Below are 288358 nucleotides of genomic sequence, written 5' to 3'. Positions count from 1 at the left end.
AGATCAACATTTATTTTGTGGAATCCTAATAAAAGCGATGTGCTTGTCTTTACTTCTTGTCTTCTATTCCCACTAAATGAAAAATTGCTATAGCCTCTTTAGTTTTGAAGTTGTACTGTAATGCTAAAAGCCAAGGCCAGTACAACATAATTCATGAATACCAGATGAACCCCATCATGATTGGATCCTGAAAAGAAATATATGATCCATTACTTCAGATCTATGTAGGTGAAAACTCAGGATGAGAGCTTGGGGACCAAATATTTCTCAAACTATGAAACCCCACCCCACCAGAAATAACCCCCATTCAGTACACTGTATATGCTGTTAGTTCAGACATTATGTTTTCATGTGGTTTTCATTGCCTGTGCATCCCAGGTGAGTCCATTTTACACCAAAAAGGGTGTTAAAGTACACATTCCAGCATCTGAGAACACATCTTGTTGAAAAGGACTCAACTGAGATGCAAGACAAATAATAATAATGTAAAATAACATAAGACACTTACAATCATTTATCATCACTGGTTTTTGTATCAACCAGTCCTTACACAATCATGCCCATACCTCCCATATTAATGGCTCCACGAGGGCCCAGCTCACCCACTCTCATTTCCTGTTCTCTCTGGAAGAAGTGAAGAAGAGCCTTCAGAACAAAACTCTGCTAAGGTACAAGTCTTCAGCGGATAGCCCACAGGACAACACTCACACTGGGAAAGTATTTATTTTCTAAACAAACTGATGACAGCCAGGTAAACTGTCCACAACTGGTAAGGAATGTAATTATAATTTTTTTTTTTATCACTGATGGCATTTTAGATTTAGCTTCAGTGTACCCTTGAACTCTGGCAAGGGAGCAACATTTTCTATCCTGTTAATTTACTGGCCACAGACAACCTTAAGGCAACTGAAGAGGAAAACTAATTTGCCTACATCATATCAAATTAGCTGGAAGTATACACATCTATAAAAAGGGTCACACAAAATGAGTTTAAAGCATTATTTTATCAGCCAGACCCAACCCAAATTAAAAGTTACGTCAGAATCTTCATTACTACATTCATCCATTCACACAGGCCCTGACACACCAAATCAACTCAGAAACTAGAGTTAGTAAAGACCTTACATCAAGGTTTGATTGTACTTCAGTACAGATGTGGCTGTGGACTTGCACATGGACAGAGGATGTGCTTCTCTAACTACTACAGTCAGGGTTCTGCAGTGAAACGATGTATGTGACCTTGTGATGAAAATAAAACCACCGATGGGAAATACAGTGCAGCCTGGTTTTATGTATACATAGTCGACACATTTGTACTACAGCCAGCTGTAGATACTGGTGCTGGACCTTGGTTGTCTGTTAACTGTTGGCCTGGTGTGTCAGGGCCCAACCACATACATTTCATTTACACAAACATATACTGAATTATACCTACAATAACACACATCCCCCCTTGTCCTCACTCACTCTCATACATACACACATAATCCTGCAAACACAGAAGGTGAATAAAATTCAGCGATTATACATTTCACTGACCTGGATTCAGTCTGTTTTCAGATTAAAGGTTGTTTTTTTGTGATGAAACATCTCAGGCTTAATCCAACTCAGTGAAACCAGATGGACATCAATAACCTGAACCTAAACTTTTTCTGAAAATATATGAGCCCCTGTCAATATCATTCAGGTTTTACTGTGTACATGTTCAAAATCTATCCCAAATGATAGTGTCGAAATGCAGCTGATGGTCAATAACATAAAATTCTCAGTTACAATCTATTCCTTCTAAATACATTTATTATGTTCATTGTGAAAATATGCAGATATCAAGACCATATCACAGTAACTCAGTAGCACAGTATGCAAGCTGAATTTATCATGCCAAAATAATGCATCTGTAGCTGCAGCAATATTACATTATTATTTGTCCAACACACACCAAATCATTGCAAAATTAGTTAGTTACTGCCAATACTGAATTCCTCAACCTTTTCTGTACTTACCTGTTGAATGGACAATATGTTACAAATATAATTTAAAAAGTAATACTGATGTTGCAGCAGAGCAAATATACATAATGTGTGATGAAAGGCTGTATCATTCTTAAACTAACATCTGAGATTAAAGGTGTGGAGTCTGTTTGATGCATAAACTGCAGTTAATCTGAGCACTAGATGGCAGCAACAGCAGGATTTACATTCTGAGAGACATCGGTCTTCAACAATAATCCTCTCAGCAAATAAAAATGCAAACTAGACCATGTCCACAAAAAGAAAGTTAGTGTTTAATTGTGAAAAGAGCAACATCTGGGAATCTCTGATGTCCAGCAGTTAGTTATTGACATCAGTGTTCTTCCTTGCTTTTATACCAAAGTGGTCTATAAATACAAATCCTGGATGCATGTAAGTGTGTGTATTTGTTATGTGCATATAAAGATGTCGAGTGACTCCAACAGGACCTCTAAACAGAGCAAAGAACTTGAAGAGAAAAGTTATAACAGAAAACAAGATACAGTATCACACCAACAGACATTCACACTGGACTGAACCTCACTAAACTTGTTTTAGATCAAATAAAATGATGAAAATTGATGAGACACTCTATGCCACTGTTTCCCAACCAAGCAGCACGTCCATTTCTGATATCATAATAACAATAGCACCACACAGGCAGACCAAGAAAACCTAAATGAAAATGCTGTACAATATTATTATCATATTATCTTGGCTCACCTATTTTAAATAATGACAGACAAGACTGTTTCTCCAATGTGCTCAGACAGAGATATTAAACAGTTACACAAACATTTTTTGACTTTTTTTCCCCCACACAGAAAACTGATCAGGAATTGTTAGGAGAGCTGATAAAGAATCGGACCAATATGCAAAATCAACAATAGCAGTGGTATCAATAAAATCAATTCCCATCCTTAAATATAATGTTAACTAATACAGCAATCCTTCAGTTATGACTACTGCTTTGAAGCTTTCAATACTCAATTTCACTCTCACCATGTCAGGAAGAGGTTGATTTAACAACTAAATTCAACATTTTGATGTAGGGATATTGTCGCGTTATTGTAGCATTTTATTTCATTGTGCCAGGTGTGACAGAAAAGGATAATGAAGACAGAGTAAAAAGGTTTAGTGTTGTTCGTATGGTGTCTATATTACACTTAAACTTAAACTAATAATAAATTACTAATATAAAACAAAACTATACAATTTAAACAATGTGATATTTTGTTTAGTGTGGGTGTTGTCTCTCGTGTGACAGAATGACCACACTACTGAAGTGATGTGGTTACAACAGCTGCGGTAACTGCTGCTATCAAAATACAGGAAACTCTCCACAAGCAAACATTAAAATGGAAAAGCTGGACTATACAGAAATTACTGAAAGAGGCTATAAAACTAAAAGGAAATAAGAAATCCCTGCACAGTATAATTCAGTCTGGTTGCAGGTCAAATGCAGCAACAAAAAAGAATCAACACTTTGAAAAGGCTCACCACTGACCAAAGACTGGGCTCTGGACCAACCTATAACAGCTTGGTATTTATTTAAATATTTTCTGCAGGTCATCCTTGAGGTAAAACACCCTAAAATCCCCTTTTCCTGAAGAACTGCCCCAGTGAAATATATGAAATCCAGTGTCAATTTTATATGACAAATAAAAAGATAAATAAATCTATGCAACTAGTGTAGTACCAGTCTGTCAAGAACAGAGTATGATGCAGTGGTGTGCAGAACATACTGACACAGTATGGATGTCTACAAGCTGCTGAGGTACAACACTTACTATAATATTTTTGGTACATGAAGGCAAATATGCTTAAAATATGACACTATGCATTTCTGCTTGGATCTTTTTTTTAATGTCCTGAGGTGATGGTGAACCAAGAGAAAGGTGTGTATGTCTGTAGGTGTGTGTGAGTAACTACGAAATGCATCAGAAGTGCACTTAGTGTGTTAGATGTGTATGCTTTCCAGCTGTACTCACATTGTCCAGGTAGTTTGGTTTGAAACCATCTGGTTGGCGTCTCAGGTCCTCCTGTTCTCTGTGCCTCATCATCTCCTCCTCTCTCCTTCTCCTCTCCTCCTCATGTCTACACACAGAGAAAATCTTAAATGCAAACCACTGAACAGCAGCTACTTAAAGCTTAAAATAAGTTTGGGTCCAAAATAAAATTACACAATCGAAAAAAGCACTGCACACCACAAGATAATGTGGCTTGCTCAAAGAAAGGAAACACACCTCATCTCTATCTGCTTTCGTCTCTGCAGCTCCTGGTTACGAAGCTCCTCCAGTCTCCTCAGCTCCTCCTGACGTCTCATTAGATCTGGAAAAAAGGAGGAAGACAACATGAGTCAGAAGGACTGAAGAGGGATGGGGAAACAAGGAAGAATAATGAAGGTGCATTTAATCCAAAGCAGACAAGGCCTGCAGAAACACACGGTTGGGTTAATACTACAGTGGTGTGTTCACAGGTTGGTCAGCAATGAAAGTGTTCTATGTGGCAATGAGGATGTGGAAAGTATAACCTGGGCTTTTCTCAGTGAACTGTAATTTCATTTTCACACACTATGTAGAGCATCTCACCATAGCTGACACGAACCACCTCAAAATACAACTACACTGGGTCAGTGTGGGCCACATAGAGACTGCAGGACTGTGATTCAGTGTGTCATGTAGCATTGAGGAGTACAATAGAGTAGGCTGAACAAAGGCTTATGATCTCCTTTACAGGTTGTGATATAGCAAAGCTATACACTAGTGCAACGTTTGCTCTCTAACACAAAGTGGTTGCCAAAAGGTAAAGGTGACAACTTTTTGTATGTGACCACTTAACAACACTGTCTCATAATGCACAAAACATCCATCAAGAGTTTCTGTGACATTATGACAGTCAGCAGGTTAAATCCTGTGCTTATCATTTAAATCAGTGTCTATGTCGAAACCTCAGGGGCGAAGCGGGTTTGTACTTGTCGCCTGAGCAAATGTAAGATACAAAGCACTCTAACATTATAATAGTCACCCAAATAAAGTAAACAAACACTCATGCACACAGACACTGGTGATAAAATGTCATCCAGCTAACAACCAGCTCCTACCTTGTCTCATTAACATGAGCTGATGTTCATGTTTAGCCGACTCCAGCTCAGCCTCCAGTTTCTCTTTGGCTTCTTTAATGTTCCTGTCCACCTGCTCTCTCTGTTGCTTCTCCATCTCATCGAGAGCTTTCCAGCGAGACGAGTATTCAAACTCAAACGTCCCCGGCTGGGCAAAACGTGGCTGCTGCTCTCGTTCCCTGGGGAAAGAAAGGTGAATACAAAACTAAACTACAATTCCTGTAGTCTGAGAACAGTATCAACAAAAACAAGGACAGTTTAATGCAACAAAAATCCATTAGACTACAAATCCCTTCTTTATTTACTTGTGGTACTTTGGAGTCTTCTGCAGCAGTTTTTCAGACAGACCATCCTCATCATCAAAGTGCTCTGAGGGTTCTACAATGGCTGGACAGGGTGTGCTGAGGAGAGGGAGGACACCACTAAGTTAAAAACCCTGTGACATTACAATAAAGCAATGGTCATTTAAATGTTAAAAGACTTATCAATGTAACAGAAACGGCACTGACTGAGATCACTGTATTGTAAATGGTGCTCTCGTTGTAAAATGTCGCCCAGTATAAATTTAGCTCCACTTGTGTTGTGACATTTCCTGGCAAGGCACTGTGTGTTGGCTACTGAAATGTATTTAAGCACACATCCCAGATAGATTACAAAGTCATATTTCTTCTGGTTCCACAGAACGAAAGAGAAAAGGACTGGCACCACGCTTACTTTTCAGAGCTGGAAAATCTTGTCACATAGTATTATAAACTGCTGTGCACTGTTTTAGCAGCTGACAAGCCTTTAATGTCATGGATGAAGATAGGGCTGATCTGAATGGTTTGAAGCATTGATGCTTTGCCTGTTGCCATGGTAATCAACATCCCAATCAGTATTCAAATGCTTCTTTTTTTGTTGTTGTGTTTTTATAATTATTATTCTATATGCATTCCAACAAAAATCCTAACAAAGGCGATCTGAAGAAGAAGAAGCAGTCAGAATCGTTCGTCTCTGATAATTAGCATCTTTTAGTCCATGACAGCTGTTTTTGTCCCTGATTCATTTCTACAGTAAAGATGTCAGGAGCCGCTGTGAACATGTTTTCCTCATGAATTTACTTCCACCAATGGCAGCTAAACATATTCCAATCAGATTATAATTTCTCATTCAATCCCAGCCACTTCTGTGTGTCCACCCCTCCAAAACCACTTCATCCCCACACTCCTTACGTGGTCAGCAGCAGTGCTCCCTCAGTGCAGCGCTCCAGAGCTTTACGAGCAGCTGCTTTGTTCGCAAACTCCACAATGCCTCTCCCTGTGGGACGGCCACGGTCATCTGTCACAACAATAGCCCTCTCCACCGGTCCAAACTGAGAAAATGCCTGATAGGTACAAGGCATAAACATCAGCAAATCAGCAGAGCAACAAACACAGGAAGTTCATGCTGAAACTGTGCTTTCTCCATCCTACCTGTTCCAGCAGTTCATTCGTTACTACAGGCAGCAGGTTGCGGACTGTGAGCGCAGCACCATGCGTAGCAAAGCGGATCCTGATTGGTCGGTTATTCAAAATAGTCCCATCCAGCTCAGCTTTTGCAATCTCTGCCAGCGTTCGGGTTTCCTGGAAGACAGGAGACAAAAAAGTCAAACGGATGATGACACACCAGTGTGGTACATTACAGCATTCATTAAACCTGCAGAGTAAATTGCACTAAAACTGTAATTTTCACCAATTGCGCGCACAAGTGCACAATAAACAACACAACTTTATTCTCTATTAATACAAGATATTCTGTGAACCTACTGTCATTTTAACACACGTGGGTCTGACATTACAACAATGTTCATAGACTTTGGCACAGCACTTGTCAAAAATAGGTCATAACCTACTTAACCTGCTCTGTAGAGTGTAATGTGTGCTGAGCCTTCATGTAAAAATGACAAATAAAAGTGGCAACCTGACATGTTGTTATAAGATACAGTCTGGTAGGCTAAGACATAAATGGAGTGTTAAGTCAACCAGCAGATTAGCTAATGCTAATGTGACAGCTGGCTTCTCGTAGCCATAAAATTCTGGTACATATATATTTAATTTTAAAAAAATCAAGGATGAAGAAGGTAAACTTGGTTACAGTAACACAGTTTAAAGCCAAAAGGCAGGGCTTTGTACATACCAGGCGAACGAAGCCGAAGCCCCGGTCTCTGTTGATGAACACCTCGTTAACTTTCCCATATTTAGCAAACATGTTTGTGAACTCCTCCTCCGGTATATCAACCGGGAGACTGCCAACAAAGAGACGACACCGCTGGGTGAACGTCTTTTCACCGGGCTTCCGAAAACTCGTAATATCCAGAGTCATTTCTGCCGGGCCCTCTGCGCTTCCTTCGCCGGCTCCCTCCGCTTGCTCGGCCGCGGGTGACGGCTGCTGAGGCGGCTGAGCTGGGCTGTCTTTGTTCGCTGGTAGCTGCTCCGCGGCCGGGGAGTCGGTCCCACGTTTCGGCGGTTGAGGAGAGTTGCTGCTTTGCATGCCCGCTTGCTGCATATTTCGGTTAGCCATGTTCAGACTACGTACTTTAGACAGTGCTATCTAATTTAAGCTAACTTTGTGGAAAAGGATGGAGGACCAGTGTTGATGGTGCACACCTCCTGAGTTCCAAAGATGGCGGCGGTGGATGGCACGCAGACGCAGTGCGTTTGCTGGATCCAGGCAAGGGCGGAGTTAAAAAATCTGTATCCCCTGGGTTTTTAGGGACCCCCCACCCCCTCTCAATCTGGCTTGGGCATCAGAAAAATCATCACCAACTTCAACCCTTCTATACAGTGAATCCAGCTAGGGATGCAACTTATTATAAAGTGTCAAAAAATAATGAAAATCCCATTACAATTCTCCACAGCCCAAGATGGCATCTTCAGATTGCTTGTTTTGTCCAACCAACACCCCAAAACTCAAATACATGTTTATCATGGCCTCTTTCACTTCCCCTACCCCCATTACTTACAAAGGAAACATCTGTAAAACAATGAAAATAGGCAACAAATTCCCTGGTAACACATTCTATTGGGATTCAGCACATACTTGAAAACTTGTCATTTGAGCAGTATGCATGTTTCTGATGGACAGGCCATCTGTCCACATATTGTAGCACATCTGTCTGCATACGCTACTGAAATTCTTCTGTTTGACAGGGGTCTGAAGGGCCACCATCTTTGGCTTGCCTGTCAGGGATCCCGTATCCAGACGGGGTCAGAGGGCTGCTGCCTGTCACTGATGAGACTGAGTCTGTCCACACAGGTAACATACCATGTATTTTACTCAAGGAATGTGAGCAAGCAGCTGTACGGTATGTAAAGATGTGCAAGGTCTGCTTCTAATTTGCCTAAAGAAATAATGTGAATGCTAATTAGATCTATAGTAAGGAGACGATTTGCTTTGATCTCTTTTGATCCTAAAGAAAGCCCTGAGCATTCATTTTATACATCTGTGATCTATAGCCTTAATTAGGTTCATGTGTTTAGACATGTTTGGGATGCATACAGCGCACAAAAAAAATGTTGTTTTAAAGAATCTGATTTGAATTTTTAGCAGATGAACATGAATTGAACAGTTCACTCAACATGTACTTCAAGTATAAAACCTGAAACTATTCATCAGGCAGAAAACATGGTCCCTGTGAGTAGTATAATGTTCAGTGTTATATAATGTTATATTTTATACAGATGCATTACTGATGCAAGAAGAAGTGCTGTCTATACATTGTTTAGAATACTACTATAATCAGTACTGGAATAATCAGAGTTTATACACTGATTATATGTTTTCTGTGTAAAATTTGAATCTGCAAATAACATTTAGATAAATGTAAAAATCAAATGTATAATTACTTCTGAAATGCAGTAAATATAAGCCAGCATGACAGAGCTTGAATAAATGTACCTACTTATATTCCAACATTTTATTATAATGATAATCTTAGTTCATTAAAAATGTACTTATTAACTGGATCCACATGTGTAGAAAATGTCACCAGATGTTTAAACCGATGTAATTATCATGTCTCTGATGGTAGTGACATCACTGTGACGCTGCAGCACCCTCCTCCATCTCAGCTTTCCTGAGCAGCAGCACAGCACTGAACACTGAGGATGTAACTCTCCTGCGGGCTCATCGAGGAAACACAGCCCGGTAAGTTACACGAGAAAATACAGTGGAGCTGTGTTTGAATGTTCACGTTAAAGTCCGTTTTAACTCCTCTTTACACGTCGCGCATGCGTGTAATTAACCCATAACAGCGCTAATTAAAGAATAAAGTAGGATTTAATGCATGAGCGTCAGTTACAGTTTTGAACGTGAGTTGAAATTGCATTCATATTAGTGAAGTTAGATGTGTCATACCTGTTTGGGAAATGTGATATTGCAGCACGCGTTTACAGCGCTGGGTGACTTCTATTAATAGACGTAGTAGCTGAGATTTAAAGCGCAGTTTGAGTTTAATCACATGTAATTAAATGTAGCCTGTAAGATCTACACACGTTTATAAGTATATGCATTACATATGTGCATAGATGTGATTGTGATGTCAATGAAGACTTGTATCACTCATGCTGGCTGTGATAGAATGTAACTAAGTACTTTTACAATTCAAGCTTTACACAAAATAATTTGCAGTTTATAGAATATGATGTATTATTATTCATTTAAGTCCTCACTGGTACATTAAGCATGTAGTAGTTTAACTTCCACCTGCTACAACAACAATTTTCCTGCTGAAAATCACTGGATAACAACATCTGTTAATGTAATATACAGTGATACACTGTTAGGATCCATTCTGCTGCACAATGAGCTCAGCAGCTGGTTTAAAGTTGTCATAATGATGTTAAACAATGTTTTCAAGACGTCATGCATTTTATAAGATGCACAGCTCAGTAATAAAGTCTTACAGTCATGTATTGACTCAGAGTGCAGATGCCTGGAGAGCAGAGCAGTGTGTGTACGGTGGGTGGGGGTCTGAGCTCAGCTAGTTAACACTTAAATAACCACAGGTCTGGTTAAATGTTTCAGACATGACACACAGTACATGAATGTTTAGACCAACAGCTTACAAAAGATACGAGAATTCATCAACACCATTTGCTGTGACTCTTTAGGTGCAGTCTTTATGTCTGACCTCAGTATAGAAATGAAAACAGAAGTCAAGCCTCTGCCATATGTGTCCGGTCAATAGAACTGAGCTGCTGGATATCGGCTGAACTTCAAAGGCAACCCCGGTGGCCTAAATCTCCACAGAGTATTTTTTAGACACGCATGACAAACATGGAGCTGTTATACTTCATCTGAACAATTAAACTGTTCACATTTGACATGTTAATTTACTACTGTTTGTGAGTGTTCATTGCTTTACCACTAATCACTTCATGATTATTCTAGTAATTCTGAACATTCAATTTTAGCTTCATACTGTATGTGATGCATTCTAGTTCGAATGAATAGATAAGAATGACACAGGATATTTAAACACTACTGCAAAAGCATAACCATCACATACTAGTCACAGTTGCACTTAAAACCTTGTTCCTGTGTGTTTTTTGGTCATAAATACCTGATATCTCTGACAACACTTGAAGGCAGCACAGCACTGCCTGCAGACAGAAGGTGAGAAGCAAATGGCATTGACTTGAGTTATGTTCATTCAGCACTGTGTAAAATATATTTTAAGCGGTATAACTCAACCTCTGAACTTCTGATGACTGATTTATAGCAGGGGATTCAGCAGATAAACTCAACTTATCTCAGGTATGAAAAGGTCACAAGCAAGGTCATGAGCCAGAGTATTTGAAATCAAATTCTTAGTGTTTTTAAAGGTATTTTCTAGAAAAGAGAACACATGACAAAATGGCACCAGGCCTGAAATTACAGTAAAAACAACTTTTTTTTTTCTTTACTTTTGGTAATTTTACATAATACAGTGGATGTGTCTTCACTAATAATATCATTGTGACTGAGAAGCTGCAAATCTCAGCCCCACTCATCAACTCGTACACTCACAATCTGCAAACTTTACCCCCTGTTGTCATGGGAGACAGAAAGATTTAAGACCTGCACTCCTTCAGATTCTTTCAGCCCTGCGTGGCCTTTTAACTGGGACCCGAAGGAGTTGGTCGGTGCTGATTGAACCCTGAGTGATATAAACCCCCCTCCATCTCCATCCCTCTCCAGTTGTAACAGGGGGCTATTGTACCTAACGCCCCCTCCTCTCAGACTCAAACTAGATTTTACTCCAGGCAAGGCCGGGCATCTATCAGACAGCTCAAAGTTGGAGAGCTAATCTCAAGTTTTCCTTTCAGGGCACAGCATATCATTATGAGCTATACAGTAGCACTAATGCTCTGAGGAGCCTAATGAATGAAAGCCCCTGGACTGAAAGACTTCTCTGAATCCTTCTAAATAACACTGTATCATTTAATTAAGTCTGCCCTCCAAAACTCAACTCAACTTTTGTAGCGCAAGCTAGATCAGTGTTGGCTAGGTTTGAAATAGTACAACTAATGGTGGTGAAACACAACATGTAAGCTAACGGGGTCACAAATTTGCGCTCCTTTTTATTTGTGTTTTTCCGATGGACCAAAGACATGTAAATCTAAAGAGGAAGCTTTAATTATTTTAATGCAAAAGTAAAAAAAAAAACAACATTAAAATAGTTAGAACGCACAAATAACAACTTATTTTAGCTTCCAGTGAGCATACACCGTGCCCCAAGTTCCAGACTGAATGAATTAATACAGTAAATGTGTGTGCATTCATACAGACAATAGCAGTAATCAAGGTAAATTTCTTCAGAGTACTATAGGTATAGGTTGATTGCATTCACTTCTGTTACTTATTTTATTAAAATAAATGTATACATCAGTGTCTTTGATACAAAGGAGAAGGATATGCTCTGCTCTTGTTGCTGAATGTACAGTAGAGTGTAGTACAGTATGGATACTGCAGCAAAGACATGGATCACTTTTACTGGGGCATGCATAATGCAAAGAAAACAAGCATTTACAACCACACAGGCTGCACAGCGCCTGGGGATAAAATGCATAAAATAGAGTCAAAGGCATCTGAACTCAGAGCTGATCTTAGACAACTCCACTGATGGCAAAACCAGGTCATCTGGTATTTAATTCACTGACTGACATCTCAGTGAATCCAGCAAGAGCATTTGCTAGAGAGTCTCCTTCCTGGACTGTGACAGAAAGCTCAACGGAGTACATGTAGACGTCGTCAAGGAAAATAACCTCAAGACATATTCTATTAACAAAGTAACTACAACAGATGAGACAAACTGGACCATTTGGGATCATCTAAGGAATTACTGTAGAATGAAGATAGTTTTCGATTACAAAGCACATTAAGATTATGATAATATTACATTTCTAACAGAAGCTGTCAATAAGAATGGAAATAATAGTCAAACCGTGCACTAAAATCTGTGTTTTTAATTTGATTACAATTTTACATCTGTCACCTGTCACACAACAGAATAGGAGTCTTTTTTTGAAATGGGGGATATTTCCTCCCTAAGCAGACCTGCTGTTGCTGTCTTTGATGGTGTCACAATGAAACACAGTGCACATGCTGACTTGGCTTAGCTAATGGATGACCCACTGCATGACAGAAAAAAAAAAAAAACATTTGGCAAGCAGGGACTAAAGGCTGAACTCCCATAGGGCTAGAAACATAGCTCATGTTTATGTTAGAAGTGACAAGGTTAATAGTTATAATAGATGTCTTCCAGGCCCTTGTCGTGCAGTTATTCAAATCCAGGGATGGATGTTAAGAGTTAAAGCTTAGTGTTGACCTGTAGGGTTCCTTTTGACGTTTAAATAATGAAGCATACTCACAGCATGAGTAGCACACACAGCTGATCACTTTTATAAACTGATTCCTTCTATTAAATGGCTTTAGCATCCCAAAACAAGCCTCTTGTTTTGATGTTCTATTCACTGCAACTGTGGTTTAATGGCATTTTCTTGTACTTTTCTTTAACTTTATTTAACATATCTTCATTAAAGTGCAGATAAAGAATGAGAAAGCTCTAGAGCAGAATTTGTCACAAGATACAGCAGATATATATTTTTGCAATTTCAATAAATGCAACTGAATGAATCCTATGTTTGTTTGTTTTTTGACATTTTGCTCAAATTATCACATGATGACGTCCCCTTCCCCCTCTCACTCCTTCAGTGTTCCACTAAGTGCATGAAGATAACTGAGGCCAATGATGGAGGGCTGGCCAACAGTGACATGGCTCCTGCTGATGACGAACATCGCCAACTGGCTAAAAACCGTCCAGTCACGGGACTTCACCATGAAGGACATCATCCTGCTGCATCCCTCAAGTAGGAGCGTGTTTGCATAATGTGTGTTATGACTGTAAAAACATTATAACTGTGAGGCTTTTGTTTCAATGGATGACAGTGTCAGTCCAGACTGAAACATGTGGTACTTAGATGGATTGACCTGCAATTTGGTTTCATGTCAGTGAAAAGTTCCACTGATTGCTAATAGTTCAGGTATTTAAGATGTAATTGAAGATTAGTGAACAATAGTAAATACAACATGAAGTTTTGTGTCCCTTCTGAGAGACACAAAAAAAAATACAGTTTTAAAATCGTACTAGTTTCAGGAACTCATCCTTAAATCCATCCATTCATCTATTCATTCATTGCTATCCTATCTACTGTAATTTCCGGACTATTGAGTGCACCTGAATATAAGCTACACCCACTAAATTTAAAAAGAAAAAAAAAAAGTACATATACAGGCCACACTTGTCTATAAGCCGCAGGCGTCTAAATGTTTTTGCGTCATGAAGCTCGTTAGCCCGTAAAAATCTATAAATTAGCCGCATCATTGTTTAAGCCGCAAGGTTCAAAGCGTGTGAAAAAAGTAGTGGCATATAGTCTGGAAATTACAGTAAATGTAAACAAAATTCCCAAGGATTCCCTTCTTTAAATTCCTATTTGTTCGAATCTGCCACCAACACAATCATAAAACAAAATATATGGGAACTTGTGTGTGTGTGTTTGTCTGTTTCATGAGTAACAGGCTTTGTCCTGTGATTGAAAAGTGGCTGACCCTGAGACCCATAGCTGTCTCAGCTGAAACACGGCCCGATTCCCAGTACAGATATGATTCTTGCCAATGGGAAATCCAAACAGCTCCTTGTTTGATCAGTGTGTCAGAGCAGTTTAGTAGACTGACGTCTGCTGTCTGTCTGGAAAACAAATCTTTTATGTCAGAACATCCGTTAACATGGGTCATGAGAATGGTAAACAGTGTTTTGTTATTATCCCAGACTGTGGGCAACAACGGACACAGGCGTAGCATCATGCCAGCAGGCTTCAGATTTTTTCCTTTTCTTTTGTATGATTGCTTAAGCAGTAATCACATTAATAAAGAGCAAAGAAAACAATAGTGTGATTGCGCAATCACACTAATGAGCTAGTGTGTACAGTTCCTGTTCTGTGTGTGCCTGCCAGGGGGCCCAAGGGCAAAAATGAGCCGCTAGCCACACACATTTCCAGATCCCAGGTATGGCAGGAGTGAAGCAAAAAAAATCACATCAAACTGAGAGGTGTTCCTGACATGACACAGATGCATTTTCAGTTTTTCCCTGCAGCCAAATGCTTTTCACCTTATCATTAAGGTCCACTTATTATCAACAGCATGTGTCTTACATTCACAAATGTGAGTACACATGCACAAGAGACGTAGCACAGTTTCACCACTTCTCATACTCATTCGCAAATATACAGCAGCTACAATAGAGGGCTTTCCGTGACCCAGGAGATGTGGAAAATGGTGTGTTGCACTGCTACTAGGTTGAACCCTGTCAAGATGGAGAAAGGCCACTTAAACCCAGGCACCAAGGTTCAAAAGAATAAAGTTCAGTGAAGGTGGCTTACAAGGCTGCGATAATATACTCAAATCATGAATATCAAACACACATTAACAGGAGTGTGTCCGTCTGTCCTCCACAGCTACACCTCATCCTGGCGGCTTCAAGTGCTTCACGTGTCAAGACGCTGCAGATAACTATGAGTGTAACCGCTGGGCGCCGGATGTGTACTGTCCGAAAGGTTCGTCTGCTTTTATTCCACTGCTTCTATGTGTGCAGCAGGTCTGAGCAAACCTCCTAAAGACTGTACACAGCAGGACAAAGGAAGTCCTTATAATATTAATATTAGATTATCAGAAGTGAATTTAAAGCGTGCCGTGTCTTCCAGATACTAGATACTGTTACACGCTCCACATGATGGATAACCGTGGAGACAGTGTGTCTGTGACCAAGCGTTGTGCAACTCTGGAGGACTGTCTGTTTACCGGCTGTGATGATATCATTGATAATGGCTACCAGGTATGTGGAGCCTCTGTCGTTAGTCAAAAAAACTGAAATAAGACCTAATACTCATTTAATAGAATGAGAATGAAGAAGCCACAGATGCTTCATGAGTCACAGCATCCTGTCATCATTCATCAGGTGTGTCTGTCCTGCTGTGAGGGGAACATCTGTAACGTGCTGGTGCCCAGGAATGAGAGCAGCGCCATTTTTACCTCCACCTCTCCTCTGCTCGGCTCCAGCAGGAGGCTTCACCCTGCAGCGCTGAGCTACATCATCATCAGCAGTTTATTTGTAGCTGGACATGTTTGAGAGGGAAACTCAATTGTGGGACTTCATCAAAAACAACTGAATAAAGGACACTTTTTGGGTAAAGGTGAAGAAACTGTTTCCTGTTCAGCTAGATTAGACCAGATCAGAACTGTACCACTTTCCCTTCAAATTAAGTTTCCTTCCCCCTGTCAGACAATGTTACAATTTGTTTAAGCTTTTATATTAATTTATTTATACTAAGCTGTAACAGTATTAAAATGACCGTGTTATTGTTTAAACATGTCAGTGTGTATTATTTGAGGTATTATTAATATTTAACTCATATGTTAAGGGTGTGTGGTCTAGGTTCTACCAGAGGCAGAAGGTAACAAATACATGGCTTGTTAGTATCACTGATAAATGGCTGAATGATCTTACTGCATGCAGGCCCAGGGCCCTGGAATGAAACTCTAGCATTTCTTGCTAGAAAGTCAATCAAATGATGACAAAGAACTTCAAAAAGATGCAACATGACAAAGGAGATGCTCAACCACAAGGAGAAGCATTAAGATTGATAAGACGCCTGTGCTACAAAGCAACTCACAACCACCACAGTAACTACAAAGAGTCACAAAACGAACTGAAAAGACATGTAAAACAACCACAAACAGATGCACAAGGACTAAAAACAGATGCATACTGACCAGAAAGAGACACAAAATAGATGCATGCAACTGAAAAGAGGCACAAAATGACCAACAACCTCAAAATGAATGCAAAACAACCACCAAGGGACACACATAAAGAATTAAAAACAGGTGCAAAGTGACTACATTCTGTAGGCTATGTGGACTTACAGGTAGCAGCTATTTATTGATATTATTCATATTATCTTAGAATACTTAAATGTGTTTATTTGGCTAATTTAAACTGAGAAAATAATATTTATATAAATAAGTTATGTTCATAATGTCCAGTTATTTATTATTGCAGAGTACCACTACTTTAAATTTGAGTCTTAATGCATTTTACTCAACTTACAAATAAGCCTCCAGAAAATAAATGCATGTTGATATGTCAGCAACATATGTGTGTGTGTGTGTGTGTGTGTTTGTCTGTGTGTGTGTGTGTGTGTGTGTGTGTATCTGTGACCTCACATTCTGATGATGTCACAGCCTGGCAACAGTGACATTCTATTTCTTTATGAGTCAGGAGTCACTTCAAGACAGAACTAACTGACCTGTGCACAGTAATTCATCAAGATAACCACAGAGGAATAAGTCAGAGAAAATACCAGATTGTGCTTCAACGAATTAATCATCGATCAACATGGATAACGAAGGAGACCTGAGATGCAGCGATTTAGACGTCCAGCTGTTCACATCAGCAATCCTCGAACCAGTTATCGCTTCATTTCTATCTAACATTACGGATGAGTAAGTAAAAGTTTTTAAGTCAACAGCAGAAATTACAACTAAAAATGTACATGCATTTATACATTGGTATAAATGATTATTTTACTTAAATATTTCTACTGTTTCATTCCAGGCAGTGGACATTGTTGTCAGCTGGAAACACCCACGAAGACACTACTCGTACACTAACCAGGATGTGTCGTGAGACTGTAGAGGCGATCAGCGCCTTTACAGTAGAAGTCCTCGGAACCTCAAGTCCTTGTGTGGACACATGGCGATGACGGTGGTGAAGCGTCCTGTAGCCATTCAGTTCCAAAGTAAGTAAAAAAGCTGTCAAACATTTTTACTCACATATACTTTCTTCTGAAATATGAATATATGTTGACTGTGGCTTTTTGTAAGTTAGAGTAGTTGATTAATGTGTAATTGTTTTTGCTTTTTAAGAAACAGGAATTATTACAGAGTGACAGAGGAAGACATACAAGCCAGCCTTGGAAACTCTCTTCACCTCTGTTTCGGCGCAGTTCTAGGGGTTGAACAGGGGCGGTCCCCCGACTCTGATGAACTGATGGAGCTGATGGCAAGAGATGTGATGCAGAGGGTGAACCGCTCACTGAATCTCATCAGAGGGCCAGACTCTTTTCCCAATGCAGAGCAGCCTGCAGTGCAGCCACAAAGGTGTGAATCTCACACTGAGGAAATGGTGCATTGTGTCACTAACATCTTGAGAGCATGTATAAGAACTCGATTTGACATAGGAGACAGGGGGAAATCTGCACAGCGATTTATCAGATGATAATTCAGATGATGTGTCAAACGAGTGCTTCAGTGAAGGGGATGCTTTTGCTGAACGGGTCAGGTTAGAGGCTCGCCTTTCAGATGAGTACTTTGAGGACTTCAGTGAAGACGATGACATCAGTGAGCCAGTCAGCTTTGAAGACGCAAACACAGATGAAGATCTTGAGGACATCAGCGAGAACGATGCGATTGTTGAATCCGTCGTCTCTGAAGACTGCTGCACAGACGAGGAGCCTGAGGACAACTGCCAGGATGATGCAATTGCTGAACCAGTAACCTCTTTGCCACAGCAAGACAAGACCTTTCTAGCTGTGTTTCTTGGGAAGCTGGTGGAGCACATTGCTGAGTCAACTAGAACATCAATATGCAATGTTGACTTTGATGGGATTTTGACACGTATGAGAGAGAAGATGGTGAGAGAATCAAGTTCCACTCTCCCTCAGACTGTTGGAGAGATCCACATTCTCATCTATAGGGAGCTTTGCAGGGAGTTTGGATCTGCAATGCTGCTGCAGGCTGCCATGTTGTCCAGTAATGAGGCTTTTGAGGAAGCAGTTTTGAAGTTTTTAAAAGTGCAGCTGCAGAGGAATTCAGAAGGCTTAGTGAAGAGAATGAGGAGGTTTTTCAAGAAGAGAACCAACAGAGTTTCTCCCGCCTGCAAGGAAAGTAATTTATCAGCATCTAAACGTGAAGTCAACGACATGGAAAACGAATCGGCGCCCCCGCCTGCGACGAGTCAGAGGCGCCCCGCCATTATCAGGATGTTCTCTTCAGTGGCCAGAATCCTCAAGAAACCCTTCACCTCCTGCACTAATTGTTGATAACAGGATAACTAGAACATGCAAGTTTCGTGTAATATTTATTTTCCCCTCAGTCTTTTCTTGTTTTGTATTAACATTGAAAAAAAAATTAAATCGAAATTTAAATCGGTCAATCAAAAGAATTAAAATGAAAAATAATTGGATAATTTCTCAAGATAAATACACTCCTAAAAAGGATGTCTACAACACAGATTTGTTTAACAAAGTAGAGCAAACAACAGCAAGCAGGAGAGGTGTTTCACAATACAACAGGAAACAAGACAAGAAAACTTTTAAAGGCCACACTATCCCCATTACAAGTCAGTGTAGCATCAAAACGATTTGAAGCCGCATTTTAAAGTAAAAACAAACACATCCTTTTAAGAGTGAGGGCAGCACAGTTTATATGTTCTCCCTGTGCTGTCGTGGGTTTTCTCCGGTCTCCGGTTTGCTCCACATTAAATTAAAATCTTTTTAAGACTGAGCAGAGTTTGCATGTTCTCCCATGTTGACGTGGGTTTTCTCCGGGTCCTCCGGTTTGCTCCCACATTAAAAATTAAAATCAAATAAATATTAAAATATATGTATGGTCGTAAGATCTCTTTTGTCATCATTAAGTGATACAACAGGGAGCTGGGTTGAAAACATATTCTCAACATTTATAAAGTTGGAGTCAATAAGTGTGTAGTAAATCTAGTCAACCACTAGATGGTGACAAAAACGTTTCTGCACTCTCTGCTCACATGGGAAGTAAACAACACAGATTTTGTAGCTGTAGATTAAGGAACATTGATGCTGTATATGATTTAGCTTTGACTTACATTTGATGCAGCAATTAGGTGTTTTTAGTTTTAACCTAACCAATGACAAGGGTGCAAAATAAAGATAATAAATGTATTGTGTAAAAATATATCTCCAAGTATTTAATCTGACTCAGTTCTCAATTTAACAGAACTTTTTAAATATAATAATATATAATAATTTATTTTTCCTTGAGATTAAAATTAAAATGAGACATATTTGATTGAGCACACACACTGACAGCTACAGGAAGTAAGGAGTAGGAAGTAGGAAGTAATGTTATGATGAGAAGTCAATTTATTCATTCAGCAGTTGTGACACAACTGTAGTGCAACTCAAACAGTATCTGTATTTCTGTAGAGTCTGTGCACCAGTTCAAGGAGAAAAAGAACAAGTACAAAAGTATTGACCTGAACAAATCTAAGTGTCTGAATCTGGATCTGGATCAGCTGCCTGAGTTCATCTCAAAGGTTTCCATTCATATTCATGTTTATCCTAAAACACGATGGTGCCATCCTCTAAAGCCTTTCCCACAAACTCCTTACATGGCAAATATCACATTATGAAAATTCCCACTGCACTGAGTGTGTTCCTCTCTGGATGTAGTGCAGGATAAGCTGACCTGTCAGTCAGGGACAGCACTGAGGTCTGCTTTAGTCAAGTCCTTAGTAATACTGACATCTGTCTAGCTGCTGTGTGTTACAGTGAGACAAACGCTGTACAACCTTCCGCTGTTACAAACCATGTACCATATACCACAATGAACATTAGCTTCCAAGCTTCTTCAAACCATAAATAGAGGCCTTTTGTTTGGCTTTAGTTCCATATAAAATATTTTAAAAGCCTATTCCTCATCATCAAGTACATTTGAAAGTCCTCGTAGTCTAGCGATAGCCACACTCTGAGTAGGTGCATTAGTGAAAACGGTCCCCACAAACAAAGGTGTTCCTCTCAGGATGTGGCGGATAACTGTGCAGGAGCCCGATACCTCAATGTGAAAGCCCAAATGTCTCAGCTCCTCCTCTGTTTGCAGTGTGGTTTGACTTGTTGGAGACTGCAAAGAACTGTTGGGAACACACAGTGAAAAGAATCATATAGCTGCCTTCTAAGTAAAAAACAAACAAACAAAACAAAACCTTTATTTGGCTTACTGTACATTAGAAACAGAGGTTTATTCTGGATTTCTCAACCAGTACAGCTGTGTCATGTCATACTAGCACTCAATCAATCAATGATTTTTCCTAATTGATGTCCTGTGATTGTAAGTCAACACATCATGCAGGTTTTTATGGTGAGCTTTTAATGTGAAAAACCTACAGAAAGCGTTGAGTTTCACTAACAGTGGAGTATGTTGATTAACAAAATCACTGGTCTCACTGCTCTGAAACAGAGGAGTCAGTCGCGGTGACGTATGATGTCAACATCTCCACAAATAGAAGAAACTGCTTCTCCAAGAAATGACGTCATTGTCTGATGCAGAGCAGCACAGTTAATTAGCACCATGATGATACAAATGAATTATTGAAAAAATAGTTTGGTGAAGCAGCTGTGTGTAATGATGCTATGCTCTGGTGCAGGATTTACAATCAGAGATGAGAGAGCTTCATGACCATAAAGTCATTTTTGAAATGGTGGAGCTAAAATTCCCTGGTATTAATAGATAACTAGCACTAGACATAATGTAAAGTATAACTCACAGCTGCTCCTGTTGTTGGGTCGATGAAGTCTGCCCAGTATCCTGCTGTCCACAGAGCAAAGCACATCTCCTTAGCACCACTCACAAACTGCAGTGAGTAGAAAACATAATCAGCAGCTGTTTCAACTTCATGCCGCTCACATTTCAAGACTTTTAAAACTGGCAATGAAACATTTGAGGACTCACTCTGTGCATCAGCTGATCTCCGACCTGCTCTGCTGTCTCCTCACGCTGACTGCTCCTCTGTGTGACCGTTACAACTGTGATGGAGGTGTTGGGTGCTGAGGGGAAGAGCAGCTCCAGATCTGACACACACACAGAAAAAGTTTAGTTACTAAAGGCAACTGAATGCTTCTAACAGATGATACAATTTTCTTAATTTCACATTATTAAGAGTCTCTGAGAGATGTATTTTCCTGACTTTTCTTACCTTTTCTTAACAGCTCAGGGCAGGAATTTATCGAGCAGTCTGTGTCTGTCTGATTAAAGTACTGCTCGGCTTTGTGGACTCTCATGGATATAGGACCCAGTTTTCCCTAATAAACACACAAAAACACACTTCAGACAAACATTTCCAGCTTACATTTTTCAGAAAATTATGCCTGAGACCAAAATTCTTATGCATGTAAACTAATGATCTCAGTGTCCACAATGCTAAGTACAGCCCAGATAACATTAAGGTTAAGTGTGAAAATGATTTAAAAACTTACCTGGAATTCACTGACAAACTGGGCCAGTATAAACTGGTGTCTCTCTGTGCTGCCTGGGGCCGTCAGTACGTCAGGGACCGTCCTGTGGACTGGAGCCTTCTTTTGGTCTGCCATGCCCTCCAGGTGACAGTCAAATCCAACATTACCTGGTAACTGGAAGCGCTGGTCCTGAGGTCCGAATGGTCCCATGTTCTCATCAGGCCACACAGTCCTGGGGCCTGGAGGGGACATGAAAAGAACATAAGTGTGTGTTTTCTGGCATAGGTTTTCTGTTTTGTTTTACATCAGCTCAGCTTGCTGCTGAAAACTCCATGACATCATGTTTAATCCACAATCCTGTCTCTTCATTTGTTTAAAAAAACAATTCACTTTGGACACTTTTCCCAGTATGTGGTGACTTATTTATTTATTACATGACTCACCTGAGTCTGTGGGTGATACAGTTATGTAAGGTTCATCTGAGCTTGCAGCAGAGAAGGTTCTGGTTCTGCCAACTCTGAGGGCAGCTAATGCTTGGCGGCCGGCTGTCTGAGATAAGACCAACCTGCCTCGACCACACAGCACCTACAGAGGGACAAGACCATCTGTTAATGGCAAGCAACGTTTAAGAAAACCCACAACATGATAGAGATATAGTATTTATTTACACCTGACCACAATGGACAATCTGCCTACAAATACACACTCCTGTATGTTACATTATACTACTACTGCACCAACTGACTTTAGCTATTGGCTTAAGAATCCTGTGGAGCCACAAAGACCACACAAACTCCCTTTAAACATCTGCAAATTTAAAAGGCATCTTGCTTATTCGTAAACAAGCACAGCTTATGTAAAACATATGAGTTTTCTTAACAGATGACAGTGATTTAACAGTTCCTTTAAGACATTCAGTTTGGTATAAACATCTCTTCACACATGTAGCTGTGCAGTTAGCTAACTTTACCACAGGAAGTTATGTCACTTACTCCGCTTGACATTGTGGTCCGTCTTCTTCTGTGTTTTGTTTATAACCTGTGAGATAAAAAGCGACAATTGGTGGAACTGAGGACACCCGAACAAACCTTTTAAATAAAAACAACAAACTACGGCTAAGTTTGCTAGCTAGAATTAGTTAACATAGATGACATGATGCAATGATTAAATGTAGCGATCACAGGGAAACAAAGGTAGCAAAGGCCGAGGCTACCATACACCTACTTCAGAAGTAACATCATATATATAAATGATCAGAAAACACGAACGGTTCAACACAAACAAAACGTTTAGCTAACTGCTGCTACCGTAAGCATGATGTTGGCTAACTGTTATGGTCGGTCAGCTGATAGGACACTTTCCCTTTATAGACAGATTTGTTTACTTCCTAATATGACTTCTCCAAAAAATACCTGACAACGTAGACAACGAACGTCTTTACAATATTTACGAGTAAGTAAGTACAAATACAAATTAGTTAATGCGCTTATATAATGAATAGTACATGTTGTTCATACCTGTCAACTCGCACGTAACTGCGCTGTCGTCATACCATACGACGGGAAGTGACGAGGGACAAATGACTCCTGCGTAGTTCGCGTAATGGTTACATCAACTCACATTTTAGATTAAATGATGTAACTTAACTGCTCATTAGGTTTCAACACTTCACCAGACTCCATGTGAAATTGTGCCAATTTAAGATAATGTGAATTCATAGCACAACAGACCTTTTTGTCCTTTGAAATGCACAAACGTCCCTCACCAGATATTATAGCCTGTGTTTACCCATGTCTCCACAAGATGGCGGCAAATTACCAGTTAATAAGACCAAGGCTTTGACTCCAGGTAAACCTTATTAAGTGGCCTTGAAGTAGAATGCACACTTTGACTACAAGTAGTGTAAGTTTTCATCATGTTCAATTTCTTGGCTTATTGCTTTTCATTAAAAGCGTTCAGCATTAAATAGGAAGCAGGTAATGAATAAAAGGTGTTTATCCAGGCCTACTTTTGTAGTAAAACAATAAGGATGCAATAGAATCAAGTAAATACAGATGACCAGGACATACACCAGTAATGATAACAAAGCATAAGGTTAATGCAAGCTTTTGCTTTTACTTTAAAACTATCACCAAAAGCCAACAGAGGTGCTAGAAAACAACAGTGAATGAATATTTATCAGTGCCTAATGCTCTCAGTGCCACTGAAACAAGTTCAGTGAACAGGTGGGCTTCAATGAGGACAGGGGCCGTACATTCATATCACTTTAACTTAACTTCCTAGAACTCCTTTAATTCTTCTGAGATTTACCTTGGCTAACCTCTAAACAATGTCTAGGATCAAAAAGTGAGTGTGTTTGTACTGGGCAGTTCCCAGGTGGAAGACTGTGGAGAAACAGTACACATGCTCAGCAAAATCCCCACCATTGATCGATAAAGTTTAAAAACTAGAATAAAAGAAGTGTCCTAGCAAGAACAGTGTCATTTCCTGTCAGAAGTGGTGAAGGACAAGGACAGCTAGTAAAGTACATTTTGCTGGCGTAGACACATCTCTTTAGCTGACTTGGACAAGCTGATTGACACTTTCTCTGAGCTGACAGGATATGCAGTGGGAGTTTACCCTGGGACCAACATGCTTCACTCACTGTGGGCAGCTGCAGCAACATGATGTGTGTGTGTGTGTGTGTGCGTGTGTGTGTGTGGTGATGAGGCATGTGGAACTGCATAGAGCTTGGCTGTCAGCAAGTCTCCCACAGGATCATTTGTAATAGCAACACAGCATCCACCCTAGATGGAGCCCCTGTGGGGTACACTCACACACACACCACACTCAGATAAACATGCACCAGCATCCTAAAGTAGCTGGCAAATGAATTCTTCACCTCAGGCTCTCTCGAAGGTGAAAAGAATTGAAGAAAAGGCTGAATGAAGACCCTGGTGGAAATTCAAGACTCTGTATTACAGTGAGATGTTATGCAGCTCCCCTGAAAATAAAACAGAACCTAACACTTATGTTATTGCTGATTAACCTGACAATTATTTTTCAACTGTTAAAAAAAATATATTTCACAAATTCCTACAACTCAAGACGACCAACTGTCTGACCAACACTTTATATTCTATAGTATTCCTTATATAAAACAGAGAAAGCCAGAAAATACATTAGGAGAGATTGAAGCAGAAAAAGTTTGGCATTTTTGCTCAATAAATGTTTTAAATGATAAGGTGATCAGGTGATTGTCAAAATTGTATTGCATTAATTAAAAATCTATCCAAAAAAAACCCCAAAAAACAAGTGTAAAAACAACAATTTGTGGCTTTACAGGAAGTTATGTGCTAATATAATTTCTCAATCTTACTCCTGCTCTTTATGCTAATCTAAGATAACCGTCTGCTGGCCCTAGCTTCATGTTTAGCATACATACATAAGAGTTGTATCAGTCTTTTCATCTAATTCTTTACAAGAAGGCAAATAAGTAAAATGCTGAACTATTCCTTTAAAATATGTTAATCCACAGTTAAGTAAACAATTAAATGAGTAATGGAAATGGATAACTGAGTGTGATTTACTGTGTATTCTTCATTGTGTTAATGTGTGGCTGTGGTCAGTGAGAATCCTCTATCCTATCAGCATGAATTTAACATTACCCAGAGTAAAATATCAGCTCTAATTGTTTCTGTGAAGCACTTTTCCCTGGACAGCAATGTCTGCCTTTGCGAGAGGAATTCCTAAGTGCCCTGAGACCCCCAGACAAAGCCATGAGTCAGTCGAGGTCTTTTTATTGCTGCGCTGTCAGGTCGCACCAGATCTTGTCTGGAATCAGCACTTTTCTATTGCCATTTCATCCGCTGTCAAAGACCATATTTCCATCTTCCACATTCTGAGCTACCTGCCTGTGTCAGCACACCACTAACCATACTCTCTCCTTAACTAATGACATACTGACAGCCATTAAAGGTTTATTTCTCATCTGCTCGCCATGTGTGGATGACAAACCTATTTGGATTGCGCAGTCACAGGTTTTGGGCTTGTTTCCCCACCCACCAACACATCCATCTCACTGCTCACTTGTACTGAATTTAAAACCCTACTGCTCATGTGTAAGGCTTCGTAAATCTCCTTGACCTCTAGGCAACGGCCCGGGCCTCCATGTCTGCCCTCGTTTTGTTCTTTGCCATTACTGGACACTTAAACCCTACAGCATTGACATGTGCATTCTTCAACTGGTTACTTACAAGCTTGCTACTGAAACCTTCCAGAAGGAGCATTAATTAAATGCAAAAATGTGGCATCACCCGTTAAGATGAAATCTAGGCATGCAGAATTTGATGCAAGCTGGGAGCTACATTAATTTGATTTCTTGAGAGTTAGATGAGAACACTGATACCACTCTCACATCTGTCTAGCTATTTAGCTTAGCTTACCATAAGGACTGGAAACAAGGGGAAACAGCTTGCCTAGCTTTGCTGGGGGGTTATGTATAAACTACTTCTTGACATTATTTATATATATATATATATATATATATATATATGTGTGTGTGTGTGTGTGTGTGTGTGTGTATATGTATATATATGTATATATATATATATATATATATATATATTATATATATATATATATTTTATAATAATGTAAGGTTAGCTGTTTTCCTCGGCTTCCAGTCTTTATGCTAAGCTAAGCTAACCTTTTCCTGGCAGCAGATGATAACGTTCTTCTCATCAATTCCCAAAATGCTAAACGTTCACATTAAGATGTAAACACTATAAAAAAATGTAAATGTAATTTCCATCACCACATCCATATTCATTAAAAAGGACCAGACAGGTCACCACAAGGATTAGTGATGAGTGCTACTGTCTACAGAGTCTCAGCTGCTGCGGAGCGGCACCATCTGGCCACCAACTGCCTGCTAACACCACAGTGGATGCCTTCCCAGCAGAATGAATAAAGAGAAATGCATGAAGTGCCCTGATCTTTTTCTATAATCTACTCTGTGCCAGACTCATTACTGTTTTTGTTAGTGTGATCTGTTTTTTACTTGATTTATAGATATGAAATGTGAATCTATCTGGGTAAACCTTTCCTTTTATGGTCTGCATTGAGTCAGTTTTCCCAGTAGTCCTGAGTTTCAGACTTACTAAAGAGAAGGGTAAAGAAAAAGGCTGATTAAAGTGCCAGATCAATGTGAGAAAGTGAATTGAACTTTACTTGTATTATGAGACGAACAAATAGTTGGAACCTTCACAAAATAAAGACGTGCAGGTTCAACTCTGGTTTGTTTTGTAGTATTTTTTTGTCAAGCACATTTAAACTACCTATCTCTGCTTTCACTGCCACTCCTCTACTGCATCACCACCATCATGTCAAAGCCCCATATCTGGTTCCCTGGGGTGGCATCTTTGAAATAGCTGTAATTTATAGGGTCTTACCCTGTGCACTGATTTCACTGATGGGGTTAATATTCATTTTCATCCATTTTCTTACTTGTGGTGTCTTCTCTGATTGAACTAGCTTTGTGAACATGGTCACAGTGGGTGCTGATGCAAAATGCATGAACGGCCCCTCCTGAAATGATACATAATTATATGAATACAGAATAAGAGCACATACACAGTGCTACCTCATTAGCGACTGTAAACCCCAGGCTTGCACTTGGGAAATAATTGAACAGTTCAGCACTACTGACAAACGCTCTGAGCATTTTGGAACCCATTTTAACAAATAAGCACCAGGTGCAAGTATGGAGGACAGTACATTTTATGATAATCTCTAAAGAAAGTCACACAGGCTCAGGCAAGTGGAGTAAACAACTGCAGAGATGATTTCTGGTGGAATGTCTTCAACAGACACCAAATAAAAAATACTGGCTGATTAATAATGCCAAAACACTGGCATGGTGGCCATGCAAGCTGCTCTGTAAGTGCCTGTCCTCCACCTATTTTTATGTACATTTTTAATTGGCACATAAAAAATGTCACATGTTTGAAAAAAAGAAGCTGAAATAAGTTTTTAGGGCTGGCTGAGTTGGAAAAGATTAAGTATTGATGAAATGATGAGAGCAAAATGCAACAAAGTGCAGTGAAAATAGGATATAAATCATTATGACTTAAATATCCATTGGTGCTTCCACTCCACTGATTAGACTAAGAATTGCAGCAGGCTAAAACATAAGTTTGTTATTCAACCAGTAGTGGATGGAAATTGATGATTAATTTGCATTGACCACAGTCTGATATAAAGAAATGGACAAGTTATTGTGGTACAGCAGCTAGTGGTAAGTGGATGGACAAACCAACACTGCTACTTATAAATGTAACTACAGTTTAGCTTATAGTAAAGTACAACACACTTGCAGAGTATAGTTCATTTTAAGTTTAAAAGCATTTAATAAGGCTTGTGCTCTGCAAAGTGTCTGATGTCTCATCAGTTTAACTTCCTGGCCTGTTCACCCTCAGTGAACTCCCGTCAGCCCCTCTGGTCCCTCAGTGCTCCAGAAAGTTCTGGTGGCTTACTTTGAGCTTAACTTGGCAGTAACAACTGTGACAGGAAGGGTCAGAAATAACAGAATATTACTGTAGGTGCTTCTACCTGATGCTCATTTGTCGAAGTGTGTTCCAAAACGCTCTGAGCGCTGTCAGTGCTGCTGAACTGTGCAATTAGGCCTTTTCCCAGTTGTAAGCCTTGGGGCTGCAGTCACTAATGAGGTAGCAGTGTGTGTGTGTGTCTGCTGTTACACGGTGCGCATAAAATTATGTATATGTATAGAGGGCCCCAGGGTGCAGCTGCACCACCACCAACTGATGCTCAACTGGTGACTGGTGATAGGTTGAGGCGGAACACTGGCAAATCTCCTGCAGACCTGAGATCCTTGATCACTGTTTGTTCAGTTTTTCTTTGTTCAGTAACACCCACGTCATACCTGGAAACAGCTCCTTTATGCAGCAAAGGGTTCATTTAAATTCAGGCAAGTAGTAATTATGAAGAGGATAATTACTGTACAGTTTGCATGAAAGAACACTCAGGCACGTGGCGCCCTGATCATTTATGCCATTTTACATATCTTTACATATCATGAATGCAAGCCTACATATCAGTCCTCCAAAGGGCTCTAATGGCACACTGTTTCAAATCATATTCCCAGCACTGTTTCTCCTCTCATCAGCCAGAGATGTAGCAGCTATAAATAAAAATATGATTGAGCGTCTATTTCTGACCATCCTGGTTAGAGATGAAAAACTTTCAGAAAAATGCTGCATGCTTTCACTCCGCAGCAATGCCTCTCCACCCTCAATTGCTTTTCCACCAGGTTTCTTCTGAGCAAGTCTCTAAACCTCAGAATGAATTTATGATGTAACCCAAATATGATTTCTTTGGTCTGATTCTTGCCACTAACCACGAGCAAAGCCAGCACCTCAAATGTATCTAGAACATCTGTACTTGACAGACTCAGATGAAATTACGTATTTGACATGTCTCGACGTGGAAGGATTTTTACTTCTTGCACCGCAGCTTCAGACCAGAGTGTGCTAAAGCCATACAACTGGCAGCTCTGACAGACTTGGAAGCCAGCATTCACCACATGACGAAGTGGATAAAAATATACACTAGGGGAGCAATCTTCATGTCCATCTTTCTCAACTTCCTCTTAAATTTGAGCATGTATGACACAGCAACAGAAAGTGCACCTTTCTCCAGATGGGGTAAAGTTGTGCTTCAGAAGATAGGAATAAAGTTTTAACCCCATGTCCTCCATGGAGGTTTCACATATGCAGTTCTGCAGTTGACGGCAGCTCTGTCCCGAGCTGACACACTGTAAAACTATAGAATCCTGTCAAACAGTCTTATGTATCGATGGCTACATGATACAATGCAAAGAGACTAAAGCTGAAGCCACGTGTCCCAGACAAAGAGTCAGCATCCTCACCAGTTCATGATAAATAAACAGCACTGCTCTTGCATGGCAGGGTAGCTAGCTCTAGGAATGTTGTACAGTACTATGAAGAAAATGCAAGTAAAAAAAAAAAGTATTAAAAGCAAAATTTAAATGTTATTTCGGTCTTTCTAACCCTGTTTGGTCCAGAAACTAAATCTAATACAGAGCCGCCAGTATTAGCCCTAAACTCTGATGTATTAGCATCCAGGACCAGCATAGATGAGACTTTTCTAATGTCACCTGTAATCCCACATAATAATTGGCAAATACTATCCTCCTTAGTCTTGGAAGTAACATTTGGTATCTAATGTTGGTAGAAAGCTGGTTACTTATACAGTCTACCTGAGAATTACACTGAATTACATCAAATAATTTACCAGATAAAAGTTACATTTTCTATTTCAGTGGGTCAGTGAATTAACAGTTACATGTCGGTATTATCTAATTAATTTGTCCTGTGTCCTGTGTCCAACCCTGGTCATGAGCAGGGTTGGCTGATCCACACTAGTATCATATGCATGCAGCAGATTTGAGCTTGTCAATTTGTGAACATGAATGCTACAAAGCAAACTTTCATCAAACTATAAATAAAAATATAATATATATATAATATATATTTTATCTTTTGCCTTTTAACCAGCCTTCAATCTAGCATTTGTAGTTTGACAAACAGTGGTTCGACCCTACCCACTGACATTTAACTCAGCCAATGAGATGACTTCTGCCTCTGGATGAGTTAAGCCTGCAAGAAATGTTTGTATAACTAAAACTTCCGCCCTCATGTACATCCACATGGCATCTGTACAAGTACGTGTTTGAGTGTGTGTCTGCGCTCATCATATTTCAGGGACCAGAGGCAAGGTAGGGTGACATTTCTGAAGGCACGTAAAACCTTGCCACTGTCTCACAGCACTGTCTGTTTGGATTACAGCAGCAGTGTGCACAGTGTCGACGGGGAAAGCTCACGGAAAGTATGTAAAAATACCCGACTTCTGTCATGTCTGATGCACAGAAAATGAAAATAGACAACTTGACTTGAGTGAGTATTAAAAAGTGCTGGTGAGTATCAGCTTATGTTAGATTGTGTATGTATTTTGTGCTCTCTAAATGCTGGAAAACAGCTTGAATACTAATGAAGTGATTATCCACAATTTGACAGTTATGACATATTTTCTTCGTACTTAACTGTAATGTCAGAGTCTGCATCTTTGCACTGGAATAACAAGTTAACTTGTTCCTCAGAAAGTTAAAGGCTCAGTTCACTTAAATTACAAAATAAACAGGTTTTGTGACTCAAGCCTGGTGCACCCTGCAAAGACTCACATAGAGATAGAGTATTAAAACCACTAAATGTAATTAGAATTTCAAGGATAAACTCTTGATATTATGACAATAAAATCATTGTTTTATGGTTGCAGTGGTCAGGTCTCCAGCAGGACCTCAAACTGTCCCACTGACGTCCTAGAAAATTTGTCCACACTTGGCCGCAGTGGAGCTTCAGCTTCTGTATATTCGCGGGAAAGTACCTCACATTTTTGCATTCAATATTCGCATTGCACTGTATGTGAAAAGACCTTCAATCATGCAGATAGCTTTGTTTTTTGTGCTGAGGCAATCTGCATGCCTAGATAAAACTTTTTTTCAGCATTAAATGCCCTAAGTATTCCGATATCTACAAGAACAGCATTGTTTCTGTGATGCCGCCATATTATCTGCTCCCATTTTCTTCACCAGCGCCCTGTGAGAAACCCCCTCCACACCTTCAGGCTGAATGACAAAAGACATTGTGATTGTGATGACTGCGTGGACCACAAAGGGTGTGGAAAGGGGCTCGGCGATGCCACGGCTCATAATGCCCTGCTAACCTGTGCTTTCAGTTTCTATTCAAAACAACACATGATCATAGTCCTAGTCAGATCTATGAGGGCGGCATCTCTGTGCGAAAGGCGACAGTCTTGTGACTCTAATACAGTTTGATATAGTGGATGGGTTTTCACGCTCACTGCCCAAAGGTAATATATTAGCTAATCTCAGTGTACAATGCTGCTGTTTGTCAAGCTACTGGTGGATGAAACAAGTCTTCATAGAATAAAAATCTCTGATAGATGTGTGCCACATACAAAAACATGTATCACAAGAAAAGGGGAGTTGGAGACAATGAAAGATTGAATTGGTGTATACACATCCGAACAAGAAGCTAAACAAGTTCGCCATGTGGAGCCTAATGTGTATTGATGTGTTCATGTCAGCTGTCTCTTTGGCTTTGTCACACGCTCTGATGATCGCCTTCCTGCCTGAGTGCTACCTATACTGACCAAACACATGAATATATACATTGTATAGGAGGATGTGGCAGGATGAAAGGATGGAGGGATGTTGGCATCAGAGTTTAAACACTGAGGTGTTTCTGATAAATAATTCTTACTGTAGAAAGGTCTATAAAAGGTCGAGCACTGTGCTTCAGGGTTTTCCTGTAGCTGGGTTGTCGACATACATTTGAAAGACTTGCTACTAACTGAATGAAATGTATCTATGACACACATTTGCACTCACACCAACCAGGTCGTGCTAAAGCAATTAAAAGCGTGAATGAGCCTCCAGAAAACTGACCACCAACATTAAACAGGAGGGGAGATAATGTTAGCAGACAGCTGGAGGTGCTCCAATGAGTTCATCACACATCAGGCACCCCAGGGCTGATTTAACCCTTCATGGTTGGATTACACACACCAGCATGATACTGTGCCGCAGGACAAAGCACCTTTTAAAGACACATAGCCTCATGCTATAGTGAATACATTAACACAAATAAAATGGCAGACAATAAGCGCACTACACTATAGTAAAAATTCATAAGGAGTGCAAACAGCTGTTAATGCTATAGGTGGCTATGTAGTGACAACAAAACGCTTACATTTAGCACATTTAAAGCAAGATAAAAAAATTACAACAGTGCTAGCAGGTCTGTGTGGCTGTGCATGGGCACAGCTGTGTTAGCTAAATGCTAACACACTCACAGTGATAGTGGTAAAATGTTAAATATGTGTTGCATCTTAGTTTATTGCATTAATGTCTCTTATTGTTGTTTGAATTACGTTCTTCTGTATGACAGGGGAGACTATTAAAATGCCATACAGGTGTTTAACAATTAATGTTCGTAGTCTGTAATATAATGTATGCATTCGCTCTGACTGATAAAAGTCATCATCAACCACACATTTATTCTATCAACAGAACAAACCATAGTGCTTGACAGAACTGTCACTCACTTCCTAGATGACCTAATGATGCACAGCTGTTTTCACTTTGGCTCACTGAGCAGACAGTCTACACCTACTTAAACAAGCTTAAGATTTGTAGAACCTGGAGTTATTAAATACTGGACTGAAATAAATGATCTAACAAAAATGGTTCATGTGTATTTCCTCTGGCACAGTTCATATCAATCAAAATTAATTAAAATGTAAATAAGCCAGAGTTAGTCAAGATGGGATCATTTCCACCTGCAGTCCCTTGACAGAATGTTAAACAGTCCAACTCACAAAGATGTAGAAGTCTCACAGACTTCATCTAAAATTTCATCTTGTCTCTTTGTCCCAGACTTTAAGTAATGTTAATGAAATGTATTTTGTCATGTAAAAATCTAGCTACAAATTCTTCCTTGTAGCGGTTTACATGTAACATTTGTTACCAGTATAAAACCATGTGAAACAGATGACACACAGTAATCTGCTCTGTAGTAACCTCTGCTCTGCAGCATCACTAAATAAAAGCCTTGTGACACGTCAAAGTGTGCACATGTCCTTTCCTCTTTTAATGACTCACACTCTATAAACCAGAACTCTGCCACACTTCACTAGCTTTTGTGTTTTCCAGTCTGCAGGCAGGGGTACAGTGGTGAGCGCTGAAGCGTGACCATATTGCTCTGCTATTACTGGTTTTGTCTCCTGGCTTGGTGCCTGTGTACAGTGCAGGAATGTATATGTGCGTGGCGTGTCAGACAAGGTGAGCACGCTGACCTCTCTCAATCAGACGGGGGCAATGATCCAACCAGCGCTGACCTAATTTGGTGGGGTACCTCTGATCTAGGTCATGTTACCGTCAGCAACCTGCGCTCCGTTTAAATTCCCTGCAGCTGTTAGCCGTGACAGCTGGAGAGAAATTGGCAGTAGGTGGGGAGATGATGGTGTGATCCAGGTTTGTGTTTTTGTAAAATGCCTTTTTGTTGTCAGGCTTGTGGTGGATTTTTGCCTAATAGCAGAAATGTCATGTAGTTGTTAACAGAATTATGAGGCCCATTTGGAAAACACTATAACACAGTGGGTTATTTCCTTAAAATCCAAAGCAATTTGAACATTCTGCTTTGTGCTGCAGATATTGTCATTAATGAAAAATAAACCCTATGTAGGAGACATCCTCTGACTTCCTTTTCCTAGTTGTTGTTTATCACAGGACTTCCTGCTAAAGGTTGCAATGGTACTGCATCTAGGCACATTAACTCAATTTTGTGGTACTAGAGTATTTCCATTTTCTGCTAACTCACTACATTTCAGACATAAATATTTTACTTTATACTCCACTTTTATCTGATAGTGATAGTTTTCAATCACTTTTCATATTAAGACTTAACATAAAAAAGAGTATATCTAGTTGTCACATTTCAGATGTCTATGAATTGTTAGCAGCTGCACCAAAGAGACATCTCCCTCTCTTCCTCAAATGGCCTCATCTCAATCATTCAACTATTTGAGACCAAAGAGTAAACACTGCAAATTCAGTCCCATACACATTTCTTCCTTCATAAACTGCTAATCATCTCATGACTGCTCAGATATATCTGTGAACCACTGGAGGCGGCTGAGCCTTTACACTGGGACTCAACTTCCAAACTATATAAAGTAGTTACAACAACAACTAGCTGGTTTCATTTCCCAAAGCACAGCAGGACATGTAGGCTGCAAATTGATATGTTGACTCTAATATCACTGTACAAACTTAGTCTTACTGACACACAACACAAATACATATGTGCATCAATTGTCAGACAATGTTAAGACAACATCAGGCAAATGTACGGAAATAGCAGAGACTGTTCCTCCACTCTTTGGGCTCCTCATGAATATGAAAAGAGATGAACTGCATCTATTGTGCTATTGATTGACCAGTCACATTAAAAGGTCAAAATAATCCATCTGGAGCAGGAGTCAGTGAATGAATTCGACTAAATAGAAAAATGTATGCATTTAGGCCATTTGCCTGACATAAAGACAGAACAGATAGGATCTCATCTTAGCATGTATAAAGTTTATAATGATAGCAATTAACCAGACTTAAATTGTTTCCCCACATTGATCAATAAAAAGTTTCAAATCACAGGAGCAGAAATGATTCATTAAGATATTGAGTCAAATCCATCAGTGATTATACACTGGCTGTTCAAAAACATGAAAGAAGCTGTCAAATATCACTAAACTAGGGAACATTTTGGGACCAGTCTTCTCATTCTTCATTTCTCCCACTGGATTAAGGCCATTGATTCACCCAGTACACTTCGAGGTCAAAAATTGGCTGTTTGCCCAATCAATGGCCACCTCACTGCTGTCTATCTGCCAATCAATAGGCCTACCTGCTTTAATCTCACCACAGCTCCCCGTCAACATGTAGCCCAGCGCCTATCTATCCTCAATATGGTCGTGCATCCTCTCCGGCAGCAAAAACTCATAACAGAAGATCTCCTGAGGAGGAAGTTCAGAATCAATACTTTGAGAGAGAGAAGCCGGGATAGATGCAGGCGATGGTTGTTATGATCCTCTACCAGCGAGACAATGATAATTTCAGCTCTGTTGTGGACGTAATGAAGAAGCTGATGAGGAAAGCTGACTGCAGGGAGAGAATCAAATTGTGATTTTTCTTATTTTGAGGAGTCTGGTGAACAGAAAACCCCTGCAGTAGGTGCAAAACAAATTCAGTTATTTTATTTAGAGATGTTCAAAACACTAGAACTATACAAGAAGCCTTCATTGTCTCAAGAATATAATGATGACTAGACTAGATAAGCACTAAGTGAATAAAGAAAAAGGCCAGGCTATTGAAGCTGCAGCACCCTCAAGGTTAAATTAAGTGATTTGGGAGCACAAGGTCGCTTCACATCTCTGGAGGGCAGGAGGAGTAAATCATCCTTTCCCATTTAAAACCACTGATGAGGTGTTCATACAAGCTACCAGACCAGTACAGCAGCCGCAGGTTGAACTTGCATTCACTGATTTTTTGGCCATTTGGGGTCAGTGGAAACCCACCACTGATGTTGATATGGCTGACATGTTCTACACATCTATACATCCAACAGACACAGAGCAACATTAGCATTAGCATTTTTAAACCTGAATATCAGATTTTTCAGTCAAAAGTCCAATATTCAGTCAGTTTTTAGTTTTACTGAGATGGCTTTTTAGCTGCTAAATGTTCGACTGTGTTCACTACATGACATTACATTTGTCTGTCTGCTGTTTGGTGCTGAGTCAGTAGTGTAGTGGGTGTTTTTGGCTGGAAGAAATATTGATGAGAGCAGTGAAAATGAATCAATGTAGTGAATTTGTGGGCCATAAAACCAATACAATTAGGTTAAGATGCTAAATAGCTCTGTGGCTGGGGGGGAACTGCAGAGTAAAACTAAACAATAAAACTAGTAACTTGATGAATTTTTAATATACAAATATTAGCTAGGGCAGCTTTAATAATGTTTTGCTGCCTGCCATGACTGACTGAGGCACAATGGGTAACTTTATGAAGCTTTTGTAGTTCTCTTAGAGGAAGTGATGTGCTTTATTTGGAATAAACTGCAGAGGAACAGGCTATCATTAGGAACGACAGCCAGAACCAGCAAGAGACACTCTAACAAAATCAGTTTAATTTGATAAGTGTTTTCTGGGAAGCAGAAACAACACAACAATAACTGCTTCACCAGCAACAATGGAGTCATAAGAGAAAAAAAGGAGGGTCTTGTGGATTACCACACAGTAAGAGGCAGTGACAGATAGTACCAAGCCCACCACCCCCACCGTGCTCTCATGGTGTGACAGCGGAGCCTCACGAAGGAGGTAAATAGGTTCTGACAGCATATTACAAAGCCTCTCGGCTGGGCTGGGCGGCAACATCGTGTGTTTTAAAGGATGGTGAAGGACATACAACACAGAGAGAGACACACAAACACATTTACATTCAGGCTTGCTCTATAATCCAGACACTGAGAGTGTGAGGAGACACAGGTGCAGCTCACTGTCCAGGTTTTGAACCTTGTAACATTTTAAACACTTGTCGATTCAAAATTAATTTAAAAATTCACACCTCCTAGAGCAATAAACATTGTGTGAAATACACCTATTTGTTTTCTTAGCTGAGAGTTTGATGAGAAGATTGCTACCACTTTCATTCCTGTGGCTACACTAAATATGAAAATACAGCCAGGCAACAATTAGCTTAACGAGTTTAAAGAACAGATGCCAGGTGAGTTAGCCTGGCTCTGTCCAAAAGTAAAAACATCTAATACCATCACTTAGTGTGCAAAGCTTACAAATGAAAAAGCTAGCTGTTACGCTAGCTAAGTTAAGCTAACCATCTGCTGGCTCTGGCTTAATTTTTAGCAGTACAGACATGAGAATGGTGTCAATCTTCTCATTTCACCCTCAGAAAGAAAGCAAATAAGTGTTTTCCCCAAAGTATTGAGCTGTTCCTCTTAATATATTATATATATATATATATTATCATGTTATTATATATATACATATATATATATATATATATATATATGGAGAGAGAGAAAAACATAATATAGTTTAATCTCTAAGGTTCAGGATACAAATACCCTCTACTTTTGCTTTCATGCCAGAAATAAAATCGCGTCTCTTTGTTTGTAATCAAACTCAGCTCACATCTGCCAGAACTTGCTTCTAAAAGGAAAAAAAAACAACAGACTACAAATTAATTACTTTTACAATTACTTCATCAAGGTCATACCAATCGCCTCCCCTGCTCAGAGCAAATTAAGTCAACCGTCTGGATGTGCAGGCATGTGTGGAATCCATGTAATTATCTTCTGCTCCGAGGAGCCTTGAATGATTGTTGGTGTAAATGCAGTGATGCACCGCTCCTCTATTTTCTATTGAATTGGTCTGAGCCAACCAAAGGATTCGTCTGCTGTTTTCAGGCACTCACAATCTGCTCTGCAAAGGTTAAAAAAAGACTGTGCCCTTTACCTCTGCACACATAATGTCACCCTCCATTGCTTATTCATACACACACGCAGACAGGCAAACACACACACCAGCAGCAGAAGATGAGGGTCAAGGACAGGTGGGACCTCAGAGAGACATTGTTGAAAGCTGATGGCCTCTCCAAAACAAGCACAGAGGCTGGGATGCAGAGAGAGAGAGGGGGCGGCAAATGAAAGAAAGCTATCAGAAGCAGCAGCTGGATTGGTTGTGACAAGGTACTGATGGGATAGAGAGGCTCCACCAATATAGAAAGCCCTGCCATCAGCAGTTCTGTGCCTTCAGGTAATAGGCAAATAACATGAATTCACTTCCTCGCTGATGCACTCACTGCGACAGTATGGTGCTTTGATTCCTGCGAGAGTGCTTTCCTTTGTCGCCTCCCAAAGCAACAAGGGTTGGTGGGAGAGGCAAGTGCATTTGGCCACACCATTCCTCACAGCAGATAAAGTTGGGTCTTTGTCTTCCTTACTGCCGCCACTGCCTTGCATGTTTTTGCTGAGCATCCAAAATGGGAAAAAACTGTTAATTTCAGGCTGCTTCTGTTCCCCGCTACACAACCTTGATATGAAATCACTCTGATTCACTTTCCCCCGACAGATGGAGGTGAAGCGCCTTTTCCGATTTGCAGCTACCAGCCAGACTTCACTCAATTACCCAGTGGCATTTTTGTGACCTTGCACAAGATAGTAATGACCTCCCGCCTTCGCCATCCCGCTGGGCTCCTCCTTTTTATTTTTTCTCCTTTTTTTCATGGGACGGAAAGTCCTCCATCACAGCATGAGCTGATTGATGCCTTAGGTGCACGACCTCATGTTAAACATGAGGATGACAGCAAATCCATTCTCAAGTCTCTATTCGAACACCTATTTTTTTGTTCTAAGGGCAACAGATTTCCATTTTTTAATATTATTTAGAGGATTTCTCACATCTTGAATCGATTGAATTCAAAATAGAGGAGATGTTTTCCTGTTAAATACAAACCAAACCACACACAGACTCTGCGTTTGCTCCCCCTGGATCTAAAAACCTCTCTGCTTAGATAATCAGAAACATGAGAAAGAACTAAAGCGCTGCTTTGTAAATGATGACATGAGAACTGTTCTGCTCAAATGTTGTTTTACAAAGAATAAAGCTGGGTTTAATACATGCCGAAAGCAATGACCACAGATTATACACCAAAAGAAAACTGCAGACAGGATCGCTTAAACATGCTAAATGCTAAATCAGTGCAATAATGCAAATCATTTCAAGTCCAAGTAACTGCTTTTCATCCAGTTTCACAGTCAAACTAATGGTGTGTGAACAGAGCCTCATATACAAGGCAGCTATGATGCATATTAACACGGTGCATGTGTTTTGTATATTGCTGCTGAGTGTGTATTCTTATAATAAACGTGGTTATCCTTGTAACACAGACACTTAAGATTCATCACATTCCTTAAAAATGAAAAAGGAAAAGGAAAAAAGTTACATATTGTAGCAGCTTCCTAATAAGATCAGCTATCATGCAAAAATAAACTGCATTTTCATCTTTTCAGCGCCTCATTATATAAATATTTCACTCCATTTGAGATGAAACACTGTCCTAGTTTAGAGAGGAAAACCTTGACACGAACAGCTGAAATTGAAGCTTTTGTGAAAGAGAATATTCAGGGGGAAATGGAGAAAAGACTTGATCTTTGACCCGGCCTGTCATACACCAAATCTTCTCTTGTTTATGCTGTTGTAGAGACGAAAATCAGAAGTCATGATGCACGAGCATGATGAGGTCAGGTGATCTTTGATCAGGCTCACAGTCAGCAGAAGCTGCAACAAACAGTCATCGCTGAGTGTTCACAAACATTTCTACACCCAGCACTAGACACAGATTCCAGAGAAAGGAAATTTCCTGCTGCAAGCAAACACATTTACTTTGAGGCAGTTTTCACACTGTTTGGACACTGAACTGTGGACAGTGTCATGAGCCACCACTTTAATGCTAAAATAGGACCACATAATTAATGAAGGTGGTCACAGGACAAAAAGCATGTTCCAAAGTCATTGGTCACATGGTCCTCCCAAGGAAAGCAAAGAAAAAAAAGCTGTTTCACGTGCATCTCTGTGTATGCGTCTGCACACAGAGGCGGAAGAGTGTAGCAGTTAGTATATCGTTTTATATTAACAGGAAATTATATAAACTGTGCACTGCTGGATGAAAATCAAACTGCAACTTTAGAAAATTAAACAGTTAAACTAAAGAAAAAAATAAATAAAAAAGGTGTTGCTGCAGCTGTTTGACCACAATCTGCACAGACTTTTTTTTTTTCCCCCCAGCCGTGGACAGCTCTTTGTGCATTGCATTGTGGGAGAGTAAATTAGCGTCACTTCTCATTATGTTAATAGAAAACGTAATCTATTCGCTATTATGTTTCCTTCAAAATATATCGGCTGTTTTAAATTAATCATACAGCACATAAATGAGATTAATTTAATATTCTTTATTGGAAATTTCATTCTCCATTATTTGTGGAACTGTATGCTCTGACTCAGGACAACTGAGGTTATTCCTGTAATTAATTGGGATTCATTAATTAGAAGTATACTAACTTAACACTATCTTTCACATAAACTTTTAATATGAGATCCACAAGGACACAGGATTTTCAGACAGGGTTTAGAAAATGTCTCTGTAATGATGAGAGTGAGGATATGCATTTATTTTGTCCTTGTGTCGTTGCCTTGTGGGCGGGTATCAAGAGACAGCTAGCTTTGTATTCTATTGCCTTGAGTAACAAACAGTAACAGTAGGGGACTAAAGAAGCCATGTAGCATTAGTTAAAAAATCATCATTAATGTGAAGAAGAAAGAAAACTTGTGGCTTTTTGTTTGTTTTATTTTTATATAAATTATCACACTTAATAATTAGGAGAGAAGTGGAAAGTTCAAGTGCAGCTATAAGTGCGATGTTTTTCAGAAAGTGAACTCAGACTTCAATGATTACAGTTTTGTTTACAGGCTTTCTCAGTCAGATCACATTAATGCTGTTAGATGCACTTCATTACTACCTCATCCTCCTCACACTATTGGACATCAAACAGCATCAAGCTGCACCGACATTCAACCAGAACGCCTTGATGAGTGGTGACAGTGATCGCAGTGATTAAAACACACACATACACACACACCTAACCGTTGACAAGCAGTAATATGAGCGGTGACAGTCATTGCTGTGCACTGCCTAATGAAGTACAATGGCTCGACTCCATACTTAATATGTCAGCTGCTTGTGTGTCATTCTTGGACTAAACAGTTCTGACTGAACACAGAGGCTTGGTACAGTATCTATCTGTTCAGCAGTGCTGCACTGACACCCTGAGGCCTCTGTGTCACTCCTCCTGCACATGATGATGATGAAGTAGTCATTCATAGAGTAAACTGCAGCAATTTCTTGTTCAAAAATATGTGTATTTTGTTGTTTTAAGTCTTGAAAATGTAGAAAATAGATGCAAAACGCAATAATTTACAAACCAATATCACTTAAGCATAATAAGATTACATTGTTTTCTTGTGGTGCAATAAAGCACTACATGCACCGAATTCACTCAGAACCGATGAAACAAATTCGTTTAAAGACAATAAGCGGTCTTATCAACATTTTACAGAGTCTGCAGAACGTTGGCTCAGTGAGATATCATTTTCAGCTTCCTGGGGGAATATGCCACTGTTCATTTAATCTGTGGCTCCCTGCGACACTTCCCTCAAAGAGGCGGAAAACAAAGGCGGGAGAGAGAAAGGGAAACACAACTCATATTTCATTAAATCAGTGGGAAACCAGAAAGCAATCAATGCAGAACACAACTTTGCCATTTTCTTATCCACTGGCTCAGAAACTGAAGAGATGTTGTAATTTTATTTCAGTTTGAGTGACAACTGCTGCAGTTTGTATAGTATATTACTGAATCCACACGTGAGTAAACATGCACTTAAATCAATACTGTATCTTAGCTGACTATTCATTGCCAATTTTTCAACATTCAAAAGAGTGTAAACACAGTGTGTTATTGATTAGAGGCAACATCACTGTAAAGAGGCAGCTCCTCTCAACACCAGAATCTATAACTTTTCAACTGGAACTGGACAGAATTAGCAGATGATGAGACATAAGAGGTTTTCTCAAAGGCAACAAAGAGGGAGCTTCTATATAACGTCAGCTGAAAGAAAGATAAAAGCACAGTAATGTGTTTTGTGAAGAGGTGGAGGTGGAAATATAGCAAGTGAAATGGAAAAATGTCCATTTTAAAGCCCTATGTTTTAGCTTTTCCGCTCTTGTGCACCTCAGAACCCATTTTTTCTTCAAATGTAAGGGACAATGAAATCAAATCAAATCTATGGCTATAATTTTTAAATGAAATCCTGGCTGATGTAGCACTAATATTATTGTATGTACATGATTTGTAATATTTCAAAGACATTTCTGCTTTGCAGCGTTCACTGAGTGTCACAGGATGTGACAGCAGGCTGTGGAGACCACTGTGCTCTGCAGTGACACTGTGTCCACTCGCATCAACAGCACTGTCCCCTGCAGTGACCTGTCACTGTTCTGCCTTTAACCACCTGCTCTGAGGGGAAATAAAGCAGCTATGGCAACACCTGCCCACATCTGGTGCCTCTGCAGCCACACAGTCACTGTTTTTATGGGTCACAAAATGATAGCTGGTCATTTTTCTGATGGCTGGGTACAAAAGGCCGGAAGGGTTCTGCTGTTGTTGCCTCTGCATTTGCACTTAAGAAATGGACTGATGATAGCAAATAAGTATCACTGGAAACAGCTAAGGAATAGCTCCAAACTCCCCTAAAAATCACAGCTTGCCATTTATTAACCTTAGGACATATCAAAGCTAGTTTTTGCTAGCTCACACAATGCTAATTAAACCTATCAGCATTCTGTATATCTCTGTATTCACAGTATACCAGAGTCTTAAATCTGGTGTCTGTGGTGACATACCAACGATGACACATGAGTAGCGATGTGTTTTACATTAACCAGCAATGATTGGTTTGCCAGGAGTGCCTAGGTTTCCAGATACAAAAGAAACTTGGCATTCAGAGGAGGGATTACAGAGAGACATGTCATTAGCATGCATCAACAGTGTTTAAGTAATTGCCAGAGGGGGGAGACAAAAGTTCTGTACTGCAGGTTTAAGCAAAGCTAAGTGCCTGCTGTCTCTAGATATGTATTGTTGCAAGAGACACACAATTCATTAATTGTCTTTGGGAATAATTGTTGGGCTGTGTCACATGGATAACTGTGGTCTCAACAATCTCATTGTTTTGGTGTTTAAAAAATCAATTATTGCAGCATCAAATTGTTTAATTTGTACACCAAACATGGTTCTTCCTGCCATCAGAGCTCCAGCCAAATTCAGTCAAAGAAAGACAGTGGTTGAACTAGAGGGAAAACACTGGTGTTGCTTTCCACCACTGGAAACAGCTCTTGGCGAGTAAAGGAATGAAGTTTGATGCTGAACTCGCAATATTTCCTTTAGACTGGAAAGTAAACAGCTGTTAATGCTAACACTGGCTATGTAGTGATGGCAGCTTACAAATATCTCCTTTAATGTCTACAAAGGTTCAGTAATATTGCAGGGCTAAGGAGTTTAACTGCATTATTTTGTCAGGTGTAGATATCCTGCTATCCATCCAAGATCATAAATCTTCTCTACCAGACACACAACTCTTCGATGTTGCCTGATAAAGCTCTTGTTTATGTGTGAGGACTACAGTTCGTGATGGTGATTAAATTACAGCAGTTATCTTTATCAACGTCACAGTTGGGGTCTGCATTTATCAGATGATTAAATAAATTTAAATGTGAACTGATCCGACGGCAGAAAGATCAGTGTGCCGTGCTGTCAGACACACAGAGGGAATCAGACGATGGGAGATAAAAAGCATAAAATGAGCTGATTTACTTTGTAATATGCTGGGACATATTGAGTGTCCAATCTATCAGATCTGATTGCATCTGTAGTAACTGCCACAATCTTTCATGTACACATATCTGAAAAATATGGAGGAGAAAGACAATTGTGTACACATATTTTTGCTTTGTCGCTTGTGTTTATGTAACACCCACAGCTGTCACTTGGATACCCTGAAATTGTGCATTTAAACTGAAGCTCTGTGATCGATTTTTGCCCCAAGAAGTACAGTAAAGAAGTTTCTTTTTAATTGCAGTTTCTTCTGTGTCACTTGGGAATTTAACCATCAAACAAACTACTTGTGCAGTGGCGTGTCTTGAATTTCTATTCAATATTGAGTGAAAATAATATATCCCACCCTGTCTCAGAAGTTATTAATAAACATAAAATGCTGCCAGTGTTTACAGAGGAGGTTTCAGTATTCATCTAAGCACACAGAGGAGATTAAGTTTTGGGAACACACTTGTGTTGCTCAAAGTAGGACTTGGACTGACACACTCATCTATCTGAAAGTTTTTGAGGTGCAAGTTTTGTTCTTGGGAACAAAGTCAAATAAAAGAAGAAACAGTGCTGAAATCGTCAGCTGTAAAACATCAACAGACAAACCTTCAAACTAGGAAAGCTGTGAAGGTTTTTTCATTGCTTTTGTGATATTATTTGGAAATCAAGCAAAGCAATGTAGCATACAGTCATGGAACAATATACAGTATTATTTCTCCGAATTATAAAACTCTCAGGCAAACACTGACACAGTATATTTAATTTAAAACTTTTCCATTTGCAGAATGTGAGTGCAAACACTGAGTAAGAGCTTTGGAGGCAGGTAAACCAGGACAGAGACAGAGGCAGGAAAAACTCTATAGTTGCACATTAAAACACACTGTCTGCATAGGTTGAGAGTTGCCTGCACACTGCTTGTACCTGGCTTTTCATTGTTAACTTGTGTTAAAGGGGTGTTTGCGCAGCACAAATCAACGGCAAATTTCAATTCATGCACTCTATTTTTCCATTAAGCCACACGCCGCTTTAGCTTCTGAATGCTCCTTTGGTAAATATCATCATGATGAGAAAGTCAACAACCGGGAATTCAGATTCCACAGTTTCACACGTTTCTCGTTGGAAAAAGCAATTCATGAAATCTCATTTCCAAATCTAATTTCCTTCACAATGCTCAAATCCCATGAGGTGACAAGAGCAGATTAAATGGAGCCAAACCACATGTGCAAGAATGAAGCAGAAAACCAGGAGATTATTTTCCTCTTTAAGTTCCAAAGCAGCAAATTAGTTTTAGGCTGTGATGCTTTAGAAGGTCTAATTGCCAAAAACTTCAGAAGTCAACTTTAAAGTTGAACTGTAACTAAAATATATTTTTGCCAAGAAATCACATATTCTTGTTATTTGTTTTGCCTTCTGCAAGTATTTGGGAATTACAGAAAAGTAGAAATTTAAATTTCACTCATTTTTCTGCAGCAACAGTTTCCCTACATTAGTGTTCTCAAAGAAGTGTGAATGGCAAACAGCCACCTAGAGGCTTGAAGCTTGGATGCTGTTTCCAATAATATGTCAAAAAATGCTTTTACTTTCCACTGAAAATGGGAAAATAGTAGCACAATAGCTTCAGTACCATTGTAGTTTTTATTCCTTTACACAAAAAAGTGGTCAGGCTCTAAGGAACAGGGTGTAGGGTGTGTATTGTAAATGAATGATGAGTCCATTGGTTATGGAAATAATGAACATCTGCAACAGCTGGCTGGTTTCCAAGAGCTTCTGATCAGCAAACAAGATATGTGGAAATCACTCCGACCTGCAGTATCAGCCACCTCCCTGATAGCAGCAACATGGCACTGCACCCTGTCTTTTCTCTGTGGATCTCTTCTATAGTTTGTCTCCTTCTCTTCTTTCCTGTGGGACCCGCCGGGGCCAGTAATGAGTTTGTTATTAAAGACCAGTCGCTTCTTTATGTGCAGGTCTGCTGCTCAGCGAGACATTCACAAGCCTGCAGACAGCAGCCTGCTGCCACTGCAGAGCTGCGGGAGAACCACAGCTCGTCCTTATGCAGCAGCAGAGAATAATCTGTGTAATTCTGCTTGACAAGGCTAAAATGTCATAACATTTTAGGACTAAGCACTTTAAAGGTCTTCTATGATTAGATGGTTACTGCTGTGTAAATAACTGCCTTTTTCCTTCACCTTTTTTATTTTCAGAGGGTTTTTTAAAGTATAAATTCTGTCTTGTCCCTAAATGAATATAATCATCATAAAGAACTCCAGATGCCAAAACACTGCAGGTGAAAAGCACCAAAACATGTAAATCTGTAAGATGCTTAACTCCCACACAGCACCTGCTCCTGTGACTCAGCCAATCTACTGGCTCTGTTACACTGACTAACATCCTCTGAGGAGTTGTAAAGGTATATTTGCCTGATACACACACATACACATTCGACATACTGAGCGGGGCAAACCTTGCCTTCAACTTAATCCTGATTCGATTGTCTTCCAAGCCACTCTGGCGACTCTGTATATCTGCATATGAGAGATATGCGGCTTGCTTTTTGTTAAACCACTATCCTCTTCCTGGAACAGAAAAATTCCCCTTTTTACTGCCCAAAACTACAAAACAAAACATACAAAACAAAAGAAAACCACAAAGAGCCTGAAGCATCAGTGTGGTTGCTTTTATCATGAAAAGGCTGCAGCTGGACTCCAAACTGATTGCAGACACGTAAGAACTTGGACATTGATTTATTGTGGATGACAATACCGACAAAATACAACTCTGTGCCACTTCTTAATTTATCCTTTGGTCACAGTGAGTTATAGTTTATTGCTCTGTATCTGCCTGTCTGTGTTTTCACCACCAGTCTGTGCCACCATGTGAGCAGAATAATCTCATCAATTCTGCTTCGGTTTGTCACTGATGTCGGCGCTGGACTTTTGTTCGACTCTTGAGTTTAATGTGTTCAGAAACTACAAGGGCGAAGGGTTAAGAGTTTTTTACACTTTTGAGTAAGCGCCACATATCATCGATACAGGCCAAAAGGAATGGGTGCTTTAATAGGACTTGGCAACATGTTTTTTGTCTGCACGCCTTGAAATAATCAAATTAGATCAAAATCGATTCCAAAAGCATTTTACAGTGTCATCACAGAACAAAAACTCCACTCATCCTTCCCTGCTCATCGGCTCTTAAGTGCATGCATCAATAACAAAACATTACATTGACAGCAAATGTTAGACTCTGTGCTAATGGATTCTGAGACAATGGGTCCCTGGGCACAGATACGTACATCACTCTAATATATGTTATTTTTTGTCTCTGTGTTATTTTTGCAGGTTTTAAAAAAACTTTTCTGCTGTTAGCTGAAAAACACCCTGAAGTTCAGTATTTTCATCATAGTAGAGATGAGGAGAGGCACTATTCTTTGCTTTTATCTTTGCTGTAATAACAGATGTACTCTGACACATCTCTCCATGTATACCATACATAATACTTAAAGACAGATACAAAATATTACAGGGAATGGTTACAGGAAACCTCCGATAGCTGAAGATATAGTATATATTTGTGTTATAGTCTCAGTCATTTCCCAAACAGCTGTAGTTATTAACAAAAAACAGTGAATTTGTTGGGGACTATTTTCAGCTGTGGATTAATACATGTGTTGCTCTGGCTACTATTTATTGTAGCCTGTGCTCTACAGCTGCTTAGTGTAGGTAAGGGATTAAACATCAGTATCTCTCTACCACTGACTGAACCCACTGACAAAGACACTGTAAATAGGAGCTCTGGAGCCACCATGTGTACCCACCAGACCACAGAGCATAATCCAAACAGCAATTACATACTTTGTAAAACAAAACACTTGTATATAGATGTAATTTCTAGGGGACAGTGTTGACGCCATCCATACTGGTGCTACATGAAGAATAAGCTTCATCTTGTGAAAAAAACACAATCAACTTTTAATCAAAATATTCAATTAAGACAATCGAGTCAACAGAAAATTAAGGCATAGGTTTGATTTAACATGTACAGTATACAATAAAACTAAGTACACTCCTGGTCAATATCAATAAAATATTAAGTAATTTATTTGTTTTTGTCACTTGAAAAATGCAGCCAATTAATTTGACTAATCCAACTATAAAAACGGTCCATATAAATGAACCAACTGCATAAAGGTCAATACATCCTTCATTAGTGAGATTCCAATCTTTTAACATTTTGTATGTCCGCCTGTATTTTTGTTGACAGATTTGATCCTCCTCATCATGAATGATACAGTCGTACACAAATCATAGATGATTCTTTTTAGCTGCTCTTTCCTGGACCAGTTTTGTTGCTCTACCTTCCACTTTAAAATACTCCAAAGGTGTTCTAATGGATTCAACTCAGAGGACATACTTGGCCGGTTCAGTTTTCACTTTTCACTCTATTCTTCTTTAAGTCTTTTGTGTGTGTGGGTTTTTTCAAAACTCCTCTCCTGCCAAGCTTTTAGAGATTGAGAGTCATTCAGTATTTGCCTTCATAGTGCCATCTATAAACGTCATCTCCCCTACACCACCCACCCTTTGCACTCATGCGGCACCATATCAACACACTCCCACCTCCAATCCCTGTGGTAGTCCTGGCCAGGTACCCATCAAACATGCTGGACCCCATCTGATCCAAACAAATTTATTTTGGTTTCATCTGACCAGAGAATGTGCTGCCAACATTCACCCGGCTTCTTTTCATGTTCACATCAAACTGAAACCTTGCAGTTTTGTGCCATTTTGTGAGCAATGGTTTTCTTCTTGGATGCCATCCAAAGAGGGACTTCATGGACTGTCCTTCACACTGTCTGATCAGTCACTGAAACACCACTTCCCACAGATAATCCTTGTGCCGAGCCAGATGCACTTACATGTCTGTTTTAATGCAGTGCAGCATAAATGGTGATAGTGACAGTATGGCTCATCCTATACATCCTAACCACTGCTGTTGAATGGTTGTCACTTTACTTTACAGCCTCATTGTGTTTCTACTCATGCTCTTTCAAACTATCACTAACTTTCTAAGAAAGGCTTTTGTAGAAGAGCTCAGAGCTAAATTAAATTACAAGTTGGAGCTTAGTGGTGGAGACGTTGACGTCATGTGACTGTGGTGTAGTTGGTTTATAGCCTAACATTAGCTTTTTACTTCTGGAGATTGGATTTAGGCTTCAAACATTAGAACAGTAGGCTTCATCTGCGAGGGTTATCTGATGAACAAAATGTATAAGGATCATTCATTTTTGTTGATCACAGAGTATATTTTCTGTAATAATCCAAAACCCAGTGTAAAATCCCACTGGCTTTTTGTTGAGGGAACAAGGGTGATGCTAACAATCTGGTTGGCCTAGAAAAATACATCATCCCTGCATCACTCTGTTGCACATAACAGTAAAAAAAACTACGCTTCATCTTAAAAATTATTATTAAAAATTATATATTTTTATAAGATGGAACAGTTTTGTACCATTTAACACTGTAGTGATATTTCACAGGAGTGTACTCAGTTGTGTTGTGTACTGTACAATAATGGAGGTGAGGCTATATACAGGTTTTTCACGGTCATCTGTCCTCACAGGGATAAAAGCAGTTCATCTTCTCACATACATGAAAACACACAGTTACATCTCAGGTCCTTCCAATGACATTGTCTACAATAACCAAAGGGCAAAGTGTGTGTGTGAATAAACACGTGTACGTGCATATGTGTGTGTGCGAGGAGAGGAGGACGTCATGTTTACACAATCTGACAAGTAAATCTATGGCGGAGGAAAAATGCTCAGCCACTGGAGTAAAAAGTCTGCAGCCTCAGAATTTGAAAAGATAAGTCTTCTGTAAAACGCATCACAGATATGACATATCTGGGTCTCCACCAGCGTGGAAAAATTGTCTCAGTCTCGTAAAAATGAAGTCACAACAACTCGCTGTCATATTTCTGCTGCGTGCCTGGCGTCACTGAGTCAGTTGTGTTTAGGATTTCAGGTTTAAATTAGTCAAGCTGCTTCTGCTGCATCAGATGACTTCACAAATACACATTATGACTATTTCTAGACACACACAGCAACTATGCACAATATACAGCATACTATTCAATATCCATGTTATGAAAGCTTTGAAAAGTTTTACTTGTGATTCCTATTCGGGCCTCTTCTAGTAAAATATACAACATTTACAACCTCTCCAACTTCAAAAAAGCCTGCTCTGTGTTCCTCTGTGCAGTGTAGTGACGCACACAAACATACATACACACACATGCGTCGTCAACAGGATCCTGCACTATGCACCACTGGCATCCGGCTGTCACTGGGGTAACAGGATGTGTGTGCATCTGCGGAGCTGGTGTCCTCACAAGGATCAAAAGACCATGAAAGTGGTGACATATTTGGGTTATTTGGGTTCTGGATTTAGGTTTAAAATAAAGCTGCTCATGTGCTTTAAAGGCCAATTTTAACCCTGTTTTGGGAATGGCGACTGTTTTTTAACTTCTTGGAGAATGTGTGCTGTTCTGTGAGGAATAGAGGTCACTGTGGCAGTCAGTGCATGTTATTATGTAGGCTGCAGTACTCAAGGATTAAGACAAAACCAAGAGCAAGAGCATCAGACAAAAGGAGCAAATTACATTTCTCTCAAAATCTTGATAAACTGGCTCACAGTTTATAATAAGCACTATTATTGGTTAATGAGAGACTGTAATCACAGTGTGACTGTCTGCTTCTGTAATTTGCTGAAGCCTGTCCTTAAATTTCACAGTCAGTTACAATTCATATGTAACTATTTCCACTGCAGGACCTCAGCCTGTAAATCGGGGTTTCCTCTAACCTGAACCTTGTGAGGCTTACTGGATTTTTCCCCCGCATTTCAATTGTATCTTACAAACCAGGACATTTCAGATGAAGTCAGTTAAGCAGAAACAGGAAGACAGAATCCAGCCACGATTTCAGAAATACTGAGGTCATGAGACAATTAGCTGTTAACTGTGACAGGACCTTCGTGTTGGGAAAAATACTGAAAAAAATACTGGACTGAAGACTGTAAAATGTCCACTAGAGTGAATCATTTTCAGGTCATTTTAATGTGACGTTTGCTGAGTGCAACAGACAGTACGACCCTAATGCCAGGAAACCTCGGCTTATGTACAATGACAACATTTTGTTATGCTGTTTTACACCAATGTATTTAATTATATGGTTAATGTTAGAGGAAGATAGTGGTTATGGTTAATAAAAATAATAACAGAGTTATGGTTAGACATACTCTGGAAGTCTGGCTTGCTGCACACCCATTCATTACCCTGATTTCTACAGCCTTACATCTAAAATATTGAAACATGCAACACACAGACTCAGGCCTGCTCTGTTTTGCATTCATCTTCAACTGAATTTAAACTCTCTCTCTCAAACTGTATACCCTGTGTCCTTTTGCTTATTCGACTCTGCTAATTCACACTTTCTCCAACATGTCAGCAAGTTTGCCCGTTGCCATTCTATCGAGAGTCACTTGAAAGGAGCGTCTGACTGCGACTTCGCTCGCTAAGCCTCTGGATAGACTCCCACTGCCATCCTCTGGCTTTCACATCCACACAGAGAGTGCGCCCCCCACGCCCCCCACCCTCCTCCCTCGCCTTACCAGTGTGTAGGAAGCCTGTGGAAAACACTGAGGAGATAATAACTAACATGTCAAACCTGGAGCGAGATCAAAGCAGCCGGGCTGACAAAAAACCTTCTTACCAACACAGCAGCAGTAGGTGGGGGGGGGGGGGGGATTTACATGTTACGCAATATGGTGACTGTCGTATTACCACTCAGAACATCACCCAAAAGTTCTTAATGAAATGTTCGCCTCACATTGAACCTTAAACAACCTTAAAATCCTTCAGCTCTGTGTAGAAACAAAGACTGAATCTCACATACATCTGCAACAATATTATGAGATATTATTTCCAAATGCCACTTGCAGCAGTGCAGGAGTTGGTGTTAATTGATCTTCTACAGTGGTGCAGAGGGATCCCTAAAAGCAATTAAATGCTTTTCAGTTCGTTCTCTTCAACTGAAGACTAATTGTGTTTTCATCAGAAGCGAGGGAAGAGGGAGGACACACCTGCAGCGTTTTTTAATTAGTCATTTTGCTGAGACACTATTAAAGAGACTAATCTATGGAGAGATGCTGCCGTCTCTTGATGTTTACCTCCTCACTCCCACATGGGTTTATACAGAGAACATGAGGACAAGTGTAACAGAAAACAGGTAGAGGGATGGAGAATGAACAGCATGCCACATCTTTATGTGCACACAACACATCAGTCTCACTTCATCTGAATATGGTTTTTGTGTGACAGTTTCAAGCATACCCTTGAAAACTAATGCAAAGTTGAGGATCTCCTGTGGCTCTGCAACTTTTGACTTTTAAAGTTTGTAAACTTTTCTGTTTTCAAAAGTATCAGCATAAGGATGACATTGTCCTTAAACTTCCATTATTTATTATTAATTCTTGGAACTATTATGTCAGTGAATTTCTGACATTGTAATGACAAATTTCTCTATAAACATTTACTATTACTTTGGTTGGTAAGCCTTCAGTTAGGGACAAGTGCTGCATGCAGTTAGCCACTAGGGCTTGGCTAACGTTAGCTGTTTTTTGGCAAATTTTTCAAGTAACTTGTTCAAGAGTAGTTGTCACATGCAATGATCTTAGAGAAGAAGCAATTGCAACCAAAACCTTATCAGTGTCTCCTCTGTTCTGTAGTGCTTTATCAAAACAAACTCTTAAAGGTCAAAATAAAAGGATAATGGAACAAGAAACAAACTGAACAGAGACCCAGAGAGGCTAAACTCATTGTAAGACAGAGAGCACATAGGACACACTGTTCGTCTTAAATCTAGTGGGTCTTACAGCAAGTGTTAGAAATGCAAAGTCAAACCTTTGCAGCTCATGTTGGAGCTTTTTATCTTCGGGATGTTGGATATGAGCCGATCAATATCCTTTCATCAGTATGTTTACATATATGGGCAACCTTATCCGTTATCTTTATGTTTGTTCAGGCAGTCGTGCCCCAAAAGACTCATATACACTTATTTCTAGATCATTTTAAATCAAACTGTAAGCTACTCCTGGGTTAGTACACATCACTATAGGTTCAAAAGGAGCTACTTTTGATTGCAATACTCATAAACACACAACACAGGTGAATTCAGATAACTGCCATCTAATGAGTCAGAGAGCACTCTTTCAGTATAATGTGTATCCAAGCTGGTGCCAGTCGAGGTGACTGGCACGATCCTACCACAAAGCAGAGAGTTCATCCGGCTGTTTCAGAGGCAGTGTAGACCCAGGTCCCTCAAAGTCCAGCTGGGAGGCTCACCATCCACTGGAATCACTGGACTTTCTTCACTGCATCTTCTCACTCAATAGAAAGACCTGACCTGTGGTTACAAACAGTCGAGTAGTCTCTGTTCTGCTTTCCTTTATAACTCATCTTAGGTCTCTCTCATGTCGCACATCATACCAGATCATAACAACAGCCAGCACAGATTACTTAACATATATCTCAACTAGTTCAACTTTCAAATTCTCAAATTATATTAAAATAATTTCATTTTAATAAAATATGATTGGCTAATATCACCACAATAAAAAATAATAAAATAAAAATATTAACCTTCTTACTCAGTGAAAGCCAAATTGCATTTTTCTGTAGACACAGGCTCTGACTCATCAATTGAGTAACACAACAATTTCGCTTAATTTAGCAGTATATTGTACTGTACATTTTACGCAGTAAATGTTTCCTGTTAGACATTTGTTATCCACATACCACATAAGATATCAGAATGGGCTTAATATGGAAATAACGTTGTTGCTATCATTATAAAACTAGCAAAACAGAACTGAGAAGCTAGCTTACCGAGGCTTGTGACTAACCGGGATAAAACCGGCACTTCTGACGGTGTCCTAGCTTCTGCAGGGAAACTGTTTCACTGTTAACTGATAATTGCTCGACTTCAATGACTGTTGTGACATAATTGTTACGGTAACGCAGCTTTTGTGAAACTCAACGTCGTCACACGGAGCGACAACTTGTGGCTCAACATGGCGGCTCGGAGAATTAGAGTCTTCCTACAGCTCGTGAAAACACACTGCAAAACGTCTGTTAATTTCAGTGATGGGTGGGAGGAGGTGAAAAAAAGACTAAATTATCACTACTGTAATATCTAATAACAGAAATACAAATTAAGCCATTTAAATTGTTGTAACCTCTTTCATTTAACTCCTTTACTGAGCTGGGTCACGATATACTTTTCCCCCCAATTGTGTCATGTTTAATATGAACTTCACACTTATCCAGTGGAGTGGATATTAATAACATGGCAGTGTTCTTGAAGTAGGTGCTAAAGGATGAGGTGCAGCTGTCTTGTTGCCAAAATGTTTCATTTTATTAGATTACAGAGAGAATGGAGAGGCCACACAGCCCACTGCAATCATTGATTCCAGCCTCTAAAGATGGCTGCTTTGGCAGACTGCCTTCTTCAGGATAAAATCCAACACCTGACTGACATTTATTGTAACTAGGACAGCTCTGACAAATCAGCGCTCAGAGCAATTTACACAAAAAAAGAGAGGACTCGATCTGAGGAGGTAAATCAGTGCTAACTGGTTTATGCAGAAAATCACTCATTGAGCAGATATTAGAGGAAATAAAGGTCAAACATTTTGAGGTGTGCACAAAAACGTCATCAACTGAGGCTACAATAACAGGAAAATAGTGAAAATATTTTATCAATGCCAAAATAAAACCCCAGTGATGAAATTTGATCTGTTCATATCAGAGAGCTTCAGATTGTGAAGCGGATCATCAAATGTATTTTAAAGGGAAGTCAGCTACCAGGATGTTTACAGAGACCAGCCCTGCCTCTCCTCCCTGTATCTCTCTTTCAATATTTCTCCCTCTTCCTCTGTTTCCTCTTTGAACTCCGCCTGCCTCGGTCCCAGCTGAGAGAAGAAAAGAGGAGAGCACAGGAGGAGGAAGGGACGGACCGTGGGGAGGGGGCACTTCCTGCGAAAACCTCCAGCAGTTTAAAGAATCGTGGAGGAGATGAGCTCAGTTTACTCAGAGCGGACTTCTTCACCCAGCAGACACACACATGCTGCTGCACAGTGCCATTACACACAAGGTCAAAGTGTAAAGAAACACATTACACTGACTGCAACAAGGGTATTAAGGTAATACATCCAGTTTATAGGAGTGTGTCCTGTTGGCCTGGTAGGTAATGGACATCAAAATCATCCATGTGTCTCAAGGTCTCACACTTCTGTATCATACATGCAGGGTAAAAGAGGAAACATTATCACTTGTAGCCACATTAGTGCTAAATCATCAGGACCTGCTGGTCTTTACTAAGCCTGGTCCTAACTGGTCCTAACAGCTCATGTCTCCAACTGTGTTTTGAAATGCTCCATCAGCTCCTTGTTGTAAAAGCCTGCTCATTGTAAAGTCTATAGATGAGACGTGTCAGCACAAAGTACTATGTGTTTTAATGTTCTCCCTTAAATGCTCAAGGGTTTAAATGCTATAGGTAAAATGACAGAATAACACTATGATAACTGGCAAATGTGCACTAAATTGAGTAATTACAACAAGGTAGACTACCTGTAGGCTGATGTCCCTCCATATTTACCACCACACAAATAGTAGTTACACAAAGTGTCTCCTCTCATAAACTTTTAATAATATAAAACCAATCACTTAATACAACAATGAAAAAGACTAAATCAATAAAGTTTCACTGCCTTTTTTAATCTCACATCACTGCCAGAGAGGGGTTTTAATTTGCACTGCACCATGAATGACTAATTTAATTAACAGCAAATACTTTCCAGACATTATGTGAAAACTTATTCTTGTAATTAGACAAATGGTATGTTTTGTTCTCCAGTGAACAAATATTGATCATATACCTCAGCAGAGGATAAAATGAATCCAAGCAGGATGTGGTCAAACTGCTGTTATGTGATACAGGAGGTTGGAGGAAGTACCCATATTGATTCCTCTATGTGTGTGTGTGTGTGTGTGTGTGTGTGTGTGGCAGTCCTTGGGTCCTTTAACACAACACTGACTAGCTTTATACAAAATCAGGTTATAAAATACTTCATTCTAATATCCGTTGAGATAAAAGCTTTGCTTTGCCTTTCACGTCCTCTGGAGAACACTAAATAAGAAGGGCCTCCCTTTGCTCTCAAAACAGACTCAGTTCTTCCTGACATGGATTTCACAATCTGTTGGAAACATTCCTTTGAGATTCTCATCCATGTTGACATGATTGCATCACATAATTCCTGCTGATTTGTCAGTTGCACATTCACTCAGCCAATCTCCTGTTCTATCTCATCCCAGAGGTGGATTCAGATCTGGTGACTGGGATGCTCATGCTGGAAGTAGCCACCATCTACTTCAGCAGAAAGCCAGATCCTTCAGTTGTTTCCACTCTTCAACTGTCAAATTCTGGTGAGCCTGTGTCCAGGTCAGCCTCAGATTTCTGTTCTTGGCTGACAGGAGAGGAACCTGATGTGGTCTTCTGCTCCCCTCAGTTGTAAACTGTGGTTATCTGAGTTAGCTAGCCTTTCTGTCAGCTCCCACCAGTCTGGAACTAACTCTCAGAACTGCAGTGAAGATTTCTTTGTTTTTGGCACCATTCTCAGTAAACTCTAGAGACCGTTGTGCTGAGATCACATTTCTTTCTCCAATTTGGATGTTTGAATGTTTGCGAACATTAACTGAACCTCCTGACCTGTATTTGTTTTAATTTTATGCACAACACCTCTACCACATTACTCTAAACATGTAGTTTTACTTATTCACAGAAGCCTGCCTTGTAAACAAAACACCACTAACAGGGGGCGACTCAATAGTGGATGGTTAGGATGTGTATCACATGGGCCTTACCGCTCTGAGCAGTTTGACTCCCAGTCCGGCCAGACCTTTACTGCATTCTCTCTCCCCATTTCCTGTCTCTCTATCCTATCAAATAAAGGCAAAAGCCCAAAAATAATAATAATAAAAAACACCACAGACAGAATTTTATCATAAATCATGAATTAATCTGCAGGGGCCATTTCTATCACAAGTTATGATCTGTACTTCATCATCTTTGTGAATAAAATCCAAGAGTGAACATTAGTTTAATTTGAGAACATGTCACCCACATCACCCTCCACATACAGACCAATTTTCAGGATGAACTCCTGGATCAATGCTGAATAGAAGATGATTTTTTTTTTTCTCCATCCCACAAGGTCATATATGTGTGCTCCCACATGTACCAGATGTTTTACATGGATCAATGCAAAGCCAACATGGATGACTCCCTGGTTACATGGTCTCCTTTGATCCATTATTAATAATGCTGAGGTACTGCTTTTTGGTGTGTTTTGAGTGAGCATGTGAGATTCCTCAGAGGATTTTTTTGTGCACACAGCATATATTACTGGCTGTAGCTACCAGAGACATTTTCCTTGGCAAATCTCCTGGAAAAAAAGTTTTTTATCATCATGAATTTGGCTTAATGCTGAGGTAGTTGTTGATTAATGCTGCAGCCAAAACAAAATTAGGTGAGAAAATTTTAGTTTACTGTTCTTACCCCCTTTGCTTTTTGATCCCCCCTCTTCAGAATCAGTCTAAGATGTATTATAAAACACATATACTGCCACTCCTCTTCAAAATAAAAGCCTTAACATCATTATTGAGTCAAATCAAAGCATCCAATGCACAATCACAAAATAATTTAGTACAATATAGCTGTGACTCCTGGATCAAAAATAGTTTCAGCCTCATAACACCACTGGCTGACATAGATCAAATCAGCGATGACTAAAAGAAGCCATGACCTGTTCACCCTCCTGTTTGAAGCAGGTAAACACAGGCCAATGAAGCAATCTACTGGGTAAACAGTAGCGAAGGATTAATTCTCTGCCTGCAGATGCCTGAGTCAGGCTTTTGTGTTGCTTTGGTGCAAGAGGAGAGAGCAATAATGATGTGATGAGAACCACATTTTCTTTCTTTTCTCTTCTTTTCTTTTTTTTTTTTTTTCCTTTTTTGTCTAAATGTCAGTTTGGTAGTCACAGCTTCAGCAGTTACAACCATGGAACCAGTTTGTCCCAGTGGCAGCTTGTTTTACTGTCACTGTCACTTCCCAGAGCCCAGAAAAGTGAGCTTAATTTAAACACCACTGCAACATAAATTCTTTATAAGACAAATGACACCACACACCAAAAATCAGCAGACACCATGTATCACTCTGCTTTGGAATAACACATCCATGAGAGAAATCCAAAGCTTGTAAAAACGCCCATGCCTGATTGTGGTTGCTAAGGTATGATTGGACAATTGCCATGCAGGGTTGGGGGTTAGCCAACTAAACTTCACAGTTTGGGCTTATGTTACTACTGTTAGTGCTGGTCTGCTTAGGAAATGTGCTTTTCTCTCTCAGCTAAATGATACACAACCATTACAGCAAACCATTCACACAAGGACACAAGGTAACAACACAGACAAGGCATTTTTCATTTAATAGGACTATTAAGGGATCTCTTAAGGGACCTCTTTGAACGTCTGATATCAAAGCAATGTGAAGCAATTTTACATACTGGCAGCTGCAAATGGAAGGAAGAGATAAGTACTGAAATGTAATGAGTTTGTGTGCCAGAAATCACAATGTGACTTGAGCAAACTGCACTTGGTATGCTAACGCTAACCAATGCAGGACCAAAGCACACTTGAGGAACAATCTAGGTAAAAGGTTACATGGTGGTCCAGCTTTCTGATGATAGAGAGCTTGGACGGCTTTTAGAGGGATGGAATGTTTTACAGTGTATTTCATTTTTGAGGTTGTCGCTTCTTTTGGGTGGAGACCATTCCCCATCAGAGTCCATATCCATCACTTAAATTTAATCATAACAAACATTTAAATTTGTAGTCTTTTTTTTTTTTTTTGAATGACCTATATGTGATCTTTCAGGTGTTTTTACAATACCTGATTAAACGATGCAGGATGTTCTAAAACGCCTTGGGAATTTTCCTTTGGGTTATTCCTTAATTTTCCAGATGGCGGGGGAATCCCGAGAGTTTGCATTGAAATATGCAGAATGACATTGGAGGTACAGTCTTCCCCTTGTTTAATTGAGTTTCAGTTTTTGGGCCCCCACCTCACAGGGACTTTGAGTCATCTATAACCTCGCTGAGGTTTAATTGCTTTTGGCAGCGGAGCACCTCGGGGAGAAAACTGGCAGCCGTACAGGATTCCTCTGTTAGGAGGTACTCAAACACAGTTTCACCACACTAAAAGGCTTTATGACACTCATCATGCAGAGAATAAGTAGATTTTTAAATAAAGTGCACTGCTGATACACCAGTCCCAAGCTGTTGTTGTGCTACTAGTATCTCTTCATTCATGTTTGTATCAGATGTGTTCATTTTTACCACTTTAGGGTGTGCGGTCAAACCCCGCCTCTCCATCTGTTCTCCACTGAATGCAACAACAAATTAACAAGACAGTTATATTACACTTTCAGCCCACATAATCCATTATGATTACATAGCAAGAAAGCTATTTGAGTGCCTTATGCCGTCTTAAAAATGTTGTCTTACTCAGAAATTCACTTTCTCCTCTAGTGAGTGGCTGCTTCACTCCTTTGTGCGCAGATGAAAAAGAAGAGCCTTGATTTTTTTTTTTTTTTTTTTTTTTAATGGCCTTCCTTCTCCTTTCTGCACTGATGCCATCACCAGAGGTATCTCCTCTAATACACAAAGGAGTGCTGCTGTTTAGTTATTTTACCTTGATTCGAATGAGCACATTCATTTAGAACAGACTTTAATGGTTTGGTGAAGCAAAAGCAAAGATGCACTCTCTCTCTCAGCTCTGCTCTCTGTCAGCATGTATCTGAATGTTTCTAATAAGGTTTCTAATAATAGTGTTGCTGTGGCTTCTTCCATCTGTGATCCATCCTCAATCTTTGGCTTTGCTCAGAGATGACTGATAGGTGAGGAGTCAGTAGGCTGCACACAGCTGATAAGCCAAGTCTGCACAACCCTATGGACTCACCTCTAATCTCCACACACAGTTTGATTCCAAAGGTTTCAGTGTGGGTAAGTGTGTGTGTGTGTGTGTGTGTGTGTGGTGGGGGGCCACCTAACCTTGACAGTTTCTTTTTTTTTTTTTTTTTTTTTTTTTTTTTTTTTTTTTTACCAGGCTGAAGAGATACTATCTAGCTAGCTTAAAGTGGAGGAGGAAAGACAGAGCTACTGAGTGTACACTCTGACCCTTCAAACTATTGAAATCTTTAGTGCAAGTGATTCCAGTCATTCTTCTCTGGACTAATTCACTTCCTGTCATATGCATCTGTAGCTTTCAGAGTGAGCTAACCAGAAAAGTATTACAAGATGATTACTAGCAGAAAATGATAATTAAGCTAAATACGTTCTGTGAGAATGTTGTCAGCTAAATGTAAGGCAAACATGCTAACACTTAGCAGGTATAATCTTAAATTCAATCCAACATGTACCTGTATGGACAATCGTATGCACCTTCTCTATCAGCTGCTCAGACCCAGTAGGAAAATACTATAACAATACTATAACTACAACAGCAGAAAAGCATATTTTAATGAGATGGTGGCCAGCAGGAGGGATAAAGGCCAGAGATTAGTTTTACAGGTAGTGAGGTCGTGCTCAGGTAGGTCCAATATGCTCGTTGATTTCCAAAGAACAGATCATAAAAATACAGTCAGACTGTGAAACCAGAAAAGAAAGAAAAGACTGATAAAAAATGACTAAGAATGACTGACAGAAAGAGCTCTTCAAATAAGAGGAGCTCTGCATCCTATTCAAGCTTGTTGTCAAAAACTGAACCCAAGTTACACGTGAAGGCTGACAGTTTCAACACTCATGTATTATGCCCTCTGTCATGTTATCTCTGATGTGTTGAAAACCAATAATTAGTTCCTTGTTTTTTGGTACACAGACATGTTCACCACAGTGTGTTATTTTAATTGCTTGCTAGGCACTTTTGGAGCTTGCACGCTGATGTGAATGTCATTATGTCAGGAATCTGGACATAAATCACAGTACTGGACTAAGTCAAATTCTGACTCGATGATTAGTTAGTAGGATTCATCCTAATATGACTGTCTGCACCAAATTATAATTTCTAACATCATAATTTGCCAGAGTAAATGAAGTGATGCAGTGGTGGGTCAGATGTTTACCTGTTTACCTGTGTCTGTAAATGTCTGTGGATGAGTTTACTGTTGTAGTTTCTGGGATTGCCCCTTTATATGTCCCCCCTGCTTCCATGATAACACATAGAAAATAACCATAATTCTTAAAAGAGAAAGAAAAAAGATGAAGTGCTTAGCACATCATGTAACCATTGGAAAGTGTATTCTATTAAAATTGAGCTAAACAGAAACAACAGTGGCAGTGTGCTTGTTTGCTTGTTAACATGCTAACATGAGTACAGTATCAAATCTACTAACATTACTAACATCAGCCTGTTATTGCTAATGTCTTTACTTTTACAGATATTTGGTCATAAACCAAAGTAATTTTGCAGATGGTGGTCTCTATAAATATATATATATATAGCCTATCTGAGGTTTGGAATGACCCGAGCTTTTACAATTCACCCTCCACAAGAGGTTGTGATAATTCCACAGACAGGATATAATAATAATAATTTAAAAAACTACATTATACTACACAAAATTATGCTTTCCAAATCTTTACCCTCTCCTTGTGAAATCGCATTACCTCTTCTGGCATCCAAACATATTGAAATTGAGCTATTTGAGAAGGAAAACTCACTGTTTATGAATATGCAGAACTCATGAGAACAAAACTAATAATTTACTGACTGGCACCTGATTGGTCTAAATCTGACCTTGGCAGGAGGTTGATCGGCTCTGTAAACGGTTATGCTAATGATGCTGCACCTCCACCCGCTGCTCCATCAGCACATGAGGGATCCCAGAAGAGTCCTCCTCCCTTCTTCCTCCCTGTTGAGACACCAGTCACCCACAGTTTAGGGGCATGCAGAGATGCTACTACTTGTATTTGCATTTTTATCTGTAATCAACCATGGAAATGATCTGTACTTGTATTTTTGGACGGTAAATAATCATTGAGAAACAGAAATCACTCAGATTCTACCCTTTTCTTCCTTAAAGGGTCAACTCCTCATTGGAAGAGCTCCCTTCATATAAAAACTATTTGAGAGGCTCTCTGCTGAGATAATGCATCTGAATACATTACAGTCCATTAACAAACAGCAGCAGCAGGGATGTAATTGTGATTTAATAGCTGGAGACAGGAGAGGCAGCAAATGGATAAGACAAGTTTGATTAAGAAGGTGATAATTAACCAGCTACAAAACGTGCATGAAGAGTGCGTTAAGATGACGTTTAGCTTTAGCTCAAGATTTATCTGCGCGTTATTTATACCACACAACAAATTCTTTCACCCAGGATGTCACTCTAATCTCATTAAAGCATGATTTCCTTATTTAGCATATTTATTTCAGTACACAACACACACTTGATACACTCAAAGAAATGCACCACAAACATGCCGGTGGCAAACATTTTATCCTCTGACAATTAAACTTGTCATGGCTCCTTTTTCACTCACAAAACGGGATGTTGGGACGTCCACAGCTCTTTAAATGACAACAATGTCCATGAGGAAAAATGAGGATTTTTAAAGCAAATTGAGTTACAGCTCAGTCAAACAAAACGCACTGCAGGGTTTCAGCAGTGCACCAGGAGTGGCTGACAACTGATAAGCGTCTTTCGCTCAATGTAGCATCAGTGGCGCAGCAGGGGGTTAGGTTGAGGGGTGTGTGTGTGAATGTGTGTTGGGGGTGTCGATGGGTGGCGGGCATGCCAGGGACCCATCCGGAGCTGATTCATGCTAATCAGGGCAGGTGGGAGTCCTGGGTGTTTCTTTGTTATTGGTGAAGTAAACACACTCAGCAGGGGGGTGGTGGTGGGGGTGGCAGTCTCTCTGTCTCCCTTTCACACCACACACACTCTCACACAAAGTGATTTTTGTGATGCTGTAGTTTCTGTAATCTTTAGGGGGTACTCGCCTCATGGAGATACTGTAAATTAACTGGTAAACAAACACACACATACACACACACACACTCATAGATGCTTCATTGAGAATGGATGGAATTTGGATTAGGTGTGACCCAAGTTTGTGTGTGTGTGTGTGTGTGGAGAACCAATGTCAAATCTGTGACCGCTGAACAGGAAGTGCTGAGGTTAACAAGGTTAACAAGGCTGGGGGAGAGGCTGCAGATAAAAGCTGGAATAGAGAGAGGAGCTGAATCATAACACACCAACCTGTCTTGCTAACAAAAAGGAGAGAACTGCCATACACTCATTAGGCAACTTTTGGTTTCTGGGTGTAGGAGGGGGGTGGGAATAAAATGTTACTGGATGGTTGCAGTGAAGGCACACAGGTGGTGCATTGCATCAACATTGGAGATTGGAAGTTTGAAATGGGAGGGACAACTTCCGATGACGAACTTGGAAATTCCGACTTCCGAGTACAACTGGAACGCACCAAGAAAACACAGGGGAGGAGAGTAGGGCAGTTACATGCAGCAAATGGTGGGAGTTGAACCAGGGACTCGCAACATGAGCATGAACCACTCATTAAACAGAATAGCCAAAGTAATTGTGTACGTTATAGATTGTGTTCTTTACACTCTCAAATGTATCTGATATTGTTGAAAGGTAATGTAAATTACTAAAATGCTGTCTTAGAGAATTTTAGGAGTTTTGTAAATGAAAACAGGATTTCTCTGTCACCAGCGCCATCACCTCAGATGGACAAAGGATGGAGTAGGCCAAGAGGACACGGTGGCGGCATCATCAGCAGAGAAGAAATTGCCGTTATGTACAAAATGTACAGAGGTGGAACAGAGGGCCAGCCACATGGGGTTACTTGATATGATTGCTATCAAGCAGATACATCCAGAGCTTAAACGAGGCAATGAGGACTCTCTCCTGACAACATGCCCAGACATGTGTTGAGTCAGTGAATAACTGGCCCCAGACCAAAAAGGCCAAGCCGGGGAGCAGATGGCAAGGAGAGGAGAGATGCAGGAGGTCAGTGGTCTAGATGTAGCCCACGGTGGGGATCAGGCATATGGCAAACCAGACCCGAGAGGAGAGGATGCTGGAGAATGATGAGGGAATCTAGTTCACCAGAATATAAAAATCTGTTGTATGTATTTAAATGTAGTTTAAAGTCAAGCTTGAATGTCAAAGTAGCTTCGAGCTTTGTAGTCAAACTTCAATTTGTGCCAAAATCCACTGAAAAATCTGGCACTAGCTATCTCACTGGCTAACTCTGTACCCAATAAAACATGAGTCAGGAACTTTTCTGGTTATTTGGAAGCTTCTTGTTCACCACAGAAAAATTCCACCAAGAGGCATGAAAAGATTTTCCTTTTGTTCCCACAGTCCTCCTCCCAGCACAATCCCCCATGGAGGGCAGCAGTGAGCCAACCTTAAAAGCTTTTCCATTTTAAAGAAATAAGAGCTGACTGCTGGATTGCATGAATGTCTAAGTGAAAAGTGGCACTTAATAATTTTTAGTCTTAAAAATTCCATCAGTCAGTATATGCTCATACATATCTTCAAGGCCTTGAAAACCTATTTTCTCAATCAGCATCTTATTATGAGCAGTAGGGTCATATGTGAACTCAAATACAGTTTTTGGTTCACATAAGAGAGTGGAGCTCCAATGGAAGAAGGTAATGTCACATACCTCCACCAGGATTAAGCAGAACTTGAATCAAAATGTGATAACAGTTGTGGGGTTGTTTTCTTATACTGCCACCGCTGACTTGTTAGACATTAAAGTGAGACAACATAGCCTTTATTTAATTTAAGTAATAAGTTATAGCTAGCTCAACTTAATATATTCTGGTCTGGTATGACCAATGGCTAATGTTAGCTTATGTTAGCAAAATAAATCTTTCTGTGTAACTGATGTTACTATGTTCAGTTCTACTGTTTTTTTACCATCATCAGATAACTGTCACTCGAGGCCACAGTGGCTGTGTTTCAGCAGAGGTTGCATAGGCTCATTTTAAAGTTGCAATAAATAATAAATAAGGAGGTTTTTCAAGCTTTACCTTTGCTTGTTGCTTATTTGGTTCTAAATATTTAATGCTACAGATAATTACTGAAGCTTTGAAACCAAATTTGGGAGGGAGCTTTAACATTAGAAGCCACAACTCAAGTATATTCAGTATATCTGGAGTAAAATATTCTTACTTTAGCTTGATAAAATTTAGCTGAAGCATTATCTGTGTAAAACCCCTCCTGCGTACCCAGCCTCCCCTCAGTTACTTTGCCTAGTTGTGTCAGCATTTTAGATTAAGCCACATTTTTCCCATGTTGCACCAGTTCATTCATTATGAACTAAAGGCTTGTCATTAAGCCCAAGCTGCCTGAATGCCTCAGTGCCACAGGGAACACGTTCTTCTCTTCATCCTCTTTTCTCAAGACCTCCAGCCTGAGTCCAGCACCAGCTTTTTCTGAAAAAAACAAAAAAACACCCATTGTTTCGCTTTCAGCCTGTCTCTATTTTACAGCTGTGCATGACTGATCGTCTGAGGCAGGAGGATTGGGGGGGAAACAATGCACCACCAGTTTAGACCTATTGATCTCCACGCTCCCAGTCTGTGTCCGTCCCAGCTGGTCCTGCAGGAAAATAGGGAAACTGTGGTGATGGTGGTGGTGGGGGGGTTTGAGGTTAGCGGTTTGTCTCACACACCAAGATCTTCAGGAAGCCTGCAGATTTACATTGATTGAATTGTGAGAATATTCTGTGGGTGAGCAGTGATGATTTCTGCTTCACTGGGGTGTTGTGTGAAACACTTTCACTTCACTTCACTGGGTTCAATATCAGACAGTCGATTACACGCAAAAAGCAATATGTGGCTGATAGATTATCATTCCAGTTCAATCAAGTTGTTGCCTTTGCCATAACAGTTCATCCGAGTGATTTTATTTCTTAAGATGAAAAAGGAGCTTTTTCACACCTACAAAGACGGTGATGACTAGTGTTCTCCTCTCTAAGCCTGTTACTGCAGACAGATTCAGAAATTTATTTTGTTTTGCAGTGGAGAATGGGAAAAAGATCTTTGGCTTAATATTAAAACTATTTATCAAAACTGCACTTGGGAAATCCTGAGTTATGGTTTAAAATGGTCTTTAGACAGTTTACAGATTTGCCTCCTATGAATCAAAGTCAAATAAGCAATCGAAATGGCAAAAACTTTGAGCTGTTTCATGCTATGATTCACTTATTTCTCTGAAATTAAGAAAAATGTCCAATGAAGAATGGCATCTTGTAAAAGTCTCCCAGCTCCGTTCCAAAGAAGACAGTTTGTCTCCTGTCAGATAAATGAGCTGGAAGGCAGGTGTAAACAAAAGAATATGATGACAAGATTCAGTCATCTCTTTTTCTTCGCACAGTTCCTGTCTTTTGGGACGCAGCTGCCAAAGGCTACAATAGAGATCAACCTTTTCACATGCGCCAGATAGGAGTGGCTTCTTGTCACATTTCACTCACATAAATGCCACCACTGTATGTGTGTGTGAGTCATGTTTGTGACTGTTTTTTTCCACAGCGGATGCAAAGCAGAGATTTATGTTAAACAACACTAAGAGTGAACAGCAAAGCTTGTGGTTCTAAGAAGCCGTGCTGAGGCAAAGTGGTTCTTTGAGCTAAATGCTAACATTGGAATGCTAACATCGCTCACAGTGACGATGCTAATATGCATTCTTAATGTTTACTGTGTCCATCCATACATTATCTATATCACTTAACCTTAAGGGTCGCGGTGGGGGAGCTGACACTGAACACACATTAGCATGCTAATATTAACTAATATAACTATATCTGAGAATCACACAAGTCTTAGAATACATAATCCAGTAGAGGTTGAGATTTTCCACACTATAAATTCAAATTTGACCTGCTGTTGGTGCTACATTAAAAGTCAGGGGATCACCAAAGTCAGTAGGAGTCACCTGCTGCAAACCATGAGTTTTTGTACAAAATTTCAATTGCAATCCATTCAATAGTTGTTGACATATTTCATTCTGGACCAAAGTGGTGGATCAACTGTCATCCCTAGAGTCATGCCACTAGCACGGCTAAAAAACACACTCTGTATCTGAACAGCTGCAAATTATAAGAACACGACCTTGGGAGAACTGCGGAAATCACTCACAGCACATCTGCAATCAATGGATTAGCTCACTTCACCTCCCATACTTATACAACATGGCTGGGTAAAATGAGGTCTTGTGGGACTCTTACAGTACAGGACAGGGTGGACTGCAGACTTGCTAAAGACTGATTTTTTTGCCAGTTCAGTCCACCCATATGGAGTGTTTAAGACCAGAGTTGTGCTCAGGCGCTCTGGTTAAGTGGGATTCCTTACTTATTAGAGTATCTGGGTCAGGCTAAATACCATTACAGTTTGAACCCAGCTGTAGAATTAAGGTTAAATGGGTTCAGAGATGTTGTGTTCTCTGTAAAGGTCAGTGTCGGTCCACCACTGCTATTATAGTGACTCAGCTGTGAAATGTTTCAAGATGTAAACATACTTTAAATGAAAGAACAGCTGCATGGTCTGACATGTTCGTATGTGGGCTGCTCTGTCTTCAGCTGCTGTTAGAAAACATGCCTTTTTTTACATACTGTGGGTAATTTCTAAGGTTCGGTGTTGTAGGAGTTGTTTGGTGATTAAGTGTCGTAATTCAGTTTGTGGTTTCCTTTTTCTCCACCCTGCCTCATTCCACCTCAGTGAGTTATGTCCTTCATCTCCCAGAATGCATTTGAACAAGCCTCAGGAGAATTTGCATGAAAATCACCGTTCAAATTCATGTCCTGAATGTAAGAGAGGGTGTATTGTCGGAAAAGTAAAAAATAACGGAGACAGCGATGGCAAGAAGCCAGGATTTCTACTTTAGAAGTTAGATTCTTCAATCAAATGCTTAATGTGAGACAGTTTTATTGTGGCTCTGGGTGGGAAAAGTGTTGGATGATCTACATCATGCAGAAGAGACTACTCCCTTATGTGTCTAGTGAATATAGAAGCAAAATTGACTCTTTCCTTGCTGGAAATAATGTTATGCCACTTGAACAATAGGAAAGCATTAAAAAAAAGCTTTATGTTAAGTCTCAACAATAAAGAAAAACAAACAAACAAAGTAAGCAAGAAAAATGCTTCAATTCATTCAATTTGACATCAAATCTATGACAGATTTCTATTTTGTTTTGTGTTTGTCAGTTCACTTACAAATATATGAAATGAGACTTCACAATTAGACTTTAACGTAATGTTAATGCATGTTACTTGAAAAAAATGTTTCCTCCAATGCAGACCTGAGGAGCACAGTTGTGCGTCTTTCATCTGACATTTATTTTTCACCTGACAGCCCACTTTTCCTGCCTCTGACAACCTAATACATCTCAGACCGTGTGTATGTGATGAAGTCATTACATGATATATAGGCTTGCTGTGTGAGGAAAAGCAGTTTGCATGCTCGGCAGCCCCGGGGAATTTACCACGGCCTGTACGACACAGTCTGCTTCAAGTGATACTGTAGCTTTTCAAGCTGACGAGACGATGTAGTCTGACTCACAGAGAGCTTTTTGTTCCATTCAGCAGCTACAAAATCTGCTTTTCACTGAGATGTCAAGGCAGTCAAGGACTCAAGTCCAGCTTGTTTTTATGAAAGGAGAGACTGCTGTCATACTGAGGAGCTGAATGTTAACACAGCTGAGTAAATGCCTTAACAATATTATCCCATTTAGTGTGGTATCACCAGTGATTCCTGTCTTTTCCCTTTTTGAACCCTCTCTTTTTTCTTTTGCTGTATATTAACTTGAGCTGTGTAACTCCACTAGAGCTGGACCCTGTTCTCCATAAGTGTTTCAGGCTAATGTTATGTTAGCAACATTACATCTGTGGAAGCGTAGGCGTAATATAATTTAGTTCTGGGGGCTCCTGAAGAGAAACAGCTCACTGGGGAAGTTGTTGAGAACTACATACTTTCAAGGGCCTTTTTCTGTTTGCAGTTAAACCGCCAATGGGAACGCTAAAGTGACAGAGCATAAATACTGGACTTCACTGTCAGTCCATTTATTAGTGTTTGGTTCCATTTTTTATGAGTTATGAGCTGTTACAAACTGTTGTTGACACAGTGTATTTGACCAATGAATGCACATTTACGTCTGGACCAGTCACTTCTAAACCCAACAATTTCTGCAAAATTTCGTGCATCGTAGTGTTTAGTGTTTAAATGACAAATCCCCTTCTAAAGTTTTTCAGCTCCATTAGACTGCTAACAATCAAACCTTTGGTCATTGCTCATAGCAGATCAAATGGAATTTTTGCTGTCCCCCTTGTATACATTTTACTGTATAATATTTTGTATTATTCATGGATAGTTTACTCCTTATTGTGAATATTTAAACATGACTAGAGCTCATTCTCCCACTACAGTTTCCCCACCCGGCCATCAATAAACGTTCCTGTCTCAAGCTCACATCTCCTCTCTATTGAACTGGGTCATTAAAAATAATAAAATGTCTGAATGGGGGGAAAAGTAAACTTTGCATGATCCACCAAAGTACATATAAATCTACTTGAAAAATAGACTGTATTTATGGTCTCTAAGAGATTTGACTGCGGGCATGTCTGTGTATTGTACATGTAAAAAGCTTCTGGCAAAGAGAGCAAACAAAAGCTGCAGTGCTTTGTGTGAAGGTTACAGATCAGGAAACAAACAGGCCTCTTATAGGACGCACCTGTGCAATCATCATCACAGGTGTCCTTTGCTCAAATGAGTAGAAAGTAGGAACTGTTTCCTATACAGCCTATATACCTTATCCAAGGTCAAATAAATATCACTTCTAATTAAGAGTTAAAACAGATTTAATACCCAAGCCTCCTTTTTGTGTATTTAATGTGAGGTAGACTGAAAGACTGAGATTCTTGTTCTTTTTTTTGAAGTTGATTGTATATTTATATATATTTTAGATAATGTATCCATTCGATTTGATAGAAACATTTTTCACTCTCAGGTATTTTATGTCAGATTTTGCACTCTGAAAGCAGACACCTGTGTAATTTTGCTGTGATTGCAAAGCTCTTTGCATGAACATAAAGATGTGGCTAGAATTAAGTTGTTGACACTACAGGTGCTGAAGTCCATATCTGATTTTCTGAGAGCGTGTTTTTTACCTGCTTTGACCTACACCTGATTCCTGTGTTTACAGAAGCTCTGTTTTGTTTGTGATTGAAACAAGAAACACAACTCACACTCAAATTACCATCTCTAAAGAAACAAATGTAGAAGAAATAACTGAAGCTGTTGCTTTCTATGTGAATCAACTTGAAGGTGAAAAACAAAGAGAAGATCCTTCATTTCATCCTGAACTTGTCCAGAAATGATTGCTGTCACCTCAGCTCAGAGGAAAGTGTGAAAACTGGTGAGAACCCAGTGACGCAATGGTCAGAAAAATCTGTGCAACTGTCAAATTGCCATGAGCCTTATTTTCTCGTGCTAACGTGGCATAAAACTAATCTGAAAATACCAGATTGAATGTTTTTTTTAGTGTATTTCTGAGAGCAAGAAAATCCAAAATCTAATTAAGTGTGAAAGTTAAGTCTTTGAAAAGGTAGTCATACAAAAAACATCTGAATTCAAGGTCTACTTACAAGGTTTGTAGAACTTTCAACTTCATCTCACAGCCACAAGTGGGTAAACCTTCACCTATCAGTACTTCTTGTTTGCTTACAATGGAAGACAGGTGTGCTGCTCTGAGTAAATTGGGTGCTAAAGTGACAACAACCAGGATAGCAGCGCTCATAAAACAAGAAAGAAATCTCGGTCCAACTGCCTCATTTTACATCTTTTTCTCGCTCAATGAACACAAAACACATCTCGCTTCAATTCCATTTGCATTTATTCTAAAGGGAAAATATATACTTCAATAAATATTGTGGCAACAACATTGGCAAAGACATTTTGAAGGTGACATCAACATTCAAGAAAACATGGTAATGTACACGGGGAAGAGACAACAGATTAGAAAATGGAGATAAGATTTGGGCCACTGCTCTGCCAAATGTGACAGCAGTGGCATTTGAACGAGCTAATGGGGAAAGTTTGAAAGTTACATTAAAAGTGCATCAATACCTTTGATATTTAAACAGCTTCTTAAATTGCACTGATGTTAGATGAAAACCACAAATTCACTCAGGTTTTTACCAGACTCTTAAACTTCTTAAACTCATTTGTTGTTTATATTTTATCATATTTTAAAATAAGGCCCACAGGCCTGAAGGTCATGAAACCCAAAAACTGAAATGACTGTGTAGGAAAAACAAAATCATCCAAGTTGAGTTAAGGCCCAGTCACATCAGAAAGTAGCACAGCTGGATTCATCTGAGTCATAAAATCTGTGGTTCTAGAGGCTGAGAGTTAATTAGTAAACTGCTGTAGCCGGCGAGCTAACTGCTAATGTTAGTATGATACGATAGCTTCCTGAACTTCTATCTATTTTCTCTCTTGCTGCAAATTTCTGCTGTTTCACATTTTGGTTTGACTGGGCCTTTATGAAGATATTACCCAACGACAGTCAGAGCACATGGAGTAAATGCAAAGCCGAGAGCTCTGATGTTTGCAGAGCCTAATAAACAAGCTTTAATTGTTGCTGTCATTTTCACTCCCTCTCTAAAGTGCAGTGGGAAAGTGATTCACAGCTAAAATTGGCTGTTAGCCTGTTAGGACATCCTCATTTTACACAATTAGTCAAATTTTGACTTGTTAAGTGTTGGTCAACTAAAGCCATTTGGCCCATAAGGCTTTCAAAATGTGTTATGCAAGTTATTTCTGCTTTCTCATTTCAAAACAGTGTTAGAAACTGGTAAAAATGAAGGGCAAAGCTGCATCTGTTTATCACATTAACTGAGGGAATTGTTAGCAAAACCCAAGGGTGAATGCAGCTTTGAGCCTTTTTGCTAATGGCTCCCAGTTTCATACAGAGGAGTCCATAAAGCTGTCAGTGTGGAGGACAATTAGGATAATCTGTCTTTAGAGTCCTTATGTATCTATAGCTGTTGAGATGACATTAATGGGCACAGAATGACTGTCTGACTGGTACAAACCTGCAGTTTTAAACAGCTTGGATGCAATAAATCATTCAGCTCCTAGGATCAGCTGTTCATGGTTGAAACTCATCAGGGTGAAGCTAAAATAAAACAATGACGCAGTTACACAGCAATGACTTCACATTATACTGACAACATATCAAAGATGGAGGACACACAGCATCATGTATCCTTTGCACAGGACTAAGAAATTCCTCTTCTAGTCTCACAGTTACAGGAGCGGGGGTGAGTGAATCAGTTCCAAACCACAGTGACAGTGAGTGAGTTGTTGTACAAGCCCTCCGAGCAAAAAGTCTTTGATCCGGCACAAACAACAGCAGCTCCTCTTTTTTTGTTCCCAGGCAGCAAACCCCCATCGCCGACTTTGGCTCTCATTCAAAAGATCACATGTTCTTAAACCTTTCCTGTACAAATGAGTGTCTCCTAATGACATCACTCCTCCTGCTCATTTCCTGTTGGTGTGGAAAACCTCGACCACGTCCGCTTTGTCCTCCCGGAGGAAGCAGGTCACTTCCCCGAGCAGGTAGCCCGCTGACAGATAGCTTCCTCGTCTGATAGGGCAGGGGGCCACATGGATTGGGACGCTACTACGCATTGAGTTTTCATTGGTGCAGAGTATTCCAGTAACATGTACATGAATTGAAGCTTATAAAACCCCTTTCCAGACAAATAAGGGGCCTTTAGCATGCAGGAAAGAGCGCTGCCCCGTAGATTCCTGCTTGCACTGTGCTCTGTCCTCATTCTCCTCAGTCTAATCCTCCTCAGTCTGATCAGTCACATGACAGAGCAACTTTTGGCTTTGTCCTTCCGGAGGTCTGAGGCCACAGCCGCCAGGTCGGGCCTACCAGGCATGTGTGAAATCCTCTTGGTGGCGCGGGCGGCCTTACTGCGCTTGACATTTTTGTTGTTTTTGTTGATGCAAGCCAGTGTGGCAACGTGGAAAATGTCTCTGACGCTGTTCTCCGACTGCTGAGCCGAGCACTCGATGTAGGGCGCCGAGATCTGTTTGGCCATGCTGGAACCCTGAGGACGGAGTACAATCAGCAATTACAGTAAACTATGCAAATGTATAGTTATAGTTTAAAAACACGTCATTTACCACATTTTAAATGACTGTACCTGGTCATAAGAGACTGGTGTCTGTCTGTGGTTGGAAAGCTCGACCAGTGTGCTCAAGTCAGTGCGCAAGTCTGATTTACATCCAACCAACAGCATCTTTGTGTTGGGACAAAACTCCTGGATTTCCCCTTTCCACTGTGGAGAAAGACAAAGGCTCTAAATCATGCATCATTCAGAGAGAATACAATGTTTTGTCTTAATTCATTTAAGACAAATTTTGAAAAAAGGGAGAGTATCTGCTAGAAAAAACTATAATATCAAGTACATTAATATTTAGTCACAATTTCCCAACAGGATACAAATATGTACAAACTAGAAAAAGCCGTGAGTTTGAAAATGATGATTTCACTGTGATACAGTGTTCAAATATGTGTTGAAATATGCATGTTGGCCAGAATGACCTGGAACGAGCTCCCATGAGTTCCACCCCCGTCACCCGGCCTTTAGGTACAAAGGTTAAAGCTGCCACTTCCTGGAGCCCCTCATGCTTTGAACCCTGGAAAGGCACTACAAATAATCCCCATGTTTCCTCCCTGACAACAATAAATGCTCTGTGATCGATGGTATTTCTCCAGGGGATTTAATCTGAGGCTAATGTGCCTCAGGGCTGGCTGGCTGGCTGGCTGGCTGGCTGGCTGGCTGGCTGGCTGGTCAGGGGATCAAGTTTATCGACATCCAAAGAGGAAGTTGTTTGTCTGTGTGTCTGCACAAACATCACTTGCCTGTACCAAAGCTAATTCTAATGTAGAAAATCATTGTCTGACACATGACCTTTGACTGACAGAACATTGAGGAAACAGTTTTATCACCACTCTTTTACAAAGGCTTAATGCTTAAAGACATTCATGTGGCTTGTGACCAGGGCCATAGCTTCCAGTGTTTCTAGACGAAGTATGTTTTTGACTGGTTTAGGCTGAATAAATAAGACTGGGTGCATTGGTCCAAATCAAATGAAAAGCATTTTCAAACTTGGTTCATTTTCCACCTAGGTATAATTTGTTTGAGCACAGCAAACATGTCCGATAACCGCACTGAGACCCTTTAGACAAAGAGGTTTTGGTTCAGTCACAAATTAATTCTGTGGCTGTTCGTTTGTGGCGGGAACATCCTTGATTTGACCCAAATACAAGGTTTGCTGAGCTAAATCAACAGCGTCGTGCAGGTAACTGGGGAATGAATCAAGGTCTGAACTGGACTACCAAGGAAGTATGAAACAAACTGGGGAAGGGGAACACGCATCTACTTTTAGTTGATGTCTAAAATGTCCTTAAAAAACAGGAAAACAGGAAGTTCCTTGCAGAAGATGAACACATGTCAGGTGTGTTTTACTGCACAGAACAACGCTTTTATATGTTTAACAACCTTTTTCTAATATCATCAAAGCAGTCAGATGACTGATGCTCCCTGTCCTGCTTCATGTTCAATACGTGCTCTGACATGTGGTAGTCAGCCATGGCCACAGTCATCAGATGTTACCGCCAGCAACTCCACGTGAACAACTTGTGGCTCGGCAACACCTCAGGAGGAGTTTAAGGCGGTGGAGAGCACTACTTCCTTTTCCCAGCCGCTCCAGGCAGTTAACCCAGCGACCCTCGAGTCACACTACAGCTTTACAACTTCACATCACAAGATCTGACCAAGGCTACAAACACTCTATAGACTTGAACTTCTGATCAAGCTAAATGCAACATAGCTCTTTGTAAGCACATCAAACAAAATGAAAGTACAGACTTTAAAGTGGAGTTTAAAGGCTAAGACTTCCACCAAGGCTTGATGATTGTTTCTTGAATGAATGAGTCAGTGAAGAACAACAAACCTTTTTCAGTACGCTGTCGAGCGTCTCAGGGCGGCTAATGTCGAAACAGATAAGAACAGCGTCAGAGTCTGGGTAGGAGAGAGGCCTCACATTGTCGTAGTATGGAGATCCTGAAACAGAAAAACAACAACATTCAGATTCAGTGTAGCTGGTCTCTGAAGATGTTACACAAGGACACGCAGGAATCTGTACACCCAAGATTATTCAACAGAACTTGTCAGTGTGACCTTATTTTCAGTTCATCCTTGTAAATTAATGATGAAGTTATTTCAACTGCTCTACTCAGGACCACGCAAAGAGCTTCACTCGCTCCCACATGCATCTGAAGAACAGGTGGCCAGCTGAGGCACAGAAATTTTCCAGATTCAATTTGCTATTTTGGGACCATCTGGACTCCAGGACAACCTTATTATCAGCAGGAGTTGATCACTTTAAGACCAATTTGGTAGAATTGGACTTCTTTTAACTGGGAGGCTGTAAAAGTGGGTAAATCCACTGATCTGACCCTTCTCTACATATTTTGGAAAGAAAACCTGCTGCTGTGTGTTTGTTTTAAAAGATAGGAGGTAGACAGTGGCTTTCCACGTGAAATTTATATGTTTGCTTTGGGAACAAGGACATCTGGACCCTGATTCCTCTAAAAGCTTGAGTTCTGGCTTCACTGAAAAGGAAATACCTGTATTCAAGTGAGGGGCAGCAACCAAATCTATAAACGAGCTCAAACACATTTCTTGAATGTATGAGCGCGGCCAAATCATTGCTTTAAACTCTGAAGCGTTTCTGACATTTATTCTCTTATGACATGATTGCAGCTCAGCCATAATCCATAGCAACCAGGCAAGAAAAACAAATAATGCAGCATCAGTAGAAAAAATGTGCTGACTACGACAAGATCACTTGTTGAAGAAATCCGCTCCGGAGAAACGAGGAACTTCAGAGCGAGGAAATAACTCCCTCCTCAAAATTGAAGCCATGTGTGAGGGAGACGCCCATCACTCAGACTATAACATCTCCGGAGAGGAAGGGTGGGGGGGGGGGGGGCAATGTGGCGTCATGTCAAGGTGAGTCAAGATCACATGACAACCTAGAGCTGACCACACACAACCGGCTGCCAAGAATCTGGAGAATTTTGTTTTTGGTAACTGAAGGTTCCCCTGGGAGGTCCTTTCTAAACACTGCTGTGGAGTAAAGCCAGGAATGCACTGTCTCTCTCTCTCTCTCTCTCTCTCTCTCTCTCTCTCTCTCACACACACACACACACACACACTCTCGGAGATCTAATGTTCCTAATCTAAACAGTCTGGATGGGAGACGACACCGTTTAAACAATCCATGCTTCCTTCCAGGCTTGAGCCTCGTGCAGCAAAGCACGACACCGGCTGATGTGTGTACAATAAATGTACAATTCCTGCATGCAAATATCTATGCCCATAATCATACATGCCAAGTGTTTGAGCCAGGACTGTCCGAGAGGTCATCATCCAAGGGAGACACCAAACAATGCTGTGAAAACTGTAGACCTGTTGAGCGCTACATAATAATGTTACAATGACAGGAGAATTCATATTAAGTAAATCAACACCTCTCTAAACAACAAAACCTGATTATAACCTTCATGAGGAGGAGGATTTATTGCAGGACTGTTGCATTAGGCGGCTTTAGGTTTAGCTGAGGGTACCTAATAAACTGGCATCTGAGTCTCATTTATGCAAATAAGTAGTTTCATTAGAAAAAGGGGAAATTCATCTTACAATTAGTGTAATTCCATTTTATGAGGATTACTGTGTAATCGTCTACGTATGGTAACTTTGTAGTCACATCTGACTATTAAACCTGAAGATACCAGATACATACTCGCCACTGTCGCCTAGTGCTGCTCATGGTGGGAACTGTTGGGTCTCTCTCTGTAAATTTTAAAGAGTCTGCTCTATATGAAAAGTGCCTTGAGATGACTTTTGTTGTGATTTGGCGCTATATAAATAAAACTGAACTGAATAAACTGATACTTCACAGCTCTTTATCGCCTCTATAGCGATATAGATATATAATGAGAAGCCTGCTGACAGCATTAATCCTCCTCTTTAAGGGAAGTGGTAGAGACGGGACATTCTATGTTTTGAGGGGGGTCTTTGTCAAAATGTTGTGCTTTGGGTCAAACCCTGCATTCTACGGTATCGCTTTTCCAAATGTTGATACACATGGGCTATCTAGGATGCAGCTAATTTGTGTGTCTTAACGCCTATTATCATTTCAAAAACTGAAAGTCACTTTAGTATGGATGCCAGGAACGACACAGAATAAATTATTTTGATGTCTTGATCTAAACATAATGTGTTTCAGATGGGAACGCACAGGCTTACAATTTCCCAGCAGCTTTCTGCTTTTTTTACTCCGTCTCTGAGAATCTTTCGGAAAATCATCCGATAGGTGACACCACGCTGGGCAGCGATCGTCGACACAGCACAGGAAGTATAAGGCGAGGAGGAATGTGCGATCCCCCACATGAATTTATTTAGCCATTTTTCATGGTTGACTCGTAATCAATCACAACCACATCTCATTGTTTGAGGGGTTTTTTTTTGTTCAGCCCTTGCTGCCTGGAACCAATCACTGGAAAAACCAAAACCCTACCCTGCAACTGAAAGCGTAAGCTGTAGAGTCGGTTGACATTTTTACAATGAGTTGATTGTTTTTAATCAATCCAATGAGAGGAAACACACATATCCGTGTTGCTGGGTGCAGCATGTGAGGTCTTGCTGTTGATATGTCTCGCATGTTCCTGAGAATTTACCTGGAGAATTAAGTATTTATAGCTGCAAATCCTCTAAATACATCTTTGCAAAAACATTTCAAGCTGCACAACATAAGCAGGAAAATGAAGCATGTGGCATGAGGGTATACAGCTCGGAGTTGTTTTCAGATTTTTAATAGGCAACATTTTCCTTCTTGTTGTAACTCCATTAGGCCTGCATCAGATACTAAACTCTGCTTTGAGGTCATCTTCCTGCCAACTGGAAAAGATAAGAGGAAATCCCAGAGCTAAAACACACACACACACACCACACACGTATACACACACACAAAGACCTGGTGACTGTCATCTAATTAGCTCCTGTCATTGTTCTCCCACAGGATCTCTAAATCTGGAAGGAAGACACACACCCTGTCCTCCCCCTCTGTCCTTTAAACACAGTCTGACACACACTCTCCAGCCCCTCTCGCCTTCTCTTAAATCTACCCCCCCTTGTGTCGTGCTCACGGCAAATAACTACTATTGTGCATGATGACATGAGAGGATACAGTATAATGTGAAACAATACCAGAGCTCCACTGTGATCCTGATGAAAAACCAAGTCATTTTCCATGACTAAGTAGAAGCTCTTCCAAGATGTATAAATGTTCTTCCTTCCTGGTTTGGTAATGTGCTTTTTCAGGCTGGTTTCCAACAGCTGGGATAAAAAGCACCACTTAATGTAATAAATATACATGAAACATGTTGGAAAATACGTTCTGCTCTATTCATGCACTGTGAGTCATTATTCACATTCGCAGATGTTCCCTGACTTCCACAAAAAAACTCTGAAATTTCCCAATGTTGCCTGTGTGGAGCTGGAGTTTTCCATGATCATCATGATCAAGACATCCCACTTTCTATGAGAATCTTTCACCCAATAAATGGTACAGTGACATGGCAGTTTGCTTTATCTCACACCAACACATGCAGTCCTGAGGTAAGACAGCTGCAACTGACAGTGTGGAGGTACGGCAACAGGTCTGCAGGCCTGCTGATTTACTGCATAGTTAACATAGCTGAGCAGAACTGAGCTGGAGGGCGGTGAGCGCAAGTATGTGTGTGTGTGTGTCTCGATGTGTGTGGAGAGGCGTTAAGCCTTCGGAGACACCTGTGGAAACAACAAACAGCGACAGGCACGTCTAGCCATCCTACACCATCAAGCTTAAATATATAACCTCTCACCAGCCAGACATGTTCAGCACAAACAGAGCAGAAGACAAAGAGCAATTTAAACTGAAATAACCTGAAACATTAGCAGCTGTAGTTGCTGTGGTTACTAAGATATCTGCTGCTGCAAGCACTGCCATTCTGCCACGTTGAAGCTGAAAAGGTAATGTGGAAATTACAATATGATGACATACAGTAATTTGTTATGATGCACTACAATATGATATCTTACAATAGGATACATTACAATACATTAGGATGTGATGTGTTATTCCTGATGTTACAATATGCAATGATGTGATATGTAACAATAAAACATGCTTACAATATGACTTTTTATGATATGATTTGTTGATATGTTACAATGCTGTTTTACTATATGATAAAGAATGTTTTATGTTATGCTATCATGTTACAACACAATGTTACGATAATTACGATATATCATGTTAAGAGGCAAAACCTTATATAATATGTTGGAGTACAATGTGTAATGATGCATTACAATAAATGATGATGATGTAATGTGACAATTGATTATGATTGGATTAAAATGCGATATGATACAGATTAAATGAAGAGTCTTGGTGTCAATTCATGTGTAGTTTTGAATACCTCAATCTGAATGTACACAACTCATTTAACAATAGAAAAAAAAATATTTAATGAATTATGCTAAACAGTGCAAAACTGCCTGCTTTAGCCCAATGATGCAAGAACCTAGCCTGAAAAAGCTGCTACATTAGTCAAGTTATGATTAAGATCAGGGAGTATCAATACAAGGTATGGCAATGCCAAGTTTTAACACTTGACAGTGTTCAATATTTAATTCTCCTGACACATTTTGGCGGCAACTCGGAAGTGTGCAGACCTTAAACACCTAAACAAGCTCTGGAGGTGTTAATGACACCAAATGCCCCATTAACAACTACGTGTGAGTCAAGTATGACTCCACATTACAACTAACACAAAAACATGAAGTTCAACGTGCATCCAAACAGAAGCCCGGCTGAGCAAGTGAAAGTCAGGCAGAGGAGTTATGGGTTTCTAAACGCTGGATTAGCTGACTACCAGACACAGATTTTACTGTCAGGTGTAACATCACACAGAAAGTCCTTCCATGACATTAGCAGATAGGAAGCCTATTAATCTCTGACTGGATTCCACTGTCCTTGAGTTCACACACTGTGTCACCACCGCACCACCAGTCGGCAAATTCCACTGTGATTCAATTTTCCCTTGGAAACAAGGTAGGGCTTTAGTGAACCACGCCACTTCTCTTTCACTCCACTAAGGATCTGGGCCTGCTGGGTACAATAGGGGTCTTTGTGGAGGAGGAAGTAGAAACCTTTAGTCTGAGGAATGCCAGACATGCGGCTCCAATTCGCTGAGCCCAGAAATGTGATCCAGTTCAACAATGGCTGCCGAGAGAGGAATGAGGGGGCACAGTGTGTGTGCGCGAGCAGAGGAGCTTACAAAGTGCATGGAAAACTCTCATAACTAAGCTGTCCAGTATTACATGGAATGCAGCACATGCAACACGCTCTGGAGACTACAGGAGGAAATGATAATCTGGGCTGATGTAGCCAAACTGTCATTATGCATCTTCCTTTAAAACTCCTCTATCTGATTGTCTTCCTGTTTTCAAAGTAGGTCATCTTTTCAGTGCAGAGGTGGCAGCTGTTCAGTAAACACAAAACAACACATTTTCCCATAAGGTTCCCTGGAATAAATATTGTCAAATGAGATCCGTGGGGTCCAACACATGTCTCTTTGGGAGTTCTTGATGTGAAAATGCCTGAGCTCCTGTGGTTGTTGTGTTTTTCTGATGAGATTTTATTGAAGCTTTTATTTGTTCTAGCCTTGGGAAATTGCCTAAGAGAGTTGGAACAAACATACTAGACTGATTTCTAAAGTATGAAAACCACTAAGCCGTTTCCTGCAGTCCACTCCAGTGTAAGTACATTATGAATATTTCAACAGTGCAAAGGTGCAAAACCTGTTTAAAGCAATCTTTTATGAGCCTGGGATTAGCACTCAAACGATTAGCTGATGGAACGACTGCAAGTTTAGAGCTGCTCTAATCAATATTTCAATATAAACATTGAGTCATATGATGATGTGTTATTTGAAGGTTGCCTCCTATGGTGACAAACCCACATAGATTTAGCACCCAGCTCTGCAGTTCCTCTAAGCTTCTTGGTGCATTTTAGGCATCTTTTAGCTCATTGAAGCTCATTGAACCAAAACAGCAGACTACATTAGCAACTAGTCAGTGAAGTCAGGGAGGCCTTTAGCAGCTTAAGATGTTTTACTCAGGTGTTAGCAGAGATTAAAACAAAGCTAAAAGGAGAGTGAATATTGGATTTAACCCAGAAACATGTAAGATGATACTATGTCAGTGTTTTGTTTACGGCTTGTTGTGCTAACCATATGTGGACAATTTAAAGACCAGATGATTTAAAGACTTGAGGCACTGGGAAATTCAGATTTTTCTCCATTTTCTGACATTTTAGAGACTGAACTATCAATAGTGAAAATATCCTGTAGTTACAGACCTGTCTGTGCTACCTTCTTATAGCCCTCTAATAGCATTTTTACTATGGAAAATGAGAGGAGGCCTCAGGCATGCAGGCGCTGAGCTACAGGATTTGCTCTGTTTACCTTTGCTATCTTCCTGTCCTCCTGTTTGACTCTCAAACAAACACCTTTGCAGCTCATTCAGACACGCAGGCGGGCAGACAGACAACGTTAACCGCTTCCTCTGCCAGTGAAAGACGTGTGAAGCATCAAAGGCTGCGGCCTCTGCCCCAGCGGACCCCACCCTGAGGCTGGGAAGCAAAGCCGGCACAGACTGGCAGGGTGGGGACAAATGGAAAGCAATACGGCTGGCAGGCATTTACCTTAATGACCTGAATTACTCTCATCACCCTCCCTTTTAAACACACACACACACACACACACACACAAACACACACACACCAAGCTGCTCATTAGGCCTCTCATCACTGCAGAACAAAGACCACCACAGTGTGTGTAGGTGTGTGTTTGTCAGGGAGGGGTTATGGCAGTCCAGTGTTTGTCTTCATCTCTGCATCCTGGTCTTTGTCCCAGTGCATGCTGGGGTCTCATACACACACACACACACACACACACACACACTCACCTCTCCAGCACACCTCAGGAGATAAGGTGTCCCTAAAGCGACCGGTCAAGCTGAAAGCTGTATCAATCAGTCATTGGGTGTGTGCGCATGCTTGTGTGTGAGTGTTGGGAGGGGGGCTAGGATTGAAGGTGGGTGGGGGGTCTGGCTCTGTCTCAGATCTACTGATCTAATAGGACCCCCCCCCCCCTTTGCTGTTTTATGAAGCAGAAAGAAAAAGAAAAATGGCTCCAGGCGGCCAGCCAACACAGTGCAATAAAATATAATTCTCACTCTGGCTGGCTCTCATTTCTTCCACTTTCTTCTTTCACAACACACACACACACACACTGCAGGGGTTAAGAAATCTGAAATTTGAGCTCCTTGTTTTGCCTGCTTGTAGTGTTACTGATCCTGGAAATGAGTATTATCTGCTGATGCTGTTATTTTCATTTCCTCTTGAGGAAAACAACCCAAAAAAGGCAGAGGAATCAAACATTAAGATGCTGCATCTGCTGCTCAAAATAGGTTCAGCTGTGGTTAAATCTGTGCAAAATCAGAATTTGTTAAATGATTGTGTTGCTTTGTTTCTTTTGAAGGAGAAAAAAAAGTTTCACGCTGATCTTTACATTCGAGAAAGTTATTCCAACATCGCTCAGGAATTCCAGGCCACAGACCCGCAACAGCTGGCTGTCGGCTTGTCCCCGCCCCAACACACACCACATGCTCGCACACACACACGCACACACACACACACAACATATGCCTCACTCACGCCTGACTGCTGTGCTATTCACTGCTCAGGCATTGATGGATGGGAAAGTGGGCTTGTTTACACACACACACACACACAGGGGACGCAGCAGCTGGTTTGGACCTAAAGTCCAACTGCGATAAAAGCTGGAGTCAGCACACGTGTTGCACAACCAAACTTTCCCAAAAATTGCAACAAGCAAAGTGTGTTCTCCAGATGTAAGAATACGCATTCAGCCCATCATTATGGCTCCCTTCCTGTTTCTGCTTTAGCTCCGCTCAGCTGGGAGGAATCATAATGAAATCCATTCCTCTAATGCATTTCTGTGTTAACACAAAAAACTAATTCCATGTAGGTAAAAGGTGAGCTCTGCCTAATCTGAAGGGAAATGTGTCCGGCTTGTAGGAACAGCAACTCCAGACTACGAGAAAGGATTAACCCAGCTCTATTGATTAAAATGGGTCACAGATTAATTTCATTATTCAAATCTGCAACCGTGGGCCTCTTTATGTGTTATCATTTGGACATTTTTAAGAGGAAATACTTGAGCATTAGAGGGAGTTATCAAAGACATGGCTCTAAGGATAACAATAACCCAGTTTGACACAGGTCTTATCAGCTGTTTGCGTGTCCAGAGGGACCACAGAGGGTTAGGACACGTCTGGACATTTCACCAGAGCTGATTTCTGTCCTGACACACACACACACACACACACACACACAGACACACACTCACAGAGGACACAGAGCAGACATGAGAGAGGCGGTGATGGACGGTGTGATTACCTGAGGTGTCCCACAGACTGAGCTCAATCCTCTGCGTGTCGATTTCGAAACTGGCCGTGTAGTTTTCAAACACTGTGGGGACATAGCTCTGCAGGAGAAACATGGAAGACAGAGCATATCAGAGAGCAAGCCTTGTGGGAAATGAAGTGTTTAAAGATGACTTTATGATGAAAATTAAGCTTATTCTTAAAGGAATAACACTACAACTGCAATTACTACTTCAACAACAACTAATATCAACACAGTTTCCACAATTAAACCTGCACTTATGCTAACCCTAACAGTTACAACACATAGTAACACACATGCATGCATCATATAGATAATCCTTCATCTTTACAGCAGCTTCAACCCATCGGACTCATAAAGCATGAGGTGATGGTGATCACATGACCGTGTTATTAAAATCAAGTTAATTAGCATCATGTTCATTAGCCTGGATGGTGTGCAGGGTCTCACCTCTGGGAAACAGTCCTTGGCAAACACGTGAAGTAGCGCAGTCTTCCCGCACTGGCTGTCCCCCACCACCACTATCTTACACTTCACACTCTGACTGGGATCCATGCCGGATTTCAGAGATAATTTCTGACACGAGCGTCTCTCCTTCATTGATTTAAATCGGGATTAAGTGTAAAAAAATTGAGTCCAATCCTGCGTGCGAGTGAAGCGTCGAGATTGTGAAGCGACAGATGCGGTCACGGTGCCTCCCAGTCAGCCTGCCTGCGCTCCTGCCTGCTTCCCCCGGTGTCTCCGCCTGCTCTGAGCCGGTAAAAGCCATTTGCCTGTATTTATAACGTCGCAGGAGCCAATGGCAGCGGCTCTCCTCCCGTCTGGATGAGGCTCGTCCCTCCCGCGAGCCTCCACACAGCAGCCTGCTGGCCCTGGCCTCCACGATGGCGCCCCCTCTGGACTCACCACAACTCTTACATTAAATATAACATTGAATAAAGGCATCAGAATATATTATAATAATTAACATTTTTACACCGTTTGTGTGAAGCACACAGATAAAAACACCATTGGCTCATAAATACATCATAGCTTACAGTACAGGGCAGGGCTGGTAGGACGCCCCAACACGTAGTCCTGTGCTCAACAAATGCTAGTTAAGCTATGTTTACTGCCTTCATGCACTTGACATTCATAAATGTTCATCTTTTTTAGTCTGTTTTCTTTGCTTCTTGTTAAAACAAGTATAAATCAATAAAAAGACACAAATACCACGATCTTTGAAAAAAAAAAGGAAGACATACTTGCTGTGTTTCAGACAGGAAATCAGCTCATAATACTTCTAGCATGTTGCTAACTAGAATTAGCATTCAGATAACTAAATAATTATGGAAGTCATAATTATTATCATTTAAACATAGAGGCATCTAAAGTAGAAATGGTGGCAGAATAAAAAATTGTTATTTATTTAGTTTACCTTTTCTGAGTAGGATAATATTAAAAATTAACTTAGCCTTCAACAAAATATTTTGTAATATATATTATACAATTTGTGAATGAACCGATGCAACATTAAAAAGGTTTCTACTGGGTCAGAGCACAATAAAGTTCCTGTTGAGGCTCTTGTAAATCACCTGGAGCCTAATTTCATCCCAAGGTGACACAGCAACGCACCATATTACACATTTCACTCAGCTCTTACAGAGAATGAGTCCTCAGGTTGCTTATTAGGCGAAGGTATTGATTGAGCTACACATGGAGGTTTTCCTTTAAGAGCTATCCAATTCAGATTCTCTCTCAGCCACATGATAAAACAATAAACCCAGTGAACCCAGTACCAGATGCTGCTTATTTCCAGTGAGCAGCATCAGTAGTTTCCAGGGAGGATTCCCTCATTAACTGTGAGTAATACATGTACTTATTGTGGCATACAAAGCCAGAGAAAACAAATTAGCATTCACCCAGCTCCTTATGAGAGGACTCAGAGAAAAGGGTAAAATGGAAACTAAATTTCCCTCCGGGGTCGATAATGCACCACATTCACATTCGTCTACCTTTTTCAGAGTGTGAACAGGAACCCTTCTGCTCTTAAGGCCTCATTTCTCAGCCCTCAGGCTACTTCCCCAACACAGCATCCACCGCTAATTTTACAAAAATGGGAAAACAACAGTGTTCGGCATCAGCTCTCCCCTCTGCGACAGAGTGATTGGACTCTCGGCGTAGCTGGCAGCGTTTTTGCAGTGAGACAGCTCCACCCTGCAGGCTGTGTGGTGGGAGTCCCGTCTGTTGTGTGGGAGCTCTGCCTCCAGGACACAGCACTGCCAGGAGAGAAGGGACGGGGGGATTTTACACACTATAGCTCTGCTATTTGGCTGCTATCTCTCTACCATATGCATTTGACCTCATTCAAATTCTGGCTTTTACCTGCATGTCATCTTGTGCTTTTTCTTTTGCATATTTTATTTTTTAAATATGCTCTCTGGCTAATCTGATATCCTCTCTTTAATCTTTATGTTCAAATAAACCCAGCTTGCTAAGACCGAGAGGACGATAGCAGAGGAGGCAGTGCACAAAACCACATTAACTGAGGTGTTTACACATTATGCCCCTGTGCAGTCTCTGGTTTTATTCAGCCTGACTGCCTGTGTGTGTGTATGTGTTTCTCTGCGTTATAGCCTGCAGCGCTGCCAGTCTCACTTGGGTGCAGCTGCACATTTGGGCCAAAGTGAGACTGTGCAGATTGACATCATGCAGAAACATCTTAAAAGGAGAATTCCACCTATTTACATATGTGACTATCAGCCTATAATGTCTGATGCATTCAGGAGATTTATTTCTTGCTTTCTTGTGACATCCTACATTCCCCATAGTGCATTGCAGCAAGCCACAGAAAAGGAGCATAAACCTGCCTGAGCACGTGTAGTTTAGTGGAAAGAGGTTTATTCTCATAAAGCTAACATGTATTATGAATGCAGTGCATTCTGGTCAATTGAGTCTTTTGTCAGTACAGAAACTGGTTCCAATTCTCTGCTGAAATAAAGGCCAAGATGTCACACACTGGACATTAAAACTGGGTCTTTCTGTTCATGGCGTTGGCGGACAAGTACAGTCGCCCAAATACTGTACAGGGCTCCCAGAATAGAAATGAGGGTACCACCTGTTTCTGGTCACATGGCGCTGTCAACATCCTGTGGCTCTCTGTAAATTTCCATGAGGACATGCTAACACCAAATCCTCATCACATTACCTTTACACTTTAATTGTATTGATGTTTTCATTTTCATTAGACATCTTTAGAGGAGGCAAGCAAAACAGAGCCACGGGGTAATCCTATATTGGATACAATGTGGGTCAACAGAACACATAGCTTAGCATCAGCTGTGTTTCAGGGATGATTTTGTGCTATCCTTGACTAGAACATCAAATACTGTATGTTTCCTTTGGGAATCTCTTTACTACGTATGAAGCTTCCTACTATTTTCATGTCATATGCAATTAAACAATGCAGAAATGCCCTTGGAAAGTGAAGGATTTTTGTTACTGTATTAATACATTACTTAAATACACTGTTATTAAAGCACACACCCCTTATGAGGTGAATGCTAGATGACCTTGTTCTGTATCCCATAGTCAATTCAATGTTACTATTATAGTATTGGCACAGTACATGAGAAAAACAAGGCCAACATTAAATCAGCAACAGATATTTTTACAGCTATAAATCTGAATTATTCATAGTGAAAATACCTCAGAGCAGCTAGTACTGTAGTTTCTGATGATAAACACACACTCGTGTTTTGTAAAGTTAACACCCACCCCTATCTGCGATATCCAGCACAGTTCAGGTCTGGGTCACGCACCGGTGCACATAATTCTTCCTGTGTGTAAGAGCGTACTGGCGCAGCGAATGAGAGGGATTTGCCATATTGCTGCAACGATTTCCAGAAATGTTAGGCAATTGCATGGAACCATTTAAAAATTACAGTAAAAAAAAAGGAGTTTCTCATACACCAAACAGGTCACAGCATGATTAAGAATGAGTAACAGATAAAATAATTTGACCCAGGTCTGAAGTGGTTTGGTTTTGGCCAGCAGGCCAGCAGTGCTGGAGGTGTGTGATGAGTCTAGGTCACTGGGTCTCTCTCTCTCTCTTTGCCCTGACAGCCCGCTGCCCCACAGTTATCTCTGTCGACGTGCATTCAATCAGCGGAGCACTGACATTTGCTGCTTGGGCAAATACAGCACACATTCACTTGGTTCACTTTGAGAGGGATTTCCTCGATGGTTAGTCACTGTGACTGGGAAATTAAGGGCAGATTCAAAACAGTTCAGGGAGGAATAACGATGGACGTCTCTTTTGCTTTTTATTAGAAAACAAGTGGGATGAACTCACCTCACTTTTATATAAAACCAATGTGAATACACAAACATAATCTATTAATGCCTGTGCTGTCCACTGTGTCACGGCTGTGTTTGGCTTTTGTGCTAAAAGCTTGAATAAAACCTTCAAAGTGCCTCTGAAGAATAAAATACGTTTTGTTTAACAGGAGATGTCAGAGAGTTGTTTGACCTCTCTCAGTGCTCTGCCTAACTACCTCTGCTCTCAGCTCTCAGCCTTGATCTTTGGCTGGCAGCAGCAGGGGGCTGTGGCCTGAAAGTACTCCAGTTTCAGAACAAGTGGAGATGTTATTTCACACCAGCTGGGATCGATGGGTGACCCTTAATGACATATGTGAGCGTGTGTGTGTGAAGACTTGTGTGTATGTTTTCACACGCAGATTACTGTACCTGATTGTGATTTGCATATAAACGCTTAAAGCTAAAATAACCCTTTTCAGTGACTTTTTACCATATACACGTCTGACAGTTTGCTAAGCCCGGCCCCCCTTAGTTACTGTTGCTACGCCAATCAAGCTTACTGTTGCTAACCCTAACTTTAACCTATTTCTACCTGATGATTGACATCTGGCTAGTCAATTAAGATACATTAGCTCTTGAAACATGCCTGTCTCCAGCTGCCTTGTTCTAAAATGAGAACGCAGTAAAATGGATCTTATATATGCACCTGATGACACATATCAACATCATGCTAAATGACTGAGGCTAAAGCTACATGCCCCAGGCAAAAAGTCATCATCCTGACCAGTTGATGATCCAGGCTGAAGACATGGAAACGGAGAAGCAGCTTTGCTCCTCCATGTAAAAATGATAACACAAACTAACACCACCAAATAACACAACATAAAAATAAAATATATAGCGTACATAAAAATAAAAACGCTATTGAAATGTTCCAGCACAAACCAAACCACCATTAAGGGTTTCATCCAACAGCAGAAGATATGGCAGACACACTTGAATGATTGTAAAAGTACAATATCTCAGGGTTGTTTACACCCTGACACTGAAATATTAAAATAAACTTACTTACTGCAGGTAGAGTGTGGAGGTAGCCTCCAGTCTGACACACCTGCTTCTCATGAGCTAATAATTAGTTTGCTGCTCTCCCATTGGCTACCACCCCTGCATGGGTCTTATAGCCTCCCCTCCTGCTACACTGGATAACAAGCTAGTTAGCCTGACATGCTAATCTCTGCAGCTTACTTCAGAGCAAATAAAACACACATTCCTTTCATTTTGCTGTGGTGTAAAGACTAAAGTAGAGGACACAGCCCTGTGCTGTTACTAAGCTATGACTGAACAGTTGTTTTCAGTGGTGAGGGTATGTTAGCAATCAGTTGTTAATGACCAAAACATCTCTTTTTTTCAAATGAAACCACTAAACTTTCCAAAATTGCTCCATAATAACCCTGTTGTGTCTGTCAGTGTTGTTTCTGTGACACCATAGCACATACTTTACTATATTTAGTTATATAACTCTTTTATAATAAGTCATAGTAACATCACTGTATTGTGGAATCACTGTAACTGTAAACACCGTTTGTTCTACCTGAAAAATCAGATATAATATAAATGGAATGTGGACCAGAACATCGTGAACATCACAGGACACAGCTGGGAACATTTCCAAAATTCCTTTTAGCATCAAAAATGTCTTGAGAAATTGTTTTTCCAGAAACACCTCTGAGTTCATCCTGTTCTCTTCTCTGTTCAAGCTCTCTACAGTGACAGACAAGCACACAAGCAGAGAAATTAATTACAATTTGTTACTGTAAACTCTGTTGTGTCTGATGTATTTCTGTGTTGAAACCAGTGATGCTCCTTTTATCTCCAATGCCAATAAGTATGAGTAACTTAACTGAGGTCAGGCTGTCCAAACGTTTCATGGGAGTACACAGTTTTACCAAATTCTGTATGAGTCACTCTCCACATTACATCAGCTAAGATGTTAGCAGGGAGCACCAGAGCCAAAATGTCTCCTCATTTAACAGGTATATTGCCAACAGGACAGTCTCACTCTACAAAACAACAGAAAGAGTCACTCTTTCATTCTGGGGTTTCTAGTGCATGAAACAGTGGTAACCGACTGGAACCCCCTAATGAATCCTAATAAGCTTCAGCTCCCTTTCCTTCCCCTTTGGCTTACTAACACATGACATTTCCTTTTAATAAACCATTAGCTTAATATCCCTCTGCTGAATGTACGGTAGGGCAGTGAGGGCATGGCACACACACACACACACACACACGGTGATGGGAACACACATGGACATGCACCCACAGAGGAGAAAGGCAATGACACGTTAGACAGAGTACAGTAAGTCTGTCAAGTGTCTCCCGTCAGTCATTAGGTCTGTTCAGGCATGGATACACACACTGATGTAATGAGGCACAGTGAATGTGTTCAGTCTGTGTGTGTTTGTAATAGATTGAAGGATGAATCATTCCTGGAATGACCTGATTCTTCAGGGAAGTTTGAGCATATGTGTGTGTGTGTTTGTGTGCACTCCTGTGTGCGTGTATGGCGGGTTAATGGTGCATAAAATGATGTCTTCATTAGCATCTCCTCAAGATAAACCACATGATGGGACAATAATCATATCTGTCAGTTACATGACGGGAACAAAGGATATTTGTGAGTCTAATCATTAAATGACAACAGTGAAAAGATCATTAAAAACCTCCTCCCATTTTTAATCATACCTGTCCTGCGCTTATCAGATTTGAAGTATGCTTACGTTAAGTATGCTAATGTTACACCCACATACTGCGTGGCTCTTACTAACAGAATGTTAACGTTAGCTTACTGACTTGCCTGTTTTCATGACTATTTTTTGTGGGATTGTGGATATGTTTAGCCGAAGAAGGCGGTAACATGCAGAGACATAATGTTTCTGAAATGTGGCAAACTGTTTATTAGAGAGCCAGCTTCCCATTATCATTTAGTTAGCATCTGTTTATGATATTGTAATAACTTTCTTGGCAGTTTCTGTCCCTAAGTTGCTTTGTATTTATTTCCAGTCTTGTTTTGTCTTGGACAAAGGTCGTTGATGAATGAGTGAATGCTGCCCAGTTCTGAATGTCTCCTGCAGTCTAGTCTGGGATCCAAATCAGCTCCTGCTGTAATTCCTCATGTTCGGAAATGTGCGGCTGCTGTGCACGGATGTGGTTTTTTTTATTGTTCAAGCGTGTGTGGACCCACCACAGCTACTCTGATGAGTTAAATCACATCACAGGGTGATATAGATCTGAGGTGGTGTGTGGATGTGTGTGTGATGTGTGTGGTGGAAATCAGGGTGACAGCCAGGAAACAGCCTCTGGTGTCATCCAGCTCTTTATCATAGTAATGACCAATGAGAGGCTCCATATGTGTTGCAATGAGTTTAACGTCAGGACAGAAATTTGCCCTCAGATCTCAAATACACAAAAGGCAAAAGAAAGATAATACAACTGCTGCTGTCACCGATGTCAGTCTAACCAAAAGCCATTAAATATTAATTACAACTGACTGATGTTGACATGATATGAAGGTTTTGATGTCTTCTTACTGGGCTTTCAGGTGACATTATGTGCCCTCTGGCTGCTATATTGGAGTTCCTCAGCTGTTAATGACAGACAGCAGCTGATTGTATTTCTAAATGTATGACCAGGGGCATTGTGCATCCAATTTTTTGAGGGGGCACATTTTCAAACCTCAGTGAACAGTTTTACCTTATCATGAAGAGAGGACAATTAATTTATTGCATAATATGAAACACCTAATAATGATGTGGGCGAGTGTCCCACATAATATATTGGTTTATTTGGTCTGAATTAAGCTTATTTTGTCAATTAAACAGAGAGTTATAGATGATGGAACAAGTTTTGTCCAAGGCTTTTCTGGTTGTTTGTAGCAGCTGTGTGCTGTGGCTCTGGCTGCTGGTGTATGTTAAAGGATTAGTCTGACAATAGTTCATGAAATATGCTTAAAAAAAACAAACAAAACAATAATGACTTTTTTAAAAATGAGAATTAAATGAGAAGATTGTTACCACTCTCACATATGCCTGCTAATACATCCAAGAGACAGTTAGCTTAGCTTGGCATAATGAGACGAAACAGTAAACAGTGAGCCCAGCTCCATTTATCAGTTTTATTAGAAATCTGCCAAACCAGCATCTCTACAGCTCACTAAATAACATGTTTCTTATTAATTCATACAAAAAATGACAAGTGCTTTCACAGGGGCTTATGTGCTGGACTGTTCCTTGGTCATGCACAAGCTAATGTCTCCTGGCTGAAGCTTAACACTGAAGCTACAGTCCTTTTTAAACTTCCTATGTCTAGCCCTTTATTTTTTTGTGATTACTGCTTTAAAGTTGTGGGTGGATATTAATAGAGGCATAGGAAAATAATAAACAAAATTTGTATTATAACTAGTAAAATACACTGGTGCTAAAGTCACTCGCAGTGATGCCAGTGTCACTGAAACTATATGGGATGTTATTTCTGTAGCTCAAAATACTTGGTAAATTCCACAGCCTTGTTTTTGACACATTTGTTTTGATGTGTGAATAGAACATTGTGGTGTCAAATTAAACAATGTGGATAGAGATCAGCTCTCTAACAAAAGAGGCCTCTGCATCCACACTAAAATAACCTTCTCAGATATTTCATGTTCTGACTAAATATAGCTAACAACCAGGCCATCTCTCTGGCCCATATATGTGCTAACTCTCCAGCAGACCTATATGAAACTGCCAGACATGGCTGCTGGGAGGTTTGAGAGCCTCTGTAGAGCTATGATGTGCTAAAGTACACTGTGACTTGTTAACAGTCTGACAAAGCTGACAAACTGCTGTAGACAGACTTTAAATTTAGAAATGTTTAATTAAACACGTTGCTTTGTCCTCATGTTTTGTTGGCTTTTAAATAGGTATTCTTTACAGCAGACACTTTGACATGTCACTGTAGGAAAAACACAGGCATAAATACTGAAATGAAAGGTGGCTGAATTCCATTTAGTTTCAGGGCCCTGGTATTGTTCATGCTGGCTTACTGTCACACTGTCATGACTTACTGGGACACCTTACATAAAACAGAGCCAGTGTTAATATTATTAGTAACACCTGTATTTTTCTTGTATCACAAGCCTAAATGTCTCCTGTGAAAAAACCTTGTGTGATAATGTATGTTATTTCTAGTAGATAATTAAATCCTACATAACAGAGACATAAAACCACTAAGAAAACATAAGTTTATAGGTGATGACATTACTCTTTTTTGGCTGTAATTACTGTTAAGATCTGACCTGAGATCCTGGAGCTTCACCTGTGTTTCCTGCTGGCTCTGCTCTGCTGCCACTCCCTGGGTATTGATTAAAAAAAGAAAAGAAAAGAAATGAAACGTGACATACTGAAACAAGTTGTCTTCGTGGCTCTGGCTACTTTGCATCTTAATGGAATAGTGCATCTTCAAAGTGTTTGTCTAAAATCCAAATATATTCAATTTACCGTGAAATAAAGAAAAGCAGCAAATATTTGGCTTTTTTTCTGGGTTACTGACTTGTAATGTATCAGTTATCATAATTATTGGCTATTAATTTTCCATCAGTCAGCTAGCTGTTGTTTAATCACATAAGCAGAGTCACACCACTAAATTCAAATGCACCGTGTTAAAATAAATGATTTAAAAGCTGACAGAACTTATTCCACTAAGTGTTTCAGCACTGCTGCTTATTGAGAAAATGCTACTAGAAAGCAGAGAGTGGATCACTGCTGTCATGTGGAAGCCTCACTGTGGCGTGCCACACAGTCAGATGAGAGCAACACACAACTCCCTCACAGCTCAGGCTCTCTTTGTCAGCATCGTGGTGAGGTTCATGAGGGAGTTTGGAGTTCTTCCACAGCCTCCCCCCTCCCCCCTCCTCCTCTCCTGCCTACTGGCAAGCCTCTGCACCGTGGCCTGGAAATCAGCAGCAGACATGGCGAGGGTGCGATGTGGCGAGCCAAACTATAACACTGCCCAAACTGATGGAGGCAACCTGGGAGGGGGAGGGTGGCTGTAGAAGGGGAGGAGGCATCTGTGAGTTCACATTTAAAAAGAATATGATAGGGGAATATGTGGATATTTTAGGTGTATATGTACACACACCAAAGCCAAAAATATCAAATATGCCTCATAAGGGTTGGGATATCCCAGGCAGAAATCAAACAGAGGCACACTGACCCTCCTACAGCAGCGGGGGTGTGATCTAATGTGCAACCAGCTGAAGGTGAAGCCCTCTGGGGCTGCTCTTCCTGATAAGGAGGGAGTAGTTAAAACAAAGCCACTGGGGTGGTGTTGGTGGGATCTTGAGGTTTTGGGAACTGGGGGTGGAGGTTCACTCCATCGTTTCTTTGATCTGCAGGAGTGGCCCTGAGGTCTTTGCAGCCTGCTGTGAACGGGGCGGGCGGATAGAGGGTAAGTGGGTGGAGGTGGAGGTGGAGGTGTGTGTGTGTAATGTAAGACATAAAACCAAGGTTACACATGAAAACACTACAGAGCACAGCATCACACTGAAAGGTAATTGTTTTAATGAGATTATGTGTCAGGTGAGATTTATATGAGAGGCCGCTAAGTTCATAAATCACCACACACACACACACACACACACACACACACACACATACCTTCATCTTATAAACACTATCATTCTCACTCACACACACATTATACTGTGTGTGAGACAGAAAGAAAGAATGATATTGTATTGTGAATTATATTGTTTATAGAAATGTGGTGTGAGTAAGATTAAGCAAATGTCTTGCAGAGAATAGGAGTGTGTATGAAATAATGGAGTGTGTATGTGCGTGTGTGACGATATGTTTTAATGAAAACAAATCCTGCACTTGCTCAGTGACATTTATGGAATTTAAATTTAAAATGAATCCAGTTTTATTTAAACAATAGCACAATCAGCGAATTTTTATTTTTATGTATTGATGAATAAGATGTAAGCCAATTACAATATGATAGTTTCAATCAGCCATGTATCATCATGTACATATAGTGCACTTGTTCATTACTTTAAATATCACACATTATATATAGTGTTATTTAACAAAGTTTAAGAAGACAGGAAAAATCACCTTCTCAAAATGAATAAACACACAGTAGATGAGCGTCCAATATTTTGCAATAACTACTAGCTACAAAATTCAAGGTAGCCTGAGCAGGTTTTTGTTCCCCATTTTGTTTGTTTGTTAAATGTATATGGAATGATGAGTGTAATATAGGCTTGGATCAGTAAAGACCTGACGTATGATGCTTTTAAAGGCTTAATAATGTACAATCTAAAATATTCAACAGTCACCTTTGTTATGAGTAATCAAATGCATTCAACACGTTTGTGCATCATGGACATGTAACATATTCAGTGAGTGCAAACATTGTTTATTTACAATAAAACCCACATATAGTGATGTATGTGCAAGATTAAGATGCTACAAACAAGAACAAGTGTGATTTGTTATGTGAATGGCCTCTCATAAAATTACTGTACTTAATTCACACTCATGTTGACTAATGTTTTGTCTATCTGTGGCTAAACCCACCATTCATTCCTCAGACTGATGAGAACAAACATTTAGATTAGTAGCTCAGTTTAACCCGGGGCAGGGCAGAAATCTACCTTATCCTGCAGAGGTGGTTAATGCAGAGAAAGTACATTACCGTAACGTATGAGGTGGTGTGAGCAAATAAAGAGGAATCCCTCGTAAAACAAGGGTGATATCACACAGAGGACATGTGACACGTTTGCAAATGCAGCACAGAGTTGGTGGGCTGAGGGTGTAGCTATGAGAAGGGGGGAAATGTCACTTGTCTCTGCCCGTTTTTCGGTCTGTCTCCACTTATAAAACTCCCATAAAACCAATAATGTGGTGCAGATGTAGACGTCTTGCCCGTGAGCGAACAATATAGAAGGCGCAGTATGTTGAGAATGCCTTTGATCAAGGCTTTATGAAGGAGACGGCCTCTTTGATGATTCTGCTGACATTTCCAGGAGACTTTAAAGACTCGAGTCGGGCTAATCAAATCAGCGTGCTTTCTCTCTCTCTCTGAGGTTAGGTAGCGTGGATGCGGCCAGCCTGGTAGGGAGTTTGGTTTTTTATTTACGGTTTGGAGATGAGGAGACATTGTGTCTAAGTGCTTTCTGAATGAATGAAAAGACATTTGTATTTTCTTTGCAGATGCACGTCCTTCAGCAGACCTCTTATGTATGTGAATAAAGCACACATTTGCACCACTCATTCATCTCCAGTTTTCATCTGTTTTTACATTTAAACATGATTTTATACTCCTATGTTTTCCATTTTATCCTCCTGTGTATGTAATTCATTGTATATTCTGGTATATTTGGCTGTGATCCACTGACCGGGCCTCAACTAACCACAATGTTGCTTCACATAATCAGTTTACATTTCTCTCTCTGGTGAACTTTTGATACGTCTTTGTCCTTTTGTCTGAGCATTAACATTTCACTTAAAGCCCGCGCCATTCATCTTCACCGCGAGACTGATTTCTGATGCTGACGGCATACAAATGCGCTCATCACATACACACACACACCTGCATGTGCAAACACACCCATGCTGACACATGCTGTTGGCTCAGTAGGCCGCTGATGTATTCACAACCTTTTCCGACACATCGTCGCCTCTCGCTTCTCCATCTGTCCACTCTCTTTTTGCCATTTGGTCCAGACAAACCTTAAACACCCATGCAACACTTATGTGGACAGAGCAAGCCCAAAGCCTGGATAATACACAGATTCAGTTTATGTCATTGGTTCCTATTATAATTATCAAAATCTTTCCATTATTGAGGGGATGTGGATTTTCTGGATTTTCTGTTTGGCTGTCACAGATAGTAAAATGGCAGAGTTCCCACCTTTTTTGGGGTATGAATCACTGCATCTCTCACCACACTGATTATACAATCTGAACCTTCACAATGTCACAGATTTTATCACCAGTCTGGGGTCCTATTATGGTCAGTGCGGTGTGCCCAGAGAGTATGAGATGATGCTACACATGCCATTCCTGTGCTGGCTTCAATTTTGAAAATGTCCGGGCCATTAAATCGTCCAGGTGCTTTCACACAAATCTGAATCATCAGACCTATTCCTGGAGTATTTTCACTTCCTGGACTCATCCATATACAGTTTAAAACAAGACAGAGCGCCTGGAATACACTACAGGCCCACAAATCATCTGATGCCATGTCGTGCCACCTGAGAAATGTGTCTCTCTCTCAGACTCCTGGTATCTTCTGTCAGTTAATGGGGCTGAGAGATGAGGGCAGAAATCGAGAAGCTCTCCCACAAGGCAGCATAACCAATCATATGATATTTTGGACCAGCTGCAGACAATCACAGCGGATAATGAGCCAGTTCGCCACCGAGCCTGTGTCAGAGAGCAGATCCACCACTGTATCACTTTATTTCCTCTATACTCTAATCACTATCTCTCAAAGACTCACAAAACGGTTGTGTGTTATTTCTGCTGTATGACATTAGCAAACATTTAAAGCCTAATTTAGCTCAGGCACACGGGAATCAAACAGACGCATTATTATAATAACTACTCACATGCCTAAATGGTAAACTTCAACAACCCTGTCTCATAGAAATGACATTTGCATATTGTTACAGTGTTTTACTGATAGAATCAACATTTGTGTTACTTGCCAGATTAGATATTTTACATTCGCTCATTATGTTGACAGAAAACTTCATTTACTTTGTATTACATTTCCCTCTGCTGCTGCAAATGTGATTTGTAGGGAGACATGCTCCCTAGAAATCACACCAACTATGAGATATATGTAAATAAACATATGAAATACATAGTTTTAAATTCAGGGGGGCCCACATGTGGCGTCCGTGTGTTGAGCATTGTGGCCTGCGGTGTCGAGGTTTAACAGGCAATCACGTTTCTTCTTCACACCCCACTAACTGTGAGCTTTTTGAAATGGTCAGAGGAGAGACTGATAATTACACTGACACTTCCTGCATCGGCTCATAAGTGAGGTCGTACAGATGGAGCGTTGTAAAGTGAGAAAGAAGGAAGACGGAGCAGATGATGTGCAGCACAGAGAGCAGCACATCCACAGACTTAAGGGATAATCCCCTTTTATTACAGTTTGGGTCTTATTTTGATAGGCTTGGCCATGGTTTCTATTGCTTTTGATAACATTGTACCCACCAAAGTAAGTGCTGAGATCTGAGAGCACAACAACGTTGCTGTGACAGTCTGGTCAATCCAACTGTGTTTAGAAATAAAACTGAAAGGTCCATAAAGACATCACCAGATACTGATGATAAACCAATCCACTGAGTTTCTTATGTTTCTGTATCCTATTTTGTGATTACAAGATTAAAACCAGGTTGGGACAAAGAACAAGGACACACACTAGTGTGCATATAAAAGGTAGTTGAATTAAACTGAATTAAACTGAATATCATTCAATTATCTGCCTATGAAAAGATCAGTCCTCTCAGGGACGCCACTGAACTGTCCAGAAACAGTCCCACAGCGCACACAACTACAGCACGAATGTTTAAAACAGACTGTGTGACTAATAGTTTTATTATTTGTCTCCATTTTCTCATCCAAAGAAGTTTTCTCTTCTCTCATTTCATGCCCTGTCTGAAATATTTTTCAGGGATGTTGCCATGTTCCAAGAACACAACAATAGAGATGATGAATTGAACTCGGAAAATCAGATCAGGAGTTGTAATAAATCATTGTATTTGTTCCTGTAAATACACTGTTAGATGACAAGTGGCTGCAGTAACCAGGCAGGTAATGAGGGGCAGATGTACAGGGAGGTCAGGTCTCTGGCAAAGGTGGGAGAGTTGCCATTAGGGAACCACAAAGAATAACAAGGACTAGAGGGAAGAAGAAAGAAAGACAGGGAATGTGTTCACATGACACTTTCTACATCCTTTCAATCTGGCAGAGACAGTCGTGCTTTCAAGGTTAAGTTGATCGACCCCTGCCTCTACACCAACATCAGAGTATATTCATCTAACTCGTGTAATTTACTTCACATAAGGGCACTGGAAAACCTTGTCAAGCTAGGTTTTTTGATTAGTTTCCAATGTGAAACCAAACCACAGTGTACAGGATCAATGAGCTGACACAGATCTGAAGACATGCACTTTACACACTGATCATTAGTCACACTGAGCCTACATTCGCAAAATTCAAGGGAATTCGACATGTTTACATTATGGGTCATATGTTGTGAGCCCAATTAAACACCATCCATTCTTTTTCCACAGCTAACACACACGTATCGTTCTCTTGGTCCGTTGCCCCCAATTTCTCCTACAAGGCTCCTCCATCACAACTCCCTAATACCCACACAACATTTCGGCAGAGCAGCGGGGGAGTACGACTCATATCCCTCCCCACTTTCCTTCTCCCGGGCAGGGTGATGATCTGTAAAGAGAATCATTAAGAGGCAATTTGTGACTGCGACGCGTGCGCACACATCGCCCAAAGAAGGCTATCCATCACCGGCAGCCTCATTCTTCACCGTGGAGAAGACGCAGAGGCTTGCTGTTTGTCTGCCTGACCTCTGACCTCCAATATGTGCGTGCCTCAACAAGAACACACATGCATACATTCTCAGAAATGAAACAGTAGGTGGTATTGACACCATCCAAGTTGTGAGACAATGCGCCTTTGGGCACGGACACATTAAAGGACAACTTATGCAACTGATGTCTGCTGCATAAGCGCAAGTGCATACTCATTCAGTTAGGGCTGAAATCATGTAAACTAGCAACGTCTGAAAGCTTCAAACAGAGTCAGTCAAACAGCTTGGGTGATATGGTTTGCCTGGGAATAGACAGGAGCCTGTATTGTTTTCGCTTCGTCTTTTAATTTCAGACTACACATTTGGTCTTTGCAAAAGGAAATGACATACCTGTCAATTTACAAAAGCAAAGATCCAATGAAGTGGTCACTCAACATGCATTCTAATGCCAGATGTGAAGTGACGTACATGGGAATGTTTATTCCAGGTATAAACAGGACGTCTTTTTGTGATCATTTTTCTTGTCTTTATGATCATTTTGCATCTCTTTGCAGTCACTTTGATTGACTTTCTAACAACAAATGAAAACAGTCACTTCAAATCAGAGGTTCTGGCCCAGAACTCTCTGACCCTTAGTGCTCCTGGGCTTTTGCCAGTCCTCCTGCTCAGTAATCCATCACAGGTTTGATCCCCAGTAGAGCCTATTCCCAATGAAAATGTCCTTGAGAGAGAGAGACATCAGGCTTCCTTTTCTGGCCTGCTGCTGCTTTTGACCTCCATCACGAAAGTCATACATGCTTAATATATTCAATTACCTAATTATGCTTTATGCATAATGAGGATACAGAATAAAAAGGGATGTAATGGAGGACCAGTGCAGGGACCATTTCAGGAAAAATAATTCATGCTTTCTGCTTGTTGACCCTCCTTTCTATTTTACCACAATAACTCCAGCTCCCATCCAAATAATGGGTAATTGTTCAAGACGTGCTATCAAAGGGGCAGCAGAGAGGTCTGCCTGTTAAGAGGCGGTGCTCTGCTTGTCTTTGATGAAGGGTTCTTCTGCTGGAAATGCAATTCCTCCATCCTCCTGGATGTTGTCATTGTATTCAAGAGCTTCCCCTAACGACGCCCAGCGCTGCAGCTCGGCAACCTCTTCCACTATGTTCCTATGGTAACAACCCGGAGCGTGCGCGTCTGGGAGATGAGTGATCGTCTATGTTTGTGTGTGTTCATTATGGCAGTGTGGCTTATTTTTACATAATGAATCAATTATCAAGGCTGTGGAGCGAGCTCATTAGAATAATCGCAGACAAAAAAAACACTCTCCACACTACATGATTTTACCGAGCGTCTTCACACAGCAGCAGCACAGATCACTATTTCCCTGGAAAAAGGTGCAGCACTCTGTGTGTGTGTGTCTGGAGGGAGGAAGGTCTATAATGGGACATCCAACTGACATCATTTGCCTGCCAATCTGCACCCTGCTTGCCAAACCCATGCGCCATAATTGCTTCAGTGAGCAGGGCTATGGCAGCTACAGTGCCTCTGATTCCTTACAGTCAACCACACAGGGGGAAGTGTCATACCGCCCCCTACTGTCCATGATTCTCAATAAAGCAAAACTTAAGATTTATGACCACCACAGCCAGGCACTGTACAAAAGAAGTCATCATTTCAGGTGCTATACAAGAATCAAATCAGGAGTATCAAACTAAGTCATAAAAGCCCGACAACATATATTTGTAGCTGCATCATTTAAAGTCCCCCCTCCACCCCCTCCATTGTTATCCCTTATTGTTAGTTCAGTTGGGTTCTTTCTACTTGGATGTTTTATGTCCTCTTTCCTGTTCAGAAATTGATCCTACAAGGCTGTTTTCACCTGTACGCTCAACTTAAATATCAGTTTAACACGTGGACGAAGCCAGTTGTGTTTCAGTATACAACTTCAACAAGTGCAATGTGAAAACTTTTTAATAAAGAGATGTTATTGAACTTATTATTCAAAGCAAAGTATTATTTATGTATTGAAATGTGTTAAATAAAGAAACTTGACGCTCTCTACTGGTGGATTTTTTTTCAGTCTGCCATGAAATAGACAATGAAATAAAATTGTAATGACGGATAAAGTGATCAAAGAATATCTGGACTAGGAGGATAGAAAGATGTGATTATGTGAGACAGGTTGGCATCTGTCATTTTTGTTTTTAATTACAAGCTTATCTTTTGTAATTAAGATGTGAGGAGGTTAATTAAGACTCATCCCTACCGCTGTGAGAACATTGTTTGGATTAAGACCTGGTGTTTAAAGGCCTAATTATTAATCCATGCATGAACAAAGGGAAAGCTTCACCGTGGAAACAAAGACAGAAAGCAAAAGCATTGAAAGATGTTTGTTTATTTAATAAGACCATTAAACATCTATTCTGAGTTTCCTGAAGCAGGAATGTTACAGATACAGTATTTCTCCATTCTACAGTTAGAACTATTCACCAGTGCACCATAGGAATCAATCATGGCTGTAAGGTAACTAAACGCGTTTATTATTGACAATAAAATTAGATAGATTTCATACACAAATTGTGTAGGAGCTGCTTTTATGAAGGCAACATGCAGCACTACTGCTCCACCCTGTGGTCAGTGATTAAAGTGCAATTATTTTTCTTAGCTACAACTATCAGATTCACAGTGATTTAATATAATGTCTTGTCAAGTCTATCCTCCACTCTCTTATAGAAGAGGAAACTAGATACTGAAGGACCAACGATTTTTATACAAGAATCCTCGAACACATAAAGAACATCATCAAACAGGATATTCACATCCTTGCAGATCTGAGCGAGTTTCAGTTTCTGCTTCTCCTTGTCAAAGGAGATCTCATGAACTCTTAAGATGGATATCCAAAACTCTACCAACGTCTTGAGGTTTATCAAGGCCTGCTGGATCCCTGAGGCCGTCTTGGAGGTCTGCTTTTCAGTCAGCGATATCCGAACGAGGTCGTTACCTTCAGTACACTGAACAGACACCCTGAGACCTCTCAAGCATCTGTCAAACTCCTTCTTGTTAAATTTTTCTATGTATCTAAATATGTATGAGTCGATCCAGGTGCATGTATCGTCCAGATCCTCTGGACAGACTGCAGACAACTCCACTGTATCCTCAGCCTTTCTCCCAGAGGACGTCGAGATGTCCTTAAGTCTGGTCTGGAGGAGATTAATGTTGACTGCTGAGCTGCTTTGATCTGATTCCTTCAGATAGTCTGTACTGTTGTGGCAGGAGCCCAAATGATTCTCTCTTTTGGTCTTGGTTGCTGAAATCCTGTCTGGTCTGGTGTGTTTTTGTAAAATATCGTCTACTCCAGGCTGTTTTGCTGATATTTTCTCTGCAGGGACCAGGTCCAGGCCTGATAAGGAAGATCTAATCCCTGCATTGATCTCCTCCCCGAACACTTGTCTGGGTTTGGCCTTTGCTTGCTTGGTTCTATATTGTGTGGACATTGTGAGTGTAGACCAAGCTCCCAGCTTCTCCTCCTCAACACTGTCTGTGTTACTTAAGGTCCCTACAGTCGACGAAACTTTTTGCCTTGAGAAAGTGTTTTGAGTTTTTGCATTTGAGAGCAGGCTTTGCACTTCAGTAGCCTCACCTGTGCTCTGCAGCAGCCTTGGTAAGCTGTTTGAACCTGCTAGCTCGCGCTTAGCTTTAAAACTGCTGCGGTTTACAGAGCCGACAAACTCGTGATGAGATATTACCCTCGGATTAAGCTGAGATTCTCCTAGTTCAACGGCAGCGGCAGTGGCCGAGAATGTGGATTTAAGCCGGCTGGCCCTGTGGATGAGGTCCAGTCTCAGGGCCTTGACGGCAGCAAAAGGCCCCTCGATGGTGGCTTCCCTCTGGCCGTGCAGAGGCTGGAAACGTAGCGACCTGTGAGCTGACCGCAGACTCTGAATCAGCTGTGCTTGATTGCTGCCAAATATGGAGAGATCGACCTTAGCGCTGGAGACGTACAAAAACACCTGCAACACAGGAGCAAATCTGAATCAATACCAACATCATTCAATTAAAACTGAATTCCTTGATTGTCAAAAATCTTGTGGAAAGAAACTTATGGCCATACTTACATCTCTGGTGAAGGGGAACACAGTGAGATGGTAGTCTTGAGGAAACTTGCTGTCCATCATAATCTGTTGCTCCTTTCGCACCACCCTCTCTGCATCTGCCAAGAGTTACTGTACTGCTGTGGTCTGTGCTCATGTCAACATTATAATGACGCTTCATGAACCCATAAAGCCACTCTAGTTCTTCTCTTAGTTCTTGATCTCACAGAGTGCACAGTCTAACTCTGCTTGTTATCAGTCTAATGCTGGCTTGACTCACTTATAACAGTATGTGACTATGATAATAGGACAAATCAAACCATTCATCACCCAGGCGTACATCCAAGAAACACTTCACGTAAATAGATGTTTCATTTAGACTTCACCTGTCTACATACTGTAATGTAAAAGTGGTTCCTATGGGAACCACAATTCATTCCCATGGGAACCAATTATAACATAAAACAGGAGATATGTTTAAGAATGACTGCAAGTGGATTATGCACAGTACAGTTGATTTAAAGTGAAGGATTTTCATCTCAGCTAATAAGCATCTGATTTTCAGAAGAATAAATTCCTGCTTCCTGTTTTACATCCATTTCTCAAATTGGGACTGCATTTCCTTGTTAATAATGATAATAAAACAACTGACTTTGCTTATTGTCACTTCTCTTGGATGTTTGTTCTTCACTGTGCAGTTTGTTTTCACATTTGCCTGCTGAAGGGGCAGAGTTTTTCTATGCTCAACTTAAATCTCATTTCAGTAGGATGCACTGGCAAAATTTAGTGACAGTCATGGTGTGATATTATGAAGTATACATCTTATGCAAGTGTGCTGTATGTACTTGAAGTGGACTTTTCAGTGAAACAGAGGACATGTTGTGTCCTGTAGTGACAATTTGAGATGAACTATATTTTACATAGTTTACATTTTTGTAGGAAAACCATATCAGGCACAAATTAAACCTATTCTAATTTTCCACGTCTTAAAACGCCTGAAGGGGGTCTTTGAATTTTGGTTCACTGTCAAAACTGGGCAAGACGACATGTAATTTCCTGCCACCATCTTTGTTTAGGTTAGGAAAGACATACAACTTGAGATACTGTTTGAAAACTCAGATCGCTAGAGGACACTTTCTCTAAATATTTTTCACAACAGCGTTAAGTGTTTTCAAATGTGACCGAGTATTTGTTTTAAGCTCTGTGACTTGAATGTACAGTGATGGTGATATGAAAGAGGAACTGATACAGGAGCCAACTTAAAAACTGCCTGTTTTTAGATGGAGTTTGGTGCAAACAATAAACAGCAGTACACCTAGCTCCTGTTAACTGTTAACTTTAGCTTGTGCTCCTCATAGCAGGGGACAGCTCATAACACTAACTCTACACCCCACAGTGTGATTAGCTTGTAGCCTGTAGTTAGCTTTAACCTGTTGTTACCTTCAGCTCTGTCAAAAGTGACGAACGCCACTCCCTCCATGTTGGTGGGGTACTTGACCACCTCGACGTCCCCTCCGTCACTTCTCCTGCGGGTTTGGAAGTGGATAGTCAGCTTGTCTACCATCCTGTCAGCGGGTAACAGGTCGGGCACGCCGGACACAACCACCGTCCTGCTTTGGTCCAAGGAGTCGGTCTCCATGACGGCTGCAGACTCGGAGCCTAGCAAACATCACAGCCACAAGCTAACGCGCCTTTTTGTGCCACGCTATGACCGCCGTTGCTATACACACACAGTTTACTCTAACAGTTATGTTTCTGGTTTCACTTTCACTCTGCTGTTGTGTATGTTACTGTAGTAGCAGCCTTTGTCCACTAGGTGTCTCTGTTTCTCTGCACTTCACCCACAGAGCAGAGGGTTTATTCAAAATGGCTCATTTATGCAGCTGAAAATGAGGCTACTAAGCAGAGCAAATATCTCTGCAATGCCCAAAAGGCAGAGAAACAAACTTCATGGCAACATTTTCCAAGAAGTTGCCTCATCTGTTGCTTTTTCACACACTGAAAGAACATCTTGCTCCGAGGAAACATCCACCAGACCCTCATTTTGCTCACTGTAGGTTATTACTCGCCTTTTAGCTTGGAAAAAGTTATGTCAACACATGTGGTGAAAACATTTATTAGAGTCAAACAAGAGAAAAAAAAAAAAAAAAGAAAAAGAAAAGAAAGAAATGCCACACCAGACACAGAACACCTCTCATGATTCACACAAACAGAAATCCAAACAAATGAAGCCAAGTAGAGTGACAAACTCGATTGCATTTTTCTTGTGCATATAAACATTTTTAATTAAATATAAAACAAAGTGGCCTGGCTGAGTGCAACAAACAGGTATGAGGGGTTAAAAGAAAATCCAGGCCCCGTCTGATTCCAATCAAATCTCCATCCTGATCATCACTTCAGTGCAAACGCAACATTCACGGTGTATAAAAGTGACTTTAAATAATTCAGGTAGTATATCTATTACTCAGTGTTTATTATTGTATGGGCTCACATGGTACAGGTGCGGCTGCGTGTTATTGTCAGGAGCGTGTTATACAGGAGAAGAAAACCCATTCTTGTGTACCTAACGTGAGATAAATGCTGCTCACTTTCACAGGCCAGTGACTGAAATCAAACCATGACACAGCTGAAGGAATTATTGATCAAAGTCAATCAAATAAAGCAAATTAAATAAAACACTTTCTTTGATATGAATGCTAAATTACGTCCTCTAATTTTCAAGAGTGGGAACAAAAACGTTGTTGTACCAGAATCGAGTAGATTACGTGAGGTTTTGCTCGACATGGTGCTGTCACGCTCATACACCTGCTATTAAAAAGAACCACAGTGGAGACACTAACATCTGAGCAGGCAAATTAATCCCAAAGCTCTCCGAACGCTTTCACCTTTGAACAGCAAACTAGATTTTTCGAATAGAGGGAGGGCCTTGAGTTGAGCTCAGCGGCCACTGACGCATTTTACAAACAAAACCGAAGTAGGTGGGTGGTGCTCAGTTTCCACCCTGCACAGAACTGTAGGCCAGAGAGATGATAAAAGAAACTAAAACTAAATAAAAGTGAACATTCATTCTTCAAACATTTGATACTGTTTTTGATTTGGACAGAGTCTGGTAGACAGTCCAGACTGAGGCAGCAGAGGCAGGTGGTTGGATGTGCGTTCATGTGGCGCTCCTTAGATGCGCCGAGATCTTAGCAGCTATGAGCCGGCTTTGAGTCACGCAGCTCCCCTTTGTGTCTGGAACCAGTTCGGAGTTTAAAGGTGGCCAGGGGGCCGCCGTGGTGGAGCGCGGCGCTCAGGGCGGCGTGTCTGGAAGGGAGCGTGGCAAAGAGAGGGTGTGATGAGGCCAGGTCTCCGCCGGGAGCGTCTCTGGTGGAGTTGCGCAGCCGGGGCTGATGGTCTGACAGCCGCAGGATCAATTCGCCCCTTTTACAGAGCTCTGCCAAGAGGTGGTGGGAGTCTGTACAGCTGATCCCCTCCGGAGGATCTGTCACTTCCAGGATCTGACTGCTCACTGCAGACACACACAGACACACACAGACAGCTACTGTGAGCAGCCAAGCCAGTAAATAAAACAACTGTCATGGGTGAAGAGAAAAATCAGACCTGCACCATCGGGAGGCTTCAATAAACTGCTGCTGTCAGCTGTAAAGCTTTTAGCTGGAGGGACAGTCAGACCTGTTGCAGTACGCTCAAATCAAATCATGTACAATATTATTTTGTGTTTTTAATGTTTCATGTTTTTAATCAATTACATTTTCAGAATCAGTCTGCTTTTCAGTGATGTAATGTTTCACTCCACAGGGCTGCACAGGCGCCCCCGTCCTTGTTGATTGCACCGGTGGGATTGTTGACAAGAGCACCTGAATAATGCAAAAAAAAAAAAAAAAAATCTCGGCGAGTGCAAAAATACGATGCGATATTTTAAATAATCAGCACATTTCTTTGGGCACAAATACCGCCAGAGCTGCAGGTTCCACTGCCAGGTGTGCTTTCTGCCCCGTCTGTAATTTATTCTGCTTACATTCACAAACAGACGCCTTTTTTTCCCCAACAGCTACGGAGCGCAGCAAGCACATTCTGACACAATAAAAACGTGGCGTTATTTCACTTAATCTGCTAAATACACGACGCAGCAGCTGGATTTATCATTTGATGCATCTAAAGACGCGTTTTCTTCTCTGATTGATGTCTAAAACCTGATGGTTCACGCGGCGGCAGCAGCATGTTTTCAGAAAGCGCCTGCCTGAACATCTATACTAAGTAGAAAACATTTTATAATACATCAGGTTAACATGTGGAGGAGGTCAAATCGCGGTCAAAATGTCTGATGAAGTACAAACGCCTGCTGTCAACTCAGGGTTCACTAAACTAAAGCCTCCCTCTGGATTTCCTATTACCTGCTTCACCTACACTGAGATCTGAAGACAGAGGTTTTCTGCTGGCCTTCCTCCCTTGACCGCTACGCCAAACCCCGAGTGGAACCTGAGGAGAGAGAGAGAGAGAGAGGAGGGATGTTTGCTGACCTGAAATGACAGCCACCAACTGAATTTGAATCTGCAGAATTAGAGAATAACATTTATTAGTAATGAAAGACTTTAGATGTGTGTCTGACCTGGTGTTTGGCCACCATGTGGGCAGTGTGGATCAGCGGAGGTCTGATGGAGGGTTTGTAATGCAGAGGCTGGCCCAGTAGAGAGTAGTGCGCTTCACCTAAACGTCACAGAAAAAACACAAAGCTGTCAAAAACTGTCAACTGTCAGACCAGTGGAAAACAAAAACTGAGCGTCTACTCCATCAGTTTATGAGGAGTTATTTTTGTGCGTCAGTCCTGAGCACACACTGAGACACTCAGAGTTTTTGGAAGCACATGAATTACATTTTGAACAGAAAGATACAAAAAATTGATTTAATTTTAACAGCAAAAACACACTCCTCTGTGGTGAACAGTAAGTCGTCAGTGATTGGCTGTTTGGTCTCCAATCTGGTTTCTGGTGGTTTTATCAGTTACTGGGGAGGAAGGGAACCTTTATGAAACCCCATGTGTAAGTCAAGTCTGTAGTATATAAGTTTGTGGCCTTGCCCTCTTGGTATATTCCTAGCTAACTTCTGCCAGATAAGCAGATAATTAATAAAATAACTGGCTAATCTGATGATTCCAGCTATGAAGCTCGGACAATATAATCATTAATGCAGTTTCTGTAAAAAAAACAAACAAAAAAACTGAGCCTGTAAATTTAAATAGATCTAAGATATGACATTTGTTGTTTATTTATTTATTTTTTACTTTTTTTTTTACAGCTAAAGTTCATCCTCTTTGAAGGAACTACGATTATCAGGTTTGCCAACTAAGTTAGCTAAACGTTAGCTACTTATGATCTGGTGGAGGTTAGCGAGCCACCTACCGAGATGGCTATGTTGCAAGCTAATGAAGTACAGGCTAATTAAAAGTTTTGATCTTATAACAAGGTTCATAAAACCTCTTCCCAACTTCCCTAGCAACAGATAATCCCTCTAGCACTTGGACTGGAAACAAAACACAAACCAATCAGAAATGACCTCTTCCAATTTTCCAGTTGAGTATAATTGTGGCACAATGTAACGCTGTGTCAGCCTCAGTGAGAGTTCAGGCTAAACTCCGAGTGCACAGAGCAGAGATATTGAGAAAGGACAAGTGAGTAAAAGTGAGTGAGGGAGGTTATCACTGTGTGCTCATGTAGATAATTAACTTGCTTCCAAACAGCAGTTTTCTGTGATTAAAATGTGCCCGTGCAGACTCAGGATTAAGGCACAAATATAATTTCATAAGTTTTAATTAGGTGCCATGTTGGTAAGCAACAGTGGTGTGTGAGTGAGTAAACACAGCGCGGCCCGAGCGTCTCTGACCTTGTCCACTGTGGCAGAAGGCTGTAGGGAGCTGCGGGTGGTGGTGGTGGTGCGGGTGGTGGGCCATGACAGGGATGGGCGAGATGCCTGATGGGAGGCCCTTGACGCTGGGTGGCTGGCCTGGCGAGGGAGTGAGTGCCGGAGACGAGGGCAGGCTGCTCTACACACAACACACCGACGGGGCGGCGGGAGGAAACAGAGGGGGGAGGGAGGGAGGGGACACACACACAAACACTTTCATTCAAAAAAAGGCAACCCCGGCTGCATCTCCCTTTCACAAAGTCATTCTGTCGTTCAAGTTGTTGCTTTAATGTACCATTCCATCCACATTAGTCCCCCTAATGTACCATTACAGCCTAATGCTGAGGACTATTTTCTCCTCATTTTCAGGTTACGCCAGTGTTGACTTCATTTGCAGAGCCTATTTACTCCGACATTTAACCTGCCTGGAGCTGCGGGGAAGCTGGTTTTGGCTCAAGGGGACAATTCTCACATCACTGTCAGACAAGCAAACTAAATTGGCTTTAAAATTGCTTTCTTGTGACCGTCTTAACTTTCTGACATATGCTGTATTGTCCTATGTAGGGAACTCTAGAGCCAGAGCACATTTCTAATTTCATTTAAATTATTTTGAAATTGCTGTTGTCAAGTCTAAACCTCTTGGCCACCGAGCTAATTAAATGTTTTCAAAGCTGTAAGACTTTTAAAGGTTACAAATCGTATGACTTTACCCAACAAACATGCTACTTTTTTCAGAGTGTGTGGGCTGTTTTTGTGCGGCTGTCTCCTCCTCGACGCGCTCGGGCAGCGTTTGTACCTGGGCGTTGTCTGGAGGCGGAGGGAGCTCGGCGGGCCTGCGGCTGCGCTGGTGGTGCTCGGGGCCCGGGTGTTTGTAGCTGGGCTGTTTCCGCTGGCAGGGGGAGGGGGCCCGGGGCTGCTGGCAGGGGGGCGCTGTCATTTGCAGCATCACCATGCCACCACCGCTGGGGGCCGGGGGTAACAACCCTGCACACACACAGATTTAAAAAAAAAAAAAAAAAAAAAAAAAAAAAAAGCAGACACAAACACAAGCTGGGTGTAAAAATGGTTGACACAGAGTTATGGCTGACAAGAGGCAAATCATGTCTGACACTTAATACTCCCTGTTTTTATTTAATTCATCACATCAACTCATCATTTATGCTGCAGAGTAAACTGACACACTAAATGTGTTTTTGCCCATAAGCTCTTTCTCAGCACTTGTGTTCAGCGACACACCTCATCAGTGAAAACCCAGCTCTCGCGCCGTTAGCTGCCGAGCATTTAGCTTTTAAGTGCCTTGATTATAAGGGCACATCCGTAGTAGCAATTAAAACCCATTCCCTTTTTCCTGCTAAATCCATTGCGATGATCCGGGAGATCCAATTATCTAATTAGTTTCTGACGCATGGCTGTTAAAGATGAGACTTTAAAAAAAAAAACAACAACACAAAAACAATCACAGGTTGAGATGTAACCTCCTGCTCTATGAACTCAAATAAATACAACATATTTCCATTTAATTAATTCCTGTTTACATAAAGCTCACATTAGGAGGAAATCATGTTGCAGACTTTACATAGCTGACGCTGCTGTTGATTTATGAAATAATACCTAATAACAGTAACAAGGACGATGCATCTTTGGACTTAATCTGCGGATTATTTCTGGCCCCGGCCTAGCCAATTAAAAATGTTTACTGGTGACGCTGTAGGTAAGGCCGCCACCAGACCTTCATCTGACCTCATTACCGGCGAGCTGGAAATGATGGCTCCCTCCACCACTCTACCGTAATATCAGACATGAATAATAAAGGTCATTAGTGAGGAGAGTGCCCCACCTGGGTCTCTGGACAGCATCTCTGTGAGCCCTAAAGGCCAATACAACACCAGCAATACACAGGTTATTATAGTGATTTTAATTCTTTAAAGCACTTGACAGTTTTAATCTTATATATTTTTTCAGAATCTCTTTACTGTTTTTATGAAAATATCTCCTGAGTGACCTAAATATCTGCTATGATTGGACTGGTAAGTTGCCCAGGCTAATATATTGATTGATTAGCTTATTGCAGATAGGTGTGTCAGTGTTTGTCGGCCAATTAAGACAAGAAACTGCAGTGTAAGAAAATAGGCCGCTGTGTCGTAGTTTGTCCACCAGAGGGCACTGACAAGCTGATTTTTACACTGTAAAATGTCTCGCTTAGCATGTAGCTCGTTCTTCTTATGGTCACGAAATATGGGGAAAGAACTTAAATGACTGGTCAAAATGATTATGGTTTTAAAATCTGCTCTTAGCTAAAATGTCTTTCAGATTTTTTTTAACTCCCAAATATCAGTATTGGTGTTAGCCTCAAAATCCAGTATTGGCCATATTAGTAGTTTGTGGTAACATATTTTCCAAGTAAAATGATAAAAATCCTGCTTGTTTGCAAAGAGCAATGTGTTGCACAAAACTAACATTGCTAAGATTTTATCGTCCAAGTTATTATTATAATTTCTTTTTTATTGAAGAACATAAAAGACAGAAGACAAACAACCTCTCTATTCTAAGATAATGGCTGCACCTCCTGTACTACACTCTACACATACACCTGTACGTACATACATTTCATTTACTTAACAATTAATTTTCTGCCTCAGCCTAATGTTTTCTGGCTGTCCCTTTCTTCTGGCTGTTGCCAAACCATAAATACACTACACTGTATCCGTGATAAATGAAACAGAGAATCATCATTTAGGACAGCTGGGTAACAAGGAGTAACTCACTCTGTTTAGATGCTGACCACTTCACCTGAAGAGTCATGACTTCACTGATTTCTTACTTTCATGTTTTTTCCGTTGAACCAAACTAAATGTTGAATGAGTTGTTGTCAACCTAACATTTGCTGCTAGCTGTTTAATCTCTGTCCATCTCTGGTAGAAGAGGTGGATGTGCAAATCACTTTCACTTATCCAAACTCCAGGGAGCCGTCATCATCACACTTCATTCTTTTTCATTTTGAAAATCTAATCATGTGTCTGACGCACATACAATGGCAAAGTAAACCCGGGGAAGATTATTTCATTATGAAGTGCAGGTCGTCGCTAAGCAAGAACACATTCTGCACTTATTGACACTGAGAGATGGGGAAAAATAGAGAACGTCAGAGCGCTGGCAGAGATGGGGAATCTCCAGGGCGCCTAATGACAGAGACAAACTCTCATTTCACTGCAGATCTCTGTGTTTGAATTCAGTCTGAGAGCGTACCTGCGTACTGTTGGCCTGGGTGCTGCTGGGAGACGCAAGGGGACGAGGTCTGAGGAAACTGGAGCTGCTCCATCATCGGGGCGGGCAGGAAACTCACTGTTGAACTGTGCACGCACGCGCACACACACACACACACACACACACACACACACACACACACACACACACACACACACACAGACAGAGTAAACCATGTGTTTCATAATAGGGTTTCTGCAGGGGTCACCAGGTTAAATTTAAGACTTTTTAAACTGGACTTCTGTGGGACTTTTAAAGAACAGAATTTAATACCTTTAATACTGATCAAACAGAATCAATGACATTTACCAAGTGAATTAATTTAATGACATTTCTATCACATTTTTTCACTACCTCCTATCCATATATAACAATTAAGGCTGAAATTAATCAATTAGTTGACAGAAAATTGATTTTGATAATTAACTAATCATTCAGGTCAAGCACTATTTGTTTTCATTTTTTTTAATGGTTTCTCTGTGTTTAATAGTCCACACAACTGATCTGATATCATTAATTGCTCATTATACAGGACTTGGAGCTGGATAAGCAGCAAAATGGAAGGATGATTGATTCATTGATTGACTATATTCAATAAATTAAAATGCGGCACGCGAGTGTGCATGTGTAACCAAAATTCGTCATCAGGGTATCGCAAGAATGTCACATGACTTATTTCCATTTCTTTAACCAATTAAAAAACTGAGACTTGCAGATCCTCTGTTTAAGAAGTAAATGTTGCTTTGGTACTCCAGAGCCTGAACACCTGAAGACAAACAAGTCTAATATGATGCTCAGATCTAAGCAGGCCTTTAAAGCGATCAGAGAAACCTTAAAGATCCCCTCTAAACCCGCACAGACGGAAATCTCCAGGAGCTGCAGCTGAGGTATTAAATTTGAAATTTAACTTTAAGTCCATCTGCAAAGTAGGCGCTCTGCTCCGTAAGCAACCTGCCTGCGGGGACTCGTGTACAGCTGGTGAAAAAGCAGGCTGCAGGTGGACAGTCGGTCCTCTTGGGAGAAGAGTGAGCTGTTCGAACGCTGCCGCATAAATCATTTCCACGCTGACTGCCCTACTAAAGCAGCCTCATTTTACAGCTGGGACACTGAGAAAGTGACCTCTCCCTGCATGAGTGTGTGTGTGTGTGTGTCTTTTCATTGTTCTTCTGCAGGTGATGACTGCGTACATGGTTGTGTTCATGTCTAGTGTTTGTTATGTATACGTGCGTGTACAATGGTCCCAGCAGTGCTCCACTCACCAGTATCCAGATTGATTGGGTCCATGGAGGTAGAAACTAATTACATGTTTTGCTTTCTGTGAACTAGTTCTATCAATCAGTTATAATGAGAGAGAGCTCGGTGCTGCACGCTACTCCACAGCAGCAGAGTAATGGAGGAAAATGACTGAAGCTCTTTGAGAGGGCGTCAGAGTCGACATTCATCAGCTACACGCAGACCCAGTTCACCAAAAGCATTGTGGTAATAACGTCATTTTTTTTCCCCCCACGGTGAACAAAGATGACCTTGGCTCGCAGGTGCTTTTGGGATTCACTCATCAGGCCTGTTAGGTCTATAAATAAGAGGCACCTTCAGGAGTGAGAAACAGCATCAAGTGCCTGCAAATCGGTTTCTGGGACAAAGCACATCTACAGCTGAGCTAATAATTCAATCTAAACCTGATTAAGGCAACTTCAGCTATTAGAAAGTGTCATAATGCAAGGATGACCATAAATCACAACAAGTTTATTATCAGCCTAAACATGACTTAAGTTAATTTCAGAGCAAAAAGCAGCACCAGAAAACCCAATTAACTCTTAGGCAGCTGTTCTAGACTGATTATTAAATGCATCAATGTAAACTGGGTTATTACAGAATTCATGTTAATACCAAACATGAATGTGAATATTACCTGAAACTAATTACTCCCATACATCAAAGTACTAATGTGCACAAAGCTGTCGGCTTGGATAACAACTTAAAGCGCCTAAAAATGATTTTATATGTTCAGTATTTCTCTTTAACATTAAATATTCATCGATAAATGTACAACACTTAAAAACTCTTTGCTGGAGTGGAAACGTGATAACAACTTGAAAACTGTCGCACTTGAAAGAACTGGGAGGATGTTAGACAAAAAACACAAAACAGTTGTTGCTTTTGAGGTTTTCAGGGAATCTAAAAACACATTGACTTGATGTTTCTCTTAATACACAAGTTTATTCCAAACTATTTACTTTAATTAAAGTGAAATAAGAATTCATTATGTTCCAGTATAAAATTATCATACATGTGTGACATTTAAGGCTGCATCTACAAATTATTTTCTCAATTAAGCCACTAATTGATTAATTACTTGGTCGATAAAATGCTCGTCACAGCCTCCCTGAACAAAGTTAAATTATCATGTTTTGCCTGATAAACTGTCCATACTCCGTTTCAGTTAATAATCATATGAAAAGCCAAAGCAGCAGCTCCTCATATTTGAGTCTGGTATCAGCGTATATGTTCATTTCTGCTTGATTTAAATGTTTAATCAGTTATCAGTACAGCTGCTGATTCATTTTCTGTCGACTGACTGACAAATGATTTACTAATAGTTCATATATTTCTACTCAGATTTGAGAAAAAGAGCGCCGGATTAAATAATGATCCACAGTAACTGTCAGTGTTGACGCTGTGACCGTACCTCATGGTGGTGTGCTGGTTAGGGGGGAGCAGGCTGTAGCAGGGCTGCATGCCAGCAACAGCCACTGCCCCCTGTCCTGGCTGGCAGGACACAAACACTGGCTGCTGGTACGTCTGCTGTGGCACAGAAACCTGCTACAGGAAAAAAAAAACAAACAAAACAAACAAAAAAAAACAAACAAATAGACGTCAAGTAAATAAAAGCCTCAAAACACACAAACCTGGCTTCACTGGCTGAATCTAGCAAATATTAGATCATTTACAAAGGTCTGTGCACATGGAAAACAAACATTTATTTTCTTAAGGACAAATAACTAAGAAGTGCATACTCTTACTTTGAAAACCTCTTTTCTTTCTGTTCCTCTACAAGAATACAGACACTCTTTCTCATTTTTAGACTGGTGATATTAATCTATCTGACACTCGCAGAAGCGTCCCTTTATCAAATGTACCTGATAAGACTGCATTGGAGGGTACTGGACCATCATGCCTTGCATCTGGTTGCCCATATTGCTTTGCTGGTTGCCAGTGAGAGCGAGGTTGGGTGTTGGCTGCACGCCCACTACGGTCTGGTAGCTGGACGCTGGGTTTGGCATCACGGCTTGGTGCACTGAGGCAAAATGAGAAAGGCACAATGCTGTGACCGAATGAAAAGAGACTCCTGATAGGAACACTGATAATAATATGACGCCAAAACACTGTAATTAATATTCATGGTTCATATGGAAACATAGCAGGAGAAGAGACTAATAAAAGCTCTGAGGAAAAAAGCTTGGTTATCAAGATTTTACTAGAAAATAGTTGAAGGTTTGAATGATTTTTATTGTGAAATCTGCTACAATAAAGAGACACTGAAGCTGCATTAGGAGAAGAACAGAACAGGCAGCAGATTGAAAGGCTGTGGAAGCTGGGACTCGGCTTGGGGAGTTGAGCTGTTACAGCTAAGCAGGTCTGAGGCACTTGGAATAAATGAGAAAGTCAATATATTTGATTTAGCCTGAACCTGCAACCTGAGTGGTCGAGCCACTCCCCTGCCTGAAAAAAAAAACAAACAAACATCCACTTCAACGAGTGATTAAGTTCAGAGGGTAAACAGAAAACGGGATCACATTTCTACAGTCCTTGTTAGAAACCCATTTAGAGAGGCCAAAGAAAATGACACACAAAAGACGATACAAAGTCACACAGGTCCGGCCATTTTCCGAATGGCCTAAAATGGCGGCGCTTATTCCTAGCCTGGAGGGTGTGTATGTGGGGGGGCAGACACTTAAATGTCAAGGTGACAAAAAGAGACATTTGAAAATACTGTCCCTCGCGACACACACATGTGGTAATCCGAGTGACAAAAGGAGAGGACGTCCTTTTGTGAAGGTGTCTTTACAGTCGGCCGCCCTGGGAGAAAAGTACAACTAGACAATGAAAGTGCTCCGTGAGGAACACAGAGGGGGAAGGACTATTTTTATCCACCCTCGCCTCCCACCTTCACTTCCAAACCAAGCATGAAATGACTGTAATATCAAACCCACACAATTTTATTCCATACCAGCAGGCAGCAGATGAGGGACGACTGTGACTTCTTTACTTAGAAAATTCCTTCGTACGCAGGTGATGACTGTCCGGGCATCACTGAGCAGCCTGGTGTCGGAAGGATCAGAGCCATCAGACTAAGACCAAAGTTTGAGGGTCTTACAGTGGGTCCTTCAGATTGTCTGTGGTGTTACTGTACATCCTGCAGGTGAGGAGTGAGGGGCTGAAAAAGAGACCGGTTCACTGTGAGATTCATAGAGGCCTCTCAGACAGCGTCCCGGCCCCGCATCCCGCCTCTCAGGCTCAGAACACTTCCTGCTTGGTATAAAATCCCACAGAGAGGGACCGCTAACATCAGCCAGGCTGATACTAACTCATGTAGATATACTGGTATATATACTGGCCAAGACACTGTGGTGTGGTAATATCAAACTAAACTGAAGGTAATTTAGAAACAGCCATTACACAGCTCGTTGATTTTAACACTGTAAAATGTTTTGCTTTGTGTGTCTCTATTAAAACAAATCAACAACCACACAAACTAAATCATCTCATGATGTTGGAAACCATTAACATGAAAAAGAATCCTGACCTGAAAAACCCAAAGAACAAATTCAGTGGTTGCCTACTACTACTTATTTTCTCAGTTCTTGACAAACAGCTGACTAACTGTCCAATGTTTTGGGCTGACTAGACACATTTCTTTCAACTAACGTTTAATTAAAATTAGTTGATGCACCTCAGGATCTAAAAAGCTGTTTTTTAAATGTCACTTTGCCAAAGTTTCTTTCTAGTAAAGACATTTAGTTTCTGCTAAGATTCAGGTTCTAACTGTCTGTAATCTGCTGATCAATTTCTCCATTGATCATTTATTTATAAATGTCATACAACAGCAAGAAATGCCTGTTATAATTGTTTTAGCAGAGTATTTTCACACAGGAGAAGCTCAACTCAGACAGTGTTTGGCATTTTTCCTTGAAATGACTGAAACAATTAATCCAGTATCAGTATAGCTGCCAATGAATTTGGTGTCAGTTGACTAATAAATTAACTGACTAATCCTCTCAGCTCTCTGTGTAAGTACTATTTACATTATGCTGATGTTTTCATCATTCCTTAAAAGAAAAGCTGCTTTTCTTTCATGTTCCTTTCTCTTTGAGTTTCCATAATTAGCTGAATAATCAGTTGGCCGATCAACTAAAACATATTATCTGTTTGTCATTTAAAGCATTTTTTTTTGATCCATTGTCTCAAATTCAAATATTTTTAGATTTTTTTTGGATCAAGACAATAAGAAGACATCTGATGACATCATCTTGGTGTAAAGGAAACTGTGATGCACATTTCATCTTCAGTTTTAATAACCACTAGCATGATATAATAGTAAAGTAAAGAAGATCCTTCAGGGCCTTCACGTAGAATATAAAATACTTCCCAGAATGACCATGACTGAAGCTGGAGCCCTGTGGTGGTGGTGACTGTCTGATGCAAGTGAGAGGTAACATTCACAGGTTCGTCTGTGGACACTTGCTGGGCCATCAGAGAATTCCTACTGATAATTTATTTATTATGTGCTCAACCCATGCTGCAGTGTCTTCACCTTTAGATCTTATAGGTTTTTTTTAATTAATGCAAAAACAGAAGGGAAATGAGGCGCTGGAGTCGTTTTTTTTTTTTCTTCAGATTCCCTGAGAAATAAATGCTGTCCTTTGCCTTTGTAGGTCAGCTTCATTTGTCCGCTGTCTATTCCCCGGGTCCCCAGCAGGGAAGCCGCATTTGCAGCCTACAGATGACAGAATAGTGCCGCAGCCACTTACAGAGACGTGTGTGCACCAGTGTGTGTGCGTGTGCATGTTACAACTGTACAAAGATTACATCCAGTTAAGCAAGAGTGTGTGTGTGTGTGTGTGTGTGTGTGTGTGTGTGTGTGTGTGTGTGTGTGTGCTAGGAGGGAGAGAGAGAACAGGAGCTAACAATCTCAACTCCTGTGGTGAAGGAGAAGAAAAAAAAAAAAACAGAAACAGAATAATCAAGTGGATGACTCCCGGGGAGACATCTGAACTCGTGAAAAACAAACAAACAGAGGAAAGCGAGGGAGAAATATTTGTCCTTCACTAGCGCCGTCGGACTGCGGCTGGCAGGGCTCCCTTGTGAAGAAACAAACAAGAGCAACAACAACAAAAAATGCTATCTAAGAGCTCGAAGTGGGAAGTTAACTAAGTCTATTGATATAAGCAGCGAGCCTGAGCTTTGCTCTTGACAACGTGAAGTCTGGAAATTCAGGGAAAAAAATCACTCCACATCAGAGACTGTGGATTTTATTCATTAAACAGCCTTTGATTTGCATTTAGATCCACCATGTAACTATTTCAAAGATCCCTTTAAAGCTGTAGCTTTGGTTGATGACAGGAAACTGGAAAAATAAGAGGTGACCTACTTGTTTTTGGCATCCAGGTGAGTTTGTCATGTAGCAGAACTTTAAATTGGATAAATTGCGCAGGTCCTTAAGTGTCATACTCAGTCTCATTTTTCACAGGTGTAGAAAGCCTTATCAGCCACTGTCACACCAATTATCCTTGTGTCATAAGTGGAAAAAAATCTGACTTGTAAAAATTAAAAATGACTGTGTTCCTACCTTGTTGCTGGGGCAGGTTTTGGCTCTGAGGGCAGTTATAGGGCAGCGAGTTGACGGGAGGCCGGTAATGCTGCGGCTGCTGCTGTTGCTGCTGCTGCTGCTGCTGCTGGGTGGAGCAGTGTGGGTGGTGCGCTGAAGAGCAGTAACATGTAGACATCTGCGAGGGACACACAACACAAATTCAAGGACTGTGTGACACATCAGCAGTCCCACTTCAATTCATTTCCCGGCAACAGGAGAAATGAAGGATTAGTCATGACGCTGGTTTCCCCTGATGGAGTGACTCATCATGACAAAATGCCACAGTTATGGACAGCCGCCATGAGTCCAGATCAAACTGAAGTCCCTACCTGCTGGACTGGCTGTTGGATGTAAGCGTGTTGCTGGAGTATCGGCTGGTTCAGCGTGGACCCGTGGAAAGCAGCGGGGCCCGGGGTGGAGCTGGGATATGCGTGGTTGGGGCCTGGAGTTGGGAGCGGGACGGGCTGACCCTGAAGCACCCCTGGGTGTCCTCCTGATGGCCCCGCCACCACGTAGCTAGCAACCTGCTGCGGATGGGCGCCCTGCAGCACCATAGGGGAGGGGTGGTGGTGGTGGTATATGGCCGGATAGTGGCGGGCATCTTGGGCTGAAGCTCCACTGTCATTGGGCGGCTGCTGCGCCAGAGTCATGTGACTGAACTGGGCATTTAGGACGTCAGGCTGGAGAGATGATTAAATGTTTTAAATTTTAATATTTCTGACAAGAGCTAAATTAAATGCAACAATAGACAAAAGCTAACACATATAAACACACAGCACAAGGGCACTGCTAATCAGAACCTGGGTTACAGTATTTTAATTATTAAACCAGCTCAGATTATGGATCAATAATCTTTTAAGCGAAGCGCTAAATCAATCATTTGTTGAACTGACTTTCACTTGAAGGTTTAAACAACTGCAGAGTTCAAATCTGACCCAGGTCTGCAGAGACTGACAGACTCTCAAGTGAACTATCTATTGGTATCACTGGCACACGCCAGTCCGGGTCATTTCTGACATGTTGTTGGAAAAGTAGTGTTTTTAGTCATGGATTATTCAGCGCTAACATCTGGTGATGAATTAAATATTAATGGAACTTTCCACAGGCATAATTAGTCACAGAGGCATGTCTTTCACTAAAACCAGGTCAAAAATGAGGTTAAGTGAATGCATGATCTATATATGTGGGTAATGGCTCCTGCTGGATTTAGGTGCACCTTTCTGACAAAAAAATGGAATAGTTAATTAGGGGAATAATAAGGTCTATGTTGAAGTCTGGAAAGGAGAGAGAATGTTCTTGATTTTTAGATACCACTAAATAATAATGTTAAGCTAATCCTCCAGTAATGTAGAGTCAAGACAAAAAAAATTAACTGCACTGAATGTGGATTCAAAGGTCTCATTACAAGGCACACAGATACAGTATGAAGACCTGGGTCAAAATAGAGCTCATGGCATTTCTTCAGCCTGACACAAGCTGAGCTGAATTTTTTTGGACTTTGTGGATGTCCGTATAAGAGTTTAATTTATTAATTTCACAGCTCAGAGAACGGTCTATAAATAAACTCTTAATGAGCCAGGTCTGACAGGAGATGGAGCAGGGGGGGGGGATAATAAAATGGAAGAAAGAAGTTCTGTACCACAGTGTACTGTTGGTTAGGACAGATGGGCAGGAACTGAGAAGGAGGAAGAGGAGGAGGAAGAGGATAAGAGACCGTTGGGTTGTGGACAGGCTCAGAGGACGGCTGGACAGGAGGACAGATCGGCTGAGGAGGAAAGGGCAGAAAAGACGGACAGAGGGACCGGAGATGAGACTTGACGAAGGTTGCTAGTAAAATGGTGGGAGCTTCAGTTGACCATTTGCTAAGTCCCGCCCCCTTAGTTACTGTTGCTATGCCTGTAACATACAGTTTTTTCCTGTTGAACTTCTTGGTGAATTTTTAAAAAATGTCTCTTTAATTTCTGACAGAGGAGCCAGCTACCATCAGTTTTATTAGCTGGAATGATAACTGATTATGGCAGATTGCAATAGGCTCTACCTAGCTAGCTAATAAGCTAACATGAATCAGAATCAGACTTTATTGCACATACCAGGTCTTTGTCTTGGTATATTGGTGCTAAAGAATGGTTGCTAAGTGACGATTGGACAATGGCTGTTGGGAGTTTAGTGAATGGTCAATTAAATGGCTTAGTGAAGCTCCTACCATCCTTCTATCAGCTCCCATTTCAACATATTAAGTTAGTAATGTTGAGAAAACGTTAGGAAAAAAACTAGGTTATATACAAGTTCAACATGAATGAGAAAAAGTCAGATTCCAGCTGGATAATATAGTCCCGCCCACTGACCTGGGAGTGTAGATGATTGGTTGGCTGTTGCTGGCTCGCGGCAGAGATTGGCTGCTGCTGGGTTTTCCCCTGCTGTGGGTTCCTGCCAGCAGGGGGGACGATGCTAGCCGGGTTATAAACTACAGTGCTGCCATCGGGATGGATGAAAGGCTTGCCTGTCAAATTAAATTCATGAGAGACCAGGAAACCACTGTGATGTGAACTGTACACACACTAATAATTCAGCATCAAATTAAAAGAAAACACTTGAATTATGTTCCTTGTGACAGTGAAGGACACACCCAAACATGGTCCATGAGAGGGGAGTCGAGAGGAATTGGCTGCATCTGAAGTTCAGTTTGCAGCCCAAAAGTGCACAACTGCGTGTTAGGCCCATGATGAATATTTACAGATTTCTCCCATCTGTTCACTGCATTTTGATCAGCACGCTTTGGTCTGACTACTAATTTGACAGACAAACCGAGTGTAGCCCCATGCCAGCCCGTGATTCTGTCCCCAAGTCATGAATATTCATCAGGAAACCAGAAAATTACAAGATGGGGAAATTTATTTTGGGAGAATTTACTTTGATTTCATGCATTAGATTGACATTGGGTCACCGACCCTGAGAAGAGAAACAATTTAGAGCTGTTTTCTAGTGATTTCTGATTCACTGAAAAGGATTTTTTTTTTATTGAAACTCTGGCTTTTTATGTTCACGTTGGTACTGTATCACTCACCTGTGTGTGGGTTGACCAGAACACTGCCAGGTGGTATCCCTGAGGCTTCTAACGGCAACACATAGTAGCTGGTTGCGTCTGTAGCTGGTGGTGGCTGTGAAGAGATGCTCTTGATCATCTCAGGGTGTCCGGGGCCTCTGGTGTCGGCGGCCGGGTGGATTAAGGGCGCGCTGGGGATGTTGGAGCGGGATGAGGCCGAGACTGGGAGAGGCAGCTGGGGACGGGATAGCGAGCTGGATGAGGAGCCGACGCTACTGCATGATTCTGAACCTGAAAAAAAAAAAAAAAAAAAAGGCAGAACAAGGAGGTTATAATCTACTTCCTACATGTGAGGAGAAGCTTGAACTTGTTGCTTTCAGCCTGTTAGTTATTCACATGGGTAAAAAGAGTTGATGGTGATAATGAAGCAGGGGAGAAAATTTACAGCCGTGCCTCTTGTTAATAATGCTACATCTCCTGTGACTGCTCTGCATTCTGGTCTCGAGGCAACTGTTGATGTAGAAATTGGTATCTCTGCTCCGTCTGTGATGGATTCCTCCCTGTATAATTACTGAATGCCGTGTAAACTAGCGAGTGTGCAAAGAAGCCCTTGGCTTTTGGGAGGAGGGACTGACATTGTAATCTGGTGTTTAGGGTTTGAGAGGGTTTAATATTTGCTGCCGTCAAACCACAACGCGACCGCAACCTTTTGAAGCTGCTGGAGGAAGCATCCAACCCTTTAAAGCCCCCCCCACTCTGAAATTTGAGTTGCTAATTTTTCCTTCACTTGGATGTTTGAGCTTCATTGTGCAGAGTTTGACGCTACAAGGCTGTTCTCACATTCATCTGCTGAGAGGGAAGACAGTTTCTCTGCGCACAACTTGAATCTCAGTTTAACACGTGGGTGGACCAGAAGGATTCTGTGACATCACAATAGGTCTGGAAGCCGATCATGATCCAGTAATCAACTTAGACAAGTGTGATGTGGAAACTTGAAGCCTCCAGGTTACAGACACTGAGAGTGACGTTTACAGCGATGTAGGAGACAACTTGTGTCGAGCAGTTTGGCTTTTGAAATAAACAATATTTACGTATTTATAGATTATGGATTTAAGGACAATAACCTAACTTTTCTGTCAAAACCACATCATGAGCGTATTATCATAACTATTAGTAGTAGTAGTAAAGAAGAGTATTTTTTAAGTTCCAAAACATATCTGGAGGGAATCTTTAAGTAGAAGATTACATCACCAAAAATAAATTAAACTTTCTTAAATAAGAATATTGTCAGCAAAATTGACTCATCATAGTACTCATTATGGTGCAAAATATCAGGGTTTAATTGTATAATTTATTATTGCTAATGCACATCAATATTGTAGGGAGTCAAGGCTAAGCTCTTTTCACCTAATAGGTTAAAACCATATAGTGTTAGGTAGCTCGTTGTAGAGCAATGGATCATTTTCTATCTGTAAAACAAATGTAGTGGATTAAAAAGTGTAATGTTTTCCTCTCACAGGCAGTGGAGTAAAAGACTTACGAAGCAGGAAACTGAATGACTTAAGTAAAGTATAATTATGTCAAAACTGCACTTAAGTTCAGCACCTGAGTAGATGTACTTGTCACTGGATTCAGAAAATTTATGCTAAGATAGCTGATGATTGTGTCAAAAAGGCTGAGAATAATAGAAGAATTTATCCTCCTGGCTCACAGCCTGTTGCAAAGAGAGGTTATTTGAGGACTGGGGAGAAGGGCAAATTCAGGAGAACATGGCAGCACAGGCAAGATGTCTCCTCGACTTATACTCCCCAAACACAAAGTGAGGGCAGCCAGCCGCCTCGTAAACAACTTAAAAAACCGCTCAGGCAAGAAGCCTGCTGCTGCTACCTCTCTGTGAGGAAAAAAAAGGATAGAAATAGAAAAATAGCAGACGGAAACAGTGGCACCGTGAGATACAGACGACAAACCTACAGTGAAGAACACGTTTCATCTAATCTCAGCCAATCAAGTTACAAATGGATCATATTGTGGAGTAAGCACTCGCTGCCGGGGAGAAGCCCTAACTTCATCTCGGTGACTTGCATGGCACTTCCCAACGCTTAGACTTATACATTATGCAGTACCTCCTCATTGCTAGGTTTTATACTACTGCTGCTACAACACTTTTTAAGAGCCTCTTCCATCACCGGGTTGCTGCGCGGTAATTAGTTCCGACAGCTGTCCGGCTACGGGGCGGCCCGCAGACTTTATTGACCACGGCAGGACAACAAACATTTGTTCCGATAAGACCTGAAGGATTTAGCTTGGATTCTGTATTTTTGTATTCCCGATCCCCTTTTTTTTTTACCCAGAGTGCCATTCAGTTAGTGAATTTTTCCTCTTCATGCTGGGACACAGGGTTTCCTTTCTCTTGTCTGATTCACTGGGTAATGTTCACTTGGCGAGCAGAGAAATCCCTCCTCCTCCACTCTGAATATACCTGTACAATCTAATAACCATCAATCACAGAACAGCTGAATCTGATAAAACATGACTTGGTTTCATTAAAATGATGGCAGAATATTTCCTGCTACTATTTTGCTTTGTTTCATTTTAAACAAACTCTGAGGACATCGTCTCAAGCATCTAAGCAAATTCTACATATTGTAACCCAGCTGTGTGATACAGCTCCAGCCTCAGCCCCAGCTGTCTCTCTTGCCTGTTTTGGAGAGCCTCCCCGTGCTCTTGCTGCTGGCCGTGCTGTCCCCGCGGACGAGGCCGGGGGAGATGCCGCTGAAGCTGCTGGCCTTGGTGATGGCGGGCCGCGGGGCGAGCCGGTTGGAGCTGTCCGAGCTGTCGGTGCTGCTCCACGGCCGGGGCTCGCCGTGCCGCGGCAACGTCTCCGTCTCTGAGCTGCTCTGCCTGCTGGCGCCTGAACGACCGGCCCGTAACCTGTGGAAGAGGAAAAGTATTTGTTTTTAATCTTCTAATTCTTAACTTTTCTGTTTGTATCTTTTATGTAAAATGCTCAAAAATGTTTATTTTCTCAAGTAGGAAAAATTCCCACCTAAGCTGATGTGTTCAAATTAACTGTTTTTCTCATGAAAATCATTTGAGAGAATTTCTGGCAACTTATCGTTTAATTTTAAGAATTTGCGAGTTACTAGTTAAAAGGTTTGCTGCTCTTTTGCCGCAAAATAACACACGGAACGAGGGTAAAACAAAGCTACACACCTGTCTAAAACTGTTTCGATAAATAAAAGATGTATCTTTTTACTCAAAGGCCGTCAGATGACTCTGTTTTTGACATTTGAAACCATATTCAGCAGTGGTCATGCACAGCAGAGACTGTATCATCTCTCACCAAATATTACATTCATGCATGATCAATGATTGATCTAAAAATGATGGCACCTTCAAAAAAACAACAACAACAACAACAAAAAAAAAAAAACTGTTTCATGGTTTAATTGGTCAGCTTTGGTCTGAATAGGCCGTCCCACACAGGAAGGCCTGGGCAGAAAATCCTATTTAACAGGAGCTTTCTTGAGCAGCAAAAAAACAAATCCTCAGATCAGCGCTCCTGTTCCTGAGCGAGCCGATTAAGACGGACGGGGCCATTCAAAGGCTTTTTCTCTTCCTGCGGTTCGGCCTCTGAAAGCAGCTGAATGATGTGTGACGAGGGGGGGAGGTGAGTGGTGGTCCTACCTGAACATTTGCCGCCTCTGTTGGGTGCTCATGCATGCGTCTTCATCCTGAGCACTGAAGGAGAGGAGGAGGAGGAGAAGTGTTACAGAACAGGCGCTGACAAAATGAGATATCCACCATTTTAAAACATGACAGAGCTGACTCTAATTGCTGCGCTGACAGGAAAACTATAAAAGTGATTCATTTAGAAGTGAAGAGCTTTAGTTACACTTCAGATCGGCTCTTCTTTGGCCAATTAACAGACGATTCATCAACCATACTAGATACAGATTTTTGGAACAAAATTATTACTCAATGAGAGGTGAAGCAAAGTCGTGTGATTAATGCCATTTCATTGCTTACCTTCTATCTAGTATGAAGTGATCTCCCTGTGGGTGAGAATGGAAATTACAGTCAATTACAAGAGTACTGTTAATTCACAGCACAGTTACTCTTCTCTCAAACTCTTCTCTCTTTGCATTCGAGCTACATTTCACATCTCTGTGCAATGAAAAAATCTCTTTCTGCTCATGAATTCGGCTCAACGGCATTAATCAATTTATCAATAAATATAATACACTTAAAGTTGCATCAGTTCTAATTATAAATTTGACTTCCTCACAAAAGGGGGCTCCAAATTGGAGCGACCCCCCGTCTATAAATTCATAAATCCAGCAGTGGTAATTCGTAGCAAGAAATCTACTGAATTTGCACATGAATAGAAATGACACAAAGATTTGTGCAACATGCCCCCCCCGCCCAATCCCACCACCCACCCCTCCTCCCCCCTCCAGCCCGCCTACACTAACAGCTCTCACATCATGTGCAAATATCCTTTCTCTGGCTCGCTGGTACTCCTCCTCCCTCTCCTCCATCGATTTGCTCCTCTTGTCAGCTTTCAAACGCATTCGAATCTGGCAAGGACACACCACACATGCACACACACACACACACATGCCGACACATGCGTTTCTTTAGCAGCTATGTCAGGGACGCCAGATTGTCCCACTCTTACCAACATGTCAGAAATGAAAGTGACAGCTTGGTGAAGGAAAAAAAAAAAAAAAAAAAAAAAAAAAACACCTACCGTGCTGTCTTCACGATCAAAGCTGGAGTTGTCTCGTTTGAGAATGTAGCGTTTCTGAAAATCGTCCGCCCTGTCATCCTTGATGTGCTCTGAGAATTTCTGATCAGGTCTGTTGGTGGAGGAATTCACAAGAGTTTTAGTGGCAGCTTAATTTCAGGCAGATGCTGACAGCAACATATGTTAACCAACAAGCAGGGCAGGAAACCAGCTTATCTGCCGATTGATTCCAACAGCTACGGCTGCAGAACACTTCCCACCAATTAATAAGCACACTGCAATTTATGTAGTTTGGAATTTAAAGATACATCCCTGTCAGACAAAATCTAAACACCAAAGAGAGGCTCACATTCTAGTGTTGGTGGTTTTGTTGATCACCACCGACTTTCCACTGGGGTCCACGTTGTGGTCCATGCCAAAGTAGGCTGCCACTCGATGTAACAGCATCCTATGGTAAGACGTCATGGGCGGAAACTTTCTCTTTTGGCTTCTAGAGAGGGGGACAGAGACGTGGTTAATGGTGTACAGTTTAAATGCTCTGGAAGAAACACAGACAGTCTGAAATGAGGAGTTCAGCACGTGGGGGGCAAGTTAAGCCTCATCTGTCTCACAGTCTGTTGTTGTTTTACCTTGTAAGGATATAGCTGCTCTTGGGTCTATTTTGAAAATCTTTCAAAGCACTTCTGAGTTCACTGGAGGAGAACTTTAAGCCCTCAGTAACTCAGAGACAAACATGACTAGGTTAACGACAGCAATTCAGACTCAAGATTCCATACTTAAAAGACATTAAATGGAGAATTTGATGACCAGAGCCAATGGTAAGTTCAAAGACTCCTTTTGAAAATGGGCTACAGACTCTACAGAGCAGTCACAATTAAAACAGCTGGGACGATGAACAGCTGCTCATCTTAATTGTGTGACATCAAGCACAGCCCATCTCAAAGTGTAAGGATCCTTCTGTGCTCGTATTGGAGAGAGCTCCTGTTATCTCTGCGACAACTTTGGAAAAAAACCTCTGACTTGATGTTAAAATTTGACTGGTTTCACTCGCACTGTAAACTAAAGCAGCTGCGTTCGTTTATCGAGTTCTCCCTCTGGTTAAATGTGTCTGACTGAGTGAAACCAGGTGTTGTAGTGTTAAGTCAGGGTAAGAACCTGAGTGAAAACCTCTTAAATGAATATTTCTTACTCGTTATTGCTGATGAAGTCCAAGATGTCCTGTTCCAACTTCAGAAGCATGATTCGATCCCTGAAAAAACAAAACATAGGAGTCTGTTTTTCCTGCCACGCTGGAGGCTGATCATGTTTTTATGACTCAGGTTACAAGAAAAGCTCATCAGTGTTAACAGTGCTAAAGCTGCAGTCTCACCAGATTTATCTAGCTGCTAAACTACATTGTAGCTTGAAATTGCAAATTGTAGTTGGTTAGCTAACCGCTAACATGCTAGCAAATTGGGAACATGCTCTGAACTCTCTGACCATCTTTATGGAATTTTCCAAGCATTTTATTCTCCGGACCATATTTAATTTTCATTTTGACTTTATGTGTATATATATATGTTGAACATACCTGGGGTTGCCCTTCAATGTGTTGACCAGGAACTCATGGAGATCAATGCCAGTTGAATCTGTGTAGTCTTGACTGGAATCTAAATAAAAGAGACGTAAGCCTTGTTTCAGTAATCAACAAGAGCCTTTGAAATTAAGGCAATGCATCACAGATTTCATTTCTATAACAAATATGTACAGATTCCACAGAAACATGTCCTGATTATAAAACAGTCCCTCTGCCTAACAGCGTGTAATTTCCTCAATATATTTTCCTTTATATGAATAACAAGGAACTCTGAATGTTCCACCTCGTTAACTCCCCCAAATTAATGATAAACAGTTAATGAAACGCCCGTCGTGAATATTGATATGCAAATGAATCAGCTTGTCATTCAACTATTTGTGAGGGAAAAAATGGAAAAGTCAGACTGCACATCAGAAAAAAGAAACTTCACTGAGGGTGACACTGTTGACTGTGTTATTAAATGGTTGTTACTGGTGTGACCAATATGAAAAAAAAAAAAAAAAGAAAGAAAGAAAAAAAATTGGCAGCTTGTATCAGCAGCGGTAGGCGCTGCCAGCTGCACCATTTAAGAAATGAAGAAGTGGACGGATAACGAAGTTGACGCTGAAAAAAAAACATGTTCCTGTGCACCAACAAAAGGAGAGGGCCCATCAGTGGGAGTCGGGGACACTGGAGCTCGTTCCCTTCGGTGGGTGTCTGGTTTCTATAATTGGACACTGCCTCATCAGTAGTGTTGCTCCACAGAGGGAAGCAGACACCTTTATACGCCTGTGGGAATCCGTATAATTGCTTCACACCTTGAGCTTGTCGCAATTAACTGAATCACGCCAATTATCGGCCCATAATGAGATATCATTTAAAATGGAGAAGTGCTTTTGGACAAACTGGAGGGCGCTGCGCCAGAAAAAAAATGTTTAGGATTGGATGTTCCTCCTGACATGGTAAAGGATATAATTATTAGAAGGCTGTAATTTGGCTGAGTGACATGGGCTGTATGATAAGTATCATTAAAGCATTTGGCTTCATTTCAGCACTTTGCCTTCAGTGTCATCACGGACACACTGTCACCAAAATGATATCATGGATTGCATAAACATATATATTTAGGCTGCTCATATCCTCCTGCCACGTTTTCAATTTTTTGATTTGGGGGGGGGGGGGGGGGGCTACATGCATCTGTGAAGCTCCTTTTTTGGAGTAAGCAATGTTTATAAATGAGGCCCCAGGTGTTTATGATGTAAAGAAAGCTGAGGTGTTAATGGAAATATTTCAGCTCCTGTGACTGCGATGGCAAATCTGTTTCACTGACATCAGTCAGATCAGGTCCTCATGAAAGTTTCTAACCTTAAAATCAAACCAATGAAAAATACTTAAAAATATTTTTGAACACAGCTGCCACTGATGACACAAGGGAACAAATATGTTCAAATACAGAAGATATTCAGAAATATTCTAATTTCTAGAAGGGAAAACCTAAAGTGACTGGTTTAATTTCATGTCTCACCTCTCGACAGCCTTTTTTTCTGCGTTTTCTCCGGTTTGTCCACCTTGTCGCAGCTCTCCTCTTTCTCAGCTTGGTCCTGTGTGGCTCGTTCTTCCTTTTCAAATGGCTGGAGGAGGAATCCATCCTGTTTAGGGAGGGGGGAAAAAAAAAAAAAAAGCTGAAAAACTGACAGACTCAGGGGTATGTGTTAGAAATTGTTGTTTATTAAAAAGGTGGAATGTGCGCGCTTTTTGCCAAATGGCCTCAATTGAAGTATTCTGGGAGAGGTCGCCCAGTTGCCACACACGAGTGAGATAATGTCAGCATTTGACGAGAGCATCAAATGTTAAAAGCGACCCAGGTCTGTTCTGAACGATGAACAGACATGAGACATTAATTTAGAAGGGAGGCATTAAATATGAGGCATTTAATCCTCTATGATCTTGCCTGAGGTTCTGGGTTAATTAGAGAATAGCATGGGCAAAAGAGGCCACTGTAAGACACTTAATAAACTCTCCTGGTTTATCATCAAAAACCTGTTTCCTTTCCGGTAATAATGCGCCTGCGTCCATGAATTCCAAATCACTATGGCAATTAATCTGCCAGATTAGCTTGTTTTTATTAAACCACCTGAATAATACATGAATTTGAGCTTGAAATTAAACAACACAGCACATTTCATTCCTTCAAATTCAACAGAATGAGGAGTTAGCTGTAATCCCCCTCCAACTGTAAAGATTCCTAAAATCAACCGTGCTGCAATCTGGCTGGAAGATGGGTGCGAGATCTATTAAAAATGGCCTCGGTTTACCCCAGTCGTGCTCTTCCTCACCACACTCCCTCTCACACACACACTCGACTCGGAGCAGTATCTGATTTGCTTTTCAGGCAATTCTACAAAGGCTGAAAGGGAAAGCTGAATAGAAGAGAGGGGTTGCCAGTGCACCGTAAGTGGATTAAACACAACTCTGGAAAGCTAACATCAGAGAGTCTGTGAGTGAGCGAGGGAGAGAGAGAAGTGAATGAATGAATGAGTGAGAGAAGGGGGTGACCTGGTGGCGGGAGAGCGGCTCATAACCAAAAAAGGTCATGAGATTGATCCCTGTAACAGCTGCGGAGCCGGATAATGAGACGCTACCTTCTCCTTCATTTGAAGACGCTCTGAATATATGTGAAAATGTAAAATGCTAATGAGAAACGTGACTGACTAATTGCCTGAGTGAGGCCGGGAAAGAAAGCGAAAATGAGTCTAGGACTGCGTGTTGTGTAAGTGACAGCGAGTTCATATGTGTGTGTGTGTGTTTTTCAAAGCGAAGGGATTTTTTTTTCGTTTTTTTTTTTTCCTGGCAAGAAGCGGTGATGTTTTGCTACTTAATGCCACCCTCGGCATCACATGGAAGCCGCCTGGTTGATGTGCAGCTGTTGCGAGCTGCCTCATTTGTTTCCTGACATCCATTTACCTTGAGATAAAGGAAAAACAGCGTGAAAATGATGGTCCCCTGAATATGTAATGAACGTGCTGTCAGTCTAAAACAAAAAAATGCGGCGTGTATTCAGAGGCCCGCGACTATCGGCCATTGATTGGAATTGACAGCCAGGCGAACAATGTAAGGGCAGATGTAGTTGTTTTGAGGACGTGGGGGACGCCTTGGACTGCCTATGGATCCATACAGCCTTTTGTTTATCTTCACAGTTTGACTGTGGAGACAATAATGGAAAATGGTGAACAACGGGAAATGTTTAGATTTGATAATCACAAGGGTTTGAATGAGAATCAGTGATCCTACAGCTGAATGTGTACTCCGCTAATGTGTTTTTTCCTCCTCTTCCTTTATTGCTTTACCTCGCCCCTCTAGGTTAGTTTGCCGCAGAAGGAGTCTCGACTCCGGGCCCAATAACAGTAGCGGGGGAAATATCAAGAGTATTCAATTAGAGCGCTCCACAGCTCTCTGTAGCTGACGTGTGGAAATTGTAATTTCCTCGACATGATTGATGGCAGTAATACAGGACGTCGTGTGAGTGCAGACGATGCGAGACTGTTGTGGGAATAACACCGCCCTCTGGTTATGGAGCTCGGTGCTGACTGGCTGAAACGCCAAGAACAGACACACCTGTGTATGTGTGTATATATATATTTATGTGTGTGTGTGTGAACGCATGCCAGGAGCTGTGCAGGGCGGCATGTAATGGAGAAAGTCTGATCGGCGAGGGGAGGTGGGGGGCTTTGCCTGGAGATACGGCGTAAAAGAAGAGTTGATTTAGCAAAGTATCGGCCAGCTCGCTGCTGGAGCTCCACACTGTGTGTTTTGATGATGTGATGTTTTCATCAGGCGGTCACGGCCAGGTATTTAATCATAGCTGTCAGACTAAGGCCGCTAATCAAGCATCAGAGGTCTGCCTGCTCAATTGTGATGAGCTGAAATGAAGAACTGATCCCAGGTCAGCACTTCAGTGATATGCATGTGGGCCTGTAGCTTAACGATTAGGGATGAAGTGTCGGAGAACCACCCATGATGAGATGACGGAGATGAATTTTACAGTCTTTAAAAGGAAATTCTACTCCATATGAACAGAGCGTGGTTACAGTTTGGGATGTGCCGGTATCAAATGCTGCTTATCGTTGCCAAGTTCACCAAAAAAACCACAGTATTATCCAACTTTTCAGAACTGAAACATCGTAAATATGGATATAATCATTCTGAAACAGACTGAAACTGCGAAGCAAACATCCACACTATGATACGAGAAGATGGAACCACGAACAGTGCAGCTTTACTGGACTCCGCAAATTAACTAATAGATTAAATCATCATAAACAAAAGCTGATTGGTTGTTTAAAGTTTTTACATTACTTTAAATGCGCTGTCTGTTTCTCTTGGATTCCACCCATTCAAGTCTTCATGCTCAGGTTCTGCTTTCTTCTGTGAAAGAACCTACAACTTGTTTCCATCAACTACTTCTGTGCAAATATGAAGAGTTGGCATAACATACCAAGATTATTTTCAAATATATTGCAATGAGTCATGATTTTAGTGGAAATTTTCCTGTTTGTCAGTCATGTAGAATACATACTGTCTGTCAGGAAATATTATGTCTTGACACCTATAACCCTGCAGCATTGAAGTAGATGAACTTGCTAATGTTAGCAAGTCGTTCTGCCTCTGCCTCTGACAGTGACAGAAACAGTTGGTGGCTTCAACACAGTCTACAATAAAAATGGTATACCGGCACATCTCTGATAAGAATTCACTCTGGTTATTCAGGGAGGTTGTTACCTGAGGTGCTGCTGAAGGCTCAGGAATAGGGCAAGGAAAGGACTCTTCACACACTGCCAGGCTCCGCACGAGCTTTAGCCTGGTGTTGGACTAAGGGGGGGGATGCAGGTAGGTGGGCACAGTTAAAACCATGCACACACACGCAACTGCATCAATATCATCACGCATCAACAGTGACAAGCCAAAGTAAAACAGAAACAGCCAGCGAGCACAATCAGTTCTTGCAAGCAAATCATACAAGTTTCAATATTTCACATTTTAGCTGACAATTCTTTTCTAGAGCAACTGAGGTTTACGCTGCTAAGACTGTAGACCTGTGGCTGCAGATCCTCTCAGATAACTTAATCAGAACACTCTTAAGTAAAATAAAAAAAAGAAAAGAGTAAGCATTTTCACATAAACCAAAGCCTTCTCCTGTTTTTCCTGAGGGAACATCAACAGCAGTGCAGCAAGCACACGGGAAACGTCCATTTCAAACCATTTGTATTCTCAGGCATAGCTCACACCATAACCTCCACTATCACTCATGTAATGGTATCTCAACATTGCACTGGAGTCATTTCAGACGTCAGCAACGGTGCGAATGATAACAACTTGCTTGACAGGAAACACAGGTGACAACTTCCAACTCAATCCAAGCAAAAAAAAAAAAAACAAAAAACAAAAAAACAACGCAATCCAAGTGCACATGACAGGCTGGAGCATCCTCGCACAACATGCATGTCGAACGTACCGTACCTTAGAGTACTTCACAGGCTGTCCATAGGTAGGGGAGGGGTGCAGGGAAGAAGTGCACAGGGAAAAATATAAAACAAAAACAAAAAAAAAAAATCAAACAAACCACAGAAGTTTTGGAGGGGGAAAGAGGATTGTTACTTTAAAAAAAAGCGGAGAAGTTTGAATTAAATATGACTGGCCTACATTTTGTGCATGCGTGCGCTACGAGCTCTGCACAACAATTCAAGACGGCAAGAAAAAAAACCACATATTTCCCCCTGTAATGCCTGTGTTTTTATGTTTGTTCCTAAACTGAAAAATTTAAGCGCACAGAACAAAATTTAGAAGCATTGATCCGCGAAAATAAAATGAAAATCCCCTCTGCAGCATGAAATCTCAAGTTGAACATTCACAATTTCCTGGGAGCATGAATTAATTTCTGCAGAGCATATGGTACCAAAGCGGTTGCACTGTAGGGCCCCTTTCTCTCTCTCTCTCTCTCTCTCTCTCTCTCTCTCTCTCTCTCTCTCTCTCTCTCTCTCTCTCTCTCTCTCTCTCTCTCACACACACACACACACACACACACACTGCAGAAAACAAAAGCCAGACATTTGGCTGCGAGCGATTCGGGTCAGTTTTATGCGCTGCTCCCAGCTCCATTTAGCTGTCATGTGAATCAGACCCAGGCGCTGGAGGTGAGATGCAGAAAAGCAGAGAGAGACCAGTCGCCCAACAGTGTGTGAGACAGCTCGGTGCCTCTGCGCTTTACGCACCAGTGGCTGTGTGTCTGTATGTGTACGTGTACGTATAAACAGAAGGTCTCTCAGTAGCATGCACGGAGGAGCGGAGGATGGGAGGAAGAGGGAGGGAGGGAAGGGGAGGGAGGGGAGACCTGGCAGGAGCCATTTCAGTCTAAATTGTAACAGAGCCCAGTCCTCTGCTTCCTAATCCCAACATGTATCCACACACACATGTGCACACACACACACACACAGCTCTGTCCTTCCTACCTGTCCTCTAAAAATCAAAAGGACAACCCCTCCCCTCCCTGATTGAGCTCGAGGGCCAAATAACACCTATAAAAAATTGAAATGGACCACTGTTCGCCCATCTCCAATGCCTGTGACCTGCCGCACCCCCTTTCTGTAGCAGGTAATATGGATGTGAAGGGAGGGGGAGGAGAGGGCTGGGACTGTGAGCGCACCGCTACACCAGCTAATTGAGTGGCGTGGGGCCGGTGGGGAATGAACAATGCCGGCAGGAGATAAAGGAACAGGGAGAAAGGGGGGAGAGGGAAAGGGCTGAAGTCAGCAGAAGTAGGGCGGCCACCAGCCACCTGTCCTGCCGCAGAGGACAGAGCTGGAGAGCTGGAGGCAGATGGTGGCAAAGTCACCCAGTCTTTCCACACCCCCCCCCACCCCCCCCGTCGGAATGCTTTCTGTCCCCCCCACCTTCCCTGTTCCAGCTACAGCCGCCTCCTCCCCCGTTTCTTATCCTCATTCCCTACCTCCTCCATTTCTTCCACAATGAACGGTTCAGGCATTTAACCGCTGCTCTTACGCAGAGCGACAGAATTAGCTTCACCTCCTCTGCTGCTGAAAATTACGAGCGGAAAGGTCAGGGGCTTCAGTGCCGTCAGCATATCTTGGCATATCCTGTGAGTGCGGAATAATTATGCCGGGGTGAGTTTTAGGAAAAGGGGGAGAACGAGAGCTGAGTAGTTGGATACAGGCTGCATTTGGAGAGGTCACAAAAAACATTAGAGGAGGCAGGGATACATACAAAGTCAATTTAAGGTGAGATCTGGAGAGAGAGGGACAGAGTTTAGCTTTAGCTGGTAAGAACTGAGGAAAACAGCAGTTTACTTGGGCTATGAAGAAAACTTTCACTATTTCAGTCACTACATTTATTTACTTTACTGTCTGAACATTATGATAGGCTTGATTTAAATGTAGAAATGTAGAATTATATACAGTATCAGTTCCAGCGTGGTGTTGTATATTGCTTTCATCAAAAGCAAAACTAGGGCTATGCAATGCTATGCTAAACAGCGGCCACTGTGGCCACAAGTGGTAATTACAAGATAACTGCACAGTGAATTCCATTTGAAGATTCTTGAGCCAGTTGCTTATGACGTCAGTTTGACATCTTGGAAAGCAGGCATATCCACTTTGAGCGTTAGCTGAGAAGGATAAATGCTAAATATGAAGCTACAACTAGCAGTTTATTATTTTAACTTGGCATAAAGACTGGGAGCAGAGGGTAGTTAGAGTTCCAAGGGTTTGTTGTTAACCCCATCTTTGCAAAGAGCCAGATCAGCTGATTCCCCCCATTTCCAGTCTTCATGCTAAGCTATCTGGTTAATGGCTTTAGCTTTGCATTTAAAGGCACATATATGTGAATCGGTACCAGTCTTCTCATTCAGCTTATGGCAAGAGTGAGAATAAGCTTATTTCCCAAAATGTCAACGCTTTAATGGAAGAGATATCATCATTGGCCGACCTAACGGAACTAAAAAGTGGTGCCCTAGTAGAGAATGGTCATAAAAACTCAATGTCAGTATCACAACAGTATCTGTATGATTAGTTGATATTAGCCACCATAAGCTACTGCTCATACAAGACCAAGTAAAGCTGCAGCAGTGAAACTCCTGACTGTATTGAATTGAGCAATGGTGCGTTTTATTGCTTAGGAAGTCAACTTTTCATTTCTAAGAGGAAAACTGTGTCAAATCATCTTTTCAAAAAGTTCAGTTTTGCTCAGAACAGATGAAACTTTAAAGTAGTGTTGTCTGTAATTTTTTTTTACCAGATTTATTTTATCACCAGAGCTAGTGTTTAGGAGGGATTTATTCTGTTGAGAGGAAGGAGGAGAGACCATTCCCTCACCTCTATCTTCATGCTTATTTTTCTTTTCCCTTTGCTCTCCCTCCTGTTTTCTTAAGTATCATGTCTGTTATATTATTTTACCCTCCTCTCCTTGATCCCTCCTTCTTACAACCTCTCAACTCATTCCTCCCTCCCTTTCCCTCCCGGGTCCCCTCCTCTCTCGACTGCAGCTCCCCCATGCTGGTGTCATTCTGTTCCTCAGGGTACCACAGACACAGGAAGTTGGTAGATAAGCCAGGATTTGAGCTCCAGATTATCTGCTTGCCTGACTCTCTCGCTCTGCCTGCCTCCCAACCACAAGGCCAGATTGGCCTGAATCCTATTTTTAGGCTACAGCCAAAGAGACAATCCTTTTCCTTTCCTGGATTTCATTTCCTTGACCACACTTGAAGAGATTTCACATTGTTTCGCCAGTTTTGCTTTTTTATTGTCCATTCCTCTGTGGGCACAAACCAGTCAGCACCAGTTTTACTTTAAAAGCCAAATTAACAAGAGCACATTTTCTGTGGTCCCAAAGCATATTTGTTGCGATGACATAGAGACCTAATTAATTAGCAGTTTATTTGAAAGTGATCTCAGCTGTCTTGAATCCCCAGTAGATCGCTGCTTAAATGTTTCCCATGGAGGATACATGAGATTCACTAGTTTACACGCCCAAAATGATTTTTACAACTTGGATGTTTCTGCACAGCCAAGAAGACAGCAGTACAAAGTCTCTCTGCCTGACCTGGGTGCTGTGGCAAAGTAGAGTCAAGCCCCATATCATTATTTCAGTCTGAGCAGATTATACTTTTCAGGGATAATTTTACTTGCCGAAGCAGCCGGGAAAAATCATCTCGAGTGCTGCAGGTGACAGGAGATCCCTGGGGCAGTTTGTGTTTGACGTTGACTGTTACTGAATTTTCATGGAGATGAGTGTGGAGGAAAGCGAAAGTATCTGGTAAAGTGTCAAGTGTCCTCAGCTCAGTCTGGGTTGGGTCAGGCTGCTGACGCCTCTAAACCTCCACCATTAGACGTTTATGAGTAGGATTGAGAAAATGTCTGAAACTGACACTTTCTTTAACAAAAGTGCTCGATCATTTAATCAATACAATATCGGCCAGTGGTTTATAGGAATGGAAATTGACTGGAGAGCCTTTAGGGTGAACATAAATCTCATTCAGTTGCAGGAGATGTCGCTGTTCTTTACCTGTACGTCCCTCTTACTGTTGCTGCCGTGCTCCTCTCTGCTGCTCTGGTTCTGATCCGAAACCTCAGACTTGGTGGCGTTGTTGTTGTCTTTTGGAGATGACACCGGGTCGGTGGCCTCGGAAACCTTCATCGTTTCACTGTCAGCGGTATCGGACATTCTCATTGCAAAGTCTTACTGGGAGATGCTGGCAAATAGAGAGAACCTGAAAGAGAGGGAATACGTCTTTAAGGACCATTTTCTTTGACAAATTGTGAGAAAGAACCACAGATGTTTATGACAACAAATTTACATAGACTGCATAGGCTGTGGTTATCCATTTTTATAATGTCTTTTATTTAAGTTTAAAAACCAAGAGTAACAGGATTAACAAATAAATGATACCAGAGTCTAACAGCTCTTCAAAAATTACAATTTAAGTGACCAAAAAGACATTAGGTGACCAAATATTATTATTGTGAGACAGAGTTTTAATTGTCTGATATTACCTTATTACAGAAATATTGTTGAAAATATTATTTGATAAGTAACAAGAAGTTACAGTACAGATATAGACTATTTAGGTAATTTAGAAATCATGTCAAGACACACAGTGGCACAGTTTGTCCACCAGAAACTACTAACAGGTTATTTACCTCCACCAAGGAGGTTCTGTTTTCACCTGTTTGTTTGTCAGCAGGATGATGCAAAAAGAACTGAACTGATTTGCACCAAACTTGGTGAAGGGATGGGGCACAAATTCAGCTTTTTTCTACTTCTAAATTTGTGTTTGCACTCCCTTCTCTTTCCACACAGCTTATGAAAATGAGTGTGAATGAGGAAATGCCACCATAATGATCTACATTTTCACAGACTGGATCAGATTTAGTATTTCGGAAATAACACCACTTAATAAGCAAATAATTTTGCAAATCCAGAATTATTAACATACTGAAAAGGCACAAGGTAAAGAACAATGCATAAGCAGCTTTCTGCTGGTACACAGTGAGGAATAAAAACAGAGAATCTGAGGTGCCCAATGGCTGCAGAGGCATCATCATCATCTTCAGGATTCTTCTCCTTTAGACTGTGACAAAGATGAAAAAGTTTACAATTACTTTATTTTACTTCATCTAATAACAATCCATTTCCATTTATTTGAAAAATGCAGACAGCAATAATGTAATAAATAATAGCAACGATATAGGCCTTTATTCTGGAAAATTTATTACGAGGGTTTTAAAGTTCATAAAAGTAATAATAGTAAATAAACTGATGTAGCAGCTGTTTATCCATGAAGTAATTAATGAAACTTACTTGTTCACACTGGATCATTAGATTGGGCCCGCAGTGAAACACCTGCTCTTCTTCTCTGATGTGGTCCACATCTTTGTTTGAAAAGTGCTTCACAGTGCTTTTTCTTGTGGGTATTATTTTGAAAGAGAAAGCCACGACACTGCAGGAGTAAAGACGCTAATTTCCCACAGAGCAGCGACATGTAGAGTTGTCATAGCAGGAAAAACACAGATGTAACTAATAAAATTAGCGATGGCTCCATGTGTAAATGGAATTCAGCCATTTTTAATGTTGTTAGTTACACCTGGGCTTGACAACTCAAAATGTCCGCCCGTGAGAGAGGTCTACGAGGCAGCGAACAGGAGAAAGAGGGGCAGTTTGTGCTCATCAGTCACTGCTGTCTGTGCTGCTCTGCAGCTGTTCAGCAAGAGACAATGGACATGACTGGACAAGACCCAGCAGGACAGTTTACTCCTATGAGACCAAACAGATTTAGATTACTGTCTCAGTCTCCATTTGGGCCCTAAAGAAACTCATATATATAAACCATATACAGGTTTGTATTAAACTGCATTTGGTATTAAACTAATCTATGTTATATAATTCATAATGAGTAAAAATATGGAATAGCGTATTTTGTTTAAAATTCTAAAAAGGTATATAATTAAATTTGATGAACATCCCAAAGGGAATGTTTTCTAATTGAATCTTTGTGTGCAGTCATCCAAAAACTTTAATTACTTGCACAAAACTTTCTAAAGGTAACATTTCAGCAGGAAGACAAGGAGGTGAAAGGCCCACATCTTGATTTTACCCCCAAAAATCTTCAGTGTGTTTGTTGTGTAGGCAGTCTGAACGGGAACAGCTTGAGCACTCAGCTCACACTCCAGAGAAGACCCAGACTTTGGTTACTTTAACGACTGGTTCAAATATTGTGCATAAAACATGGAGAGTTTTTGAGGGCTGGGGTATGATTTATTCTGCTGAGTAAACAGCAGGATTTTCAAAATAAAAGAACCTCACATTGTTGCTGATGCTGTTACATGATTTGCTTTGCACCTACGGTCCTTTGTAGGAGATATCTGTGTAATGCCACGACCTCTCTATGTTGAAGTCACGGTGCGAGTTCGTCCCGCTGATGTGCCCTAATTATGCAGTCAGGCCCCATGCAGTGAAACACATACACAGACACACACGTGCACACACAAGAAGGGAGGGCAGACATCTGGTACATGAGAGCTATGATTAATAGGTTAATTAGAAATGGGCTCATCAAATTCACTTTGCACATCAAAACTGGATCCACACATGACAGCACTTACTCTGTACTCGAGTGTGTACGTGACTGGCTGCGTGTGTGTTTCAGCCCCTCACCAATCAGCAGGGACCTCAACCTATTTGCCCGCCAGTGATCAGAGCCATTTTCCTATCTGATCGCCGAGCAGCAAAGCGTCTGGCTGAGACCTGATTGTTTATCTCCGTCCCAAAAGAGCTGAGACAGCGAGCGGGAGCCGCTACTCTTTAAAAAGGTGGCATCCAATTCCTCTGTGTCAGAGTAATTGACTTCTAGTGAGGTCCGCCGCTCTCCTGAGCTCCTCCACCAGCCAAATGTACCGCTAACCCAATGCTGTGCGAGGCTAAGAGGTTAGCTTAAAATTTAGCTGGGCACTGGAGAGTCAGATGTTGAATTTCAATGACCTGTCAGACGTTTGACAAAAGCAATGCTGGCTGCTGCTTTACATTATTTTTACATTCTGAAGGAAAACAGCTTAATACTCCAGAGTGTGGTGCACGCCTTTGAATATTTAGTGTCTGTTGCTGACATTTTGATGAGTGAAGTCTCTTGAGTGGCTCGGTTGAAGATTTGCAATATTGGACAGATATTTTCAAGAGCCAGGCTTGTGATGGATAGCTATTTTGTCCCTCACCGAATCACTCATTCTTCCAAACACATTTTATCATGGGACTGGAGTGTTGGACTAAATTTGGCTTCAGACTTTGATGCATTCGAATTTCACCGTCTCGTCTCTCATGGCTGAGGTAATTGCACTGTGTGCCTGTTTAGAATCCCTGATGTTTTGACTGCATAAATAATATGGATCATCATTTGATCCTTACTGTTACATTAAGGAAACGTCTGGGAATTTAGTGAGCTGCAAATTGGTCTCTTATTAGTGAGACTGGAAACGAACATGACCATTTTTCATATATATGTGTGTGTGTGTGTGTGTGTGTGTGTGTGCATATATATATATTTATTTACAGCTCCCCTAATACTGTAATGTCATTTTATGGATTATCCACTCAGTGTAATGACAGCTATTTGCTTTCATCATTAAACTTTTAACTCAAGTCACAACTAGTCATGTGCAGAATAACTGAGCTGCTCCACAGGTATATCAACACATTAACACTGTATCCCACTGGGGTTGACAGTGATGGATTTAAAATTGAAACCTTTGCTGCTTGATATTCAATTAACTTAAGTTTATTTTAAATTAACTTTAAAAACAACTTTTTATATGTCTCATTTATTTACTGGATTTTTTTTTAAGAAGACACCAATTAGCACTGAGGGTTTAAAATTCAAACACTTCTGACTAACACAAATTAACAGCTCTACAGTTGTGAAAAAGATGTCAAATTGGTGTGAGTAGTTTGATTTCCTTAAACTAAAAATTACCATCCAAATACAATGATGTAATGCAAGATAAAATGTAGAGTTTGTGGAAGACTTGGGTGCATGTATCTGGTAGGGGGTTTACGATTTTAAAAATACGCAATTTCACATCATGTTGGACCGTTATCATAACCATATGTGTGTACAGAAATGTGCAAAAGCTAGAAAAAGTAATGAATAAACAAATTAAACACTGCCCAAAAAGCTGAGAGACAAAACTTGCTAAATAAGCCCACTGGGGACCAACTACAGCATTGACTTAAATTTGCTGCTCTCCACAATTATTTTACATTAATTCCACTTAAGTGGTTCCCAAAATGTCTTAGGTGCTGCACCTATGATTTATAATGGTAAAGAAAACCCTGAAATGTGATAAAAGACCACAGCACCTCCTGCTACTGTAGATTCTCATGAAGTGACTCATTTGAGCTGATTGTATTTTTTTTTTTTTGTATCAGTGATTTAAATGAATCATGAAATAAATCTATCAAGCTCTGTCACAGTGAGAGATATCCTTACCATGTAATTATAAAGATTTTATCAGAGCACAATATTACAGATAACGTTGGGATAATTACTGAGATAATAACGATGCCTGCTCCTATTTAAATGCGTTTCCATCCACCTGTTTTTATGCTTAAGTTTTGGCGGATAAAAATAAAACAGAAACAGACTTTGTGAATAAAGCACAATGTACATGAAGACAAGAAACAAACAGAAATGTCACAAGTCCTTCATGTTATCTATCATTTGAGTTTGACTGGTGCTGTTAATTACACTCTCTCGTCACGTCTTTTTCTTCTGCAGTGGTTTAATGGACCCACTTGGAGAATTAGCGCCACCAACTGTTTCTCCTGATACTCCCACCTCCTGATATTCATACAACAACGGATGGAAATGCACAAGAATTCACATTTCTCTCACATCTGGATGGCGACTTGACTTTTCTAGCACTGAGCTGCTCAGTACTGATTTGACTATTCTTCTCAAACATACATAAACAGTCAACATACTTGATACGTAGCCAGTGGTGGTTGTGGCGAAGGAGGATGTAGCTGGTGAAGTCGATGAGGCTGAGCCTACCGATGCCATCCGAGACTTCTTTGCCCATGTCTGCTTCAGCTGCTCTGAACAGCAACCGGGGCCTCCGTCACCCTCATGACCCCTGCTGACCTGCCGGTGAAAGAAGCACAGGGTTAGCGCTGTGGTGTTGTGGGGGTGAGGGAGGTCAGAGGTTCAGAGACGCCCTGACACAGAGGTCGCGTGGACTGACAGCAGTCAGGCCGTCAGCAACTCTGAAATATTTGTGCGAGTCAAGAGTAAAAAGTAAAAAGTGTGGTGGAGTGTGTATTTCTGGGCCTGTGCGTGCCGATGCGCCATAAATAATGGATGAGCACGGAGATGGGAGTGCGGTGGAGGCAACAGGAGAAGGCACCCCTGCCAACCTCGTAAAAACCGAGCATTAGGAATTCAGAGAGCAGTGGGGGAAGATAGCATTTCTCAGCTGAAAATCCTCTGCCATTTGGTGGCACATAAATTTCAAATCGTCTAGCGTACAATCTCTATTTTCCAGCAAATGCTTTTCGAGCTGAACTACAGGGTAACACTGGTTGGGCAGGGCAGACATCTGAGGACGCCAACAACAGGGCTGCAAAATATTGACACAGTATTGCAGAAAAAGAAGAATTGCGATACAGTCAATATGATTTGCAGCTTTATTACCAAATTATTCAGACATTTCTATTCAATTGCTGCTTTAATTACCAGCCTCCTCTATACTGTGAGACTGTAGTAGGCTGTTACACATCAAACTAGGGCTGCAACTAATGATTATTTTCATTATCGATTAATCTCCTGACAGTTTACCCTGTTAACTGATTGACTGTTTGGTCTATAAATGTCAGAAAACACTGCAGGTGACGTCCTCAAATGTCTTGTTTTGCAGTGCAAAGCCAAAAGATAATCAGTTTACAAAGATATAAAACAGAAAAGCATGAATTAAGGAAGTTCACACCAATGACTATTTGGCATTTTTACAAGAAACTATAACTTAAAAGTTGCTGATTCATTCTCTGTCAAACGACTTCTCAATTGCTTGTTTGAGCTCTACATCAGATCACTTACTACTGCACGTTCTCCTACAGCGAAATACGCAACTGACCCACGTCCAGGCTTCTCATTGTCTCCCCCTCCCTCCCTCCCTCCTCCTCTAATCTCCGTCTCAGCGAGCGGGCAAGGTGCCACGCTGACTCTGGCACCCGGTGGTGCCAAGGCCTGGGCTGCTGCCTCCCAACATGGTCTTGGTTGCAACCCCCCTTCCCACCCCCGCTTGCCATACAAAAAGGTCAAGTGGAATCCCTGCTCACTTTATAATCTTCCCCTCTCATGACGCCCTCAGCCCTGCGGCCAGGGAGCTCGCAGACTGAGGTGATGATGGGTGGGAGGGATGTCGCCGTTTGGTGCATTGCTTTAGTTCAGGGCTGCTGAATGCTGATGTTAATACAATCTACAACTCTTTAACATGCACGTTGCTCCCTGTTACATGTTCAAAATGAAACAGAGCAGACGGGAAATTCAATCCTTCAAGTCTAACACTTGAGTATTAGCTTTTCTGATTGACATTTCAGCAAATCTGTGAAGTAAATGTCCCCTTCAGCCTGTAACATTTCTCCTTGGCATTGTCAAACGGTCGAGTGATGCCCTAGGCAGAATCCATTCATCAATATTACATCTGGAGAGAGCAAAACCTGGTATATGCAGTTTGCAGCCAGACAATCTATTGGTCATCTTAAGACAGAATCACCTCTCTGCTCTGTATCTTTTTCCTCTTGTTGCAAGATGCGCTTATCTTTACTCCCTCTGCTTTTCTTTTTGCCTCTTATCTCTTTCTAAATGCACCCAGCACTTTTTACATGCTTGTTCATGCGTGACAGGAGTATCATCTCTGTGCTGTGGCTCCAGATTTTGCCCTCCTTGCTCCTCGTCGAAGGCAGAAGTGGTGCCAATTCAAGCCGCTGCGAAGACGAGTGCCAGTTAAATGTCTGAAATGAAAAAATGTGGAGCCTGCTCTGTAATTTAGTCTGGTCCTGCAGCTATCGCACGCACACACATACACACACACACACACACACAAACTGCACTGCACACACGCAGAGTGTAAAAGTTGCTCTGACAGCGGTGAGGTTGAGTCTGGCCGTGGGCGCTCCAGGTTTTATGACCAGAGCTGCTGAGCGGACAGTGCAGCCACGGCTTAGCCGGCTGGCTTCAGGACTTCACACTGAGCCTGTGAGTGTGTGTGTGTGTGTGTGTGTGTGTGTGTCAATGTGTGTGGGAGTGTGAGTGAATGTGTGTGTGCGCACAGTATGGTGGAGACAGTCCTATGAATGCTAATGGCGCATACAATGCACACTCAAAAAAATGTTTTGACAGACACGGACACAGGGAGACATCACCTCTTGATTGATGCTCAACAGCTTCTCACACATCAAACACACACACACACACACACACACACACACACACACACACACACACACACAGCATTGAACTTGTAGCGACGCTCCGTCTGCCTGTGCGCCCTCCAGTATTGTAGCTGACAGGGAGTGGTTCATTGGTATTACAGTCGCCGCAGAGCGCAGCAACCTTAAAGAGGCTCCCTCAGGCATCGTTCAGTGTCACACCCGCCCCCTTCACACCACCTTTATCGCCATGCTCGATGGCATATCAGCAGCCTCACACACACACTTGCACACATAAACTCAAGTGCATCAATCCTTCCCATTTGCACAAAATCAAAATAAGAATACATGAATGTATTAAAAATGCAGATACGCTCACTTAGACAAATTTGAATACTGAAATAATTAATTGTCGTCAATAAGGAAATGTTAATGCCAACAGAATCCATCAACACAAAGTCTCCTCAGCACGTATATTCTTGATGGAAATGAATTCTCGACGAATCTCACAGCGGGGTCATGAGGGTGGCTGTCGACTGAGCTGAGTTAATCATACGCCGCGCTCTTAACGCACTACTCTCACGGACAATTATGTTCGATGGCAAGCTAATGAGAAATTTCTCAATCACTGCAAGGCACATGAGAGCCTGCTGGTGATGGCACGCACACACGCACACACTTCAGTACAATTATTTTCTTTCCCCTTAACACACACACACACACCTGCCTCTCTCCTGCAAAGGCTGACCTTTCCCTCCCACACCTCTGCTCTGCTCTGTTCTTACTCAGCTCTGCGTGGATCAGGGCTCTTGTCTGGGCTATAACCAGCTCAACCGGAGGTGAAGGACCCTCAATCCCTCCCTCTATCTGCTACTCCATCCCCCCGGCTCTATTCCTGGCAGAGAACGAGGAGGTGAGTCAAAAGCGGGGCGGGAAGAGAACAAGCCATCACCTTTGCAAGCTTCTGAGAGATCACAAAGAAAATCCAGCGATGATTTCTAAGCGTCTGAGCAGAAAAGGGGGGGAAAAAAAGAAGAAGAGGAGGCAGCATCTTTCTACATGCAGTCGCAGATTATGAAAATAATTCATGCTTTATTGCTGCTGATGAGCTTTTTGCAAGTGTCACATAAAAAGGACAACAGTGGGAGCGGTGCCAAACAGCTGGGATATTGTCTGCAGACATGTAGAATACTAAACAGAGCTCTATTCAGTGGAGCATCGGGAGACAAAAGCACAGACACAAATACAAAGGTAATGCCATGTCTCTGGGCTACAGCGTTATGTCACCTGCTCGCCATTTCCGAGAGGGGAAAAAATATCACCACTTATTCTTTTTGCTGGCTTCTAAAATTGTACATTTCAACCACAGGAAACGCCGCCAAACATTATACAGCTGCGCAATTAATTCCTGACTTCCATTACAAGCCGACAAAAAGATGGATTTCGAATAAGTCAGCAGAGTGCAAGACGTGCACCCTGGCAAATAAAATCAGGCATCAAATAAACAGTTAATTAGGTTACTAATGCTGGTTCACATTCATGGCACCGCAATAAAATTGATTTCAGTGTTTTGCTTAACTGAGTAACTAATCTCCCATTTTCTAGCCATTTCTGCTAATTGCAAAGCAAGGAAAGCACTGACAGGGGAGCTATATAATTGAACCAGAAAACGATTAGTGTAAAGCCTATGAAATTATATCACTTTCATACACTGCTTGCCTCAATTTCGGGGCGACTCAGGCAGTGTCAGTTTAAGGAACTGCCTGTAATAGCTCAGACTGAATTAACAGGAAAAAAAAAAGCATAAACAGGCACAAATGAGGCTCTAATTGCGCTGCTCGCTCTGCCTCCAGGTCGCAGAAGGCGGTGTGAGCACGGTGCGGCGCAGCAGAGGCGCAGCCAGCCAGCATTAATAAATTAAATCCACAGCAGAGCATGTAGGTAATCCATTACCTATCCCACAGGAGAGCTTCCAGGGAATATCAATCTAGGCAATTAGAGGAGAAACAATAAACACAGAAAACTAACATGCAAGTCTAGCAGTTTTAATCTATGGAGCCTTATGAGAGAGGAATAACTCAAAAAGTCTGCTAGAGTCATTAAAAGTCCATTTGCAGACAACACCTGCAGAACAAACATGGGGGAAACAGGGGAGACGGAGGATGAGCTTGGCTTGGAGAACAATGCAGAGCGGAGCATCTTATTGGCTGATCTTGGTTAATTATCCTGGTAATGAAAAGCAGAAGCAGCGCTGGCAAACTGGCAAGGAGATTTTTGAACAAGCTCTGGCTCAGCTCGCTGTAGTAACGCGCCACTGACGGCACACCAGATCTCACGTCGCGCTTAGTTTAACAAGCCGAGGGAAGAGGCTGCACACTTGCTTACTGACTTGACTGCCATGCAATGATAAAAGAAGCAGAAGAGCTGATGCTGAGATTTTCTTGTCAGTTTTTAAAACAGCAGGGAGCAGAACATGTGTTCACTTTGTGTGGCAATACACAGCAGAAAAATCAAGGAGCATGACAGAGTGTTAAAAACGCACAATAAAATAAGCATTAATAGAAATTTAAATTCAGAAAAGGCATGTGAGATCCATGCCGGCCCAAGTGGCTTGAAGCTGCTGGACCTACCTGCCCGGCAGCTCTGCCCTCCATCCCTTCTGCTACTCGACCGTTTAGTTTCCATTGTACAGGAGGCGCAATTTGCCGGAGAGGAGGCTGGAGTCGCCTCCCAGCTCGCTCCTCGGCAGCTGCCTGCTGCCTCTTGTACGCTCGCTCGACTGAGTGAGAGTGTAAGACAGGGAGAGGGGAGTGTAAAGGGAGAGGGTGAGGGAGAGTGGGTGTCACAAAGAGAGAGAGAGAGAGAGAGAGAGAGGAGGAGAGAGAGAGAGGAGGGATGGAGGGAGGGAGAGTGCTGTGCGAGCACAAGTCTACCTGCCACAAGCCATCAAGCCAGCCAGCCTTGGAGACAGCGCCAAATCAACAGCTGGCCCCTGTGTGATGTCAGAGCCTGAACAGCCAGTCACGGCAGCCGAGGCCGGCCGGCGCTACGGAGCGCTGACTGAACCAAAGTCACCGGCTAAATGGGGCTCTTCATTAGCTACTCTGCTTTAGGATGGAGGCGGGGGCAAGGGGGAGGGGGAGGAGGAGGAGGAGGAAAGGGCAGCCAGGGACATGGGATAGATAGGAGACTGAGAGGAAGAGGAGAGGAAGATGAGGGGAAAAAAAAACCTGGGAGGGTGGGCGGCAGAGCGGTAGGAGAGAGAAGGCAAAGAAAGGCACAGAAAAAAGAACGTGAAAAGAGAAAGAGAGGCGACAAGCAGGGAGGAGGAGAGGACAGGGGGGGCGGGAGCGACATGTCTGCGGCCAGCTAGGTGCTCAAAGACCAGGTGGAGAGTCGATGGGGAGGCGCTGGCCGCTGAGAGGCCGAGCTGTTCACTGGGCTACCTTCCCATTAAAGCTGGCACCCTGCTTTTCACACAAGAAGACAAGGCTACGGCTAATCCCACTGACTCAGAGAGGCAGGCACCACCTGAAATACCACCCATTACTGACAGAGAAAACTGAAATACTGCGATAAAACATTTTTGCTTTAGGCACATCTGAGACAAGCTTATTGGGGGGGGGTCAGCTAGAAAACACACCGACTGCATAAAAGGAAGGAGCAACTGCTTGTGTATGATGAAATCACACCCCTAACCCTCCTCCATTTCATCTAAAACTGCCTTTAGAGGATTTAAAAGGAAAAACAATAAGGGATCATAACCTGTTTATTCCATTAAAGATCAAGTACTGTGCCTACTTTAAACATGCAGAGGAGAGAGCGAGGATGAGAGTGATAATTGAGCTCTGAAAATAATCTACTTCATGAAGCTTTCATCACGAGGTGACTGACAGGCTGTCAAAGACATAGGAAGTCACAAACAGGTCCTGCGCGCAGCTGAAGTCTAGACTGCCATAATGTGATTGTTTTTGTCCTTTCAGTCACTCAGACTTTTAACAGCAAACACAGTGGGCGGAAAAGTTCCTGCTGTCACTTAGCAACCAACACCAGGCTGCGACAACCGATCCGATCCAATCCTGCCTCATAATTGTACCATTCGTTATGCCAGGTCTCTGAAGAATTTATTATTGTGCTTCCTTAATCCCATGAAAAGGTCACCAATTGAACAAACAATTTATGGATAGGCGGATGAATTATTTAATGGCCTCGACCAAATATTATAGGAAAGAGAGATTTTTTTCCCCCCTGGAAGGCGATGAATTATTTAGTCGTCGGTCCACATCTTTGGTGGAAGCTATTACAAAGCATCTTCGGCCTCAATATCTGATAATGTCATCAGCCCCCCAAATACGCCCTAACCTGTGTCATGAATGGTCAACAAAGTCGCCACCTGAGCAGTAGCAGGTGAAACAGTTACGGCAAACAATTATTAGCATTTATTTTAAGCCTTGTGGGGGGGGTGGGGGGGTATGCTACAGGGTGAAAAGGGCACATTATAGTATACACACAAGGCTAGAAAAAAAAAAGAAACAAAGATGTGATGCTGCCGGACAGCACAGTTGCCACCCCTGTAGGGACAAACACACCGTCTCCACTCTCTAAAACAGCAGCCGCAAGGACTGAACCAGCATCTACTCTCCACCCACCAGGCTCCACCGGTACCTCAATGAAAATGGTACAATCATGATGCTCAGCCTCAGCGGTGGCAACTTGGAAACTCTCACTTACATCTCTAGCAAGTGTATGAGGTGATAATTGTCAAGGTTAGTGCATCAGAATGACAGTGGATAAGGGTTAGTGGTAAACAGGTACCAATATTAGTTATTAAATGTATGATTTATGGCTGTTAACTGACATAAATGTAGGTCATGGCAGGTTTTGCTGCAATTATAATCTTTCCGACAATGACAGTAACTCACAGCAGTTAATCTAGCAGTGTTAAAAACCATATACTCTTTTTAAAATTAATTTATCAGCAAATCTTGAATGCATCATTAATTCAATTTAATTCATTCTGAATTAATTTCTATAAGAGCAACTTCACTGATAGTGACTTGTGTTGATATGATTGTCACTCCAAATACATTAAACCCCTTGACTTTTATTTTGGTAAACTCTCTAGTGCCTTAATGGTAAATGCGCAACGTTATATGTCTAATATTAAGACGTGTGTTCTAACTATCTATCTAATTACTGCCTGACTTGTCCCATCGAACAACGACATGTAACATTGACAGTCATGTATCTACCACAACGACAAGGAGAACATGATGAGGACAGGTGTGGAGGATCAGTCGACATTTGTTTTGATTAACCATTTAAAGCAATGGAACTTAAAAGCTAGACTTCCGATAGTTTTCGCTCCCTGCTCCAGAGCGAGCCCGTCACACCAGACTCCATTACAAATTTGGCTGATTTAATGTTTCCCTGGAATCGGCAAAACCTACGGATCCCGGACAACATGTGGCATTTTAGGCTGCTAATTGATACACCTAACTAAAATCCGGCTGATAAGACATTTAGCCAAACAGCGTAACAAATCAATTAAAGCTCAGTTTATTGAAAATGGCTAACAGTTAACCTCAGAACACACCGTTGGTTGCGGCATATCGCTGGGAGAGGAGCAATCGAACCAGGCCTAAAAGTTATTGAAATATGCCGTATTATTAAATAGTTGCTGTTTGGTTTTCCGGGCGATGGCCGAATTTAAGTATGGAAGATTATACTTTGGACAAAGTATTTGCTTGCGAGGTGTGGATTTTTGCCGCAGAGCAAAGCAACATAATGAGATACGTTTGCGTTGGATCGTGTCGGGGCTAAGCTAACCATTATTACCTGGCATTGTGGCTTGCTAACGATTGAAAACGGCCAAACACCGGCGCCCTGAGCTGTCACGGACTAGCAAGAGAGGTGTTTACTGCTAACTAGCTCGTGTTACATGATCACAACTATCCGGTTAAAATTTGTTTTTCGCAAACCGGTAAGTGTTGGACAGGATACTGCAGATATCTAATGTTGCCTTACCGCTTTGGTTTACAATCGGTGCACAGCCGTTGTCTCTACCGAGGGTGAAGTAGCTAGTGTTTGTGGCAGACTGAAGGAGAGGCAGCGGAGTCCAGCAGGCTGGGAGAGTGCGTCAGCTCCTCACGTTCGACACGTAGGGCGTTGAAAATATGTCACGTCTTGTCGTTGCTGGATTTTTGCGTTATGGCAGCACGCATGCACGCTGTTCCTCTGACAACTCCGTCATTTTCTTACATACGTATGAACGCTGATGTAAAGTCGTTAAACTCTCAGGGGAATTGTGTTTAAATTAGACCACAAAGTGCCAGGAAGTTGCATTGAACACTGTGATAAGTGGGTGCGGCGGATGCCTGGTGATATAAACCGAGTGTACCTTAAATTTCCCGCGAAACTTCCCAGTTCCCCAGTTTAGTCCGCTGTTTCAGGAGCTACTTTAATAACGCACTTCACTCTGCTGTTTCACAGGGTAGGCAAACAACTCTTACAAAAACACTACTGTTTTTTTAATTAAGTTCGCTAACACAACTATTTTAAATGTATGTTATGTGACTGAGTACTGCTGCTGCTCCTGAGTCACGACATCAAAGCAACACTATACGTGACCAGGTTAGCTCCGCTGAGAGCAAACTGTAACATATTAACACTAATTTCACTGAAACGCAGTAGCTACGTTAGCTTGCTAGTGTTTCTATGTAACAGGTAGCTAGGTACCAGCTAGCTAGCAAAACGCGTTTCCGGTGTGAATATTCCAAATTATAGACACAGTTAGCTGACAAAGGTGTGCGTATGCGTTTCTGTGCTTTTATTTATACAGGCAAGTCTCTTTACTTCCGCTTATTGTTGCTAATACTAGCTAAGGATGCTAAAGTCATACTTAATTGGTTCAACTAAATTTGTTGTTACCGTCGTGTGTAATGGTTTATTTGGTTTATTACCGTGTCCTGTGGGTCCTCTAACTTATAGAGAGGGATGGTAGATATTTTGAAACTTAATACATAGATATAACTGTAGGATACTGCCTTTGAGAATGAAATTTTTGGCTGTAATTACAGAATTATACTGTGTGTTTCATGGTTGTCAGATGTAGAAAAGAAGATGCAATTGAGGTTTTAATCAGGTATTGAAAGTAAGTACTATTAAAGAAGGAGTTTGTTCTTACACTGGCATTATTGCAAGCTTATACATTTTGACACAGTCTTATTTTGTGGGGTTGTTAGTACAGTGGATTGACTGGAACTGTACCAGGTGGGGCAACACAGGAACATGCTGATGGTGTAACCGGAGGCATCTGAGACAAGCAATTTTTTTAAAATCTCATCTTAAATTCAGACTTTCTTTGTCCACTGTGCTGCATCATCCAGCTTCTAATAATGACACCTCTGTCAGTGGTAGCAGGCAGCAGAGGAATGCTACTTACCATTATTATAAAACATGTTTAAATCAGCAATCAATATTGTACACAAATGTGCTCTATTGCATGTTCAGTAGATGCTGTGGTAAATACTGACAAAAATTATAGGAGAACATTCAGATGTACATTGTATTTTAACAATGTTTTGTTCCCCCCAGTCTATAACCAGAGTCGGCTGACTGAGCAAGAACCAAGAAACTCATGAGGACTTACTAATGGAAATGGATGATAATGGCCCACAGACCTCTCACTGTGATACAAGATGGTCACAGCAACTGTCAGGCCTTCCTCACAGGCTCCTGCAGCGCCTGATGCCTTTCCAAAGAGAGGGTGTGGAGTTTGCTTTATCTAGGAATGGACGGTAAGCAGTACTCCCGCTCAGTCAGTTACATCACAGCTCTGTTGTTTGTTAGTCAGTTAGTATGCCTTAGTTTGTCTTTATGTTAGGTTCTGTGTTAAGGTACATCTCTGGCAACAGAATAGCATTCAGAAAATAAAGGTCAGCCTGCATCTTGTTTGCAAAGACAGGAGATTTTCTACATTTGACAACTAAATGTAGACCTTACAGATAAGTAGATCTATTGTTCATTTTTGAGTGGCTCCATTTGAGAGCAGTGCATACCCCCTCTGGGTTTTTGCCACTCTATGTTTGCAGCCTGACATTCCACTCCACCTCTGCAGTGTGTAAATATTGATTTATTGCTATGAAGATGCTTTCAACCCAGATCTATTGTTTGAGCATGTCATAGAAGAATACAAGCAGAATCTTTACTCCACATTCTTTACATTTTACTCTTCATTGAACGTGTTTATTAGGTTTCAGTGATGCTCTCACAATGCGCTATATATGAGAAACAGTTCATGTAAACATAGCTTTATGTGTTTACATAGAAGGCAACTTCACTGATGCTATATGTATGTTTTAACTATCACTACAAAGCTAATATTGGCATTAAGCTGTTTACTTACCAGTCTAGAAGTACCGTCAAGTTAAGCTTCAAATTTCATTCTTTTCCTCGCCAAGAGCAGTCTCAAACAATGGAAATCAGCTCTTGTTTTACTTCTGTTCCCATCACTTTTCTTCTACTGAAGTTAGCGTGCTAACCAGTTAGCCCGTCCCGTTTTGTAATACCATTTTGTGATAGTGAGTCATTGTAGTGTCCATTTGGCCTCCATCCAACATGAGAGGATGAAGAAATAGTGCTGCGCAGAAGGCATATTCTGACCTCTTGTCTTGCAAACACAACACGGCTGAAGCTCTTGGTAAGTAAACCAACAACACTGGCTATGTAGCGATAGCAAAAACGTATATATAGCACCTTTAATAGGCTAGGTAAAATGCACTCATACTTGACATACCAACCCCTCAGTTTGTGATGCAGCACTGACAGAGTTCAGAGCTTCAAAAGTTCTGCCAGTCACCAATATGATTTTATTTTTCAATTTTCACTTACTGATAATGAAGATGTTCAGCTCATGTCCACACTTAACAGAAATTCATCGGGGCACACACAGCAAATCACCAGTACAGTATTCTTCTCTCTATTGCTGCATCAGTGTGTGATAGCATTTTTACAAAGATAATTTGCCTAATGGAGCTTTAAAGTGGGCAGCCCCACCCCACCTCTATAGTGCAATGGGACAAATGTGATTTCCAAACAAGCTACCACACATTATTATGGCTTAAGAAGCAAGAAAAAAGTCAAGAGTGTATGTGAATATATTCTAAATTCAGAAGGTCAGATAGAGTCCAGGTTATATCTTAGAAAACAATTACCAGTCCAATGGAAGTTTCATAGTTGCCCTTAAGTCTGTAAGTGTTTGGTTGTGGTGAGCATTAACTGCAGGAACAGGCCAGGACTTGCCCATTTCCTCCTCCCCGACCAGTCAATGAATGCTTGGGTTCTCTGGAAGGTCAGCACAGGGGGAGCCAATCTGAGCACCGCTGCTGTGATGCGGAGCGGCCATATTGATCCAGGAACACTGGGAGGCTCTGCTTTGTTACACGGGTGGGTCAGAAGTCAATTGGCTCTCGCTGCACCGTGTGGACAGCTACCTCAGTCAATTGGCATCAATGTGACAGTAAGAGCAGCGCGGGCACTGCTTCTCTGTGGAGACAGGAGTGGAATTAGCTCAAGATGTTATAGGTAGAGAGGGATCTGAAAGTAGAATGAACACTGACACCATGCTTTATGTGTAGTGTTGGTTAGTTTATTCTTTAATACACGGTCTCCATTTCTATATCTTATGCTGAACTTGGACTGTTTTTTACTCACTAAAGCAAGTGCTAATGGAGTCTCTACCTCTAACAAACAGGTCAAACAGGTTGGGTGTTGAGGTCCTCACCTGAACTAAAGCTCACACCTCAGAGGATCAGCACAGCTTTTAGAGACACTTTAAATGAAGCAGTTTCAGACATTATCTTTTCACCCTTTTTTTACAGTGGCAATAGTGGCAATGTTAGCACCATGAGTTGTTGCTGTCTTCAGTTGACTTGCTACATAGCCAATTCAGCATCAAACGTCATTCCTTTACTCACCAAGAGTTGTCTCCAGCAGTGGAAAGCAACAGCAATGTTTTGCTTATAGTTCTATCACTTCTTTTGTTCTATTGAATTTAGCATGCCAACCATTTCATCACTTCAGTGACTCACTGTAGCATCCAGGCTGCCCTGAAGCTGTATCACTGCTCAGAGGGTGTATTCTAACCTCTTGTCTTGTAAACGCAGTGATGGCTGAAGCTTGTGCTAAAGAACCCTCACCACCACCTGCTCCCAGCAAGAAAGTGGTCTTGTTTTGAAGAGGAATGAGGCTTGTTTTTTACAAAGTGAAGTGAGATGTGCTCCTTGGCTTTAACAGTAGTTTACAACTGTAGGCGGTAAGCTAGTGAGCTGGACATGCTAACTGAATTGGAGGTTGCGTTGGAGCAGACAAGAACATTGTTTAATCAATTTCTTGCAGTTGTGTTTATGGTTTTAGAAAAAAATCTTTTTAACTCTTCAAATGCTGAGTACCCATTCCACTACAGGCTCATGCACAGCACTTCAGCATGTAAGGAAATCCAAAGCTTCACAGTCCTGCCCCAGCTTGCCTGACTCCCATTTACTACTGTGCCATATTTGTAACAATAGACTTCAGCAAATTCAAGTTTAACAATGCATTTTTATTGACTGAAGCCATATCCTGATTGCTACATACTCTATAAGCAGTAATGTGAGATAATACATTAACTAGGTTTTGATTTTCGAGAAAAATTGGCAAAAGAAACTGAATAAATGCACATTTCTATTCACTGTACCATTATGTGAATAACAGTTTGTTTGTTGAGATAAACAGCCTGTTGGCACTGTTATTTCTATTTTCATTTTTTATATGCAAATTGAAAATTCACATTAACCCCTCCACTCGCCCCGGTGTCTAAGAGGTTAAAATACTCAAAAAACTCAATTTGATGGTATTTCTGAGCCCGCTATACCACACACCCCCCATACACATATCTACAAGTACACTCACATGCAGACAGACAGAAAGGATGATTGTAAGCTAAAAAATTATTGTTATTGACAGTAATCTTGATCTTTCTAAGTATTTGAGGCACCCTGCTGTTCTTTATTTGTTCATTCAGTATCCTTGGAAAGAGCCTCAAATTAAAGCAGCAGCCTCTTTTTTTTTACTGATACTCAACAGAGACTCATTGTAGAAGAGAAAGAGATAACAGTATTTCATCCTACAATAGCCTGAATAGACCAGAATGCAATGCAGTTGGATTTTTAGGAGAGAGTATAACAGTCCTGGGAAATGTAGGATATGACTACCTGAGGTGGAACTCGACGAGGCAGGCTGACAGACAAAAAAATAAATGTCAGTGTGCTTCATTATAAAATAACTCCTGAAATGCACTGAACATCATAGATTGATGTTGGATATCTAACAGTGTAGGAGGATCCGTGGGTGGATTTTTCCTTTAAATCTCATAGTCATTGTGTCTTTTCACATTCAGAGCATCAAGAGTACCGAACCAAAACATCAAATGTTGTTGCAATACTTATGGAGCCCGCTGTATTGGTCTGTGTGGGAGGGTGAGTGAATTTTATGGAGTTAGATGAGGGATAATGTGGGGAAGTTGTGGTACAGTATGATAATAAAAACCCATGAGATGTGGTTGATTGTGTTGTTTGGAAAGTTGGGCAGAAGTTTGCCATTTGAGTGCTGACATCTGTATACATCAGTATTTCTAAAATGTACCTAGGGTACATCTATAAACTGAGTGAACCTACCCAGATATGGAACAAAACCCCATCAGTTTGGAGTAAAAGTACATCCATTAAGAGCTCTTGGGCACTTCCATTAAGGTGTTGACTGCAGCATGTGATGCAGCGCATGTCCAACCTGCTCTGATTTGTCCGAAATATTTTTGTTAGTGACTGCCCGTGCTTTTATTGAATAAGGCCTGCTCTGCTGATGCAAGAGGGGATCAATAAGCAGGCCGTGTTGTCTCTCCCTGTGATGGTCAAATTACTGAGAGAGGTCCATTCCAGAGATGGAGTTTGTCCTCTGTGCACATACACGTTGATGTATTTACGCAACATTTGTCCTGGCACATAAGTATTGTTCATAATACACAGGGTGTATATGGAGTGGTACCATAAAGTCATTTAGCAGCACTGGGAGTACAATTGACCTCATTTCCATCTAGTCCCTGCTGAAATTCTGTCCTCGTAAGATGAATCACGTACAACAACTTTTAAAGGAGGCTCGATAAACATCACTAAAGAGCACAGTATTAGAAAACCTGGAACACTGGTTTCAAATCATATGTGTTTTTTCAAAACCTTAAACCACATTCAGTGGCAGAGAAATCTTATTTATTGTACCCTTTAGAATCAGAATCAGAATCAGACTTTATTGCCAAGTAAGTTTGCACATACAAGGAATTTGTCTTGGTATATCGGTGCTAACAGTGATAGTAAAAAATAATAATTATAGTAGTTAACTAAACATAGTTAAACTGATCATATTTGCCTCTGAAGGTCTTTTCACAAACAGCACGACACAAATATACGGTGCAAAATACTCGCTTGTGAATATACAGGAGCTGAAGCTCCACCACGGCCGGTTGCAGACATATTTTTAGGATGTTGGTGGGACAGTTTGAGGTGGTGCTGCAGATGCGAGCGCCACATCTGAGGAGGCAGTGGACCAACTACTAGGATTCCTCAGCCTAGAGCAGACTCTGACGGTCTGTGTGGGGTGATGCCTTTATTCGTGGCACGAAAGCTCAGAAAAAAAATTACATTGCTTTTTTGCCATGTAATATTCACATTCTGTGTGTAAAAGTAGTCATAACAAAAACAACCAGTGTAAAAAAAATAAATTGACATGTGAATGAACCACATGAAAAAATACCCCCAGTGTGAAAAGATCTTAAGCGTGAAATATCCTGACCTTTAGTGTAGTATGTGTTGAACTCCAAAAACACTGACTCCTACATTTCCCATAAGGCAACATCATGGGTTTTTCCTGATAAATATGTGGCACTGTCTTTTCAACTCAGTACCACCAGGGTTTATTAATTTGTTGTCCCCAAGCTTATGCTGAGATGAGATGAACTTTATTAATCCCACGGGGGGGATTTGCAACCCTGAAGACATCATCAGGGTCGTTTTTTCACACTTTACAAAGCTCCCTCTGAGGCCACTAACTTTTTTTCACGTACTGAGTAGTACTCATGACTGAATTGATGTGATCTTCATATGTGAAATCAGCAGTGTGCCCCTTTAATGCCGACAGAAGGGGATTCAGTACACACATCAGTGTGAAAGCTGGTGTTCAGCAGCTTTAATGCTCCATGGTTCTGTCACTTGCAGCGTTTGCTGATTTTTGGAAGTAATTTACCATGATCTGTTGATACAACAAAATCCCATTTTCATCACTGTCATTAAAACCTGCACCAGACAGCTACTGGTCAGTGTTACATAATGTTTACCCATTCTCATTAATACTTACAGCAGAAACTCATTTGCCTTTAGCTTGATGGCAGTAGTGTTAAACATCACAGGCAGTGCACAGCTTGTCTGTGTACCAGTTGCCATATAGTAGCTAGTGATATTATGAGCCATTGGCAGAGTTAAACATTGTGTAACTTCAGATCAGTTTCAGCAAAATGAATCACACATACTAAGGCCATATCTCTCCTACATCTTCAGTGAGCTCAGTTGTGGTATTTACTGTACTTGGTGCTCTGAATTGCATTTCCTCCTAATTAAGCATGAAATTTGTTATAGGTTTTTGATGTAACGGGGTATTATATTTTTATGTTATGAATGAGGCAAGAGATTTGTTCTATTATACAGCATGAAAAATGTAATTTTACTCACCATCAGTAACCCGTAGCCTTAATAGCCCACTTTCTATTACTTGGATAGTGTTCATCCAGGATATAAAGAAGAGGTTTTAGAGAGAGGAATTATGCAGGTGGGAAACACTTATAACAAGTATTATAACATGAAAAATATGTTCCTTTAATATGTTCATTTAATTTATCATTTCAAGAAACGTCAGAGTAAATGCATCATTAGAGCCAAACACAACATACATTCATACATATTTATGTTCACATCCCACAGTAATAGATACAGGAGTTCAAAGATTATAATTAAATGTAACACAAGGAGGAGTCAAGGAACATAATGGAAGAGTGTAGCCATATTCACACCTACAGATCATAAAGGAACATGCACAGATTAGTGGGTTCTGCTGCTTCATGCAGGTTTTCGTACACAATATTCCTGAAATCCTGCACTTATCTTATCTCATCTTATCTCATATTTCAAATTTAAAGCCAGACTATGTAACCTTTAAAAGAAAAAATAACAAATTCTTCTTACCAATGAAAAATTGAGCAATAAAGCTCACCCCAGTTCACTCAGGGGTTTTTCTGCTGCAGTCTTAATTGGTGCTAGCTTATGGTAGCTAATATCAGCAAACTTTAAATATTTATTTGTATAACTGATATCACTGAAGTAGTCTTTGCTAGTGCTACTGTAACAATACATTTTAGCATGTCACAAGTAAACATTGTTATAAAAATGTTTTCTTTTCTAATGAGGTTATTTCCATATATATCACTAATTTCTAATGTATGGATATGATTGAATACATTTTATAACACTGTAGTTAATGTAAATTTCACCCCATAGTGAAACATTATTAAAATTATACAGTGAAAAACAGAAATAGATGCAAAAAGACAAAAACAAAAACAAAAAAAAAAAACAGCTGGGTTGTGTGTAACTATTGTCAAAGTACTTTAAGTACAAAACTTTTGTGTGTGTGTGTTTTTATATTTTAAGCACCACTGCAAAGAATATAATTTAAGAGCTTTAAGGTGTGCAGAGCGGTGTGCTGAAGCGTCAGGAAAAAATACATAAGTGAAACACTAGTATTGGATTGACCCATATAGCAAGAGTGAAAACTTTTCCTTTTAAAGTCATGGAAGGAAAAAATCTCCAACCAAAACCTTTTCTGCTAAAGGCTACTTTGTTTTGGTTTTAAGCACATTCACAGTATTCAGCAAAACCGCACTCTGAACCCATAACTGTGTGTGAGAACCTAGTCCTGAGCATTACAGTAGCACCCCTCAAGGCAGCCTTTTGTGCAGTGTCCAGCCTCTGAGCAGTTTTCCCACTGACCGTGGTGCACTCCAGGTCCAATCCTCAGAAGAGAACCTTAACAGGGCTGGAAGATTGGGGTTAGACACGGGGGCCACACAACACATCACTGTGCAGAGGTCAAAGCCATCAAATCACCGCAGCCAGTTCGGGAGGTAGGGGAGCCCATTTCCTGACACTTTGGGGCTTGTGGGTTTCAGAGATAACATTAGAAAGATGCGGTGACGGGGACCGTGCCGTCGTCAGGCAACAGCACTGCAGCATCCTCACAGTCTCAAACCGTCAAGACGACACTCAGGTTATTTAAAGGAGGATGATTAATGTGTTGAGAAATGGCAAGCACCTGCCCCAGCCGCACTCCCTCCCTAGTTTGCGAGTGTGTGGGTGTGTGTGTGGGGGTGGATGTATGCGCAAGCACACATACACACATATATATATAGGTGTGTGTGTGTGTGTGTGCATTTGTGTGTGGACTTCCTTTTGTTCACACATCTGTGTGTATATTGTGTTTTTTTTGCATACCTTTTCCTTTGTGTGCATTTTTCACACACATATGGCTTGTGTATGTGTGATGTGTTTGTGCGTGCGTGTGTGTGTGTGTGCGTGCACATTGCGCTGACTGGGCCGGTGTGCTGGCAATTAGAAAAACCACCAGTGGCAAGGTGCACATTAATCATGTTCCTCAGCTGAAAGAGAGAAATGGGGCGGAGATGGGGGGAGGAAGCGGAGGAGGAGGAGAAAGAATAATGAGAGAGTGTGTCTGAGGTATTCAGAGCCGCTCTGTTGCACTGTTTGCTCTGACATGATGTTGGAAGCATTTGTGAATAAGCAAGGTCATGACAATAGGCCCAAACCCAGTGGGCAGGGAGAAGCAGAGGTTGATCTATCTGCACTTTCTCCATGGGGACAACTTCAGCTGAGGGCTGTGTCGCGCTTTCATTGTTCCTTATAATGTACAGCGTAAAGGGAACTAGTTGGCTTTATATGGCTGCAAAAACATATCCTATCAGAGACAGCCACAAGAGGAAAGCTGTTCGTTTTCTCCTAGTTGAAGGTTCAATCGCAGGTTAATCTTACTCTTAAAAATATGGATTAGAAAAGGATGACTGGGATTAACATGGGTAGATTGCAGATTCATTTTCTGTCAGGTGACTAATCAATTAATTTTTTCAGCTTGTGTCAGTAATAGCATTGTTGTGATGTGTGTGTGTGTGTGGGTGTGATGACAGTGTGAAACTAATTGGATTGGATTTCAAATCTTATTGGTGGTTACCATGTGGCAGTTTCTCACTGATAACAACTTTTCTTCGCACAATGCTCAACAATAAGACACTACCAGCAATCCTAGAAGTACTCTACAGTTAGAAAATGAATAGAAAATACATTTAAATGATCTTTTTGGGATGTTCTGTTTTATGTGCACGGAGATAAAGAGAGTTATTCTGCATTATGTGATCTCATAATTGTAGGTGGGCTCATTTTTTTGTTCTTGCAGTGTAAAAGTGTAAAATCCACCTTCTTTGCTTTCAACCCACTGCTGCTTAAATTAATTCACATCTGTGCCATGGGACAGTTTGGTCAATACAAATAGAAATACTCCACTCCTTCCCTAAAGCTTAACAGGAGAACTGACCCCTGAATTCTTGATGTCACTGGGATATTAAATCTGGCACTGCCTCATAGACAATGAATGGAGCAGTGACTCGTGTGAGTTATTAAGTGAGGAACAAACTTATGTTAAACCTCAGTCGTTCCTGCTGCACCTGTCAGCAATGCCAAAATGTCTTTTTTTATATTGACAGTTTCCAGTATCATTATAATATTATTATTATTTTACATGTGTGATTAGATGTAGCTCTGCATCACCCTGTGTGTTGAGCGCTCTCTTTTATGGGAACCGGATGAACCCAAACACAGTGAACACTCTCCAGGGTTTCTCCGAAGACTCCCAGTTACAGCAGAAACAGAAATATTCAATAGGAACAACAACATAAATATTGAATAGCAACAACAGTTCTCACACTCAAACAAAGTACCGGTGCATCCCTAAATCACAAGTGACAGACTTGAAATTTGTCCAAGAGCAGCTGACTCGGAGGTGGTGGTGGAGCTTCACGACTTTGACTTTGTGTCCGTGGCCAAAAAGGTTTGAGGAGTCGGGTTGTGACAGGGCGGTTTCTGTTATGAATCCTTGGACGAGTCAGGAATATCTGCACAGCGACTCAGAATAAATGCTGTTCTAACTAATGCTGTTGTGCCCTTGAGCAAAGCCCTCTTGCTGCAGGGGCTGTTGTCTTTTTATGTAAACTATAAACTCTGTCTTTTTATAGTGACTAGGTTTTATCGCCTGCTGGTCAGCTCTACAAAGCAATTTCCTCATCTCAAAACCCATCTGATAAAGTTTTCTCTGTTTCCTTTTGTTTTACAGATGTATGATTGCTGATGAGGTAAGCACACACAACGCTGGCTCAGGAAATCTATTTTCCAAAAAAATGAACCTGAGACTTCGCTGCATGCCTTCCAAATTAATTTGTCAGCCCTGTGCAGCACTCCCACGTGCCTAATCGGTTTTGACACAAGAATCATTCTGAGACCTTATTACTCTTGGGCCTCACATCAGCTCGGCCGTCATATGCAATTTATCGCAGAGTCGATGCGCGATTGACTTGTTTTTCTCCCCCTTCGCCGTGTGTTGATTTGGTCGGTCCAGATGGGTCTTGGGAAGACGGTGCAGGCCATCTCCGTGGCCTATGCCTTCAGGCAGGAGTGGCCTCTCCTGGTGGTGGTGCCCTCGTCCCTGAAATATCCCTGGATCGAGGAGCTGGAGAGGTGGATCCCCGAACTGCAGCCAGGAGACATCAACCTGGTGGAGAGTAAGAGCCACACCATGTAAGTCATCCCTCCACCCCACTCCCCCAACCACCTCATTCAGGTTATACATACATGTCTGATTTGATTGCACCTAAAACTATATTTTTACTTTTCTGACTCTGAAAACAAGCAGTAAACACAACATTGACATGTTACTTATTTGCAAATTCAGCAAATAGAGAGCAACATTAGCATCTATTTGGCATCATGTTTAGCTTGACTATTTCTATTTATTTATTATTATTTGATTCTTCTACAGATTTATTCTCACTTCATACTTAGCAATAAAGACATTAGATTTAAGAATATATTTTTTAAGAATCATCATTAGAATGACTTTTTATAATATATTTTGATTATGGGCTTCAAATAGACAATAAATATGTAATTAGCAAAGTTAATTTTGATCTTTATATGAGTTGTGGGTGACACAGACTGGCCAATAATAATATAGTTTTGAAATGAAAGGCTAATATTTGGCAAACTGATAAAGCCTCAGTATGACTCAGTGGTAGTTTGACAGATTATTAAAGCTGTGGTTTGAAAGTCAGAAGGGAATATGCAGAATTTCATACTGATGAGTGTTACTGTTGCTTACTACACATGGTCAGCAATCTAACCAATAATAACTGAGGTACAGACACTCAAAACTTTTAGGGGAAAAGGGCTTAATTGTTGTTGCAGGTTTGCAATCAACAGTTATTTCCGTTATGGACTGATGTGTTGATTATTTCCCTGATGAATCATTAATTAAAAACTAAGAAAAATACTCATCATGTTGTTTTAAAGCCCAAGTGGAATGTCCAGATTGCTTGTTTTGTCCAACCAACAGGCCACAACCCAAAGATATTTAATTTACTGTTGTATATGACCAGGACACCAGTGAATATTGGCTCAGAAAAAGCCTAAATAATTAGCCAATATCAATTTTGAATTAATTCAAGAAAAATAATCTTTAAGTTGTCCAGTAGATAGAGACACATTTTGCACACTCAGACCCATAGGCTGTACAGAAGTGCATACAAGGTCTCTTTAGAGCTCATAAGTATGGTGGGGATATCTGTGCAAAGTATAGTATAGTATAGTTCATCATACCTAGGATTATGTAAGTGAATGGCTGCAGCCATTATTTGAACTTAGGGGGAGTTGTCTTTATAACAAGCTGTGTGGCAGTGTCTGATGTCATCATCTCCCCAGCCGTCTGCTTCTGCACATGCAAGCGGTAATAATTTACCTAAAGAGATGGAACAAAAACTCGAACACACTTGGTCACACAGTGTGAAAGTGAGGAGGTGTGACAGACAGAAAAGTTGTGGCTGACAAATTAATCTCAAAGTGTCCCTCTGTGTCAGGAGCCAGCAGGGGCCGATGTTTGACAGCGCTGACAGACAAATCATGTCAAGGCGACGTCTGCAATATTGAACAAGAGCAGAAATTTTTCAATGCAGGAAGTGGAAAAATGCTGTCGTAGAGAAATGTGCCTCATTTTCACAGCTGTTTATATTGATTCGCGTTTGCAGTGTATTTCTGCATTGTGGACTAATGTGGAGTATAAGCCTTGAAAACAGCTACTTTTATTATTTCAACTTTCCCCTACTTCTCTTAGTTTTTATTTTTCAATGAAACAAACTTTCTATATTTGCGGCAAAGAGGAGAAAAAACCTCCCCACCTCACATCACAGAAAAGGCGCAAAGAGGTTGTGAAAGCCTTCTGGGGAAAATATGTCCTTGAACTGGATGTGTTAATGACTGAATGAGGAGGCAAGAAAAAATTATGCGGCACCTCCTCCCAGTATTTTAACTCACTTGTTCTATTGTAGAACATGAATGGCACCTCAGGTTTATTTCACCTTGGAAATGTGTAAAGAATTACAGCCTGACAGATGCTGGAAATGTTTTTGATTTCTCAGAGATCCGTATTGAGTTTCATGCAGCTGACTGTCGCTTCTGTGTTTGTTTGTTTATCTGTGGCTGTGTCTGCATACGTGTATGTTTGTGTAGCATATAACATGGAAAATATAGAAATTACAATACAGCCCAGGAATTGCTCTCTTAAGCGCTCATGAAGAGGAGAGCAACGTGTCCACAGCTGTGTGTCTTCCTTTGTGTGCCCTCACGTTTATCAAGTCCACACACCCTTTTTAAATAGTCTGGTTTACTTTACCTTGATGGCTCTGCCAAGTCAATAAATACTAGAACATCTGAACAGATGTTGACTTTGTATTTAACTGTTGACACACATATGTCAACATTAAAGTTGACTATGTAAGTACTACTGTAAGGCAGTTTTTAGAATGGGTCTGGTGATATTCTGTAGTTTTCATATTGCCAACAAATCCCATGAAAATCAACTCTGGGAAATTATGATGGACAGTTTTTCATAATAATCTGACATGTTATTGAACAAATGATTAATTGAGAAAATAATCAGCAGAATACTTCATAAAGACAATAATGATAAACAGTAAAAACAGAATAAACAGATGTCATAATTTTTGTATATGGTATATAGTTTTATTCCAAATGAAGAAACTTGTGATACAGTAAGTAAAACAAACATTGTGATCTTGTGTTGACCTCTTAGTGTGTGTGTCCTTGTCCTTCCAGGGGTATCAGCAGCTGTAAGGTGACAGTGCTGGGTTACGGGCTGCTCACCACAGACTCAGGCCCCCTGGTGGAGGCTCTAACCAGGCAGCAGTTTGCCGTGGTTGTGGTGGACGAGTCCCATTACCTCAAGTCCAGGAATGCAGCACGGACTAAGATCCTCACTCCTCTCATTATGAGCGCCAAGCGGGCCATCCTGCTCACCGGTACTCCAGCCCTGGGTCGTCCTGAGGAGGTAATAAAATGTGATGAAATGAAATGAATGATACCTTGTGGGGAAAGAAAAGACATTACAGTGGGGTAAGGTGTTCTGTTCTCTTTCCAGACAACAGGAATCAAAATTCCTTCCAACCCTAGTTTGAATTTTTGATAGAAAATTAAACCTAAAGTCAAGAATTTAAGATTCAAGATTCTGAAACTATATCCATATGCTTCAAAAAGGACTGTGAGCCCAGACTTATGGAGAAAGATTAATAGGCCAACTCGGGGCTCAGCTCTGGCTTTTCACAAAGGTGTTTCACGCTACAGTGCAGGTAGATCGCCATGGTAACTTGCTCCAGAGCAGGTAATACTCAGATCCAACATTCAAAAAGCCAATTAACTCTCTCCGGCATCACTTATCCTTGAGGATCCCGAGGACTTATTTCAATAACCTTTGTTGCAAAAACTTCATTTACAAAGCCCGATATGAACAGACACTGCACCGCAATAAATGAGACAAGTAATAAAAAGAAGCACACAGGGGGGGAAACTATTGAATTTAGAGACAATAAGAAGGGCTGTTCACAGGACAGCAGTGTTTGGAGAGCAGCACAGCCGTTCCCCTCTCCATAATGATTTATTATATCATTTTTATATATGTTATATTGAGGCTGTAGATTGCAGGCGTATTCCATCACCGCAGCTGCAGAAGATGAGGTGGACTTTGTGAATAGAAAATCTTTCTCCACTCTCTTCGTGAAGACACAATACATTATCAATAACAAGAGCTGAATGTCCACTGTTCCCTAACGATGGGGCACTGATACAGCTTTGTGCATAGGAATTTACACTGTCTCTGCTTTTCCTCCACACATCCTCTACATCCTCTGGAGTAGCGTTACTGCTTTTCTGCTGCTTAAATTATCATGATGATTATTCAGTAAATAACTATACTATAAGTCAGTGTATTTACTGTATTCACAAATTATACAGTTGAAGAATAATCTTTTTTGCTATTACTACTATTGATTGTGTTCAAATTGGAACATATACATAATGTACAGAACATCTTGTTTTTGAATAGATCTGCTCTCCAGTACACAGACACACACACACATACACCATGTACACCTATCTTAGTGGGGACTCATTAATGCACTCCCTAGCCTTCCTAACCTAAACCATTATAACTGACTATTCTATCCCTGACCCTAAAACAAAGTCTTAACCCTCAAACAACTAGTGGAGTCCAACACTGTGGTCCCCACAAACCTGCCAGATCCCTCAAGTATAGTGGGCTCCCCATGAAAATTGGAAAACAAAACTACACTCACACACACTCACAAGGCCTCATAATTATTCATAGCCTGCAATGTAGCTGTTTTAGTTTTTTTTTTCTGTCTGTGTTGCATATTGCATATAATAAAACTTTATGTGCAACTTTTCTTAACAGTGTTACAAAGTGCTTCACAAATCGAGAAAGATGCATAAAATAATTGGGGTAAACATGCAAAGAGGAAACTGAATGGAAGAAACTAGACAATAATAGCAGATAAGAAAAAAAACTTAGATTTAAATCTTTAGTATTTTCCCATGCAATCAATGTTCATGATTAAATAAGCAATGTTACAGTTCAGAAAAATACCCTTGGGTAATATTTATTAAAAAAATGTAACAGTAAAAAAATCAGCAAATCTGCCTCATCAGACCTGTGTGGGTGTGAAAAATGTTGCTATATGCTATTATATTGGTGCATAAGAGAACGTGACGTAACATTGACTGAGTTATCCATGATCTTTAAAGGATAAGACTCTGTGCCCTGTTTGTGGCAGCTCACAAATATAAAGTCTGAATTTTAAAAAGGGCTCAGAAATGTTCTAAACCAACTGGGCACAGTTTTTGTGCAAACGTTCAAAGTAAATCAAATGTTCAAATCAAACAGGAGGAAATAGTGCATTTGTTTGGGACTATTTTCAGTGGTGGATTAATACACATTCAATACCTTAGTGAATACTTTCAGCAGCAGGACAGTGTACGTCAAAACAAACTACAGTGTGTGTGTAAGGATCAATTCATTGTTAGCTTGCTGGCAATGAGGGAAATATAGACAATCACCAGACTTATTCTTTAAGGAAGAATTATAAATAGGCATAAAAACGTATATTTTCAAAAGTAATTTAATCATAGGTCACACTCTGGTCTGCATATAATCAGGATCTTAGCAATGTGATTAAGTGTGAGATCATGAAGAGCAGTAATAGTTATTCATTAAATATTAAAATCAATTCTAAAGCTGACCGGGAGCTAGTGTAGGAGCAAACTCTGGTGTGATGTGGTGAGATTTGTTCCAGATTCTGTCCCTGTTGTGTAAAGAGGGTGAGGAGTGAGCTGATAACCAACGGCATAAATGAGTTTCAGGATTGCCATCATAGGATTTGTGTTGACTATGTTAAAGTATCTATGTGACATAGGACTCCGATCTCACTGTCATCTAACTGCCACGTTGCTGTGAGGAAAACTTAATTATTGCCTAGACCCGATCATGATAATTAACTGATGAAGTTCAGGCAGCTAATTAATTCCAAAATGAAGTGAAGTTAGTACTTGTAAGAAATCTCCAGAAGGTGTGTCATGTAGAAAGTGTGTATATATGTGTGTGTGATACATGCCATCCTGTCTTTGCCATTGCCTGCCTGCAGTGGTGAGGTTAGTTTTTAGATATCTCTCCCTCTCTCTGCCACTAGAATCTGAAACTGAATATAACATTTTATCATCCGCAGCATAAACCTGATAAGCCCTGTCCCTGCCTCTGTGCCAGTCTCCTCACTGCCATCATTACTCACTGTGGCTCTGACATCGAGTTAGCACACAGCTCAGGGCATGCTGCACTGTTCATGATGTGCCCTCATTCCTCCCACCTATTATATCAACAGTGTGAGGGGGGAAAATGCAAAGCTCCTGTTGAACAAGTGCTGAATTTAGAATAGCGCTCTCACTGTGGCTGCTTATTCAGATCGCCTTGCTGATGATTACCTGTCATTACTTCAGAAATTTCTGCAAATACTGAAAATTGACAGGGATGTGGTGCGTATACACACACACACACACACACACATTCTGGGTGTTTTATCGCAACCTGTGATACGTACACAGTCTTTACCTACTTAATGTATGAAAAGACTCTTTTCAAAATGCCTTATGTATACTGATGACAGAAACCGGTGGCTTGTAATTTATCAGTATTTCAAAATCAAATGATGAAAAGATCTTGTGATGACTCATAATTTCCATGTCAGCAGCTTCTTAGCAGCAGCAGGTCAATATTCTCTGTTCGTGTTTCTTTGCCTAGTCTGACTGCACCGCGGTTTGACCTGGTTAATTGGCTCTGACACAAATTACCACACAGTTGCACTACACAGGACTGGTAAACTAGGCGAAGGACAACAGGACCTTGAATAAATTGCACACAAGATGCACTTCATGACAGTAGACTAATCGTGAGCACAGGCGAGGTCTGTGTTTCAAGCCAAAAAAAGGTTTGAGTTATAGTGTGCTTTCAGCTTTCAAAAACTAGAAGTTGAAAAGTTGTGGGAACTAAAAAAAAAAAAGTATGCAGTCTTCATGATGCTCTGCTAAATCTGACAGTTTTGTCAAGCAGATTTTTAAAAAAAATTATATGATATAATATAAATCTAACTTTTAAAAGAAATATTTTCTTTCCGGTTTAGAGTAAGATGAGAAGTTTGATACTGCTCACAATTGTACACTAAATATGAAGCTTTCATACTCTGTTTCTAGAGGTGAGCAGTGATTGATGTGATATTATTCTATAGTTTAACCATGACTAAGTCAGCCATGTGGCATTGGTGGTATTTCATGTTTAAACTGCATGTAAAAGTGTTAGCATGAAGCGAGAAGGGGCAAATAAGCTAATAAAGCAACTTTTGCTCAGCAGCAGCTGCAATGGTTGCAAGTAGCAATTACAGGATAAAATACAATATGTCTTTGATAAAACCACTGAAATATTTATCTGTGACATGGAATATAGAGCAACAGCATCACAAGTAGAAACTCAACAAACTGACTCAGTAACACCAGTTACACAATGTCCATCAGACATTTGCTAACAATAGCTACTATAAGCTACAGCTAATGCCAGATGACACAAGACTGTAGCAGAAGAAGGTGTTATTTCCTCCTTCAAAAGTTACTTGACCTTCAAAGCGAGGCCATGTAACTTTTGCTAAATTAGCTGCAAGTGACAAGTAAAGGATGATGGTAAATGCTAACACGTAATGTAACATTTGCACAAATAGAGAAGAGTAATAAAGTCAGTAAACTTTATCAGTGACAGAAAAATCTGTACAATTTTATTTAACATAAGCCAGCAAAAACTGTTCTTCGTATCAGACAAAATAAGGCTGATGTTGCAGAACTGAACAAACGTGTTATATTCTTGATTTATTCAGCTTTTCATACATAGGACTGATATGCTACTTAGATTAATACAAAAATGTGACACTGAGGTATTATCATACACATTCTCTCTGGCTTGTTTGGAGTCTGTGTCTCTCTTTCCCTTGCAGTCATACACACACTGTATTGTGAAGTTCAGGACAGAGCTGTGGTTAAGATCTGTTTCCCTGTCTGTGTATTTGCACAGCTGTTCATGCAGATTGATGCCCTCTATCCAAAGCGCTTTGGAACCTGGACTGACTACGCCAAGAAATTCTGCAATGCCCATTACAGGTGACCTTTCAGCACAGACCCACAGACAGACATACACCTCGTACGAATCCATAACCTCACATTTGCTCTATGTAATTTGTACTCTGTAATTTATGTTTTTCTGTAAGAAAGTTAGCTGAGAAGATAATACTAATTGTGTAGCTTCAGCCAGCTGACTTGTTAGCTTTGCCTAAAGTAACAACTGGAAGGAACAGCTAGCCAAGGTAAAACCTTCCTATTAGCACGTCCAAAGGTCACTAGAAAATGAAAACAAAAAGGGTAAAAATGACAAATTGTGGTTAGACTACTCCCAGCCAAGAAATAACATGTCACATAATCCTTCATAAAATGGCTTATTTTTACACTTCAGTTTTTGTTTGGGTTTATCTACAGTTTACGTTTAGTTAGCTTTAGTAGTGCTGGTACACATATTTTTTTTTACCTTTGGTGCCAGGCTAGCTGTTTCCCTTTGCTTTCAGTCTTTATACCAAGCTAAGCTAATCATCTCATAGCCTCAGCTTCCTATGAAACCAACAGACATGTGAATGGTATCAATCTTGGCAAGAAAATCAAAGTAAACATCTTTTCCAAAATGTCTAACTATTCCTTTAAATGTAATACCTCAGCCCAGTCTGTTCCTATTCATAAACTCTTAATTCCTGCTTAGAGGAATTAGCAGAGTTTCAATGGATCTCACCTACCATTTAATTTTCACTCTTTTTAAGTATCTGCTCGGGTAAGGTGGGCTGTACCTGAGTCTGGAGTGGCGGTGCTGATGAGTTAAGGGTTTGTTGTCAGAGCCAGACCGCAACTGAAGCCAAGCGTTAAATGCCAACTGGCTGCCAGTTGCCAGTGACGATCAGTTACATGTGTGAACAAACACATCAAATGCATTGTTTTGGATGTCCATCAAAGTCGGCTGCTCAGTCGGGGATGGGCCTGGCGCCATTAATGATAACACTTTGTATATAAGAGCACTCCGTGTGGCTGGGGAATGCCATTCTGAGCCACATACACACACACACACACACACACACACACACACGCATTCACACAGAACACAGAGAGGAACACAAGGCAGAGTCATCTGATTAAAGTGTTCTTATTGCATTCCCTTCATAATAGTTACTGTGGCAGCAGCCCAGGAGACAGAAAAGCAGCATTGCAGCTGGACAGTTGTTGGTTCAAATCCCCAGGCATTAAACATTATTTAGAAGGAGTGAGTCTCTTCCCTCAGCAACTACAAGTTTGAATATGAGAGTGTGAAACAGTAAATTTTGGCAGTTCCTTGTTAACTTTGTCCACACTTCCAGCCAATATGGCAGATACCCAGCCTTTGTATGGAGGGCCAGTTCTATTCTAAAAATCCATTTGGCTGATAAATTGTGAAAGTTGCCGGCGAGTTTTGGGATGAACCTGCTGCTGTGGCCATTAGACAAAATAGTTTCCTGCTTCTGCAAAGTGCCCTTAAGCAAAAACCTGATCCCCCGACTGCTCCAGCAGAGCTGCTCAGCAGTAAACGATGGAAGGCTGCTGTGGTGCTGGGCAGCTCCCAGGTGGGAATGTTTAAATGTGTTTAACTATTCCTCCAGGGCAGTGCTGTAAATAAGTATGTTTTCTTAGGAAGTTTCTCTCAGTGAGAAATGTGTTTAAAAAAAACAAAAACAAATGCATCAGCAGGCACAGCTTCACCTCTCACTCAATCCCTCACAGGTACTTTGGGCCTCGCAGGCAGTGGGACTGTCGGGGGGCGTCCAACCTGGAGGAGCTGCACCAGCGCCTGAGCCAGATCATGATCCGCCGTCTCAAGGCTGAGGTGCTGAGTCAGCTGCCCCCCAAAATCCGCCAGCGTATCCCCTTCGACCTGCCCAAGGAGGCCGCGAAGGTACGTGTCAGCTCACACAGAGAGAACGGTTTTCATATTGTACTTTGACATGGACAGTTTCCCACTGGATTACATTGCAGCCACCATTTGTAGTGGAAAGGTACACTGTTCTTAGTCAATACTGCACCATTTCCAAAGATTTTTGTCCCTATCAACCATTTACACCCAAAAGCCCAGGTTCAAAAATGAAGTTATCCTTTAATGTCACAGTTGGTAAAGGTGGAAGGAGGCTAGAATTTCCTCCTGGGGACCAGTAAAGTCTTATCTTAGCCTATGAAGATACATCACAATGTGTTTGTTGATTGTGCTTTGTATTATTAATCTGCAAAGGAACTAGTAGCTGAAGTTATGAAGTATCAGAGGTGGGGTAAAGAGTAGGGGTGCAGTGATTCTGAAACAAAGACTAAACCCACAATACAAATATCCACCATCTGATATCACAATGGAGGAAGATGAAACCACAGCACCCACTCCCATCCCACCACCACCACTGCAGCTGCAGCCTCTTCAGCTCTCATTATGTTTCTAATTGAACAAAACTCATTTCACAATTAACACTATAACACATTTAAATCGCCAAATAATTGTTCCATTTGAAGTTAGGAAAAGCTGTATATTTTACACCTATTTTATTGTCTTCCACCTGCGTGCATCATGTGACTATTTTGGACCAGTCATGATTTAGGCTAGTTTAATTAGCTCAAGATGAATAATAATCCTAAGACTGCAGACCACTCTGAGCACATATAAGTTGGCAGTGTGGGAACATTTTGGTTCCCGCTGCCCACTCTGCAAAAACAAAATAAAGAAAGCAGAGGTCTGAAATTGAACCATGGATTTGGAGTTTTACACCCAATAGTTTGGACTGATTTAGGGAGTAGAAGTATAATGCAGCAGAACATGGAAATACTCAAGTAAAGAACCTCAGAATTCTACTGTACTTGACTAAGTGTACTTTGAGAGTTTTTGGTCCACCTTACAATTGTGTCAATATTATCTAATTGTCAATATTATCTAATTGATACTGCTACATTTGTTGTGTTTGCATCAGCTTTTTGACACCAGACCTGAAGCTCAGCAGTGTTATACTCTTCTTTCCTTTCTTTAACTTTTTTTTTTTTTTTTAATTAAACTTACCCACAAACAGAGCGGAACAGATGGCCTCATATAGACAAGTTTTTGCAGTTAAGAGAGTTTGGTGAATCCGACTTGGAACACTCATAAGAGCGAGCCTCACAGGAAAAAAAACCAGAGAGATTTAGGATAAGAAGAAGAAAATGTTCCTGCATGAGCCCCATTCTCTTTTTCCAGTCTCTAAAAAGAATGGCGATGAGCATTTTTTAAAACTATTTTCTGACATTTTATAGAATAAACTCTCTCTTTTTTTCCTCCTTTGGCATCACAGTCAGGTCATTCAGGTCATGCCAAATATGAACTTGATGTTTGCCTTTCACTCATCCATTACTATACAATGGAACTAACAGTGTGTAAAACTGCCTATTGCTGCTTTAAGATTAGATAACTCTCCTTTAGCCCAAACTAAGATCCACTGAGATCTGGGTGTGTGTGTGCAAGTGTGTGTGTGTTCTCTCTCCAGCATCATAAAGAGGATGCCAGGGTATTTGTAGAGTAAATGTCATGCTTGGTGTGTAGGTGTTTGCGTCTCTTTTAGCCTCCCCAAAATTATGGTTGCAGTTTCTGCCTCCCACGCCGCACTGGATGCGTGGGAACGTACACGTGAATGCTAATGCAGCTTTGACCCGGGCCTGTGCGTCTTGTCGACGTGTCTCCTCCTCTCTCCGCATCAGGGTCGCCGGTGTCAAGGCTGCAAAGGGTTAGCCTCCCATTGGGTGTAACAATACACACTCAGAAGCATCCGCTAAAGAAGCCTTTGTTATATTTTGTATCATATCAGCAGGAGTGGAAAAACACTGGAGGAGCTCTTTCAGCACTAATTATGCAGCGAGCCACCATCCCAAGAATGACACAACAATAAGGAAGTTGCTCAGGAAAGTGATGATGCAGGGTTTTACCTCAGTCTCCCTAAATGTTAAGTGACGCTTTAATTGGGGGCTAAATATGGTCAGTGTTTCTACATAGTGGCGGCAATTAGGCCACAGAACGTATATGTAGGACTGCTGGAAAAGTTCATGTCATGTCTTGTAGTTGTTCTCTTATCTCGAGCTGGCTGAAACAGCAGCTTCCAATGATCCTCAGAGGAATGAGCCCGGAAGATCATTTGTCTTCTGTGAAAACAAAAAAACACAACTGCGCAAAAAGCTATTCTGCTTTACAGTTTATGGGGTTTTTTTGTGCATGAGATGAATCTGTGAGTGTTTTTTGAATAGACAGACATTTCATCCTCAGCTAAATGGACTGGTTTTAAGAGACGAGCGAGGGAGGTGTGAAGTGGCTGAATCTGCGAGCATTGTGCCTCTGAAAAGAAGGGACGTATGAACAATATAAAACATAAAAAGACCAGGGTGGACATTATTTTCCTCCAAACAAACTGTGACGGTGTGTACTGTACACCAGGACCGCTCACCAGTTCATCCCTCCTATCTCATTTTACTCCCTAATGACGGCTTTTATCTTCCACAGCCAGACACTTTTTATGCCCCTCCTGCCCTTTACATTTTCAGCCCTGGCCTTTTGTCAGTGTTAGTCTAGTGAATATCACCGAGGGTGGAGTGTTTAGCCACACTTTTTTTAAAATGCAGAAATGTAAAATTTTTAATTAGAAAAAAAACATTGCGAGACAGTCATAGCTGTGTTTCTGCAGGTGCTGCTCAGTGAAACATCTGAGGAGAAACATAAAGGAAATGCAGCTTTGTGCTCCTGCAGTATGATACTATTTATTCATTCAACCGTCCTTGACTTTGACGAGGTGTGAATCCACTGAAATGCTAATTATTGCTCTAAATGGTGCAGCACTTTCATGTTCCACCAAAATCTTTTCACTGTACCATTGTAACACAGGAAGAATGCAGTCATGAAACTTGCTCTCCGAGGAAGCCTCCATTATACGTGTGTGTGTGCTCGCATTAATAAGGCTCCTCTCCCTTTTCTCACCCTTTTTTCTTCCCCTCCGACCCCATTCGCACCCCCCCCCCTCACCATGATGTGTATGTATGTGCTTAATCACGCGCAGCCACCTCTTCCCTCAGCTTGCCATATGGTTCACAGTTTTTTAGCGTTTGATATGCGGTGCTTTAAGAAAGTGCTTGTTCCTGTGGAAATCTTACACGTTTTGTAAAAGTCTTGCAGCCTGAATTCAGACAGATTGGATTGAGAGTTGTTAACAATAGGCGTAAAATAACCTCTAATGACAAAGTGGTTTGAAGTTAGACCGTTTTAAAAAAACAGTCAAGGGGCTCCAGCACTCTACTGAAGCACTTGAAATTATAGGCACACTGGAGTTATTGCACAGAAATTGAATCAAATATACTGCATGCTGCTGTTCTTGTCAGATTTCCACATAATATGTTTCATTGTAGTAGAAAAAAATGGAAAAAACATGCTGAAGCCTGCTGTTAATTGAAGTTTTATATGAGGCCTGTTTTTATGATAAACAGGGCTAACCTACATGTCGACAGCAAATGCATGGCCTCTCTGCATGTCTTGTTTATGAGCAGAACGTAGCATATGCTGCTCCTCACCGGCAGCCTCTCCCACTGCGATCCTCTCCGCTCTCCTCTCCCGCCTTAAATACTTCTCGCCAATCACCTTGAGAGCACGCGAGCCGTCTTTGATTTATTGTACCGGCCCGGCTGCTTCTCCATCTTCGACCCCGGCTTGTCACAAGGCGGCTATAATTGGGAGACGCTCATGACCCACCTAGCACAGCAGCCCAGTCAGAGGGGGTGGCATCCTTGGGAATTCTCCACCCCATCGCTCTCTCTTTCTCCCTCTTTTTTTCTTTCTCTTCCAGGAAAAGTAGGACACCCAGCAGCTCCATTAATTGTTTTGCCCTTTATATCTAAAAAACAGTAGAGAACAAGAGAGAGGGAAGGGTGGATGAAGACATAAAGGACGCAGGCTCACTGTCTTTGCGCTCTCCTTGCTTGCAGGAAGCCTCAGCCTGTTTCGCCGAGTGGGAGAGACTGATGAAGGGACTGGGGTCGGGGGTCGCTGCCACGGACAACCCCTTCACTGAGGTCATGGGGCTGGTCACACAGATGTACAAGCAAACAGCTATAGCCAAGGTAATGGGAGACCAGGTGGTGTTACAGTATATATTGCGTTAGCCCAGCCTATGTCATTATACCATACAGTAGACCTTTGAAGGATAAAGCTGGAGGTATGCTACATTTTTCTGAATCCTAACATATTTTGTTTGTATCCAGTATTATCTTATTCCTCTGTGCCATAGAGCCCCATTGCTGTCGAAACTCTTAAAAAACCTTAATTAGCATGAACACACACTGTAGTTTATTTTATTTCAATCAAACCAATTGTGTATCGATCTGCAGCTGAAAATAGTCCCTAACAAATGCATTATTATCCCTGGTTTGATTATTGTTTTCTAAACACTACAGTTCCCAGCTGTTTTAGTGAATTATTTTCCTTCATATAAAAGCCTATTTTACATTTGTGGCCCATTTTTCAAAGATCTTCAATTGGAACCAATGGGTTTGGGGCTGAGTGCCATAGGCAGGGAAGGAAAATCTGTAAGTATTGACAGACGTTGTTGGTTTTGGTCTTTTCATGGACTTTGCTGACGATAAAAAAGTATAGAATCACATCAGTCCTCTCCTTTAAAATTCATAGAAGTTTAATGCTTAGATGCTGAGAGTAATGTTTCAGCTCAGGGCATTTGTACTTAATGCACTCAAACCTTTACTGGCGGTGAGCTGCAACATCTAACATTAGCTGCTTTCACTGCTAGCCCTGCTCTCAGTTTTATTATCTAACAGGCAGTAAAAATGTTAACTTTTCAGCAGCTCAGAAAGAGCAGCCTTGGTTTCAGTTTGACCACCATGGATTTTACTTCATTTCAGACAGCGGGTTGGTTCTCAAACTGTGGAGGGGCCAGACCAGGAGTTCAAGTGTGGATCATATCAAAAATTAAATCAGTCAGATTCACGGAGGAACAATAAACACAAGTTTCAGGTTAGCTAGATTCACTCAGACAAGAAGACATGTAAAGAACAAAATGGACTAATGGATAGATTTTTGACAGCGATGAAAAGAAAAAAAGGTGATGCTCATCAAACAACCTTGTCAGTCAAAACCAAAGCCCTGAATATATGATGAAACCTGTCTTGTTCTTAGGGCTGCTGTCAGTATAACTGGAGATCCTCATGTCTTTTGTCTTCTGTCTGTAGCCCAGTATTCCTAGGAATTCCACTTACTGCACAATACAGGCAGGAGTATGCCCAATATGTAGCAAGGTGAAAAGTAAGGGTGTGGAGGCTTTGATGGTGGATGGGCATGTAATGTGTCAGAGCAGGAGGTGGAAGTTCAGATCCCGTTACACACCACAAATCAACACTCACCTTTTTAATAACCATAACCACCAATCTTTCCCTAACCTTAAAGGACAGGGCCACAGTTTTCAAAGTGTGTCTTCAAACAGTGGTTGAGAAACAGGTTTTGCTTGCTGTAAACATTCCTCCTGTTGAATATGGCTCTTCCTAATGAGCTTCCAGTGTAAGTGATGGGGGATAGAATCCACTGCAAAAATATATTCCAGAGTTTATCTGAAGGTAATATGAGGCTTCAGCAGTCAGAGTTAGACAAATCAGATGGATCTCTTCCAAAGTTAGACTTTTTTGTACCTATTTCCCAGTTTGTGTCACTATCTTCCATGTATTACACTGACTGAGTGTAAGTGACTAATTTTTAGGAAGAATCCTTTTAATGGCTTGTGACATTAGTTTATTTGTCATAACCACAAACTTACCTTAAGATTTAATAGTTCAGAAGAAATGCTACAAGTTCAGCCTCAAACTTCATTTATATTCTTTATAATGTCACATTAGGTATACTGCATCTGGTCATTAATAAAAAGAAAATATGACACCTGAAAATTCATATATATTGTAGTTTTAGTAGTTTTTGTTGTGTTTTTTAAGTATTTGTTGCCCCTTGAAGCTTTCCACAGCTAAATAAACAAACACCATTACATCAGTAGCGCCATATTGACAAATCAGATACTTTCCTAGAATGATGGAAACGCGCCCTGTGGTTAAAAGTGCAAAGATTTTAAACGTCAGTAAAGCTGAAAAACTAAATACATATATAATCTACAACAGTTTAAATAGCTTGCAATTGGCTAAAGATCGTAATTTGTATTCATTTTCATGTTTCAGGAAATGGTGACTTGATGGTACAGCATCATGTTCAGAGCGCTTGGCCGACCACTCAGTGAGATCTCATGGGAAAGCATTGCCATGGTAACAGAGCCTAATGGTCGCCAGTGAAAGCACTTAGACAAAGTAGGGAGTTATAACCGAGGTATTATTTAGTTGTGTCCAGCCTGGCATGATTACACCTTATCTCAAAGTTACACACCGCACTAAAATAGCATCTCTGTGATGTTGTTGCTATGGAAACTCAGTCGGCTCACAGTTTGAAGTGACATTTTTTTTTAATGAGAGAGAAATAAGCAATGTGGGAAGGTGGCTGGATGCATACAGTATGAGGAAGGTTGAGGTCAAAGCAACTGGTGATGAGAATCTAACAAGCATTTACATTTCCTGTTCCTCAGTGGAAATATTATTTAGGCAGGAACATAGTTTTCAACCTCTGATCAGTTCCCAGCCTCTTTAATCTTGATGCTAAGAGAAGAGGCTGTTTCTCAATCTCCTTTATTTGTAGTTGAGTAAACATTTCCACCAAGTATAGTATCCCTCTCCAATCATCTGCCATGTTCGAGGGCTGGCATTCCTCTCAATTAGCCTGACGCCCTCAGCCATGAGGAGCGTGGCCCCGAGGTTAACGAAGACCGGAGATAACCACCGAATGCAATCATTCGCACGCTACTTGCTCAGCCTGCCTCCGAGCTTGGATCTTCTTTGCGCCTGGCGTTGTTTGCTGATTGGATTTCTGCTCAGTTTAGCCTAACACTGGACCTCCTTTCATTACAAAGCCCCCCCCCCTCCCCCGCCCACTCGCCCACCTCAAAGCTGATACTGCTGTCCCAGTCTCATTTCCTCTCCTATCGGTTTTTAGAGTCAGACACACTTTCTCTACTTCAGAAAAAAAAATGTGTTCTCTCTTCTTTTTTTGGATCATCGGGAGGGGTGGAATGGTGTGATAGATTCACACATCTATGTCACTCTGACGAGCATCACGGCCCCTGCCTGCCTGCCAGTCTGCCTGGCGACGGAGCTGCCAAACGCCTTTGGGGTATTTTTATTGCTTTACCCGCCAAGCATCTGCTCCCAATTACCCAGAGAGGACAGCTCTGATGCTGGACTTTAAAGCAAGCTAACGGGCCGCTTCAGACAGCCGAGAAGTTTGTGCACTAATTAAACTCAGCGGAAGGAAGCAGGCAAAGCCAAGCCGTCAGTAATGAGGACCCCCCAGATCAGAACAGGGTCGGCAGGCCTGGCGGAGAGATTCATTATCAGGCGCATCGGCTAATTATCAGCAAGGCAAAGCAGAGGTTCTCCCACCAGAGCAGGTGTGATTGCTGCAGAGGTTGTCAGGTTGCAGGAGGTGTGGAGATTATAGGGGTGGGATTCACACCATGGAGAAAGGCCTGTCTCCAAAACCGTCTAGTAAGGGCTCTGTTTGAGTCAAATCAAACCTCAGTATTTCTCACTAGTTGGTGCTATTCTTGGCAGCTTTTTGGCCTGGGGCGCTGAAATGAGCCGAGCCCGGATGCTCAATGACACGCTCATACAGCACATCCACTCCAGCTTTGCAGAAGGTAGCGGGAGCGGCCATGGCCATCACAGTGTGATCGCCGGGCAGCAGCCGCACGGTGAAATGATAGATACGGATACCTGCAGGGTACAGTTAACTCACCCGCACTTCTGCTGCTTTTTCTTTTTTAGATTGTTAGCTTCATGCTGTCAATCAAGGTCGGAGGCTTCAGTGGAAACAAGTGAGATGCTGTTAAATTTGGACTGTGATGTTTTTAAAGCATTGTTACCGTTTGACTTCATAAATAAAACAAGACTAACGGGTAAAAAGAAAACAAAAAAAAAAAAAGCCAGGCATGAATTTTATCAGGGTTATGTAAGTTAAAAAAACAAGCAAATAACAGCAGAGTAAAGTAGTTGCGAAGCTGAACTTTTACTTAACTGTCACTTTGACAGGTTACCAGCCTAATATATCTGTATTGGGGTGTTTGCAAGTGCTGAAGAAATGTGAAAATGTTCTGAGTGCAGTCACATAAAGTGTTGAACATCCTGAATTTACTTTCCAGGCAAGTCCACCACGCCACCAGCCCTGTCACACAGATTCTTATCCTGATAGTTACATTATATATATGTGATTCTGATGTAAGTGCTCTATCTTTATTAAGTTGTTGTGAAATCTGGGAGTCGTCTGGTTTGGGGTGGATCAAAAGGTGAATTTTCTTGTATCTGGTGTCACCAGAAAAAAAGGAGAGCGCACACCAATCATATCTCCGAGTTGTGAGTTATTGATTTGCTCTCACTATCTGCGAGCTGACAAATGCGCCCCAGTCGCTCTGTGTGCTCTCTCCTTTTAAAGTCTGGATCCCTGGCATTCAATAGAGAATCGATCACACAGAAAGGATGCCGCGGTGATTAATTGACTTCTCCACTGATCTAGCCGATTCCTCTGTGTGTGGTCGACCGGTGAAGTGATGGATTCAGTAGCTCTCTTTCATCTGTGTCTATTTCTGTATGTGTGTGTGTGTGTGTGTTTGTGTGTGTGTGGGGCCAGGCAGGAGCTGTGAAGGACTACATTAAGATGATGCTGGAGGCAGAGCAGCTGAAATTCCTGGTGTTCGCCCACCACCTCACCATGCTGCAGGCTTGCACAGAGGCCGTCATCGAGGCCAAGGTAACCTCAGGCGGTCCTTAGGCAACTGGATCCGCTTAAAACGTGTTAAAGGGGTGGTAAGCAACGGCTGTGGTAGCACCTGTAAGAAATACAACAACAATGACACTGGTGTGTTGGGAACCATTCAAGATTCCAGGAAGACTACTGGTTTGAATTTCAGTTTTTAAAGCAAGAGTTTTTCCTGTTTTTCCACCATGTTAATTGCCTCTAACAAAAACAAGTTCTTCCATATCACGCACACTGCCTCTAAAATCATTGATCTCCTCACCCCCGACCTTTTAGGTCTCAGTTAAAGCTGTCATACAGGCACAAACACACAACGCTGGTCACCCCTTCATCCAGTTTTTTCACACAACTCCAATCATACAGGATGCTAAAGCACGTCTTTGCAAAGTTCCGTCCCCTCTGCAGCTCTGAGCACAATACCCCGCTGATTACAATTATCTCTTTATGGATGAATATGTATGGATTTACATGGATGTTTCTATGTGAGTATGTACTGTATGTTCCCAATACATGGATGGATGATGCTCATAATTAGGCTTTGTCACTGCAGGAATCTGTCGTCCATGAGATCCTGGAGATATAGTTGCCCAGTAATATTAAATACAAGTTCCAGAGACTTCCAGGGGTTGTTGGCAGTGCTGTCAGTGGTGATGGGTCAAGCAAATGTGACGCCATAGCACCGGCTGTGTGAGGCTGCTTTATCTAAATGCTAACACATTGTAGTTTAGTGTATTACCATGCAGAAATATGCTTATGAGCATTTAACAGAAATAACAGAAAAAAAGAAAGATAAATCAAGATTAGAGAAAAATTAACAATGACAATGTGCAGGGAGGCAAACTGATCTGTAAGAATCAGCTTCACTTTTTCCACTGAAAAGTCCAAGTTTGTGAAATAAAATCTGCTAAAACAGTCAGAAGGCTCTTAAAAGTTCGGGTTATAGGAAGCTTCAGGTCATAGATTGATAAATTGAAAAGCACTACCAGTGAATCTATTTATCTAGCTAACTATCAGGCTAGCTGATTTTCTATCTAGCTATGCAGCTGTTTCCTCTGCTGTCTGTCTACCAATTTATCTGTCTATTATAGTTATTAGTATATTATTATTATAGCTATCAGGCTATTTCACTATCTATCTATCTACCTGAATAATCTGAATTCATTTAAAGTATTTACATCTAATTTGTTTGTCAGTACAGTCACTAAAAGGTCTTGGTAATTCATGTACTGGCAGATTTCTTTGATTTTATTGTATGTATATTGTTAGACTTAGAGCAGGAAAATGTAAGTGAACAAAATGCAGCTGTCAGTTTAACACCATACCATTTACTTCTCTTTTATTCTGTCCATAATTTCACAGCTCTTGGCAGCTACGATAAATCAGAAAACCAGCTTCCTGTGCTCCAAGCCTCTGACACAATGCTCTTAAAAAGTTTCCGTCTGATTTCCATAACCCTCCAAGAGATGGTTAAAAAAGTCATGGAATATGTGTTATTCTTGCTCTATCAATCAATTTGCAACAAGAGGGAGCTCTGTTTTTATATGGTTGATATTTCATTTTGGCACAAATGTTAATTTCTGTCATTTCTATTTAAGATTTTAAAGTTTTTTCCAGCCGCAGAGGCCTGAATTGCCCATTAACAGTAACCTGCAAGTACTTGATGTGCAGAATGTATTCGTATTTCACTCCTCCTTCCTGGCTAAGCAGAGGTAATTGGCCCCATACTTAAATTTTATTCCTTCATCCATACTCCCGCTGTGTTTATAAGTCAAATCCCTGCCATATCCATGATTAACTTAGACAGAGTACTGAGCTCTGAGCTCACAAGTTGGGCATGTGCTTCAGTGGGGGCTGTATAGCAGATGTTAGAAGTCATGAATTATTGGAGTCTTATGCTTATATGATAAATTCAGGTGTACAGTGTAACACAGGTAATTAAGAAATTAGAATTTAGAAACACAATAAAATAAAATTTTAGTTCTCTGTTAATCATCATCAGTTTTTTTCTGAGAGAAAAGTCTACTTTTTCTCTCAAAGAAAGTAAAACTTTACTTCCACAACTAATCTCCCAAGGCGTGTTTCACAAGTCATCACAAGCAAACGATATCTCTTAGCTTGATGACGGCAACCTGTGAAAGAGTTCAAGTGTGTCTGTGTGTGTGTGTGTGTGTGTGTGTGTGTGTGTCGGTACGTGTCGCAGGGGTCGTGGAGGTGTCGACTGCATGTAATGCTGCGGTACGACGTGTGATAACACATTCCTCCATGAGACGCTCATTCTCTGGTGCGTTCACACTCATCAATTAACAGAGACGGGCTAAAAAAAGGAACGACAGGCAACACGCTGTGATGAGGAGCTCGGCAGAGACAAGTGACTGCGCTCCAGTCACCTGACATTATCGCTGTTTTCATGCTCCACACTTTCCAATTTCTCACCTGGTGTCCAACTTGTTGGAGAGTTTATTTACTAAAGTTGCGAATTTTTTAGATTAGTAAATAAAGTGCACTACAAGAGACAAACAACTCTGTTGAAACAGCAGCTTGATTTGAGAACGTTTTTCTGACCTTGAGATGTTGTTTAACCCTCCTAGTTTTCCGTGAACATTATTTATTTATTTGAGGAAAAGTCAAACAGACCTCTGTGTTCTCTCTCAGCAAGGCTCTCCTTCATATTCATGCAGTTACAGTTACATTCACACGTGGGAGCTGCACAGCGCGAACACACTCTCCTACTGAAGGCCACTGAGCAGCTCTGCAGGACCGGTGGACCAAAATCAAAAGAGTGCAGTCGCCACAGTGCATTAGCAGCTCAGTGAATGTCAAGTTCAAGTTCAGGTTTAATGAACATGCAGCCGCTGCTCCTTTGTTTGGTGTCATAAAATGTTACAAAACATTTTATGACACCAAACAAAACACTCTCATTTTCTCTCAAAAAAGCCATTTTATTTACTGCAACCAGTTCAGTGTTTTCTATTGTGCATTCATTCACACATCTGTTGCTGAAAAATCTACAGAATAGAAAACAGGATAATGAAATGCTCCTCTCCTTTAATGTTCCACCATAAACCTGCACCAGCTTTTTAAAGGCAGACAACAATATCCCTTGCAAATTGTGTGAACCTTTAGTCAGTTAAATGGAATGTGTAAACAATCACAATTACATTATCTCCTCCAATTATTTGCATGACCCTTCCTCTAATGCATATGCATAAAAGAGAGAAGATCATCTCAGGTGACAGCCAGGCCAGCACATCTGTGATGAATAACACATCATCTCTATTAGGCACAAAAGACTTTGTTAATCTGGCCTTGAAATTTAGATTTATATTTTAAAGTGAGGCTATGTCACTTTTGAAAGAAGAAACCTCACAGTCTTCCTCTTGAAAAGTTGAATTCATAACCAATGAAAGGCATGTTCCTTAATTCAATACACAGGATTTGCTGCTACAGCTTTACTTGGTCTGGTATGACCAGTGACTAATGTTACTGTTAGCTGTTGTTAACAAACATTAGATAGATACTGCTTTATAACTGACTTCATGACTTTTTTGTAATTTAGCTTTATTTTAGTGTGTCACTGACAGAAATTTCAGTAAAACAAGAAGTAAACACACTTTTACACAGTTACACTTGTTGATATGACAAAGATGTTGCAGCATGGAGCTTATCATGCACTTGCCACAGCTTTACCCAGTTACTTTTCAAAACAGGCACAAAGCTATTTTTTCTCTCTTTGACTGAAGCAGACGTGATTCTAAAAATCAACATTTCATTCAAAGATTTCTGTGTTGCAGGTGTTCCATCAGCTGTGCACATGGCAGACATCACTGTCCGGTCTAGCCTCTCAACTGTCAAGTATTATGAACTGAATTTTCCCCCTGAAAATTAAATATTCTTGTCCCTGCTCTACCAGGCTGGTTATATCCGTATTGATGGCAGCGTTCCTTCCTCAGAACGAATCCAGTTGGTCCACAAGTTTCAGAATGACCCAGAAACCAGAGTGGCCATCCTCAGCATTCTGGCTGCTGGTCAGGTATTTAAACACAGAGACACTCTTTAACTCCACATATTGTTTTCTTTGCTTGTTTTAAAAGTTGCATGATAAATTAAAGTTGCATTGAGGGAATAATGAAGCAGAAACATAATACAATTTCCTAGCTTTTGTAACCACTGTAAACAAAATCTGCAATGCTAATGACTTGGAAATAGTCACTAATCACACTTGACATAGGTTCTGGAATAGTCACTGAAAAATTATTGTATTTTATCACCAGGAATGTCTAATAAAGTCTCACAAGAGTTAGTGGAAATACTGTACTTAATTAGAGATGCTATATGTAAGTTCATGGTATTGCTACATAGCCAACATTCGCATTAGCTATTTACCAGTCTAGAAGAAACTTTGGAAGTTCAGCACTTCATTCCTTCACTCACCAAGACCTGTCTCCAGCGGAGCAAAGCAACAGTAATGTTAACTTCTTTGCTCTTATCACTTCTTTTCTTCTGCTGAAGTTAGCATGCAACCAGCTAGTCCAGTCTCATAATACCACTTTGCGATAGTGAGTCACCGTAGTGTCCAGTCTGCCCTCAGTCCAACATGAGAGGATGAAGAAGTAGTGCTGCCCAGAGAGTTTATTCTAACCTCTTGTCTTCTAAAAACAACAGTGGCTGCAGCCCTTGGTAAGTAAACAGCTGTTAGTGCTAATATTGGCTTCGTAGCGATAGCAAAAACGTACATATACCACCTTTAAACGGTCACTGCTCCTATAGACCGCCTTGGCTGCCTGATCACTACGGGGAGGGGGAATGAATAAGTGCTGTAATATTGTAATGTAACAATAAATAAGCTTAACAGAGTCATTTGGTGCATATTAGCAATGATGACAACTGTTATTGGATGTAGTGAATCACAATCAGGGTCTGTGCAAATAGGAATAAATGCTGAAAATGTGTTTTACTCTTAATAACAAACTTAATAAACTCATTGACATCAATTATTCCAAATGACCGAATATGTGCAGAAATGTTATGCATTCCAATTAAAGGAAATAGGTGCTTGAAGCACTTATATGCCAATTAGCATCTAATATTCAGTTATTAAATAGGATTTGACCAAATTAAATTTCATTGGAAATGGGCTGGAGTGTTCCATTTGGCATGGTTGAATGAGGTATTTTAGTTCTGATTGGACTATTATTTGTGTGTGTGTGTGTGTGTGTGTGTGTGTGTGTGTGTGTTCTTGTCCGTCCTCTTCAGGGTTTGACCTTCACCGCTGCCAGCCACGTGGTCTTCGCCGAGCTCTACTGGAACCCAGGTCACATCAAGCAGGCTGAAGACCGAGCCCACCGCATCGGGCAAACCTCCTCTGTCAATGTGCACTACCTCATTGCCAAGGGCACCTTTGACACTGTCATGTGGTCCATGCTCAACAGGAAGGTAACACGGGCAGCAGCATGCTGGCAGAAAACTAGGAAAAAATTGCACTAAGCCTTTGATTTGTCATCAAATATTCCATCAGTAAAGTGTTCACTGACGTCATATTTAATGGGAATGGTAAATCATGTGATTTCATTTCTGCATGATGCAAACATAGCTTCAGACATATCATACACACTGTCTACTCTGACAAATATTTAGCTTTTTATACACTTTGCATTCATGAATAAACTTAGACACATCTGTGAAATTGATTTGCATATTAGAACAGGCTTTGGGGATTTACATTAATAATCATAGCTGTCATGATTTGTAATTAAAACTGAATTATTCCACTGAAATATGATACTCCTCATTTCAGAACTGATGCTGTTTCAGAAACATGACAAAAAAGCAAAGTGCAGTGCAGAACTGAATGTTCTGTGTCCTCCAGGAAACAGTGACCGGCAGCACTCTGAATGGGAGGAAGGAATACCTGAAGGCCGACGAGGGCGACAAGGACAAGTGGGAGTTCCTCAGCTTCGCCAACGCGTGGACACCGAGCGAGATGGTGCTGCCGCTGGAGGGGAACATGGGAAGCGAGAACGACGTGTTCTTTACTCATGTGAGTCAGCTGGAAGAAATAATCACAAACACCAGTAAAGCATTGTCTCAGTTTACCTCTCTTTAGTTCTGAGATACCAGTCACCAGGCAGATTACAGCATATACAGGAAAGTAAAATTACAAGCCAGTGAGTCTACTCTACTCGACACTCTTTGTAAAGAGAACCTAGAGATGGTTGTGTGGGAAAATCTCAAAAGATCAGCAGTGCCTTCATCAGCTCCTCTTGACCATGTCTACATCCCTAAATGCTGCTATGTGATTGGCTGATTAGATATTTGCGGTGTACCTGTGCACATTCACAAATCTGAGTAAATACATATAGACTGAGATACAGTCTCATAACTCTCCACACACATTTGCAAATAATACTGCTGCAGTAATACCCCTGAGAAGGAAGGAGCCAGATTGTGAATAATTGTGAATAAAACAGACTGTGTTCAAAACTGAGATTACATTTGGAGTAACCATGGTAATTTTGACATTTATTGTCAAAACATTTCAAGGTGCCTTTGTCGACAAGTAATTAAGAAAGAACATAAGCATCTAAATGTAAACAATAATGAATATATCTGACGTTTTAGTTGAGCAGTTTGTCAGTTTTTACAGATTTTCTATATTTACTTAAGCACAATTACCTGAAACACTCATACAGTTCTCAAGATATTAAGTAAAGTAACCACATCAATCAATTTGTCCTGCAGGAGGCTGTCACTCCCTCACAACATTTAACATCATCACTGAGTTCATCGCTGACAGGTTCTTGTATCATTGATTAAGTTAAGACAGGCTTGTTTCTTCATGTCCCTTATTCACAATAGTTACCTTATACATAACAGTGAACAAGTTCAGAGAAAAGTTTCAATACAATAAATGCATGTAAATAAAGAAGCCTAAAGCACACAGTACAGCACACTTCACTTGGTCTCTGTATGAGTGGCCTGTTGTTTCTCTCTGATATCTGCCTGCTCCATATTCAGCAACTGAGGGACCTACAGCACCTAAAACTCAGTTTTGCCCTCTGTGGTGTAAATGTGTTTGAAAGATGATAGCAGAGGAATTACCCCTTTTAAACTGAATGTGACAAGGTGTGATCATTTCCACAATGAATTGGGGCTGTTACTAGTCAGTGCATCATTGACTGACTGTAATTTTGTGTCTGTCTGTATTTAAATTGTGTAACAGGTAGATTGGTAGATTACAGTAGGAATCGGGCTTGTTTAAAGAGCTGTGGAAAATACATGACCCATATTGGAAACTAAACTGAGAGGCTTTTCTGTGCCTATTCATTTTTTGCCAGCAGGTAGTTTTCATATTTTTTTCTGTTTCACCAGGATACTACTTAGCAGAGGGTAAAATTATTACCTTGTGACAATGGTAACAAAAAGGAGATTTGTGTCATGGATGCTGTGTTGTTTTAACTGGTGGATTGAAGCCTTTCATGCATGTAATAAATCTTAACTGTGTGCTATAGAGAATAAAATTAACTTGAGCTTGCATCTTTTTTCTTAGTTTGAGAAAGAGAAGCAGCATGACATCCGCTCCTTCTTCTCCCCAAGCGCCAGCAAGGAGAAAAAGAGGAAGAGAACAGAGGATGAAGAAACATCTCCCTCCATCTCCTCAGAGACGACCACTGTGGCGGCTGGCAGTGGAGCCAACTCGGAAAAAAGCGAGGAGAAGGAAATAAAGTCCTTCCTCCAAACCCCTGCCACGCACGACCAGGACTTCTCCCCCCAGCTAAAGAGGCTGCGGACACCGCAGCCCAGCCCCAGCCCTCGGTCTCGATTCGGTGGGAAGAGGAGGTCGGCGACGGGGGCGGTCAGCTCTGGCAGCCCCGGTGCTCTGATGTCCTTCATGGCCCCGCGGAAACTGTCAGAGCCTGAGCCTTCGATGCAGACGTGGAACTGTGGGGCCTGCACCTACTCCAACAGCAGCCTGTTGCCTTACTGCGAGATGTGCGAGTTCCCGCGCTCTTCCTCTGCTGCCATGTCAGGTACAATTACGAAACGAGAAACAAATAATAACAAATCATCTCATCTGTCCTCCCATAATGTGTGTGTGTGCGCGTTCCTCTATTTTTACTCTTTATTAATTCACAAACTTCATTTCCCTGATTGCAAAACAAACTGGATTCCATTAAGAAAAAGACAACAATTCCATCATCTCTTGCTTGAAATGAAACACCTGAAGCTGAAATCCATTCATTGCTTTATTTTCCCTCCCGTCAATATCAATCGCAGCAGTCTGTTGACATAATACTTTTGAACAGCATTACAGATTTCACCAGATGGAGATGCATGATAGCGAAAGATGGAGGCAGGCTTGCCAGAGTCTGAAATAGCTCTGTTAGGAGAATATTGTCTGTCTCTCTCTCTCTCTCTCTCTCTCTGCAGATGACAAGGACACAGTATAATTCTCACCTGTCAAGCTGAGAGAGAGAGAGAGAGAGAGAGAACAGGCGCCTACTATTGCTGCAAACGTCTTGCACAAAGTTGGGAAAAGTTGAGCTGGCTCTAGCTGATATCTCTGACAGCCTATGATTGTATCTAGCAAAAGAGAGGGGAGGGAAGTCGTTATGACCTGGCAGACTGCAGGTCCACGCTCTTTAAATGTCTGAGATGCATCAGATCGACTCCGAGATGACGTTAAAAAAATAGCCTAACATTTCCATGCAGTTTCAGCAGCAGAGGGAGAAGTAGTTTTAGTGCTTCTTTAAACGCAGGATGTTCTACAGATTTTTATGGTTGTATTGATATTAGAGGCCGTGTAATTTAAAGTCAGACAAACCTATGTATCTTCACACTTGGATGAATCTTTGCTCCTGTTGTTGCATCTTATCCAATCCGACACAGACTGAAAAATTAAAAAAAATATATATTACAGAAAGTCACTAAAGGATAAGATACTATATATCAAGGCTTCTTGTTTGTTTCGCACAGTACCTGCTATGTATCTGTTCTAGTCACAAACTCTCAGTTTATAAATGCTCAACACCACAGCTAGACCTTCAAGTTGAAAGAAAACTATCAAAGTTTTTAAGGTCAAAATATAAGAAAACATTTCAAAACAATTTTGAATAGATTTAAGGAGGAAAGCTTACATATCAAAAATGACTCATAAAAAATAATATCACCTCTGGCCCTTCGCCTGCCAACTTAGTGAGATAAATACTCCAAATGGACCCCCCCCCCTTTTTCCTGTTTCCTTAAAATAAAGGCTTTTATGTGTTTTTCATTTGCCATAAAATTCAATTTAAGTATTAGTTTAAAATAGACAATACAAGTTTGGGGAAATTATTCACTTTCTTGTCAAGACTGAGACGAGAAAATCAATATCACTCTCATGTCTGTGCGCCAATTATGAAGGTGGAGTTAGAGTTGAAGCAGGTAGCGTGTTTAGCTTAGCATAAACAGAAAGTAGAGGGAAATAGCTACCCTAGTTCTTTCTGAAGTTCTAAAATTGACCTTCCAACATCTCTAAAACTTAGAAATGTAAAAATGATACACGCACAGATATGTAAGGGGTATTAAATTTCTTATCTGACTTTCTCGCAAGAAAGCAAATCAGCACACTCCCTACATGTCAAACTATTTCTTCAAATAAACAAATGCTACAAGTAGTCCTTGTAGGTAAAATGAAACTAGAGGTTTTGATGTCAGCGAGGAAAATACAAATGTATTAGTAGTTGTACTTTAAATTGATTTAAAGAGTCAGAATGCAAAGAAATGCAGAAAAACAGAGGGAACCATAAATATATGGGTTATTTTACATAAGGTTATTTTACATGTAGGGAGGTTAGCTAGCTAGCAGCAGAAAGGCAAATAGACTAATATATTTTTCAGGTATGTTGACTGGTGCTGTGTTTAGAAATTCAATGAACTCTTCATTGCCACTGTTGCTCAACACCTGAGGACATTTTGTTTGTTGAAAATATTTCCTATTAAACTCTTATTTTACTAGCAACATTGTCTGCAGTAGGAAGCAGCCATGGTTGTAGTATAATATGCAGAAACAGCATGAATCTCTCAATCAGAATAATAACAATAAACACATACAGTATATATGTATTATACAGGACGTACATTTCTCTCTCTTTCTTAATGCAGGATCTATATTTAGTGTAACTGCACATTAAATATTGGCTGGGCTGAAGGTCTGTTTGCTGCTCGGTCCACTGGAAGTGAGGATGGTGCACTTAAAACACACAGTTCAAACAACCAGTACCTCAGCTTTTTGAGAAGCACAAAAACACACACACTCAGCCACACACACATATTTTAACAAAATTCACCCCCCATTTCATGCTCAGCTGCAGCAGATGCTTGATAACTATTCAGCAATCACACTCTCTTCTTTGTCACAAAGCGCCACTCTGCATTCACAGCAGCAGGCTGTGTCAGCTCACTAGACAGGGAATTTAACAACCTGCTAAATTTGTAAATGACAGACTGTGTTGAAAAATAACAACTGTATTTATGGAGATATCTCTCAACTTGGCGCTGCAATCCACAGCTCGTGGAAATGTAAGAAAATAATCAGATCAGAGCCTATAGTATGACATGAGAAATGTTGTCCCTTCAAGAGCAACAGTTTCTCACAATAAATACAAAGAAAGCTATGACACAAGTTGTGTCACTGGTATTAAGACGTGTTGCAGAGAATCACAGAATACCAGCACGTGACAGGAACATCAGGGCTTCATATTAAAGTACGGGAACAGAACTATCCCAGGAATTTGGCTTCCACTGTTGGTGGATTTGAGCAGCATGGCAAAAAATAAAGCAAGCCAGCAGCTGTAGAGGAATAGTCAGTGTGCAGAAGGATATTGGTCTGTTGTACCATGAGGCATTTGTACCAGAAGGAAATGTACCAGAACGTAACAGAATGAGATGCATGAAATAAGAAGGGAAAGAAAGATTTTTATGATTCGATGAAAAGTATTGAAGCTGGATGTGGGAAACAGCAAAAATGGCAGGTTAGAGGCTGGCTACCAAATGTCAAAGTGGCAAATTGATCCTTAGTTTAGCCCTGTGTTCCCTTAGCAACCATTGCTACATCTGTAAGCTTTTTCATTCTAATATGATACAAATGCAATTTGCTGTGATTGCTATAGCAGATTTACTTCTAGAAATTCATAATGATGATTTAATTTCACACAAAAGTAAACAAAAGCAGCTTCTCATTTCTGGACAACAGCTGTCAGTTGATGACTGTCGCTATCAGATTTTTTTAGCTGTAACTAGCTAGCTTTAGCTAATCAATTCTAACTAAATAAGTTAGTTGAAAACTCCATCTCCATGTGACTTGCAATGAGAACCTGTAAAAGGAATCTTAGCATGCACAAAAACACATGCTAAAGCTATGTCACAGGTGAAAAGTCAACATCCTGACCAGTTGAATAAACACGTGATATTGTATAATTATAGGGTAGTGCCAGTTACCCTTGTTAAAAATGTTGTTAAATGTTAGTTCATTGTAACATAACTGTGTTTGGATGCTAACTATAGAAAAACATACTTGGACAAGCAACACAGATAGATGACTGCTTATTCTCTGCATTTTCAGTTTATAAGCTGAGGATGAGAACTGTTGAGTTTAACAAGTATTACACTATCTTGAAACTTTCCATTCCATACACTTTTGCTGTTGTGTTTTGCCCTTTGAGAGACTGAAAAAAGATGCCATTCTCCAAACCCCTAATATATAAAGTATATAAAGTATAGGCCTGTGTTGCCACTTTGCCTGCCATAACTAGCTACAGTGGCTAAACTGTAATTGCACAATTGCCTGTTTCGATGGAGGGATTTATCGAATGGTAAATAGTGAAAGCCAATTTTTTTAATTTTGGAGACATCTGTGGTGGATCTGCAGTTGTTTTACTGTGCCCAGTCTTGTCTTTTTTTCTTTCTTTCTTTTTTTTTTTTTTTACCTTTGGGCATTTTTAAAATTTTGGCATTTCATTTTAAGTGGTGGTCATGACTTCTTACACACAAATGAATTTCTGTGCAGTAGGTAGGAGGACTTACCGAAATCCAGGTGTTAAACAAACAGCAGCTTTCATTAATTAGATACAAATTGAATCACTGTTGTGCCATATCCTTAGTACTGGAGAATTACTTTTAATCAAACTGTCATGGGTTATTACCTCCTCATGTGACAGGGTTTAGCATCTCGGGTGGGTTAGTCTGAACTGTTTCCCTGCAGTTGATTTAGCACCAGCAAGCAGACAGCTTTTGTTCGACCATTTTCAGGTTGAATCAGGGGTGTTGAGTTCCTGTGTTTGCAGCTTTTTCAGGCCAAGAGCGTGGGCACAGTTCAGTCCTTCAGCTCTTTCACCATAGACCAGCAATTTGTCTCTCAGCACCTACTGTGAGAGATGTATACAGGAAGAGGGCAATTTGGTTATCTCTCAGCTCTTTACACCTCTCAGCTAGCACTCTGTCCCTGTCCTGCTTTTTAATATTTAACAACAAAGTATGTAACAACAAAGTCCAGTTGAATCTTTAACTGTTTTCTGATTTCATAGATCATTAGCACCAGTTCGTTGATACTTCTTTGTCACAGACTGCGGCTGTTTGACTCCCTGTAGACTGTAAGAAAAGCTTTTCCTGTTTTATTCAACTATTGGAGTGTGCTGTTTTTAATATCCTCATAAACTCATGCCGTTGGCTTGCACATAGGATCACATGCGTTTTGAATGTGTGTATTAGTATGTTTGTGTGTCTGGATTGGAGACTTGATTTTGGAACCTTATCAAACCCCTACAGATATAATGGGGTGCTGAGTGGGGGGAAAAACAAGGGGGTTGACTGAGTTGAAGTCGAGGCGCGGCCCTGTAGGATTTCCCCCGTTAACATCTTCTTCGGTGGGGGACAGCTTAACACAAATTGAGCCGTCTCTCCGGTCGGCGGTCTCGCTCGGCTTGTTAGCGAAGGGGTGCAGCGGCAGGGCCACGAGCCCGGAGACTCAGATGACATTTGAGGAAGCCGACTAGAGGCTGGCCTTTTGAGGAAACAAGCCACAGAGAGGCAGGATCACTAATTAGCCCTCTGCGTCCCCGAGTCTCACAACTTACTGTCTTGTTAGATTTCACACCTCAAGTTCAGCAAATAATGTGAAAGGATATGATTTGAATTTAACTAGGAAAGTGAGGAAAGGAAATTGTATTGCACTTCTCTGGAAGTTCAGACTGAATATGAGATTTACATGTGTGTTAACTTTGACCACCAACCAGAACACGACTTTATATGACTTGAAGTCCATGAATGGGGATGGTGTAATCCCTGCATTTATTGACATTTTTGTGGCTTAGATTTCTGCTTGACCTTCACACAATTACAATATTCTCTATGAATGAAAATCACATGAATGGCTGATGAACGGAAGTGCTGAGCTGCAGAACAAGCTCGATAGCCGGCCTGTGAGGTCTCATAAGCTGATTCTTTAAGGCGAGATCTGCGATTGGCAGTCCGCCATTATCAGCTGTTTGAATACCACCCGGGTGCACAGATGCGGCAATCGCTGACAATTACTTTGTTTAGATTTGATTGCACATGATGCAGGCGAGCAATTAACAAAACAATGTGACATGAACATAATTCATTCTCCCGGCAAATTATATTGGCTGTTTGATCTGAGAGCTGGTGAAAGGGAGGGGGGCGGCAGGTGTTCCATCTGCAGCTCTCTGCTTCACTGCCGACATGCTGCTGAGCAAGGATCTAAAGACTACAACATCCCCAGCAGGCTACATCTTCAGTTAGTGGTCGGTTTGTAGCAACCAGCCATAAGATAATATGATGGATATGGTTTATGTGCCCTGTAAATGCTCCTTGTAAAAATTAACATCCTCCTAATCATACCTGGGTGTGTTTACACATTCCTCTACATCCCTGCTCATGTCTATCCATTTCACACAATCACATCCTCTAAAATTGTCAGTAAAGGACTTATGATAGCTAATAACATCACTAATGAGCCATATTGAGTTTTACTTTCATGTCAGCAGTCATTTTGTCACACTGTCACACTCTTCAGATGATGGATATCTCGCTCGGGAATGAAACTCTTCAAAGTCTGATTACACTCTGCAACTCGGCCAATAAAGTAATCTTCATCTTTCTCTCCCTCCCTCTCCCTCTTACTCCCCTGGCTCAGAGCCACCCAGGCCTCAGCCACCCCCCTCAACCGAAAGGGACCGGGCGCGCGTCGTCCTCTCCGGCTCCAGCGGCGAGCCAGAGCTCAGCCTGGGAAAAGCCCAGCCTCTAGAACCGCGCAAAGACAAACAGAGCGAGGTGGAGGAGGAGGAGGAGGAGGAGGAGGAGGAGGGGGAGGATGAGCCTCTGAAAGACAAACAGAAACTAGGAGAAGCAGAGGAGGAGGACAAGCGGCGGCTCAAAGGCAAACAATCAGCGGGAGAGCGAGACGACAACGGCGCTGGCGGTGGCGGCTGCCTCCCCCCTGACCACACACAGGGTAATCCCACCTGCAATCTTCTCCTTCTCATATCTAGGGAAATTGGCTGGTGCTGCATTGTCACCTGCCCATATAATGCTGTTTAATATCATCACTTCAAACCAATAAGGGACTATATCTCATTCCATATGGGGCTAGGCATTATTATTCTTACTATTATTAGTATCTAGTTGGGGATATTGCCTATTCCTGCTCTCAGGAAGCTACAGGAGATATTGAGTAAAACCTCACTAATCTGCAGAGTGCAGCTTGTTGAAGCAAGTGACCTGCTGGTAGCTCCAAAATACACACCAGGTTTGCAGTTCAATCACTATCTGGCAGGTAACTGATGAGCTCCTGACTGGCTGTTTTTAATAAAGTGGACTGAGGTCTAATTACATAAAAGGCACAAGTTCCCTCCCTGCGCCAACTGATTCCTCAAACACAACCTGTCTCCCCCCCCCCGTCCACTCTGGTTATATGTGTACATGTGTGCTCATCTCTGAGGGATGCGAAGAAACAAATTCCCAATTACACAGTGTGTAATATTGCAAATTAAGACCTCTGTGTTCAAGTACTTGTGTCTCAAAGGGATACACAAAGCAATAAATTGCGCTAATTACAAAGAACTAATTATACCGTGTGCAATATGAAGAGCTCTAAAAAAATTGCCAGACTAGCAGAGTCTAAGAAAAGCCTGTGACCTGGGTGTTGCCTCTGAAAGCGCGCAGACATTTTGGGTCAGAGTTATTGAAGGATGAAACTGAGCTGATAGCAGTTACTTAACACAGGAATGAATATTGCACAAGCCATTTAGGTTTTAACAGGCAAGCTATCAACCCCTATTACCCTTTAACATCCTGCGATCAGTGTGCAACAACTTGCCAGATTCCATTCCTTTCAGAGCCACACACACTTACACACACTTTGACATCTATTAGTGCCCAGAGATTGTCAAGTGTTTAATTTGTCGTCTCTGTGGCTACATGTGCCCCCTAATGGTCCAGGACTGAATCCTACTGCTGCCTCCCCTGTGGTGCCTTCTGCATTCTGTGCCTCCCCACTCTCAGGTGAAAAAATACTAAAGGTGAGCGAGAGGCCTGCTTTGGTTTTGTAAAAAAAAAACACCTCTGTTTAGACCTTGGGGGAGAGATAAAAGCTTCATTGTTGATCATAAATGGCAGCACTAAAGACACACTGCTGGATGCCAGCTTGGCCCTGCGTCGCCTTTAGACATGTACTTTTCCCTGGAAACAACTAATGTCTACGTGTCTACAGATGGGTGACAAATTAAAGGAAATACCAACATAAATTGTCTCTTTAACAGCTTCAGTGTGCTACTTAGCTAGCTAGATGTCTATCAGTGCTGCATTTATGTCTTTATCTTTGTCCATCTGTTTATCTGTCTATCTATTTATCTGTCTGTCCGTCCGTCCCGTTGGTAAGTTTGTTAGTTACATGCCGTTGCCGGTCTGTCTCCGGCACTGTGGGTTTATTGTGAAACACAACAGTTGTCCAATAAAAGTGACCTATGGGGTCAGGATCGGTGCCTAATAATTTTCCTCTACCTGCTCGTGGTTTTAGAAGGCAAACTGCAGAGCTGTCGGCCGCCCCCACCTCTTGATTGCTCTGAGATTACTTTCCTCACAGCACAGACAGGCAATCACTCCTCCTCTACCTCTCTGTCTCTCTCTCCTTACTGTCTGTCGCTCTGTCTATCTGCACGACTCAAACATTAAAACATGGGTACGTTGTTTTTTTTGTTTTTTTGGGGGGGGGGTGTTAGTTCAAATGTTTCAGCAGCATCAGCTGCACCAAATATCTTCATAGTTGAAGAGCGCATTTAGATTTTTTTTTCATATCTTTTGTTTCGATCCTGCAGAAGATGAGATGACTCAGTCCAATTAGGCGTTGTTTTCTTTCTCTCGCAGTAAAATAACAGATAAATCCCTCGGGGTGTTCTGAAGGCACTGTTCATACTGTGTAAGTGACAGTCTAATAAGACGGCTTTGTAAGATGAATTGCCCCCATCGTATAAATGGCCCACTTAATGCAGCTGGCGCGTTCCGCCACTGCAAACGGGTGTGGGGGGGACTGCTTACAACAAATATAGGGTGCACATTGCAGAGCTGCTAGGTTTCATTACAGATGTAGAGGGACAGATAGATGGGATTTTGTGAAAAGCTAGTGTCCTAAAAATGTTTTGGTTCCAGGTTTGTAGCTCTGCACAATACTTAGGGCCGGTGGCCTCGGTATTTTCAGACACAAAGTGGTCCGTTCCTGCTGAAGCTGAGGTGAGAGCGGAACAGCGTGTACCAGATCCAGGAAAATGACACCTATAAGAATGGCAAACATAAAAATGAAAGATATGGACGTTGCACAGGATAGGTCAAGGAGAGGAAATTACTTACTAGGAATATTTTCACCTTGAAACAAAAAAAGTTTTAACATCAAACATCATAAATATTAGATAAATCAGTGGTGGAATGCAGCCACCATAAATTCTCAAATATAAGCAAACATTTCAGATAATAGCCAGTGTTGAGTTTGAGGCTGTAACAATCAAAAAAAACAAAGAGGAAGTGATTGGAATTAATTAGTGTTTAAAAGACAAGAGACTGTTAAAACAGAAATATAGGACTGTGTCTGTTTCACTCTGCAGTTGAGGTAATAAAGAGATGATGATATAAAATATGATTTATTGTTAGATCATATAGAGCCTCCAAGCAGTTAGATTAGCTGCACCTCAACATTAAATTGATAGATATCTCACTGATATCAGTTCAGACTTTCTATCATGCATGTAATGTTAAAATGGTGAGCTCGTTTGGGTTGATGACCTTCAAAGCATGATGGGAAGGATATCTTTGTTCCAGTATGGTCTTTCTATCACTCAACTCACTCTCAGTGTTTCAGTGTAAAAGCTCATTTGTCCTGTAACCAGCAGATACCCAGGTCCAGGTACATGGCAGCTCTTGTTCAATGGAAACAGTCTTGTCACAGACATCAGGCTGTGTCGGTATTTTCCCCCATTAGCAAGCCAAATGGACACACACACACACACACACTCACACAGACAAAGCAGACAACTGGCCACGCGAAGTGATTTAAGGCAAGTATCATCAGAGTGTTATAGGTCATTGTCTAAATGAAGCGTGGTCGAGCAGCGGCAGTCTCATTTCCACCGCCTGACCTTTTCTTGCTAGATGCTGGCAGGATGAGCGAGCTACATAGCTGACATTAATGACCTGCTCTCTCTTTTCTCTTTCTCTGTTTCTCTCCATCTGCGACTGTCATTTTATCACTCTCTCTTTCTTTCGCTTTCTAGCTGCGTTTCCATCCTGTTGTTCAACAAATTCTTCGAGTGAACTTGTGAAAAATAAATTGGGAGGTTTCTGTCAAAGAAATGGACTTCTTATGTAGCTGCACAGCATTACACAGTAAACATTAAAGGAGCAGTACAACACTCTGGGAAAAATGCTCATTTTCTTTATTCAAGAGTAAGGTGAGAGGGTTGATATTAATGTCATATTTGTAGTAAGTAAGCCTTGTGTTGTCCAAAGAAAAAAGAAAAGCCTACAAACTCTTTTAAAGCTCACTAATTAACACAGTGTAACTGATTTATTTATTATTATTATTAATTTGTAAATGTACTTCTTTGTTAGCAACAGAGCTAATTACACAGACAGCAAGCTAGTAAGAGCTAGAACTACTGTGATCATAATGACTAGCACTACAGCTGCGTTAGCAGTCAGCCCTCCAACTACAGTAGTGTTGGACCACTTATCAAACTAGAGGACGGGGTGATGAGGTGGCCTTTGCCACGAGGTGCTGATCAAAAACAAAGTATGATTCTGCAAATGCATGGCTCATTTTTCTCCACCTAATATTTATTCAGAAACTTAGACTAAGACCAACGACCAGCATGCAGCATGACTGTTCAATTATGTCCAATTTTAGAGACTTCCTGTCTTTATTCCATGCTCCTGTCTGTTCACCTTTGACAATGTGGCACGGTCAGAATGATGGCTGACATGGAGACTAAGATAACAAAACGGAATTGAAAAAGAACCTGCTGTTGCTGCTTTTAGAGACATAAAACACAGGAAAGTGTTTACACTGCTACATGTAGGTGGTTGCTGTATCAGCTGGTGACAGTAAGAAGCAAATTTAACTTTCATTCCTATTTATATGAAAATGTCACAGATAATTACTTCAACATTTTCATTTTAGATTATATAGTCGACTATTTGAAAACAATGAGCACAAATATAAGGTAATTTTTTCAAACATGCACTATATGATATAGCAGATAATTATAATGATCTGCTACAAATGTCATATCTTCTGAATATTGAGCTCTGTATAATAAATCTTAAGAGCTGCTGGAGTTTAATGTCTTTGCTAGTCATTGCATCACCAGAGGAGCAAACAGAGGCACCAATAAAGCCGTGAAAGCCAATAATGAACCAATAATATATGCTCAGTGAGATATTAGTCAGCCCTCTTCCTCTCTCCCTGCAGACCGGAGAGCTGCGGTGTGTTTGTCTTCTGCTGCTGATGCTAATGACGATGATGAGGACAATGATGGAGATGACGCCAGCACTCCCCATCCCGTCTACCCAGGCCTGCAGTTCTGCGCCAGCCAGTACACAGACCGAATATATCTTTACTCCAAGGTACCACAGCCTGTGAATGTTTGATTGTACATATTGGATCATGGTTAGACTCGTCTCATAAGGGGACCAGAGATGTTTTACTAATGATTTTTTCATGCCTCTGTTTTTTTCTAAAGTTGTGAATAGATGGTGCAGTCACAGGAAATGTTGTAGTTCCTTTTCCTCCAAGTGTGTAATCTGTAGGTGTTGGTTTTGTGTCTTAAAGGATAATAGAGGATTTGTGTTATTGTGTGGCACTTATGTTAAGGATCAAGCTACGTCTTCACTGGAAGCCAAATAATAACACAAACAAAATAACCAATTGAGGGAGCAGCATTTCAGCAACTCCTGTGTTCTTCTTGGTAAAATTACTATTTTTGTCAATGGAGTCTGGTAGCAATATGTAGCAATGTTTCTGGTAAAACAAAGCAGGTCTTACTCTTATAAAAAGATCTATCTCTGTGGGAATCCTATACACTGTAATAACAATCTGAGCTGGTCAGTGGCAAAAACAACCACTTTAGTGGACGGACTTTGATGTAAACAAGTGCTAATTGGATAATTACAATTATTGGACAATTACATTGCAGCAACTGTTCATGGTGGCCAGGTACACTGTTTTTGCTCACTACTGCACCAATTGTAATGAGTTTTTTCCCTATCAAATATTTACACCCAAAAACATGGGAAAATAAGGCCTAGGTTAAAAAATACTGGAGTAATCCTTTAATACCAAAAAAGCAGCAAGGTGGCTGTGGTGAGATCAGAGCTCAAGTAAAACTCAGGGGTCCAGATTTATGAATTGACTTGAGAAAATCCAAAAAGACTTACAACTCAACTTTGCCTGGGGTCGCCAGAGACTTCACTTGGACTGTAGCCTTTCGACTTAGAATGATGTGCTGATATCTTTCCCGAGCACAAATATTAAAATTTATTGGATGTACTTTGTATCACTCAGCCAGCAGCCAAACATGTTGCAGAAGCAAGGGAAGAAAGGTGCGTTTGGCAGTGTACACACTGGCACGTTATCACATTCTGACACTGACACATTCAGGTAAACAGACCTCAGATTTAATCTTTTGCTAGTTTAAATGACCAACGGCTGTAGCCACTTAACATTAGTGGTGTATGTTAGGTGCCAAAAGGCCAAAATGAGATGTTTGGCTGTTGTATTGTGTCTGTACTCAGCCAAAGATCATCTGTGAACAAAAACAAGCATCACTCTGTAATGTCACTAACATCATGAGGGGACTGAGTGATATCTGCAGTTCAGCAGAACCAACCGAGCGCTCAGGCCTTTCCAGTGTAACAATCTAGCTCATCACATCAGTTCCAGTTGTTGAAATTTCCTAGTTAAATTTGAATTTTCCATATCAGTATTTGAAGTCAGTACACCACATCACATCTGAATTAGTGCAAGTAGCTTGTGATAAATCAGGCTCACCAAGTAAGAGGGCTACAGCTGTTATTTAATGTGGCAAACACATATTTAATCAGCATTTTATGTCCTCTGCTACTCGTCTCATGTTCAGGTTTCATCTGTGGGTTGGAGAAATTCTTTCAGTCATCGAAAAGGGACAGATTTCAATTAAATATTTAGGGGTTTTTTATTTTGGTGCAAATATTGCATCGCTACAATGCCCCCCCACCCCCACCCCCCAAAAAAAGCCAAGGTACATAGGGTCAGTTAGTTAGTTTAAAGGAAGAAAACAAGATGGGACGGACTGGGGCTAGTTGATTAGCATGCTAATTTCAGCATAATAAAAGAGATGGAAATGGAAGCAAAACAAGAGTTTACGGCTCTTTGCAAGTAAAGGAATAAAGTTTGATGTTTGTGCTTCTAGGCTGATAAGTGAACAGCTGCCGTGTAGTGATAGCAAAAACTCTGTATATAGCACCTTTAAAGCTGCACCAAGTGATACTTTATGCACAAACACATCCGTCTCCCAGGTCAACCATGTTGGTTCACAGACATCAAACATGACTTCACAGATTTACCTACCAACTAATTAATATTTCCATTCAGTGGAAGCAGGATATTTATGCTTCTCTTGTGTCTGTAGTGTAAAATATTGTAGTCTGGGGAAAATTCAAGATAATATTATGTCACATGTTTGGGCTCTGGATATTGCATTTCAAACACTTATTTCTGCAGTCATTTAGAAAAAAAAGTGCAAACCTATCTTTTTCAGCTTTAAGTGTCAGGAAACAGGAGCCTTTTTTACTTTCTAAATGAAAGTAAGAAGTGTCTGATGTAATAATTTTCATTTCAGCTCCCAAGGCAATAAGAATAAGTAAAACAGAAAGGGCAAGTGGAGTTTTGATACTCAGTAGATGTTTTGTTCCTTACCAGCGTGTTCCTGTCATATTCAGCTGAACAGTGAACAAAACATAATTAATTCCTTTTTTTTTTTGAGCAGGAAGTCTCATTGAGATCAAGATCTCTTCATCAAGATAGAGCTGTGACCAACAATACAGTTATAAAAGCAGGAGACGTGCAGTTCTTTCACTCATTGCCAATTAGCAAATAGACAGATGTGAGAAAACGGTTACAGACAGCATTAAGAAAGTCAAAGTTTAAGAATGAAATGTTTTCTTCACATAATGGTAATTAAAAGAGTTGCAAATGAAACCAACTTTATTGAGTTTAAACTTGAAAAACATGCTTCAGTTTAATGTGTCACTATAGGTATAAAAAAACTGTTACTGAATAACCTTGATACTTGATACTGTCCCTCCTCTCTGCCTGCCTGAATCCATCTGAGTCATTTAAAATGTTTTTTTCCCTCTAAGATTGATTGAGGCTGTGTGGTAAAAGGGGAAAGAAAAGCTCTTTAAATCCATTCATATTCTTCCATTCAATACAAATTAAAGGTTTAGGAATTATCAAAGGATTACCAAAACGATTTCACAAGGAGCTGCCTATCTTCAAACCTTCTCCCAACTCTCTCTTTCATCTACAACCCTGCTGTATTTATCAGTACCCTCTTAATACATTACATACAAGGATTTTATTTAATACATTTGATGCAGAAATGTCTTCCTTTTATTAATATGAATTTAGATATTTTGTTGTTGTGGTGAAGCTTTGCGAAGTCTGAGAAAATAACCCCAATGATGTCATACTGATGTCATCAGGGTTATGTTGGCGTGGTATTTGAGACTACAGACTTTCAAAGAAACGCTTACATTACAAACTGGTGTTGCTCTTGAGAGGGTCTAATGAAACAGGTGTTGCATTGTGGGAAATGTAGGATGAAATGTTTGTTCTGTTTGTTAGCAACAAAGAAGCATCATTTTCATTTTGTGTCGCTGTTTATCTGTCAGTTTAATGGCTTGATAGCTATTTGTGCTACTTTTGCACTACATTTAACCATTTACTGTTACATTATCCTTTTAAGGTTTGCCATTATATAGAAAATTTGCTAGTGTTTACTCTGTCAGTTCTCCCATACCGGAGTTGGATCAGCTAGTTTTACTGGAAGTAAAACAAAAACAGAAATAGGACAAATGAAAAAAATGTGCCGGACACATCAGGTCAATAACAGTGACTAAAAATGCTCTGCTGCATAGATGTTGACCATTAATTTTTTATGTGTGTCTGATAGGGCCCCAAACCCCTTTAATATTACAGGTTTCTTGACAGATATGTGTCAGTGTAAAATAAGTGGTTGGTATAGACAGTAAACAATTTGGTTTATTGCTGCTTTGCTCACATATTGGTAATAAACAATAACAACAACAATGGCTGCAGAGGCAGGACACTGCCTCATTCATGAATGAATGAATTTATTCACTCATTAATTAACAGATATCCTCTAACGAGCCTTTGTTGATTCATCTTGAAAGAACTGACCGAGAGACAGCAGCAAAGACAACAAGGAAGAAAAGGAAGTAGAGACAGTTTAGCTAAAAGTACCAATCGTGTTTTTAGTAATTTGCACTCACCCACAGGGGGCTTTTGTGGGAAGACTTCAGGTATTTCATTCAGATAATCAAGCAAAATGCTCTTTCAGCTGCTTTTGTCATTGAACTCTCTGGAGCTTCCTGCACCCCAACAGACTAAGACAAACTATAGTTTAACCCCAGTCTGACTCTGATTACCCTCCTGTGCATTCTTGGCACTCCTCTTGAGTGCCACTTGCCAACAGACCTCTGTATTGATCGGATTGTGATACTTAACGCCCTTTTGTTTCATTCATGAGGGATCAGGTTCCTTCTCCACTAACGTAGATAAGAGACAAGAGGGTTTTACATAGAGAACACCAAAGCGCTGAACTGAATCACCAATGGAATATTACCCTGACGACAATAGACAAGTGTCATGTACGCGTGGCTGAGACGATAAGCCGTGGAGATAAATGTCCCCCGCTGTCGTTTAAATGATAAACTGGAGGAATTCTGGCTGGAAAAGCTGTCACATCGGGATAATCCTGGACCAGGCGTTGAATTCACACAGGGGGCCGCTCAGTGCACAATCAGAGGAAGATTTGTCACCAGGGATTGAATGAGAAATATTGAGAGTATTAGGAATTTTATGTCCATTTTCTACACATCAAATAGTTGTTTTATTCAAGGATTCAGTGTTCCTGCTCTCAGGCGGGTTGGTGGTCTGTTTCATGCCAAGATGGGGAGTAGCAGATGGGTGGGGCTTACCACGCCTAGATGATTCAGAAACACATTATGTTGTGCTAAACTTAATTTGAAATCCTTTGCTGTGACCCCTATATTTTATGGTATATATGCACGGTGTCCATGATATATCGCTACAAATCTACATAAGTTGTTTGTGTGCATTACACTTAACATACTATAAAAGTAATGGTTGGAAAAAGGTTAAATATCTCAAGAAGGAAACCTTTCTGTTAGCTCAAAGCAGAATTAGCTGTTAGCGTCTAGTGTGCTGATCAAATCCTGGATTTTAATAAAGTATTGGGTAGTTTTGTGCAGGTGAGGAAGAAGCACCTGTGGTGTGATCAGTTTGATGTGTGTTGAGAGTTTCAGGGTGGACTTGACAGCTGACAAAGGTGCAGACTAATGGCTTTGGATGGAAAATGGGTCACATTGTTCAGTTTTTTATTTTTATTTTTACGATTTTTCACTACTGTATATATGCCAAATTTTATTCAGACATGATAACTAGGTCTGCAAGTGATTCTTTTTGTGGTAATTGTTTTGTCCTTTAAATGTTAAAAACGAAAAAAACACATCACAATTTTCCACAGTCCAAGGTGATGTTATAAAATATCTTGTTTACTGTGAATGATAAGGAAAAGCATCAAATTCTCACATTTGAGTTTGGAAATATGAACATTTGTGTTAGACCATGAGTTATGTCATAGTTTTGAAATTATTATTATCTGATTTTGGAATGAAACCTTATTATACATTTATATATTTGTTACTCATGAGCTTGTTAGTGGGGAGGGTAGTGTGCCTCTTTTCAATCACATCTAGCAGAGCTCTAATCCTGCTCCATGCTGTTACAGCACAACCCGCTCCACCGTTCCCCTGACTCTCCATGATATTTATTTTACCATAATCCAAATAAACACGTGGGCCTCTGTGCACTGGGGGTACAGCACAGGAAAAATTTCCTAATGTTGATTTGTATCTCCAAATCCATGTGTCGGCTGCTAGCAGGTATTAACCTTTAGACTTTATCCTTTCTCCTGTCTCCTGCCTGTCCTCTCCGTCCACCATTTCCATGCCTGAAGTGGCTCTGACAGCTGAAATCCAGATTGTAGCTTTTTCCAAAATTCACTGGTCAGCTTCTTTCTTGTGAAATGTTCCTGATGTTTGGCACAATCACTGTGGTTTGAGTGAAGTTAACACTGAGGGTAAGAGGCTTCCCAGGTTTCAAATTGGCAGTAGTTAGCACTAATGAAGCAGTAATAACTGAGAAAATGTTCTTTATTGTGGTTATTTTTTACAATGACTATGCAGTTACCTCCAAGCTGCAGCAGTATGATTACCTCTAAGTGAGGTACATTCTTTTGGGTATAGGGTGTTTTTTATTCTCTTCATAATCCTAATTATTTTTATTATAATACATGTGTACTGTCAAAAGAGAGGAATTATCTTCAAAGTAGTGCACATATATTAGAATAAAGGGAAGAAAACAAGAGAGATCACTAACAAGCTCCTTGGTTACCACAAGAATTACCATGGCAACCAATAAAGAATAAAGTGTGGCCAGATTACAGAACTTGAATGTAATTAGATTCAAGTTCTGCAAGTTAGTCATTAAAGGTGTGATTGCTTGGCTGAAAATACCTGTAGTGTTAGTACAGACTGAGCTACAGTGAAAGTAATTGCATGTAAATACAAGAAACTGGTTATATGGTTTCTAATTATGGAGTTACTGCAGTTGCTATTGTTTTAAATGTTTCATACAAGACCAAATACATTCCCATAATTCCATAGCTCTTATGCGCTACAAACTATTTTAGTTTGTCTGTAAAGCTTTGTAGCAATCAAGGTTCCCATTTCACAATGTAAACAATGGTGACAGTGTGTGGTAATCCACTACATTTTAAAGTTGAAATCTCATACCCACATGCACCAGGTGTGTATTTAAAAACAAGACAATGAGTATACAGTCATGCTAGTTTCTCTCTAGGATGTTCTCAGGTACAGCAGTACTTTGAGCTAAATGCTAACACACTGATGTGGCTGGTACAATATTTATCATGTTTACCACCTTAGTTTAGCATGTCATCATGAACTAAGTACAGCTGAGGCTGGATTGAATCATTAGTTTTGCAGGTATTTGGACATAAAGCATTGAACGTCCCTTGTAATTTCTCATGGTGTCTGTTCTTGTGGCCCTATTTGACCAGTTCACAGTCACATAGCATTAGCTTCTGTTATGTAATAAAGTAATGTTAGCATTCTGTTGTTGCTAATGAGAAAATCCAAAGTTCACCCGCTAACACCCACCTTCTCTGACACATAAAGGTAACATTTATTTGATAGCATCAGGAAGGTTTGTTTACAGTCATTCCTTCCTCCTTGGTTTGTATCTAAGTTATATAACTACAATATTACTCTGACATTTATCCTTGTCAGGAAAGTGAAACAATAACTCTGCTGTGTCGTCATTCACTCAGAAGGACACTGAGCGAGTAAACGTGCGTGGCTGTATTTTCTGTTTGCTTTGATTACACCAGTGAGTCAGCAGCGAAATCCCACGTTTCACCAACTGTTTGGCCAGGAAAACATGAAGAGCCAGGCAGGAACCTCCAAAGAACCATGAAGGGACTGTGTGTAGTGTGATGGTGCCACTATGTACTGGAACATTTACTGCTACAAGGAACCACTGAGTGCGTTTTATGGGTGTTTCTCTCAGGCATAGCGTGAGAGTGAAAGTGCTTCAGCCAAAACTAGTGGATATTTCCCTTGACCATAATAACTTGGTCAAAAACTTGGCAGATTCATTTTCTTTCACTCAACTAATCACTCCTGCTCAAATAAGTTTAAAAACTTTAATTACCCGATGCCATTTAGTTCGTAATTCATGTACAAAATAGAAATGTAACAGGGGTAGCAAAAAACATTTTGTAAGAAAAGTACAATATTTTCTGCAAACAGCTATATTATATAAACATATCAATGATATTATTTTAGAATTTCTACATGTATAACCATATTTATTTAAATATAAATATAGTTAACAATCATAGTTAGTGTTGTTAATTCATAATCATTCATTGTTTATTATTACAACTGTGTTTATTATATTGTCCTTCATTTTCAGTTTAAACAGATGTTTAAAGGTGTTATATGTATTTGCTATCGCTATGTAGCTAGCATATCTGCTTGCAATGTTTTTTGTGTGGAAGAGAGACAAGAGACAGAAAATTTGCCAACATGACTAAATGTTCCACAGATGATCAAAAATAAAGCACAGACTTCAAACAGTACATGTATGTATATGCTATTATTTGATGATAAGGGGTGTAAGAGTGATGGTGGTTTTAGTAGCAGCAGTAGTAGTACCAGTGGTAACAAATCTTTATGCTTAAGGCTGTCTTCTTCGTCTGTGTCTCCTCATCTGTTAGGACGGTACGGCGTTGAACTTGAGCTTCGTCCCTCTGGACATCAAACTAACCAACTGGGACGACCTGCCCGAGGCCTTCAGCCGGCACCGGGAAAATCGAATACAGGTCTGCCCTTCCCGCCAGGCTGTGTGTGTGTGTCTCTTGCGTGTGTTTTGATATTCATGAATGTGTGTGGGTGTTCATGCGGATTGGAGTGTTTACGCGAGGGAGGTGTACCCAGTTAATGTGTCATTACTGTAAAAACGGCTTAAAGGAGAACTCCACTGGATTTTACTTTTATGACTGAATTTTCTTGCAAGAAAAATGCAACTCTATGACTTCACAGAATTTCCAAGATGGCAGAAAATTCTGCATATACTCATGTGGGTAGTTGAAAAGTTTTCAGCTAGTGTGCCCATAGGCTGCTTTAAAGATTACCTTAATCTTAGACTAAGATAATTTAGTTTGATATCACAGGCAGTAGGGCTATCTCCCCAGTTCCACCAACCCACTGAAGATGAGGCTAAGGGGGTTGTTAAACCTAACTGATATGTGTGTGTCATTGCCATGTGAATCTAATGACACCACTGATCACGAGGAAGATCAGCGGCACGGCATCAGGAGCCTGACAGATAGGTGGCTTGTGGACGCCCACTTCCATCACTGCAAAGCCTGGAGGGGGGAGAGAGGGAGGAGGGGTTGGTGGGGGATGATGGAGAGAGGAGAAAAGAGAGGGGGCTGTTTGGGGGTTTGGGCAGCCAAGGAGACCAGCGAAAGAGAAAGTGCCGTTTTATGAGGGTTGTTAAAGGAGATGGCTCATCACCTGAAACGACCCCACACGCCAACCAGCTAATATAAAATCCTGCAATCTGCTGTGGCAGTAATAGAGCCGCCAACAGACGCCCCACCTGTCACGTTGTTTATGTTGGTTTGTAAAACGAAGGCGTGAGTTGCATCCATCCTCTGACCCATCATTTACGCCCGGTTACGCTCCAATTGTCCGTCAAAATCAATACTAAGCAAGCAGTTTAATGTGGGCAGCAACACGTCTCGGATGGGACAGCAGTGGTGTGTAAACTCAACTCATGCTCAGTACAACCAAAGATAAGAAGAAGACCAAAGCTGCCTAGGCAAGCATCTGTGAAATAAAGTCTTCATTATAAAATCGAATAATATTAGAATAATTTATAAATCTTTAAACATGGGTCTTATATAGTAAATATATAGTTAAATTTAAAAAAAAAAAGGCTCTGTTATTTCCTGGCAATGGTTTCACAAACAGGACTAAGACTAGTTTGATTGCTATTGATCAACAGCCTGATTTCATGTGACAAAGTTGAACTCAACCTGAAAAATGTACACAAATTTATATCCTCCCCTGCAAATGAATCCACTGATATCTGCAGTTATATGGAATAAGATGATTTTGCTGTGAGATTTTGATGTTTTTAGAGCTGGTGAAGGAATTTGTCACCAAGTGCAGCGATGTGGTTAAATAATGTGTTTTAATAGCTTCTAGAGCACAGAGAAATAAGATATACTGTATCAGGCTCTGATACCCACACAGTACCTGTCAGTGGGATCAGTTCATCGCTGCTTTTTGTCCTTTCATGGGATCTGATTGCAATAGCAGAATATCACTACCCTTATCCTTAAAGAGATAAAGGCATGATTAACATATGACTTTGTCCAGCTTCACAGTGATAAATCAAAAGCCTCCCAGTTTCTACCTACACAGTGTCCAATACTCACCCATTAACCCCTGTGACCTTTGAGAAGCTGGAAGCTGGAAACACCATCCCACTCTCCTCCTCAGTCACGACTTTTGATATCTGATTCGACTTCTTGACTTTCGCATAACCTTTGGTGACCTCATGAAACTGTTACCATCTCAGGATATCACTGAAGCTTCTTAATCTGAACTGTCAGGAATCTCTAGACAATCCAATACATGTAGAGCAGAGCCAGGTTTCCCTGATCAGTCATGACATTACATCCATCCTGACTGCAGTGCTTTGACTCCTGATCTCCTCTTGGAGTGCTTCTATAGGAATACTGGCCTCTAATTTATTACCCTAATCTTAAACTGCATCTGGGGAATAATTCAGTATCATTATCTTTTAACTTTTGGTGATATTTTATGGACATGATCCCATAGCTCAGTCTTGTCTTGTTGTGCCTTTGTCTAAATTTATGTGGTTTAATACCCTTCTTTTAGGATGCACAAATTCCGTTAGAAAGTGTTCCGTATTCAAAAATATTTATAATATATTTAAGTTGGTCAAAGTCAGTGAACTTCTGGGGCACTGATAATTATTCTGATAATGATAATGACTAGCTGATAATCAATTGAATGAATCAATCAGAACACTTATACTTGTATAATCATGTCAGTCATATGACTGATTTGAATCCTCACCCTAAAAAAAGAGGTTTTTGAAATTGAAAAAACTTGAAATGATCTTCCTCTTCAAGAATTCAATACACACAAAGTTGGATAGATATTTTAAAATTAAGTAGAACATTTCAGTGTTGTAAACTCTGTGGTATTTAATTTCAACATTAAGTATTTATCTAAGGTTAAATTTCACAATTAAATATTCAGTTGCTTATTACAGCCGTCTTTTACTTCCACAGATAGTGGACAGTTGACAAATAACAGGAGACATGGGAGGGAGGGAATGAAATGTAATATGTTGACAAGAAAAGAATGAACCAAACCACAGGCCTGATACTTGGGCAATGATTTCACAATTATGTATTCAGTTGCTTATAAGTTTTGTCTAAGTGATATTGAACCAAATTTATAGAGGAACAAACATTGGAGTATAAGTTATTAGTTTATATGTCAGTTTGATTCTCTTTACATACGACATATGTATCATATATTAGTATCTTGAAATACCCCTAATTACATTGTTATAATGATTTCAACCATATCACCCAGAACAAAAATATAATTTTTTTAATCTCATTCTAGAGTTAGAATGGGATAAAAATAACATTTTTCTTATGTTTAACTGATTTCAGATATCCACTGCTGTTAAAAAAAAATGATTCAACTGCTGCAACATAAACAAAGCAAATCAGGCTGGTATAATGGCTTTGAAAAGTGTCTATATAGTGCATACTGAGTTTTACCTTCACAGAAATAATCTTTTTTTGAGAGTAGGTATCATCCATGGTAAAAAAAAAAAAGAAACACTCCTCAAGTGTAATATACGTAGGTAAATTGCCCATTAGGCCTTGGTGCTTGGTGTGCTATTTGTTATTTTGCCAATAGATTTTCTTTGAATCCTTGACTTGGCTGAAAGCATATACAGCTCTCTCTTGGTTTGATGGGTTTTGTTCAGCTATCTGGAAAACAGTTTCCTTGTGTGTATCAGTGTGTATGTGTGCTCTGCAAGTTTAGATTGTTTGTTTTCAGCTCAAGTGTACTTTCAAAATTGAAAAAGTAAAAAAATGTTTTGCTTTTAAAGAGTCGCCAATGTCCAAACTATCAATTTGTGTTGAAGACGAAGGCTCCAGCGGTTTCGGTTTCTGCTTGAAATTGAATATGAAGTGAGATGTCGTGTCCCCCTGCAGGTGCTGAGGTTTGTTCAGGAATGGAGCAGCCTGGCAGCCATGAAGAAGAAGCTGCTTCGACGCAGCAGCCTCCTCTTCCACAGCCCTGCTCTCGGCTTGCAGCAGCTGGCCACCGCCCAGCGCCCTCACTCGAGCACCAAGAGGTCAGATTCTAGCTGGAAATATGCTCTTGAAGGAAAATTCGCTACTTTGACTTTCAAAAACTTAGATGTGATTAAACATTCTGCTGATTTACTATTTGCTGATTTTCCAACCCTAGCAACAGAGGATAGGCATGTTAGCTCTGTCAAGCTATTTATTTCTCCATATGTTAGGGTGGTGTTCATGGGGCTGTACCAAGAGGCATACTTGGTATTTACAGAGTTTGGAGGCTTTTAGCCTTTCCAAAACTGAAAGTACACAAGTAACTAGACTTCTGTTAAAGCAGTAACTGAGAGCTACTTCCAAGTCCAAAGAGCACATCATTAACTACATTAGTTAGTGGGGTTAGAGGTTACGTCTCAAAAAAGCCATATTCACGACTGGCATGTCTACTGTATTTACTGTATAAGAGCTGGTCCTGGATTCTAGTACAGTTTAGGCTAACATGAGCTGCTCAGTCCTGATCCTTATTGGATTTGGGGAAGTTTACACTCCAGCAACCCAAGCCAGCATTACCAAATTAGAGTTACATTTGCCGAACACATCTTAAAAGCCTAATCGGACTAACTAGCTCTACACTAGAGTACAGGAGCAATGATTTTTCTTTCTGGTTTTTTGTCTAAATAAATCTTTAGCTGCTGAGGATTTAGCTCCAGTCTTTTAGCACAGCATCACAAAAGTAGCCATTAAACACTCATTTACCCCCCTTTTGCAGATTTCTTGTTTTTTTTTTTTTTCAAAAGTTACTAAATCTTTTCCTGTTATCATTGTAAATAAATCTGTAATAGGAGGACAAATATCTTCCCCATGTAAGCTGACGAGTAAGAAATAATTTGACTTAGCACCCTGTTGTGCCAGCTTGTGTAAATTTGGAAATGGTGGAAATAGTGAGATGAATTAGTTCCCAGCATTATGTCAGAATTCAAGGAGCGATGTGTGAGATTTCACAGAGAAATGAGCGGATTTGTAAATGCTAACTGCCCCAGGCGTCATGGAAAGCTGAATAGTATTTGTGTGTGTTTATGTGTGTGTGGGTGTATCAAAGGGTGTCAGCTGAGGCATAAGAGAGGATGGGATGAGCACTGTGTATGTGCACATGTGTGTTTTTTGACAAACAAGCATTGTTGCTGGCACACTAATTACAGCTGGCGTGGATAGAGGCAGGGAGAGTTTGCCAATTACAGGGCAGACTCGTGTGTGTGTGTGTGTGTGTGTGTGTGTGTGTGTGTGTGTGTGTAAGTGAGAGAGAGTGTTTCTCAACCGGGGAACGTGTTTGGGTGCATGAACCTAATCAAGGTGTGAGTAGGAGGCAATTGGCCCGGCTTGATTTGATACCTGTTTGATTTATTCACTAATCAGAACCAATCAAGCTCCAGCTTCGGCTCAGCGGGGCGATCACGGCTCACCTTCGCAGCACCGAGACGCTCAGTTTTCAACTACTTCAAACTTAATGCACTTTGCCTGGGTTTCCAATACTGTGGATATTTTCGTCATAAGCCACTCATGGTGATTTACAGTGATTTTAGGAGAGTTAAGAGGATTTTAATCCAGTTTGCATCCTGCCTAAGCACGCTTCATTGCTAAAATTACAGCCATCCCTGGCAATAAATGGTTTATTGCTTCTATAATATGCCATTGTAATGAAGAAATGCACATGATTTTTTTCATGTACATATGTCTTCTGATTTTCTACATATTGCTAAGCAACACTTAAAAGTAGCAGTGGTAAGAGGTTAATTATCACATATTTTCAGTGTGTAGATCACCCCGGCAGCCCCAGAAGTGACAAAGACAATTGAAAAGAATAGAAATGCCTGAAACAAATATTCACTATGAAGGGTTCAACTCTGTATTACTTTGTGTGGATGTAATCATATGATACAGAATCAAAAAGATGGAAGTGGGTAAGTAATCACAACATTACGTTCAGAATATGTAGAGTGCTTTTTGACATCTTGTCATGATGGTAGCTTACCTTAAGGCCCCAGCGAGTTAGTGTTGCTCTTACATAAAATAGGGGGACCTATGAGAAACAGGTTATAAAAGGAAAAGTCAAAATCAAAGCAACAGAGGCAAAGATATCCTGACTTTTAGTCCCTAGAATGAATCACACCACAAAAAAACACTGGATCCTACACTTCCCATTATGCAACTTGATAGCATCTTCCTCCCTGATAAATGCCCACATCTTTCAAACTCCACACGCCCAGTTTGTAACACAGGCTTTCTGTTGTAAATTTTAAGCCTTGAGCCAAAACTGGGAGAAGACGGGGTTATTTTCACATAGTTGGCAAAGCTCCTACAGCAGCATAGGCTGCTCCTTGTAATGAGTAAAGTGAACTTTATGTATAAAACTGGTGGAGTGTTCCTTTAAAGTGATAAACCTTAAGATTTATTATCATATCTGAGCTCATTTTTGATACCATTAATAGTCAACATTTTTTCACCAATTGTCATTTAATGTATTTGCATTCTTCAGTTCCCCCTCAATAAATTGGTTCTAATTGGTAATGGTTTCATTACAGTGCATGTAATTTACAGTAAATAAGAGCCGTGAATTTCTTACATTTGATATTGAATGGACTTTTGCTGTACCAACGCTGTCTTACTGAAGCCAGTGTAGGAGAGCAGCAATCAATCAAAGAGGCTCCAACTGGGCCAGACTGGAGCAGCAGCTTGTTAGTTTGATTTCACACAGCTGAGCAGGGTCTGGCCCTGGTGCTGAACCGCAGGCTGGCCTGGGCGGAGCCGGGCTGCTGTCTGCGGCTCTGTGGGTCTGCAGGTACGCCGTCAGTAACCTGCTGCCACCACAGGCCTGCAACAGCACTCCTGCAGCTATGCCTACCAGCAGAAACCATGTCCAGATAATCCAGTACAAATCATGTTAACTGCTGCGTTTTCTCAGAGCTGCTGCAACCTACACTACGTCTATGTAACATGTTGAAATTTACTGAAGCCGTCAAAACTTTTTAAAGTTATTTTAAATAACTAAAAATATACTTATTTGTTTTCTTTACACTTTGATTTTTGTATGGATTAAATAAACAAGACCCAACATGTCAATTATGGAGCTTTAGCTGTGCTGGCAGGTGGATTTTATCATACATACAGAGCCAGGCTAGCTATTTTCCCCAATTTGTAGTCATTATGCTAAACGAAGTTAGCTAGATGCTAGCATTAGCTCTATACAGTCATAGAAATGCCATCAATCATCATGTTTAAAGAAAGCAAATGTACGAAAGTGTATCTCCCAAAACCTCACTTTTCCTTTAAAGGTGCCCTGTTGACCCTGGAAGGGGTTTGGATCATGACAGAAAATGTAATGCATTAAGAAGCAGCAGCAGTCACCTTAGTGTACAGAATTACTGTCCAAGCACTAGCTGCATAAATACATGCAAACACACACATCCACGCTCTCCCAGAAGCACAGTTGGACTCCAGTTTAGTGTAAGGTATCTCGTTTCATGCAGCCTCTGTGCTGGGACTGTTTGAAGCAAAGGAAACTCTTGTGTTTGATGGAGACTTACCTTCTTCCTCATCTCCCCTCAGCCTCCACAGAAACTTCTCCTGTTTGATGTGTCTCCCTCCTCCACTTTCTGCCTCCTGTCATCTATCTTTCCTTTATTTTTTTCCCCCCTCTACCTTCATTCCATCTCCCTCCTAAAGAAAGTATTCTGTCCAGATGGAGGTGTTGGAAATGCATAAAAATGTCACCGCATTGCCTGCAGGGCCAAGCAGAAACACTAAAAGCAGAGTTTAACAGTGGCACTACCTTCCTGTTAAAATAGCAGGGCGTTCCATGGATTCTAGTATTTCATTAGTCAGGAATCAGGAAAACGGCCGATAAGGATAGAAACACATCATGTAGCCATTCAAGTAGAATTATCTAACCCATTTATATTCATATTTCTTTTTGTATGAAATGACAATAAGCCGTTGATAACACATTCATTTGGAGAATATATAGATGGCAAATACCATATGTGTTTGTTTCATTTTGCATTTTGCTATAAGTGCCATCAACAACCTTTCAGAAAGATGAAACATGACAAAAGACAAAATAATTCATTCTACATGCAGCCACAGGCTATTTTTATCTGCCTTAGTTAAATAGTGTTAAGTTTATTTTTCTACATCTTATAGTTCTAGGAGCCGTTCCAGATATTGATTTTATTTCAAAGGTGGCAGAGCGACTGTTTGTCTGCCAGCAATAAAGTTTCAACAAACTAAATTCAGGAATTGACAGAGCTGTCAGAACAAGTGTTTGGAAAACATAGCGTTAATTATCAATTCACACGACAATTAATGAACAGTTTCATCACCAGAGTTGATCATCTGTAAAACAGCCACAACATGCAACAGCTGCCTACCGTCTCTCCGTCTATTTTTTCTTACCTCATCCTTTTTAAAAAAACAAAAAAAAACACCTTTACATCTTTAGAATCTTTTTTTCATGCTCTGCTCCCCTGGTATCGCTGTGGTACCGCCTCACTACCAGCATCTATGTTACTTAATCTCTGTTATTAATAATAATATTAAACAAACAGCAGTATGAGATTGTTTATTTGAAAAAAACACAACATATTGAGTAAGATCATTTCCAATGCTGAACATTTAGATATGAGTGTAGTTACAAATGTCAGCAGGATTTTGAATGAGGTTTCCTTACTTCTAGAAAAGAAAATGCAACTTTTTTCACTTCTGTTCTGTTTACTGCCATGACTGTGTGAAAAAACAACTTGGAAATACTAGGTGAATTACTCAAAGAGCCTTGGAATGGGTAAAAACACAGCCTTCATATACTGTCCAAGAAGGAATCCAATCCAATTAGACTGAAACTCTTTGCATCTCTGAGGCAGAAACTTCAAAATAAAAGTACGCAACATGTTACACAAACAGCACAAATCACTTATACAGTGCTGCCTTTATCATTCCTTCATTGTTACTTGGTTGGTGAAACTGTAGCTGCTTCACTTCCAAGAGTCAGCAAACATCCACACTGCCAGTGTCTCTTTGAGCAAGGCACCAGATGTAGGACCGATAAGTGTGACCTCTGATCTCCCTGTGGAGGAGGAAAGAGAGGATAATTGCTCTATCAGGACCATTATTTTCTTACGTAATCCCTCTTTGGAAAGCCTTACTGTTACCTGGGGACGTGTGGTTATTGGTCTCTTTTCTCTACAGACCACAAGCATTTTCTTAGACCCAGAACAAACAAGTCAGTGATTTTTTCCCCAAGCTCCTCTCCTGTATTTCATGTCAACTCTGACATCCTGGGGTCATTTTAATCCTGCCCAGATTGACATGTAGTGTTTCGCGCAATTTTCGACTTGCACACCTAGCATCTGTATTACAAGGGCCATAAAAAACAGCGGCGGGGTAGATGGATTAGATTAGATGATTGACGATGCCTGTGGGGAAATTAGATTGCTGCAGCAGCAATAGTAATGGGATTCAGCAGGGGAAGAGGACAAACAGAATATAAGCACACAAACAGAACAGAAAATAAGCACTGAAAGGAAGAATTTGTGCATTTAAGCACAGATTGGTGCCAAGAAAAATAGAAAAGTGCATCTGGCTGTGTACTGAGGCCGTTTGTAGAGTTTCGGCAGTTCTCTGGGTGATGGTGTGTGTTACAGGGATGTGGGTGAGTCCCAGGACTACAGCAGTCCCGAGAAGATTACCAATAGACTTGAGCAACATTAAATTTCCTATCTTACCTCTTACTAATGCTATCAAGGGAGGGTTTATGAATCCATCTTCTTGCAACTACTCCCCCATGCTCTCTTCATCAAGCTATCTGGTTATATAACACCTACAAAACCTCCATTCCCTCACAGCCCTGTTTATCCCGTTTTCACAGGTACCTCAGTAGAGACGAAGTAGCCCAGGCCTCCCTGAGCAAGGCCCAGCAGGAAGGAGGCAGCGTCCGACTGGTCACCAAGGAAAACTTCTTCACAAAGAGGAGGTCTGCCTCTTCACTAACACCGCCTGCTTCAGAGAGGTAGGTTAAAGGGGCAGATGTGTGGGTGGATGTTCAGGGCAGGAAAGGTCAAGCTGTCCTCAAGTCTTAAATAATATCCCCTAGGCTCAAAGTTTTATATAAGTGATAAGTTTAAAATCTATACTTTTGAATTCACCTCCAGCTGATAGCTATGCATTTGCTATATTCTGTACATACTGTATTTGAACATTTCATAAATCATACCCAGTCTTGTTTGCGGTTTCTAGAGCTGAGGTTTTGTGGTCTGTACATGAAGGTAGTTTGTCTCATCACGTGGTTTCCTTTTTGGGATTTGGTGTATTTTCATTTTCCTTCTCTCAGCTGTCTCCATGGAGATCTGTATGTGCCTTGTGGGAGAGGCACAAAGGCCCACTGAGTGTGTTAGTACAGTAAATATAGACCATAATACAATCTAGTTGGTGAGATGCAGCGGCCAGCTCACCCCAGGAGGGGGATATCACTATGGAAACCTGCAACAAACACACACACTCTCACACATGTATGCATACATGTACACAGCAACTGGTGTTACATTCAAAATGTCTGTGACAGTCCATGCAGTGTCTTAAAGGTGCTATCCAGAATTTTTGCATTTGCACATCATATAGCTGTGTACAGCTGGGGGAACAAGGAAAAAGTACCTTGGAAAAACATGTTCGGAAGAAGCTGCTGACAACATGAAAAGATGATTTTATAACTTGTAACTGTGACTCCCTGTGAACTCAAAAGGTAGCATTGCTGTCTAGCTAACATGCTAATGACATGAATTGATAATCTGATTATATAACAATTTTTCTTATTTAAAAAACATGTAGCAACAGTTAGCTTATGTGCTAGTTACTACCATAGTAATGTCATGAACAAATAATCTGAAAATGCAGTAAGACTATAGGTTTCTCTTCATCACAGGAAAAAGTTTTTAGTATTTGTTAATTAAATTAGAAACTAAAAATATTGGTCTGATAACAAAAATCTTTAATATTTTAGTTGTGGGTTCAATATTTCACATGTTTTCATCACTGCTGCTCAAGTTATTGGATATTTTCTTTTCTGTCTATCTGTCTCTAAACTTTACTTTTATGTCTTCCTCTTAGATTTATCAGTGGTAACAGGTGTTATTTGCCAGCCACACACACATGGCAACTAATTAAAAGAATAGTTTAATATTATGGAAAATAGCCTATGCTTATTAGTTTTCACCAATAGAAAGGTAAATATGATGAATGTATTGCTTTCATTTTATAGTTTAAACTGAAATTAGCTGGATTTTCCCCAATAAACCTGTGCAGTGTAGTCGCCTCGCTGTTCACAGAAAGTGACAAATTAAAATGTATAAAATAAACTCTGCCTCCTGATCAACAGAGAGCGAGCACTCTATCGATTGACAGGTGGACTTAGCGGCGTCAGATCTCCTTCCCCTCCGCCGCCTTCGGTTTCCTTTGGTATAAAGCATCAGAGCTGAGCCGCGGCGGTAAACATTAGCAGGCTGTGTGCCGTTTGCTGAAGGCATGTTGCGTGATTTCTGGGGTTTGAAGTATGAGTTTTCAGAGGGTTACCTCATGCTGTGATGTGGAGCTGCTAACATACTCAGATGCTTTGTGCATATATAAATCTGAATGGCTTTGAAGCTACACATTAAGTACGTATATTAATTAGTTAAAACAAAGATACTGTACATTCATGAATATGTTTCCATTTCTTTGATTTGATTGTAGTTTCCGGCTGATGCATTCAACATTCACAGTCACCAGCAAACCATTTCTGGGTTGATTTTTTTTTTTTTTTTCTTTTCTTTTTTTTTCCTAAGCACCATGTTTTCACCATTCTCAGTTTGGGCACACCAGTAAAAAGTCTATTTCGGTCTCTCTTTCATCTACTAGACGTTGCTGGCACAGCATTTGTCTCTTGGTACTTCCAATTTTTGGTATCTTCTCAACTTTGAAGCAGCAAGGTTCCTTTTTTAGAGGGTTTTCTTCTCCATTTCAATGATTAAATCTCCCTCTGTAGCGCTCTGTCTCTCTGGCTCTTTGTTCCTCTCTCTGTCTGTCTGAATTGTAAACCATGGGGAAAGAGAATTTAGTCCATCTGTCCCCTCCAACGTGGCTCTAGCACCCTGCTGCGACAACATGGCAAATGCCCAAACTCACTGTCCTCTGCCAAAAGGACGGGCACGGCACGTACACATACTTGAAGTGCTCTGCATCTCCATCATGTATGTACACACAGTATGTACACATTTAATAAACACACAGCCACATGTCTCTCTACTCTACTTCTTGAATAAATAGATATTGAGCTATGTTTGCTGTTCTGCTGATGTTGAAAGAACTGAGCTTTACATTGAGTCACAGATTGATGTCAGGTGAGTCAAGGTAACTTCTTTTTACATGTATTATATGGCGTCATATGTACCATACCATATCTCTTGATACTGGAAATAGCTCTGTCATTTCTTGACAATGGGTTTGCCCAGTCTGAGACATACAGTATTAGCATGTACACCAATCATTCATGCATTCTCAAATAACCAGGCTTATATTCGAGACAGACTTTTATATCTAATTTCCCTAGATTCAGAATATATTTTATCATATTTTACAAAAACATCTCCCTGATCCTGATCTGCCTCCTTTTAAGTTTTCTGTAGTTGTTGTTTACTCTCAATGCAAATTCAACACTCCCTCTGTGTTTACCTGTTAGCCCAATAAATTCTGGATCATTTATATTTCTACAGTACATAGAGTCATGCCGTGCTAACCACACTGATGCAAAGAGTTTTTTAAAGGGGGGTCCAGCAGTTTATTATCACATTTCCAAAAAATGTATGAGGACTTGCAAGGGACATATTAAAGAAGCACAGAGGCCAAGAAAGCCTGACTTTTAGCGCATAGCATTCGTCAGATTTTGAAAACACTGGATTCTACTTTACCATCATGCACCCCTCTAGTATCTTCAGTTAAACCCTTTCTGTCTGTTAAGTACCTTCATCTTTTAAACATCATGCCTCTGGTCTGTAACAGATTTTCTATCAACTATTTAAAGTCTGAGGCCTAACTCACGATGACCCTCATCTTCAGGGTCGTTTTCTCAGACTTTAGAAGGCTTCTCCGCTTCTCCAGAGCCACAGAGGCCATTGTACCACAGTTCACAGGGACTGAATAGTGCTCTCCATGACAAGTAAAATGACCTTTATGTGTAAAATCGATGTTGTGACTCTCTGAGAGAACCACTTTTGTCATGCACTTATTATTTCCAGTCTGTTCTGTACTTTGCCATTTTGTTCAGTGTTAAGCTTGTCTCAATTCAACACTGCTGTGGACATTGACATTATGCTGAATTTGAACTTGCTGTGACAAGTAAAATGAACTTAATGAGTAAAAATAGTAGTATGCCCCTTTAATGTTTTGTACAATTGTATACAATCTAACTGCAGAGGTTAGGTGTATTGCTTAGAACCCAAGGAAGTGCAGGGTTGACTGTAAGGTTTTTTGGATGAGACTTATAAACCGTGTGCACAGGTTTCTAAATCTAGAGGCTACACATTTACAGGGTGGCTCTGTATCTCTATACATTCTGTATGTTTAATGTTACATGCCCTGACTTGACCAGCTTGTTAAGTGGCGACTACCAGACAGTCCCACTATACTACATTGTTGCTGTGTTGTCCTGAAAGCTGAGACTGGCTGCTGAGAAGTTGTTTGCATGCTTACATTGCTCTTGAGAAGGCTGCAAGCTGGATTAACGCAGGCTAAGCAATCAGCCCTTACCCACAGGCACACATTTTGGATGGGCACTAGTTTTATATAATTCAATAGACACTTTAGATCCTTTCAGTGCTTCAGCTGACACTTGAACTGCTTCAAGTGCTTTAGCTTAAGCTACAACCCCCATACAACGTCTCACATGGGAACAAATCTTTTCTTTTTTTTTTTGACACTTTATATATCCATCTACAACCTAGATTATTTAGGTTCCAACACTGGTATATTGTGAGAAGAAGAGAATGAGCAGCCAAAGACTGAACCCAACCCAACCAGTGTCTAAATGTAATCCATTTCTGTCTCTGTCTCTGCAGGCAGGACAAGGAGCCCTGCAAGGCAGTGGAGGAGCAGCCATCACCACAGTCCGGCTACCTGCAGGCTGTTGACAGCGAGGGTGTCCCTCTGTGTCTGTCCTGCCAGCAGGCCTGCTCCACCACCGGCGGGGCCTGGGACACTCGATTCTGCAGCCACAGGTATTGTGACACTGAATACAGTCAAGGGAAATTCAAGGGATAAATTGGATGCTTCCAGGTCTTTTTTAAAAAGTTGAAAGTTGCACAAAGAGTTATAAAAAGTATGGAGCCTACTTGTGTCAAATAGCAGATGCGTGTAAATCTTAGTGTTCCCTGCATGGGACACCAGATGGGTGGAGTTTACTGCAATGGAACAGTTCAGACAATCTTTGCTATGATGTCAGTCAGAGAAGAGCATGTTAAATTAACTTTCAAATAGTCTGTGTCTGTCATTTCTTAAACTTTCCACTACTCGCTGTTCTCTGTGCCAAAGCCCACCCATCTGGCACCTAGAAATTCAATTATAGTCAGAGCCTGTGCACTGAAACTCAGAAACACAGCAGTATAATGTTGACTTCACCTTGGCTTGCTTTGTAGGAAGAATACTGTTTGCTGATGACTAGAAGACATTGTAATCATCAGATCAGACTGCATCTCTTATAGTTATAATGGTCCATTGCCTTATCCTTTCCTGTCATAGTTGTTTCAACATCTTCAATTCATAATTTCTACATTCACACCAATATAAAGAATGTTTCAATGTGTTTCTGTCCTTGAGTAACACCCTGTGCCTTTCCTCTCCTGCTCTCACACGGTCAGTCTGAATAAGATTGTCTGCTAAATTCTTCTAACTGATAAAATGCGTTGTGTCTGTGCATCCTTTTAGTCTTGCTACCTATTTAAGGTAGAAATTCAATTTCCTCAAGTGGTTTTCAAGAGCCAGATACAGGTCAATGAGTCAAGGTGAGAGACTTCACTCCTCTGTGCCTGGATGTTTTTTCAATTCAACACATGTAGCTACAGTAGGAAAAAGATGATAAAGACGTTCTTTGTTCATGAAAGTAGAAATGTAAAAGTGTGTTGATTCGTGTCCAGATGAGTCCATGTTCTCCCCACCTATAGGTGCCAGGAGGAGTTCCAGTTGCGCTCCAGCCAGACATACATGCGCTCGCGGGTGCTGGAGGCGGAGCAGGGCATCTGTCAGTTCTGCGGCCTCCACGCCCACGACCTGTTCCTGAAGGTCCGCGCTGCCCCGCCCTCCCAGCGCAAAGAGATGTTGGAGAACACTTGGCTCGCCCAGCTGTCACTCAAACAGGTTGGACGTCAAAGCAGAGGAAACAAAGTAGAGCTTTTAACAAAATTGAATGTCTTAAGTATCAAAACAAGTTTAGTGTAAACAGGAAAATAAATAATTTCCATTATAGATATAGTAGATGAATGAGGACCAGTAATACAGGTGATTAATAAGAAATAAACCTTTAAAATGACAAAAACAAACAGAATACATATAAAAGGAGACCACACGAATTAAAAAAAAACAAAAAACAAACTACAGACAAAGAAAGGAATTACAATTCCAAAATTTCAACTGGAACACCCCCTGAAGTTGGTTTTCTGACTCGGGAAGTCAGAAGAACCTCAAAATCCAAGATGGCTGCCCCGCGCATCAACAGTATTTAAAACTGTAGTAATATACTGTTTATTTGTGTCTCATTAAATCAGTTGCACACACATTACTGTCCAAGTCATTGCCAGCTCTGACTTCCAAATTCAGAGTAGCCTACAAACATCTAGGACTTATGGGAAATGGTGTTGGTTAATGGTTTCTAAAACTGTAAAAAAAATGAATAAACAATGATATAAGATCTTTTTTTTAATCTATAGTTACTTCTGTAGTTCATTTTTAGGTTTTAGATTTTACATTTTAAAAAAACTCAATAACCTTATAATAAATTTTACCTTTAAACTTCTCAGATGATTTCATTTTAATAACTACTGGAGGCCCAAAGATTTCAAATTATCCAATATCCCACAAAAAGCAAAGACTAGATAAAAGGTCAAATAAAAAGTACAAATTTGGGTGGCAGAAGTTTTATTTTCTCTCTCTTTCTCATTAATCATCTGACAACCTTCAGATTTATCTTGAGACTCTTTGGAAAGGTCTTAACCTCCAGGTCAGAAACCACTGGACTGAACTACCTGACTTTATATAAAGTATTTAGAATTAGCTCAATCTGCTACAACAATAGGCATCTCCTCACACACTGTTGGATTAGCATTAACAAGCCAATAATGTTGTATGTAATAGGGTAACCACTGTATTGGATTCACAGCATTATAACATGCTACAATACACACATCTTGGCTAACACCAGCCTCCTGATGTGAGCTAAATATCTGACAAGGAAAGCAATTTTTTGTCTTTGTGTTTGTGAAACTGCAAAAATAAAAGTGCCCTGTGCTCTCTATCCCACCCACCTACGCACACATACACACACACACACACACACACACGCACACACACAGGTTGATCTGCACTCTAAGGGGCCAGCTCCCAGTAAATGGATTGCTGGGGCCATTGATTTTTTCTCCCAGTGCCAGGCCTCGACCAGTAAGCCTGTTTGATTTGGTTGGCTGTTATCCTGCAAAGCCAGCCCCCCACCCCCCCTTATACACACACACACACACACACACACACACACACACACAAACTCACACTCACCCTCCTTCCTAGTGCCGCCGGCAGCAGCATCAGCGCCAATCGATGCACCGAGCTTTAGAGGAAACAAACTCAGCCACATGATAAGACGCCGCAGCGGTGGAGGAGCCTCAAGATTATAGGCTCATTCTTTGGTTCATACTGGGGGTTCTGGTGTGTGTGTGTGTTTCCTGGTGTGTGTACATGTGTATATGGGTCTTTATGTGTACCTTGGGGTCCCTTTTGGTGTGTGAGTATTTTGGCATGTGTGTATTGGCGTATTTGCTGTGTGTTGTGTGTGGATTTTTGGTTCGTATTATGGCCTTTAGGTGCCTGTAAGCAGAATTTTGGTGTGTCTAAGTGTGTAGTAGTGGGGTCTGGTGTAGCAGGGTGCATGGTTTTGGCACAAAAGCAGGTTCAATTGACTGAAATGTGTGAATGTGTGTGTGTGTGTGAGTTTGTGTAGGGACGTGAACTCTGCCCCTGTGAGCATGCCTGGTCTTTAAATCTGTTGGGATCAATTCCAGCTCGCTGCCTTAATGTCGGCAGAGTGGCACTCAAAGCAGGAAAATGGATTTTTGGCCCTGAACTCTTCCCATCAGGCTTCTCTTTCTCTGTTTCTAATTCTCTCAATCATCTCTTGCTCCTCCACTTGCTTTGTCCGTGTTCTCTCATTTAGTCTGTATTCCTGTCTTCCTTTTTCTATTTCTGTCTTTTCCTCTTCACTATCTCTTTTCAGATTCCTAGTATAAAATGTCTTTTACCTACATCTCGTCCTGTGTGATTGTACAAAACAAGCACATTGTATTCTTTACATTGGACTCATTGGGAAATTGTGGCAAACACCTTTTACAATTTTCTGGCATTTTAACATTTTAGACTTAATGACTAATCAATTAAACCAAAACAGAGATAAATCAATAATGAAATAAATCATTACTGGCATCAAGACCTAAACTAGACTTAGAGTCTGCAGACAGGGGTTTCTCAGATCAGATCTTTAGGACAGACTGTCCACACTGTTATTTGGGATCAAATCAGATTTGCGTGTCCAACCAATCACCAACCTTTCTGCATGGATTAATATAGTAACAACACAGGTGTCATTAACTACGCAGCTACTGTGACTCTAGATTTGACGTTGTTGTGTGTCGCATTGTGAGTGACTAAAAAGTTTTTGTAAAATCTGTTTGCAAAAATCACATTCAGGTTTTTTAGCTGTCCACACTTTCTAAAATCAGTCTGGATATAATCTGATTTTGTGGATTTTGGGATGGCAGTTTGAACAAGCCCATAGATCCAGCAGTGCCTTAAGCTAAATGACAGTGACAGCAAATGACAGCACAATGACAGTGTCAACATGCTAATGTTTACAATGTTCATGTTACAAATTCTTCTACTTCTCAAAATAAACCATTTAAACCTGTTGGATTACTTAGAAAACAAAAAGTCAGTAAAAGTTGAGGAGTTTAGGAGTATGTATCCTATCATAGCATGTTATTCCCTGTGGGTTATTTAACCTAATTTCTATGTCTTTGTCTGGCAGAATTAAAGTACTCACTGATGAAGTTTCCCTACAGCTGCCTTTATGTAGGCCATAAACATTTTGATGATTTATATGGCTGTACCCGAGGTGTCTGTTAGTGATGGATAACAAAAAGCCAAAGTTCACTGTCATTGATTTGGTGCAATTATTGTTTTCATCAACTGGTCTTATCCTCACAATCACACAGGCTTACATTAATCTCAGTATTTAAACCTTTATCAGAGGCCTTCTCCTGCATGTTGTTTTCATTATATCCTGTTGTAGATTTCTGCCATTTATGCTCCTCCCTGTCTTATTTGTTTTTATCTTCTTTTATTGTGAGGCGCACTGCAGAAGTGCCCCTGCGCTGCAGAGATTTGTTTAATATGAATGATTGTGTGTGTGTGTGCCTGTTGCGTTTGTGTGCTGTAAAACAACAATTTAGGTCACTACAGCAACCAGTAAGCCTGAGCTCTAGTAAAGAAATCACATCAGTTCAAAAAATTAACTTTAGCATAGATGGATGGTTTGGGAGGGCAGTGCAATCGCAGCTTGTTTTTGGCAATTTAGAGCAGAATGTGAACACATCCAAGGGTAGTCAGTGTACTGAGACTCTCACTGCTTCATTCTGTGTGTGCTTCCAGCTGAATGAAATGATCCGCGCTCCGGTCGAAGGGGATTTCTGGCAGGTCGACCACATCCGGCCCGTCTATAGCGGAGGAGGACAGTGCTCCCTGGACAACCTGCAGACGCTCTGCACCGTCTGCCACAAAGCCGTACGTGCACGCTCCGCATCACTGCGCCCATAACAACCACAACACCGGCTTCTGCAGCCAAAGGGCTTTAAAGGGGGCAAAAGCAATTTATCTAACATTTAAGGTGCACAGTGGATGGACCTCTCCTTTATCCACGTACAAAAAGAAAGTCTCATCACTCATGTTGAGGATCATGTGTGATGGCAGTAATGTGATACATGATCAAACACATTGATCAAAAGTCATACCATCTCTCACAGAGCTATATATTGTCCGTAATAACATCACATGATGTGGTTGTATGACATGTTGATATATAGCATTTGTAGCAAAGTGCTATATATCTGTCTTGGGAACATTTTCCTTCTTGAGCTTCTTCAGTCAATATTTCATAATCAGACTGTTCACCTCTTAAGAACAGAACTGATTTGAGAGCAGAGGTTTCAAAATAAAACGCTTCTTTTATTGTAGCCTAAAATGTGCTTTACTTTCACGCCAGAAAGCATTTTTGTCAGAGTGGGTGTCAGTTTGGAAGGAGATGCCTCGCATGTTGACGTGTATAAACTGATGTGGAGAACTGCGCGTTCTGATAAGGGGATCCTCTCGCTGTTTATGCCACCGCGCAGACACTTTAATCTAGAGATGCTCAATATATTGATCTCACTTTTTCTCTTCAGCGCCGACTGCAGATTTAACCTCTTACATCATGTTCCATTTCTCTCCGCAGAGGACGGCTCAGCAAGCCAAGGAACGGAGCCGGATGAGGAAGAGCGTTGCCGCCTCCAAGGTTGCGTCAGACATCAGCAGGTTCTTCATCAGGAAATGAAACAACATAAAAGGTTTAGTAAGGGTTGTATAGGTGTAAAATCCTGAATCAAATTGTTGAATCTTCGCTGACATGATTTCTGACAGCTTGGATGGGGATGCATCATGATTCTCTAAAGACAAAACCCACATTAAAGTATCAGGAACGCCGTTCACTGTGACAGATCAGGATGAAAGGCCAGATCCCTACTTTTCTCCTACCTCACGTTCCGATGGTATCACTGCCGTGCCACTGCAGGGGATGCTGTGTCTGTGGAGACTTACCTTAACAAAAAAAAAAAAAAGAAAAAGAAAAAAAAAAGGGAAGACTACATCAAATGCAAATTCAGCCAACTCCCCTCTCGTCCCCGAACCGTCACGAGTGCGGTAGTTTTGATTTATGACGGCCCCCTTTTGCTTGAGGCTGAAATGGAGCAGGTTGTTTAGAAAAGATGCTGCTATTTTAAGATTTTGCAAACTTGGTGAAAAGGAGCAGGTGAGAGATGAATTGGGGGCTTTGTGATTAAAACTCTACAGCAGGAAACACAACCAAGTGTCCTCATTGGCAACAAGTGGCAGCTTGTAAATCTTCCTTTTTTTGGAAGATGGATGGAACGCTCCCCGAGTGAAATAAAAACCTCTTTTCATCTTGTTTCATGTCGTCTCCTTCTGTTCCTCTGCTGCTTTAACCACGGTTTGGACTGTAAATACACCAAGACGTTGGTTGTTCTGACAAGCTAGCAAATCGTTTCATCGCCTCAAGTCAGGAACATTATTGTCCATGTCCACGCATCTACCTCCTCTTCAGCTGTGCTTGATGATCTGAACAGAGCTAAAGTCAGTCAGGAGGGCTATGTTTAGAGAGACGGAGAGCAGAGTTACTATGGAAACAAGGCTTCAGGTTCAGCAATGTCGGGAATATTGAGTCTGTTCTTGTGAGAGTTATACAATGAGCCAGACAGACATCAGAAACTCCAATCAATATCAGCAGGCTCCCTGTGAAAATGAGGCCGTCACATTCCTCCGCAGCAGAATTTTACTTCCCCTCTCGGCGCCAAGGCTCTGTCGTCGGTGTCGCAGATGTTGTCGTGTCACGATTTGTCTGTCTGTCAGCCGTGTCAAACTCCAAGCTCAGCAGATTCCGCCATCGCCGGGGAAAGTTTTGAATTTTTCTGGCAGCCCCAACTTCTCTCGGCCTATCAGAGCGCTCGGTTGGAGCCACAGCTTCAAACTTTCTCTGAGCCCATGTGGGTGCGAGCGTGGGTGTATGTGTATTTCCCCTACGGCTGCTCCAGGTCTCCACTTAATAAGACCGTTGTTCCTCTCCTGTCCAAACCGACAAGCTTTGTGAGTAATGAACATCTCCCAGGCAGCCTTCCAACAACAGCAGGTTTCAGTGTCAGTCCCTGTCAGCAGCCAATGACTCTGATCTGCTGTTTTATTACACCCAAAAGGTGTGTGTGTGCGGGAGAGAGAAAGTGTAGCTGAGTGTGTTTCCCGTGCGTTACACAAATAAAGCGTGTGTGTTTGGCAGAGGAAGAGTGTATATTGGAAGAGGGAGGAAGTGGTGTGTGTTTGTCAGACGGAGCCATAATGAGGCAGCGCCCAGATGAAGACGTCTTCATGTTCCTCCCAGAGGGTCTGCTGGGTAAAGAGCAGCGCTGCAGCCGCATGACACTGTTTGCGTTGGACAACCTATCAGCCCAGAGGAAAAACATTACCTCCGCAGGTGATGACAGTAATAAAGATGGACTCAAACATGGACGGACGGTTGCAGAGGTCCGCGTGTTTGCTCTCTGTCTAACCCAGCCCCAGTCAGCATCAGAGCAAAACCAGACTCACTTTTTCCATCGAGCTCAATCAACATCTTTGCCTCAGTTTCAACAGGTTACATAGCAACACAGCATACAGTGAACGTCACATGGCCTAAAATTAGCTGGGCAAATATGTAGCGGAAATAATGACATACAGTTAGAAAATCACAGTATCGAGACAGACAGAATAGGAAAAGAAAAGAAAAATAGCGCCATCTGAAGAAACACCACAGCAGTGATCTCATGGCCTTGAAAGACACAGTGATATGAAGAATACATTCTCCAAAATCCCTCTCATTTCTCTTCTTGTAAAATGTGAAACATTCAATTTGATTGTACTTTAACGCATCCTGAACTCAGGTGCAGTTAAAAAATGTATCGATTCAAATATGATTGACTAAATTTATGGAACCCCACCACATAAAACCACACTTGACTGCTATTATAGGCAGCCAGCAGAGCAGTATTATTATTATCATACAGTGTGTTGTTTATGAGTCCAAAAAATGTGATTTAGGTCTAATTTATTCATTCAACCCTGATTTTAACAACAGTGTTTGGGTGGAGGTGAGCAGTCCTACAGCTTCAAATCTGCAATATTGAGCCACACCCATTTCTTTTGCAATCCAATCAAATTTCACAGATTTGATTTTAATCTTTCTTGTAACATAACACCACCGACATATTTGGTTTCACTCAGAAATATGGCACATCTATTTTTCTTCCGACTAAAAGTAACAATGAATTGATCCTACTAATAAGTACTGTGTCTTGCCTGATGTAGCTTATTCCTCTGTGGGAGGGAGATTAGCTTGATGTAGAGTTTGCATCTGTAAATCATTTTTATATTTGAAACTGAAAATACAAGAAAGAGTGAAGACAAATTGCAAATTTGTTACAGGTTTATACAGTGTTTGTACAGTTTACTTTTCTTCACTTCTGCAGTACAAATGCAAAAGCTAGCAAGGCTACAGAAAAGTGATGTGCATTTTATTTGATGAGCAGGTTAGCTAACTACCCTCAATCAAATATGGTTTGGTGAATATTATTAGCTGCTGTGAATGTTCACTAGAGCACCAAATGTGTATTAATCTGCAGCTGAAAAATAGTCATCAGCAAAAACAGTATTTACCTGTACTGATGTAATGTTTGCTAAAAACTACAGTGCGCAGCTATTTGAGAAAATTACTTTAAAAAAATTAAACTATACAGCATATTTTTGACAGGTGAGGGAAGTAAGAAATCACTGAGATGTCAAAAAGAGAAAGAGCAATACAATACCTCCAACATGCTAACATCAGAGCATTTCTCAATATGGGTCAGGGGACCTCCAGAGGCCTTGACAGGACTCATGGGGGTCCAAAGCAAATTGAGAAATAGATTAATATCACTATAACTCAATTCCATAGGAAATTCCTCAATTAAAGACTGAATATTATGTATAAAAATGATTATTGTAATTGTAGGTTTCATTTTCAGTATTACCCTCCCATAGGTTGTGCTGACAAAATGTGTCCTTTTAGAGGCCTGTGACATGAAAATGTGTGCAAGTGCTGTTCCAACCAGGCAACAATTGACAGTAAACTATACAAATCATTCATAATTCAATCATGATTTGCATTCAGACAGCAAGGCGTTATATTTGGCACCGTTCCATTGGTTATTCCATTTCAACCTCGCCTGCCCCCATAATCTACTTTGGCCTTTTCAGCTGAAGGAAGCGCTTCTACAAACCCAATCTTGTGTGACAGGTGTGATGGAGAAGGGCCAATAAAAGCCTGCACAGTGCGCTGCGTGCAGCCGCCGGCTCTCCAATCCGTGGCTGAATCCTGCTGTGGTTTGATTCCTGGCTGCCATACTCTCTGCTGTGATCCCTCTGTGTCTGTGACCCTCCCTGCCCTTCAGCAAGGAAAAGGAAATAGACGCCGAGGGAGGCCGTACCCCCGCTATGCTCCTTCAGGAATGAAAAACAGGAACGGCACCGTCTCTGTCTTGCCAAAGCACCTCTGATATTCTGTCATTTGGTGGAATGTGAACTGCAGAACCTCATTATAGAAAAGGATTGGACCTCCAGTCAGACCTCTGCGGTGCTGTTACAACATCGAGAAAACGTGTATTCTAAAAGGCTGGACCCGTATCGTCTAATTGAACTCTGAAGTTGACGTTTAGGAAGCAAGCCTTGGCTTTAAACAGCCACAGCCGATGAGAGGCTTTTGTCTTTATTGTCACATTATCTCTTGGGATGGTGATGAGATGATTAATCATTTCCTGCTGAAGCCTCGTGCTTGCAGAAGGCTGGCACCGCTCGGCAGAGCGCGACGCCCTGGGTGGAGGAAAATGGTATTATGGCCCAGGTAATTGGTAGAGGACCATCACTCATAAGCGATCTAATTAATCTCATTAAAACACCCTCTCTGGTTGCACAGAAATGTTTCTTGAGGGCCGCCGCAACAGACGGCGTTTTCCAAAATGGGCTTTTCCATCCTGATGAGTGTCACGTACGCAAATGATACTCCAAGTGAAACTGCAGCTGAAGAGTGTAACACAAAAATCGATATGACAATACCATGTAAACCATGTCTGGCCATTTTCTGATGCCACTCGGCGTAGTAGGGGATGTGCAGTGGTAAAAGGATGCTTTCTCATTGCTCAGCTGGAGATGGCTTTTGTCAAGTCCAAATTCTATTTATTCAAGATGGCTCCCTGGTTGTCTCCCAAGATGCATGGCATGCTGCGGATTAAGACCAAAAACACAATCAATTCACCCAGCAGGAGATCAGGGGAAATAACAGATAAGGTTCTTAGCATAATTCATACAGTCCCCAATCTGGCTAGGATTAATGTATGTCTTCGCTGTAGCTCGCTCTCATTTGTATGTTAGAGCTCGTGTGGGGCTAAATTGGCACTTCATGTGGCCCATTACAATCAGGCTTTGTTTGGAAAGGCCCCTGTGAGGGCTGGATCTGACCACATCGCTTTACAAGGCATCTGTACCTAATGCAATTTAGGACTGATGTGATCTCATCTACATTTTATTATCATTAAGATCCTCTTCTTCTGCACTTTACAGCAGGCTGTGTCAGCATGTTTGTCTGTGCAGAAACAAAAAACTGTTGAGGATCTCGAGAAAAAGTCAAGTGCAAAAAAAACCCCCACTTGAAGACAAACATGTATATGGCATGAACAAAACATACACCTCATACATTAAAATGTTACAGCCACATGAGATTTCTGGCGGCACTTGACATCAGAGGAAGAAAGCCACAGTAGGCTACAGTCTTACCGTTTCCCCCTTTCATTTATGCTGTGTTCAGATGATTGAGGTTAAAAATGGAAAGCTGAACAAAACGCCCTCCGACAAGTTCCCCTTTCATGAGCCTTAAAAGACATCTTTTCATCTCCTTTTTCATTTTGCGACCATTGATCAGCCATCTTTCATTGATTGCTTCCAGACATCTATTCAGCTGCTGTGTTGCTGCTCAGCATGCCTCCATTTCATAGGTCTTAATGGCAAGGTCTGGCTTTTGTGCTTAGATTAAAACCTGAATTGCAATCACTTAAATCACCAATAAATTCACAGCAAACTGTCTGTTGTTGACTTTTGCTAAAAGTGGATCAACAGCTTAGAAAGTTTCACAGTGAGTGCTGATGCAAAACTGGGCAGATTTTCACATTCTGGGGGGCAAAACTGCTCTTCTCTTGCCTCATCCTGTGAAATTAGGATTTTTTTTTTCCTTCAGCACATGAGCCAGAAAAAGGTCATGTCAGTCTTGTGACAAGAGTGACAGGTCTGGGGCATCATTACTGAGACTTGGAAGGTCTGTGTAAGCACCTTTGGTCACCTCAGGAGAATAGATCCCCACCGTGCTGCCGCCGGCCTAATGAGCAGAGTCAGCCCTGCATCTAATGAGGAGAGGGCGATTGCGACTGTCTTCCATCAGCCCTCTGCTCTGCCAGTACAACATCCCATAATGCCTTGAACATGTGGCGTGAGCAACTGAACAGTGGCGGGTGTCTTGTCATACATCAATACAAGGTCTACAGAGTCGACGAAGGAGTCTGCTGAAACGTCTTCATCACAGGTTCAGAGCTGCGAATATTGTGACTAAGTTCCTTTTTGGTTGACGTGATGTTTATCCACACCTCTGCACAGTCAATAAGATCATGTGACAGCATGTCTGGACTAGCTGCAAGATATAAATCGAGGCACTTTTCAGTCATTGCAAGGAAATATCTGCAGCCTGTCCTCTATGTGATCGCTTTTTTCCAGCTGGCAGGACATGTTTGGATTACATCTACTAAAGCAGTCTTTTTTTAGTTCCTAGTCAAACATTTTTGTGAATTCTTGGCATGTCCAGCTCCTAAAAACCTCCACACTCCTGATAACTTACTTTTGGTTGTGTTCTCTTTGAATTTCACATTGGAGACTGTGTAATGCTTTATAGATGCCATAAGGGAGAACCACATCTCTATTCACTTGGAGCCATCCAGCAGCTGAAAAACAGCTCACCTTCTCAAACATGTTGCAGTCCTGCATCCAAAAACAGAGCTACAGGTTTAATTTCTATATTTCATTTGAGTTCAGCTGCATAATTAGCTCTTATATCCACCTCGAAAGGTTATGTTTTCATTAGGGTATCTTAAAACTGTATGAACTTCTTTCAGCGGATATTGGTGGACAGATTGGCTTTGGACTCTGGCAACAATTGATTCGCCTTTGGTGACGATCCAGATCTGGGATTTCTGCCACTAGATGATTATCACCTTGTAGCCATAATTATAAAACTAGCAAAAAAAACACAGTTGATTCCAAAACTTTTGGGATAAGTTTGCAAAGGCCAAGGTTTAACTTGAGTGTAAAGTGTTAGGAACAATTTCTTTGGGTGTAAGTTGGAGAGTGGCGCGGGCGTTGGCGGAGGTTTTTGAGCGCCTGATAGTTAGCAAATTAGTCCAGTCAAATCAGGAAGGAAGAAGACACCTTTTCTTAGCAGCAAACATTATTCACATGCTGCATAGTTATACTGGCATTTAAATTTACACTGTCAGCCAAGGCTTTTTAAAGCTGTGACGCAAGTTATTGTGAGGCCTTCCTCCCTCTGAAAGTATCATCAGAGTTAGGCCTATTAATACACTGAAGAACAGTTAGTGTAATTACTGTAACCAGAAGGAATTTGCCATTCGCCTCCGTTCTTTTTGATATTATGAATACAAAAATACAAAAACATTATTCTCATCCTCAAATTAGTTTGAAAATGATCTCATTAGCTGTTGCTGCACACAAGTGCTAAAAATACAAGTGAATGAAAATGTGCAGCCAAGTGAAATGCAACCAATCTGTCGTCAATCTTTCATCATATATGTAAATCTGACTTCATTCTAATGCAAAGCCAATTATACCTGTGTCACAAATGTCCATTGGAATTTATTGATAAGTACTTTCACAATTGGCTGTTTGAGTGGGTTGCATTTGGCCACTCAACCGTGGACATCTTCACACCCACACCACATTTTTTTTGTGTATTGAGTTATGCCAGTTTCTCAATTACTGTGTGAGTGGGCTGGTGCAAAAAAGGGGGGAAAGTTGGCTATAGCAACATTCACCATCAGCCCACACAGAATTATTCTATGTGATGATATAAATCTTATTTAATTATGTGATAGCGGGCAGGTTTGCCAGCCGTGATGAAAGGAGCGAGGTGTTCAGATATACCTGGAGAAGCGAGGACTTCTCAGCGAGTTGGATGGTGTAGCATGCGGCAGGATCATCAGTGCTAATCCTGAGAGTGTAAAAACTGAGTCAACACTGTGCCAGTGTTTGTATAAGTCCACACCATCGGATAATTTAACTTTTTCTGGGGTACTTTTGAACACATGACGTCCTAGATTCATATCAGGTGTATTAGAGAACAGGCAACACCAGTGTAAGCAAACACATCCAACAGGAAATGTGGTGTTCACCGTCTGATAGCAGCTGGATGGTGGTGTTATGATCCATTTTGTCATCAGACCAATGATAGCTGTGGCTGGAAGCAAGTTAGTGTGATCAAACAGCTTTCTGTATATGAAGGGGAACAAGAACTCTGTAAGAAGGAAAAGTCAGGGATAGACTCACTATCTCAAGAATCCACTTCAATGACAAAGTTGATTTGTTGCTTCTCAGTATCTGTGGTGGTGGTAAAGGCATCAGTATGCTTCAAAGAAATCAGTTCACATGAAGTGATGTTCAAAAGGCAAAAATGTTCCAAATGACCGAGAATTAAATAAGAAGATTCGACTCTAATCTGTGCACTAAATATGAAGCAAACTGCCAGTCAGCTTAGCTTAACATAAATTAATCTTATATAAAGCTAAGCTTATTAGCTGCTGACTGTAGTTTCATATTTAGCATACAGATATGAGAGTGATATCAATCTTGTCTTCTAACTAAAGGCAAATAAGCAAATTTCCCAAAATGCAGAACTGTCACTATAACCACAATTTATTTGCCATAACCACTGAGACCATGTTGAGACCCCATTTCTTGACTATAAATCACAGTCGAGTCTTAGCACTAACGGTATGCATGTGAATCTATGTCTAAGCTGGTGAATACTGCGCTTGCACAAAACTGAATATGCTCCAGTACTAATACAGCTATCAGTATCTTATGCCAAATTATTATGGCCTATTACAAAAAAACACAAAAAAAAGTCTGAATCTTTGTCGCCAACTTCTGAGTCCAAATCCAGTCAGTGCTTGAATCCCATCCAAGTTTGAGTCATCAGTGCTCAAGTCGAGTCACAAGTCCTGATTTTCAGGGCTCGTTACTCATTTTGAGCATGAGTCCAAGTCCTGCCCTCAAACATGCTTTTTCTGTAACTGTAACTGCACCATCTGGAGTTTTGCAGAATTTCAACATGCTTGTATGACAGTGGGGTATTTCATAGTGAGGGGAAATTAATTGTATTGATGGAGATAATGGTGCACGTTTGTTGTTGTCTTCCTTATGGGCATTCATGGTGATTTACATGCAAAAGGTTACAGAAATAGTTACAGCAAATAATGGAAAAATGAAGCTAAAAAAAGAATCTTAAATCCTCTAACAGTGTTCAATGATCCAACAAACTCTTTTTCTGGAACTTAAAAGTTTTCTGACCTTCCCATCCTCCAAAATGTTCTTTACTGTATCTTTTAAGTGCATAGCTTATGAATAGACTGACATATCAGGTTCACGGCTGCTTTTTCTTCTGGTTAGTCCTTGTTAGTCCCACACGCATTGATCGCCTCTTTATTTTCATAATTTCCTTCCTTCAACCTTTCTCAAATATATTAAGAAATGCATGAAAGCACATATCAAATATAAAATAATTTAGTTTTTGAAAGAGTTTCATTCTTGTCATTTTCTTGTTTAATTAGTTTCGCTCATGAGAGCAGCCCTGCTGTTCTCTCATAACGCTAGAAAAACAGCACTGTATTATTTGATCCATGTATCCCTTCACGTTGGACATTTCTCTACATACCACACAGCATGATGTTTGTGGCTTTTTCTTAGATTAGCTAAGTTCAGATGAAATTTTAATAATGTCTGTGGGGGACTTCGCTGTAGCTAAAGAGAAAAAGAGGTGTGCAGAGAGTAATGAAGATGATACAACCAGTAAATACAGCAATAAAACATATTCAGTGAAACAGCAAGTAAATAAAGATACACACATCTTTGTATGAGGGTACTGTATTAAGATGTTAATATATCGAAACAGGCAAATACATATGCTTCATAAGCTATTCATAGTATCAGATGTATAGTAACATATGTGCTGGAATGAGTGATTGAGTCTTTGTTGAGCTAATGAGAGGCTGATTCACAGAAAGAAAATGAAGATAAGAGGACATGAACACACACTGGGGGATTTATCCTGCAGCAGGTGCATCTTTGGGATATTTCTCCCAGACACACACAAAGGATTAGCTTTGTTACACCCACAAATGCACACACAAAAGCATGAATCACTAGGCTCGCACACACACACACACACACACACACAGACACACACCTCTGCTGTTGAGAACATGTGGTTTGAAGCTTACAGATGTTTCAACAGCAAAACAATTTTTTGGCATCATTATCTCAATATCAGTGCTGTGATACTTGACATTGCATTTAGGCACCATAGGTGAACAAAGACAAACATATTAAATATGAATACAAATACAAATACAAACCCTTTTAGTATTCTGACTGTTGCTGCTTTTTATACCTGCTGTGCTTGTCTAGCACAGCAGGTGTAAAAATATATAGATTTTAGTGGTTTTCATTATTGTGTAATATATCTTATGAAACTGCAGTAGTTATAGAGGTAAGATACCATTATCATATCTCAAAACCAGAGTCACTATTTTCATCTGTGCTGCTTCACCTTAAAATATCAATAAACCCTTGGCAGCACCCCCACTGCTTCACCCTGCTGCTGCGAACACAGAAAAACCAGATTTCTATGCTCTGTCGACCCAAATCCAGCTTTGGAAAGCCTCAACTCCTACCTTTCCAATTCAGCTTTCTCAATAACCAACTCATCCTCCTCCTCATACTCCCACTCGGCCGCATAATCCATAAGGTTTTGTTTTGCTGCTACGCCGATGACACCCAGCTATATCTCCCACAGAAACCTGATGATCCAAATAGCGCTTCTGTCGTGTGAAGTATAGGACAACCGAGAACTTTGAACAGCTTGATGATAGGAAGTTATTTTAACCAGCCAGTCCTCCACACAAGGATTATTGTAAGCTAACTAGACAATTGATTAAAAATTAAGCTTCTTCTCTGCAGAGGACAAGCTAAGTTTGTTCATATTTTTATATCATTTTGTGTAGTCTACAGTAACTCCTTGTATGGTGCAAGAAACATCAAAGCCAGTCTGCTTTGGACCATATTTCAACATTTTACTGATCATTCTGAAATATGAAAACTCTGGCCTCAGTATATTTCTGCTGTGGACCTTAGTGCTACCTGAGGCTGCTCTCACAAAGATGGATTCAATACATGAGCAGACTTCAGATAGACATCAAAGCTCATTTAGCTGCTCACAGCTGTCTAGATCTTTATTTGTTATGTATTCTGGGTAAATTACAACCCTTTAGCCTACTGAGGAGCCTCTTCCAGAACAAGCTGGTCAAGCAAACGAAATCAATATTGGTATACTTCTGGGGGGCTACTGATGTCTATAAAGAGTCTTTCTCTTCTGATTTCTCACTTCATAACTTTGGTAGCAAATACTAAACTATGATCCAGGTTTTTTACTCTTTTTTTTTTTTTAAATCAGTGCTTAGTCATTTCGATAGGGTTAAGTAAGGTAATGTTCTAGATTTAAATAAAAATGACTTTTTTGTACAGGTGGGGCAGCAGAACAAACTGAACACAGCAGTATGGAGGTGGTAGCATACCTATCAGCAGTGTGCAATCAGTCTATCAGGTCCACTGCTGCCTGCTTTTGCTAGAAACTGATAGTGATGCTGAGTGAAACATTAAAGCTGCAGGCTGTAAAACCAAAACAATGAGCTGACAGGAAGTTAACTTTTTGTGGGTTGCTCACTTTGAACAATCCTTTTTGGATTACACAGTCCTTAAATATATTTACAAGTGTAGCTTTAAAGATTCTATAGGTACGTTTTTTCTATTGCTACGTAGCTTTAGCAGTTTATATGACTGTTGCAAGTTCAGCATCAAATTTAATTTCTTTACTTCCCAAGAACTGGCTCCAGCAGTGGAAGGCAAGACCAATGTTAACGCTTGTTTTGCTTCTGTCACTGCAGTGTCCAGTCTGTCCTCAGTCCAACATGAGAGGATGAAGAAGTAGCGCTGCCCAGAAGGACGTATTATAACCTCCTGTCTTACAAATGCAACAATGGCTGAAGTTCTTGGTAAGTAAACAGTTGTTAATGCTAATGCTGTCTATTTAGCTATAGCAAAAACTTGCATAATATTGTAATCACAAAAGATCAATATTTTTACACCTACACAATGTGACTTAGTAAAGTGTTAGGCCACCAACAGCTTCAACGCTGCTGTGCACACATACTCTGGAACTTCTGAAAAATCTCCCATGGGTGTTCAGTTGAATTAAGATTTGTGACTGTGAAGGCCATAGTGTGTTATTCATATCATTTTCTCATTCATTAAACCATTCACTGAGGCCTTGTGCCTTTTATGGAAGCATGTACACTTATTTATTTAGTTGTTTCCTCACATTTAAAGACAAAATTTAAAAAAATACATCAAATTGTTATTATTGACATTATTGTAAATCATTTCAGTTGTTGAGGCACTGATGACAAAAGCTATAGCAGAGTATAAACTGAACCATTAGGAGGAAAAATAATTATTAGGGTAGGTATTTTCTTGGTGTTGTGATTGCAGGGTCATTATGCTCTCCCTAATGAAACAAACCAGCAGAGAGCCTCCATCTCAGCTCTAGCCGTTATCATCGCTCTTCAGAGAATATAAAAAGGAAAACACTTCAGCAGCAGGCTAATTAAAACCAGAGAGGTCTGGATGAGGAGGCCAAACAACCTACACAGGTGGCGGGCACATCACTGTGTGTGCTTATGTGTGTGAGCTACTGTAGCACATCATGTTTATGCATGTCTGTATGTGTCTGTGTGAGTGTGGGTGTGTGTGAGGCTGCAATTCATGTTTTTTCTCTTTATTTTTGTGTGTGTGAGTGTGGTACATCTGTGAGGCAGCAAAGGACGATGTTGGATGTGTTTGTGTGTATTTGAAACAGCAGTTCCTGTTTGCGTATGTGTGTGTGTGTGTATGTGTGTGTCAGAGGTGTATGATTGTTAGAGGTGCTTTCCATTCATTTTAATGGCTTCAGCCTCCACTGCTGTCGCTTCATTCTGCTGCCTCCACTGCTGACAGGAAGGACCTAGCAGCTTTCATCTGACAGGACCCTGCTCAAATAGGCCATTGGTGCACCATAATTAGTTCAAATGTCGAAGCTGGTGAAATATTGATGATTGGGGACGAGTAGGGAGGAAGACATTTCACATCAACTGTGTGTGTGTGGTTTTTTTTTTTTTTTAGCTGTCTCTTTTTAAAGGACAGCTGGTGCTCTGCGGTTCCCACCACAAACATGAATCTCTGGTGTTCAGGCCACGAGAGGATGCATTTGCATCGGGCGGAGAAATAAACTGGGGTAGTAAAAGGAATAATTACAGAGGAAAACTGTGAAATAATGTCTTGTTTTTCACTGAGAACAGCTGGCTAAAGAGAGCGTTGCAGCTTTTTTTTTCACTGTGTGAAAAACAGATACCTTAGCACTGGCTGGAAACAAAAAGTAAACCACACCATGAAGACAGAGGCTAATTTATGCTCCTGCCAATCATTGGATATAATTGCGCTACCATGGCATAATGGCAGCCCAGGCCCAGTCATTTTCCCCCTCCGGCTCTATCTCAGGTACTTAGAGGGGTTTCCATCAGCTCCTGATTTTTCAAGAGAGACCTCTCAGACAGGAATGACAATGGACTTTCAATGGCTTATAATTATGCCACTTTCCTGCACAATTTCCTGGGCATCATTTGCATTAAGACTCATATGGGTGTAAGTGCACTGCATGCTGCTTTGCAAAAGGCCTTTTGATCAACTCCACCACTGAAATTACCAAGTGCCGTGACATTTCCTGGAATGTCTCTGTGCCTCTCCGCTGTCGGACGGTTATCTGAATCTGTTAATTAGATGGATCAAGTCCAAAGTTTGTGGCGCTACCAGCCGACACGCGTGTGTTCTGTGTGTGTGATTGTTGTGACTGAGGATTATGGCGTGTGCAGAGGAGCACCTTGGATAGATGGCATGAAAAGTGGCGTCCTTTCTTCAAGGTTGTTCAACACTGCGTCTTGTTTGCTTTTTTAAAAAAATCCTGTAAAAACAGAGAAAAAAATGATGCTGGATGTTTGTGCTGTGGAGCTGCCCTGCTGGCTTTAAAGGCCAAGGGTAATACTGCCATCTAGTGGACATGAGCCGGTAAAACAGCTGTGGATCGGGGGAACATTATGACATAAAGAGAGATTTGTGCTGCACACTAGAAGATGCAGCTCTGTGGAAAATGGCTGATATTGTTCTGGTCCCAAACAAAATAAATCGCTGTATCTTTCATCAGTTTAATTTTGCATCTGTTCATAACACCAAAAAGGAGCACGGCTTGAGTGTTAAAATGTCTCCGAATCATCTTTCAAAGTGTAACTTGATCATCCATTAGTTTGCTGCCTTGGCTGCTGAAACAATCATAAAGATAATAATGGTATTTGTGTCTGGGACCTTTGCCTGCGCGCTGCTATATATATGTTCCCATTCTTTGAGTTGTAATTAGAGCTTGGACGGTGTTTTCCTTTCAGATGGCTCTTAATTCTGGGATTTGTTGCTCACAAAAGCCGCTCTCATATCTCTTCCTCTCTGCGGATTTTCGAGCAGTAGGCGTCTCTTATTCAGCTTGAGAGGTTGCTGAAAATAAATCATCACCCTCCCACCAGTATGCGAGAATGTCCAGATGGTTGAATTTTCACTGACGTCCTCCTGCTGAATTTCCCCATTGTCTTCCACGCTAAAATTAGAAGGTAATACTTGGTGAAAACGCTGCGTCTGCTCTGAGGGTGCTAGTTAATTATCAGGAACTGGATTTATGTTCTACCCACAAATGAACCATCGGCGCTGTATTGTGCGAGAGTGTAGAGTCCAAAGCTAAACCTTGAAAGCCCCTTGAGGTTTGCTAAAGGGACCAAATGGCAGGTTTCGCTGTCAAATACAGTCTTTTCCTGCTTGTTTCTTGAGGAAGAACAAAAGAAGAAAATGCCCTCAAGGTAATTCAGCGACGAGGATGATTACATTTTCACCCGCAGTTCCGACAATTAGTAAGACACTAAATCCTGCTAAGATGTAAAAAAAAAACACTTATCTGAATATCCTGCTCATGCAGCAGCTCAACATGCATTTCCAATTATGCCTTGTTACTCCCATTAACATTACTAATTCAGTAGCCCAGCAACCCAACTACTAATCACCTCAGCACTCTATTACAGTTCCTCTACTTTTTGCTGATAATGTGGTCAGTTAATGTAATCAGTATTGTTGGTTAGCGGTCTGTCACAATCAATTAATCAATCGGCTATATGTAAGGAGATAGACAGCAGGAAATGACCATTATGTACTTCCATTTTGATGAGAATTTTCTGTGGCGGCGTTTGACAAATGACTGTTTTATCTTCAAATGCAGCGAGGGCTTAAATTCAATGGGAAATAAATCCAATGTTATGAGGCTGGGATTAAACCATCAGCATGATTTGGCGGTTCTTTTCATTTTTGCATGCTATATGTGAGTTTGAGGCCAAAATTAGGGGCTTAAATTTTTTTTTTTTTTTTTTTTTTTTGCACTGAGCTCTGAGTTTTTAAACTCGACTGTGAAACTCCAAGTCAAGATGATCCCAAGTGCTTCATGACAGTTTTATTACCAGATTTGACAGAGGTGAGGGTCTCGCATGGATGTCTGTAGTTTGACAAAAAAACCTCAAGGTCCTCTTACTTGCCCCCCCCCCCCCGAGCTTTCAGCCACATTGCAAGGTCCTCCTCTGTGAGATAGCAACCGAGTGGTCATCTGGGTAAACTGAATCTGCTAAGGAAGATCATGTGATGTGGTTGAAAATGGACTTTAAGTGTTTTTTTTGGGTCCAACTACAACTCCAAATGTCAAGTTTTGCCAGAGCTTTCAACAACTTACTACACTCTGTCCCTCAATGGATGGATTTGCTCAGATGAATGGTGACTGAGCTCAGTTGTTATCTTCTGCATTATCTCAGAGGAAGACCATGAGTTACAGTTGAAATTTCCAGACCATGAGTTTAGAGATTCCATGATCAGTAACTATGGGGTTTTTTTTAGCCAAAATCCTTTTTTTTCTGGTTTTCTTAGTCTCCTAGGACTGGAAACAGAATTATCTTTGGGTTTTGGGCTGTTGATCTGACAGTATGAGACATCTGAAAATGTCACCTTGGGGCCTGGGTGTTCATAATTGGCATTTTTACACGTTCACATTTTCTACACTAAACAATTAATTAAGCAAAGCATAATAATGGTGAAATTAATTGTTAGCTGCGTAGGTGTTTGCCCTTGTCAACCTGAAGCAATCAAAAACTCAGAAATGGTAAATAAACGATTCAGGATTGATGTCAGACACTCATGAACAGAAAATCTCTGATGTGTAAAAATCACTTTTACACCTTTATTTGGGCTCCCAATACACAAATCGAGGATATGTTCATCAATACAGTCTGCTTTAGATCTCATGATACACTGAATGGTGGAAGGTTTGGACTGATGCAATAAACCAACAGTTTTAAATCTGAACTACAGTCCTATATACACAATTTTTATTTTAGAGATCTGTATTTTCTGATAGTTAATAACATTTATCATACTGAATAGCGATTGACAAGGTACAATCACAAGGCCTTTTTGCAATTTTAGCCGATATATCTTAAATGCACTTTCACAGCAGATGTAACGTAAACTTCATTTGTAGCTCTATAATGAGTCTGCACATTAAGTTCAGGTGCGGCCTTGGAGGTCCCAATAGACAGCAAATGGAGTCGGCCTCACATTTGTATTTGTTTTTTAACTATTGATGCACTCTTTGAAAAATAAGCAGACCATGTTTCCTATGACAGATACCAAAGTTCTGCCGTCTTCGTCAGCAAATGGACGAGGTGATACATCTCCACAGATACAGGTAATAAACCCAAACAGAGGAAGAGTCGTTCTTATATCAAAAAAGTTCAAGACCTGAGATTTTTAGTGGAACATAATGTCTTAACATACAAAAGGAAAAAAAAAAAAACATTAACTGTCTGTAAACTGTCACAATGGCTGCAAACACTAGCTATGTCTTCCCTTTTGTGACTGAAAACATGCACGTTAAAATCATAATGTCAGCTCGCGTTAAAATAATGTTTAAAATTCTGTTTTTTCAGCCACATTCGTAAAACTTCTCATGGTTCGTTTTTTTGATGCAAGCTAGTAGTACACAGCTCTATGCATATAATGTTACATTTTTGACAGCTTAATGAGAATCATCAATAATCAGTGTGTAGACACGACTGAGGGCGATGCAGAATTCAGATAACTTAAGACAAATAAATTCATTTTTTAAATTCTATTAAACATGGTAATACCTTATTCTAGACAACACTGGGGGCTCTCCGAGGGTTACAAGTTCATTCCTTGGGCACTTAGTAAAGAGTCCAGCATGTCGAAAGTGTCTTTGTAGTCAGTGTGTTGGCCGTTGGAGGTCAGCATGCCGTTGGTTCCGTCGTGGCCGTGATGTTCCATCATCCTCTGGCCGCTCTCTGATGAGTAGTGGGACGAGCTTAGGGCTCCTTTGGAGCTCCTACTGCTCTTGGTCGAGTGGTGGTGGTGGTTGTGGTTGTGGTTGCCAGCATCGGAGTGAGGCCTCTTCCGAGACGAGCTAGAGGAGCTCCCATCGTTGCAGTGGCTGCTGGGAGCTCGTAGAGACAGGGAGGTGTTGTCTATTGTCCCTCTGCTGTTCCCGCTCAGGGAATACGAGTGTGAGTGTCCATGTTTCGAGTGGCGGTGGCCGCTGTGCTCTTTGTGCTTGTCTTTTCCAGGCAGAGTCCCGCCCTGCTCTGAGCCTCCGTGACGCTCTGATGAAACTTTGATTCTCATCTTCAGCTCCTCGCTAGTGGCCGAGCCGTTCTCGGTGAAGGAAGGAGGCAGCCGAGGCTTTTTAGAGCTGGGCTTATCTCTCCTGCTGTCGCCTGACTGGCCGGACTGCTGCGTCTGAGATCGTTTCTTGTGGTGGTGAGAGGAGAGAGTCGGAGGAGGCGCGTACATGTCTGTGCTCGGCTCCTCCTTCACGCCGTTCTGCAATGCCAGCTCCGCCGCGTGTTTCTCTCTGTACTTTTCCAAAGTCAAGACTTTCTGCGGCCGTGAAAAAGTTGCAGCATTTGCGCCGAGCTGCTGGTGTTTACTGCTAGACCCACCCGCAGCTTTGTGTTCGTGTTTGACCAGCGTGAAGTCCGAGGGGGGGGGCTGGGAGAACTGGTCGTAGCCGCAGCTCTTTGACGGGTCGCTGAGCGGCTGGTAGGAAGCGTAGGAACCGGTGAGGGAATTGAGGGAAGGCATGTCTGCAGAGTCTGAACCAGAGGTGGAGGGGAAGAAGGAGTTGGTGACACCAGGGAGGCCATCTAAGGACGTCCCCTGGAAGGGACTGTCCACTGTCAGGCCCTCTGTCTTTGGCTTCTTAGCTGCTTGAATGGCCTACAAAGACAAGCACAATTCAACATTAGATACTGCCACTTAATTTAACCTGTAGCAGTCAAGCTGTGTGTCCTCATAGTTGTATTTAAACATACCCTCCAGTTTCGTATCCTCTTCAGCCTGCTGGGCGTCTTCTCCAGGATCTGAAGAAACTCATGTGTGAGCTCTGAAAACAGTGAAGACGGCCATGTCAGTCACCACTGCCCCATAATGTAGGCTCATTGTTAACACATGATTTTGGCACTGTGTGCTGATAGCTAAGGATCATGGCTAGGGACTGCAACACACAGCAGGAGAAACCAGCAACAGCTGCTCTGTCCTGCTGCATGATCTCATCATATTTGATGGGACAATATACAATATATATTTTTATTGCCCAACGCTATGAAAAACACTCATGATGAGTGACTCAGCTTGCCACCATACAGTCCTGTTGTACTCCTGCAAAACAAAGTTAAATCGGGTCCAACACCTCCAATTTGAGCTCCCATCTCCATGACAACCATCCAGCTCTGTTCGCCAAACTCCAGGTAAAATTAACTGATGTTATTATCAGTTACGTAACGCAGTGTTGGTTTAGTTATACTAACACTAATGTTTATCTAAGTGTTTGTTACACTAAGTTTGCTGTTTTGGTCACCATTTAATTCAGCTAATGTTAGCAATTATTTTGGCTAGGATAATTGTGACATGAAATTTTCAAATTGTCCCAAGCCTAGCCCTGATGCCATTTGTTTTACTGATTTGAAGTAAAATTGCAACAATCACAATCATGGTTTTCTAAATGCCAACCTGGCACCTACCCAAATCTTTTGTTCAAATGACAATCCAAAACCAAAAGATACTCAGTTTACGATTATATGAGACAAAAAAGCAGCAGTTTCTTACATGTTAGGTGCTGAATCTGAAGGATGTTTGGTATTTTTTAATTGGAAAATCAAAACCAAACAATTGCCAATTAATTTTCTCTGGTTTGACTAGTGTTGAAAAATTCTATTTCAAGTCAAAGAAAGGGATAAACAAGAGGACAGAAGCTCTCACCGTCCAGCAGCTGTAACGTTACAGTGCGGTCCACGTACTCCCACCAGTGTTTGCCATCTGTGGATACAGGGATCTCCCAGTTGGACCACTTACAGGCCAGGTGGATGCAGACACACGCGACAACTGTGGGTCTGTACTGCAGGCAGAAGGTGGTGAGGTGCAAACTGCAGGAGGAGACAGGAAACACAGGAGGAAAATACAACCGTCAGCTGAAGAGGTTTTACACTAATACACATATATATTACACATTTTAGACAGTTTTACATGGCAGTTTTAACATTAAGTCAAATTAATAGCACAAGTTGAAGCCAATACTGATCAATCAAATCCAAATATTATTCCCACATCACATACACACAGCCTTACCTTGTAGAACTGGAACATCTAAGAAAACCTATGTTTGTTAGGACATGTTCCTAAATGTCTGAATGAGACAGTTTCATATGATAATATAGAAATGTAGATATATAGAACCTGTATCAGGCCATATTAATTGTGTTTTGATTTTGATGTATAAAAGGGGAAATGATAAAACATTAAAACAGTGTTTCTCGGTCTCTTAATGAACAATAAGGGGAAAAAAAAAAATCAGGGAATCTCGGCTTATAAACAATTACATTAAGTATTAATGTAAAATTTGTGATGGCAGCGCATTTTAACACTGTCATCTTTGAAACTTCACTACATTAGACATGAACTTTGAGACTGAGAAACACTGATGTTGGTAGCCAAGACAAATGATTAGGCTTTAGGTTTAACGGTTAGTTTCCCCTGCACCATGAATCCCAAACTACACTGCAAACTGGCCAAAAACTACAATATGAAAAACTGGAAACTAAAACTGAAACTACAACATGAGTAAGAGCCCAAAAAAAAAAAAAAATTAAGAGTAAAGGCAAAGAAAGAGTAAGGCTGAAAATAACAAAGTACACAGCAGAAAAACACTAATTTTAGTTATTTTACAATATCCTGTATGTCTGATGTTTTTAGATCTTCATCTATTTGTGCAGTAAGTATAAAGAGCCTGCCTACCATCATGTGATGGGAACATCAATCTCCCATACTCGTATTAAAACTGTCACTGAGACCTGCCAACAAAGTCACTAAGTTAAACTTCAATGAACTTGAATTCACAAGATAAACTTAATGCAAAACTATTATTACATCATCGTCATGACTTTCAAATTCAGTCAGAGGTTTAACAAGGTTTCTTTGTTTTTAAGTTTAAGATTTTACTCCTACAACTTATACAGTTAAGTTTTGGTTGGAAAATTCGCCCATTAACAGCTTCAGTGTTTCTTTCTGCAGGCCACCATCCTGGGATACGTCCTGTTAACACAACTGATGTGTAAAACCAGCTACTATTTAATATTCTCTCCTCTTGGATCTCTGCGACATCCCCTCGACCGCCTCCCAGCTGAAGGCCAGTTCATGGCCTCTGTTTGACAGATGTTGACTGTGGACATGGATGTGCTTCTGTTCATACTACAGTCAGAGGTATGCATATGAAGACACATTCCACACGTGCACTAGGAAACACGACAGACTGCTTTCCTTGTTGTTCATTCTCTCTCTGTTTTTCTCATCGTACAGCACTGCTCTGATAACACACTGTTAGCAGCTGTATTCACATTATCTATGTGTTTTGGGTCCTATGTTTTACAATAGGTTTTCTTTCTGAAATGCTAATGATATAAGCAAAAACGACCTCATAGAATATGCATTCAGTTTGCAGTATAGTTTGGTGTTTCACTGTTAGCTCTTTTGGGGTGAAAAATATGCAAAAATGATAAATTTAAAAAGAACTGTAAACTATACTTACCAAAACACTCTATAAGTTTAAGAATCTTTAGTGGCAATCTATATTCAGGCTACCGTTTGATTTTTTTAGACATATGCACTCCGTACCAAACAACCTTGAGAGGTAAACAGCACCACTACACTCCACATTGTGCATTCAACCCCTATGTGCCAACACAGAGCCCTTGTACAATACACCGCACACAGCAGCCCGGCCAGTACTTCCCCGACACTGGGGGGTTCCCAGGATCCGGGTGCAAACAGGGCGTTGGACACAGGAAGGGGGACCCTGCAGGATAGGAAGCTATAGTGTGCCATTACAGTGCAATAATGGGAACAGGATAATAACCTGTTGGTAGCCATGAAATAGGAAGTCTGTGCCAAATCCTTGCTTGCTGTAAAAGAAGAAGAAAGTTTGTTTTAGAACCGAGTTGGCACTTTATAAACATACATATCTTCCCCTCAGGCAGTTATGTTCATTTAAAATTAGACTGTAAGAGTCATGTAGATATACAGATGAAAAGCTTGGTTCCAAAATGGGATCTGCACTTAGAAAAGTAAACATATGATAGCGCAAAATTGAGCTTTTTAAAAAAAAGCCAGGTGATGAAGACATAAGTAATCATTTCTGATTTTGAAAAAAGGGTTACCTCGCACTAGCTGGGAACACCTCACAACATCTGTGTGTGGATGATCAACTGTTATTTCAAAACCTGTAATCAAGATGTTGAGTGAAGACGATCAGCCACTGGTGCAAGCACAATGTCAGAAACCAGAGGAAAACACAGCTGTGATATTGCATTTTCTTTTTTAAAGTAACTAAAAGAAAAACTACATATACAAATACATCCAGTGTCAACGTGCCCATGTGGTACTTCTGTATTTTTTGTTGTTTGCACTTATTCTTTGTGGGGGAACGATACTGTTAAAATAACTATCTAAGAATCAGTGAAGCTGTTCAACACACAGGAAAATCTGAATATATCTCACAGTCGTACAATGACTCCAGCACTGAGGCTTTAACAGCACTCACCCAGTGTTTGCAGCACTATTGTTTCCAGTGCTACAAGCTCTTGTGTCTGCTGCTGGAATGCCTGGAAAAGATAAAATCAATGAGGAATTTAAAATCTGCTTTCCAACAACTAGAAACAGACGTCTGATCAGCATTTATAATATAAAAGCACTACCAGGGTAGAAAACTGTAAAGGCTACTTTGGAACTATAATTGAAAGAGGGTCATTCTGCACCCTTTAGCCCTCTGATATAAATGTTGAACTGAATGCACCTAATACAGACTTTCAATTCACAGACTAAAATAAATATCCAAAAATCCTACACGTAGGCCGAGAGGTATGGTGCTTATCTTGGTGCGTATCTTAATTAACTAACCATTTGAGCTATAAAACCTAAATTGTAGCTAAGGTCCAACACAGTGTACAGCATTTCAACTTAATGATTAATTATCAGCATGGTTGTAAATTAATTTTTGGTCAGCTAAATAATCATTGCAGCTTTATGGTAGCTGATGTTTTTGTGCTAGAGTTGAAGAGAAGCCTCACAGTGACATAATAGTATGAAGAGTTATATGTCTTAATAAATCATAAAATTACTCTCTATATTCAGGATTTTTTGATCACATTATAGAACCATAGATGAGCTATAGGATAACCTGGCGTCTGTGTTAAACAGATGATCTCGCATCAGGTCCAGGTTGAAATGAGAACAATGATCGCACAAAAACAAAAAAAAAGTCTGCATCTTAATTATATTTCACTTACGTTGCTCTTAGTGTCTAGGGCAGGCTCTTGCGGGTTAATGCACGCATGGGCTATTTTAATGACATGCTCTAGCTTCCTGGGCTGCTCCTCAACTTTAGCTGCCAGGAACAACGTGGTCTGGGAAATGATCTACAAAAGAAAGGAAAACCTCAGTCAGTTTTCATAACGGGTATCACCACCAGTAATTATGGTATCAGACAACGCTGCTGTGATACTTACATTTCTATGGAATTTGGTGAAGGAGTGAATCATATAAAACCTGTGCATATATACTATAGCAGTGTTGATAATCAGTTGAGAGCTGGGTATACAGTTAAGGTATAATACATGAAAGATGTACAGTGAAGTAAATTGTCTGTCTTAGAATAGAAACCATGACATATTAGCATCGTGCTAGCGCAGAGTAGCCAACTAGCAAAACGTGTATCCTGTTAGTTAAAACCAAGCCATGATCTAGTCACTAGCTTCCGCTCGTCCAGCGGTGTATGAGTCGGTTCACAGTAGTTTAAGGTTTAAATAAGACATACGACCAGTGTCAGTAATCTTTTATCAGCAGTATCAGCAGAGACAACGCTAACAATAGAATCTGCAGTCTAAAGAGACAAAACAATAGCTAAGCTAGCAAGCAGGCCTCGATCAGCACATCTAGCAGACCAGAAACATCGTATTAGTCAAGGTAAATGATCCGTCTTATCAGAGAGGACTCTGTCCGAGCTAACAAAAAGGTTTCAAGTGTGTTTCGATGGCTTAAATATGAACTGTAACAAGCATTGCCATTCCAACTCTTCTGTAAGCTAATGCTAACTCGGGCTAACCCGTCCGTCGGCCAGCTAGCCTTCGCCGTTTCAGAAAGGATACACGTTGAGTCTCTGGCCTATATCTTGGATTAAGTTGGCGGCCTGCTGGCGGTAAGAGAGCTCCCTGTCAGCCTCTATTCCGCAGCGTCGAGACGGTGTGTTTTCGAGCTGCTCCCGGGTGAAGAGCCATTTCGTAGAGGGTCCCCGGTGCACCGCCATTACGCTCCCACAGCCAAGCCCGACGGTGCTAGCATCGGGAGGGAGTGGGGCGACGGGGGCACCGGAAGGACGAAATGAGCAGCCGAGGCTGAATTAAAACCGGTTCTGTGTTTTCTGAACAGCGCCCCCAGCGGTCGGTGGTACCAACAACCATCTCTTACTAATGCCATTACAGGTAACATTTTGTCCACAACAAAATACATTTATTCAGATCTATTAAGTATATGTATTTAGCACTTGAGCCAGTATCCACTGATAACCTGTCTGTCCCTTTCCTAGTTCATTCATGAAGAAAAATAAAGGAGTTAGGGTTGAAATGTCTGAATTAGCCACTAGAGGTCACAACTGCACTGTGGTTCAGTCTTACATCATTATTACTACTGTAAAGCTCTGAAGAGGCCTTTATAGATGTTATGAGACTTCATGTATAAATAAGTACAGGCTATACTTTTCTTTAGGGGGTGGGTGTAGTCAAGTCAACAGCAAATAAATAATAAAAAAGCAGTTGTAATGTCATAGTCAAAATGTTGCTAATCGAGAAATTTAGTTTGAAATTTGATTTTACGTGCATCTGCCCAGTCCTGATTGAAGTGATGAACTATTAACCATCATTTTCTGCTAAATTGTGTCCTGTGGTTGTCCCTGGGTAACATGGGTTAAATATTGGTTATCTAGGTATTAGGGCTGATCTGTAAAAATTACAGTCCTGCTTATATTCATACTCATGTTTACATGTTTAATAGTAGTATGATCACTTTTTAGTGTAATTTGGAATTGCCAAGCCCAAGTGACATAACACTGCTTTACAAACATTGAAATATTTTTGTTGTTGAGCGTTTATATTAACACCACCAAGTGACATGGTGCACTAATTAGGAAAGAGTTCAGCTCACATTCAGTGCATAACTTCAGTACTTGCGCCAACTTCAGAGAAGTTTTACCCCTATTGCTATTAGAGGCGGGCTACACCCTGGCCAGATCGACCAGTCCATCACAGAGCTGATGAGAGAACTGCTTTTCTGTTGTTATTATTTAAATGAGGCTAGATGTAGCTTCTTAAGAAAAATTTCCTTTCACCTCATCATTATATTTGACCCCACATGGGCTGGGCTTGTGCACGCATCACATATTCCACTGGCCAACTGACACAACATGTCCAATCAAATACCACACAGTGGACACACAATGGAGGCGAAGACTAAGAACAGAACTGAAGCTCGGTGGGTGCAGAGTCCACCTGCCTCAGGTGCAACAAAGCAAGATAAATGTAATGTAGCTTAGCTACACAGGCCTACTGTGTAAGAGGCGTCTCAAATAACCATCTAACCTGGTTAATGTTAGCTTAAGTGTGGAGGTTAAGGTTCAGAGAGAGCTATTTTCTAAAGAATGAATTTGTCTTAGTTGTTACGTCTTAAAAATCTTATTCTTGTTCCCCCATTCTGTCTCTGAACACTGGATAATGTCTGACATTGGTATTTCTGTCTAGGCTTCTTTTCTTATGTATAAATGAATTAACTCTCCAATTGTTTTTCAGACTAAAGGGGACTCTTTATATCATTGGTAAATACATGAAAAATCCCATAACCTTCCATTTCAGGCTCTTAATCTAGAGTAAGAAGAATAAACTATTAATCTACATGCTTATCAAGTACTACAGCTCTGTATCTTAGCAACCCGTTACACGTTATTTTTACAAATGTAGCGTGATAATTACTCCAACCAAAAACATAATCCGGCACAGATCACACTCTTGAAATATCAGATTTGAATTGTCGTTCCCTTCTCACGCCAGTAAGCATCAGTGATTTGGTCTCAAACGAGAAAATAACAATGTTTATTTGTGGGTGTGACGACACAGAAGTAAAATAAGAAATTAGGCAGCAAATAAATTGATGCTCACGAGGACTAACCGTTGTGGGTGACTTACTAAAAACTATTTTTTATCTAAGCAGTGTACGTTACAGGTGAGTAACGGGTCCAGTCTGTCTGCACGGCCGCCGGCTCGCTCAATCCACATGGGATAGATATTTTCCTTGCAGACGCGGAACGCAGAACGCGCGACGCAGCGGTAGCGAGCTTTGTTCGACTCGAGCACGTGCAGAGGTCTCGTGAACTCCGCCGGGATTAGCAATTAGAGTCCAGGTGTGGCTGTTTCACGACACCGCGAATTGGAGCCCGTGGTAATTGTATTTTTCTTTTTGCTTGTCCTGTCTGCGCGCAACATCTTTGGTCAGGTTTGTGAGCACATAGACATACTATTTCTGGTTGGTACTTTCAAAATAAATCGCCAATTTCTTACCATTTTTCACTTGAAAACAACTTTCGGTGGTGGAAGAAATATTCACCCCCTTTATTTGGAAGTAAAGGTACTAAACGACTAAATTTAGCCTAGTTCTGCATTCAAAATTTTATATTAAGCAAGATCATACAGGCCCGTCTTGCTAATTCAAAGTACAACGTAGTTATTTACATTTACTGCTGCAGTAGTCTGGTTAACCCTCACGCTAGCTTATGGTGGCCTATATTAGTAAACATGAGGTGTTAAGTTATAAGTCAAACTCGTTATCATATGTTTTGAACTTAATCTGAAATGTAACTAGCGACTCTAGCTGTTAAACGCTTCAAGTGCTGAATTTCTCTCGAAAACGTAGTAGAAATCTAAAAATGGAAATATGCCCATCGAGTAAAGTAGTTTAAACTGTTCTTAAGTTCAGTCCTTGAGTAAATGTACCTATTTAGGAAATGACCCAAATTCCTACAACATTTTGATTAACAGAAGATAATAGTAGGCATAAAATAACATATGGGAGTCTAATTATATATACTAAAGACATAGACAATAGATGTGATTTTTCTGCAACTGACACATCGACATTTGTTTTGTTGCCCACATCTTCTCATTTCCGGTATCGTTTCACCTTACAGTGTGTAATTTGGCGCAACTGGACCTGCAGCCCTGCAAGGAGTCTCCCTCCCTCTCCGTCTCTGGGTCTCTCCCTAGTTGAAAGCCTGCACTTCTCGCCCAGGTGTGACATTCTCGGAGTGCCTCACTGGAACCGCAACCTGCCGAGAAGATGACGGACTCCACACCGCCAGACCCGACCGCCGTCCCGCACCCGGCTGTAGTTGTGGACCCCGCGGTGGTGAACGGGCAGTGCGAACAGGCGGACCCCCAACAACAACAGCAGCAGCAGCAGCAGCCCAACACAGAAAGTCAGGGAGAGGGTTTCAAGATGGACCAGGAGATGAAGATAACAGACAGCATAGATGACCGAGGTAGGCGCTGTGAGATAGGTTCAAAGTTTAGGGCAGAGCGCGCTCAGTGCGTAATGCCAGGGGGAGCAACATGTACATTTCACTATAGATGCAGAGGAAATCTGTTTACATTTGTATCCATTCAACTACACAGAGAAACGTGGCTCTTCTGTTTCTGTATGACTAATGACTGACACCATAATATTATGATCAATATGATAAATTATTTACAGGGCTGGTTAGAAATGGACGTGGAGTATGTGTGTGTGTACCTGCAGCCTGTTCAACATATGCTGCCTCAGATACTGTGCTGTGATTGCAGATTTAGTGAATAAATTAGTGGATTGCCTTTGGGAGAGAGTGAAACCCACAGGCAGCCATTTGAACAGTGGCAGGTGTTGCGCATCCTTAATTTGGAAAAGAAGGAACTGTGCTCTAGTAACTGCACTGGAAGGAGCACACTTTAAAGACCCTGCCCAACCTTGATGGCATTATACTACAAGTGTGATAGTTCCTAAGTGTTTCAGACTTTTCAGAGCCATCTGCCCAAACAATATAACAAGCCTGTAACTCTGACCAAAATAAGAGTGGTCATTAATTTTAATGGACAACTCAAGCACATGCACAAGCCTCTGCAGATTCATTGTCATACAAGTGACAAAAGTGGAAACTCAGTTCACTTCACTGCTGTTATGTTAAGTATATATTTGTTACTTTACAGTAAATCAAAACTCACCAGTACATTCTTAACAGTAAATACACAATTCAATATGGGCATTTATACCGTCTGTACCCAGTGAAATTAATATCTAGGGACAAATACCTCTGACTGCAAAAGTTAATAACAACAGTCAAACATTTGGGATTATAGATGGGGAGGTCACATGTTTCAGTGAGAGTCAGAGAGTGGACAGCAGTGACTTGGGTTCACAGTACCAACAGACAGAGAGAAACCATGAGAAAGAAGTTTACTTTAACTTGTAATTCATTACTGGTCACCTGCTTTAAACTTAACAGTTGTGCATTAAAGCTGCTCTGATCAAACTTTTTGTATTATCAGTGGTTCAGATGACGGTGTGTAAGGTTAAAGGGGTTTTTCATAATGAATTATCATCCGACTCTGCAGGTCTCCTCAGCTTTATAGTTTCTTTCAGCTCAGTGTTTTGGTTTTCCAGTCCCTGACTTTACTGTTTTGGTTCACTCTCACTGCACTCATCAACTGGACTTACATTCATCAGGGCGTCTGAAACATGACTTCAACTGAATGATCATGTTGCTCTGTGTCTGCTGGATGTAAATAGGCAACTGTTTGTCAACATGTTCACCATATCAGCTTTATAAGATGATAAGTCAATGTGTTTATGCAGGTTTAAGTACCAACAATTTGTTTACAAGTAAAGGTACACTGTCACTGTAGTTCCATTAGCACTAGTAATCCCTTCCCTCTGCATTTGAAATGCTGCAGTAAATCAAAAGGAAGGTAAACATTTTGAAAACCACTTTGGAAAATTACCCCCCTGTACTATTTCCCTATACTGGTCTCTGTGAGTCATGTCTGTACACCGTGGGTCACTGTGTTGTTGTTTGCAGGCCTTCTGGAGAGCAGCATGCGACTGAAACCTCATGAAGCACAGAGTTACCGCAAGAAAGCCCTGTGGGTGTCCTGGGTGTCCATTGTGGTCACCATCGTCCTGGCCATCGCTGCTTTCAGTGAGTGAAACCTTCTGCTCTTTCCTTTAATGAACCCCGCTGGAAGCATTGCTTTTTACATATCTGGTGCACGTTCAAGAAATAAAGACATCCACAGAAACAAAATACAAACAGATACTAGCCTGCTGTTTGGTCTAGCAGTTGAAGGACAGGTTTGATAATTACTGTGACATCCTGTTGATCAATGTGACACCGAACACCCTGATTAAACAGTAATAGTTTAAATGAAAGACAGCATGAAGGACTAATTGTTGATGCGAAAACACACATCAGCACGATAACTCTGACTGTCCACACTTCGTGCCAAGAGCTTGTTTCATTCCCTTCTGAACCTTTAGCTTCCCTCTGTTACTACTTCAAATAACTACTTCTCTCAATTAAGACGCAAGATGGAACATTTCTGCTGTCAAGTGCGAACACGACCTTGATTCCTGCTGCAGTTACTGAAGTTTTATTTCTTTTAGAAGCAGTACAAACCAGAGAAACTGTCTTTGTCATGAAAAAGATCCAGATTTTTCTTTTCTCTGCATGTCAAGGATAAAATCCCCTGCTTAGATACAATGACTCATTCTGGGTTTTTAGATTGAGAAAAGCAGAGAAGATTCTGACATTACTTCTTTTTCATTTCTCTGCAAGTCAAAGGTTTCTCTCTCTCAGTCTAATTTGGGATAGGACTGAGTCACTTTGTGGATCTAATTCAGGTAATGGTTTCATCATGTTTTTCAATTTCTGAAATCCCATTTTAGAAAATCATGCTTTAGACATTTAACAGAAGTGGAGGAGGAAAACTAAAATCTAACAAGTGGTGCTTGAAATTATGACTTTTTGAATGATTGAAATATCATAAACTTTTTTAGTCTTGTCTCAGAAATCAGTTACCATCACATACTGCAATATTCAACTGATGCTTCCTCTTCCTCCTCTGCAGTAAATGCAGATTAGTACTTGACAGATGCACAAGTAAAGAGGACAAGCTTTACTGCAGTGTAGTTGATCACCTCAGCACTGGTTTGCAGATGTGCAGAGATATGAGAGTTTCCTGCTCTGCTGAAGACCCGGCAGCCAGTACGATAGCACGTTATTCTTTCTCATGACTTCCTCATGTGTTTTTTAGTATATATGCTCATTTATCCTGATAGAAAACAGACTTTCCATATCTACAAACAGACCATTTCCCCTCACTGAACAGTTTTTCATACACAATCTTCATTAGACATTTGTATCAGACCTCTGTAGTCGTGCAGTAGAACCCCTCACTCGTCACATTTCGCCTGCTCTCTCTCTCATAAATGAAACATGCCACTGCCTGCAAATCAGCTGCAGAAGTGAGCAGGGGGAGAGTGGAATGAGGCCGATGTGACAGTGATTCCAGTAAACATCGATCTGAGTTGCAGTCTCACTGGGTCAGCGTCACTACACATAATTGTTTTATTTTGATTTTGACGCCCTTTAGGAATAACAGAGAGGACTCAAGAAAATGCTGTTTTCAATAATTAATTGGAGTTGTTTTTGAGGACGAAATTTAAAATTTAAATTCTATTTGTTGCTTTTACTTGCATTAGAATTAGTGAAGTGCCCCAGCAGGTTGTTGGAGTGAAAACGCTAAAGCTGAACAGTGATGTTTTGTTTTGGAAATCAGAACCTCTTCCTGAGCTCAGTCCAGGTTGTTTTGAACATGTAACTCACTTCCTGCTGCGATAAGGAAAGGCTGTTAGAGCAGCAGGACAGAACAGGCCTGCCTCGCAACTTCCTTCTTTGTCGTATGTGTGTGTGTTAAGTTACAAGAGTTATGTGTTTATTACATTCCACAGTGAGAGAGGCTTCTTTACTGTAAATAAGAGAATCTAGTCCCACATAGTTCTGTTGCAGATGCTTTGCATTGCGATGAACAGTGTGGTAAACAACATCCATGTTGTCTCTAGTCTGCTTTTATTTTGTCAGATAAATCATGTAACTGATTTAATTTATATGTTTTGATACAATAAGATAACATAACATTATCATTTCAGAGTAGGTTTGCAAAGAGGGGGAAAACTTTCCAGAAACTTAACAGGAATTTATGGGAATTAGCTGGAACTTTGGGGTAGTTTATACAGCTGAGCTAGCTAGTTTTCAGACTGAGATAATATCTGGATAGATTGTATATTTTTTACATTTTAGCTGTAATAGTGTTAGCTTTAATATAGCAACATTTTGTTTAAGATCATGTTTATAGGAGGTGACAGCAGTGATAATCCTTCTTTATTCAGTTCTGTGCCGATACATTTTACATTTGCTATAAGCTCTTTCTATTGATTTGTGAAGGTGTTATAAAGAAAACATTTAGTCAGTGCTTCAGATTTATGTTATGATTTTCACATGAAACCAGGTTCATCTCATGACTCCAGTTTAGCAGCATGAATTAGATTCAGTATCTTGTCATTGCAGTGTAGAGTCTCCTTCTTGCTCTTCCTGTTTGATTGACACTGTAGTGCAATGAACATTTATCAGCAAACAATCCACTGCACCAGTTGCATGATCACTCATTAAACATTTGTAAAACCTTCTGTAAAACTCGCTTTGCAAACAAGCTAATGGAATGGAAAGTCCACCCTCAGCATTGAGGCCTATTGTAAATCGGTATATTTGAATGTGCACAGGCCCTGTGAGAATCCTCTTTATTAATCAGCTGAATGATAACATCACATTATATACTTCCTTATGTCTGTTAGCTCTGTGCTTGGACAGGCCCAGTCTGTTTATATAAGCAGCCTCCTGCATAAGGACACAGCTTAAAGCAAGCCACACCAAACAAAACATTCAGCATTTCAAATGGAGGAAACTAATGGACACAAGATACATAAAATACACAGAGAGAGCAAACAGAAAGAAAAACATTAGCACTCTTTTATAACTGTCCATCATTAATGACCTGAATTACAAAGAGATCATGAATAAGTCTAATGTGTTAAAGAGAGTATTAGGGGGAGGTGTTTCTGATAATGTACCAATATCATCATTCAGATTAAACATGCATGGATTATTGCTGATATCAGCATCTCTTCATCACATAGACATCTGATTTATAAAACAGTGATGTCCAAGTAAAAGCTGTTATCTCTTATTTTCTTAATAAAGCTGCACTGATCACAAATGGAAGAAATACATGAATGAACCAGATAATGTGGAGGTCCCATCAAGTAAGTTTTTTTTAAAGATCGATTAGAAAAGATTTAAAAAAATAGTTCGCAATACTAATACATTAAGCCATTTTTAAGCTTTTATGAAGCTGTCAGAATTTTTGAGGAGAATATCTTTTAGAATATTTAAGCCTCTGAAAGTAAAATACACTGAAAAATATATAATTTACTTTCTGCTGTTAACTTCCTGGAAGGAAGCCAGCTCAAAAGGTCTGGCTCCAAAAACTGCAGTGCACCCTGTTTTGGGGCATGACATACCTTAGCCAATTGATGATGGTGGCTCAGTTAGGTTTATGTACAAAATTATTTTTCCCTAAGATATCGTGAGTGAAAATATGTTTGACCAGATTGTAGGTGCAGAGCCAGTCATTATTTAGAGCTGTTACCTGTCAGCTCTACATAATGACAGAGTGATAGCTGCTGAGTAACATACCCTGTCAAACATTAGCATTATTCAAACATGACATGCTCCGACGTATGCCTTTGTGTACTTGTGTGTGTGAACTTTACTATGGGCAGGCAGGTGCAGCTTTACGTTTAACATACAGATGTCGAGTAAGATGATCATGGGCTACTTCACACATGGGAGGTGTTACTGTAATAAGTTCAGGTAAGGTGATCTTTGACAGAGCTTCTGAGAAGTGTGTTTTATGTTTTTGGTCCAGATGAACAACTTTTAACAGCAGTTCCATTAATAGCGATTCCCTGCTTAACTGGTTGTATTCCAGTTACAGGAATAATTTGACATTTTGTTAAACACCCTTATTTGCTTTCCTATGTCCTATGTTCCCCAGTTCTATATTCATCAACCCTCTTGTTGTGATTGGGTCAAATTTAACCCATTTCAAGTTAAGATAGTTTTTCATTGGAACAAGGCAATATAAACACACAACTCTATCCCTAACCCTACTCCTAAACCATTTGGTAAGTTCCCTCAAGTGTAGGCCTGTTACATTGAGAATAGAGCATGTCATATTAAGCCAATACAGAGGAGGGGAAGAACTTTGTCATGGTCCCATTATGTGCTGGACAGAGCAGAGGAACCTAAGAATAACTCTGACCGAATCCAATACCAATAGGTTAGAAATATCCCACATGAGACTCCTTGTAAAACTACTTCCTCTTGTTTTTACTCCACAGTTTAAACAAACAAAATGTAATGTGTTAATTGGTCAGCATTACGCAGATTTTTAAAACTTTAGACAGCCAGGCTAGCTGATGCTAACCATGCCAGTATTTATGCTAGCTAAGCTAATCACCTGCTGGCTATAGTTTAGTGTAGTGCTGAAACAAGACTGGTACATCTAACTCTCAGCATGAATTAGCTTATTTACAAAGATTTAACTGCTCCTTTGAAGTGCTGTACAGTTTAATTTGAAGAAATAAATCAAACAAATGAACAGATTATTCTTCAACAGTGAAAGAAAAGAAGTTGTTCTCAAACAAAACTCTATATAATGATAAATAGTATCACTTAAAAACATATGCAACAATATGCATTGTGAATATTTTCTGCCACGACTGTTGTGTTTATCACTTGATTTAGTGTGAAATGTTCTGGACAGATTGTGTATGAGATCCATTATCTTCATGTGTGTTACGACCATCTTAATCCTTTCACTTAGCCCGCACAGCTTCCTCACTGGACAGCATGCAGTGCAGTTGATTTCAGTCTGAGCTGTCCTGTTCAGATAAAACTGAAACAGAGTTTGGCTTTAGGTGACACAGAACTTCACCTCCAGCTCAAGTTTTGTTGTCTGTAATCCTCCCTAGAATAAAATTAGTAGAGTAGAACTGAGTTGAGAATGAATGAGAGAATGAATGAGTGAAAATGTAATCGAGCTTCATGATGCTTCTTTAATAACAAGGCGTACACCTTGCTACAACAGCAGTGAGGCAAACACCATCAGTCCACCAACTGGAAAAACAACCTTGGCAGCAAAGTATTACACTGATATGCATAATGCATCTCCACAAACAGCCAATAAACCAGCAGAGCTCGAATGGTGTTTTATCTTCTGTTCTCTTGCTCCTCTCATCATTTGTGACTGGGGGGGGGGGGACAGGGAGACCTCAACTGTGTGTATGTGTGTGTGTGTGTGTGTGTGTGATATCCCGATGCGATGCTGGAGATCCGTCCCCGCTGACACCCACCCAGCTTTCTTGGGAGCCAATTAGCCATCGCTGGGCTCAGCTTTGACGACTGTGGAGCCGCAGCAGATTCATTTATACACAATTTCTTCTCTCTGCTCCTAATGAAGGAGCTAGGATGAGAGGAAAGAGAGGGAAGAGGGGAGGAGAGAGGAGGAGCAGCAGATATACATTTGTATGCATATCTGTGGGGGTTCAGTCCCAAATGAGAAACTGAAAACTGAGAAATCATATAAATAGAATGAAAGCAAAATACCATACAGTGCTCACCTCAGTTAATGAGTCAAAGTCCTTCACATGCAAACAAAACAAACGCTTCATGTGGCTGCTTTTTTCTTGTTATGTCAACTCAGTGTCACACATGCCTGTCTACACAGTCCCTCCCTCACTTTATTTACTTTCATTAGAAAAGCTATCAGGTCCTGTTTGCTGTATCATACATCTGTCCCCACACTGAGAGCTCAAGCACACAGAGTTTGACATTTTTTGACAAGAAGAATGTCTCCACCCTGGATGTTTAAAGAACAGGTTAACCAGGCAGTACATTGTGATCTGTTTTCATTTCCTAAGCTATACAGTACACACTATATAATGTGTCTGTAGACTGTGGGATGATAGCTATAAAAAGGTTACTCTTCTTCAGCCCTTTTATTACTGTCATAATCCTGGTCTCCTTTGAAAGGCAACTTTAACTTTTACAACCAAAAAGTCAGACTGATGTGTGAATGAGTAATATGTCAAGGTTGTGTGATGATGGAGTCCAATAGAGACCAAAACATACCTAAAGTAGCACTACCATGTTTAGTCCACTAAATTAGTCAAATGTGTTGTTGGTCCATGTGCTGCAGCACAACACACAAAGCATTTTCTGATCTCTTTAGCAGGGTGACATCATTTGCCTGTGCCTTCCAAAAGCATTACTGTCACTGTTTTATGATGTAACAACTCTATATTTAGGTTGAGTAAAGCACAGAAACAACTTAGTTAAGTTAGCAGAAAGCTTGCTCATGCTTTTATTTAATTGTTTATTTTTTAAACCGGATCCCCAAACTTAACAAAAGACTAACCCTAAACTTGCCTGAACCAAACTTTAACTGTAACCATAGTATTGTTACATTATAAAATCGGTACAGACCGATGATGTTGTCCTGCTGATAGGGGCATCAGATCAGAAAATGCTTCATGTGTTGGACAAAAGTGGACCTCACACTGGGAGAGCCCATGTCTGTGAGTGGACACATCACTTCTTTTTCTGCCACAAGAGAATACAAGCAGATAGGCTTCGACTTTTGTGGCTAATTAACTCCTTTTTAATCAAATTAAGAGTGGAACAGTACGTGTAACATTGTTTTACAGATCATTCTTACCATCCATTGTTGACACTGTTTCCATGCTGCATCTCTGCAGATCTTTGGTACCATTAAAAAAAAACCCTACTCCTGATTTGTATTCAAGGCTCATTCATGTGTGCTTAAGTATTTGCGAGGGAATGAGAAGACAGCATTTGTTTCTGTTTTCATTTTGGTCAGGGTGATGGCAGGGGAGTGGTTGATGCCTTCAGCATAGAGAGCCACTGAATGGAGATGAAACAATGAAGGGAGGAAAAAGAGAGGATGAAGAGGAAGGAAGCTTGGGAGGACTGGAGGAGGAGAGAAAAGAGAGGGGGTTCAGCAGGGGAAAAGGAATACAGGGAAAGAATTGAGTTTACTGTTCTTGCAGCAGAAAGAAAAAGAGCGACTCAAAGAGGAAGCACAGAAAGAAACCACACGATGCTGTGTTTCTGCATGCAGGGCTTAGGCGAGCTGCTGGCCCCCAGTGAGTCTGGCTAAAAATAAACCTGGGAGGAGAGGAGAGGATTCCTCCCCTCTATCTATCTGCATCTTTCTCTCCTTTGTCTCCTCTTCATTCTCTCCTCACTGCAGGTGTGTGGATGGTTACACACACACTGCTCTGTGTTTGTTTTCAGCACATCCACAGCTCCCTCTCATTGGGAGGGATTGCTGCACAAACTAATAAGAACTAGAAAAGCAATTCCTCAGAAAAAACACCCCTGGACATTATCATCCATCACTGCAGTTAAACAGGAGAGGACCCTGTCAGTGTCCTGAACCACAGGAACATCCTTTATTTCTTCATGTACACAGATCTTCATCCTGCTGTCTGCATTACTACTAAAAAACACTTTCATCTCATCGTCAGCTCATGTGAATATAGACGTGTCATATGCACATGTTATAGCATGTGATTGTGCAGAGAGAACTCGTGTTCGACAGAGAGAGCATGCAGCATTACAAAGGGAAACTTAGACATAAAATATATGTAATGTAGGAGAATAAAGAATAAAGAATAAACTCCCAGAGGCAGAAGCACTGGAGGGCACTGGAGTATATTTTTAGGTACGATCCAAACTCAGATCAGGCAGAAACCCATCACTATCATATAAAACCAATGAAAAAATCCATCTTTTTGGCCATAGATAGGAGTAAGTGGTGATTTAAGATGGATGTATAACTGAAGAACAGCTCTTTTTGAAACACACAATAAATGGCTGCCTGCCAATGGCAATCAGGAGTAGTCATTTTTTTCCTTATGTGGATGTGTTATGAATAAACAGCAAAAATAGCCAAACTCTGTTACAAATATGTTTCTTCTGTTGATACAAAGTCCTGTTTTATTCTCTTCCTCTCTGTTTTCTTTCCAGCTGTTTCCATCATGCGGCACAGTGCTTCAGCTTTTGGATTTGCTGTAAGTCTCCACTTCAGTAAAGCTGCGACGGCTATCACTACACTGTACACTGCAGTGAAGAGAATGTAATTTTTTTTTTGTTTGTTTTTTGATTTCACTCTGTAGTTTGATGCCACACTGGATGTGCTGTCCTCTGTCATTGTGTTGTGGCGGTACAGCAACGCAGCAGCTGTTCACTCTGCACACCGCGAATACATGTGAGTACAATCACCTCTCAACCTATTTTCAAATCAAGTTTTGGATTTCTACATATACTAAAAATGCCTGAAAAGGTTTTTAATTATATAAATTTGACACATTAAAACCACTAAAATAATATACTAAACAGGTAATGAATGACATCAATTCCATCAATTTATAGTCACTTCTTTGGACAAAGACCAAAGAAATGATTGCCAGAATCAAGTAAATCTTGAAAGAAACTTATCATAAGGTTATCATAAAATTTTATTGCCTGGTTCTGTTTACACTGATCAATTCAGGGGGAAATAGTGTGATTTTAACAGCTTTGTTGTTAATGTCTTGTCACGTTGTATTAGAAGACTATATACTTGCAGACACCCTTTATTTGTTCTAGCCTTTGTTTTGTCTTGCCTAAATGCATGTAAATGGTTTACATGCAGCTGTGAGAGCCAAACAACCCCAGAAAAGAGAAAGAGAAATTCATTACAATGCGTCCACAGTGTCTAATGTGTGTGTGTGTGTGTGTGTGTGTGTGGAGGTCTGGTGGACTTGTAGAGCCTGTAGAATGGTCAAGGTGCTGGCAGCAGCAAGCAGGCGACTGAAAGATAAGAAAAGAAGAAGACAGAGTGTAACCCAGTCGTCTGTCACTTTATTTCTGCTCAGTTGTATTAAGACGAGAGGATACATACAAAACTTACTGAAATTACGTAAACAGTAACTAGTTGATTTAAAAATGAATTACAAAACACAGTGAAATTCCACCAAACAAGCATCTGTTACTGAATGAATCAGATGAATGAAAAATCTTTGCCCTTACTGTCGGAGCATCTGGTAGATTCATACAGTAAATCTGTCAGTCCCAGACAGCACACACACACACATTCAGGAGCTGAGACGTGTCGCAGTCTCAGAGGACTGACTGCTAATTGCTGTAGAGACAACAGATGAGATCACGTCCCCTGGAGATTAGATAGTAACACAGAAGGAAAAAGACATTAATTCAAAAGTCAATTCAAATATCTGACACAGTGCAAACAATGAAACACCAGTTAATAGCATCTGCTTCATATGAGGAAAATAAAACAACACTAGCTGTGGTTTTAATAGATATATAACATATAGTATCTGAGTGTTAAATCATTACAGTAATCCACTTGACAGCAGCCTTCATTATATCACTTCAGCAGCTAATTGGAGAATTTGGCCAAAGTTCAGGAAGCTGCTCAGACAGTAATTGGCTTCACCAAGAGACCAGGCTTCCTCCTGCGTCTCACACACACACACACACACAACTCAACACACACATATATTTGTGCATAAATGTTCTCACAGAAAAGTGAGAATTACCTGCAAGTAACCAACACACCCACACACATAGATGCACAAGTTTACAACCACTTAATAAGACAGAGACTCTCTATATGTATATACTGTCAATGACCACACACACACATGCACACCATAACTGTTGCATGTTCGTTTGTTTGTTAACAGCTAGCAGCCTTCATCAGACTAGCTGAGAAAACTACTGATGCACAACCAGAGAAACAATGGCATTCCAAATTTTTTTTTCTGTTTGATGGGGGAGATTTGGCTGAATAGTGATGCCCAGGTACAGACCGGTTGCCAGGGTAACAAGCTCAAGATGTCAAAACAAGACAAATTAGGCAGTTTGATTCCTACATGAAAATATGGAGATTTTTGGGAACAAAAACACCTTGATTCACACAACTGTGCCAGAAGTTAGAATGAGACGGTGTTGTGCAGATATTGATGTTAAAAAGTAACGTCATCCTCCTGTGGTATAATGGATATGTTGAAACGGAGCCTGTGTTGAGCTTCAGTAGTCTCTCTGCAGTTTTGTTGTTGTGGAGGAAACAGCAGCACAGATATATCTTGTCATTTTTACATCCATGGTGAACAAGAGACCACAGGGGGCCTGTTAGTGGGGATTGAGAGTGTGTGTGTGCGCTCTGCTGTGGACTTCCCAGAGTGATGTTGGATGTTGCCTTGGTTACCTCATCTGGTCAAAACCCAGGATGCCAAGTGAGGCTCAAGAGCAGCCTTTACACCTAGAACACACACACACTGGTAGCCATGCATGACCAGGGCATATGCTCCAATTGTTTTATCTCCCTTTAGACTTTGTTAATTGGGTAAAGGTGTTTAAAGGACATCTGCTGCTTTCAAATAAATCTGTTTTCACTTTGTGCATCAATGTAACAAAGTTATGTGACATTCAGGATCATTTTAGGGTTACAGGAAAATGCAGTTTTATCTATCCTCTGTGCCATTTGTTGATAAAATTTAACAAGACTAAAGCCCCATTTGAATTAGATTAACATTACAGCTAGGTGGGGAATAAAATATTCCCGGTGGTCCCTGGTAATTCAACTCACCATTCCAGGATTTTAAACACCACAAAATTATAAGAACATGGTTTGTAATAGACACGGACATTCAGCAGAACAAAGATGTTTCTTCTTAGAATCATAATTCAGTCACATCTTAACACAGACACATTGATATCATTCAGTGTGACTTCCACATCCTGAGAATATCATTTTCTCTGATGTCCATTGTGAATAAACCTCCAGAAATCTGCATAGAAATCATAGACAAAAGAATTTGCATGAGAATAATCAAGTAATCCAGTGAGAGTTGTTTGCACATTTGCTGCAAGAACTGCTAATAGCTAACTCAGTGGCATACTTTAAATGGTGCCAATTTGCCAAAATAGGCTATAAACAGGGTTCAAAAGAAAATACATGTAGCTTACATTACTACAAGTCTACAGCCATGTGGCTCTGAGAGGCTGTATTCATAGATACAGTGGTTTCTTTGAGTTAGATGCTAACGTAAGCAACATGCTAACATTCTCATAATGACAGTGCTAATCTGATGGCTGAGGCTGATGGAATGTCAACCACTGTCCATTTTGTGATTTCTCTAAAAGAGTGATTTTTTTTTTTTCATAGAATGTGGTTTATAGCTAGAACATTTCTCAGGTGGTTTGGATTGTGTTGGGGGAATCTATACTCATGACCTCTTGAACTATATTTCTACAGCCCTGGCTCCAGCCCCGCAGGTAGCAGCTGTGTACCACTTTCACAGTACTTACTATTGATCTGTGTGTCGGGGTAGACTGCTGCATCAGGATCTGTCCAGTGTCAAAAAGTCTGAATAATAAAGAATTAAGCCTAACAGAAGAAACCCTGTCTTAAGAACATTGTCTTCATTTCCTCTATCTGGGACAGTAATGGTGTGGTTCTCACCACAGCTTTTCTTCTTTTCTTTTCCTCCGCAGAGCATGCATTATCCTGGGTGTGATTTTCATCCTGTCCTCCATTTGCATTATGGGTAAAGCCATCCATGACCTGGCTACCAAGCTGCTACCTGAAGTGGTAAGAATTTATCCACCACAAACACAAACCCACATCAATATACAGATGCTACAAAGCACATTTGAGTTGATGTGAACTCATTACACAACAAAGCACCAGATAAGACTAGATCATATGAGATTAGAGTTTACCACCACGTTTTTTTTCCTACATGGCATCATACAGCACATGACAGTGTGCAGGAAATGGCTCTGATCGTGGTGCAGGGGTCAGACTTGGTTCAGATGGAAGAGAGCTTTGGATTAAAGCATCCACCATATGGGACAGATTATGTTATCCATTTAAAACATTAATATCAACATACTTTGGTGCATTGACAGCTGTATTACTGTCAGCTGAACAGTTAGACAGGCTCACTTAACAGCTTTGTTCATCTCACTAAATGCAGACTGCAGAATTTAAGCCAAATTTTGGTGTATAATCTGATTTTTTTGGTGGAATTTGTGGCTGTTTTTAAAGCTCAGCCAGATAGTAACAACCACCTGTCCCAGCCAGGACTCATCTGTAATACCAACCAGCCTGCCAGAGAGGAGGATTTCACTTAGAAACCAAAACAGCCCTGCTGACTTTGTGTCTGTATCTAATAATATCTCGTCTCTATACTTCTTAGCATCCAAGACAAACAACATGCAGACAGCTACTGCAGTTCACATGATTTGCATGAAGCTGTAGATGTAACATGGCTCATTCGGTCCTCGTCTTGCCATTTTGAACTGGCAGTAGATCTGATGAGACAACATATTTTCAGCTCTGGCTGTCACATGGTGCTGGTCACTGAGGGTTGGGGGTTCAGGCCTGGCTGCAGCCAAGCTAGAAGGAAGAGAGGGCTGCTAGCCTTCAGCTCAGAGTTGATACTCAACAGATGGAAGGTTTTGGCAATGGTAATTTGTCTCCAGGCAAAATAAATCTAAAATCAAGTCTAGATAATTTGGTTTTAATTTAATGTTAATTTTGTTGAGGCTATAGTGGGGTATCTTGTTAAACTTGCAGTTGGGAAATTAGATTTTAAAATCTGTATATCTGTATGTGCTGTATGTATGAATTCCAAAGTAACTTTCATATCCTTCTGTCGGATGCTGTGGGGTCATTCAGGTCATACAGTTTCAGCACACAGAGGAAAACATGTTGCTATCACCTCCTGTTGTAGCACTAATCAATATTTATGATTTTGAAAATGCCCTAAGAGATGCATCCTATATGCAGTCCTTTATTCCTCATTTTCAAGTGCAACAAAAATAAGAATTTGTATAAAGGAAGAGAAAAGTTTATCATACCACTGGCAGAAAAGAGTTTCCTTCAAATCTAAAAAAAGTTTGCTTTCAAACGCTTTGTGCATTTGTAGATCTGTGCTGAGCTGGAGACTGTGACAAGAGTCTCAAAACTCCACACACAAACGTAACCTGATCCATCCGTATCAGACAATCCCTGTACCCACAGTTAACAGTCTGTAAATACTGTGTACACAGAAGACATTTGTACACACAGGAAGCATTTCAAAAGTGAAGTTGAAAATCTACACATAAAATATTAATATGTATTCACGTCATGATGTGTGCATCTGTAAAATAGTTTTACATATTCAGATTGCTTGGTATTTGTGTGGAATGCACATTTGTGAGTACCCAAAATTACACACAATCGTTATTTTTCATTTCTAGACCATCATTTTGAGTCCAGTTTCACTCCATACAAATCCTGTGCATTTTTCTATAACAAATAGTTTGTTTGTTTAAAAAAAAAAACATACTCATGTATTATTTATAAAGGAATTCTATCAAATTTGATTGATAGTGACCAAACAACCCACAAAACAAATCCTGATGTTGTTGCTAAATCTCTGTACAGACAGATATGTGATGTGACATTTTCCAGCTTCATATCAGTCAGAAGAGCACAGAAAAAAACAAGATACATAAACAACAAAACTGTTCTAACTTAAGCAGAAAATACTGTGTGTTAATGTAAGATCCAGTCACTCATAGTAACAAGCTGATGGAGAGAATAGGTTTTCAAGGCCTTAAATATCAGCTTTAATGTCTTGTTATAGTGGATTTGTTGCAGTGTGTACAGTATGTGGGTTAGACTCACTCAGGGGGAAAACAATGCAGCTTGTTAGAAACAGGCAAAAGTGTAACAGAGTAAAAGTGCATCTACATTTGCCAAAACCTGAAATCAAAGTGGAGGAGTTGATTTGTCAGTCAAGTGAGCTTATTCTACACCAGCTTTAATTTTCAGACTCAACATCAGGTTAAGTTTTTTTTAGGTACGAATGTGTGTGTGAAAGAGGTGGAACAGTGTGGTTGCTGTTGTTAGATGAAGAATGTCACAAATCTCAGGTGTGAAGACTTCGGAGCTTTCACACTTCCTGAAATAGCTTTATCACCCGGTTGCTGGGCAATAGTCATCTCCGTAGAAACGCTGTCGAGGATCTGAATGTAATGATGATGATAATGGCTGAATATGGGAACATTATGCTAAATTACCTTAGAGATATTATTGCTGCTCAGGCCTTTCAAGCTTAGCTCAATGATCTTATTCAAACTGCTGTAGCTTTGAGTAAATAATTGCTGTTGTTGTCGGTCTTAGCCCCAAATGCATGATTACATGCTTTATAGAATGAGCTGTATCTACTGTTTTGTTGTGTGAAGTAATTTAATTGGAATTAACATTTTCTTAAGCAGCTGCCATCAGAATATAAAATCTTAAAAGCTGAAAATCTGAAACATATCACATTACACATAACGTCAGTTACAATAGCATAATTGGATGTTTCCCAGTGACTGTTAACTGCATGGATACTGCTAATTCTGAAACACTTACTTCTCCATGTACACATATTTAAACAAAACACAGTCCTTCCAAAAGACTTGGATTTGGGGGCTGGCATGTAGACTGTGAAAACCTAAACTCATCAACACAGCTGGGTGCACTTTAATCGTATTTTACATAGTCTTGGATCAGCTGCAGAACCAAAGTATACCATGATGAGAAATGCACATTTCAACAGCTTCAAATAGCCTTTGTAACTCACTCAGGCTCCAAATTCAATTAGTTTTCAGATCCTTTATTGATTTATTAAATCACCTGTGTTTTTCATCTATTCATCTGTGGCTGCAGAGAGGCAAAGAGACAGGCCTGACAGACAGCAAGCACCAAAGCATAAACAAAGGCAGAATGTGGGAGCAGACAGATTGTGTTTTTCGGATTCGACGTGCTCCTCCTCTGTCACATGCCGGTTATACCAGACTGGTTTCTGGTGCATCATACTTGGAGATATATATAGCTTCAACTATGAAGCTTCACAGCCCTCCTCAGTATGCTGATGTTGGAAATAGGGTTTATTTTCATCACCTCCCTCTCTTCCTCCTATGAAATGTTAATAAGGTAAGCAGCTGCTGAGATATGCAGTGGCGAGACAGAGAGGGAGGGGAGTGGAGGGGGAAACATGTGGAGGAGGATGTTTTGGGTTTTGACACCTGACTGTTCCTGCTCTGCTGGTCCTCTGAGCCCAATTAATGTCAGTTAGCATCCAAAACGGAGCTTTACTATTCATACAGGCATTTCATCATTGGTTTGTGAAAACCTTTTAACTCCCAGTGGAGGTTTTCATATTGTAATGTAATTAGAAGTGCTGAGAGTAGAGAATATTACACACCATAAGTGGGCTTATGAAAGGCCACTGGAAAACCCTTATTTTCCAAAAACAAGTGAAAAGAAAAATCAGTTCAGTAAAATTACTTTAAGCTGTTTCCAATTCAGTTCATCTTATTCCAGGTGCTGTATTTTCTCCTATCAAGTTTAATCTTTTCTTGGCTAATTAGCATGTTGTATCTTATATGTTTAATCCCTGCAAAAACCAAAAGGTAAAAATAACAAGTTGTGGTTTTCTGACAAGTTATGTGCTGGAACTGAGCTTTAGTGGTGGTAGTATATGGATTTTTTGTTTATTTGTTTGGTTTTTACTACAGAGCCTCGCTGGATGATTCCCCCCTGCTTCCACTCTTCATGCTAAGTTTAACCAACCAACTGACTTTTGCAAGTTTGGTGTACAAGCATAGGAGTTGTGTTGATCTTTTTGTGTAATTCTTAGCAGGAATATCTCTTTTTCCCAAAATGTTTCTTCCTTTGAGAATTTGGTTTGGTTCAGACAGGTGTGTCAGATTCAGGTTTTTCTAACTCATCCACTGTTTTATCTGTAGTTTTGAAATGTGTTTGTACCACTTGACCTGAACATTCAGAGCGGATGATACCAATGTAATTTCACTTTTAGCCATTATTATTCATGAAAGACTTAACTCCACTGAAAATTAATCTCCATAGCTCTTTCTCTCTGTCTGTCTCAGTCTGGTTTCTTCACATCCAGGTAATTGTAGATGATATGTTTCTTCGCTTTCCTGACTTCTCCACCTCTAAAAAGCAGAACAGCGTGTACTATTTTCATATTCTGTGCAGGGATCTGGTTGTCAAATCAAAATGCCAAACACTCTGTTCACATTTGGAGCAGAGTCTGTTTGTCATGAGTTCTATCTCTCATTCTCTGCGTGTGTTTCCCTCTCCCATGGGCCAAAATGCCAACCCACTCACTCTGAATCTTGATCAGAAGGTCACTGAGGGGATTCCCCATGATAACAGACTGAGAGTCACAGTAAGCCATATATCACTGAAACTTCCTGGAAGCACAACTTTTCAAATAAGACTCCCAGACATTTAGTTTGTCTATGTAGCAGATAAAATGTGCTCCAGCCAATTAGATTATTGAGTTTTGAAGAATGTAATATCTAGCTACAGTACAGTGTACTGTTCTGCAGATCAATAAAAATCAATAGAACTTATTTCTATAAATTCTATTCATTCCCCAAATCATGATAACAAAAAGACTGCTGTACCTCTGTTACAGCTGTGGCATGCAGATTTAAATATTGTAGGTATAACTCATTATGTAAGCACATGTCTACTGAAATACTAAGTTCATTCACCCATCTTTAATTCCTTTAATTAAAAGTTTATTGAATATCAATATCACACCTCACAGGATCCATTAAGTTGCCCCCACACACTGAACTGATCTACAAAAGAAACATATCTGTGACTTTTAACTGTACCTAGTATTCTACCCATGCTGGTCTCTTGTATGGTCCATTCAATAGCTATACCCCTTGTCCCTTGAGGGTGCAGGGAGCCAGTCCCAGCTGTTTGGATGAGAGGTGGGGTCCACCCTGGACAGATCACCAGTCTACCACAGGGCTGCTGCTAAACAAATCTGAATCATTAGCATACATGAAAAGCTCACAATTCCTGTGGCCACTCCTGGATCTACATACTGAATGGCTACTTAAGTATGATTTACACCAGCTGACTATGAGTCTGTTACACACAGCAGCTTCCAATTTATTGCATCAACTCAAATGGTTTTAAACGGTGGCAAATTATGAACAGACCTGTCTTTGAAAAATATGTGTCTGTCTCAACTGTAATGAAACATTTGTCCTTGTTGCTGAAGAATATGTTCAGTATTTCAAAAATATGCTTTTTAGATTTTATTTTCACAGCTGAGTCATGACACTGACTCAGGTCTATGCAGCATGCTGAGGTTTTCTCTCCATTTCGTCTTTGATGTCTGTGAGCTCGCCAAATTATCTTTTCATGGCTCCAAGGCCATAGTGCAATATTAATGCTGCCGCAGAGGCACTCAGTGCTCTGCAGCTCCCTTTCTCTTCTCACATCCATCCCTGCTCCTCCTCCATCCATCCCTTTGTGCATCTACGTTTTAGGCATTTAGCTGAGATTCTTTCCAGCGAGACTCACAATAGGTGCAACATCAAATTCATTTTCAAATTAAATAAGAGCTATGGGGAGCAAAGGAAAAGGTTTTTGGAGTATAATTGGACTGGATGATGGAGAGTGGAGGTGATATGGATGATAGTGTTTTAATAGGAAGATGAGAAACTTCATTAGTGAGGATGGAGAGCAGTTGTTGGTAGGTAGAGGTGTATGGGGGTGTAAGGCTGCAGTATTGAGCTGTGGTTGTGGTGTGTTGACGCTGCTGTCTTGAGAAGTCACTGTGGTCTTGTGGTCAGTGATGGAGAATCTGCAGATGGCAGGATTTACCTGAAGTAACCTGCAGTTTAATCAGCTGGGATAATAACTGATACAAAGGGTGTAGGTTTGGTTTCAGAGGGGATGCAATGAAATGCTGGTTACACTTCATAACTTCAGATACCTGTGAGTACAGGTGGCACTGCAAGAGCTGGGGCTCTGACATATCTGTCAAAAGACATACAAATAATAAAACATAAAAAGCTATTATTTGACACATAAAACATCATGATGAAATTCTTACTTGTATTGTGTTATTAATGCACTAAACCTCCTCACAATCACATTATTTTCATTGCTAAAAAGAGTGTAAAATATAAGCAAACCATGACTCTATTTCTCAGTTCATTTTTTTTCCTCTCTTAGGACGACTTCCTTTTCAGCGTGTCCATCGTCAGCGGCTTGGTGTGCATCATTCTGGCTGTGATCAAGTTCATGCTTGGGAAAGTGCTCACAAGCCGAGCCCTTATCACTGATGGTAGGTGTACACACACGCTTAAACAGAGACCAAATCAAGACCGTGATCTTCAAAGTTGCATAGTTTTCAAATAAGGAGCTTGTTTTTTGCCTGAATTAATTAGTAATGTTCTGTGAAGGACCACAAGTGTCACATAAATAGTAATAAAGAATTGTACATTTGCATCTGCATATAATGTACCAGGTGACAGCCAATCAGTGAGCTTGTCACGTCCCATGACTAATTTGCATAGTTTTGCCCTGTTTTACCAGTGCAAGGCCCAAAGTGTCATGAAAAGGCTAAATAGAGAGGTCATATGACTAAGCAAATTGAATAGCTAATGGAAAAATTGAAGGCAGCAACTAAGAAAGGAAAAAGCCCTTCTAAATGCCTCATTAAAGTCTGTATTCTTAATTCAATTTATCCAGTTATTTGTTTCTTTCTAAACTTCATTTTCTAATACATTTTTCAAATTCCATCATGTATTAATTCATACATGAATAAATACATGATTCATAAATCAATGTATTATTAATTAATGAAATGCTTTGTTACTATTTCTACTATTTCACTTGTAGTCCTTCATATGTGCATGCTTGTTCTTTTGATTAACTGTCTCATGTTGCCTGGTCACCTCAAATATACGTGGGAAGGATTTCTTGTGCACAGTCATTTCTTAGTAACAGCGTTAAAGTGTGACTTCCCCAGTGACATATTATTTGTATTACAGTACAAACCCACTTACATGTCTGTAACTCTCAGCTCTCTCACTCATTCATACAAGATGACCTTTCAACAGACAGACAGAGGCATGTCAGGAATCTATCACACCACTGGACACTTTATATGCTGCTCTGTACCACAGCAGTCAACATCACATGTCTGCCAGACTACATCTGTATAAGGTGTTTTTACATCAAGTGTGTTTGTGTATTTTCTTGTTCCAGGATTTAACTCACTGGTGGGGGGAATCATGGGGTTCTCCATCCTCATCAGTGCTGAAGTGTTTAAGCATGAGCCCAAGGTGTGGTATCTGGATGGGACAATAGGTGTCCTCATAGGCCTCATCATCCTCGCCTATGGGGTCAAGTGAGTTCTCAGTGGATGATACATTTGTTGTTGTAGAGATGATGTAAAGAAAACTAAACTCAAAATGTTCAGAGCTTTTGATTCTGTTGATTATGAGACTATTATAGAGATGAAATCTCTGAAATGTTTTAACGTGACTACGCTGCCATTTAAGACCACTCTCTCTTGTAAAAGAGATCATATGTCCCAAGACAGAAATAAAAGTTTTATATAAAAATAAAAAAGTAAAACCCTTAAGTCGCCTCTGAGGAAAAGGTTTTTATTATCAGTCTGAAGATTGAATTTTTTTTTTTTTTTTGCCTTGAGCAACAACCAAAATCAGATGAATTCATGTCTGCAGAGCTTTTTTAACTTGAGCCAGTCAAAGTCTGAAAAGCTTCCTGCTCTCCTCCCACAGGCTGCTGCTGGACATGGTCCCGCGGATCCGGCAAACCAGGAACTACGAGCGTTTTGAGTGACGAGACCGCAGAGGAAAAGAGGGAGAAGCGGGGTGGGAGGGTTTGGGAGGGATGGAGGTGGGGGGTAGGAGTAGGCTGAGCACAGTTCCTCCACAGACAATCACACTCAGCCCTCGAGGTGCCAGCGGAGGCTTTGGCTCACAGACTTGACCTGAGGGTCCAGGCGGATTAAACTCTCGGCACCTTTTAAGTGTTTTACAGTTTGCTGTACATATAATATGTTTATCTGTCTTTTACCAGTGAGTGGGGCCATCTGTTCTTTCATGCCTCCGTATTAAAACATGAGATGAGCTCAGACTGCAGCGGACTGGAGACTTATGGACCCCAAGAGGCCATAACTCCATAAAAGCAACAGATTTTTGTACAGCAAGTTGATGTACAATACCTCATCGTCCTGTCAAAACACAGCAGTTTATTTTTCCCATGGTTCCTAGAGGCCTTTGCTCAGCTGTGCTATGAAATATTGCAGATCGCAGGTTGAAAGTGATTGATGTAGCTGATGTAGCAGTGGAGTATTAATGGTGTTTTACCTTTTTTATGACTAGGAGAGGATGTATCAATACAAGGCCCATTTGGCATCAGGAACAGGTACATAAGCGCACACTCTGTATCTCTGCTGTGTCAGGCTCAGTGACGTGATTTGCTGTTTACAATAGACTTGTGGTGGGAGCAGGAGAGACTAGAGTGGCCACAGCTTAATGAGAGGTGGAGGATAACAATTGTCATTTTTCATGTCATGACCTGACTCTACCTCCACTTTGCTGTTAGAAAGGAAAAATAGCCCAAATTAGCTCAGTTTATGTTTGTGACGTTGAAGTGAAACTCAACATTATCATTTGATTCATATACTTGCGCTTTGTATTCACCATCTTCGGCTGCTCTGGTACGTCACACATCCATCCACACCTTGTTTTAATATCCAGTTGTTTATTTTAGTGAAGCTTAATCCAATAAGTTCTGTTTGATGAGTTGAGCTCTTGTCACAGCAGGTGATCCAGTTTGTGACAAAAGGGTGTTTGTCTTTACATTAAGAGTTCTGGCCTTCGTGAGAACTTAGTCTCATCGTGTCTGGATTTGATTATTGGTTTGTCCACTTCAACCAGTTTGGTCTGCAGCCATCACAGGTATATCTGTATTTAGACTGAGAGTGGTGAGGTAGTTACTGGAATCAGATTAAACTCAGAGCTGTGTGCAAATGTACAAGACTTCACCTTTTTCATTTCATCTTCTTGCTCATCAAGTGCATCAGACAACATTTAGTCTGACTGTGGTAAGTAATATTTCAATATACTGTGAAGGATTCCACTTTCCAGCAATTTCAGTGCTGCTGTTATTGATAAGGTGCAGGCCTGTGCAGGTGTCCTCTCTTATCTGGAGCTTCTGTTTGTTTTGGAGTTGATGGTAACTCCTTATTTTTCTGGCTAATGAAGTATGTTGACATAAAGTGAAGTGATAATAATGAAACAACCAAAATGACCCGTTTATTTGAAACACAAATGTATGAAAAAAACAGTATCGTTTTGTATTTTTATCATGACTGAGTCAAACAGTGACCAGGGGTCTTACTTAATAGTTATACTAATTATGACCTAATAAGTCAAAGTTTGGATGTATTTTTATTGTGACTTTTTGTTGTTTTTCATGTTTGTTTGTTTTTTTTTTTTTGGCTAATATCACTTGCAGATTTCATAGAGACAAAGGCTTTGGCCCTCCATATTGGGTTTTTCTGCCTGTGTGCAGGCTGTTTTATTATTCTAAATAGTTCATAATACTCATTTTTAACTCCAAAGCCTTAATCTCGCTGATCAGTGTGTGGAACATGAATGTAATTATCAGGTGGAGATTCAGCTGTTTGACTATAGAGACAGATTAGGATGTTGTCATTTTTTCTAAGTACTCATACATTTTGCTGAAGTCTGTGCTTTGCTGCAGTAACTATAACTGAATGTACGAACTGTGCTGTGAGACTAGTTTATATGACACACAAATATGTGACAATGTTGTTTGGATTTGATCATATTTAAGGTTTTGTACAACTTTATGAAATATACACACAAATTAGACACACATAGACACACTGTGGGATTGGAGCTGCTCCTTGGCTCCTGCTAACTGTACTATTCTGTGCAGGTGTAAATACTGAATCTGTATTGCTGTGATGTGAAACAAGTGTAAAACCAGAGTCAGAGCCTTTTGTCACAGAAAAAAGGTTTATTTAAAAATAAAGTTATATAAGGACTGTGAAAACAAACAAAAAAGTGTTGTCATTGCATTATTCACCTGCACTGATATGATACTGTAGGTTATATGTCGGCTGTTCATTGTTTTCTGTTTCATAACTTCCCATGTACAGGTCTCTGAAACTGGATCAACTGCAGATGGCTCAAGTGTAATTATGAGAGCTTTGGATCATTAGCTGTATATGTATTTGTTTGTAATCTCTTCTATCTGGATATTTTGTGTTTTTATTTGTTTGTGGAACGGACGAGTGAGAAGTCCATCACCATTCAGTAGTCTACAAGACTGTTTTGTAAAATTTCAAACTGTTGGGTGGGACGAACCCCACCCAACCCCCGTTGCTTCATTGCACCGTGAGGTCCCCTTTGCCTGGACGGCTCTTCACCCCAGTCTGCTGGCGCCTGCGGGACGCGAACCCTGAGAAACTCTGCTGCGGACATGTGGAAACACTCAACGATCGTTTCGTTATGTTATTGCTCGTTTATATCACGTGGCTCACGCTGTCTTTGTTTCTCTCACTGACGCTCAACTCTTCTTTATTAATCTGGTTGTTTGTTCCACACGTGTTTTCCAGCTTTACTGCTTCAGCCGCTGCAGCCTGGACACAAACCAAACAGGTATGTGTCATGACGAGCTCGATTACGAATCTTAGTCACAGTGTTATTCTGTAAAACCATAACCATTTTCCTGTTTTCTCCAATAACCTGAAGTCGATATAATGCCATGTCTTCATGAAATCTGTTTTCTTTTTCTATGCCACTGCCCTGTTTGTTCTAATTAGATACACCTGATGCTGCTTTGACTGTGTTGACCACTGAGCCTGCACACTGAGGAAGCCATCAGCCGCAGGGTTTGTACCTGTAAAGATACATGAACTTTAACCGTTGTTTTAACTGGTTATTTGACAAAAACAGTGATTTTATGTCACAGAAGAAGAGGGCTGCTTGAATACAACTGCTTCGATCAGATTGTTAGTTTGTGGTATTGTGAGACTTGGAAGAAGTATTCATGCAGCAACTACCATGTTTTGCCTGTTTTTGTCACTGGAGTCTGGTAGCAATGTTTCTGCTCTAAAATGAAAAATACACAAGTAAACGCATTATACAAAATAATCACTTTGATTTTAAGAACCACACATGCTTGTTATTTAGAAATGTTGAATTTAGGGTGACAAAGGGCTGTGCTTAATGCAAGCTGAGCTGCTTACCCAGCCTGATAAAAAGCCTCTACAACTTGTCTGCAGAACCTTAAATTACCACTTGACTGCCTCAGTGATAGATAGACTCACCCACGGCCAGCTACAGTGCCCAGAACTTAACAATATCCACAGGCTGTAATTTATGATTTATGTCTTGCCTTTATAATTGCGATTTTTATCAGGTGTATTCACGGTTACAAACAATGTAACATCAAGATAAAGAGGAAATTGAAATCTGTTTTTAATGGAGGCATAATGTAAATCACCCATATGTCCCAAGAGTGTGGAGAATACTAGATGGTATTTACACAATGTAGTACATCTCAAAGGTTACCTTCAGTGATTGAAAGGTGTTTAAATTAAGAATATTACTAAATGGACCCATGTGCTCATTCAGTCAGTGTGTTACTTGAAAATAAATGCTACTGGGACAAATGTAATCAGTAAGTCAGTTCATTTAAACAACACCAGAGCCTCCATACAGCAATAGTGTAACATTTTGATATTTATTTGCTCTCTTTCTGAGTTAGATAAGATGAATACCATTCCAAGCATGAGGCTATAGACAGGAAATGATAAACTTAGCTTAGCATAAAGAGTGGTAGCAGGGGGAACTGGTTAGCTTGGCTCATCCCAGTATTTAAAAAGAATCTGCCATCCAGTCCCTCTGAAGTCCAATATTTAATAACTTATGTGTGTTTGTACACAAACAGAGTGTTCCTGGAGTCTCTGCCAACTTCCTGCCTCCTGAACAGGATTCCTGACTTAGCCAGCGACGTTAACAAGCCAGCTGTGAACATTTCCCATGTGAGTTACACACAGTAGTGGAACCAAGAGGCACTTTGCTGCTTTTTTGGCAGAGGGAACCCACCCCCTGACACCTCTAGGTACATGGAGAGAAAATCTCCATCACACATCTGGTAAGCAGAGCCGGTTTTATGCAGGCATAGTTAAGGGGTCGGTCAGAAATGTGAAGGGAGCATCGCTGGTACACATCCTGCCACAGCAGTGCTGCTATGGTGACTTCAATTCATTAAACCTGTCTGTTCACATGTATGTATTTATTCAAGGCTTTAACTGTCTCAGTGTGGTAAATCCTCATCATGTAGAGGATCACGGACACAGCTGGTCGTGGTGATGAAGTGGGACCTGCAGTATTATTAATCAGGTTATTTGTTGGACTTGTGTTTTCCAGGTTTACTGGTTTAGCTGCTGCAGCCTGGACACAAACACCAGCTCCCACCTCACAAACCAAAGAAGAAGAAGTTCTTTGAGACCAGGACTGAGTCCTCCAGGTATTTCACAAACACGAGAGCACTAACATGATAGATGTTCAGTAACTCATCTTAAGTCTGAATAATTTTGTCTGTCTCCTTCCCCCTCTCTTGCTGCCTGTCCTCTTGCTCTGCCAACCAAATTTAGTTCAAATTTCAACAGACTTTTCCAGTGTTGGACAAGTTCTGATGAGTCCAGATCCACCTAGTTTACACTCTGGTTTCTTTGTACATCTACTGTCTTTTACTTCTTTATCTTTTGACAGCTTCAAGTTTAACACCCAGAAACTCTGTGCTTTTATTTTGACGTGTTAAGAGTCAGATCTTTACATTAATGTTTGTTGTGTTTTTCTCCACAGGATTCAAACTGGAACCATCACAGAGAGAAGAGACAGACGTGAAGACGTTGTCAGGTCAGTGTTTTCACTTGAACAACAGGAAAGCAACACAGTTTACAGCAGTTAGATGGTGGAGCTCTTTTATTTCATTAACAGCTTCATTCTTTCATCCACTTCAGGTCTTCAGCTGCTGTCGTCTTCTCCTCCTGCACAGACAACAACACACAAAGTCATCTGTAAGTCCAAATAGTTTTTTACATATTAGACACTTTACTGTACTGTTACATTTAGTGACTCCTGGCTACACTGTGACTTTTATATATATTTTGGATTACTATTACTTCTGCATTGGTTTTACATCACTTCTCTTATTACACTTTCCTGATAGACAGTGCTCTGTGCGACAGTGTGTGACTTTAACCATGAAAACACAGAAAAATATTCAACATTACAGCTGAAAGTGAACATTTAACTAAATAGATAGATAGATGACTTTACTCATCCCTAAAGGGAAATTCGGTCGTCACAGTAGTCCATATGTGAATGCAACAGGGGCAATAGGAATCTAAAACATATCTATGTCAAATCTACAAACCACACTCAGTGTTTTAAACCAGAGGGCCAATGAACTGTTGAATCTCAGTTTCCTTTAAATGTAACGTGTCTGCGTCCAATTATGTCTTCTTTGTGCAATATTTCTGGAATATATATAATAAATGGATATTGTTTACAAGGATTTTTAGCTTTATGTTCATTGTTCCTCAGAAGCGAGTAGGTGGAGCAGAATCAGTCGACCAATCAGCGTTTCGTATGCCGACGTTGGCTGGCGTGTGACGTCATCGTTCTGGACCACGAGGAGGAGAGCAGGTCAGTGGAGGAACAATGGCGAACAGTCGAGTGAAAATGGAGATTAAAATCAACGTTTTACGCCACCTTTTTTACCTGGGGTTGTTGTCGCTGTGAGAAACTTTGTTGCCGAAGAAGCGCGGATGTTACAACGAGCCAGTTACAACACACGGCGAGCTCACCTGCAGGAGGAGGTAAGGCTAACAAGCTAACTAATTAGCGGCGTGCGTTAGCATTAGAAGTAGCATTAGCTATTGCTTCTAATCATATCTGTTTTTATCGCCAGTTTTTTGTGTGTGTTTGTAACGGGGACGGATGAAAATAGCGGTTCCATCATATATCGTCGTACATAACAGAGTTTAGCGTCATTGGCGTTGCATATTATTAGTTTCAATAATCATTATTTATTGTCTTTGTAAACAGGAATTGTCGTCCTGAAAGACAATATAATGCAGGCTGTTGTAATTGTAGACTACACACGAAAACATGCAGTATAAATGAACAGAACAGCATTACGTTCATACATATACAGCCAGAGTCATTGACTTGAGCTGACGTCGAGTTAATCGAAGTCTGTGCACGTGCATAAATCGTGCGCTGTATCTGTCGATTTACGAGGAACGTAAAGAGAGTGTAACGACACAATGTAAAACCGCAGGTGCCCTGTAGGATCTTAATTGCAAATCTGAACCTTGATGAAATATAAACATCGTATGAAGTGGTAGACGTTCATATTTGCCATCATTAATACTGCACGCTTTGGTATGTAGTTTACAATTACAACAGCCTGTGGTAGTATATTGTTTTTCAGGAATAATTCACCCCACCACACAGACACACATTTAAAGGATTATGATTGTCAGTGAAAAGTTTATTAGAATGAGTTTTTCAGCTGCCATGTCAGACATTTCCTCAGTCTTTTCAGACTGAGTCACTAAAGTCAGCAGCAGTTTGACTGTTTGAATCTCAGCTCAGATCTTAGTATTTAATGGATGTGAGCTAAATGAGTTGTGATTAGTTGATTAAAAAATAATGATATTGCAGTTAATGTGATTAATTTCTTATTTGTTGGTTGTTTAGGAGGTGAGGACAATAAACAACCATCACCAATAAACAAGAGGCCAGAAGATCCAGGACAGGTAATTTGACAACAGCATCACATCAAGTGAGAGATACAGAGCAGAATAATTTCATTCTTTAATTTGACTTTAAGGCACAGACAGAAACAAATGAACAGTGGACAGGTATTTTTGATGATGTGCTATAGTATGTTTTTCTTAGTGTAGGAAGTAATGAAACACAGAAAAAGATAAATAATGTGCATCAAAAATGGTCAAAAAGTGTTACAGCATAAGTTTTGAGTCTGTTTTCAAATTAATATCATAAAAGTGATCACGTAATCCTGAGGTCTGGCTAATAATATTCACTTTGATACAATATTAAATACAGGAGCAGAATATTCTTTAGAAGCATTTATTTGAGTAACATAATTCTTTATCAGTCACAAGAACAATAGAAAAGGGCATTATATGTACAAGACAAGCTGTAACAATATGAACAGGAGTGTGTACTGATATTGCAGTGTTTGAAAAAAAGAAGTGAAAGTAATAGTAATGCGTCAAAAACTGTGAGTACAATAAGGGACACAAATATTTCGTTAAACGTTTAGTATGAGGTGTAACGTTGAAAATCTTTCTGTGTTTTCAGGTGTCTCTACTTTGTGCAATGCAGATGAGATGAAGAGGGAGATAAGAAGGGGCAAGGACAGCTGTGGGAGGAAGCCGGAGGAGCGTCTTCAGGGTAACGAAACTGACATCAGTCACAGCAGGGGTCAGTGCACATCCCTGCCTTTTCATTACATCTGAGCAGGTGAGGAGGGTGTTGAGGAAAGCTACAGGACCTGATGGCAGGTGTGTGGGGTCTTCTGTGGAAAACATCCTGTGTGGTCGCAGTTCTGAAGAGTGGATATTTTAGTGAGCTGAAAAACTTCAGGTCAGAAGTTGTCACCTGATGAAGATGCCTTTGTGTCTCTGTCTTGCTCTTTGGAGTCCATTGAGGAGGTGGGTGAGAGGAGGGTCTTGGCCTCCTACACTTATGACTGTACATTTCAGAAGTGTGAGAAATAAAGTGTATTTAATCTAATGTAATAGTAATGTGTCAGTAAAATGTTCAGTTTCCTTTATATGTTTCTTTTAGTTCTTGTAGGCATAAAGAGATCCTGTAGAAAGAGTGAGATGTTGGTTGTGACTGCAGAGAGTGTTCACACAACGAAGTAGTTCTTTTGGACCAGGAGTGAGAACAGGTAATTCAGAAACCGCTTTACATCAACTGTCCAACACAGCGGTAGAATATTCTTTAGAAGTATTTGTTTGAGTAACATAATACTTTATCAGACACAACAAGAAGAATTGATTATATATGAAAGAGTGTGTGCACAGTGATAGTTGGATTTGAGTACTGACATTGTAGTGCTTGAAAAAAGAAGTAAGGAAGCAAAAACTCTGAGCACAATGTTTAGTTTCAGGTGTAATATTGCATAGGCAGCAGTGTATTGGTCATTGTATTGATGTTTGTGTTTGATTTCCTACAGGTGTCTCCACTTTGTCCATGATTGCAGAGAGCCTTTATACACTGCACAAGTTCTTTGAGACCAGGACAGAGGCATCTAGGTAATTCACAGTTTCATCATTTGTGTAATTATAGAAGTAGTTTGTACAACTTGAGGCACAAATAGTATGTAGAGTTTTGAACGTGTGTGTTTGTGAAAAAGAGATACTTTGTTCAGGTAATTGCAATTTGCTTTATGTGAATTGTGTTAGGCAGAGCATTGAGTGTTGTTTATGTTTAGTACTTCTTCTCATGTGGATGTTATGGTTTGTTGATGATTGTCTTGCTAATAAAGGGGTTTTGTTTGTGTGTGTTTTTTTTATACTTTTATGATTTTTTTTGTTGGTTTGGCTGAAATTTTGGGAAGGGAGGATTGAAGTTGATGGCAAGTTTATTTCTGAGATGTGTTTTTATGCCAGATTTCGATGAATTTGTTTTGTTCATTGCTCAAAACGATGCTTTAAGAATTGTGGGGGGAGGGGGGGTGGTGGTGGTTATTTTGTAAAAGTGTGCTTTTAAGTTTGTTCTAATAAAGAAACGAAGGAGATTCTTTTTTTGTCTGTGGTGTGATTTTTAACAAAAGTTTGATGAATTCCATTTTGTTCATTGCTCAAAATGGGTGGTTTTAAAAAAAAAAAGAGGGGGGGTGGGTATTAGTGTAAATGTGCAGTTCTGCATAGAAAAGAATAGGAATTTTTTGAGGAAAAATTTTATTCTTAAGTGTCCCATGTAAAAAAAGTCAAAAACAGGTCAAACTACATTAAAACGTGTAAAATGTGGAAAAATAAAAAAAATTGGGGCGCCCAAATATGGACTCATGTGCCCCCTCTCCTGTCTGAATAAAGGTGAAGAAAAAAAAAAGGGCGCCCACTTATGTGAGCTCATGTGCCCCAAACCTACCTTTACTGCATGTCATTCCTCAGCTCCTATCTAAATAAAGGTGGGGAAAATAAGTCATAACATGGCATAAACACTAAAAAAAAAAAAAAACATAACAATAAAGCATAACAGTCACAAACAGTCAGAGAAAGACATGGAAAGACATGGAAAACAGTGGAATAACAATAAAGCATAACAGTCACAAACAGTCAGAGAAAGACATGGAAAACAGTGCAATAACAATAAAGCATAACAGTCAGAGAAAGACATGGAAAACTGTGGAATAACAATAAAGCATAACAGTCACAAACAGTCAGAGAAAGACATGGAAAACAGTGCAATAACAATAAAGCATAACAGTCACAAACAGTCAGAGAAAGACATGGAAAACAGTGCAATAACAATAAAGCATAACAGTCAGAGAAAGACATGGAAAACAGTGCAATAACAATAAAGCATAACAGTCACAAACAGTCAGGGAAAGACATGGAAAACAGTGCAATAACAATAAAGCATAACAGTCAAAAACACTGAAACAGTGGAAAAACAGTGAAAAGCAGTCAAAAAATGGCATAGTATAGTATAATGCATGAGAAACACTCAAAAATGTCATAGTACAGTAAAATACAATAGGCTTCATTGTGATTGTACAGTTAATTACAATGAAATTGTGGGTGCTCCACAAAGACAGACTATGCACTATAGAACAGATTTAAATACAAATAGAAATATGAAAATGTACACAATACAAGAGATTACAAAAAATACAAGAATTATAAAAATTTACAGTGTCTACTTTAAAATAGAATCTACATAAACGCAACAGCGCACGACTGTGCAAAGAGTCTAAGCTTTAAGGTGCGGCTGATGGATAGTGTCCTTGGCTCTGTGTGTGCCTGTGTGTGTGTGAGGTGAGCAGGTGGGGGGTGGGGATGTGGGGAGGGTATGGTCGGTGTTTGCGGTCCGAATGGCCCAGGGGAAGAAGCTG

The 288358-nt window shown here is 40.7% G+C and overlaps 8 protein-coding genes and 2 long non-coding RNA genes across 29 annotated transcripts in view; 4 read left to right on the top strand and 6 right to left on the bottom strand.

Moving 5' to 3' along the window:
- Positions 1–7837, bottom strand: part of pspc1 (paraspeckle component 1) — a 12644-nt gene extending 4807 nt beyond the window's left edge. The window contains exons 1-8 of one of the 3 annotated variants that reach the window (XM_051065941.1): positions 7285–7837; positions 6582–6731; positions 6342–6493; positions 5436–5531; positions 5113–5309; positions 4256–4340; positions 4001–4106; positions 567–624 (exon numbers count right to left, since the gene is read on the bottom strand). In XM_051065941.1, the coding sequence (XP_050921898.1) occupies positions 567–624; positions 4001–4106; positions 4256–4340; positions 5113–5309; positions 5436–5531; positions 6342–6493; positions 6582–6731; positions 7285–7668 (1228 nt within the window). In that variant the 5' untranslated portion in view covers positions 7669–7837. The remainder of the gene's footprint in view (positions 1–566; positions 625–4000; positions 4107–4255; positions 4341–5112; positions 5310–5435; positions 5532–6341; positions 6494–6581; positions 6732–7284) is intronic. The other 2 variants (XM_018701820.2, XR_001963776.2) reach the window with 2 other exon arrangements.
- Positions 7838–9120: 1283 nt separating this feature from the next.
- LOC108900650 (ly6/PLAUR domain-containing protein 6) lies at positions 9121–17296 on the top strand. The gene is made up of 5 exons (XM_018701821.2): positions 9121–9294; positions 13345–13499; positions 15144–15242; positions 15390–15520; positions 15644–17296. The coding sequence occupies exons 2-5, from the start codon at positions 13379–13381 to the stop codon at positions 15812–15814; spliced, it is 522 nt and encodes a 173-aa protein (XP_018557337.1). The 5' UTR covers positions 9121–9294; positions 13345–13378; the 3' UTR covers positions 15815–17296.
- Positions 17297–19842: 2546 nt separating this feature from the next.
- LOC108900651 (cobalamin trafficking protein CblD-like) lies at positions 19843–23553 on the bottom strand. Its single transcript, XM_051066067.1, is given in 9 exon segments — positions 19843–20602; positions 20604–20632; positions 21266–21352; positions 21451–21569; positions 21695–21800; positions 21975–22192; positions 22397–22538; positions 22946–22991; positions 23471–23553. Coding segments are annotated over 8 exon segments (903 nt in total). The 5' UTR covers positions 22958–22991; positions 23471–23553; the 3' UTR covers positions 19843–20412.
- A 47638-nt stretch (positions 23554–71191) lies between these two features.
- rnd3a (Rho family GTPase 3a) lies at positions 71192–84779 on the bottom strand. Its single transcript, XM_018701819.2, has 5 exons — positions 84454–84779; positions 83995–84082; positions 75352–75461; positions 73536–73670; positions 71192–73439 (listed from the first exon to the last, which is right to left on the bottom strand). The coding sequence occupies exons 1-5, from the start codon at positions 84601–84603 to the stop codon at positions 73191–73193; spliced, it is 732 nt and encodes a 243-aa protein (XP_018557335.1). The 5' UTR covers positions 84604–84779; the 3' UTR covers positions 71192–73190.
- A 17513-nt stretch (positions 84780–102292) lies between these two features.
- Positions 102293–152548, bottom strand: LOC108900641 (R3H domain-containing protein 1). Of its 11 annotated transcripts, none has more exons than XM_051065977.1 (29): positions 152404–152548; positions 143932–144091; positions 138964–139168; positions 134908–134925; positions 134170–134259; positions 130916–131039; positions 129406–129484; positions 129025–129084; positions 128185–128325; positions 127839–127947; positions 127570–127665; positions 127115–127140; positions 126773–126826; positions 125784–126016; positions 123107–123376; positions 122388–122542; positions 121682–121807; positions 120372–120722; positions 120022–120178; positions 116312–116469; positions 115861–115994; positions 113157–113260; positions 110707–110894; positions 109890–110049; positions 108619–108716; positions 108404–108488; positions 105447–107517; positions 104031–104125; positions 102293–103925 (listed from the first exon to the last, which is right to left on the bottom strand). In XM_051065977.1, exons 3-27 carry the CDS (start codon positions 139126–139128, stop codon positions 107195–107197), a joined length of 3504 nt encoding a protein of 1167 aa, XP_050921934.1. In that variant the 5' UTR covers positions 139129–139168; positions 143932–144091; positions 152404–152548; the 3' UTR covers positions 102293–103925; positions 104031–104125; positions 105447–107194. The 11 variants fall into 11 exon arrangements, with proteins under 11 accessions (XP_050921934.1, XP_018557310.1, XP_018557309.1 ...); XM_018701794.2 differs by having other exon boundaries at positions 115861–115991; XM_018701793.2 differs by lacking the exon at positions 152404–152548 and adding an exon at positions 149007–149225.
- Positions 151252–248834, top strand: zranb3 (zinc finger, RAN-binding domain containing 3). Of its 4 annotated transcripts, none has more exons than XR_007809039.1 (24): positions 151252–152359; positions 153973–154175; positions 163912–163930; positions 164194–164372; positions 166962–167193; positions 171823–171908; positions 173601–173772; positions 177843–177977; positions 182638–182757; positions 186674–186793; positions 188017–188196; positions 188630–188800; positions 190310–190790; positions 196952–197269; positions 201773–201927; positions 209970–210074; positions 213534–213676; positions 219538–219678; positions 223754–223912; positions 224855–225047; positions 228600–228731; positions 229438–229549; positions 241115–241222; positions 248632–248834. XR_007809039.1 is itself a non-coding variant. In XM_051065978.1 (23 exons), exons 2-22 carry the CDS (start codon positions 154030–154032, stop codon positions 229534–229536), a joined length of 3486 nt encoding a protein of 1161 aa, XP_050921935.1. In that variant the 5' UTR covers positions 152645–152869; positions 153973–154029; the 3' UTR covers positions 229537–229549; positions 241115–246071. The 4 variants fall into 4 exon arrangements, 2 of the variants coding, with proteins under 2 accessions (XP_050921935.1, XP_018557322.1); XR_001963775.2 differs by lacking the exon at positions 151252–152359 and adding an exon at positions 152645–152869; XM_051065978.1 differs by lacking the exons at positions 151252–152359; positions 248632–248834 and adding an exon at positions 152645–152869 and having other exon boundaries at positions 241115–246071.
- Positions 154496–163892, bottom strand: LOC127139116 (uncharacterized). Its single transcript, XR_007809041.1, has 2 exons — positions 158091–163892; positions 154496–155922 (listed from the first exon to the last, which is right to left on the bottom strand). It is a non-coding gene; the product is annotated as an uncharacterized LOC127139116 (long non-coding RNA).
- On the bottom strand, positions 245544–253362 carry LOC108900647 (cyclin-T2). 2 transcript variants are annotated; one of them, XM_051065979.1, is made up of 9 exons: positions 253106–253345; positions 252467–252548; positions 252248–252376; positions 251503–251563; positions 251120–251182; positions 250819–250864; positions 248670–248833; positions 247724–247794; positions 245544–247628 (listed from the first exon to the last, which is right to left on the bottom strand). In XM_051065979.1, exons 1-9 carry the CDS (start codon positions 253261–253263, stop codon positions 246558–246560), a joined length of 1845 nt encoding a protein of 614 aa, XP_050921936.1. In that variant the 5' UTR covers positions 253264–253345; the 3' UTR covers positions 245544–246557. The 2 variants fall into 2 exon arrangements, 1 of the variants encoding a protein (XP_050921936.1); XR_007809040.1 differs by lacking the exons at positions 245544–247628; positions 247724–247794 and having other exon boundaries at positions 248685–248833; positions 250492–250864; positions 253106–253362.
- Positions 249758–280277, top strand: LOC108900646 (transmembrane protein 163). Of its 3 annotated transcripts, none has more exons than XM_018701813.2 (9): positions 249758–250166; positions 256189–256539; positions 258109–258228; positions 266260–266303; positions 266409–266500; positions 269794–269890; positions 276353–276464; positions 277391–277532; positions 277930–280277. In XM_018701813.2, the coding sequence occupies exons 2-9, from the start codon at positions 256338–256340 to the stop codon at positions 277988–277990; spliced, it is 870 nt and encodes a 289-aa protein (XP_018557329.1). In that variant the 5' UTR covers positions 249758–250166; positions 256189–256337; the 3' UTR covers positions 277991–280277. The 3 variants fall into 3 exon arrangements, with proteins under 3 accessions (XP_018557329.1, XP_018557332.1, XP_018557330.1); XM_018701816.2 differs by lacking the exon at positions 249758–250166 and adding an exon at positions 253504–255443; XM_018701814.2 differs by lacking the exon at positions 249758–250166 and adding an exon at positions 253504–255497.
- A 2353-nt stretch (positions 280278–282630) lies between these two features.
- LOC108900639 (uncharacterized) lies at positions 282631–287028 on the top strand. Of its 2 annotated transcripts, XR_007809059.1 has the most exons (8): positions 282631–282721; positions 283060–283113; positions 283218–283274; positions 283804–284078; positions 284965–285023; positions 285592–285944; positions 286081–286186; positions 286475–287028. It is a non-coding gene; the product is annotated as an uncharacterized LOC108900639 (long non-coding RNA). The 2 variants fall into 2 exon arrangements; XR_001963773.2 differs by lacking the exon at positions 282631–282721 and having other exon boundaries at positions 282898–283113.
- Positions 287029–288358: the final 1330 nt, after the last annotated feature.

Source organism: Lates calcarifer, linkage group LG7_2, assembly GCF_001640805.2.
Source record: "Lates calcarifer isolate ASB-BC8 linkage group LG7_2, TLL_Latcal_v3, whole genome shotgun sequence".
Classification (NCBI taxonomy): Eukaryota; Metazoa; Chordata; class Actinopteri; family Centropomidae; genus Lates; species Lates calcarifer.
Note: the sequence above shows the minus strand (reverse complement) of the source record. Positions and strands in the feature narration are given on the sequence as shown.

Coding starts and splice junctions, on each gene's coding strand:
- LOC108900650 (XM_018701821.2), top strand. CDS start 13,379: ATGATGGAGGGCTGGCCAACAGTGACATGGCTCCTGCTGATGACGAAC. Junction 13,500..15,143: donor CATCCTGCTGCATCCCTCAA/GTAGGAGCGTGT, acceptor TGTCCTCCACAG/CTACACCTCATCCTGGCGGC. Junction 15,521..15,643: donor TCATTGATAATGGCTACCAG/GTATGTGGAGCC, acceptor ATCATTCATCAG/GTGTGTCTGTCCTGCTGTGA.
- LOC108900647 (XM_051065979.1), bottom strand. CDS start 253,263: ATGGCGGTGCACCGGGGACCCTCTACGAAATGGCTCTTCACCCGGGAG. Junction 251,183..251,502: donor AATAGTGCTGCAAACACTGG/GTGAGTGCTGTT, acceptor TCTTGATTACAG/GTTTTGAAATAACAGTTGAT. Junction 248,834..250,818: donor TATTTCATGGCTACCAACAG/GTTATTATCCTG, acceptor CTCCTCCTGCAG/TTTGCACCTCACCACCTTCT.
- zranb3 (XM_051065978.1), top strand. CDS start 154,030: ATGGAAATGGATGATAATGGCCCACAGACCTCTCACTGTGATACAAGA. Junction 190,791..196,951: donor TTCCTCTGCTGCCATGTCAG/GTACAATTACGA, acceptor CCCCTGGCTCAG/AGCCACCCAGGCCTCAGCCA. Junction 210,075..213,533: donor ACCGGGAAAATCGAATACAG/GTCTGCCCTTCC, acceptor GTCCCCCTGCAG/GTGCTGAGGTTTGTTCAGGA.
- LOC108900646 (XM_018701813.2), top strand. CDS start 256,338: ATGACGGACTCCACACCGCCAGACCCGACCGCCGTCCCGCACCCGGCT. Junction 266,501..269,793: donor TCTGCACACCGCGAATACAT/GTGAGTACAATC, acceptor TTTCCTCCGCAG/AGCATGCATTATCCTGGGTG. Junction 277,533..277,929: donor ATCCTCGCCTATGGGGTCAA/GTGAGTTCTCAG, acceptor CTCCTCCCACAG/GCTGCTGCTGGACATGGTCC.
- rnd3a (XM_018701819.2), bottom strand. CDS start 84,603: ATGAAGGAGAGACGCTCGTGTCAGAAATTATCTCTGAAATCCGGCATG. Junction 75,462..83,994: donor CAGTCTGTGGGACACCTCAG/GTAATCACACCG, acceptor TTTCTGTTTCAG/GATCTCCATACTACGACAAT. Junction 73,671..75,351: donor TCGACAGCGTACTGAAAAAG/GTTTGTTGTTCT, acceptor CTTTCTCCACAG/TGGAAAGGGGAAATCCAGGA.
- LOC108900641 (XM_051065977.1), bottom strand. CDS start 139,128: ATGAGAATGTCCGATACCGCTGACAGTGAAACGATGAAGGTTTCCGAG. Junction 129,085..129,405: donor ACATTGAAGGGCAACCCCAG/GTATGTTCAACA, acceptor TTGTTTTTTCAG/GGATCGAATCATGCTTCTGA. Junction 128,326..129,024: donor GACTTCATCAGCAATAACGA/GTAAGAAATATT, acceptor CCCCCTCTCTAG/AAGCCAAAAGAGAAAGTTTC.